This window comes from Lonchura striata, chromosome 30 (genome assembly GCF_046129695.1).
Source record: "Lonchura striata isolate bLonStr1 chromosome 30, bLonStr1.mat, whole genome shotgun sequence".
NCBI classification, from domain to species: domain Eukaryota; kingdom Metazoa; phylum Chordata; class Aves; order Passeriformes; family Estrildidae; genus Lonchura; species Lonchura striata.
The window spans coordinates 5656815-5935498 of record NC_134632.1 but is presented as its reverse complement, the minus strand read 5'-3'; the positions used below and the strand labels follow the sequence as shown (position 1 = coordinate 5935498).

The 278684-nt window shown below is 50.5% G+C and overlaps 10 protein-coding genes across 18 annotated transcripts; 4 read left to right on the top strand and 6 right to left on the bottom strand.

The window, feature by feature from the left end:
* The first annotated feature begins 4024 nt into the window (after positions 1-4024).
* Positions 4025-19127, top strand: SLC16A1 (solute carrier family 16 member 1). 2 transcript variants are annotated; one of them, XM_021539513.2, is made up of 5 exons: positions 4025-4084; positions 12458-12715; positions 15772-15915; positions 16360-17223; positions 17624-19127. In XM_021539513.2, exons 2-5 carry the CDS (start codon positions 12499-12501, stop codon positions 17878-17880), a joined length of 1482 nt encoding a protein of 493 aa, XP_021395188.1. In that variant the 5' UTR covers positions 4025-4084; positions 12458-12498; the 3' UTR covers positions 17881-19127. The 2 variants fall into 2 exon arrangements, with proteins under 2 accessions (XP_021395188.1, XP_021395189.1); XM_021539514.3 differs by lacking the exon at positions 4025-4084 and adding an exon at positions 4657-4902.
* Positions 19128-62319: 43192 nt separating this feature from the next.
* TAFA3 (TAFA chemokine like family member 3) lies at positions 62320-75919 on the bottom strand. 4 transcript variants are annotated; one of them, XM_077789096.1, is made up of 7 exons: positions 75816-75919; positions 71345-71429; positions 71149-71222; positions 70959-71077; positions 65542-65691; positions 64478-64602; positions 62320-63147 (listed from the first exon to the last, which is right to left on the bottom strand). In XM_077789096.1, exons 4-7 carry the CDS (start codon positions 71074-71076, stop codon positions 63136-63138), a joined length of 405 nt encoding a protein of 134 aa, XP_077645222.1. In that variant the 5' UTR covers position 71077; positions 71149-71222; positions 71345-71429; positions 75816-75919; the 3' UTR covers positions 62320-63135. The 4 variants fall into 4 exon arrangements, with proteins under 4 accessions (XP_077645222.1, XP_021395186.1, XP_021395183.1 ...); XM_021539511.2 differs by having other exon boundaries at positions 71149-71206; XM_021539508.2 differs by lacking the exon at positions 71149-71222.
* Positions 75920-81170: 5251 nt separating this feature from the next.
* On the bottom strand, positions 81171-81834 carry LOC144247677 (uncharacterized). Its single transcript, XM_077789037.1, has 2 exons — positions 81550-81834; positions 81171-81335 (listed from the first exon to the last, which is right to left on the bottom strand). Exons 1-2 carry the CDS (start codon positions 81744-81746, stop codon positions 81221-81223), a joined length of 312 nt encoding a protein of 103 aa, XP_077645163.1. The 5' UTR covers positions 81747-81834; the 3' UTR covers positions 81171-81220.
* A 223-nt stretch (positions 81835-82057) lies between these two features.
* PPM1J (protein phosphatase, Mg2+/Mn2+ dependent 1J) lies at positions 82058-90841 on the top strand. The gene is made up of 10 exons (XM_021539478.2): positions 82058-82311; positions 83553-83679; positions 84113-84436; positions 84911-85023; positions 86577-86661; positions 88187-88305; positions 88481-88544; positions 88712-88819; positions 88960-89111; positions 89376-90841. The coding sequence occupies exons 1-10, from the start codon at positions 82058-82060 to the stop codon at positions 89521-89523; spliced, it is 1494 nt and encodes a 497-aa protein (XP_021395153.1). The 3' UTR covers positions 89524-90841.
* A 3003-nt stretch (positions 90842-93844) lies between these two features.
* Positions 93845-101376, top strand: RHOC (ras homolog family member C). The gene is made up of 5 exons (XM_077789095.1): positions 93845-93994; positions 99551-99708; positions 99933-100053; positions 100334-100464; positions 100604-101376. Exons 2-5 carry the CDS (start codon positions 99553-99555, stop codon positions 100775-100777), a joined length of 582 nt encoding a protein of 193 aa, XP_077645221.1. The 5' UTR covers positions 93845-93994; positions 99551-99552; the 3' UTR covers positions 100778-101376.
* A 1089-nt stretch (positions 101377-102465) lies between these two features.
* On the bottom strand, positions 102466-108298 carry MOV10 (Mov10 RNA helicase). Its single transcript, XM_021539477.2, has 21 exons — positions 108118-108298; positions 107345-107438; positions 107116-107249; positions 106795-107033; positions 106472-106712; positions 106164-106286; positions 105922-106075; positions 105679-105833; positions 105382-105558; positions 105153-105300; positions 104901-105062; positions 104704-104807; positions 104373-104470; positions 104162-104281; positions 103970-104072; positions 103684-103807; positions 103413-103604; positions 103199-103273; positions 102971-103096; positions 102699-102787; positions 102466-102559 (listed from the first exon to the last, which is right to left on the bottom strand). Exons 1-21 carry the CDS (start codon positions 108288-108290, stop codon positions 102466-102468), a joined length of 2925 nt encoding a protein of 974 aa, XP_021395152.2. The 5' UTR covers positions 108291-108298.
* A 914-nt stretch (positions 108299-109212) lies between these two features.
* Positions 109213-121063, bottom strand: CAPZA1 (capping actin protein of muscle Z-line subunit alpha 1). The gene is made up of 10 exons (XM_021539505.2): positions 120968-121063; positions 116735-116798; positions 116441-116492; positions 115587-115650; positions 114066-114272; positions 113598-113677; positions 113099-113177; positions 112529-112600; positions 111297-111359; positions 109213-110704 (listed from the first exon to the last, which is right to left on the bottom strand). The coding sequence occupies exons 1-10, from the start codon at positions 121004-121006 to the stop codon at positions 110564-110566; spliced, it is 861 nt and encodes a 286-aa protein (XP_021395180.1). The 5' UTR covers positions 121007-121063; the 3' UTR covers positions 109213-110563.
* A 506-nt stretch (positions 121064-121569) lies between these two features.
* Positions 121570-143689, top strand: ST7L (suppression of tumorigenicity 7 like). 3 transcript variants are annotated; one of them, XM_021539504.2, is made up of 16 exons: positions 121570-121774; positions 123068-123150; positions 123993-124152; positions 124659-124713; positions 125239-125354; positions 127222-127300; positions 128105-128259; positions 128347-128444; positions 128859-128973; positions 130694-130766; positions 131466-131568; positions 134682-134832; positions 134972-135064; positions 137657-137796; positions 142875-142943; positions 143158-143689. In XM_021539504.2, the coding sequence occupies exons 1-15, from the start codon at positions 121570-121572 to the stop codon at positions 142926-142928; spliced, it is 1680 nt and encodes a 559-aa protein (XP_021395179.1). In that variant the 3' UTR covers positions 142929-142943; positions 143158-143689. The 3 variants fall into 3 exon arrangements, with proteins under 3 accessions (XP_021395179.1, XP_077645219.1, XP_077645220.1); XM_077789093.1 differs by lacking the exons at positions 142875-142943; positions 143158-143689 and having other exon boundaries at positions 137657-140034; XM_077789094.1 differs by lacking the exons at positions 134972-135064; positions 142875-142943; positions 143158-143689 and having other exon boundaries at positions 137657-140034.
* Positions 143690-148496: 4807 nt separating this feature from the next.
* Positions 148497-164143, bottom strand: WNT2B (Wnt family member 2B). Its single transcript, XM_021539490.2, has 5 exons — positions 163980-164143; positions 152895-153115; positions 151136-151413; positions 150513-150777; positions 148497-149517 (listed from the first exon to the last, which is right to left on the bottom strand). Exons 1-5 carry the CDS (start codon positions 164141-164143, stop codon positions 149288-149290), a joined length of 1158 nt encoding a protein of 385 aa, XP_021395165.1. The 3' UTR covers positions 148497-149287.
* Positions 164144-193498: 29355 nt separating this feature from the next.
* On the bottom strand, positions 193499-212300 carry CTTNBP2NL (CTTNBP2 N-terminal like). Of its 3 annotated transcripts, none has more exons than XM_021539500.2 (5): positions 212245-212300; positions 206628-206735; positions 197560-197790; positions 196140-196247; positions 193499-195409 (listed from the first exon to the last, which is right to left on the bottom strand). In XM_021539500.2, the coding sequence occupies exons 2-5, from the start codon at positions 206724-206726 to the stop codon at positions 193940-193942; spliced, it is 1908 nt and encodes a 635-aa protein (XP_021395175.2). In that variant the 5' UTR covers positions 206727-206735; positions 212245-212300; the 3' UTR covers positions 193499-193939. The 3 variants fall into 3 exon arrangements, with proteins under 3 accessions (XP_021395175.2, XP_021395174.2, XP_021395177.2); XM_021539499.2 differs by having other exon boundaries at positions 212142-212248; XM_021539502.2 differs by lacking the exon at positions 212245-212300 and adding an exon at positions 212156-212231.
* Between the last annotated feature and the right edge of the window lie 66384 nt (positions 212301-278684).

Below are 278684 nucleotides of genomic sequence, written 5' to 3'. Positions count from 1 at the left end.
CAGTGCAAGGGACAAGGGAGGACTACAGCAATGGTGACATTTCAGCTTTTGCCATGTGCTCTCCATGTGGTCAAGATTCACGAATTTCTAGGCAAGCTTTCCAAGGAAAGGATGCTTCTCCTGGCAGCAAAGAGCAGGAGGGGCAGCTGCCAGGATGCAGCTGGAGCCAGCACAGCCTTCTCTTTCTTAGGCAGGATGAAGCAAAGCCAGGTGAAAGCAAATGCAGCAGGCAAAGCTCTCTACAAGGCACAGTTACCCTCTTCAAGTCTGGAACAGCAGGACCAGCTGACTTGCTGCCACTTGCCTCTGACTCCCACCACCCCACACCATCCTCCTCACTCCCCTTCTCCTGGAGCTCACAAGGAGGTGGCAGTCCATTTTGGTCAGGGCTTCTGAGAAAGCCTACAAGAGATCATTCTCTTTCTGCGGGTCTCACATCATCTTATGAGCCAAATCACTGTCTGTCTCACCACTCACCAGTCACATGGTGCCCCAATGCTAATTTTGATAAGGAATTACCTCCACTGCCACTAGGTAACAAGTATGGAGTTCTTCATGCTGGCAAATGCAGGTCTCTCTGACATGGCCACAAGTGTCAGGATCTAAGGGGGATCTCTGGGGAGACACAACCTTGTTAAGTGCTGCATCGCTGGGGGACATGTGTGTGGACCTGACACAGGTGGCAACAGAGCAGCAATGGGAGTCCCAACAGGTAGAAAGTGTTGATCTACATGAGCATAAAAATGAACACAACCACAGAGCTCTTCCATGCTGATAATTTTGAACATCTTAGCAGGTCCTTTCTTTCTAAGGCAGATTATTTTCTAAACAATGACAGAAGCTGTTACACCAATACACCCCTGAACAATGTCATACCTCTATCATCCATGGAGGAGAACTTGCACATTCTGTAAGGACAGTGATCTGATGCCTTCTCTTCCACCTCTGTTGTCATGGGGTAAACTCAGAGCCTGGAAACTCAGTTGAAGTGAAACGTCAATCCAAAAGCTCAGAAAACCCTTTTCCAAAGCCTAGTCAGGAAACTAGGATGGATATCTCAATAGAACAGACTTTCCGAAGAGATTTCCAAGAATTCCTGGATTTGGACTCTTGTTACTTCTCTTATCAAGCAGGACATGTGTATTCATGACAGATGACAACTAGACTTCTACATCTGCTACAGACATTAATTCGAAGAGAAATCAGAACTAATGATTATGTTCTGAGATTACTAGAGGTCATTAGTGTTTACAGTGGAACACAGAAAACCTGAATTTTTACTGCTCTGCTGAGGCCACTCTCACATTCTGGAAATGAAATGGTTTGGCTGTCCCGGATGTTGAACTTGATTAGTGTCCACCACAAATGCAATCAGAAACAGGACTGTGAGGCTGCTTAGTGTTGCTTTTCAAGGACAGCTTTGTTGCCCAATATCCTGAAACAATATCCTGTTTTTCTCACAAGAAAAAAAATTCCTAATAGGATTATTATTAAATCCGTCTTTTAAAGGAGACAAAAATGCAGCAACACAGCAGGAAGGACTCCTTCCCATTTTCAATAAGATGGAGAAGCAGCAGGAGCAGCAGGAACAGGAACAACAGAGATGTCCTGCAGCTTCTCACCTGCCCTTCTAGTCCATCACTGCTCTGGCAGTTTCCTGCTCACTTGAGCTCTGCCATCCCCGTTTTGCACATTGCTCTAAAACCCACACACGGGGCCATTGCACATCAGTGCTAGATGAAGGACATGCTCTCTGGCTTCATTCATCCCAGCAGCACTGCGTCTTCTCAAAGGAAACTGGAAGACCATGTCCCACCTGGGATTCACCACAGCACTTCTTGCTGCTTGTCCCCAGCGGAGCAGAGCACTTGAGCCTAGGTTGGATCTTAACAGAAGAGCCAAGTGGCACTTTGAGTTTGATCCAAAATTGCCCCTTTGAATTGTTATTTATCTTGTTGTTAAAGCAAAACAGAGCACAGGCCTCTCCCTGCTCAGTCACACAGGAACAGATGGATCAGGAGATTCTCCCACCCACTCACTCTGGGTTATGGTGTCTCACCTCAGAAGTGGGTGAAAGAGTTGGTTGTAGTCCCTGGCCTTTTATTGAGTGCACCTGGTCCATTCGGTGCCTCGACACGCTCAGAGTATGCCCATGACCATGCTTGCTGTGATGGAGGAGCAGTGATTGCTTTGATATGGAAGAGCTGGTACCTCCCCACAGCTGCTCTGTCTCCATCTGTGGAGCATCACTGTTTATTCCCTTCTTTCCCTTCCTTGACTCACAGTTGAACTACACCACTCTTCTTTTGCCTGTGAAACAAATTAGAGCATTACACGTGCAACCCAGAAGTCAAGTAGCATCATTAGGCTTTGGGAGACAGCAGCCAGAGAAAAACCATGCACAGGTAACAGTCCCTTTGTGCAAGACTTGGACATGCAGGGAGTGAAGAACATCGGATGCACAGCTGCCACAGGCTGGTTTGCATCCAGAGATGAGGAGCTCTGCTTGGGATGGAAACATGCTGCCAGCAAGGGCCTCTCCCATGCACCTCCACCACGCACCGTTTGGCACATAGAGCCTGGGACCATTTTATCCTGCAGAGCCAAGCTGTGTGTGAAATGGTGAGGGCATCCAGCTTCTCCACATCTCTGGTACAGAGGCCCAACTGAAATAACTGTGATCCACCACAAATGATCCCCCCCAGCAGTGTGTCCTTACCTTCATGGGAGCACAGCTGCCAGCAAGGGCTGGCAATGCTAAGAAATGTGGTGAACACAAAAGCACAATCATCAGGCAATGTATTTTAATTTTAATGTATTTCAAGGTGCTGATGTGTTTAAATACAGGCACTGTGCAGCATTCTGCACCAGAAAGGGTCCAGGACCACCGGGGGCAGGGCCAGGTGTGCTAGGAATGGGGCCAGGACTCCTGGGAGTGGGGTCAGGGCCCCCCAGGAGCCGGGCCAGGATCCCCAAGAGCAGGGCCAGGAACCCCACGAGTGGGGTCAGGACCCCCGGGAGGGATGAGGGCCCGGCAGTGAGGGGCGAGAGGACCAGCTCCTGCCCAGAGAGTGGAACTCCTGCGCCGAGCCACTCAGTGGGACAAGTTCGGGGAAGTCCCGCGCTGCCGCTGCGCCGGGCAGTGTCATCCGGGCCGGCCTCCCGGCGCACTCGGCCCCCAAAACCCATCCCAGCGCCAGCGGGGGCCCGCGGGGCCGGGGCGGGCCGCGCCGGGGCGGTCCGGTCCGTACCGAGCGGTCCGGTTTATGCTGGGCGGTTCGTGCCGGGCGGTCCCTGCCGGGCCGGGCCGTGCCGGGGCGGTAGGTACGTGCCGGGCCGGGCCGTGCCGGGCCGGGGCAGTGGGTACGTGCCGGGCCGGGCCGTGCCGGGGCGGTCCGTGCCGGGGCGGTCCGTTCCGGGCCGTGCCGTGCCGGGCCATGCCGGGCCGGGCCGGGCCATGCCGGGCCGTGCCGGGGCAGTGGGTACGTGCCGGGCCGGGCCGTGCCGGGCCGTGCCGTACCGGGCCGGGCCGTGCCGGGCCGGGCCGTGCCGGGGCAGTGGGTACGTGCCGGGCCGGGCCGGGCCGGGCCGGGCCGGGCCGGGCCGGGCCGGGCCGGGCCAGTGGGTACGTGCCGGGCCGGGCCGTGCCGGGGCGGTCCGTGCCGGGGCGGTCCGTTCCGGGCCGGGCCATGCCGTGCCGGGCCGTGCCGGGGCAGTGGGTACGTGCCGGGGCGGTCCGTGCCGTGCCGTTCCGGGCCGGGGCGGGCCGTGCCGGGCCGGGCCGTGCCGGGGCAGTGGGTACGTGCCGGGGCGGTCCGTGCCGTGCCGTACCGGGCCGGGCCGTGCCGGGCCGTGCCGGGCCGGGCCGTGCCGGGGCAGTGGGTACGTGCCGGGGCGCACGGCCCGGGCCGCCGCCGCGGGCGCGCAGGGTCGGGGGGGCCCGTGAGGCGCACGTGGCGCGCGCGGGGCGGGCCGCGGGCGGACACGCCCCGCTCCCGCCCCCGCGCCCCTCCGCCCTTATAGTGGCGGGGGCGGGGGTGGCCGCACTCGGCGGCGGCGGCGGCGGCACCGGCTCCATCCGCAGGTAGGGCGCGGGCAGCCCACGTGAAGCGGCGGGACGGGCGAGCGCGGGGAGGCCCCGGCTCTGGGAGCCCCACGCACGCCGGCGGCTCCGCGCTCCCCGGGGCCGCAGCTCCCGGCCCGGCTGTGAGGTCCTGGAGCCGGTGATGGTCCTGGACCGTTCTTGGGGTGGGCCCGTGGCCGGTCGCTCAGCCCACTGGCTAGTTGGTTCCACAGCGGCGTTTCTGGCTGTGTTGGAGCCGCCGCTCCGGTCTCCCCCGAGCTGAGGGGGGAGCCATGTTTTGTTCCCGCTCTGGTATGGCCGCGTGGTGTGGATCCCTCAGTGCCCTGCCCCGACCGCCCTCGTCCTTCTCGCACCGGCAGTCGCGCCCTGGGGTGGGGGTTTCCCCGGCCTTCTTCTCCCGGCGAACGGTGAGGATGGATGGTGGTGGTCCCGAAGTGGAGGTTCCCTGTCCTGGGGAGCTCCTCGTTTCCCCTGCCCGGCCCCTCAGGCCGCTCCCCCGGCGTGTTTGTGGGGCCGCGCGGGGGAATCTCCGCACCGTCTGAGGGCGCTCGATAAGCTCTGGGGCGCAGGGAGGAGATGATCACTGTTTGTGTTTGGCTCTTGATAAAGGCTGGGGAGGCCTGGAAGCTGCGTGGGAGCCGTGTCCTGGGAGTGGGTCTGCGGTATTGGGGTGCAGGGGGGTACTTCCCCCGTCCCCATGGGGAGCACTCGTGCCGCCCTCAGCATCTGGATGAGCACCGTATCGCTCACACCGGCCTTCAGGTGACTCCTCTTGGCAGGTGCTCAGAGCTGGACCTCGTGCATTTGAGGCTGCTCAGGTGGCTGAGTCACCCAAGTCCTTCAGCACCGTGACCCTCTGCTGGCTGTACAGGACAGACTGCGGAACCGTGCTCCGGCTCCTGGAAAGGTTCCTTTACCGCTCGTTTCTGCCTTGCTCAGGAAGAAGGTGATATTAAGGTCTCGATGGCCCCATGCGTGTTTGGGGCATGCATCCGCCTCTGGTGTGTGAATCGGTCAGCCGGCGAGGAGTTGCAATGACCAGCAGCAGGAAGCTGGGGCTGCTGGAACTCAGGGGTGGCTGGTGGTAGCTTACACTCGCTGGGAAGCAAGGAGCTGTCAGAACACTCAGAACCAGCACCTACCAGCTCTGGCCCTGGGGTCTGCTCTGGTTGAAGTCTGGTGGCCTCTGGCAGGTGTTTTCTGGCCCCAGGGTGAGGTGTTGGGTGGGCTTAGCAGGGCTGGACTCCAGACATGCTGCTGCAATGTTTCTCTAAGGGTGGGTGTTGCAGGTCGGGCAGGAGTCCTGCAGCTGAAGGGTGTACAAATGCATCATCAAAGTGAACAGTGCCAGAGGGTTTGAAAGTTGACTCAGGCAAAGGGGATGAGTGTGAACAGGAGGATCATAAAGAAATTGTGAATTGTATCTGTGGCTGGAGAGATGGGATTTGTGTCCTGAAACAGTAAATGGCTGGAGTGTTCACACCCTGCTCCTTAAATGTGGAGATTTTGTACAATGGTCACTTATGTTCTCCAACTTCAAGTTTTTTTCTGAGGAAAATGTTTTTTTTAGTTGCATCACAAGGAAGCAGGTATAATGATTCTGGTTTTGTGCCTTTCTTTGAGCCTTAAGTCTTTTTGTGGTGCATAGTCATCCCATTTTCATGCTAAGTGAGGTAATTTAGTGCTGTGGGATTCTCCTGGGTCTTTGCACTGAGGTTTCCTTGGCTGTGTCAGCAGTGCTGAGAAATGGGCCAGGGCAAGGAGCAGCTGGGCTGTGCTAGGTGTGAAGAAACTCTCCCAAGTTCCTGATAGAGCCTTTGTTAGGAAGGAGCTTCCTTGGTCTTAGATGAACCTCTGGGGTGAAGGATCTTCTAATTACAAACTAGTTCTGCTAGTGTATGGCAGATCTCTCTGTGGGGGTGCCTATGGCTGTCCTACCTCCTTGGGAAGGTGTGAAACATTGTTCCCTTTCAGGAGGTGTTACCTGGAAAAAGTGTGATTTCTCTTGGATCCTATTTGGCACAGTTGGCCTGATTTATCTGGCAGTTAAAGTGGAAAGGACCCTGGTGACTTTCATGCTGTCATTTTATATCTCCTTTATGAGGAGTTGAAAAGCTGCACATAGGCTTGGGAGGTGCATCTCATTAAGCCCTGTAGTGCAAATCTGCTGTTGCACTTTAATGGCTTTTCCCATTTCCTCCTCTGGAATTGGCCTATAACAGACTCTTAAGAAAAAGGGAGCTTCTCACTAGTGTTATCCGTATGACTCACTATGTCCTTAGAGCCGCTGCAGAGTAGTTCTGTAGCTAAGGAAAATCCATGTGGGGCTGTAGTTAATTACCGAAACCACAATCACTGGAGTGCTACTGGGCCCTTGGTGTGACCTCCTCTCCTGCTGCTATGCCAATGCTGCCTTGGTCCTGGCTTGAGGGCTGGGTTCTCAGTGTGAGTGTCCCACTTCCTTCCGTGTACTCCTGGGTCCTTGGCGTGACCTCCTCTCCCCTTGTGCTTTTGAGTCCTTAGGGGGCATGTCCCACCTCTGTCCTGGTGCTTACTCCTCTGTGGTTTGAGGGCTTGAAGGTAGCAATAATGGGGCAATGGCTGGGATCAAAATTCAGACTTCTGCTCTTAGGGAAGGAACAGCCAGTTCAGTTTGATGGTAGCCACTGTGACTTTGTGATTTTGCAGCCCCCTGCTTTGCTAAGACACCTGGAGCTGTCCCTGGCTGGCACTGCAGGTCTCTAATGCAAGAATGCCAATGCTATTCCTTACTACATTTTTCTCATTCTGAGGATTTCTGGGCGGGCACAGGGTGTCCTGGGAGCGTTCCTGAGCACTGCTGGTGTGGGGAGGATCGACTCTGTCTTGGCAGAGCACAACTTGTACTCAGGGTGTGACTGGGAAACCCTGTTCAGGGGCTTGCTGGTCCATGAGAATTCCTTTCCTTAAGGATGAGGGGACCCTAGGTGCTGTGCTGGGGACTGAAGCTGATTTGAGCCCAGACTACATGCAAGAATTGCTTGTTTCACATCGTATTCTTGTAACTGGTTTGCAAACCCCTCTGGCTGCAGGGTTTTAGGTTAGAGGGCTATAGAAGACCCATGACCACAGCCAGGTTCTGGTGTAGAAATAAGCCAGGCTTTCTCTCTTGGGCTTGTTGGTAGCTTGCTTAAGCTTGATTTCATGCTTTCTCACATCAGTACATGGTTGGTCCTTACTGAGAATTGCTGATACTAACAACCAGGCACAGCAGCCCCAGATGGGAGCTTCTGTGGTGGACACAAATAGCTGCTCTGCTCTCTGGTTGGTTGGCTTCCCTCAAAGCTGCCAACTAACTATCCCAACATCTCACTTTGCAGGGCAGCTTGCAGCCTTTCTTGCCCTGTGCTGGGGCTGTTTTGGGGACTGAGCGGCCGTGTCCATCATAGAGACCAATTGTGAGTGCCCAGGGAGAGGCCGTGGCTGTGCCCGGTGGGGTGAGCAGCATGATCTGTGCCTCTGCGGGTTGAGGCCTGTGCTGCCAGTGGGGGAGCTGGAGGAGGGCAGCTGCCAGTGCTGTGCCCCAATGGCGTCTGTCTGTCTGCGTGCCACTGTTGGCTCACCGGGCCGGCAGACCGGGGCATGTCTGGGAGTGTGTTGGCCATTTCTGGGGGGAAGAGGCACTGAGTGGGCTGGGCTGCTTCTGGCCAAAACCTTGAGCTTGCCTGTGCGGGCTGCTGGCCTTGAGTGAGCCCTGCCTGTGCTGCTGACCTTGGCTCACCCTGGCAGCAAAGGCTGGGGCTGAGCAGGGCCTCAATTGACTATTGTCCTGATGCAGAGCCCTTGGAAATGCTGGGGAGTCACGTAGGCTGTATGCTGCCAGGTTAAGCCCTGGCTGTGGGTGCCCGCTGGAATTGGAGCTCTGTGCATAATGCTCTAAACCTGCTTGAAACTGGTGAAAGTGGTGTCTCAACTCCTGACAATCCCTATTTTATCTCACTTCAGGCCAGAAAAAGGCCAAATTTGAAGCTATAAGAGTGTTATTGGCTGTGGCCAGCTAGTGATTACCAGCCCCTTCATTTCCCCAGCAAGAGATCTCAGTTTAGGTTCAGGGATCAGAAGGAGAGATGCTGGGGGCCTGCCAGCTCCCCATGTTGAGCAAATGTCCCATGGATGTTTATGGCCCTGTGCTGAGCACTGGAAGAGCTTCTTGTGGTGAACTGGGCTTGGGAGGGGGGTGTATGTGGCTAATTCTTTGGGCTGGGCTGATGGGAACGAGCTCCTGGGGAACAGCATCCCTCTTTCTGCTGGGGGCTTGAGGGAAGGGCTGTCTCAGGGAGTGCAATCTCTGCTGCTAGCAAGGGGCAGCTTTGTGCCCATCCTGCCTGGCCTAGGTGTTTCACTGGTGGCATTCCCAGACCAAAGGCTGGGTCCAGCTTACAAGGGCATAAGGCACCCAAATGGCTGTTGGATAACTGGGACATCCCTGAACATCTTTTTGCTGTGGAGATCCTTCTCTGGACAATGGTATGTCCATCTTAGAAGCTGGGGGAGCACAGGAGGAACAAAAAGCAGGAAGCAAAGACAGCAGGGCTGGGATGAGCCACTTTGGATTTCATACCTGCTAAGATGCCAGATTAACCTCTGCTGGCAGCAGCACAAACTTGTGCAGCAGCACTAGGGTGATGGTGGCTTGTGGGGGAAAGATATGAGTCTCTCAGCTTGTCCTGCTCTATGGAGCAAGAGTTGAGGCTCCCTGCCTGCCCTGCTCCAGTTCCCAGGCACTTTGAGAGCCCTGCTCCAGGGGAAAGGCTTTGTGAGTTCAAAGGGCAGCAGATGCCACTAAGTGTGGGGAAGCCTTGAGCTGGAGGGATGTGTGAGTAGAGGCAGAGGTGTGTTGTGCCTGGGCAGGGCCTCTGCTTGGATGGGGGAATGTCCCTCTTCCTCTGACCCCAAAAAGGAGCAATGTGAACCACTTCAATAAAAGCTTTGCCACAGAAATACTTTGGGGCATTTGCAGTGTTGTATAAATGTGAGCCTCTGTCTTTCTGTGCTGGAGTTCTGCCAGTCTGAGCTTTCAAAAGTGCAGCAATTTACTGCATTATGTAACTAAAAGTCTTGAAATCCTACTGTTCCAGGCCCCTTTGGAGAAAGGATAACTGCTTGTGTTTGGGATCTAGGAGATGGCAGGGCTTTAGTCTCCTGAGGGATCTGTTTTGAGGTGATGCCATCCTCATTGTCTCAATTCCTGCTTTCACTATTGCTGTGCAGGGGAGGGTGGCTGTAGGCTACCCATTCCTGCAGATTAGTCAGGACTTTTATAGGGAGCAGTTGTGATACTCACAGTCATTACGTGGTTTCATCAGTCTTAATTACTGCAAATATGGTTATTTTATTTCCTAATAGGGAAAACTGTAGCTGGCTGCCTGGCAGCTGTGAATTTGATTTCTAATGATGTCTTACATGTTGCAGCTCTGCTGAAAATGTCATAACTATGTGTTCTGGTTGTTCTTGGATTTTTTTATTTCCCTTTTTGCAAAAGGGAGGGAATCTTTCAGGTTGGGCTGGCTGCCTTACATGTGCTTTATTTTTTTTCCTCACTTGTTTGAAGCTACTTCTGTGTGGGGTCAAGGAGTAAATCATCAAGAAGCCTAATGCAGTTGAAATATGATCTTTCTAAAACTGGTCTTAATACGGATTTTCAGTGAGTCAGGGAAGAGTGTTGTGGCATGCAAAACTCCTTGTGTAAACTCTCTGGCGTCAGACCTTGGGAATCTTTGGTCTCAAAACCTTGTTCAGCTCAAGATTTTTCATTGTGCCTCAGCAATGCAAGAGAGGTCATGTCTAATCTGCCAGAAGCCTTTTATTTTACAGAGAGATGCCACCTCAGCACCCACAGGAGGAGAAATGCTGCTTGTAGGGAAGAAAAAATAAATTAACCAAGCCACAGTCGTTTTAGAGCAGTTGAGCTCCTTGGGAGCAGTGAAAGAATTAAACCAGTGTATATGTCTCAGGTACAAAAGGAAAAAATCCCCAGCACCTCATCAAAACCTCCTCAGCCTTTGCCTTGGATAGCTTTTATTGCCTGTAGTTTTAATTAGTGCTCACAAGTTGATTATATTCCTTGCTGGGAACTTTTATAGCCAACACCTGGTAGTTTCAGCTTTCAAAAATATTTTGGATGAATCAGTGTGGTTGGATGATGCTTTAGGGTTCACTGAAGGCTGTGAAAGCTCAGTGTGACTCAAAGCCAGAGGTGGCAGAAGCTCCAGTGTGCAGCTTGTGTGCAGAGGGCATGTTCAGCAATTCCCAGTGTTCATGGTGGGTGGGTGGACTGCTCTGTGTTCCAAGAGACCAGACTGCATTGGGAGTCTCCATGGAGTCTGGCCGTTCCCTCAGTGGCTGGTCCCATGTGGGTGCCCACAGGTGAGTGTTGGCCCAGGGATCTGCCTGCAGCCAGACACCAGAGATATGGGCTCATCCTCTTGAGTCCCAGAGAGGAAATCGGAAGAAATGGGCTCTGGCTCCTGGGCATAGTTCAGCTGTGGACGTGCCAAGGGCAACGTCTTGTCAATGATTCCTTTGTTGGAGTGGTGGGTGGCTTGGAGCTGCTCATGGTGGTCATGTGTTGCACTGGCCAGGATGCAGGAAAATACCCTGCCAGTGGAAAAATCATTGTCTGGGCCACACTAGACTAGTCTTAGAATCCGACCTCCTGTGCTTTTCTTCCTCTCACCCTGTGTGGGTCTGGGTCAGCACTGCCGCCAGGTGTCAGGTGGCTCTGGCAAACCTGGTGCTGTATCAGATAACTGCTGCCAGTACCTCCCGTGCCAGGTAGGAAGGAGCAGGATCTCCCCATGACTCTGGATCACCAGCTGTGCTTCGACCAGGACAGCGGGATCTTAGCATTGGATGTGCACCAAGTGACACAGAGTGAGCGAAAAGGCAGGAGCCTGTAGTCCTGTAGTGTGTACTATAGGGATGTGCCAGGTAGATACTGACATGTCAGCAGCCGTGGATGAGATGGTAATCACTGTGAGCTGGGGTGGATACAGGCTATAAATAGGAGCCAGCATCACACTGCTTTGAAGTTGTCACTCTGCCTGGTATTACCTCAGGAGCTCTGGAAAAGACTCTCCTGGCTCAAAGGTGGCTTTTTCCTCGAGTGCAAACCTGAGCAGCAGAGATCTGCGGAGTGAGGGGTGAGCTCTGGTGAAGGAGCCTAACCTTTGGTTGGTGGTGCTTAATATGGGTGAGTGATGTGGGGATATTTCTGGCTTTAAGGCTGGAGAGGGCTACAGTCCATCAGAAAGTGCCTTCTGAAATCCCTGGGGGTACACAGGAGTTTTGGGGCTGGTAATGATATCTGTTGCTTTGCATGTTATAACCCTTGTTTGTGAGCAGCTGCCCTTGCTACAGTTCCTTGCTGTGGTGCTTTGTGCTGCTCTCAGCTGCCTGGACCAGCCTTCATTTGGAATAGCAGTGGCTCTGGAGTGTGATCTAGTTCTGCTGCTGTGTGGGCCCATGCGTGAACAGCCTGATCTTGATGGCCTCTGCATTGCTCTCAATGAGCCTTTCCAAGGGAATTCCACACTTCAGCAAACCTGAATGACATTTTCCTGTTTATTCGGTTTTCTAGTCACTTCTAGTTTTGAACTTTTTAGGTGAATTGTTTTTATACTTGGGTGCTTTGTGAAACCTGCCGTAGCCCTTTTGACCCAGGAGGAGGGTTTGGATGCAGTTGGGTCTGGAGGTCAAACTGCAGGGGAACCAGGCTCTGCTGGGACTGCTCTGGGTGGATCCACCTCCCCCTTCTCTGGTGGCATATGGAAGCCTTCCTTGGTCACCACTCAGGCTAAGTTTAGCCATAGCCCCTGACCTTTGGGGATTGTGGGTGTGCTGTGACACCCAACTGCCCTTTTTCAGCAGAAATAGGAGTGTCCTGTTCAGGTCATGCATGAGGACTTATGTCCCCTCAGTGTGTCTGCATTTAATAACCTTGGTGTGCAGCTCCTGCTCTAGGCGGTGTGGGGCTTGCTGGGGTTGCACTCCTGCAGATGCTGTGGGAGCTCTGCCTGTGCAGATGAGTCCTGGCTGCTGTCACAGACACTGCCTGCCCTTTCCAGCTTAGGTCAGGGTGTCACGTCTTAAATTCATCACTTATAAATGTGTGCTGACTGGGCTCTTAAAGGCCAGCTGCAATCTGAGCATGTGCTTTGGAGTGGCCCACTGTGCTGTTGATCCTGGGGTGCTCTTACCTCACGGATAAACTTTCCTCATGGCGGTGGGGGCACTGGTGCAGTGCCAGCTTTGCAAACAGAGCTTGAGCCGTGCAGTTGTTTGCCAGAAGCAGAGATTCTGCTTTCAGCTGAGGCACTGCTTTGTCCTTTACAGATCTTTGATCCCCAGCGGAATCATCACTGACTTGATTCAAGATGCCACCGGCCATCGGAGGCCCCGTAGGATACACTCCGCCTGAAGGAGGATGGGGATGGGCAGTGGTCGTCGGAGCCTTCATTTCCATTGGTTTTTCCTATGCCTTCCCCAAATCTATCACAGTGTTCTTCAAAGAGATTGAGGTCATCTTCAATGCCTCCAGTAGCAAAGTCTCCTGGATCTCCTCCATCATGCTGGCTGTTATGTATGCAGGAGGTAAGTGGGGTGGAGGCAGTGGTACTTGTGCTCCCGCATCACAGCACAAGATACTGCTCTTTTGCTGGGGCTGGTGATTCCCACCTGGCTGTGGTGAAAACAACCAAAATTCTACTAACACTTTGAATTCTCTCCTGTCTGAGAGCAAAACCTCCCTTAATGAATTTTCTTAAAGGAGGTTGCTCAGAAAGTTCCATTTAATGCCCAGAATGTAAAAACCAGGTTAATCTGTCCTCTTCTGCAAAGCTGTAAAATCTTTCCGGGGAATTATGACTTGTGTAATTCTGCCCTTGTCCTTATTACAGTGGGTTGCAGATGCTGTGTGTACTCCCAGCATCCTCCTGAAGGCCAGGGAGCTGCTGTGCTACATGTGGCAGCCCTCCTCTTAGGGGCACTTTCAGATAAGACATTGGGTTTTTCTTCTCAATTCAGGGAATAGTGGGTATATGTAGGGATCTGTCCCCAGTTTCTCGTCAGCTCAGTTGTGCTTGGAGTGTGCTGAAGCCTTGTGCCATGTGTTACTGCTTGCTGCTGCCAAGCAGTGCTGTAGGCAGCTTGTGCTGTTTGAGGATGGTAGTGTGCACTGGAAGTAGGGAGACAAGAGCAGAATAAGGCAAACCCACCTAAACTAAACCCCTCCCTCCCCTGTCCTTCAGAAGCTGCCTTTTGAAAGCTTTTAACTTTCAAGCTGAGTACTTTATGTTTTTAATGGGTGAGGAGCATGCAGAGTGTTCCTGATCTCAGACCCTGGAGTCTTGTATGTGCCTGCAAACACAGTGTTGTGCTGGGCTGAAAGAAACACTGTGAGCTTGCTGTTGTGACCACTTCAGAGGCAAATGGGAGCTTGTCCCTGCTGCCAGTCCCCAGCTGGCGAGTTGCCTGCAGCCTTGTCGGATTTGTGCATCCAAAGGAGCTGATGTCAGCTCCCGGCTGAGCACGAGGCTTTTCCTTTGCAGGGAACAGGCTCTGCTTTGTCCTCGCTCAGCTAGTGAAGCGACCAGCACATTTCCCTGCTCCAATGTTGTAACAAGCTTGTAAACTGTGTAGCTGCCTTAATGAGACCCAATCTAGGACATTCCTCCTCTTGCAATAGCTCTGAGCTGATTCTTCTGGAGGCCCTGTCTGGAGCTGCCTGGCAGCAGGGGTAAGAACTCCCTCCTCCACTACTGGAGTAGTGGTTGTCCCCATGTCCCCCTCCCTCCCTGGTGATACTGTCTCTCCTGCTTTCATTAAACTGTTGCCATTAAATTCCAGCAGCACAGGAATCTCTACTGGCCCATTCATTCCTGCCTGAAACCAGACCCTTTACAGAGTCTGAATTGCACTGGAGCAGTCGTAGTGTGTATCCCATTTTCCCTGTCTTCTAGGACACCTGCTTGCTTGGAGGCTGAAAAGTAGTTCATCCTCTGGAGTAGCAGAATCTCACAGAGCAGGGGCAGCTTCTGTCCTGGATGGGGCTAGGTGTGAGGAAGTAGCACATTTCCCTTCAGCTAACCTGTGCAGTTACCATCGGGATGCATGGATGTCATGGTGTCAAATGTTCCTTTGTCAGTCCCATGTTATGGCTGGATTGCATTACTTACATGTTTTTGGCAACTTGAGCAATCAAGTTAGATCAGGTAATGCTTAGTCAAAAATGCTTCCAGTGAATCTAGAAAATAGGTATGGGTGTGAATTATTTTCCTTTAAAAAAAGGAGGGGGGGAATGGACAAAATTGCCCCTAGCACTGTCCAGCTGTGTGGCTTCCTGCCGATTGCCCTTTGGAGCCTGCTATTTCCAGGTGGACTTCCTGGAAGAAAAGCTTTGGCTGCCTTTAGACTCTTCAGGGGCATCACATTTGCTGAGTTTAAGGTCCAGGTTTTGCAAAGTGCTGAGTACTCTGTGGGACTTGAGATGTGGCAGCTTCCAGGTGCTGCTGCCTCTCACAGGACCAGAGCCATGGCCCATCCCTGGTGGCATTGTGTTGGAGCTCTGGTAGCAGAGAGCAGAATGCTGTGGGGCTGGGAGCAGCCTCTGCAGCACCAAGGCTTCTGTAACCTGCTCCAGGCTTTGTTTAAACTGGGCAAAAAGGTCAAGTACCATCTGAGGACCCATGAATAACATGTTGACAGCCTCTCTGTCTGTTAATGGCAAAGCAAGGTCTGTTAATATTCAATGGATGTTCATTCAGTGTATTTAAATACATTTTAGTGTCTGTAGAGCATGCTTGGCAGTCTCTAATCACTGTTTGCTTTGGATTAAAGCTCCTGATACTGAAGCACTTAAAAGGGCAATTGGGCCCTGTCTTCATTAGAGGTAGCAGTGAAAACAGGAGCACCCCTTCTCCTGGGGCAGTGCTGCTTCTCCCCAAGCCCTGGGGAGTTTCATCTGCACCAAGAGAAGGTGTTTCCTCACAGCTTCATCAGCCTGATCAGAAACCTCTGGCAGGAGATGTGCAGTTGCTTTGTGGCTGAGACCCCAGCCCAAGGCAGGTGGGTGGCCACAAGTAGGGCAGAGCCCACAGCACAACATGAGGCAGGTAGCTTCAGCCTGCCCCAGAACCCTGTCTCTGGGGGCAGCTGGTGGCTGGGCAGCTCCTATTTCAGCCCACAGAAGGCAACCTGCTCAGAGAAGTCAAAGCTTTCTGTGCTTCAACAATCTCTTATGGTTGGTTTAGATTAGATATTTAGGAAGAAATTCTTCTGTGAGGGTGAATAGGCCCTGGCACAGAGAAGCTTAGAAAAGCTGTGTCTGCCCCATCCCTGGAAATGTTCAAGACTGCTTTGGATGGGGCTTGCAGCAACCTGATCAAGTAGAACGTGTCCCTGCCCATGGCAAGGAGCTGGAACAAGATGATCTTCCAACCCAAGATCCCTTACAACCCAAATCATTTTGTGATTCTCTTATCTCTGTGTGCCTCTGAACCTCCTGTCCTTTCCCCTTACTCCAGTTCCCTCACTGGGAGAAGCAGCACTGTGTGAAAGCTGGAATCCTCTGGCAGTAAAGTTGCAGTGTGTGTGTTTGGTCTCTCATGCAAAGATACCTCCTCTCTGGTTGCATCTCTCTGTTTGCTCAGGTCCCATCAGCAGCATCCTGGTGAACAAGTATGGCAGCCGGCCCATCATGATCGCAGGCGGCTGCCTCTCCGGCTGTGGGCTGATTGCAGCCTCCTTCTGCAACACTGTGGAGGAGCTCTACTTCTGTGTTGGGGTCATAGGGGGTAAGTGATAGCTCTGCCCTGGTGGGGCACTGAAAGGAGCAACTTCAGCCTGGTGATTAGTAGTTGATGTCTGAATTTGCATAAATTCTGGTTCTTGTTGTTGCCTAGGTGTCTCTTTAGCTGGCAGCAGGGGCTGACTCCTGCTCATGCCAGTGGGAAAGTGGGTGGGTCAGCTGTTGAAATGGACTGTCTGGGGCACTAGTGGAATCACCATGCCTGGAAGTGTTCCAAAAAGCGTGTGGATGTCACACTTGGGGACATGGCAGTGCTGGGGCGATGGTTGGACTCCATGGTCTTAGCTTTTCCAACCTAAATGATTCCATTATTCTAAGTTGGAAATTGAGCTGTGAACTCCCCAGAACTGGAACCCCACTTGTCCTGCCAGCTGTTCTGCCAGTGCTGCTGGAGGCATCCAAGCCTTGAGCCCTTATCTCTCTCCTACAGGCCTTGGACTTGCCTTCAACTTGAACCCTGCATTAACCATGATTGGCAAGTACTTCTTTAAGAAGCGTCCACTGGCCAATGGGCTGGCAATGGCAGGCAGTCCTGTCTTCCTCTCTACCCTGGCACCCGTCAACCAGCTCTTCTTTGGCATATTTGGCTGGCGTGGCAGCTTCCTCATCCTGGGTGGTCTCCTGCTGAACTGCTGTGTGGCTGGATCCCTGATGCGGCCCATAGGTCCCAAGCCGGATCAGCAGAAGAAAGAGGCCAATAAGGAAGTGCAGCAGGAGGCTGGGAAAGCAGGGAAAAAGGATGATGGTGACACCAGCACGGATCTCATTGATGGAAAGGCTAAGAAGGAGAAGAGCTCATTCTTCCAGACAATCAACAAATTCTTGGACCTGTCTCTATTCACACACAGGGGCTTCCTGCTCTATCTGTCAGGCAATGTAATCATGTTCTTTGGGTTGTTCGCTCCCTTGGTCTTCCTCAGCAATTATGCAAAGAGCAAGAAGATTGCTAGTGACTCTGCAGCCTTCCTGCTCTCCATACTGGCCATTGTGGACATGGTGGCCAGACCTTCCATGGGACTGGTGGCAAACACAAAGTGGGTCAGACCCCGCATCCAGTATTTCTTTGCCATCTCTATTATTTACAATGGGGTTTGCCACCTCTTGGTCCCCATGTCCACCAGCTATGCTGGCTTTTGCATTTATGCTGGCTTCTTTGGCTTTGCTTTTGGCTGGCTGAGCTCGATCCTGTTTGAGACCCTGATGGACCTGGTGGGAGCTCAGCGGTTCTCCAGTGCTGTTGGCCTGGTGACCATCGTGGAGTGCTGCCCTGTTCTTCTGGGACCCCCTATGCTAGGTAGGGTGTGCTGTGCCTGGAGAGCTCACTTGAGGATATGGTTTTAATGGGGGGGTGCTGGGTTGGTGATCGAACTTCATGATCTTAATGGTCTTTCCCAAGTCTTAATGATTCTATGATTCTTTGACTCTGGCTGTCCTGTCTGGACTTGCTGTGAGTGGTGGTGGGTTCCCTTGAGCCATAGGGCAGTGGTCAGGAGACCACCCCAGCATGTGAGGAATGGCCAAGGAAGTGGGATCTAAACCCCTGGCACAGGGTGGGGGAGTAGGGAATAAAGGAATGTGGGACAGGTCCGTGTCTGAATGTTGGGGTGATGGGCTTGGGTTGCTCTTGGGAACATCTCCGTGACTTTAAGCTGCTCTGGGAGCTTCTTGCTAAACTGTACCCTCTCGTCTTTTAGGGAAACTCCATGACATTTATGGTGACTACAAGTACACCTACTGGGCCTGTGGGGTTGTCCTGATCATCTCTGGGATCTACCTCTTCATTGGGATGGGCATCAACTATCGCCTGGTGGCCAAGGAGGAGAAGGCAAGGAAGGATGAAGAGACCAACATTGATGAGGCTGAGAAGCAGAAAGGGGCAAAAAATGATGTGGCCCCCTCATCTCAGAAGAATGTGGAGGATGGTGTCAAAGAGGAGGAGAGCCGCATGTGAGGGACCGGTCTTAATCCCGGAGTGTGGGGGAAGCGCTGCTGCCCTGGTGTGATGGCCAGGGCAGAGCTCTGCTGGCGCTGGGGGCTGTAAGAAGTGTTTAAACCGGGTGTTCATTTTTAAACAGGCTCTGAATTGTCTTTCCATCTGTGTTAAACGAAGGTCACAGGACTACACATGCAGTATCCTCATGTCTCCAGGGGCAGGGGGGCTTTTATAGTCTGGCTTTTTAACAGTAACATGAATGTACTAATATGTGCCTTACAGTCTCTGTATCTAGCTGAATCTGAATGAGCCTTAACTCTAAACTGTGCTTTAGCTCTGTATTCTGCTTGGGGGGTGGGGGGTGTGTGTGCTTTGGGGAGTTTTGTTGTTAAAAAGCCATAAAAAGCAGGATACTGGATTTGTTGAAGCACAATGGGCTTCAGGGCCGGCCCTGGATGAATACTGCTTCACACGCTTCTTACTGCTGGTCCTCTGCAGGGGAGATGCAGGCATGGGGCAAGGTGCTCCTTAACCCTCATGCCCAGTGCCTCCTGGCTCTTTAGTTGGTCTTTAGGTATGTTTTAAAAACACTTTAGCTACTCTAGTTCTTTAAAATCCCTGTTTTTGTAGCTGTTCCCTCATGGGATATTAAAGTCAAAGAAAGATGCCTGCGGTTCTTGTTGGGCAACATCACCCACTCCAGGGCTGTGGCAGCCCTGCTTGCCCAAGCCTTCCTGGGGGAGTGTTGGGGTCCCCCCTGCCTCCCCACTCTGCCTCAATAGTGCCTCTTATCAGCCCAGTGCTGGGTGATGTGAAATGGGCTCAGGTTGTGGTGCTGGCATTCATGCTGCTTTAGCTGTGCTGCCCCATCCTGCCTGTGTGGTGGGCTTCCACCAGAGCATCCCATCCAGCCAGGTGTTTTGGGTGCCTGACCTTGGGCAGAGTGCTGAGGTGGGTGGGGATGGTACATCCCTGAGACTTTTTCTGCTTTTGCTCTTTTACCTTTTAGAGAAACCTCTTTTACTTGCTTCTGTTCAACTGAGATCTTAAGGCAGTGGATGCTGAACCTCTCACATCTAGGACACATTAAGGGGGAGGAAAGAATTTGTATGTATTTATTTTTTATTTTTTAGTGTTGGAAAATATCTCAACGTACATGGAGCAAGTTAACGGCTCTCAAGTTCTAGTAAATGTTGATCAGAATTCATGTTAAGAGGCTTGAGTTTTTTCAAATAAACTTGTTTTTTTACAATTTACCCATCAAATATTGAACCTTTTTCTTAGAAGTGAGATTTCTATGTGCCAGATCACATAGATTTAGGGTCAATTTTGAGGATAGAGTGAGAGGGGCTGTGGCGGGGCCTGGCTCTCCACTTGCTGCACCAGCACCCTGTGGAAGCTGGACACATACTGAGAGGGTGAGATGCCCCTTTTCAGCTGGAAGAGGAGGCTTTGGTTGGCAGTTAGGATGGCAACAGTGTAGTGTCCTCATGTGCTCTGACTTTAGAAACCTGTAAGAAGCCTTGAGAGCTTCCTTGATTGTGTGTGGGAAGGACACGCACTTAAAAGTGTGAGTGATATGCAGATGCTCTTGCTGTCTGCTTCCTTCTGAGCTGAGTGGGGCCACATCTATATGGGGCTGAAACTAAATGAGGGTTTAAATGAAGGTGGTCTTGAGGGAATTGTTCTGGGGTCTCTGAACCTGTGGCAGGTTCAAGACCTGCATTGCAGCTGCTTTTCTTGCTCTCCCTTGTCTGCAAGGCCCCTTTTCCCTTTTTTGGGTCTAAATACCTCTGTAAAGCAGCCTGGATTGTTGGGGTTTTTGTTTTTTTAAGACTAGATTCTAAAGCCAGGGGAATATTTTGCAAAAGTGGATGTTGTGCAGTTACTGAGCTGAGATACTGTAAAGCCAGTAATTGTACTTTTATAGCTGGGGTGTCTGCTGAACCACAGGGATGGACTCACATCACAATGACCAACCCCTGGGAAACTTTCCCTGTTATCCAAGTTTTGGAGCTACAGACAAGGTCCCCTCTGTGTGTGGGATGGTCTCTGGTGGGACTCAGGGCTGCAGGAGGGCCTGGGCTCTTCTGCTGTGCCAAGCATTGGTGATGCCTGTTGAGCATCTGTCCTGTGTAATGCAATATGTGTTCAGCCCTTCTCTGCTGCTCCCTACCTCTTGTGGTCGTTGGGGGTCCTGTCTGGACTGTGTCCACAGCTGACATGGGTGTTCCTGTAGCCACAGCCACTGGGAGAGGCTCACACAGCTAAGGCAGGAAGCCAACTTGCTTCTAAGGAAAAAAGTGTTTGAATAATTTCCTGCTACTTAGATATGGCTGACTGGGAACTCTTCAGTAGTAAATCCTGGTGGTTCTCTACTGGTGACCTCTATGCCCCATCTGGAGCTGGGTGTCAGCCCTGTCCTTGTTCCAGGAACTCCTGTGGGATTAGTTCCTCTGATACAATGCTGTGGAAATGCAGGTGAGAGAGGAAGGTGTCTGTTGGACTGGGAGGAGAACTTACTCCTGCCCTTCGTTAGGCTGAAAGCTAGTAAGTGCCCTGGGGTGGAGCACACTCCTTGCTATGGCAGGTGTGGCACCCTTTCAGGGCACAGGCTCTGTCCTGGGCCAGCCTCTCCCACCAGGCAGGGGCTGTCCCAGCCTGAGCTATATTTAGTCACGTTATTTCTGCAAGCAAAGTTATCTGCACTGCTGGGAAGTACATGACCTGGGCTCCCAGAGCCTCTCAGTGTTACATACCTGTATGTAAAACAGGAGCTAAAATTAGGCACAGGGCTCACAAAAGCAGATGAGAGCCCTGGCTTTACCCATGGTGATGTGTGAGTGGGCAGTGGATGCTCAAACCAGCCAGGGATGCCCTGCAGGCTGAACCCATTACACTGCCTAATTGGAGGAGATGGAGATCTGCTGGATGTGGTCCCTTTGCAAAGGACCACAGTAGGTTAATGGGGACATGTGCTTCCTTTCTCCCCAGGCCAGGAGCTGTGAGTAGTGGCAGTATTGCTGTCAGATTCCTGCCGTTCTTCCGCTGGTTTCCTCTATGCACCTGGCCACGTTGCCTTCCTTCCTCCAGGGATAGCAAAATAAAATTCTCTTCATAGCGAGCAGAATTGAGGAAATACTTGGGAGGTAATTCCTCTGGAATTTGTTTTCCCAAACATCTGAAGTTGCCAGCCAGGAATGCTCAGCAGCAGCTGGGGGGTTTGGGAGCTCCTAGAGGAGCAAGGTGTGCTCCAGCTGCTGGCTGGGAACTGCTGACTGCTGGTGGCAGCCAGGCCTGTTGATGGTGGGAGCTGGGATGAGGCAGATAGACCCCAGCTGTCCTCCCTCCTCTCCTTTCTTCCCTTAGGGAATGTGGGGACAGCTCACCAGTGAGCCTTCTGAATACAGCAGTTATGGGCTTGGGAAGCTGCTGCTGCCTCGGCTGTGGTGTTGGGCCATCCTCCACTGCCTCCCTGGGGGATGCCCAAATGGCTGCCTTGAGCCCATTTTCCCTGGTCTGTGGTGCCTGGGGTACTGTAAGAGGCCAGGCAGCCCTACAGCCCTTCACCCACAAACATTCCCAGCCTACCAAAACAGCCTAATCCTCCCGGCAACACAATCCCCCTCCTGGGGCGAGGGGAGCCTGGCTGCAGAGCTCATTCATGTGACAAGCATGAGGAGGGGATCTGGGTCCCTGCCTGCTCCTACTCTGCCCAGGGACTTTATTCAGTTCTTTTGGGAGATTTGGGTTATGCTGAGTGTGCATCTCTGTCCAAGCACTCTGGGCTGCTGCTCTGCAAACAAATGCTGCTGTTCCCAGCCGCTGCCAAGGTGGGGCCCAGCAGGGTGGGCAGCTGCTGGCAAAGGTCTGTCGGTCCTATGGCCAGTACTGCCTCTGGCTGTGGCTGTCTGCCCTGACTGTGCCAGGGGCAGAGAGAATTACAGAATCATAGAATGGTTTGGGTGGGTAGATACCTTAAAGCTCATCTCATTCCACTGCATGACATGGGCAGAGACTTTTTCCACTAGACCAGGTTGCTACAAGCCCCATCAGCCTGGCCTTGAACACTTCCAAGAAATGGCAGGGTGATCAGTGCCACTCATATTGCTGCTGCTAGCTGCCACCTTCCTGCTGCAGGTGAGTATATGGGGATGACCATGCAGTGACCATCCTGACTCCCACAAAGGCTTTGAGATGAGCCATGGCTGTGCAGACTCTTCATCGCTCAAAACAGCCTGCTTGCAGCTGAGGAGCAGGAGGAACCTGTAGGAGGAGCTCCTGGCCCGTGGGGAAGTCTTCCTCTTTCTCTTCCTCCACCTTGGGTTGCCTGTGGGACAGAGGTCTGTCCAGGTTTGTGCCCTGGCACAGATGAACACCCTTGTGCAATGAGCAGCCTGATTTAGCCCAGATGTTGGAGAGTCCTGTCCGTGGCCTGGCACGACATGGCACGGGGATAGATGTACAGGAATGGGCAGATGGAGAGGGCCACGGCTCAGCCTTTGCTGCCTGGGCTGGGCTCTGAGGAAAAACAACAGCCCCTTAACAGGAGAAAAGCTGAATTACAGGAGACAGAGAATCAATGGCTGCAGGATGATCATAAATTATTTCAGTGCACATTATATTCTGTTAATGAGAGCCCTTTGCTGTGTTAGGGTGGGGGGTTGAGCAATGCCCCACTATCATAGAGCCAGTCTGGGAGGGGGTGGTGAAGGATACCCCCCTGTCATGGAGCTATTCCAGAGGGGGTGAGGGATGCCCCAGTGCCACGTGGAGATGGGGCACAGCACATGCTCAGGGTCACTCTGTGGGGCACAGGCTATGTTCACTGCAAACACTGCCAAGGACAAACTCTGCTGCACTTTGCTCAGGCTTTTTCCCTGGGCGGACCCAGGACCTTTGCTCTGCTTCAGGCAGAGATTTTGGCATCCCTGTGTTCCTCAGGTGCAGCCTGAGCATGTCTATAAAATAATTTAGGAGCTCTCTTTCAAGTTTCTTCCTGCATAAAGGGAAAAAACAGTAAGATGGGGTGATTTAATAGCCACCAAATAAAAGGCGAAGCAAGACATTAGCTGGAAATGTCTGGTTCTCACTCAGCCAAACACCAAGAAATCATTATGTTCAGTTATGGCATATTGCCCTGGAATACCATCTTACTAACTATTTATAATTATTTCTGAATGCACATTATAATCTGCTGGACAGGGCAGTGGCAGTCACCACAGCTGGCGGCCGGGCACTGTTTTTCCTGGGAGTTAAAACTGCCTTGGTTTATAATCCAGCAGGATCAGATGTTCCTACTCTGCCAGAGCACCACCCTGGCAGTAATTGCTTTGGCTCCTTGTGATAACACTGGGGTGTTGGCTGCATACCCACAGCTTCCCAGAGGGTATGGTCAGGTGTCCCCCATTCCCAAGGACAGGGTAAGTGGAACAGGACAGTCCTGTCCGCTCTGGATACATGTACCAGGGGCTGTGGAGCTGTTGGTTTTTGGGAAGCATGTGTGTTCATGGAAGAGCTGCAGCAGTTCTGGGCAAGCCTCTCATGCACCCCAACCACCATCCTGTTGGTGTTCCTGCCACTGCCATGGGCATATGGGGATGGCATGGAGCCCGTTGTGGCCATTGTTCCTCCTCCCCACTCCACATGCTGCCCACACTGCTGTGTCCATTGTAGGCTCTTAAACTCCTAGTCACCAGAGCATCTCCTGCTTATCACCCCAGACCTCAGGACCCTGATGCATGCTAATCACAGAGGGGTCTCTGACCTGCTTGCCCCAGCAGGGAGGACTCTGGGCTGGGGGGCGGAGAAGCAACTTCATGATGCTGGAGGTCAGAAGGGAACGGACACGCAATTCCCCAAAACAGCTTTTTGCTGCCGTGGCCACACTGATGCCAGAGACCGTCCATGCATCAGTGGGGGGGATCCCCAGTGGGTGGGCAGGAAGGTCCCCCAGTGGGTGGGCAGGAAGGGCCCCAGTGGGTGGGCAGGAAGGTCCCCCAGTGGGTGGGCAGGAAGGGCCCCAGTGGGTGGGCAGGAAGGTGCCCCAGTGGGTGGGCAGGAAGAGCCCCAGTGGGTGGGCAGGAAGGTGCCCCAGTGGGTGGGCAGGAAGGGCCCCCAGTGGGTGGGCAGAAAGGTCCCCAGTGGGTGAGCAGGAAGGTCCTCCAGTGGGTGGGCAGGAAGGTCCCCCAGTGGGTGGGCAGGAAGGTCCCCAGTGGGTGGGCAGAAAAGTCCCCCAGTGGGTGGGCAGAAAAGTCCCCCAATGGGTGGGCAGGAAGGTCCCCCAGTGGGTGGGCAGGAAGGTCCCCAGTGGGTGGGCAGGAAGGTCCCCAGTGGGTGGGCAGGAAGGGCCCCAGTGGGTGGGCAGGAAGGTGCCCAGTGGGTGGGCAGGAAGGTCCCCCGTGGGTGGGCAGGAAGGGCCCCATTGCCGTGGGGGTGCTCGGGGGGGACCAGGCGGGCCGAGGTCAAAGGTCAAAGCGCTCCGCTCGCCCTGCGGCCGTTCGCGGCGCGGCCGCCAGAGGGCGCCCTGCGGCCTTGGATAATTCCGGATGAGAATTCGCGGGATCGATCCCGGCCTGGGCCAGTCCCCCCAGCCAGCCCAGCATCCCATCCAACCGCCCTCCGACAGTGCCGTGCTACTTCCTCTTGTCCTGCCACTCCATGCTGTTCTCCAAAGTCCCTCTCCAGCTCTCTTTGTGCCCCTTCAGGCACTGGAAGGGGCTCTCAGGTCTTCCTGGAGCCTTCTCTTCTCAGGCTAGAAAAAGAGGGCATGTTCTGCAGCTGAAGTAAATCACTCGCTGCTGATACACCGTACTGTGCTGGTCCTCTGGCTATTTGGTTCGTAGAGGTAATGGACTTTGTCTAGACAAGAGGAGGCTCCGGGGGCACCTTATCACTGTCCACAGGAGGTTGTAGTGACATGGGAGCTGGTCTCTTCTACTCTTCTACTATAAGAGTAGAGTAAGAGGTCCAGAGGAAATGGCCTTAAACTAAGACAGGGGAGATTCAGATTAGACATTAATTTTTTTTGCATGGGTAAAGTGGTTGGGCACTGAAATAGATTGCCCCAAGAGGGCATTGAGTCATCATCTCTGGAAGTGTTCAATAGATGTCTGGATCTGGCACTGGGTAATGTGGCTTTGGGGCTAGAGTGGCAGTGCTGGGTTAATGGTTGGACTGGATGATCATAAAGTTCTCCTCCAACATTGATGATTCTACAATTCTATTCTATGACAGCTTTCTTTGGCCTTGAATGTTAAAAAAACAAACTAACCAAAACAAGAAAAAGTGGGAAAAATAAGTACCAGCACTCTCAGAATGTTTCTGTGCAAGTAGAACAAGTAGGATGAATGCACAGCAGGATTAAGAAGTGCTGCTCTCCATGGCTTCAGAGAAACAAGAAAGAAGGAATGAAAGCAAAGCGTGGGAGGGGAATTAAACTTCATGAAGATGGAATTCTGAGCATATCACTGAAATGACCTTCAGCTGTGAAGCCTAGAGGAAACCCACAGGATTCAGCATTTCTGCCTCTCAGCCTTTCCTGGGAAGCTGAAGGCAAGTGCCTGGCCCTGATACTGGTGAGAATTAAAACTTCCTCAAGCCAGAAAATCCATCTGCTGCCACACAAGGACCTGAGCACACAGCCACCATAATTTGACACAGAGTTACTTAATTTACAGAATTTATGGCCTCCAGTGCTTCCTATGTTTTCTCTACCCTCTCCTATTAATCCATAATCCACTATTATAACCCTTAGGAAATGATTTATAGATTTTTTTTTTTTTCTTCAGTTTCCATCTTGGAAATGGTACCTGTCAGCATCATAAATGGCTCCAGAGCCTCTGGGCTGGGAGGTTGGATAGAGATGGTGGGGAAGGGCCAGAGGAGATAACAGGGCTACCTGCCTGGCAATGAAGCTGTCCTGTGCCCCCGTGTCCCTGCGCAGCACCAAGCCACAGGTGCCCTGGTCCTGCCTACACCAGAGTGGTGTGGCATGGTCTGGATTGGAGAACACTGAGCACCAGCTGGAGTCAAAGCACCAGTAGCCCAAATTCCAATGGCCTCTGGGCTACTGGTCTGTATAAAGTCATTTTCCTGTCACTGCAGCCACTGTTGGCAGTCTGAGCACAGCTGTGCTATCGACTGCTCAGTGTGCTGTCTCCAGAATTAAATCTCAATCGGCCAGGGGCAGAGATTATTATAGGGAAACTATGAAACTAAATAGGTTGTTAACAAGTTGATTTAAAATTCATAAATTGGGCGGGGGGGGGGGGGGGGAAGATAACAGGGTAGAGAACAGCAGGCTCAAATTAATTGAAACTGTTTGATGAGGAATCAGTGAGGTGGGGAATGAGATAAGGGAGGAGGATTAAAGGGAGTTCCTAATTTAAATCAGTTTGAAAATGTGCCAGAACCTACTCCACTGGGACTTGGTCATTGTGGGTCTTCATTGCTCCTTTCATTAGTTCCCAAGCCCTTGGCTGTACTTAGTGGATCCAGACAGGGGGAAAGAGTGGGCAGGAGCTGGCTTCCTACCAGAGGCTGCAGAATGGCTTTTCTGCCCCTAATAGATTGGATTAGGAGCACAATAGCCTGGATGCTATGCCAGGGGATGTGGAAAGGCACAGTCACATCTGAGGAGGACCCAATGGTGGGTGTGAGGACGAGAGCAGTGTGGGGAGGGACAGAAGAGGAGGATGAAAAAGAAAGAGAAGTGACAGAAACAGCTCCAGGTTATGGGTTGGTGCTGGAGACGCACAGCTGCAGCAGGAAACCAAGGAGGAAAGGAAAGTTGGCTGCAGTGCTTCTGCCCACAACTTCCCCACTGTCATCACATGTCTTCTCATGATGGATTTGCATAGATGAGGCTTGGAAGACCAAGCTGAACACATCCAGTATCTGCTGTTGTAGCTCAAGACATAAGCAAAGCCAGGTAGAGAAAGGTTCCAGCTCTTGTCCTATTATGTCTAATCCTTACTGAGAATGAATATATGCATTTCAAAGAATAATTTGCCCAATCATCATAGAATCCCAGAATAGTTTGGGTGGGAAAGGAAATGAAACTCATCTTGTCCTACACCCTACCATGGGCAGGAGCACCTTCCACTAGAACATATTGCTCCAAGCCTCACCCAACCTGGCATTAGATACTTCCAGAGATGGGGCAGCCACAGCTTCTCTGGGCAAACTGGTGCCAGGGCCTCACCACCATCACAGGAAAGAATTTCTTCCATATATTTAATGTAAATCTGTCTTTATCTAGTTTTAAATTGTTCCCTCTTGTCTTATCTGCCTGTGTAAAAAGTCACTCTCTCTCTTATTTATAAGCGCCCCCCCTTAAGGCATGGGAAAGGGCTCCAAATTCTCTCTGGAGCACTTTCTTCTCCAGGCTGAGCAGCCCCCACTCTCTCAGCCTGTTACACTACTTTCATGTTAAGCTTTGTCACATCTCCTGGGATAGACAGCTCCATGGCAGTGCAGGATGTGCTGCAGGGAGGATGCCTGTGCCACAGCCTGGCATGCTGACTTCCTGTCTCAAATAAAGACCTGCCCCCAAACAATTTGCAAACAGGAGACATACATAAAACTCAATTACAAATATTCCAGCTTTGTTTTCACTCTTGGTGACTTGTCAGTTTGGCAAACACTGGTGTTCAAAACCATTAATCATCTGGGCTTCATTTGTGCCATCTGGCTTCTCACCTCCTGTGCCAGCAGGTCTGAAATACTTTCACTGTGTGTTTAACTTCCCAAATGATTTATCAAACACAACACGCAATTAAACTGCCCTTCTGTATCCATTAGATACTGTATTGATCTTCTTCTTGCTGTCTTCACTGCAAGCTGTGGGTCTCAGATTTGGTTAAACCATAAATATTATTGCACATCTCCCTAAAATCCTACTGAGGGGCCTACACTGAGCATCACCTGGGTTTGCTCCACTCTGCCTGTCTGCAGCTTTACAGGACATTCTATCAGCCCCTGGAGTCAAACATCAGCTGCTGGTGACAAAAGACAAGAGTAGGTGCAGAAATACCAGATGTCTCAGCGAATCCAAAGCTTTTCACTGCAGGGAACCAGTGGAGAGGGACGTAGAGGCTCCTGGTTGCTCCAGCTCTGGAGACAAGGGCCACACTGGGATGTGCCCATGAATGGGTTTGGGGAACGTGGCTCTCCAGTGCCAACATGATGAGGTGGGATCTCAAAACATTCCCGAGCTTCAGAAATGCTGTAGAGCACGTGGCTGGTTTATCTCAGTGCAAGGTTAAATGCCACACAAGAGGTAATTAAGTGACTTGCCCCAGGCTACACAACACATCGAGGGAAAGCTGAAGATTAGAAACCAGGTGTCCTCAGTTCCTCTGCTCTGCCCTTCCCACCAGATAGGTTCCTGCCTTCTCATTTAAAAAGTCACAGCTCGTGTTTGCTCTTTAATGCTTTGCACTTTGAATTAACTCCTTTTTCCGGGGACCATGGCATGAACTGCCAGGTGCTGGCACAGGGATGTGTCAGTAGTGGAGCTGGGAAGGGATGCCCAGTCTGTCAGGCACAAAACCCTGTGCTGTGGCTGCTGGGGCTTTGCAGGAAGGAGGAACCCAATGAGGGTTTGCAGGGGGTGTGGAGAAGGTGAAATGTGGAATGAATTTGAGGACCCAGAGTCAATCTGTTTTATTCAGCTAAAACTGTGAAGGCTAAAAACTAGGATTATTTTTGCACATATTACTTTGAAATGAAAATTCTAATGCCAGTTTAGATACCTGTTCAGTCTCACAGGGTTGAAGGACAAAGGCCAGTTAAGAACTTAAAAAAAAATCCATTTCCACATAACACTTTGTGCTATCAGGCAGCATTTAGCCCTTGTTTTTTCTACCTGTCTCATTTCCATATATCCAAAAGTAAGAACTCCTTTGTACTTTGCAAATAGCATGGAGTTCCAATCGGTGTCTGGTTCTCACTTTATCCTGCTGGGATTCACAGTGAATGCCAGATGCTGTGGTATCAGGGAATTACCAGGCTTTGCCTGTCCATCACAGGGATTTCCCTTTTTCCTTTCTTCTCTCCATGATTAAGTAAAGCTGCTGGGTTTTCTTTCATTGTTAATGTTACTTAAACCCAGATGGATTTACAGACTCCCCTTCCTGGTCCTGGGCACAGGCTCCTTTCCAGCACACACTCCAGAGGGGTGTTAATTAGATAAGGGGGGTGTTAATTAGACAAGGGTGCAGTGGCAATAACGCATGGTGAATGTTCAGTCCTCCCACTCTCTGTGTGTGTGAAGCAGATCAATAAGCAATTCAGCCATTAGAAATAAAGCTACTCCTATTATCTGCCGATCAATAATTCATTAGTCTTGGATGTACCTGCCTTGGAGCACCTCTGGAAGGAGAGAAGCTTGCAGCAGGCAGACCAAGGGCAGGCAGGGGATGCAGCAATGTTTTTCCCCTCCAAAATCCCTGTGAACCTTTTGTGACTGAGGACCGTGGGATTTTCTATACCCCAGGTCTGTATCTATGATTAAAATGCAATTGTAAACAGCTTTTTTATTATTGCACATGCCCAACCTCCCCATCCCCCCTGCCCTCCCATTGCTGCTCCCCACTGCCCCGACTGGAAATGTTGACAGTAATAAATGACTGGCAAAGGAATTATACACATTAAGCTGAGAAGTGTGAAGCTGAGGTCAAAACTATTTTCTTTCTCTAATTACATGGAGGGTAAATTCATTTTGCCAATAAAAGCGACACAGAAGGTCATGGTGAGCAGGTGGTCACGCTATCCCATGAGGAGCTGCCTCTGCAGCCACCTTCCCCTGTGCCCCAAAATCGAGGTGTTTGGCTGGTGCATTTAACTAGAACATTGAGCTGTGAGAAAGCCCAAACCCAGGCAAGAGCTTTTTGCTTCATTTATGGTTCTCTTTTTATTTTCAGACTAATTCCCAGCTTCTTGAGTCAGCGCTCAGCTGGCCGTCCTGCTCTTTGAACATGAGCCAGCCCTGAAACAAGGGTGTTCAGTCTGAAATCATGTTTATGAAACTGGAACAGGGTTTGTTACTCTGTTAATGCACCATATTAAAAAAGCTATGAAAATCAAGTGCCAGGTATAACAACCTGCTCACTTCCAGCAGCATTGTCTTGGCTGCTTTATAACTGAGTTTATCCTCTGCAGAGGAGGGAAAAGAGCCTCATTCTGCACAGCTGGGATGTTGTGCCCATCCTGCCTCATGCCCTGCTCCTACCTCCAGGCTCCACCTGCAGCTGGGGTGGCCCTGGATAATCCCCAGGGATGGGCTGGGGAGCGGAGGTGACTGGAGCAGCCACCACGGTGCTCCTTGAATGTGTGACCTCTTGTGGACAGTGCTGCTGACGGTGGCATCAGAGGTGACCTTGAGCTTCCAGAACCTGAGCAGATTCAATTTTTCCTGGGTATTAACAGTTTCTCCTGGGGAAAAGCATGTCATTGTCTTTCCACTGGATCCCATCTGTGGGAGTCAGCATTTCCCACAGCCTCACTGCCTTGGGGAAGGCCTCTGAGCAGAGGCAGGACGTGGCAGTAACTTTTGCTGGTCTCTGGTACTCACCATCCATCAGCCATCAGCGGTGGGATTATTTCACTTCCAGGAACAGCTCACTCTGGCAGGGCACAGGGCCAGGCAGGAGCATCCAGCAGCACCACCGAGCCGTGTCTCCTGCTGGCACTGGGTGGGGGTGAGTTGGGCACAAACACCAGGACTCTTCCCTCCACTGGGTAATGTTTCTCCTAAGACCTCCTGCTGGCTGGCTCTGGAGTATCTGATTGTGGCTGAATAAACACCTGTCCTGTGCCTTAAAATTAGCTTTGAGGAGTTTATGCTTCCTTCGAATCAAAGACCTGAGACAATTATCACTGCAACAGCTGTTCCTGCAATCATGCAGTGCACTGGAGAAGGAGGAGGAAGGGACAAAGAGAAGGAAGAAAGCATTCCCAACGTTTCCAGGCACCATGCTTGTGCCAAGCCCTCACACAGGGCATGGCAGCAGTCAGAAGACTGGTCCCTGACCTGTGACAGTTCCTGAGGCCATCACTCCCACAGGGTTATGATGCTGATGCCAAGGTGTGCAAACTCCTCACGCCTATCCTGGGAAATGACAGCATAAGGAGCCATTTTCATTTGCTGTCTCCTAATCTGGCTGGAAACATCACAGCACATGGCAGCAAAATGCTGTGTTTAAATCCATAATGACTCCTGGCACTATTCCTAATATAAATCAAGGGGGGTGCAGTTATGGAGAGAAGGTTTTTATGACCCTATCTTCATATCATCTGTCAAAAAGACAATCTGGCCTCTGCAGTATTCATCTATTTTTATCTAGACATGTGCAGTTGTTACTTCTATGCTATCACCTTCCAAATGGTGAGATTTATTTTTTCCCTGTTAGTCTCAGGAATTGCTTCCACTCCCCTGGATGCTGTGGGTGGGTAACTAATGGATACACATTTATGGCCTGATGTAAAGTGTTTGAAAAGCCCTTTGAAACCCACTGAGTGGGTTGAAGATGGCACAGAGTGCCACGGAAGCAGCAAAGTGTTGGTTGCACTTCCATTGCTGTGACTATTTCCCATTCCTCCTGGAAAGCTGTGACAACACCCTTAAGGGGATGCAATCTCTACATGGGCCTCTAAAAAAGCTGTTCCAGCAGACCAACAGCTGGAAGTTGCTCTGTTCGTTCCGTGCCATTCTGTGAAAATGCCCTTTGGGCATCACATTATCTAAGTGGAAATTTGCCCATTTTTCCTGGAATATAATCTAGTAACAGTCCTGGCATAGCTTCCCTGTGCCTGTGTGTTTGCAAAGGGACACCAGGATAGACTCATATCCTTTAACTTCTGCAGCCTCTGCTGGTGGATAGCAACATAGATATGGAAAGCAGGAGGGAATCAAAGAAATAATGGGTTTTTTCAAAAATATATAATTTGGAAACAGCTTTTCTATTTCCACTTTATTGGGTATTTTTAGTTGAGCAGCTGTTATCTTGATGTTGATCTTAACCCTGTTTCTTTCATTCTTAAATAAAGATTTTTTTTATTTTTGTGGCTATAGAATTCAGCTTCAGAGGTTACTTACTGTTTCCATGTTCAATGCACTCTGGAAGGAATCTATATTCTTCTCTTATGGTTCCTGGGCATGAAAGCAATCTCTAAATACTCAGAGGATGAAATGAGGTCAAACCTGCAATTCCACACAGCTACTGCTGAGGGAAGCCAGCACTCCAATGTACTGCTTTGTTTCTGTCAAAGCAGTTTAGAAAACAGCAACGGGAAATAATTTTGCAATAAATAGAAACTCACAAGCACAGATGGGCTGCAGCCTCGGGTTTTCCTTCAAGTTATTCTCCTAAAAAGAGATTGGGAATTGCAATTGGCTGCATTAAATTGGAGGTGAAGGACAAGCTGTTTTTACATACAAATCGTTACAACTGCGTCATTTACAAATCCCTCTCATGCGCTAAAGCCTTCACGCGTCCACCAGCATAGGGCTCAAGCCTCAAGAATTCCTTTTGCATGTGGGTTAAAATGGTGCTCAGAGGTGGAGAAACAGCATCCAGCACCTCACAGCTCCCATGGAATGGACACTTCTCTCTCAGTCCCTCTGAGCACTGAGGCAGGAGCTGAAGAAGCGCTGCCAGAGTTAGTTCAGAAGTGGAGCGGAGACGCTGCCTGGTGAGCGGGGAGGAAATGCTCTCCAGGGCATCCTCCGGGCCTGGCTCGGGTCAGCAAGGCCAGACCTGCTCTCCACTCCGCAGGGGGAATCACAGAATCCCTATCAGTAAGGCTGGAAGGGATCTCCAAGATCACCAAACCCAGCCTTTGGCCAAATACGCCCATCCCGGCCCGGCTGGGACGTGCCCCAGGTGTGGATGGGGCTGTCCCGAGGCGCAGACAGCCCTTCCTTCACCCGGGTGCTCCGGGGCTGCGCCTTGCCCGGAGCTGCTGCAGCAAAGCCTTTCCCTCCTTCTCCGAGCCCTTTCTCTGGAAGCTTCCATTGGATCTGAGGCTCGGTGAGGGTGCTAATTACACCGTGCTCATTTCCAAAATGGGTATTACAATGCTTTCCCTGCTGCAGCTGGGGGATTTTACAGAATTGTTAATACCCAGTTCTGGAGAAAATTGAGCATTCTGAATGTTCCCCAAAATGTGTGTAAAAATTTCACACAATTCAGCATTTGCAGAGGTTGCAATTAGCTAAGCCAGTGCAGAACCTCCCAAAATAACCAGCTCCTTCCTTTTCTAGTGCTTGTTATAACAAACAGGTTTTTAAACGTTTTCTCACCATCCGATTGCAGTCATATTCAATTCATATAATAGAGGATATAAAACCAGTTTCTTTTTAAGCCTGTTCTTATAAAAAAACTTTCCTTCCTCCAGCCACCTGCATTTGAAGTAGCCTGAAATACTGACAGAATTTTGCTGTATGAAATTCAGGAAAATGTCAACATTCATGGAACATACACCTGCTTAAGTTGTTCCTTTGTGTGCTCAGAAGTTCAAATCCTTTATAAAGATAAACTGATGCACAAACTAGAATTTATGTATGTATAGCTATACATACACAATCTACCTTATCTCCTGCATTTTCTATTTTATCTGTCAGCAACTCTGTATAGAAAAATATTATGTGTATAAAGAATCTTTGCTCTGGCTGTAAAACTGGAGGTGTCTCTGGGTGAGAAACATTATCTGTTTAACTGTGCAGAGCTGCAGTACAAATTCATACAATATGAGGCAACATTATTACATTGCTATTTCCCGTGGAGTTTGTGCAGCATCCTGTCAGCCAGATGTACTAATTTTCTGTGTGAAATGGCAGAATTTGGGCAGGGATTGGATTAATTTCTTCCATAGTATTCCTGGAAGTGTTCAAGGCCAAGCTGAAGGGGGCTTGGAGCAACCTGATCTAGTGGCAGGGGGTTGGAATGAGATGAGTTTTAAGGACCCTTCCCACCCAAAGCATTCCAGGATTCTATATATCCCTTATCTTGCTGAAAGGGTTATAAAACCTTTAATTGCCTAAGCAACTAGGTTTTTTCCTTACCTGGAGGAAGATGTGTCTTTCTGTGCCCTCAGACTGATATAGCCCAGCAGTGCTGTCTGCTGAAATCAGTTTGCTTTTGGGAGCTGCCAACCTTTTTTGTTTTTAATCTGTCAGCTCAGAGTTTTGACCAACAGTGAAAAATAAGCTCTTTAAAAATAAGTTTAAGCAACTCTGTATGTGTAGCTCATTGAAGTAAAAAAATTGCCCACTGCAGCTTCAAGATCCTTGTAATTAATACACATAAATGATTGATTGACCTCAAAACTTTGTGACAGAAAATCTATTCACTTGTCAATCATCTCAAGAAGGGCTGCCATTTAAAAAGGACTAAGACAGATGGCACCAATGAATTGTGCCACAGTGAAATGAAACTATATCAATTTTTCTCTTTCATCTACACTGGAGTGTCACCATGTTCATTTACAGAACCTGTGTGCAGGACCACGCACCGTATGTAAAACAACTGACTGAGGCTGAGGGAAAGGTAAGAATTTGGTAAGAAATTACAGCAGGAGACGGAAACAGAATGAGAAATGCTGTACCCAAGATATGGTTTGCCAAAGGCCAGGTCTAGAGCACCTGATGGAAAGGAGGAAGCTCAGCACTGCTTCCTGAAGCTGGTGGCTCTGGACTGCTACATGCTCTTCTGAGGAGCTGGATGAAACTCTGCAGACCTTTGTAAAACTATGGGAAAATGTGATGTGACGCAAGTTAAGTTCCCCAGTACTGCATGTACAGGGATGTCTCATTGTGACGTGCAGCAGCAGAGACTGGTGAGGTGTGACCAAAAGTAATTTCAGCTTGACAACAATCAGTGAGGCTGCGAATGCTGCTGCCACCCACCAGTCTCCCACCTTTGCTGGAACACTTTGCACTGTAACCTGTGCTTCTGGAGCAAGGGAAGGAGAGCAGCACCATCCTCTGACCCCCCAGCGTTCTGGCTGTACAGAGAAGGCTCAGTTCAAGCTACGTCCCAAGGACTGCCCATATTGCCTTGAAGCCCAGCTTTTATAGCCACATTTATGTAAATTGATAAAGATGACAGCTTTATCAGCATCCTATTCCAGCTCCTGCCAGGCTGGTTTTATCACCCCGTGAACACTGCTCCCATTCATTCCTACCTGGATGCTGTAGCTGTAGCTGGTGTTTTGTGATTCATACTTCTGGTTTCCCTAAATTGGATTATTTCAATCTGAGGTCCTTTGGGCTGGTGCAGACTGCTCTGGCATAGTGCTGGGCTGCAGCTCAGTGTAACACAGAATTTTTGGCTGTGATCCCTGTTATGGGTAATCTTCGTCCACTTCCTTGCAGAGTAGATTGAGCTAAAGCTCTAGGGGGTGCTCTGCCCTCTTCACCCCACAGGAATCTCCCTCCTTCCTCTTATAATTCATGTGGTTTTGAGCCAGCCATGGGGCTGCAGAGCTGGGGCATGTCCAAGTCATATTCTTAACCCAACTCCAAACTTACTTGCACAGAAAATGTCACCAGGTTAAAACTAATTTTCCCTTTCTGAGTGGAGTTGTTCTTGGTTCTGCTGTGTCAGCTCACCTCCCATTTTCCACACTGGCGATAACCCCATCCTGGGGCTGATCCAGATGGGACTGTGTCAACATCCCAGCTTTCATCTTGCCACTGTGTCACTCAGTTGATAGTATCCAAAAGGTAATTTTGTTGGCATATACTGTATTTAGTGTACACAGACTTAAATATTTGATTGAGGAATCAAAACGTTTTTACTTTGCTTGCTCCTTTACAGGAGTTTGCATTGATTTTTAGTTTGTCATTGAAAATTAAGAGTGGAAATTACCTCTTCTAATTCCTCATTTTATTGTCCTGTGGTGCAGACAAGTTTCTGTGGCATCAGGGAATTTGCCGTCTGTGCCATGCACTCATATGGGTGAGAGACAGTGTGGAGCTCACTGTGTAAAGAGCCATTAAAAGTGACTCCAGGAGTCAATAAGCTCCCAGCTTCAGTTGTGTTATCAGTATTGATTCAGTTAAAAATTATTTATCTTAATCCCAGGCCTGCAGCTGCTGTTGGTTTAACCCTTTGGAGAAAGCATGGTATGAAGGCATCTGCCTGGCTTCCAGGCTGTGGGAGGGTTTCTCCATGATGAAACTTTACAGGGATTTTCTGCTGTGCTGACCCAGGTGCTCTCCCCTGATAACTGCCTGGAAGGTGAAATGAGTGTCAGAGTGACTTGTACCTTGCTGGTACCTGGGATGTGAGCATTGATCCCACTCAATGGAGATGGAAGGGACTGGAGCATCCCCCTGCCAAACCCGATATTCCCTCATCCCCATCCAGGGGGTGTCCATTACTGCACTGGTTTCTCTTAAGAAACATTTCTTGGCTTGACTGTGCACCTTCACTCCCCTTAACCTCCCATACACCTTCCTCCTTCTTTGACTCTCCAGTATTAAACACTACTTTCCCATTTATTCTCAAGAAAAAACATTCTTTAACTCCTAATAGCTTTCCTAAAGCCATAACCTGCTTTGTCTGCTGTTTAATAGGGAATCAATATTGTTGTAATACGATGAAATTCACATTGATTTGTCTGATTTTAACTGGCAGCTAAACCAATAAGGTATTAGTCCATGTGCTCCTACCAGGAGGCCCAGTCGGCTTCTTCAAGCCTGCCGTGTTTCTCTTTGCCAATAATTAATTACAGAAATCTGGCATAATGTTTGCAAAGGGGGTTAGGCACAATTACTACTTGCAGCCCTTTTCAAAATTAATGCAAAAGTGGAACCTGTCAGACTGAGATGTCTTTTAAATGTGCTCACATTGGCAGGTGCAGGCTGGACAAGGGCATCCACCTTGCCAAATCATCACAGAATCCCAGAATAGTTTGGGTTGGAAACAACCTTAAGGCTCATCTCCTTCCAGTTCTCCTATATTGGGCAGGGACACCTTCCACTATCCCAGGCTGCTCCAAGCCCTGTCCAACCTGGCCTTGGAAACTTCTGGGGATCCAGGGGCAGCCACAGCTGCTCTGGGCACCTGTGCCAGGGCCTCACACTCAGGTGGGTCAACAGAGTTGGAGAGTGTGGAGCCTGCGCCTTGGAGCCATCAGTGGGTGCCCAACATCCTGATGATCTTACACTTATACTGACTTTCACTGCAACCATCCGATTGCCATCATTTCAGCTCCCTGATGCACACCCTGTTCTTCCACTAAAAATGTGATTTTAGGATGAACTGTCTGCTCTGGAGATAGGGGAAGTCAGTGTGAGCAGTTGGTGCTCCTCTGCCAGTCTCAGCCCTGCTCTGTCCTTACCACAGCACAGGCAGCAAAGTGTGGGCTGGAGATCTGAGCTGAGTTGTCCACGCCATGCTCTGAATACTTAATTAGACAAACAGCTTCTGTAATTACAGCAGCACAACCTGCTGCAAGAGTATTCCCTAACTGGCAGCTTCAGGGAGTCCACTGCACATCCCTGTGGATCAGCAAGGACCTGAGATCACCCATGCAATGACAAATGCAGGGGGAAAGGGCAGGGTTCTTGTTGCTTTTGTTTCAAGAGCTGGTGTGGATCAACCAACAAGAAATCAAAAGGTAAAATGGATTTCAGGCCAAGGGAAAATGATGTTTGTCTCTGACTCAGGGGACTGGGAGAGCCATTTCTCATTCTAACAAAGCAGTGATTAACTCAGAGGCAGGAGGGACTACTCCTCTGAGACAGGAATGCTCCCAGCTGCAGTTTACATGGGATCTATGGTAATTCTGTTGTATTAATATAATTACCAGACTATCCATTTCAGTATCATAATCACAACCCATATTTCATTCCTCAATTAGAATTCTGATGAGAACAATTTCTAAGTCATAACCTCCTCACAAACCCACTACTACAAAGAGAACAATCCAATAATTTGTCTCACTATGTTAAGCCAATTAGCCAGTGGCTACGGAGCAGAAGGGGTTTTTCTTACTGGCTACTCATCAGCCATGGAAAGAGAAGTTTCAGGAGAAGAGCATCTGCCTCTTCAGAGGCCTATTTTTAAGATTGAGCCATTTCTCCAGTGTCTTAGTTCTGCCTCGGCTATGCTTTTCAATTTAGCTGTGGGGTTTTCCACTGTTTTTCCTGCTTCGCCTTCCTTCACTTCAGCAGTGCTTTTGTGCTGATGATGACACCGGGCTTGGCCAGCTCCTGTTTCTGCACCCACTGGAGGGAAGGGCAAGGGTGAGAGACAGCTGAGCTCAGAGAGGACTGAGACACCTAAACTCAACATTTTTGGACTCTCCCTGTTTCAGAGCTTGATCTGTTCCCAGTTGGTGATGCAGCAGGTCACATCACCCTCCTGGAGGTCCAACAGCCTCCAGAGGCTGCGCTACCTCCTGCTCCAGAACTGCTTCAGGCATCAGCTCTATATGTCCTAAATTTAAACAAATTACATTTCCACCTGTCCAGCAGATCACAACAACATGCACGGGATGAATCCTGCTTACCTCAGCACTGGAATTAGGGAGCAGAAATGTGATTGTCTGCCACAGGAAAGCAGTTCAGAAAGCTGCATATTACACATTGTCATGTTATACATGATGGCTTTGCATTGCAGTCCTTGGAATTGTAAGGAATAAAATCTTGACAACATTTCTCCTGCATTAATCATTTTAAGCTGATCCTACAGGATACAAGGGCAAATTAAATTCCATTTGCAATTTCATGCATGATGCCCAGCATGGCCGATGCCTGAGCCAGCAGTTTTTCAGTAAGACAAGCGTGTAAGCTGCAATTATGCAGTTACTTTCTCCCATGTTCCAACTCTCTTATTACTGACAAATTTATAAATGAAAATGTATGAATGGTATTAAACTCACCTTCAAGGATGGAGCAAATGAAAAGGAATAGTTTATAAGACTGTATTTGAAGAAAACCTCTACTTTTAATGGTTAAAATGATAAAGGGAACATGTGTGCCTTCACAGGCTGCAGGGACCAGGAGGTTCTGATTCCAACACCCAGCCTCACACCTGGATTAAGCACAGGCACACCTGGCTCCAGTGGGATGGTTGTACCCTGTCCAGAAGTGCTGGGTGAGACACCCGTCCCCAAGCAGGCAGGGCTGTACAGGCAGCTCTCAGGCAGCACAGGGTCTTCAGCCAGAGATCTTCCAGACCCTTCTGGCTCCTTGTAGTGATTCCAGTATGCTTCTTTCTTCCTTTTTAAACCATAAATCACAGGAGGAGCCTGGCTATGGAGCACTTTGATGGGACAAGGGGGAATGACTAAACTGAGAGAGAGCAGATTTAGATTGGATATTAGGAAGAAATTCTTCCTGTGAGAGAGATGAGGCCTGGCACAGGTGCCCAGAGCAGCTGTGGCTGCCCCTGGATCCCTGGCAGTGTCCAAGGCTGGGCTGGATTGGGCTTGGAGCAGCCTGGGAGAGTGGAAGTTGTCCCTGCCCATGGCAGGGGTGGAACAAGATGATCTTTAAGGTCCCTTCCACCCAACCCATTCCATGATTCAATGATTCTCATGCCCTGGCAGTATTAGTCAGCTCTGGAGGGGGCAGCAAAGGAGCCAGATAACGAACCTTCATCTGGGAGAAATGCCTTAAACTTCTCCTCAGAGGAATTAAATTCCTGTCTAAGTACTCCCCAGCCAACCAGCCTGTGATCTTCTGTTCCCCTCCATGGTACAGCATATGCTGATAATGCTCTGTACAAAAGTTCAAAACTCTTTCCTGCTTCATTTGTAAGGAACCCTGTCTTAATCGGGTTAGAACATAATATGCTTTTAGCCCTTTGGAGGGGAAACTTACACTTTTCTTCAAACGAGTTTTCTCTGATAACTTAAAATCTTCTCCCCTCTGCCGTTCTCCTCCTTGGGTGCTATTTCTCCACTGGGAGGAAGTCAGTTTTGTGAAGTTATCATGTCGAATATCATCTACTAGACTCCTGTGCTTTCGTCTTTCTCAGAGGAATTGCACCAGAGCCCAAAGAACACCTGGAGCCCAAAGCACTGGAGCACATCCCACTGGGATAGTGCAGCTCCTGCCCTGCTTCTGTGAGAGCCCCCTTTCTGCCCCTCTGCCCATTCCCATGGTGCTTTTTTCACTCACCATTATCTTAGATTAAGGAACTCATCACCTGAGACTGCAAAAGGTTTGGCAAGACCCTGGAAAAGAGCAGGCATCAGTACAGAGGACAAGAAAGTCTGGAAACTAAAAGAGGGCAGGTTTAGATTGGATATTAGGAAGAAATTCTTTACTCAGAGAGAGGAGAGACCCTGGAAAAGGGTGGAGCAGCTGTGGTTGCCCCATGCCGGGAAGTGTTCAAGGCCAGGTTGGACAAGGCTTGGAGCGACCTGGGATAGTGGAAGGTTGAACAAGCTGAGCTTTAAGGCAGAGGGTTTGAACAAGATGGTCTTGAAGGTCCCATCCAACCCAAACCACAGTGTGAACAATTTTAATGTCAAATAAAGTCTCCTGGTCCTGCTACCCTTGAGCATCCCAGCAAAAAAACTGAGTTTTATTTTTCAAGGATGATGAAGGTCCCGTTCTCAGGGTTCTGGGGTGCAGCTCTGTGTAGATCATGCAAGGTGGTCGTTACTGGTTGTCACCCTGTGGCAGCTGCTCCTGGGAGCTGGAGATTTTCTCATGTGCTTTAGGGAAGAGCAGCCAAACCTTGGGATGGAGGGAGGAGAGCCAAGGGCTTCACCAAGGGAGGTGTTTGGGAAAGAGTGTTCCCTCCAGCAAAGTAGGGTGGGATGTGGGGATTTCAAAGCTGCACTTGGTACAACTCCAGACTTGCAGGCAGTAATGGGGTTCTTTTCCCCTCACTGCCCTCACCAGTGCCCCAGCTGTGTGTGCATAACATCAGCTGGTCCAAACTGGGCTCCAGGATTTGGCCACGGGTGCCAGTGAGAGTGCCTTGGCCCCACTCCTGCCCAGCACACTGCTACTGGAAAATGTAAAAGCAGTGTCCTGGGGAGCATCAAAGGACTGAGGAGGTTATTGTTAACCTACATTAAAGATAGAGACCTGAGCAAGAAGCTTGACAGGGGCAGCAAGCACCATGGCAGCCAGATCAAAGGGAATAAAACACCAAGGTGTGCAGTATTTCTCTGCCAGTCAGAGGGATAACTGATTCATGACTAAGCTCCTAACCCTTCTTGAAGAGCCGGTTGCTCCCTACCTTCCTGTCTCTGCTCCACACAAAAGCAATAATCATGGAATCACAGAATCACAGAATGGCTTGTGTTGGAAGGATGACCTGAAGCTCATCTCATCCCACCCCTGCCATGGGCAGGGACACCTTCCACTATCCCAGACTGCTTTAAGCCCCACCCAAACTGGCCTTGGATGCTTCCAGGGATGGGGCTGCTACGGCTTCTCTGGGCACCCTGTGCCAGGGCCTCACCACTCTCAAATAGAAGAATTTCTTCCTAAATAACCTAGAAATGGTCAAATGCTTGATGGGAAATGCTATCTGAGGTGTTGCCTTCACTGCATATTCATTTCCCTTGCATGGTCCAGGGGTCTCAGGCCCAGAGATGAGGCAATGGTCCAGGACCCTGTGGCAGGGCATTCCCAGTTGCCCAGCCCTGGCATGTTCTGCCCTCCTCTTCCCTGCTGTCTGTGGCTTTAAGCTGATTCTCTTTGAGAAGTCTGTTACTCCTTGCACAAACCATCCCCTCAAGTGTCATATTAAAAGAACTATTGAAAGACTTCTGGAAGTGTAAGTGTAAGCCCAAACAATTTCCTTTTAATTCCAAGAGCTTCATTCTCCTCTGTTCTTGTGTGGCAGTCACACATCCACCAGAACCCTTTGGAGGCATTTAGGATATTTTTCTGATTTTTGGATATTCTTCCTATCAAGAAAGCTGCAGCAGTAAGTACAGAGCTGCTGTTGAGCTGAGGAGGCAGGTCTTCCATCTAAATAGAAAATTCAAAAAATAAGCAGAGGAAGAGCTTGGCTGAAAAACTCTGAGCAAACTGCAAATTATTCTGTTTAAAATAAATGAGCCTGTTGGAAATTTCCGATTGGACAGTTTGGTTTTGAGTGCTGGTGGATCAAAAGCTGCTTGTCCTATGTGGCTGGAGGCAGTGGAGTGTTAGAAGTAATTCCCAGACTCCGTGGGGTCCCTGGGCTGGGCTGGTTATTTGCCCGGTGGCTTTAACAAGAGTTCACTCAGGCTTATCTGTGATTATTGGGTCTTTAGGCTAGTCATGGTGAAAATGAAATAACAGCACAGCAGAGGCAGACCTAGAGCTCTCTCCCTGCTGAGCCAAACAGGAAGAAATTTATTCATGGCATTTCTGCGGCTTTTGTTTGGGATCTGCAGGGGGCAGTTCAGTGTAAATGTGCCTGGCTAGGCTTTTCCTAACCCTTGGTTCTCCTTGAGTGAGGGAAAGGGAAAAGTAGAGCTTCAGACAGACTTTGCGGCTTCTGGCATCCTGTAAAACCAGAAGTAAATTCCTGGAAAAAATTTCCCTAGAAATGTGACACAAAGCAGACAGTGGAACAAACAGTCTCCTCCTTGGCTCATGGGCTTGCTGCTCTAACTCAGCACCATTAGTGCAACAGGGTTCACACCTCCCCTGACCTGGATTTCCCATTCTGGCAGGGCTTTGGGACCTGATCCTGCAGGTTGGTGTGTGCTCCATTCAGCAAGAGTTCCCTTAGAGTCTTCTGCCCTGTGAGCTGTTGTTCTCACTACAACACTGAGGATTATTTTCCTGATTTTTTTCCTTTTTGTTCCTTTTTTCCTGAATTCTCCAACGTGTTTGGAGCATGTTTGCATATTCAGCGTTTATGCCCCATCCCTGGAAGTGTTCAAGGCCAGGCTGGATAGAATTTGGAGCAACCTGTCTAGTCTAGTGGAAGGCGTCACTGCCCATGGCATGGGCTGGAACAAGATGAGCTTTAAGGTCCCTTCCAACCCAATCCACTTTGTGAATCTGTGACTGCTCTTCCCTTGCTGTTCAGGCTGCCTGACGCTTGCCTGAGGCTCCTCAGAAAATCTCAGGAAGGGGCTTTTGTACCAATTTATTTCATTGCTGATTTAGGCTTAGGAATGTGCATTGTCACCTCAGTTGTTACACATCCTTTATGGCTTGGCAATGCAGCTGCCTCCCCTGGCAACACATAACAGCAAAGGTGAAGAATTAAAGGCTTAAAGGTGACATTCTTCAGAAAAGGTCTAGAATAAGCATTTCCTCCAGGGAAAGGGGACAGCATCCCTGCTCCATGCAGCACAAGAGGGAAATAGGAATGGTCATAATGCACTGGTGGTTAAAAGTATCCTGATGGACCAAATTTTTTATCCTTATGGGTAAACATGTTACTTCCAGAACAAGGTTAGAGTGTTCAGCCCTGTGAAGTGGCAGCCAGCTGGTGTTTGAAGTTCTGTACATTTGCATTATAAAGGATCAGATTCAGATGCAAATGATATATCTTGTTTCAACAGAAGTTTTAAGGAACTGAAAACTGTCCTTTGAAGAGCTGATTCCTGTGATAACAGACCTGTACCACACTTGTGAGGAGCTCACGCCCTTGGCAGAGCAGGGATGGCAGAGGGGTGCCCCCAGGAGCTGGTGGGGTATAAATAAAACCAAAATCTCTTGGCAAGAGCCACAGCCAGGTAGGAACTGGCACCTTGGTGCATGGAGCTCACCCGGCACTGCTGTGCACACCTGGCACACAGACTGTGTGAAAGCCTCCAGTTTTGGGAAGCCTTGGCATTAAAGCCTGTACAAGTCTAGTGATGCCCTCATCTGCTTGAGGGACAGAGAAAACTCACTGTCATCATCCCAGGGACTCACACAGTAATTTCCCAGCTACATAATTTTACTGAGCCTGTCCATACCCATTACCTGTTAGGGTCGCTCACATGTGTGGTCAGGAGGAGGCAGAGGGCAGGGGGACCCCAGCTCTGCAGTCACCCCTCATCTCTCCACCTGGGCAGCCTGCAATGGAGCAGACCTCTATCCAGGTGTAAAAGAGAGAAAAAAGGTAACGTGCATGCTGTGGAGCTGGGGCTGCAAATAAACGCCTTTGCTGCCAAGGAGTTCTCTGATCCGGGGATGCACAGAGCCGTAAGCCCGGCTCGGCTCTGCCGTGTTCTCCAGCGCCTCTCACATGGCTCCCCCGGCTCCCTGCGCCCTTGCATTGAGTCTGAGCTCACCCCAGGGCCCCTGGGCAGCCCTGCTGGCATGTCTGGGGCAGCTCCTGGCACACGACAAGCCCACGCACTCCCTCAGCCTCTGCCCGCACGGAGGTGTAGCTGTGTCTGTGGAGGCCCAGAGCTGTCCTGGATCACAGCTGGAATAAGACCTTTTTCTGTGTCTATGGGGAGATGAAGAGTGGTTTCCACCCTGGGAGCCACAATCTGTCATGCACATATTTTTGTTTTCTCCTCCAAACATATTTAGAGGATTAGAGAAAACCCACATCATACAAGGGATTTAAAGGTTATTAAGGGAGAAATGCATTTTTCAGCACCTGCTGCCTGAAAAGTGTGCAGCCAAGTGTTTTAAATATGCTGGTGCTATTATTCATAGAAAATTCTTTTCTTTCCCCCTTTTTTTTTTCCAGTGTAGCTGTAGTCATCACTCAACCTTATAACTATAATGGATGGTTGCTAGAAGCTTTCCAAACAAGGCAGCACAATGAGATACAGACAGTTAACCCACATCAATTCACTAAGGAAATTTCATGTTGGACCCTTTAATTCGCTCCTTTTGAAATTATTCGGATCAGTCAGTGCATAGGGCACTGCTGTAGGGAAAAGATTGAACATGGAACAAAGTGGAATGAGATTTGAAATAATAAAAATAAAGAAAAAACACAGAGGAGAGATTCAGGTACACTTCCAAAATTCTAATGAACTCATTTGCAGAGCTAAAAATTTCTCAGGGACTGCAGATGATTCAAGGAGAAATGTATTTAATTTAAAACAACTCACTTCAGGGAACTCTGCACTGGGATGAAATGTATTAAATAATTGATCAACCAGAGAATAAGAAAGAGAGGGAAAAAAGAAAGAAAAAAAAGGGAAGAAAGGTACCTGGGTGGTATGTGACCTGGAAATGAAAGACAGCTCTGCCTGGGGGGTGGGTGGCACACCGAAGAGGTGACAGGTCTCCCAGAGCCACCACTCTGTCCCCAAGGCTTGGTGGCACCAGCCAAAGCAGGGACGCATCCCTGCACCACGCCAGCTCTTCACCTCATCCCACTGGAGTAACATGAGTTTTATTGCATTTCCTTCCAGTGCCAGAGTCACACAGAGACCCTGCGTCCTGTGTGGCCTCTGCTGCGGGATTGATTTCTTTTCTGCTTCACTGGGTGTTTTACAAAGAGTTCAAAATGAAACAAATATACTTCATCCCTTCTCCTCAGCAGCTCTAAGAGCAAATTATGATGGAGCTGATATGAAAATACACACACTGAGAATTTTTGTGCAGTGGCTTGGATTTGGATGTAAAATGGAAACACACATTTAGTGCTTGGCTGTGGCACTGCTGTGCATGCAAACAGCAATTAAAACCTGCAGCCAAATGCCATAAATCTGCCAGTGACAGAATAAATGCTGTTAAAGATGCACAATGAAAAGGAACTGAAGCTCATTTGCATTTTAGGCTACAGTTGTTGTGAATGAAATGTAACTTCTAAGTACAGTTTCATTGCGTTGAGGCTAGTCTGTGAGCAAGAGGCTTCAAAACACAGATGGGCTGCTCTGGAACAGGGCTGCACAGAGCAGCAGCATCAGTCCTGCCTGGTCTGTGACCACCAAACAAATGCCCCCTCCCTCTCTGCAGGGAGGGTCTGAGCAACCCCATCCTCCTTGACAGCACTGCCTCTCTGCATACTCTTTTAGTGGCTTTTATTTCATTAGCTTCCCCTTATTAACCAAACCAGGAGATGGCACAGCCTTTCAGGCAGTATTCTTGCTTCCAGCAGCAGGGAGTTGGTACATGAATACATCATGGAGTTAAGATCCATCCGTTTTTGCTGCAGACTTTGCCCACTCCTTGTCTGGGAGCCCCCAGACACATGGGCTGGAGAAAGCCTGTGTGAGTGTTTGCAGGTGTCAGGGAGCAAGAAAAGGAGCAAAGCGGGTGGATGCCTCTATAACCTCAAATAATTAAATTAGAGGCATAAATGTAATTGTTATCCATTTAATTTATTCTTGTCTGGGATATTCCTGCTCCATAAAACTGATTGAGGGAAACTGTGATGCACGTCAGATCATGGATCTCCCCAGCAAAGACCTCTGTATAAATCACAAACAAAGGCTGCTTGCTTGGATAAAATTAACTCAAATTCTAGAGCTTATAAGGAAAGTGAGGCAGAGATGGAAGTGGAGGAATCCTTTTATTCATCTGAATAGCAGATGATGAAGCCAGTTTTTAATTAATAAGTAAAGGAACCAAGAGGACAAGAGGGATAGGTTCACATTGACAGGGAGTAGGTTTAGATTAGCTACTAGGAAGAAATTCTTGCAAGTGAAGGTGGTGAGGCCTTGGCACAGGCTGCCCAGAGCAGCTGTGGCTGCCCTATCCTTGCAAGTGCCCAAGGCCAGGCTGGACAGGGCTTGGAGCATCCTGGGCTTGTGGAAGGTGTCCCTGCCATGGCAGGGGGTGGGATGAGATGAGCTTTAAGGTTCATTCCAACCCAAACTATTCTGGAATTCTGTGGTAGTGGCTCTCCCTTGTGTCAATAGGCCAAGAAAAATCCATCTATTTACCCCCTCCTGCCTCCTCTCTTTCCATTTACTACACCACTTTAGATTATTTTCTTTCATACCACATTAGGACATATAAAATATACAAAACTGTAAAGAGCACAAACAGAATTCTGAACATTTGTTCCTCTGCCCTTGTTCTGAGAGTGTTGATGCCTGAGATTCCCAGCAATGTTTGCTTCTCTGCAAAACATCACTGTCAAAACCGACCTAGTTTGAGATATAAGTTGTGCTCCTCATGAATGCAAAAGTTCTTTATGCTAAAAATCACAAGAGCTTTGATTCATTTTCTTCTTTCTTTCTAGAGCCTAAATAAAAAGAATCATTCTGTTTTCTCATAATTAAGTGCTTCAGGAGTATTTCAGCTCTCCAAGAGGTTTCAACTATCCAGCAAGCATTGGTAGTCCTCACCAAAGGGTAAAGCAGAAGTTAAAGGGTCAGAAACACAATTGTCAAAAACAGAGACTTGAGACAATTCCTGAAACACCAATTATTTTTGTCCAACAAGTATGTGCAAGTATGTGCATATGTGACATCATTCAACAAGTGAGCTAAACCCTTGGGGTGTAAAGCACACATTAAAATACATGTCTGAAGTCAAAGTGAGAAATTAAAGGAGATTATTTCAGTAAGTGTGAATTTTCGGTCCTTTTTTTGCAGGAGCATTTTTATCCTCTCCACACACCCAATTTCCCTGGCAAGCTAATTGTTGTAATTGCAACCAATTTTTGTATGCAAATTTAATGAAAACTGTTTTCAGTGTTTAACCAGCTCATTAGAAGGTTTTATCTTTGTGGAAAGGAAAAAAATAAAACATGCAGTGACTGGAAACCCCAATGGGATGAGCTTCTATGGATCAGCCTGAACCCAAGGGTCCATCTCACCTTCCAGGAGTGAGGGGTCCCAGGGCTGGCTGAGCAGAAGGGACCCCGTGGGACGGGGATGCCAGTGAGGCCATGGCGCTGCTGCTGCAGGAGGGAGCTGCAGTGGTGGGCAGGAGGGACTGGGGCACCCCAGGGAGGGTCTGTCTGGGCTTCAGCCTTGGAAATGTCCTCACTGTGCAGCTGAACTTCTCTGCCAGGTGTCCCCACCGAGAGGGGCTGGTGAAGAATGCTGTAAACAGGGCATAATGAGGTATGAACTGAGGAATAAATTTAGGCTGGAAATAACAAAATGGTTTCTGAGCTTGTAGCAGGATGGGTCTAGGCTGTAAACCCCTTCCAAGAACAGTGGGAAGAAATCCACTCTACTTCTCCAGCACCTAAGGTTTGAAGAGTTTCCACAAAGGCTTGCAGGGAGCGGTGCTGATGGTAGGACAGGACTGAGCGTCCCGGGCGTCCTCCAGCTCTGAGCTCTGGGCACAAAGCAGCACCAGTGCCTGGAGCAGATGTGCCACCTAAAGCTGGCATGTCACCTAAGGCCTTGCTGGAGTGGGACAGGAATGTCTAAGCCCTGCAGGCTGCAAGGAGATGATGACCTGGGCAGCGCCAGGGTCTGCTTTGTAGCAGGGTCAGAACGGAGAGAACTTCCAGGGAATGCTGAGGAAGCTGATGCACATCCTCTGCTGAATGGGACTGCACTGCTCGGCATGGGGAGAAGCCAGAAAATTGTAAAAATAATCCTAAAAATTCACCAAAAACCAACAAAATCAAAATCAAAACCAAAACTACAACCACCACCACCACCACCACCACCAAAAAACCAAACCAAAGAACCAAAAAAAGACAGACAGTGACAAACAAAAATCTTCTTTCACTCTCTATAAAACACCAGCAGAAGGAACCCTGTGCATAGTGTGGCCTTTGCAGTGTGCTTCCTCCTGGAGCCAAATGCATCCCTTGGAAAAATTACTGATTACATGGAAGTGGATTAACAAGAGGCAGGCAGCACCGATGAAAGCAGTTAACTGCTTATTGCACTTTCCTTTGCCTGGTCCCTGGTGATTTTCTCACCAATGAATAATTCAACAGCCACTGGCACATGAGTAACAGCTCCTGATTTGCATTGAGCATCATTCATTAGGAAGAGGATGAAAACCTCATCTGTCTGCTGGCTAATGCCTCAGCTCTGGAAGTGTCCAAGGCCAGGTTGGACAGGGCTTGGAGAAACCTGGGATAGTGGGAAGTGTCTCTGCCCATGGCAGGGGGTAGAGCTGGGTGAGCTTTAGGAGCCCATCTATTGCAGGCCATTCCAGGATTTGATGATAATGCTGGTTCCGTTTCTTGTCCAGGACCTGGCAGCATAACACGTCCTCCTGTGGGCAGGAGGGGAGCACCATGCCCTGATCCCATGGAGTCCCCACTCCATGAAGAGAATTTTGGAGTCATCACCCCATTCAGTGCTGGCCACATGTGGCCTTCAGCCTCCACCACCAGAGCAGAATGGGAGCCTGCCTCTCCAAATCTGCCTTATTTCCAGCATCAGCCTTTTGGTGCATTAAATCACTGAGTGCCATGCAGAACTGATAATCAGATTTACTGACGGAGCTTCTGTGTCTCAGAGGCTCAACTAATCCCTTTAAATCCTTTTCTTAAACTCTTTCTTACAAGTGCTTACAACAGACTTTATCTTTCAGCTTTGCATCTAATTTTTCATTTCCAAATGTGGGTTTTTTTTCAAGCAAGCATGTAGCTCTACTCATTATTTCTAAATGGCTGAAGTGGAACATATTATACATGCTTTCCAATTATTCCACTGCTCTCCCAGCTCATGCACCATCCTGAAAAATGCATCCAAACATGCCAAAGCTGCTGGGAGGGTCCTGGACATGGAGTCTGGCAGCAGTTTTGCCTTCCTAAAGGGTACATGCCAGCATCTGCCCAACATGGGGCTGAGGTATGTCCAAGCTCCAAGCTGACAGAAAGGAGGTTTTTAGCTCAGGGGTCATTTTTGGGCGAGACTGGTGGTTTGTGGTATGTGATACACTGTCAGGATTGAGGCTTGGCAATTCTATGGCTTCTTTTGTTCCTTTCCATAGCTGGCAATAATCTCTCAAATGGAAAGAAAATCCATTTTTAACCTGTGACCAATACTGGTGAGACCAAGCCGAGCAGGGGCAAGGGAAGGAACAGCCTCTTGCCTTCCCACCAGCAGCAGGTGCTCCTTATGTCTGAGCAGTGACCTTTACGAGTGAGGTTTAGATTGGATAACAGGGAAAATTTTTTTGCTGGAAGGATGGTAAAGCATTGGAACAGGCTGACCATGGAAGTGGTGGAATCACCATTCCTGAAAGTGTTCAAAAAACATGTAGATGCGATGTTGAGGGATGTGATTTAGTGGTGTACTAGGCAGTGCTGGGTTAATGCTGGACTCAATGACCCTAGGGGACTTTTCCAACATTAATAATTCCATGATTCTAAGTTAAAGGTGATTTAGAAACTAGTGGACAAAAATACACCACCCATTTCCTTCTTTTTTTTTTTTTTTTTTTTTTGAGTGGGCGCTAATAATTTCAACAAGTGCTGAGATTGTTCTCCTGTGAACACCTCCTCACTGCATTCCAACTCCAGTGCCCAGGCACCTTTTGGAATGGCTGCAAATGATACAAAAGCCCAGCCTGACTCACACCAATTAATCTCTGCATCCGCAGCCCCACTCACTCCTCTTGCCTCTCCTACATGTGGGCTTCCAATCAGCCCGAGCAGCCTGTTCCCTTAGAAACTGAGTAGCACATCACTACAGAGTCAGGCTGCAAGGGCTTTTTAAGTTCTCATCAGAGCTTTATTCCACCCCTCAGAAAGCCAAGCTGTTTCTTGTGGCTGGGGACAGGCACTCTGCCTTGGCTGCAGAAAATGGGACTCAGCAGCCAATGATCTCATGCCAGCACCCGGGAAACTCAGGAGCTGAAGTTTACTGTCAATACTTGCATCTCATTAATCAATTCCAGCTACAGATGAGGCAAGAAAGAGAGGATACAAGAGAGGGTAAAGCCAGGGATGTTTTTTTGCCTATTGGCACCAATATTGGTTCCTTTACCAGTAGGTTAAAAACTGTTTTCATAATCTGCTATGAAGATCTTTAATGTCCTTTCCAAGCCAAACCATTCTATGATCCTATGATTCTAAAACTAGCAAAATTACACATCCTCTTCCACCTCTTCCTGTTCCATGACTGTGTCCAATCGCTGTGCAGGCATGGGCTACAATCCAGCTCTTGGATCAGCAGCAAGAGCGGAGCAGTTGAGTCTGCATCCCACCAGTTCCAGGTGGGTTAATCCCCCAGGGGCTTGAACCAGGCTTGGGCAGTGGCAGCAGCAGCAGCAGCAGCAGCAGCAGCAGCAGCAGCAGCAGCAGCAGCAGCAGCAGCAGCAGCAGCAGCAGTTTCCTAGTGTTTCTCAGCTGGGGATTCCAAAGGGCTTTGGAAAAAGGAGGCAATGACCACTCACTGAGCCTTTCACACAGGAAGTTTAAGGCCTCCAGTTAGGGTAACAAGTTCTTGTGAGCAAAGGTCTTTGAAGGATACTTCTGGAAAAGTGCTGCCCCTGGATTCCAGGGTATCCCTCCACATAAAGCCAGGCAGAGTCACCCAAAAAAATCCCAATCCACGGGGAGAGCAGCAAGAAACCAGCAAGTCTCAGAGTTGCATCTGGTAGGAAACCTTAGATCTTCTGCCTGGAGTTTTGGTTTTCTATCTAAAGCTGCTAATATAAATATTTACTGGCAATTTTCCCCATTCTATTAATGATAGCACTTTGTGCAGGCTGAGTTTCTTAAGGAAATACTTTTAAAATCTATTTTACATATTCAATTAATCTCCAATTTTTTTTTCCCAGGAGTTGAACTCCTGCACATATAGCTTTGCTTATACAATTAGTTTGATTAGATTTTATGTTTCCATCTGTAATTTATGGTAAATTACCTACAGATTCATTTAAAAAAAATCCCTTAAATATGTCCTGAATAATCTCTTCCATATATTTTATATATAGAACAAAAATGGGGTTATTCTGTATTCTAAAGGGACATCTACTGATAAGAACACATTGCATTTGTAGCAGTTTAAATGCAGGATATAGAAAATGTCTATCTTGTTGTGATTTTAAATCCCCACTAAAATGCATCTCAAGGAATCACTCAGTACCAAGTCAATGTACAAGAACTGCTTTAATAAATGTAGACGTGTCAGACTCTAAGTGAATTCCACATTAAATAAGATCTGATTCTTCATTGAATGTATTGATTATTATCATTAAGAGCAGATCTGCTACTCTTGGTGAGCAGGAGGCTGACAGGGTGACAGCAGCACCGCTGAGCTCCAGAGAAAGGATGTTTTGTGGGCAGCCTGGGAAGCATCACAGAATCCCAGAACAGTTTAGGTTGGAAGAGACCTTAAAACTCATCTGGTTCCATCCCCTGCCCTGGGCAGGGACACCTTCTGCTGCAAGCCTCACCCAACCTGACTGATCTGAAGGTCAGCTCCATGCCCACCTTCCCAGCTCAGGCTGAGAGCACGGGGTAAAGCAGGAGCTCAGCCCTGGGATGGGGATGGTGGAGACTGTGGGGATAGAGGGGATGGCTCACACCTCTGCTCCTGACACAGCACCACGCCCTTCACTGACCCCAACCACCGAGCCACGACTGCAGCACGATCTTAGTTCATTGCTTGCACACAGAATGATTGCAAAAGAAACTCTTCAACCACTCCCTTGCAATTTCTTTAACTCCTTTAACCAGTTCAGGACAGATATTCCATAAATATATATTCTCCCCAAAAGGCCATTTTCCAAGTATGGGTTTGATGTAAAACAAACTATTACAATGTCTGATTTATAAGGCATCTGAAGTTTCTAACTGAAAAAAAAAGATGATTAATTTCTCAGGTGTCTTGCTGATTTATTTGCCATGTGGCAATTGATTAGTCATGTCAGCAACTTCATAAGTAATGCAATTAATTCTGAAGTTATCCTCAAGTTATCCAAGTCCTGTGTCACTGATGAATGTGTGATGAGTCTGAGTTATAGGCTGTCTCTGAACTTGACTGACTCGAAATAAGCCACCAAGATGAGTTGTAAATCACAAGAGATGGCTCTGAGTACATCGCTGAGTCACAGGCAGGTTGTTAGATCACATGCATCCCGATTTACGGGCTGGTGAGGTGGCCCCTGCTCTGTCCCGTGGCTTGGGAGTAAATGTCAAAGTGTAAATCTGGGATGCCAATGCCAAGCAGCTCCTTCCTTGGGGACATGCAGCACCCACGGGCAGAGCCGTGATGCTCCTGTCACACACAGGAGCACTCTGGAGTCAGCACCAGCATCTTCTTGCAGAGGAAGAGCTCCAGGTGTGCCTCATGTTTCCATTCTCACTCTCCTCCTGAGGTATCCTCAGTAAGCCTGACTGGTGCCAGCAGATATTGCAGGCTATTAATTAAGATGTCATTTACAGGCCCACTGGGTGACCTTAATTAAACTATAAAATGGCAAACACTAATAAGGAAGATCATATTCCTGTGGAGCTGGGGGCTGGTGAGGTGGTGAATCAAGCACATTAACCTCCTGGCAAGGAATTCTTTCTTCAGCTGACAGCCATAAGAGACCTCACAGCTTAATGCCAGGAGTCCTCAGGATCACTGCCAGGACACGTTCCTCCTGTACAGCTGTGACTCCTCCTGTGGAGCACAACTTGTGCACAGCTCCTGCAGACTTCACACTAGCACAGGGACATCCTTGGACCCTTCCTCAGAGCATCAGACACTGCTTCCTAGGAGCACCAAGATGGGGTTCCTTTCTCCTTGCCCTTCACTTTTTGGGGGTCTTCTCCCTTTTCTGTTGAGTACCACAGACTGAGGTGGAGATCACCAGAAACTCTGAGGATGTACATGAAACTCTTCTGTTTGTTTTCATTCCTGTGCATCGCTCCAATGCTTTTACACTAAACACTCATTTCATATTCCCAGGAGGTGAGGGAGATGCCATGAGAGACACATTTACATCTGTAAACTGCAATCAAAACTAATTAAATCCAACACAAATACTGATTAATAGAAGAGGAAACCTCATGTCAAGTCCCATGGCCCCATCCCAAATAACAGTGGCTTCTTTTTCAAGACACAGATTTGCTTGTTCTCTTTAATTCCCAACATCTGGTGGCACATCTCTAGCTCCTGGCTCCAAGACATCTGTACTGCATTTGGAAGTGATACAGAGAAAACCATCTGACAGCCAGAGCTCTGCCTGAAATGCATATTCCCTTTAGAAACTCACCACTGGGACACTACAATATGACATAAGCTCCATCCGTGTGCTCATTTTGCACCAGGCCACTGGTTTAATTTTATTTAATTAAAGCTAAATTTATTCCAGCAAAGCAGTTAAAATATTAATTAATAGCCTTGCTGCATTTAAGAGTCCTAGATTCTTTGCTCCAGGAACCAGCTTTCCAGATGAGGTCTCAGATGGAAATAGGTGCTAACAGGAGAGATGAAGGTGCAGAAACAGCTCACACTGGAGTGAGTGGCCACAGCAGCACCACATCTGCAGCCCTGTGCTGAGCACAAACAGCAGGAAAAGCCCCCTGCACATGGACTCTGCAGGAAAAGCACAGAGCATGACACTTGTTAAGCATGTAACGTACGTGGAGCACTGAGGGGAACTTCGGGGAATGGTACTCAAGGCAGAAAAAGCCAGTTTGTTTAAAAAGGAAATTATTGATTATTGTGGAGAGAGAAGAATCACTGTGTGGGGTATGAGTGATGGACATTTCTAGGAATATTGGTTTGGAAGTGGCAACTGTGGCATCCATCATCAGCTGTGTCCGGGCAGACACAGACCCACCTGCCTAAGCACCAGTGATGGGACCCCCAGCACCCACCCCTGCCCATTCCCCCAGTGCTGGGAGTCAGGGAGCAGCAGCCCAGGGCAGGAGGGGCTGGGCTGGATGACAGAGGCAGGGATGGGGGCACCAGGCAGTCCTCAGCGCTCCCCTCCCAGTCCCAGGGAGGCAGATTAGTTCTCTTTCATTCCCAGCATCTGGTGGCACATTTCCAAGTCCCTGCTGCAAGGCAGGGATGTAATTAATGTCTGTGAGGAACCGTAATGACCCTGGCTCATCTGGCTTTTCCCTTCACTATGAGTCTTTATGGGGATGGTGCCTGACAGTCACTATTGTCACGTCACAATTTTTCCATGGCACGCTTTCCCCCAGCAGCCAGTGGGGATTTTATCGCTTAAATAGTGTGAAATCCTTCTTTATGAGGCCACTTGCCTTCTGGTCTACAAGAACGGCCTTCTGCAGCATCCAACACTCCCTTGTTATCCCCAGCACTATTTGTTAGAGAGACAGCCTGTCCCCCCCTGCCCCACCATCCTGCTCCACAGGTGCTGCTCTTGAGGATTTAAAGATAAAGTGAAGGATGCTGCAGATGAGGATTTCCAGTCACTGTAGCCACAGGTCATTAATCTTCCCATTTCTTGCACAGGATTTAAAAAAACATTTTATTGTGGAAATGAGAGGTTTGCTCTGCTTGCACTTCTTGGGCTCTGCTGTGCAGGGTTTCTGATTCAAAGTGAAGGTGGAAAAGCCAAACCAAATATTAATCAAATATTGACCAAAGCCCAGAGCACATTCCTGCCTTTTCCCAGGAGTGGTATCAGTTCTGAGAAAGGCGGAGATGAGGCTGAAGTGGGAAGAGTTTCTGCCCAGGGCTGTCCCTGTGCCAGGGCTCTGCAGGGCAGACAAATGGGTGGGCAAAGCTCGGAGGTCTCCTTGCCATCAGCCAGTGTCAATCTCCTGACTCTGACAGTGGGGGTTCAGTGTTCAGACACCCTGCATGGCAAGGGCACCAGCCCACAGTGATCAGTCTCAGTCTGATCAGATAATGCTGATATTCTGCCTTCAGCTCAATTTATTAACCCACTGTTCTTTCTAACAAAATATCACATTGCTTGATTATGTCCCGGCTGACCATTTGCAAATGCCACTGGATATGGAGAACATGACACCATTGCCTTTTGCCAGGCACTGGAATCAGACAGTGTGTCACCCTCTGACAGGGGCACTGTAAAACCCCATTAATCAAATTGTGTATCAGTCACAAAAATTGAGGAGTAACTTGCCTAAGTCGAGGCTGGGCTCAATAACCATTTGGAGATGACTAAGTAATTAATCAATAATGTGTTCTCACCTTTTCATTTCCCTAGGTTCCTGTGACTTGCAGAATGACTGGAAGATAACAGACAGTTGTCTGGTGGCTTCAGAAATGTTGGTTGGTGTTTACAGGGGAGTGGATTCAGTCCTACTTTCCCTCCTGGGCACGTCTCCAGCCCAGTCCCAGTGGGAGCTGCAGCTCACAGCGATGGGTCACGATGCACAGAAGAGCCTTCCAGGCCACATGCCCCAAACAGAGGCCAAGGCATGAGCAGAAGCACCTTGAGAGGGATGGAAAGCCGTGTCTAGTGCCTGTGTTCCCAGCCAGACTCCTGGATGGAATCCTGCCCAAGCCCTCTGGTGGGATGGTTCACCTCAGAGCCAGACAAAACTGCAACTCCTCAATCAAAACCAGGATTTCAACCTCAATGCTCACCCCATAATTTAAATAACTGTTTACCAGAGATCCTGTTAGTCTAAATTCTTCCTAATGATCCTGAAAGAACACCCTCTAATGCAACCCCAGAATAACCCATCATTGCAATGAAAATTTTTACCCGTGAGACTGAGTTGCTGCTTCAATGCCATAAAAGTGATAACTTGATTAATAAAATGGTCAGATTTGCAGTACCACAAGGCTTTCCAACTCAGAATCAATTGCTTTACATTATTGCTCAATGTTGGGTTCACTGAACACATTGTTGAACTCACTGAAAACTGTGTTAGTAATATTAAGTAGTCAGTGAGATTAATGCTGTTGCAGAGCTATAACCTGGGCAGAACCCAGATTATTTAGAGTTAATTATCTTCCACCTGCTTAAATAATTTATATTCTTATTTCCCTGCTATGTAAGAAAACCCTGAAAGAAAACTGCTGTCCTCAGCATGGTCATGCATGTACCAGCGGAGGATGTTTCAGAAAGACACCCCTCACCAGGCAGTCACTGGCTCGTCCTCATTCTCTTTGTCCTCCTCCAAGTCAGGCCAGTTAATTTTGTGCATCCAGAGCCAGCACTCAGTCCTGTGGTGCCTCTCATGCTGGATGGATCGGGCAGCCCTGAGTCCACCGCAAAGCCAAAATTCTCTTCAAAGCCAAAATGTTCTCAACTGAATTCATGGATTCAACACACTGTTTAGCCTGGAGGGTGTATTCAGTAACTTATGCATGATCCTGGCTCTCTAATCAAAACTTTATTATTATGACTGATTGTAAAAGTTTTTGTATTTTACATTTTGTCTTTGCGGGAAATTTTAAACACTAATTTTTTCCTGTGGTGCTGGTGTATGCAATAATCCCATTGATCCATATTCATGTCCTCCCAGCCTTGCAGTTCCTGCACAGTTTTCACAACTCACAGAAAAAAGTCCTTCCAGAACTGAGTATCCACAATATTTATTATTGCTGTTAATTAACGTGGTCTCAGCCCCTGTAATAATCACAGGATTCCCTGTGTATTTAAGTATTATTATATTTAAATAATTGATTGACTTAGAGCTCACTAATATGAATACATCCAGGAGTGCTCAGTTGGATCATTACTTAATCCTGGCTCTGTGCACTGTATCATGTTACCAATAAATCAATTTTGCATCTCTCTGCCTGCAGGATCTCACTCCTGATGGCTCAGGGGCCCAGGCTGGGCTGGGAGCATTGCAGAGAAGGCACACAAGGGAGGTAGCCAGTCCTACCGCACAGGACTCCAGGGGCACTGGCTCCTGACTCACATGGGGAAGCTGAGAGCAGAGAAAAGCACACCATTAGAAGGAAATGGAGCATGTGCTGATTTGTCTGTATTTTCAGTTAGCAGGCATTTATTAGGGATGTCTGAGTCGCTGGTATCCAGGTCAGCCTGGTAATATATTAACCTCTGGTGCCACAGACGTGCACAGGAAAAAATCAAATTACAATTAACAGGGATTTTACACACTGCCCAAGGTACTTCTGACCATGCCCAGCACTGGCAGCTGGAGGCACTGCTGGTTGCCACCATCCATCACTCTGACTAGGGAGAGATGCTGAGGCTCCTGGCTCTGGGGCTCTGGGCCAAACCGCAGAGGATTGGGACCCTTGTGAGACTGGGAACAGGGCACTGAGATGCCCATGAGACAGATGAGAGGGGATTGAAACTATCCTGTCATGGGGAGCAGGGGATTGGGACCCCTCTGAGACAGGAAGCAGAGGATCAGGGCCCCCATGAGAGAGGAAGCAGGGGATGCTGAATGGGTCAGGAGAGTCAGTGCTGGATCACAGACTGAATGCTCCTGCAAATATCAGCTAAACCATACACATATTTTCATTTCTACCTATTTGACCCATGAACAAACTGCAAAATTTCTCTCTAATCCCTAGTAGATGAGCATCAGAACAGACCTGTGGTCCAGGCTAATCCCTTTATTATAAAGCAATGCTACAGAAATCAAATACCAGCAGTAAATCAGGGGATTAACAAGCTGGGAAATGCACAAATTAAATTGCATCCTCCCTCTCTGCTCTGCCCCAGCCAATGGCTCTTTTTCTGCTGTGGTCACTGCAGCTCCTCCAGCAGAAAAATAAGGTTAGAAATCCCTTTATAAAAATGAGCCTCTATTTAATCCCTGATCCAGGTAGTAAGCAGAGTCTGCCCAGGATGAACCCCTGTCTGTGCATCCCCTCATATTTCTCTGTGATTCTGTGATTCTATGATTCTAGGATGTGGCTTTGCCAAGCATGCAGGGACCCAGATGTGGAGGTGGTGCTTGGGACTCTGGATTTTTCCTGCCAGCTTGGGATGGGACTTAGGCATTTTTGGGACTCAGGGGTTTTGATTGCAGCCAGATGGAACATGGACACTGCTCTCTGGTGCAGTGCCACCTCTGCAGCTCTCCCTAGGCTGTCCTATGCCATGTGCCTCAGTGTGGCACAGCTGGACTGACCCTGGGCAGAAGAAAATATGCAGCAGAATTGTAGAACCGTGGAATGGTTTGGATTGAAGGAACCTTAAAGATCACCTTGTTCCACCCCTGTCATGGGCAAGGACACCTTCTACCAGACCAGATTGCTTCAAGGCCCATCCAACATGGCCTAGAACAATTCCAGGGTTGTGGGAGACAGCTTCTCTGGGCAACCTGTGCCAGTGTCTCAGCATCCTGTTCAGCAGTGACAGCTCTAGGGCTGAATGTATCCATGGGCTCTGCATGGAGGAGTGCACCAGAGCCTCTGCAGAGGGCTGGGGTCTCCCAGGCAGCAAGGGCCAGCATCTCTCATCCACACCAGAAAAATGGTGGGGTTCCTGGGGATATCCTGTGCAGGGCCAGGAACTGGAGCAATGATCCTTGTGGGCCCCTTCCAGCTCAGGATATTCTGTGATCCCCAGGGATCAGGAGTCAGGCTGCCTGCAGCGAGGCCAGCTCTGCCCTGAGCAAGCAGCATGGTTTCTGCCCCGACTGCCTTCATTGCACAGTAGCATCTAAATGAATCTTTTATTCATTCCCTTAAGAACATCTTCACAAATGCACATTTGAATATAACATCAGGATGCATTTTTGGAAGAGCTGTCTAATGCTTCCAACAGCCCTACCACAGTGCATTAACCAGAAAAAAGACTGTGCTGTTGCCCTTTTATCTTAGTGATTCTAATGGAGCCCATGGCATGCAAGGCAATGGGGAGGGTGCCCATGGCCCCCTGTCCCTATGGCCACTTGTCCCCACATCCTGGTGGTGGGGGCTGTGGCTGCTGTTTCTTCTGTCCTGAGGGTGGCAGGGATGGGGCAGCATGTCTGGATGCTGAAGCCATTTGGTTCACATCCCCAAAACAGGGATATATCTACTTACAAATAAGCCAGAGGGGAAAAAAAAGAGTAGTTTCTTAGTGAAAGGTATTGGCAAATTAGGAAAAAACCTGACCCACATGCTCACGTCCAAATATATGAGTGCCAGAACAGCCACATGCACCTCTCACCTCTGTGAATCCTGTAAGCTGGATGAGAGATTCTGCTTCTCATCTGATAAGCCAGTTCCAGGTGTCTCCATTCCTGAGCACAGCACGAGAGATGCACAGGAATGGTTTTGCATAGCTGAGATGATTCTAACAAAAGTCTTTCTACTTCTGGAAAAAACAATTCTTTTCTTGTTTGAATTCATTAAAAAGTAGCAATAAAGCAAATGGGCAGAGAGGAGCAAGCAGAACAACAGCAGGAGAGTGAAGGGGGCAGAGGTTATAGGGAACAGGAGCCAATTAAGCCTGAGAGGAGGAAATTTAGCACAGAAAATGCTCCTCCAGCCCTAAATTGGACTTCAACTCACCAGTGCAAGAGGCCACTGATGGTAGGTTGTCTGTGAGATGTCATAGGAGCAGCATTTGCAAAAGTCACAAGGCGAGAGCAAAGAGCAGCAGAGCACCAGGGAAAGGGAGACAGCTTTTGGGGAAGAGGATAGACCAGATGTGACCTGAAAGCACCATGGCTGGGTGAAGGAAAAGGGCACCAAGGATGTGACCCTTGGAGGCATCACCTGCTCCCACAGTGACACAGAGCTCACCACCCAGGAGAGCACAGCAGCCCCAACGTGGACAAGGTGAGGTCCCTGTGAACAGCCTCCCTTGGAAAGCTCCTATTGTGGAATAGCTTGGCATCACTGCTGACAGGTAGCACTGATTTATAAAGCAGAAATAAATGAGCTTGTTCTGCAATTCCACCTAATTTTGTCTCCCATTTCAATTTGCCATCTTTCAGCATAATGCTGGGTGGTTAATTATGTTTCCATCTTATTTCTTTGATAATACTGCACCTTGTACTGCTCAAAGGGTTTCATTTTACTTTTCATTTCACCTCCTAGCAGAGCTTTACATTTAGTCAGCTTGTAATTTGAGGGTATTTTATGCATTATGCTTGTAGTGTTTGTAGGTAAAATGAAATCCTTGTCTTTTAATTCACTCTCTAATAATTCTCCACCAAATCTTAATACAAAAGACTTTTTTTCCAGAAGACTAATTGAATGGGGTGTAATTATAATATCCAGGGAGATGTACGTTCACTGTGACAGTTTCCTCTGACTAATCACCCCTTGGGCAACTTCAAATCTTGTCTCTGCAAGCTGCACAGATGTGCCGAGATGGAACCTGGCACAAGATTTCCCCTTCAAGATGGGGACTTGGCAGGGTGGATCCGGGACCCTGACATGAGAGCTTGGGGTGTCCGAGCTGCTGATGCAGCTGCAGGGGTGGATTTGTCCTTCAGCGACCACAGCGTGTCACGTGCAGAGAGAAGGGGTCAGGGTGTCCGAGGCCACCGGGGACCATGCAGGTGGCACTGTCCCACTGAGGCAGTGAAGAGACAGGGCATCAAAGTCCTTGTCTCAGCCCGGAGATGTTCCCATCACCCTCTTCCTCAATTTATTGCTCCTGCTAGGAATGTTTGTCTGCTCGGCCAAGGAAAGCATTGAAAATACAGTGAGTGGAAGAAGGGCAGAGGACCAGAAGTTGTGGCAGTGGCATCCTCCCTGGCTGCCCAGGAGCCAGAGGTAGCACCAGCAGTCCTGCAGGCTGCAGCGTTTTCCTTGGAAACCTGCCAGGAGAGGAGCAGCGATTTGCAGTATTTGTGTACTCTGATGGTGTGACAGCAGCGAGGTCAGCACTCAGCAGAGACACCAAGGGGCTATTTCCTCACTAAACTGTGGGCTGCTGTAAGGGAAAAATAAGCTTCAAGGGTGCCTATTATGCAGACAATAAAATGTTTTTATATCAATGTAGGTGTCAAGCTCACCACTTCTGCAGAGTGGATCCTTCACATTATGAGCCAGCTATGAAAATGCTCAGCCATGCAGGGATGTTCCCATCTACAGCCCGGTGTTTCCTACTGCAAATTACAGATTCCCACTCTGTATTCGACAGTCTAGTTTCTCAGAGGGCACAGGATCCAAGTGGGAACCTTAAAATCACAGTCTGGCCTTTGGTAGGGGTAGCATCTTTGGGGACGTGGCACTGCAGCAGTGGGAGCTGCCACATAAAGGTGAAGCAACAGGATAAGAGAAGCTCCCAGCAAAGCATCTTGTAGAAATAAATGCACTTTTCTTTAGGACCACTATGAGCCACTCAGCCTTTGCAGGCAACAACAGGCTCTCCTCCAAAGCCATCATTGCACAAGCTGGTTGGGACTGGAATGGCCCGGGCAGAGTCCCCAGCCCCTTCACCTCGGATTCAGCAGCATGAGAAGCACTCCCAGAGCCTCCCTTTGCTGCTGAGTGAAAAGATCTTCTGCAGAGATTAAAATGAATTTATTGTTTCACAGTCTGGTATTTACATCACATCTGGAGAAGGTATTACATACCCCATTACAAAAAACATCTCAGTAATGAGTCCTGTGCTGGGAGCCAGGGCAAGAGGCAGGTGTCAGCAAACACCAGTGACCCCCTCACTGCCATGGTCCTGACACCATCTCCAGCCCCTCCTGCACCAGCACATCCCCTGCAGTGCTCCAGAGCAGTCCCAGAGCAGGGCTGGAGGTGTTGGTCCCACAGCCCCAGGGTCCCAAGCACTCTGACATCGGGGGCACAGAGCTCATTCTCCCCCATCCTGAGTGGCTGCACCACAGGAAATGGTGTGTCCTGGAGAAGGTCATGAGCTCAGGGCCAGGAGGTGGTACATTTTTCTTTATTTTGGATTACTACAACAAAATCTAGCTTGGTCTGAGGCTCTGTCTGATGCCCCAGACACCCCAAAGCTGCAGACAGAGAGATCGCCTCACACAAGTCTGAAATTCAATTGCAAAAACAAGCAGAAACTCAGTGCCTGGGATCTGCACAGTGGAAAACATTAAAATTGCAACCTGATTAATGCAATTACTGAGAAAGAAGAAACCAGCAGCATGCACCATGGAGACGTCTCACCATCCCTGGGAGTCAACAGGGTGTCAGGCAACCCTCTGACTACGCTGTCACATCTGCTGCATGTGGTCATAGCAGGAAGGTGGTGGGGCAGGGAAAGCCCAGACTCCAAGGGCAGAGTTCCTGACTGCAACTTGGATTCAGCATCTTGGGAGATAGGGAAAGGCGACTCACAGCAAGGATTTCAGCTATTCAGATTAAAGCCCATTTTGGAGGCCTGCTGCCTGTCAGTCTCTGCATTGTCAACCCTTATACAGTGGGAGTATTTTATTTAGGAGGATTAGAAAACAAGCCCATTTCTTGGTTGGTGAATGTGTCCACAGAAAAGGAGGAAACTGTGGAGTGATGGGATTCTGGCAGCTGCACTGGGATCCCTGCCTGCAGCCTCCAGGGAAGCTGGGGTGCAGCAGATGCTCTGATCCAGCAGCTGTCACAGTCCTACTGACGGGTGCAGCGTGGTGGCCCTGGAGCATCCCACCTCTGCAGGCACTGCGCCACATCCTGCTGCTCACGGGAGCACCAGGACCCACAGCAAGGCTGCTCAGCCAGTGCCACGCTGCACGGAGGCTATCGAGTGACCTGTGGAGGAGAGGAGAAATTATCCGATGCTGATCCCAGCTGATTCCCCATCCATGAATTATCAGCAAACAGCCTCAAGAGGTGCAAATAAGATTGGCTCTTTACTTTCATTTAATGGAGTGGCCATTCCAAATGTCACCTTAAGGATGGTTTGTGATTTTTGTGCTCCGGCTGCAGCTCCCACTGAGGGCATAGGGCACTGAGATGCAAATCCAGCCCTTTGGCGCCATTCCAAAGTCACTAAAGTCATCCAAAGTTACTAGAAGTCCTTTTGAAAATACAGATCTGTGTTCCCAAACTGCCAGCTCCCTAAGGAGGACATGGCACCCAAAAGGAGGTTGGCCATGGAGGGGTCTGCTGGATGAGGCAGGAGCGCAGAAGCTCCTGAGTCCTACTCCCATTCCAGATGGGAACAATCTCAGTGAGAATTCAAGACAGCAAAGCCAGAGTAGAGGCTTTGTGCTAAGTTAGTTGCTGGGGGAAACCAATCAAACAACACTAAAAGGGGAAAAAGACAACTAGCTCAATGTAATGCTGTAGCTTCTGGTCAGTGATGGGTGCTCAGGGATGAAGGAACCTTTTTGGATATCCATAAAAACACTTCAGCATGAAAGTGCTTTCTGTGCACAAAAGTAATAGCAGCAATGAAAAAAATCCTGACATTGCTTAATACAAAAATTTTATGATGGGGGATGTGGGGCGAGGAAAATGAAAGCATAAGGAATAATTACACTCAACACTACGAACAATGATTACAAAATTATGCAACTGATTAACTATGGCATATATGTAATTGCTAATGAGTTTGATAAAATTTTAATTACACCTTGTTCTTTGGGGCATTCAGCAAGCCATGAAAATAATAATTGTGTAGTGCTCTGTCACAAATGACTGCCTCAGATGGGGAACAGGGACAGATTCAGGGCTGTGCCACTGGGTTGGGAAGGGCAATGTGTGGCCCCGGAGCAGCGGGTGGTGCTGGGGCAACCTGGACACTCTGGGAGCCCTGGGATGTTACACAGACACACCTAGGATGTCTGCTCACGGTTGAGCCATCCAACACCAAACCTTCTAGCAAGAATGATCAATGGGAAAAGCTCTGGGATCCACTCAGGGCTGTGGTATGCCTGCCAGCCCCTCCAGCACCAGTGACAAGTGCACAGCCCAGACCCTCTGCTCTGCTTCGGTGAGTCATTATCAGTGTGTGCCCTGAAGGATCTGCAGCTCTCTCCTTCCCCACAGAACTGTGGGTGCTCTCCTGACTTTTGCTTGCTTGTCCAGGCTGTGGAAGGCACACCTGGGCTCCTCCCATCACCTGACAGGGAGGTACCTTGGTCGTCTTCACTTTGTTGCCACTGCTGCAGCTCCATCCCGAGAGGTCAGGCAGCACTTTGCATTCCTCCCCGTCGAGACACGGCTCCATCTGGCACCACCACTTCTGCAGCACGATGGAGGCTGGGGGAGAGGAGGGGATCAGCGGCCAGGCTGCAGCACAGGCTATGAGGACCAGCTCTGCCCACCTTTGGGTGACACCGGGAGATGCAGCCCCTCTCTCCAGCACAGCTCACAGCTCAGCCCTGGACAAGGAGCTGCTTGTCACCTTCCTGGCCTCACCTGACCCAACTGCTCCACCTGCCTCCAGAACACCCTGTTTTCTCTCACTATCCAAGGAAAAAAAGACCAGTGTCCTTGCTCCTAGGGAGAGCAGTGCTGTTCAAGAACCTGTTTCAGGCTCCACTTACAGAGCAAAGTGATTGTCTCCTACCACTCTGCCCTAATAGGGTCGTGTGATTCATGGCTCCAGTTTGGGCAACCAGAGTGGGCTCTCTTTGGGAACAATATGACCTGAGCAGCTGGGAACAACAAGAGCCTTCCCTGGTAATTTATTCTGGCATTACTTGGTGTTGCACAGAACTTCAGTCACAGGGCACTGGCTGTCAAACAAATCCATGCTGGCAGGGGCTGGCAGTGCTCCTGATGGCTCTTTGGTCATGGCAGATGATGGCATTCAATAAAACATACCGTTTGTATGATTGGTGCTCCTCACAGGCAAAAATGCTGCATGGCTGGAATCATATTCCTGCTTCCAGCTGTGGCAGCAGGGTGAGGAGATGTGCCAGGGATCGGTGCTGCAGACCTGACCCCAGCACAGTGACCCCAGTAACTCCCCCACAGCACACAGCCCAGGGCTGCACAGAGTGGAGTATGACAGCCACCAACTGAGTCTCCAATGAGAGTGTCCCCTGAATGTGCCCGCTTTCCCACTGCTCTGCTGCAGGATGCCAGGGCAGGTCTCCTCTGTTAATGCCAGGGACATGGAAACCCCACACCTGTTTAAAGGTGAAGATGAGGTCGGGGATTGAAAAGGAAGGGGCTGCACCATGGGGTACTCACCGTCCACGCAGGAGGGAGCCGCTCGTGTTGTCCCTGCCACCTGTCCTGGGAAACAGGAGCATTTCACCGTCTGGGAGCGCTCCTCGATCTTGTTCTTATTGCAGCACCGGTGAGCTGCGATGACTTCGCATGTGCCTGGCTCTACGTGCACTGGAAGAGAAACAGCCACCAGGACATCTCAGAGAGCTCAGCCCATCTCCTGCCCACCGCCCTGGGCAGCCCTGCTGGGGTGAGCTGTGACCAAGGCACCAGGAGAGCCCAGTATGTGCAGCGCTGTCCTGGCCTCTGGAATCGCGCCCGGGGCTGCTGGTGGCATACAGGTGTCTGGGCCCAGCATCTTCCCAGCTCACCTGCAAGGAAAAGTGTGGTGCCTGCTGCACACCTCTTATATCTGAGCTCTTACTCCTAATTGCCCTCACATCCCTGTGCCCACACCACCGCACACGGGCAGGACGGGTTATGCAATCACCATCTCTTTAATTTACTTCATTTACTGCTATTTCATGGTCATTTTCTTTTAATGAACACTTACTTTCATTTCTGTCCATAATAATCACACAATTATTATATGGAATATTTCGTAATAATATCTCTGGCCACAGATTTTATCTTCTCTTTGAAATGCCATAGTAATTCAGCTTTAATAATGAATTCCATTCTTTATGTATACAGAAATGGTAGACTTCGGTGAAAGCTAAAAAGAAAGCAACTCTTTTCAGAACAAACATGACTGTTTTCCCCTTTCTTTATGCTTCATGGGATTTTTCAAATAATCTGAGAAAGAAGTAGAGATCCTTGGCTTTGCTGCCTATGAGCCCACATTCCTATCACACTGTGGTCCAGGACCACAAGGAGTCACTCTTCCAACCCGTGCACCTCACCAGGGAATTTTCCACCCTCAAGTCTCAGTGTTCACAGGTAGTTACAGGTTTGATTCATTTTCAGAAAAGCTTCATTAGCAGAGCTCTTCCCGGGAGGGCTGCCCAGGCAACCCCTCCGCTCCCTTGCAGTCCTGCTCTTCGGCTGCTCATTTTCAGCTAATTTTAAAAGGTTCAGCCGAGGGAGAGTCAGGCAGAACTGAGAAATCGGTCATTACAACCATGCAATAGCAGTTTGCTAACGTGTCAAAGCCCTTTTAATTTGCTCGGAAAGGTGCAGCTCAGAGATAAAGAGAAGTTTGACTCCCTCTGCCTTACTGCAGCTACCTGAGTGTGGGGCACTGCAGCCTCAGAGTCCCTGCCCAGGAAGAGCTGCCTGTGTGGGGCAGGTACCCCACAGCCCTGGCACAGCCCCACAGCCCCTGGCACAGCCCCACAGCTCCTGGCACAGCCCCACAGCCCCTGGCACAGCCCCTGGCACAGCCCCACAGCCCTGGCACAGCCCCACAGCCCTTGGCCCAACCCAGCAGCCCCCTTGGGGCACACACAGCCTCACAGCAAGGGCCCTACTGATGACAGAGCTGAAGAAGCAGCACGCAGCCCCAGGAACCATCTTCCTCTCAGGCCACAAAATACTTCCATTTCCCTGAAGGTCTTGGAACTGTAGAATCAGAAACTGGTTAGGGTTGGAAAGGAGCTTAAGAAACATCTTATTCCACACCCTGCCATGGGCAGGGACATCTTCCACTCAACTAGGTTACTCCAAACCCCATCCAGCCTGGCCTTGAGCACTTCCAGGAATGCGTTCAAGGGCAGTCTATGCCACCACCCTCACAGAGAAGAATTTCTTCTGAACATCTAATCAAATCTTGTCTCCTTCCAGTTCAAAACCATTTCCCATTGCACTGGCCTCTGACCATCCGGCACCCTGCCCTAGGACACGATGCCACTGGAAATTTGCCCCCTCCAGGTACCAGCCCCAGCCCTGGCAGCAGGACACAGTGCATCCCCTTCTCGGGCCATGGCATCTGAGCGGAGGTGACGTGCCCATGGACAGCCAGGTAAGGGCCATCCCAGCTGGCAAAATGCACCTCAGCTCCTACACACCAGATTCATTTGTTTTCCCACCCCTGGCCCACAGGGAACATGAACTACGCCAGCCCCCAGCATTCACGTGAGCACAGGAGCTTGGGGAGATGTAACTGAGAGCAAAGAAACCCCTCTGCCTCAGATACAGTGATTTCCAGGATGTCAGCAGGAGACACTGCTGCTTCCTCACTGCAGAGGAGATGAGCATCCCCACACCAAGGGACACCAGCAGGACAGCAGCGTGAGAGGCTCCCTGCCACACGAGAGGCTCCGTGCCACATGAGAGGCTCCGTGCCACACGAGAGGCTCCCTGCCACACGAGAGGCTCCGTGCCATGCAAGAGGCTCCGTGCCACACGAGAGGCTCCCTGCCACACGAGAGACTCCCTGCCACGCGGGGTTTTCACGTCCCATGCCTGGGAAGTGCGAGCAGAGAGGCTGAGCCCACGTGCAGTGCGAGCAACGGGCTCCAGAGCTCCCTGCAGCTGCTTGTCCTTTTGCTGAGCAGCAGGGAACTTGGAACAAAATGCATATCAGATGGATGGTGTGTTTAACACCGACAGCAGGAAACCTCCCAAGAGCCTGGGATAAGTTCCAGAGCTTCTGGCATGCTTCTCCCTCCCATTTAACTGGTATTTCCCCGCTGGAACCCTTTTTTAAAAGACACAGCTTATCTCGTGGAACCATGAAGGATTGTAAGAGCAAAAGGCTTTTGAATCCTGCCTGCAAAAATAAAATAAAAATGCTGTCCTACTCTGACTGACCTTTAAATGAGCAGCAGAACATGGGATTTTTATGGCATAACCTGAAATGACACATTTGAGTGTCTCAGGGAGCGTGGGCACCACTCCACATGTTCAGTGTAAAATACTGCTTGCTGGTGGAGAGCTACAAAATGAAGAGAAGCTGGATGCATCTAAGTGCCAGGCAATGCCCAGAGAACTTCATTTCCCAAAAGAAAAAAATCCCAGCTGACTTAAATGCCTTTTTACTTCTGCTTCAGGTTGAGTGATGAGCATAAAGGCAAAGACGGCCCTTTGATTATCAGCTTTAGAAGGTGCTGGGGCCGCCTTTGTGGGAGCTGGACCCAGACATTCCAGCCTTGTTCATCACGAAGACCTCACTCTGTTACAAAGGGGATTAAACTGCTGGTGAATCATTCTTCACCAAGGAGTCTCCTATTCTGTTTCCAAGTGACTGGGCTTGATTCATGAGGCTCTTTAAATCCAACCACATTCTGCAGGAAGCAGTGCTTTGCTTGGACAAAGCAGCATCTCCATGTGCTGGGTGGGCACAAGGAATCTCAGGCACATGTTCTGATTTGTGTGCAGGGCCAGGAGCTGGACTTAACGATCCTTGGGGACATCTTCCAACTCGAGATATTCTGTAATTCTATTATCAGTCCTGGTTGCCACAGTCAGATGTGTCCCTGGACAGCAGAGGGTTAGCATATGGACTCTCTTTTCAAGAAATGTTTAAGTTTGAGGTCACAATTAAAGACCTTCCTCTGCTATGGATAATTTTTAGGTGGTTCTACCTGTGAATAAACACAATTCTTTAATGGGATGAAAGCTCTGGATGTATCTGTCCCTCAGCATCTCTGACTCTGAGGGTCTCAAGCACCAGTGACACAGTTATCCCTGTTCAACTCCACATAGAAACAGAACTGCAGCTTCCTTAGAAACAAATGTCACTGCCACTGAGAATGCAGCATTATGTTTCAAACATAACCTCACTGAAAACTGTCCCAAATGCAACAACAACACGGCAGACAACAGGAGGATAAAGCCCATGAACTCAACAGGTACACAAAGAATTCTTGTTTTGAGACCATGGAAACCCAGCCCAAGAGATGAGGCAGTCACAGGAAGTTCTTACAATATAAGGAAAGCAGGATGGGCAAAGAGAAACTGTTCACAAAGACATAGAGCAGGGTCAAACTTTTACGTGTTTGCTCGTGGTCTGCCCTCTTTTCTGTGGCTCAAATTTTCCTGAATAAAAACCACAGCATTTGGTCTGCTGTGGATAAGTCTGTGAGAGCAAAAAATCCCTGACTCTGGGCCTGCTAGCACACAAATCGACGAGCCTGGCTGCTCACGGACAAGTGTGATTTATACATAATTCACAGCTACCAGTACACCTGGGCATCTGCACTTCAAAGCTCAGTGTGTTGCTGCTTTATTAGTCCCAGGGGTGACTCTTCCCCAAAGAAGCAGCTCCCTACAGATGGATACCAGGGAGGAGCAGGGCTCTCTGGCACTGGGATTGGGCAGGTTGGGTGAGCACTTAAGCTGCCAGCAGTGCCCATATCCCAGGTAAACCTGATTCAGTGCTGAAAAGTCATCCCATAAAAAAAAAGTGAAGAGTTTTCTCCCAGTTAGAATCACAGAATGGTTTAGGTTGAAAAGAAGCTTAAAGCTCATCTTGCTCCACTCCGTGCCATTACCAGGGCCACCTTCCACTAGACCAGGTTGCTCAGAGCCCTGTCCAACCTGATGGGGTATCCAGGGTGAGGAGAAGGGAAGGGCAGGTAGCTGCTGACTGATTGGGTGAGGGAGTCACTCCAGAAGATGTGTTTTGGTTTTAAACAATGTGGGTGGGGATTACAGGATTAGAACTGCTTTAACTGTCAGGGAAAAATGACAGAAATAGGACAGGGTCAGGTGTGGGGTCAGTCGAGAGTGAGAATGGCTTCAAATTACCCCCTGTGTGCCCCTTCCAAGCAGAGGCATATGAAGCAGACAGGAGATGCCCTGGGATCCAAGTGTTCACCTGTGCTGCCAGGTACACAGCTCTGCCAGTAACTTCAATACCACCAGAACACCAGTACCACCAGTACCACCAGCATCCACCTCCCCATATGTCCTCCCACCATGCTCCAAGAAGCCCCCAGCCCTGGACCACCAGGTCCCCCCACTGGCCCATCAGGCTCCTGTGTGAGGGAGGATGGGCACAAAGGGCTGAGCACAGCTTCTCAGGTGCTTCTCTTCTCCAGACACAAACTTCAACCATGGGTTCACATAACCCCTCCAAAAATCACATCCATGCCACAAAGCAGCATTCCAACACTCGGAGAGGAAATTTCAAATTCACAGCTGGGAATAACAAATGAACATCTCAGAGCCACAATGATATTTTCCACCAAGACTTTCAGTTCTACATTACTTTACACTTGTTCTATCTACCTAGATGATTTTTGCAACCAGGGCAAAACAAATTTTTATTTCTAATAAGTGGAGTGGAGATGCCCACCTGCTGCTGGTGTGCACCACAGCCTGAAACTCCTCCTCCCCCACCAAGAAATGTGAGACAGAACTTCACCAAGTAGCTCATCCCCATGTAACCCCCACCTCAGGCATCCCATGAAGAGCCCAAAGCACTACCATTATCATGGGGACCCAGATGATTGCACAAGCGTGTGACACATACAGCAAGGATCTTGCTCCCCTACCTGAATGGCTTCTGTGATGATGCGTGGAGGCCAGCGTCAGTCGTCCCCACAGCGTGGTAAGGCAGAGACTGAGCACGAAAACCCATTTGCTCAGGCTCTGTATATCTCTCTCACTCATTCTACCGAAAACAAGAAGAGATATGTGCAGGAACAGGGACTGAGGAGGGCTGGGAGGTGCAGATCTACTCACCAATGTTCCTGCACGCAGTGGTATGACTCCTGAACGTTGTGAGGACTGGGGTGTCTGGCTGTGGGGACATGGCCCTGGGAGATGAAGGGATTCACCCACCACCCTCAGATGACCTCAGACTTCAGCAGCAGCATAGGCCATCTCAGCAGGACAGAAAGAGATCCCACCAGCAGGAGTAGAGGTGAGTGATGGTTACCTTTTACTGGTGATTCACGGTCACATCTGTGCATCTGCCAACCTCAGGTGGGTCAGGTCTTTGCAAGGAGCAGACATTAGCACATCTGAAAGGAGAAAGAAGAACATGGACAGTCATATCTGCCATCAGTGTGAGCCACTGTGTCTCTGGGAGTGGTTGGGGACACCTGGGAGTTTCACCAGCCCCACTTCAGGACACAAACTCAGGTCCATGAGCCTGTGTCCATTGCATCACTGAAACTTCTCCAGGAGCTCAGGGCATAACCCTGCTCACCCCTTTGAACAGCAGGACCTGCAGAGCTGCTCCTGATTTTTACTGAGAGCTGAGAGCACAAAGACAGGTCCTTTATAGTAGGTTATTAAAGCAGATGATAAACACTAAATGCATAGCCAGTGTGTGTGGGAAGAGCCAGAGTAGATAAGCAGCAAGTCATTTCAGGTTTTGCCTTTTCCGTGTGTGGTTATGTGCTGTTATTGTCCTTGCGTCACCGAGGTCCCTTGCAGTGATGCCCAAGGACTGGCATTTGTGACCCACCTGCTGACAAACAGGAGGATGGGCTGATCCTGCTGGATGTCCCGAGGCCAGGGCCCCACAGGAAGCTGAGGAACAGGGCAGCTGATTGCCCGTGGGATGCACAGAGCCCCTGGCAGAGCCAGGACCTGCAGTCTGCTCTCCCAGCGCATCACCTTCTTCTGGGGCCGCTCCTCCTTCCAGCACTGATGCCAAATTCATGCAACCACACACTAAAAACTGTATCAGCTACCCCTGGACACACCGAGAATCTCTCTTGGCACCACACTCGTACCACTCCCACTCCATGCAGCACATGCTGGGAAGAAGCCAAGTTTTACATCATCTAAAGCCCCTAGGGAAAAATGTAAGTCCCAAAGGGTTTTGTGTTTTACTGCTGAGTTCTTTAAATATGCTCTCTTCACTATTTACAGCCACAGCCCTTCAGACGGGAACAGCTCCGGCGCTCCGCAGGCAGCGGCAGCAACAGCGCTGTCACTGCTTGGCGTCAGCCAAGTGACGCAGTGACCTCCCAGCCTCCATTATCACCTGCTGGAGTCCAACCAGGTCCAGCAAACAACTGTGTCCCCCATAAAATGTTAGTGCTGGATCATAACTGACTAACAAGACACCACAAAGACAAGTGGTGGTGACACTGAGCTTGGGCAGTGCTGCCAGGGCCAGCAGCAGCTGCCGGGGTACCCTGCCCTGTGACAAACTTGCACCCACAGTCCTCTCCATGGGCAGCGCAGAATTCCAGCAGTGCACAGGACAAACCCACACCTCTCAGAGAAGAAATCTTCAATTTTCAACCACGTTTGAAATTTCTATCTGCTCTGGACCATGAGACAGTGAAACCACAGACTCCTCTAATGAAGAGCAAGAACACAATATACTGGCATTTTTAATCAAAATGAAGTTATTTGAAGAGGTAAAAAGGACATTTCTTATTTGGAAGCATTTAAAAATGAATTTTCCTGTTTTAAACTGGCATTTCAAAATGAAAAATGCTTCGTTCCAAATTGGTGATTTAAAGTGATATTTTGCACTTTGATTCTCCCATCTGGAAAACAAAAATCAGAAAATGTCATCAAAAGTGTTGACATTTGTGCAGGAAGAAACCAAAGGTATATTGACAAAACCAGCTATTTTATGCTAAAAAGAATTTAGAGGTAAGGAAATACTTCTAATTAATGCTGTGGGATGGCCAGCTTGACCAGGAGCAGACTGAAGAGAGGCTGGCAGCATCCCACTTGCTGTCCTGACTCCATCCCTGCCCACTGGGTAATGAGGGGCTGCTCCTGCCCCAGCCCCTCCATTGCCAGAAAGAATCCAGTATGGCTCAATGTGCAAGAAAACCATTGCTCCTCGAGGTGATGTGACTGGGCTGTAAGAATCTCTCCTGTAAACCCGTATTTAGGTGATCTCTGATGTTCTGGCAGAATATGCTCTGCATGAGTCTTCTCAGAGGGGGATCATACAACAGCTGGTACTGCTGGAGTCCCTTTGGAGACGTGACAGCCCACTGTGTAAATACTGATGTCAGCTCAAAGCATGCACTATTTGCTTAGTGACAAAGCAAACAGCTCTCTCAGAGCCTTCACCTGAATCCAGAGGCAGTGAGTGCCACAGCACTGCATCCAGCAGGGAGTGCCCACACCTGGGGCCACCCTGCCCAGCCACGCTGCGCCACGCAGGAGCCGTGTCCCAGCTGGACAAGCCAGCAGCTGTCTTGCCCCATGATGGGGCACATCTAGCAGCCCAGATGTGAGTACAGCAGACACAATGCTGGTGCAATTTTTGCAACAGTGAGTCCCCAGTGCCAACAAACCTCTCATGTGCCTTCCAGCAGAGCAGCCAGGTCCTCACCAGGAGACCCTGGTTTCTTGGCTGCTGCTCCAGCTCCAGCTCCTGCTTCATGCAGGGAGCACAGCCCAGCTCCCAGGCACCAGGCCTGAGCCCCACAGCACACACCAGAGTCCTTCTGGAGGTGCCCATCCCCAGTTCATGCCCATGGGACCCTCCAGGCCATTTGAGTTTCCAGGAGACATTCCTAAACCTCTCAGCTGGACCAAAAACCAAGCACTCCACTGGCTGCTCCATCCCACAGAGGACAGCAACATGCTCCCAGTGCAAAGTCTATTTAGCTCAGAAAGGCTGAGCTGTTTGCTATAGCCAAGGAAGCATAAATAAATTACTGTGTTATCAATAATGCAATCCACACTGTCCATGTTACACTGGGAAGGGAAGCCACTGAGCTGAGCAGGAATCGTGCTGGTGGCCAGGAGAGCACATGTGGCTCAGGGGAGCAGGAGGACAAGGTGCTCCGTGCTGGCAGAGCTCCCACTCATGCCCAGACTCCCATTAGAAAACACAGCTCCACAGAAATTGCTATTTTGACAGTTATCATCCTCCAGTGTCGTGAGATTACAACTACAAATGTTTGGTCTCACTTGAGATTTTTCAGCCTGGAATGTCAGTGAAATGAATAGTGGTGTTCTGGCACGTCAAAACACTTAATTTTCATTGAAAATCTTGGTATTCTCCATTCTGTTGTGTGCTGTTTGGAATTTTGTGGATTTTTTCACTAACATTTTTTAGCTGCTTTTGCCTTTTGGGTCTGAGCTGCGACCTGAAAGAACTGTCAAATTCCCCAATATCTCAGACTATCAGTCTCAGTTGCAACCAGTGTGTCAAGAGACGATGGTTCCTCTGTGAGGGTCCACATCCCTCAGTGTAGGCACTTGTGGGCATGGACCATCATCCACATGGAGCTTCATCGAGGTTCTCCAGCACAGACACACTACAGGAACAGCTCCCGGACAACGACCACTCTGCCTGTCACAGGACCACTCTGCCAGTCAATTTTCACGGACGTTTTTCTCCTCCTCCATTAAAGCCACATGTGGAATTGTGCCCCTCCAGCCAGGGTCAGCAGTTTGCTGGAGCACAGCCCAGTGTCCCACAGTGCTAACGGGGCTAATGGACAGGCCGCCAAGCCTCTCCCTGCTCAAAAGGGATGGCTGATGAGCAGGAGGAGGAGACTCCTGCTTCCCTGCCTTGGCACCCACAGCATGGACAAACTCATGACTCCAAAGGGACTGGCACAACTCACGCTCTCCTCTGAACCACTGAGCCCATACTCGTGGTGATGGGGCCATCTGACCATGCCCATCCTGTGCCCCTTGAGCCTCCCCGTGAGGGAGCTGGCTCTCAGTGCCACTGCCCTGCTCCAGCCTGGTGCTGCCCAGAGGCAAACCCATCCTGGCTGGAGGAGCTTCAGCAGAGAGAGAGGAACCAAAGAAAGATTAAAGTCCCCCGTCCCATCCTGTCCTGCTCACGGCTTTGGCCACAGGGACAGCTTGTGCTGAAGGCAGCTGCAGTTGGGATCTATGGCCCCTTCCAGAGTAAAGGAGCATCCTTGGCTGCAGAATCTGGGATCTCTCCAGCAGTGCTTTGCCTCCCAGAAAGGCGAATAGCTTCGCAGTGCTGGCAAAACAGCATCCGTGATGAGTCTACTCCCGGAGCTGGTGGCCGGCCAGGGCCCCACCGGCTCCGAGTATCCCCAGAGCCCGCAGGGACCGCGGCCGCCGCTGCTGTCGGAGTCACCGGTAACGGGGAGCAGGGCAGAGCCGGCCCCGTTACAGTCACTGCAGGGGCCCTCCCGAGCCCCTCACCGGCACCGGGGAGCCCCGGCGGGCGGCAGGGGACCGGGACACGCGGGGACCGGGAAGCGACACACGGCGGTCGGGCAGAGCCGGGAGCGCCGGACCCGCGGCGGAGCCCTGGACCGGCATCCCGGGGCCGCCTGCGCCCGCTGGCACGCCGATCCCGGCGGCTCCCCGGCCCTCGTCGGGACTCAGCGTCCCCTCGGAGCGGCGCCGGGCCGGCGCTCGGCACCGCGGCGGGAGCCGCCCCGGGGCTGCCGCCTCCATCCCCCCGCCAAACTTTCCGCACGTACCTGCCGGTGGCCTCGGTGCGGGCGGGGCCCGACGCTGCCCATGGCCGGGGGCCGCTCCGCTCCGCCGGGTCAGCGCCGCCTCCGCGGGCCGCAGCCGCCGGGGGCCGCGGGCATCGCCGGGCGGCGGCGGCGGCGGCGCGGGGCCGGGCGGGGGCGGCGGGCGCGGAGCCGAGCGGAGCCCGGCGGACCCGCTGCCGGCGCGAAGGGGCGCAGCGCCGCCTGCTGCCGCCGTCCCGGGACCGGCCCCGCGATGTCGGGCTGGCACCGGCGCCGGCCGCTGCCGCCGCCGCCCGGGGACCGGCCCCGCGATGCCGGGCTGGCACCGGCGCCGGCTGCTGCCGCCGTCCCGGGACCGGCCCCGCGATGCCGGGCTGGCACCGGCGCCCGCTGCCGCCGCCGCCGGGGACCGGCCCCGCGATGTCGGGCTGGCACCGGCGCCGGCCGCTGCCGCCGTCCCGGGACCGGCCCGGCGCTGTCGGGCTGGCACCGGCGCCGGCCGCTGCCGCCGTCCCGGGACCGGCCCGGCGCTGTCGGGCTGGCACCGGCGCCGGCCGCTGCCGCCGTCCCGGGACCGGCCCGGCGCTGTCGGGCTGGCACCGGCGCCGGCTGCGCACCGAGCCGCCGCCGCCGCCCCGCCCGCGAGGGCGCTGCCCCGCCCCGGTCAGCCCCGGTGCCCGTCAAGGCTGTCGGGGAGGAGGAACAGCCAGAGAGGATTCACCGGGAAAATTATCCACGCACACAACCCCTTTCCCTCCCGCCCGACCCTCCAGAAAACAAAGAGGGGGTGATGGCCCCGCGAGCTCCGAGGGATACGGAATGGTGCGGGATGGACGGACAGCCAGACTGATTGCTGGCCCTGGCATTCTCCTCCTCAAAGTGAGCCTGGTCAGAACTAATTTACCCAAAAACTAATTTTTCCTGCCAAAAAAGGTGTGATGGATCGGCGAGCACAGAGGGGTGCTGGATGGTGTGGGGATGGACAGACAGACAGATGGATCCATTCCTGCAGCCCTCTTCTCCTCAAAACGTGAGCCTGTCTTTGGTGTTAAACCACCAAAACAGCTTTCCTGGAACTGAAATAGCGTCACCAGCCTGGATGGGGCTCTGTAGGAGCCTCTCCCTGACACAGGCGATTCCAACACCTGGGACCACAACACCAACCTGGGCCAGTTCCTAAGCCCCAGGCGGCTCCAGCCTTGTCCAGAAAACCCCCGCTGGTGCCCCCAGGGCAGAGCTTTCATGGCTCTTCTCACAACAGGCAGCAACAGACTTTAAAACACCAACAAATAGCAAGAACAAAGGTTGAATTTTCACAATTGTTTCCAGGAATTAGACCTGCAACCTCAGCACAGGTGAGATGAGAGGCTGAAGTTCCATGCACTCATTTTTCTTTGCTCAAACCTATTTGCACATCGATGAAAGCCTTTGGTTTCTGAACACAGCTCACTGCTTACTCCTGGACCTTCCAACCCACAGCTCAGTTGGAAGCATGGAAATATTTGCAAGACCAAGCTGAGTTACAGGTGAACAGCAGCCCTTCAGACAACTCACATGTGGGCAGTTTGCAAATCTCCCAGCCGTTTGCTTTCCATGGGATCCCAAAGCCTTTATGCATGCTCTCTCCCTTCCCCAGAATCCAGCCCTTGGAAAGGGCACTGCTGGGAGTCCCTGCCAAGTGCCACATTGGGACCACTGGTAGCTTCCTCAGGGCCCAGACAGATGGCAAGGCAGATGCCCTGCAGTGACCCACCAGCTCCTGGGGGACTCACATCCCCAAAAATGCACACAGGTATCCAGGGAGAGTACCCCAGCCCTGACAAGATTAGGTTACTTTGCTATTTTGTCCTAGGAAATTGAGTTCCTTTCCCCCCTTTATAGAGTCAAAATTGCCATATGTTAAATTGCAATTAGTTAGACTTTGTTACTCAAAAGACAAAGGAAAAGCTCTACAAGATTAACCCAAATACAAGCATCCTATTCTTCAGATCAGAGGGCTTTAATAATAATGACAAAAATCAATCTGAAACTAAATTAAATCTGCTGTTTATATTCATCAGGTAATTTGATCGAGAGCCTGCCAATGCAGGTCTCTAGTGCTGTGATAAATAAATACAAACATACTACTTTCAGATCACAAAGTTTTAGTGGAACGATCAAGAGAAAATTAAATCAGAGCTATTTTCCACACCAGACAAATTCCAATTAAATTAGGCCAGATTATTTAATAAGGAAGACTACAAAACTCCTGCTCTTTATTGATGTAATGATGCAGAAATATAAACTTGTTGCTTTCCAGATCACAGCATTTAAGTGCAAGGGAGGAATTAAGACTTCAGTAAAACTGGAAGTAAACACAGAAATTCCTTATCATCATCATCATCCTGACTTCTTATTAAGTGTCCAGCAGCAGCCTTCAGCCTTGCTCTCTTCCCTGGCTGTGATTCCTCAAGGAGCCCAGTACTTTACTGCATGGAGGGACCCAAGTTTCCAGTTTCCACAACAAGCCAAGTTTGGAAAGCAAAGGAACTGCCCAAGAAAACCCTAGAAACATTTCCTGATGTATCCTTAGTGATAAATCTGGCTCCCGTGTAAGAAATCCATCACATGCCTGGAATCCTTCTGTACCTTCCAGGTCAGCAACCAGCTTTTTTTTCTTTTTCAGAGAGAAAACTCATGGATTGGGGCTGGAGGTACAAAAAAGGTTAGGGGCAAATGGTTATGAAAAGGCAGATGGACATGTCAGCAGGCTTCAAACGCTCAGTGCAATCAACTTATCTGTAGCTGCTAATAGGCAGAAAGGTACAAATTATTTTATTAAAGCTGCAAAAAGCAGAACTCCTGACATTTTATTCCTGGGGAAGATATATCACACCCTATTTTCAGTGGATCACTGAATTAAGATTCAAGTTTATTTATTTCCTTCATCTGATGAGGCCCCAGTGCCTCCAGGCTGCCTCAGCACCAAGTACCTGCCTCCAAGGATTTTGTTCCCTTTTCAAAAAGTTTTGCTGACAACAGGGAATTTCAGTAGATTCCCAGCCTGTCAAAACAGCAGTCCAGGGAGAGGATCTCTGGGAAGCCTGGGCACTGCTGCAAAAGCAGGGGGAAGTCCTGCTCCCTGCATCCTCTGGAATGTGGGTCTGAGCTTCCAAATTGAAAAGTCCCCCAAAGGCTCCATAAATTCCAGTGAGTGTTACTGTTATACATTTATTCTTCTTCTGTATTTCTACTGTCAGGTAATATTCAATGAGACCAGGAGGCTCATGAAGATTTTGAGAGCAGAATTGTGAATGAAGACCCCTTGGGAGATATGAAAATTGTATGGAAGACTTTGAAGCCGCGGAGGGGAAAAGCTAAGTGACCCAAGGAGGTTAATGTGCCCCTTTCCCCCCTCCCCTTTGCAGGAGGAAAAGGGTAAAACCCTCTGAGAATCTGTACCAAATCCAGGTCATCTGCTCTGCAAAACACTGATGTACTCACCTGCAGAGAGGTCACAGACATACCCAGAGGAGCAGCGCTCCAAAGCCTTCTCTGCACTCCAACAGAAACAGACAGGGAATAAAGATGTGTGGTTGCAATCAAATTATCCCTTCAAAGAAATAACAATAAATGCTGAACTTCCCAATTACAAGGGACATACAAACCTTGGAAACCATTAAGAACCACTCCTTCTGTTGATGAATTATCCAGAGTGCACAGAGCTATTTGCTGAGCTTCACTGTACCATGCTAATTATAAATTAATATATTACTCATTACATAGTCAGGGTCTACAATCAGCTAATGCAGTACTGCAAAGAGCCTGTTTTAAAACATCCTCTGGTATTTTTATGATTTAGATGTTTTATTTACTTCTGTTCTGGCTTAAATGCAACCAACATGTCATTCTTTCACAAAGAAATGTCCCTGGCTCCATCCTACCTCCTCTGGGGCTCAGCAACATAGATGAAAGATGGATCTTAGAAAGGCTTTTTCAATGCTAAGCACTTGCATGATAAATTAACTAAAATAGCATAATTTAAGACTAATTCCTGTGTTACTGATTTTTAAATCACTGTTTATCATGGCAACATGCTGGATTCACCTGAAGCTGTGCCCAGGGAAGGTAAGTACCTGACACCCCCATGCTCAGGGGTGACTTTGGGCAGGATGGGGAGACAGGGAAAGCATGAGCATGCCAGGCCAGACTCCCAGAGGGATGGGAAGAGTGAAGGGCAGAGCTGCTGGCATCCAAAGTGGCTGTTTATTGGCGTTAGTCTGACTCAGTCTACAACATCTGCATTCCCAGGCCCTGTGCCAGGCAACCTTGTGAAGGGAGGAACTTCAGCCTTGAAGATAAGGAGAAAACTTTACATGGATCTGTCTGGCAGGATGAAAAGGGGAAATGGAGCCCTCTTTCTTGGAAAACAGTCTTTAACACTGCATTGTTTCAGGGAGCATTCCTGCAGAAACATGTTTATTTGTCAGACCATTCTTTCCATGCTGTGCTCAACATAACGGAAACAACAAATATCAAGAGGGTCACAGAAGTCAGTCTGGAAACTGCCAATTCCTTCTTTCCAAGGAAAGCCTGCTGGTGACTCAGCAGTACAGGGCAGATTGGCAGTCTTACAGCGGGGAGACACATTCGTTGGAGAATCCAGTGGTTTTCAGCTTTAATAACATGATGATATTGCACTCAGAATATCTAAGAGCACCCCATGCGTGACCAGCATCTGTACAAGGACACTGTGAGGGGAAGGAATCGGGAGCTGAGGAGAGGACCCAGGAATGTCCATGAATGACCCATGGAGAAGAACTAGAGGGATGTTGGCCTCAGGCTGGAAGGGTTGGTTTGGAAGGGGCCTTAAAGATCAGTATTTCCAACGCCCCCAGAAGGAACCTTAAAGATAACCTAGTTCCAACCCCCCACCATGGGCAGGGATGCTGCCCACTAGACCAGGTCCTGAAGGGTACTGAAAGAGCTTTGAAGTGTACTGGAGACCTTAGATCTTGGGATTAGAAGGTGGGAATACAGGTACCACTGAGTCACTTCTGTACTGTGATCCTAATAATCTGCTACAGTTTGAAGATCTCTGAAGTTGGCTAAAGCCTGGAGGGCTCTCAGTTCTGCTTCTGCTTGGCAGTTACAACGCTACAATGCAAAAGCCCCGTGTTCACAGGAATTGGTGGTTCCTCTGTGAAACTGAGGCACTGGGGCACACGAGTTCACGAATTTTAAGAAACAGACTCAAATCCAATTTTGCTTTACAGTAGCCAAGTATTATGTTTTTTGGTTTTTGGGGTTTTTTTGTTGGTTTTTTGGGGTTTTTTTGTGGGTTTTTGTTTGTTTGTTTGTTTTTTGTTTTTGTTTTGTTTTTTGGGTTTTTTTTCTGTCACAGGAGCCGAGGCAGGGACGTGCTAAGGTCACGCTGTGCAAGCGATGGTTTTTACGCTGGCGACTCTTCCCCTCCCAGCCAGGGAGGATGTGTTGTTCTGCATCAGCTCAATCCGCATCCTGCTCACGCTGGAGCGCAGCATCCTGGGTGAAAAGGAGGGAGAGGTTCGGCTTTCAGCCCTCTCACGGTACGTCCCTGCTCCTCCGCAGGCTGCGGGTTATTAATAGATTATTAGCCCGGAATGGCCGCGCGTGGGCTGATGAGCGCGACAGGGGCGACAAAGCGCCCGGCGCTGGGCGGGGATTTTGTCCCGGAGCAGGTGGCGGAATCTTGGGACGATCCAGTTAGTAAACTTACCTGTCGGTAAAACGCGTGGACAGGGCCAGCCTTTTCCCCCGCAGCCCCACCTCCAGCCGGGAAAAGACTTTTCCAGAGCATTTTCTGCGCTGGGATGGTTCGTGTCCCGGGGCTCCCGGCTGGCAGAGCACGTCCCTCGCCGGGAGATCTCGACCTCCACCTGCACCCGCCTGCGGGATACCGGCGGGGGGGTTCATCACCCGGCAGGGCTCGTTCTCCGCCGGCTGCGGAATGACGACGGGACTTTCATTACCCGGCAGGGCTCGTTCTCCGCCGGCTGCGGGAGATGCGCGTACGCGCTGCGGCGCTGAGCTGCTGCGCCTGCTTCCCCCCCGTACCGCGGCGGGGGGGAGCGGGGCGGGGCGGCGGGCTCGGCTCGGCTCGGCTCGGCTCGGCTCGGCTCGGCTCGGCCCGCTCGGCTCGGCTCGGCTCGGCCCGCTCGGCTCGGCTCGGCTCGGCTCGGCTCGGCCCGGCCCGCTCGGCTCGGCTCGGCTCGGCTCGGCTCGGGATGCTGCTGCGGGTGCGCGCTGCCGTGGCGCAGCTGGCGGCGGGGCTGGGCGCGCAGCCCCCCGCAGAAGCCCGGGGCGGCGGGGCAGGAGCCGGGGCCGGGCGGGGATCGCCGCCGCCAGCCGCGTTCTGCCGGCCGGCCTTCCTGCAGCTGACTCCCGAGGAGCTGCGCCGCGCCGACGACCACACGGGGCGGGCGGTGCAGAGCCCCCGCGACGGGCGCCGCCGCCTGCCCTGGAGCACGGGATACGCAGAGTGAGCGGGGCCGGGAGCCGGGTTGCAGCCGGGGAGGGCAGGACGGCACCGCTCGGCGCTGCAGCCGTGGGCACGAAAGTGGGTCGCGGCGGGCGGTGAGCTGCGCCTGTCCCTTTTCCAGCAGCAGCAGCGAGGAGCGGGCGCTGTGGGTGCCCCTGATGGGGGAGCACCAGCGAGGGGCTGGGGTCTCCCCGACCCCGCGGGTTTAGGCTCTTGTGTCCGCTTTGTTCTGCGCTTTCTGCACAACACCCGCTGTCACCGAGGGGTACCGAGGGCGAGGGAGCTGCGGCGCCTCTAGCAGGACGCTTGGGGAGCAGGGACCGGGGGATTTCTTGGGAGTGAGACTACTTGAGACTTCCCCTTCAAGGACCTGATTGTCGTCTTCTTTCACTAGCTGCGAGTTTCAGCCCTAACTGAAAGCGGGCGGGAAGGTCAGTCTTTGAAGGCTTTTGCTGCTATTTACTGTCAGCCCACTCCCGCATCCCTTCCTCAGGCTGATCTTCCCGATATCCTAGAGAGTTTTATGAGATGTTGATTTCCCCTTGGAGGTAGTGGGGTAGGAGTACCCAGAATGAAAAAAAAAAAAAAAAATCCCCTTTTTGGTATCCCAAGAGTTCTTCTGCAAACCAGTTTGGAAGTCTGCCCAAATTAAAATCACCCTGCTGTGTTTACAGCTTCATCCTGTGAGCAGGTCCTGCAATCTAGACCTGAAATCTGCTGTTGTTAGCAGAGGCTGGGAAAAGTCAGTGTGAATCTTTTTGCAAAAGTTCTGCCGGTTTCATCATCATCACCTTCTCCCCTCCTTCCCTGAGCCCTCTGCGCCCCCGAAGAGGTGATGGGACATCGGTGAGATGTGGTTCTCTCTGTGTGTCCCAGGGGGGTATATCTGAGGCTGATACAGGTTTTGAGGCAATTATTCTGCCTGGGGCAGTGCTAGGGACCTTCAGCAAACCCAGTTTATTTCTGGTCACCTCCCCTGGTAGGTGTGTGGACAGCTGCTCCCCCCTGGACCCAGCTGTGGGTGGGACTCAATGCTGCTCCTGGCCCCAGATCAACCCATACAACTGGTCTGAGACACCTGGGACAGGATAGGAGCGTTGTGCAGACCATCCCTGGCATCTCTGGGGACATGGGGGCATGAGTGGAGGGGAGGGGGTATGGGGGGAGAGATGCTGTGGGATGGCATTTGCTGAAGCATGATGTGAAAGAAAGGGCCTTTACACCTTTTTTCCTCCTGGCAGGGTGATAAATGCAGGGAAGAGCCAGCACAATGAGGACCAGGCATGCTGTGAGGTGGTGTTTGTGGAGCAGAGGCCCAGCCCAAGGGGCTGGCTGTCATCCAGGGAAGACAGCGAGGAGTTGGATGGGGTGAGAGCCGTGGTGGGTCACAAGTAGGGACACAACAGGGAGGATGGCCAGCAGCAGGGCATGAGATGGGACACATGGCAGTGTGTGCACACTGGGGATTCCCTCCGTTCATGGTGCTTCTCTCTCCTGCTCCTGCCATCCTACGTCTCCATGTGACTACACCAGGGCTGGCCCAGGGACACCAGTGGCCCACGTGCCCTGCTGGGCTGCAGAGGAGGCTGCTGGAGGCACGAGGTGTCTGACACAGGGCTGGGCTCCAGCCAGGGATCAGCTATGTCCAGACACCCTTGGTCAGCTGCCCACATTGCTGCTGCCTGCACTGAGACCTGTGAGACTCGTGTCACTGTCCTCAGCTGGTAGCCCAGCTGCTCTGAATTCCCCATGCCATCTGCTTCCTTGCAGGCTCATTTAACCTTCCCTCTTCTCCCTGCAGGGCAGGAAAGGTTTTTATTTCCACTACTGGGCCTTGTTTGATGGCCATGCAGGCAGCGGGGCTGCTGTCATGGCATCCGAGAGGCTCCACCTGCACATCTGTGAGCAGCTCCGGGACCTCGTGGAGATCCTGCAGGACCCCTCCCCACCTCCCATCTGCCTCCCATGCGAGGCACAGACTGGTTCTGCAGATCCAAACCAGATGTCCTATGCAGAGGACCGTGGGGAGGTCCTGAACGATGCTGTGCCACGGTTTCACCTGGAGAAAGCTGTGTCCCACGAGAGCCTGGTGATTGGTGCCATTGAGAATGCCTTTAAGCACATGGTGAGGATTCTCTGCCTGTGAAATCATCTAGGGCATCCCCTGAGAGCACCTCTTTGCTGTCTGTGTCTGTATCAGTTTGACCCCACTGATAAAAGGCAGCTCTGAGCAGGGAGGGGACCACAGGGAGGGGTCCAAGCATGATCTCAGAGAGGGCTCTGTGATGTTCTGCATTTTGAGCTTTCAGAACGCAGAGCTTTGGGCTCCAGGCTGTGTGCTGCAGGGGGCTCGGCTGCACGTTGTTCCAGGAGGCCCACCTGCTCCCCTCCTGCCTTGCTCTTTCCTGCCCCAGTGAAGCCACATCCCTGGATGCCCCACAGGACCCCTGGCCCCTCAAGCCCTACAGCTACTCTGTGGCTGTGTGGGGAAAGGTACCCTGGCTGGTCTCTGCTTCCCACCTGGAGCTGAGGTGCTGCTGGAGCAGCCAGGTGCTACTTGGGGTGGCCCACTTACCCTGCAGCCTCTCTGTCTCCCCAGGACGACCAGATCGAGCGGGAGCGGGTGTCCCAGCACCTGGCTGGGGGGTGCTGCGCCCTGGCTGCCATCTACCTCATGGGCAAGTTCTACGTGGCCAACGCTGGTGACAGCAGGTACAGCCCCACAGGGCAGCCCTCGGCTTTTGCTCAGTGACTGGGGACACCCCAGTCGAGTGGTGTTGCCAGAGGTATGGCTGGTGAGGAACGCCCAGCTCCAGCCCTGTCGAGGGGAGGGTGAAGGTGGCAGAGCTGGGCAGAGTCATCCCCTGCCTGCTCCATGCCTCGGGAACAATGTACTCTGCTGTGATCTCTGTGTTTGCCAGGTACACAGACAGGGCTGTAGAACTGCCTCCCAAAGTCTGGGATGTGCTCCCTTCTTTCCTAACATCCTCTCTGCTTCTCAGATGGCTCTGGATACCCTGGCCCCTGCTGCTGGCACAGGCCTGGGCTGCAGGTTGGAGAGTGAAAGTTGCACTCAGCAAAGCTTTCAAAAATGTGCAAAAAGTAATTTTAGAGTACACTTCATACCAGAGACCTGTTTCAGGAGAAGGACACGAATCTATGTGCAGTGGGAGCTTGGAGCCCAAGAACTGTAATTGCTGTAGATATTTCCAGGGGTGGGCTAATGTAACTACACCTGTGTTACATTTCTGTACCTGTGCCCACACTGCAAAGCAACGGCAGAAGGGCAGGTCCACCTTCCATTTAAGGTGACCCTGCAGGTGAAGCTGGTTTGAACTGCCCTGTATTTATCATGGGATCAAAGAATGGTTTGGGTAGGAAAGGACGTTAAAGCTCATCTTTGACCCCCTGTCATTTGCAGACACCTTCCACTAGCCCAGGTTGTCCCACGCCCTGTTTGACCCGGCTTTGAACATTTCCAAGAATGGGGCAGCTCCAGTTGCTCTGGGTATTTACTGCAGGTTACCTTGTCCTCAGCAATGTCAGACCAGCAAATACAGGCTCTGGTCTGTTGTCTGAGGCTGGATGTGCTTCCGGCTCTGGGACAAAGAAGGAGATCCCTTGTTTTGGGTGCAGGTGCCCCTCCATGTCAGCAGCAGCCAGGCACGGGCCAGGCAGGATGTCAGCATGCACAGAGTGCAGAGTCCTGAGGTTGTAACTGTGCCTCTGCGCAACAGCCACTGCCAAGCTGAACTCAGCTGGCCTTACATTGTTGGAGCAGACTCACAGCTGACTCACAGTGTTGGAGATCCTTGGGCCTACCGTGACATCCAGAAACATCTCATAATCAGACCTTTATGTTTTCTTGAGACATTAAACTGTAACAGCAGACCCAGCAGCAAGTCACAGTGCTGTTGTGGGATGGGCACATGTAATTCTGCTGCAGGCAATTTCTGCCCCTGCTGTGTGCAGGTTCCCCCTAAAGGGAGCCTTTTTGCTACTCTTTTTCTAACCATATTCTGTCCTTTGATTTGGTCTGCTTCATTCCCCTCTGCCCCATGCTTTCCCATTTCCCCTTCCTTCCTGCCCCACTGCCCAGGGGGAGCAGTGAATCCAGGAAGCAGCCCCTACCTCAGGCTGGGAAAAGGGTGGGCAGCAGAGGGAAGGGGATGCACCACTCCTGGGAATCAGCCCTGGAGAGCCAGGCGCAGCTCCTCTGCCAAGTCTCCTTCTCTCTAATCTCATCCTTCCATGTTTCATTGCAGGGCCATTATCATCCGTAATGGGGAAATCATTCCAATGTCCAGGGAGTTTACTCCAGAGACAGAGAGGCAGAGACTGCAGTTTTTAGTAAGAAAGACCTTTCTTCTAACCTCATTCCTGCTGAAACACCTCCTGGCCTCTTCCCAGTCCCCTGTGCTGCCTGCTGGACTGCTGCCATGGTGGGGTTCTGGACCCAAGGGCAGCCCCGCGGCTGGGACCTGCTGTTGGCACTTGTCCATCCCAGACTGCTTCCTGGGATGGGGAGAGGCACTGGGATGCAGGGAGCTGGCACAGGGGCGTCTTGTGGCTGGCAGAGGCCTGGTTTGCTGTGGCTCAGTGTGAGGGTCTGTGACGGTGAGCCTGGCAGAGCTGTGACATGGAGAGCCCAGGCTTTTGGCATGGGGCTGGGTTGGTATGTTTGCATGGAGCCAGTTAGGTCCATCTTGTCCTGTTGCTGTCCAGGGAACAGGGAGCATCCCCTGCCTGGGCTGCTGTGACCTGGGGGAGTGCAGCTTGGCTCCCTCCATCCACTGTGCTCCCTTTCAGTGTCAGAGGAGCTGCAGTGCTCCTGCCGAGCCCTACTTTCTTCCCTGGCTGCTCCCCGGAGAGTGGCAGCTGATGTGTGCCAACGTTTCTGTCTTTTGTTCTGGCAGCTCCATGTCCCGCTCCGGGATGGACCTCCTGGTGCCACCCAGAGAGACTCTTAAAGGTTATAAAGACCTCTCTGAGGGCAGCACAGGGAAGGAGGAGTTTGTGTTGGAGAAGGTCTTGCTGGATGAAATTTCCTGGCTTGCAATGTACTTGGAAAAACACGGAGGTGTTTTTTCTTGAATCTATTTTTGAATGACCCAGAGGAGGAAACTGCTGTGATCAGAATCCTCCTCAGCTGGCTGCAAGGGGCTGGGCACAGGCACATGCTGCTCTGCCACATGGTGCTGAGGCTGGGGTCAGGGCTTCCCCAGAGTGGGCTGGGGGTCTCCATGCCTCTGCCCCAACCCCCTGCAATCCCATCTTCCCAAGGGATCTCCTCTTCTCTTCCTGCTTTTCTTTCCCTGACAGCATTTTCCAGCACTCCCTGTTCCCGGTCCCCTCCACACTGTCTTCCATGAGGGCTTGGGGCTGCCCTGGGTAGGGCTCTGTGCTGCTGCTTGTCCCTTGTCATGGTCACAGCTGGGACACAGCTTCAGAAAAGACCCATCACTCTTTTCTTTGGGTGAGTGCCATGCCCTGCACTGAGCCTGGGATCCTGGGAGGTTTGCAGCTACGACTCCTTCTGAGTAAATTCCAGCTTCTCTTGGATATTTTTGGGGTTTGATTGATCCCTTTTGGAGACCTTTATTTCCCAAAACTCTCTATGCAAAAGCTTCACCTTCTTGCTGAGTGCTGGCATGGCTGTCCTCAGCTCCAGTTTCCCCTCTGGCTTAGCACATGTGGCTGGTTTGAAGCTGCTTTACCAGCACCTATTCAAGTGGCTCCAGAGCAGCTGAGGTTATCCCACCACGGAATGCTGTAGCCGAAATCCCGGTGGACGGTGGATCCTGATCTGGGCAGGGCTGGCTCCACAGATCCTGCTCTCCCAGCCCCGTGGCTGAGGCAGCACTCCTTCCTGCAGGCATTGCTGAGGCCCGAGCTGCTGGGGAAGGAGTTCACCCACCTGGAGTTCCCCCGCAGGATCCAGCCCAAGGAGCTGGGCAAGAAGATGCTCTACAGGGACCAGAACATGAATGGCTGGTAACCCAAAACCTGCTGGCAGCACTGGGGTCCGTCTGGGGTGGCTGCTCATCTCTGGCATCCCATCCCATGGGGCAGGGGGCTCTGGCACACTGGGGACCCCGGCCCTAAGTGGTCAGCAGAGGTGCTGGAAGCTTCACCTGCTGACACCTTGTCTCTGGCGTATTTTAACCAGGGCTTACAAAAAGATAGAAGAGGATGACCTGAAGTTTCCACTTATCTTTGGGGAAGGCAAAAAGGTAAAGTGCTGTGGCAGAAGCTTGGCAGGCATTGTTTCCTGCCTGCTGTCACTGTTTTGGGGGATTTCAGCCCATTTTTGGTAGTGCTGTCGTCACCAATTCTCAGCTGGGAATAGAACTGGAGATAAAGCTGCTTAAAGTCCTCTTTTGATTCCACCATTCTCCAGGCTCGGATGATGGCCACAATTGGGGTCACAAGAGGCCTGGGAGACCACGACCTCAAGGTGTTCAGCTCCAACATCCACATCAAGCCTTTCCTGTCCTGCTTCCCAGAGGTAAGCCTGGCTGCCAGCCGCTGCGCACCCAGGGGTCCCTGCAGTGGTCAGAGCCACTCGGCAGGACCAGATCCACGATATGGCCAGGGCAGCAGGAGCCTCCTTGCCTCTCACCCTTGCCTCTTGCTGTTGCCTCCCAGGTCAGGGTTTATGACCTCACGCAGTATGAGCACTGCCCTGACGATGTTCTGGTGCTGGGCACCGACGGGCTCTGGGATGTCACCAATGACAAGGAGGTGGCTGCTGTGGTGATGGAGGTGCTGACGAGCTATGAGCCCAACGACCCGTGCAGGTGAGCTGCAAGTGGGCAGGGGGACAGGCGTGTCGGGTGCTCCACCACCTCCCCTTGGCCTGGCTCCTCAGAGCAGTGTTGTGGCCATGCAGCCCTCTGGGCTCCACAGAGTGCATTGCTCCCCTGGATGTGCACATCTGAATCTGGATCTCTCCAAGGGACACTTTCCTGCAGCTCTAGCTGCTCTAGCTTCTTCCCTCTTGCCCGGATGCTGCCTCCGGGGGTGTGGAGTCACTGCTGAGCCGTGCTCTGCTGTGCCTCCAGGTACACCATGGTGGCCCAGGAGCTGGTGGTGCGGTCACGGGGGGTGCTGAAGGAGCGTGGCTGGCGGCTTGCCAATGACAAGCTGGGCTCTGGCGATGACATCTCTGTTTTTGTGATCCCCCTGGGCGGCCCCGGCAACTACACGTGATGCTGAATGAGCCTGGGGCAGCGGGGCTCTCCTTGCCTGGATGGAGACACTGGAGTGGGACACTGAGGCTGCCTCCTCTAAGCACTTGTGTTTTGAGCCGACTGCAAGGAGAGTAAGAAACCTGGAGCCTCAGTCTGTGCTCCTGTCCAGGGCATCCCCCTCCGCCTGCTTGCATCCCAGTCCCAGGTGGAGATGGAGAGGCCTTGGATAGAGTGTGAGCACTGGGGCTGAGGGATGTTTTTATGCTGCAACTTTCTCAATGCTGTGAAAAGCCTGAAGGCTCCTTGGCTCCTCATGTCCTTTGCTTCTTGCCATGCCTATGCTGACTGCAGCCCTGTGTGACAGCCACGGGGCTGCTGTGTGCTCATACCTGCTGCAGTCACCACCCATCTCCTGCCCCGTGATGCTCTGGCCAGTGACACCGAAGCTGCTGCTGGAGGTGGGAGCTGGGGTTCAGATGGGATGTGACTGGGAGTAAAGTCACAGGCAGCTGGGCAATGGAGCTGGCACAAGTCCAGTTGTGGCTCCACAATGGCCATCCCAGCCTTGTGCTCCAAATTTTCAGCCCCTCACACCTTCATTCTGTCATGGACTTTGGCTCAGTCTCCAGTCTTGGAGATTGGAGCAGTGACCAAGCTCTGCCATGCACCAGACCCCTGAGGAGGGATAAGCAATTGCACCAGCACTGGTTGTGCCACAGGTTGTACCCCCATCTTCCTCATGTCTTGGATCGCTGCAGTGCTTCTGGAGCCAGTTCTTTGTTAACTGGAGAGCTGAGCTGGAAAATGTCTAAATCCTTTCATGGTGTGGAGAGTCTATGAATGTATGTCTATATTTTGGAGTGGTTCTGAGTTAGCAGCCTCACACAGAACAGCCCTATTCAGGTGAGCTTAACAGCTTAACTGCACTGGATCTGCTTAGCCCAGGGCTGGGAACCCACAGTAAAAGCAGCTTGGTGTGACCAAGGCAGGGAAAGACAGCTCCTGTGTTTTCCTCAATGATCTCAGAACTGGTGCAGAGGGGAGCTGAGCAGTTGATCTTTGCACTGTATTTTTGTATCACACACATCACTAACCTGGAGCATCCATTTCCCAGACCTCTGCAGAGTCCTAAACTGTGAGGGATTGTCCCATCCTGGCAGTGTGGGGATGGGGAGAGCTGGGCCATGGTTCCTTGTCTGGGAAGGGCTCTTGTGGCACCAGTAGTTCGTATCCTGTCACTGGCTGCAGCCAGCTTTTGTCAAGTGTCACCTCTAGTGAATGTTGTTTTTGTCCTGTAACCAGTGAGATGTAAATAAACTGGGTGCACACAATGGAAAGTGAAAGTTATGGAGGGTATTTGAACCTGTTGGCATCCATGCTGAAGGGAGTGGTGCTGGGGCCGGGAGCCTGTCCTTGTGTAGCACTCTGTGTTTAAATAAAGATTTTGCCACTCACAGTCCTACTTCAAAGTCTTTCTTTGCAGAGCTCCTGCAAAGAAGACTTACCAAAAAGCCAATTAGCTCTGATTAATTGAAGTAGGCAGGCAAACAGGCCTGCACAGAGCCATGTGTGCTGCGGTCCATCTGCCCTTGGCGCTGGTCAGAGCCTTGCAGCACCCATCCAGCACCCGTGGGCAGTGGGAGCCGCTGGTGTGCTGCCGGGGATTTGGACCCCTGGGTGTGGCTGGGAGGCAGCAGCAATGGCCAGTCTGGTGGGAACAGGGAGGGAGGAAAGACTCATGGTTTTCCTGTCTTCGGGGGAGGGAGTGGGGCAGGCTGTGGCTCTGAGGAATGTGACTATCCCTCTCGGGGAGTTCAGCCACTCAAGCAGCAGCTACTTCTGCCTCGAGGGTGGGCTGCCTGCTGGAAACATCCCCACATCCCTCTGACGGCCACCTGGTACCCCTGATACTCCTGATGCTCTCTTCACACTTGTTTGCACAGCCCCGTTCCCCTGGCACATTCCTTTTTACGCTGTGGCTGAGAACTGGCTCTGCTTTTCCAGGTCACTGCCTGGCTGTTGGATAAGACAACGAGGCAGTGGCTGCTGCATTTAAAGCTTCCTCTGTGGTTCCCTTTTTTACTAAGGAAACATTTCCTTTGGAACCAACTCCTGGCCTGGGGCTCGATAAATAAAGAAAAATAGTCTGCAAGTCCTTAAAATAGCAGCGGTTTATGAGCCTGGGTCTGGGCCAGGCTCCTGGGGCTGCCTTTCCCTGGCTGAAGGACGGGAACTCTGCCCCGCAGCTGGATGTCCTGGGGGGAGAGCCAGCGGTGGGCACGGGGAACCGGCGGCCCACCAGGGCACTGGGGTCACCTCAATGCAGGGAGGCACGGCAGGGCACAGCCCCGCTGTGCCAGCGGCCCTGGGGGGACCTGGGGACAAGGCACGGCCCTCAGCCACCTCTGTCACAGCGGCAAGTGGCCTGGCTGCTGCTCTCACCTGCCGCGGGGCCGCAGCTCAGCCCCTCCCCACTTGGCCTCGGGAAATGACCCGGTGAAACTCCCACGGGCTCCGCGGGGAAACGCCGGCGGCTCGGCGTGTCCCGGAGCCGGGCGGGCGCAGCGCTGGAAACGGCTCGGCTCGGCTCGGCTCTGCACAGCCCCGCTCGGCTCGGCTCGGCCCCGCTCGGCTCGGCTCTGCACAGCTCCGCTCGGCTCGGCTCAGCCCCGCACGGCTCGGCTCGGCTCAGCCCCGCACGGCTCGGCACAGCCCCGCTCGGCTCGGCTCGGCTCTGCACAGCCCCGCTCGGCTCGTCTCAGCCCCGCACGGCTCGGCTCAGCCCCGCTCGGCTCGGCTCGGCACAGCCCCGCACGGCTCGGCTCGGCTCAGCCCCGCTCAGCTCCGCGCAGCCCCGCACGGCTCGGCTCGGTTCGGTTCAGCCCCACACAGCTCGGCTCAGCCCCGCTCGGCTCGGCTCAGCCCCGCTCCGCCGCTCCGCCCGCCGAGGGCGGCCCCGGCCGGGGCGGTGCCCGGGGCCGCGCGGCGCGGCCGGGACGGAGCGGGACGGAGCGGGACGGAGCGGGACGGAGCGGCGGAGAGGTGCGGGTGCGGGAGCCGAGCGCGGCGGGGGCACTGCCGGGGCTCGGGGCAGCTGCGGAGTGGGGACACTGCTGGGGAGGGGGCGCTGCTGGGAGTGGGGCCAGAGCTGCGGTCTGGGGAACTGAGGTCTGGATTGATGGGGTTTAAGTTACTGGTGGAGTCTGGAGAAACAGGGCTTTGTGGATACTGGTAGGGTTTGGGGGAACTGGGATTGGGGTTTACTCCTAGGGTTTGGAGGGATTGAGATCTGGGTCTAGCAGTGGGATGTGGGGTCACTGACTCTGGTAAGGTGTGGGCTCAAAGGTGGGGTTACTGGGCTGTGGGGTCAGTGCAGGCGTGGGGCAATGGGGCACAGGGTGGGTGGCCAGCAGGGCTGCTGGGTGGGGTGCAGCAGGACAGGGTGGGCTGGGGGTCCATGGCTGTGGTGAGGGATGGGTCAGCTGTGCCTCAGTTACTGCAGGTTGTCATTCCTTGAGGGTGGCCTTGGGCTGTGGGTCCCAACTTGCAGTTGTCTCCCAGGCAGTGTCTGACCTCGGATGGGAGCCTGGGGGCTGCTGCCCCATCCCACATCCCTCCCCACAACCCCCCCTCCAGCAGTATCCCCATGTACAGCCTTGCTCATGGAGTGGCCACTCCGTGTTTTCTTCAGAAAGAGGGAAAAAAGTTCCCTTTCCTTGCTGCTGAGCTCATTCTTAAACATTTATGTTAGGGGGGTTTGTGGGGAGGGGAAATAATTGTGTAATGTCCTAGGAGCAGGGGAGCATTCCAAAAGCATGACTGCGTGGCCTTTTCCAGTGCTAGCAGTCTGGCAGCCAAGTCTCTCCATGGCCGCCAACCTCCCTAAACCCAGCCCCAGCCTCTCAGCACCCCGGGGGAACGGGAGTGTGATCCCTGGCTTCCATCTGTGTGGGGTGGGCTGGGAGCAAGGGCCTGGCTGAGCCCCCCAGGCCAGCACCCCTGGGAAAGTGTTCCAGGGGAACCTGGAGACTGGAGGTGGTGGATTGCCTGGCTTGTGTGTCATGGGAACCAATTGCATTTTGTTTCTATTTTGCCAAGTGCTTTTGGTGTCCAAACGGTTTCAGTTTATGTCCAGCTGCTCAACTCAGGTAGCTACTGCGTGAGATTTTGTGGACTTTCACTTGCATCCAGGTTCCTGACAGCTGCAGCTTCTCTGGGGAAATGTCTAAGTGGAAAATAAGCCAAGTCACTGTCTTCCAACAGGTTATCGGGAGCGTTTAACCAGGCTCACCTCCCAACTTGCCGTTTGCACTGGAGAGGCATATTGACATGAAAAGTAAGGAAGTGTATTAGCAAACATTGATCGGCGCTGAGGCAGGCAGGTGTTGCACAAGTACAGGCATCTGCTGAGATTGTGGCGTGTTATTTGGAGCTTCCAGCAAGACACTTGCGCTACCGTGAGGCTGGGAAGGCTGTCACTACTGCAGGAGGTAAAATAAGAACATGGCATGATGTCCTTTGGAAAAGGAGGTAAGGGCAGGCAGCTTTTGCCTCAATGCTCAAACACTTGTGGTTTGAGCTTTATTTAGGCTTTCAAATTCTTCTGTTCCAAGTTCCTTTCTCTGTTTTGCTTGTGGATGTTTTTTATGGGATTTAGCAATGAAAACGAGCCAGCCTGGACACTCTGCTCCAGGTCTGGGTCTGGACAGTTGCCCTTTGCCACTGGAGTGTGCGTTAAGCCCAGCCTGCCTGGTTGTGCCCAAAGAATGTCTCCAAAAAAATGGGTAAGGTCTAAACTTGAGCACTGGGTTGAGCTCCTATTTTGACAATCCCTTGTTCGGATATAGCCGGTCTAGAGGTCTGAGGAAGGTTTCAGTCAGCTCTCTCAGTGGTAAATACGGACATTTTCCTTGGAGCTGGGTGGTTTTGGCAGGTGAGCCGGGAGGCTGGGAGCAGTGGGGGATGTGGGTGGGCAGGGGTCAGCCCGGGGTGTCGGTGATGGCTGTTGGCCTGGGCGAGGGCTGAGGGTGAGGGCTGAGGACTGAGGGCTGAGGGCTGAGGGCTGAGGGATGGTCTGCACTGCACAAACTGTGCAGCTCGTCCAGCCCAGGGGGTGGATGAGTGTGAAATTATAGATGCTGCTTTGCCAAAGCCAGCGCCACTTGGATGGTTTTGAGCTGCGATCCTCCCAGGAGCCCACGCTCTGCCCGGCACATTGCATTTCCCCTTACCATTGCTGTTTGCTTCCAGCCCTTTTTGGAAACTTTTTCTGCCTTTCAGCCTTAATAAGTCTATGTTTCTGTAGTAAGAGTCCCTCTGGTGTTTGCAGCAGTGGCCGAGACACTTGTCCTGTACTACCTTGGCCATGGCTTAGGTGTCTCAGCAAATGAAATTATCCACAGTGGGCATTCCTGTGGGGCTTTAATTTGGAAGTTTATCTACTTTATCATTGTACCAGTGAGTCCAAACTGCTAAAACCATTTCTGCAGTGGAACTGCCCCATGGCTCTGGGGATATCCCTGTTGGGGGTGTCCCTGCCAAGGGGCTGCTCCCAGCACAGCTCTTTCCCCCCAGCCCTGCCCAGGTTGAGAGCTGTGCCTCTGGCCAGGGCTGTGATCCCTGGCGTGACCGGTCTGACCAGGGTGGGGCCCTCAGCAGTGCTTGGGAATTTCTGCTTTAGAACAAAACCCCTCTGTTACCTCTAGGAAGTCGAGTCTGGCCTAGGAGGTTCATTGAAAGATTTCTGTCCCTGGTTGGAGTCCTTCAAAGCATTAACATCTTTCTCTGCTATTCCCGAGTCCCCATAGCAGATGGGGTGATGGACACATCCTGCTGCCAGAGGAATTCCCTATATCCTGCTCAGCAGGAGCTTCACAGTTTGAGGCACAAAGCTGGGAGAGACCAGCAACACGAGGGCTGCGCTGGAGCCTGGCTGATTTTATGGTGATGGCTTTAGAACAGTTGCTTGGAAAGTAGAACAGAGCAATTTGGGGTCATGTGGCAGCTTTTTGGTGAGCTGGAGGAGATGCCTGCTCGGGATTTGGCCGGTGCTGGCAGTGGTGGCACAGATTAAACCCACAGCCATCCCCGTGTGGGCCCAGCCTGCCTGCAGCAGCAGGTGCAGGGATGGCACGGGAGCCCTGTGGGGTTGGGCAGTGGGAAATGCTGGCACGCAGCTGCTGCTCCCTTTTGTTTTCTCCATGGATGAGCAGGAGGCATTTCCAGCGCGGCCCTTTGAGTGCTGCTCACACCCAAGAGTTGCCAGTTTGGATTGCCAGCGTGGTCTGGGCAGCACTGGCTGTGTTTTGGGGTGGTTGGCACTTCACAGACTTTAAAGTCTCAGCTTCCATGTCTGTTGTGGATGACTGTGTGCTTTTAATCATTTGGCCTGATGGCAGTTGTAGTGAAGCTGTCTTCAGATTATCATAGAATCCCAAAATGGTTTGGGTTGGAAAGGACCTTAAAGCCATGGCAGGGACACCTTCCACTGTCCCAGGCTGCTCCAAGCCGTATCCAACCTGGCCTTGGGCACTTCCAAAGATAGGGCAGCCACAGCTTCTCTGGGCAGCCTGTGCCAGGGCCTCAGCATCCTCTCAGGGAATAATTTCTTCTGGAAGGGAGTCTGAGGTCTCCCAAGAGCCTTCTCTTCTCCAGGCTGAGCACCCCCAGCTCTCCAGGCTGGCACCAGAGCAGAGGGGCTCCAACGCCGTGGACTCGCGCCAGCAGCTCTCTGTGTCAGGGACCCCAGGGCTGGAGGCAGCTCTGCAGGTGGGGTCTCACCTGAGTGGGGCAGAGGGGCAGAATTCCCCCCTCCCTTGCTGCCCACGCTGGGGGATCAGCCCTGGGGTGTTCAACACGGGGGTGTTCCTGGGCTGCCAGTGAATGCTGTCATGTTGAGCTTCTCATCCACCAGCACCCCCAAGTCTTTCCTCTCAGGGCTACTCCCACTTAATTCTTCTGCATTTGTACTTGGGATTGTCCTGTTTGTCTTCATCAAATTGTCTTCATGTTTTCCACTCTTTTTATCTGCTCATAATCTGGCAACATTGCAAAGACCTTTGCATCAGAATCCTCATCCTGGGGTCTGGCCCCATCCTGCTGAGCAAAAAGAGCATTCCCTGGCAAAGAAGCTCATTTCTCCTGGAACAGAGAGCTGCTGGCATCTGGTATTGGTGCCATGCCAGCTGCTGGGTCTAGGGCATGGACTGGGGCACCCAGCCGACTCCTCTGGCTCACAGCTCTTCCAGCCTCATTGCCCTGCTCGCCTTTGCACACCAGCGCTGGATTAGTAATGGGCTATTTCTGGATGGCTCTCCTGAGTAATGGAATGAATTGTGCTGAGATTTTGGGTGGGGACAGTGCCTCTGCCCTCTGAGTCACACTCGGCATCACGCCGGGCTCGGGAGCTGCTGGGGCCGGAGCCATCCTGGGTCAGGGAGGGCACTGGAGGCCGTGGGAAGGAGCTCTGGGCGTGGGGACTGTGCTCACGCTGGGGCAGCTGCTGTCCCCCTGCAGGGCAGCATTCGGGCAGAGTGCCACTCTGGTTGGTTTTGGTTTCAGTCCAGTGTCTGCAGCCTGGGCACGGACAGATCCTGGTGTCCCTCTGTGAGTGGCTGTTTGTGTCCTTGGGCATCTCCTGCTCCTCAGGCTGCAGGTGTTGTCATCCGCCTGTGGTGTGGGTTAGATACTGGCACAGCCCAAACTGCCTTTCCTCTTGGAGATAGGGAGTCACAAAGCAGCATATCATGTTTTGCTGTGGGCAGAGAAGTTTTGTGTCTGAGTAAACAGGCTTTTTTCTCCCTGAGCGCTCCATTTTCTGTGCTGTGGACATGCTGCTGGAGAGAGGACGAGCCTTTTGTCAGACGAGAAGGATGGCTTGCAACAGGGCTTGGACTTGTACATCTTGGAGGTCTTTTCCAGCCTTAATGATTCTGTGGGACTGTGGGTTGGCCTGGTCCAGCTGGGCAGGCAGGAGCAGCAGGGCATGAGGAATAGGGACAGGAGCTGTTTCCCCCCATGCTCAGCACTTGCCTACCTAAAAAGTGCCTCTGGTTCCTAACAGGGACCCTTTGGAGCACCTTTTTCTTTTTTTCTCTGACTCCAGTGTTGCACAAATGTGCTCACCTTCCTGTAGACATTCTGCTCCACTGGGATGTGTGCCTGACAGCAAGGATCCCAGCTGAGGAACATTCCATCTCCCAGATGCAGCCCTTGATTCTCACTCTTCTCACCTTACAAGTGCCAGCTTTCTATTTTTATTAACAGCTCCAGAGCACTCAGCAGCCATGAACCCTTCCTGCCTCAGCTTGTGAGCCAAAATGCTTGGAGCCTACAAAGACCCATGGCTACAGCAGGGTCTGTTCTGGAGATGGGTGAAAACTCTCCCTCTTTTGCCCAAACCATTGGGCAGTGTGATTTGTAAAGCTGGGGTGGTTCCCGGGGTTTGTGTGACCTGCCAGGCACATGGATGAGACAAGCAGGTCTGCAGCCTGCCTTTGGAATTTGAGTCAGCCATTCAGGCTCATTCCTTAATCCTTCACTTGCAGCTAATTGTGATGCAGCCAGACTCCTGCTTTACCCTTTTCCTCCCTTTTCTGTTGGCACAGGGTAAGGGTAGGATCACTGGGCAGGGACAGATTCCTGGCCTTTGTTAAGGCTCAGTATGAGTGCCCTGGTTAAAGGCCAGGCTTGTGCTATTCTGGCCTTCCCAAGGTGATCCCAGTGATCCTGGAGTGATCCCAGCATGATCCATTCCCAGGGCTTGCAGCCCAGTGCATCAACACTGGTGTGTGTGTCCTTCCCAGAGGTTATTTCCTGTGACCCTTCCCCAGGCTCCCAGCATGAATGGCTCCTTCCCACCCTGCTGCCTGGGCAGAGGGTTTGGAGAGGGATAGGGCTGAGGGAGAGAGCATGGAACATCCCTGCCTTCAGGAGAGGTTTCTTGGTCACCTGTAATTTTCCCCAGAGCAGTGTGAATTTTCAGGGATTAAACCCTGACATGTCAACGTGTGTCATTCCCAGGATCTCTGCAGGGACAGGGGGCTGGTGATGTGCTGAAGGCACGTACAGAGTAGGACAGGCTCTTTGGACTGGGGATCTGGGGATGGAAAAGAGATTTTGGTCACAAGGTCGGGGAGGGATGTGATCCCACTGTGGCTGATTTTCTCATGCCTCATTCAGATGCTGTGCCAGGCATTTTGTGGCATTGTCCTGGCCGGTTCCCAGGCTCAGCTGTAAACCCCTTTTGAAAGTGAGGGATGCAAAGGCATAGTTTTCCTTGCAGAACTGCATCCTTTTCCCGTGGGGCAAAAAGCCGCCTGCTTTGTCCTGGGGTTTCAGCCCTGTTTGCTGAGTGATGACTGGCAGCTGCTCCCACTGCCAGTGCCAGCGACGGCTCTCTTGGTTCCTTTTTGGCAATGGCAAAAGCTCCTTTTTCAGACAGGCTGGGATGGGGCCAGCCCGGTGGTGGGTGCCAGGCACACAGGTCCTGCTTGCCCAGACCTCCAAGAGCTTGGCTTGGTGTGTTCCAGCTGCTGATCAAATTATTTGGGGTCTGGTGAGCATGCTGGGGTGAAATCCAAAGCACAGTTTCTGCCCTGAAGAATTTATCATTTAAAATAAACCCAGCATGTGCATGGAACTCTGAGATTGTCTAAAGTCCTGGGGACCTGGGTGGTAGCACAGCAAAACCAGGGAGGTTTGGATGTCTGGGGAAGTCAGAGTGGTTTTTCAGCTCCCACAAGGTCCCTGGGTGCAGCCACGAGCACTGAGCACAGCTGGGATGGTTCTCCCAGCCACAGCAGCACTGCTAGGTGTAAATGGCTCTGGCCAGGCTGGTTCTTGTGGTGGCCATGAGCTGAGGTGTGTGGGAGCTGGAGGGCTCTGGCAGAGGGTTGGGCAAACTTCTGTCAGTGGCTTCTCACGGTGGGATGTGCCAGGTGCTTGTGTCTGGGATCGCCCAGGCTGCTGTGCACAGGAATTTGGGGGGCCAGGAACATGAACTGCCCGTGCTGCTCTGTCTTGCTCACGTGCTGGTGTCCCTGCAGCAATGGCAGCCATCAGGAAGAAGCTGGTGATTGTGGGAGATGGTGCCTGCGGAAAGACGTGTCTGCTGATCGTGTTCAGCAAAGACCAGTTCCCCGAGGTCTACGTGCCAACTGTGTTCGAGAACTACATTGCTGACATAGAGGTGGATGGGAAGCAGGTGAGGGCTATTCCCGTCCCCTCGCTCCGTGTCCCACGCTGGCAGTGCCAGTGCAGTTGCTGGGATTGCTCTGTGTGCTCGGATGCACCTGCAGCGCATGGAGGAGCCCGTGGCTCCAGCATTTCTGGGTCACCCTGAGCTTGAGTTTGAGGAAGAGCAGAGCTATACCTGAGGAAGATAAGTCTATCACTCCTGGCTTAAACCGTGCCCTTCTCCCCTGTCAGGTTGAGCTGGCCCTGTGGGACACGGCAGGACAGGAGGACTATGACAGGCTGCGGCCCCTCTCCTACCCGGACACAGATGTAATCCTCATGTGCTTTTCCATCGACAGCCCGGACAGCCTCGGTAGGGACGGGGGGTCCCCCAGGGCTCGGTGCTGCTACTGAACCCCCTGGCGTCTGGGAAGCCCTCGTGCTGCCCCTCGAGGATGCCAGAGCCTTCCCTTCGTCCCCTGACCTTGTGTGCACTTCAGAGCAGTGCTGGCAACTTGCTGGCTGGGCGGAGGTGGTGGGAGTGGGGGCGAGCTCTCCCTGCTCCAACAGGGAAAGCTTGGGGCTGGATTCTGTGAGGAAGCTGTGGGGTAGCAGCCCCTCAGCTCATAGGATTCCATGTGTGCTTGTTGTAGAGAACATCCCTGAGAAGTGGACGCCAGAGGTGAAGCACTTCTGCCCCAACGTGCCCATCATCCTGGTGGGGAACAAGAAGGACCTGCGGAACGATGAGCACACGCGGCGGGAGCTGGCCAAGATGAAGCAGGTGGGGACAGCCCTGGGTCCCCCTGGCAGCAAGCCACTTCTGCCCGTACCAGATCCTGGCTGGAAGGGCTGGATGCCCCAAGGGCAGCTGCTGTTGCGTTCTGGCAATGTTTCCAAACCCTGTTTTTACTGCTTCCTAGGAGCCAGTGAAGCCAGAGGAGGGGAGGGACATGGCCAACAGGATCGGTGCCTTTGGCTACCTTGAGTGCTCGGCCAAGACGAAGGAGGGGGTGCGGGAGGTGTTCGAGATGGCCACCCGTGCTGGCCTGCAGGTCCGCAAGAACAAGAAGCGCAGAGGCTGCCCGCTGCTGTGAGCAGCCCCGCTGCACCTGCCCAGGGAGGGGCTGCTGGCAGGCAGCCCGAGCAGCCCCTTCTGGTGCCACTACCTGCCCCGAACCCTTTGCACCAGAGCTGCCACCCACGCTCACAGGGTGTCCCTGCCACATTCCAGGGCCACGAGGGGCCAAGTGCCTTCGGTACCTGCTGCTCTCCATGGGCGCGGTGTTGCTGTCGCCCCCCGCGTCGCCCCGTTTTGTACTGAGCTCCCTGGTTTGGCCTTTCCCATGGGCATTGCTGCAGTGCTCATTCTTTCCCCAGCTCTGGGCAGGTGCCACAGAAGCAGAGGTGCCAGTCACAGCTCACCTGTGGGGTGTGCCAGGCCCTCGGTGTATTTTGCCTGCTCTCCTTGGCCGTGGAGGCAGCACACAGCAGCGTTACAGACTTGCCCGGGCAGTTGTAGCCCTGTCTGAGCAGAGCTGGGCTCAGCTGCTGCCAGCACCTCCCCTCCCGGGACGCGTGCCCGGCTCTGCTGGTATCGCCGCCTTCCAGTCTGCCTCGGCCACAGACTTGGCAGCAGTGAACCCAACTGCATAATTGGGAGAATAAATGCAAGCTGGTATTTTAGTAAGTGTAACTTTGCTTGTGTGGTGTTCTTCTGGCTCTCCTTTATGCCTCTCACTGCTCCAGGCCCCTGCCTGGGCTCAGGGCCTTGTGCTGCAGGGTGAGGACCTGCCTGACCCCCAGCCCCTGCTGCTTTAGCTGCTGGTGGAGGATCAGGGCTCACTACCCTGTACTTGCAAAATAGCCAGGGAGCAGTTTACGTGGGAAGGGCCAGGCAGGAGCTTCCCAGCTGTACCCAGTCCCTGGCTGATAGGCACTGGCATCGCTGCTGGAGCCATCCTGCCTCTGGAGCAAGTCAGGGCAGGGCTGCAGGGAGCCTGATGCTGCTCTAAAGCCCTGTTTGTGTAAGCAAGGCCCACCTAGGACTCAACAGTACAGTGCTTTCCTTTAAACATTTATTCAAGGGAAATAGAGTGCCTGCACAGCCATGCCAGCTCTCAGGCCAGGCAGCTGCCTGGTGGAGAGCTGAGCCAGGCTGTCCCAGACCAGGTACCTGCATTGCCCAGTTTCCCATCACAGCAGCAGTGAGCTCTCCTGTGCACCCAGTGAAACTCTTTGGACGCCAGAGTCTTCAGGCTTAAGCCTTTCACTGAATGGTGAGATCAATCACAAAAAATTGTTTTGCCACAACCATGTAAAAAAAAAATGAAAATGGAGATTGTGCCAGTCTGATGCTGGTGAGGGATTAGTGGCTGGCAGCAAAAGTTGGCAACACCGCCTGGTCCAGTGGGTTCAGCAGCATCTCCACAGGGATCCATGGAGCACCCCAGGACTGAGACAGAAAAAGCAGGAGCTGCTGCAGGCTTGGGACAGGCTGAGGGGGATGCAGCTTCGTGGGGCTTCTCCTCCCTTCCCAGGTGCATTTCCTGCAGAGAAACCTCATGGCAGAGCTGGCTCCTGACTTTGAGATGGAAACATGCAAGCCCTAAGCAAAAACCTGTTGCATTTGGGGCAGGAGCAGCCTTCCAGTGCCCAGCTGTAACCTTGGCCGTGCTGCTGCCCCAGGGTGCTGGCATGTAACCCTGGCACCCTGCTGCTGTCGGGGCCCCTCTGGCAGTGCCCAGCTCTGCTCACCTGCGTAATAAACACTGAGCTGCAGCGTCTAGAGCTCGTTGGCCAGTCTGTCCTCAGCCGTGCCCTCGTCCTCGTAGGGGTACCCGGTGTAGCCGCCCTGTTCCTTGCAGTACCTGAGGAACCTGCAGGTGCAGCGGGAGGGGAGCGTGGGCACGAGGTGGCACCGGCCTCGCTGCTCTGTGGGCATGGCCAGGGACCAGGGGCTGGCAGCAGGAAAGGGCAGGAGCTGGGGAGCACTGCCTGTGGCCAGCAGCAGCTCACCTGCACCAGTGCTGGTCCTTGCTGAGCACGGTCGGGTTACCCACCACGATCAACAGAGCCTTGGCCCTGGTGATGGCCACGTTAAGCCTCTGAAGAGGACAAGCAAGAGGGCTTTACCTGGCTGCAACACCTCTCATCATCTCGCAGCCCCATGTGGGTGCAGGCAGCTCTGGTGTGGCATTGAGCACCCAGGGCAGCTCCACCTGCCTGTGAGAACCAGAGGGAAGAAGGGGATGCCAGGGAGGAAGGGTCTGCTCAGGGCTAGGCGATACCTTGGGGTTCTTGAGGAAGCCCAGCCTGAAGGTCTGGTCGAACTGGAGGTATGTGCTCCAGCTGCGCACGGTGGAGATGAGGATCACAAGCCGCTCCTGGCCCTGGAACTCTTCCACAGAGCCCACCTGGGGCAGGGACAACAGGTCAGGGGCCAGAAACACCCCTGGGCTGGGGCTGTCAGGGCTCCTTCCTCCTGTGCTCCTCTCTCCTCCGTGCCCAGGACATACTTTCAACTGGCTGATGTCCGGCAGCTTCTGCAGATTGGGATCCAGGGAGGTGATGGCTTTCCAGATCTTCTCTACCTGAGTGGAGGCATGTGGCAAAATTCAGCCACCACAGGGCCATCCTTGTGCCAGCCCTGGGGCTGCCCATCCATCACAGTGCTCCCTGTCCCTTGGCAGGTCCGTGCCTGTGCTCTTCCTGCAGAGCTGTGTCCCTCACCTGCTTCCTGTAGGGAGAGATGATGCCGATCTCCTTGGGGGACACAGTGGGGCAGCCTCCCTTGCCCCGGCTCTGCAGCAGCTTCTTGAGGTAGTGGACCAGGACCTCAATTTCGGCCGTGTTGAAGAATGAGGGACTCTTGGCTTCTCTCTGATCTTCCCCACAAACCCCATGGAAGATGATGGGGAAGCCCTGGGGATGGAGAACATTTGGCAATGCTCTGCCTGTGCCTCAGGGAACCCCTTGGGTCAGTCCCTCCTGCGCCCCTCACTTTTTTGGGAAGCTCCTCCCAGGTACAATACGCATTCCGGATGTCAAGCCCATCGCTCTTGCACACCTTCAGCTCATTGTCATAGAAGAGCTCGTTGGGGATCCTGAGAATGGCCTCGTGGGACCTGGGAGAGGCAGGACCGTGCCCAGGGTGGGTGCCATGTGGGTGCACTCCCATCTCCCACACCAGCTGGAGCACCACGAGGTTCTGGGGGACAGATGCTGGAGCGCCATGCTCTCCAATCCCTGCCTGGCTCAGCCCCTTCCTGCACTATCCCTGAACCCACCTGTAGTTCCAGAGCAGTTTGGTGATGAACTGTGGGTTGTATCCTCCACTCGACTTCTCGTACAAGGGGTTGTGCAGCATCAGCCTCTCCAGCAGCGAGGTGCCTGTGCCCAGTGATATCCTGTGGCTCCCCACAAGGCCACTGAGCCCCTGTGGGGCTGCCTGCAGCACTCCCACTCCTCTCCCTACTCACCCAGCCCATACTGGATGGCCAGTGGTGAGGTCAGGACAGGGCCAAGCTGCTTGGGGTCTCCTGCCAGCACCAGCTGCCCCCCGTTGGGGTTGGTCTCCTCATCCATGGGCGCCAGGAGCCCTGGGAACAGGGAGAGCTCAGTGGGGAATGGGAGGGACCCCAGGCCGTGCAGAGATGCTGGTCCTTGAGGCAGCAGCCGGGCACCACTCACCCGCGATGGCGACCACGCTCTCCGGCTCTACCGCATGGCCACACTCGTCGATGAAGACGTGGGAGAAAAACCCAGGGGGGAAGTTGGCTGACACCAGCCTGGAGGAGAGATGGAATGAGGCTGTTCTCAGCATCCTGCCCCACCTGGCCACCCTTCCTCTCCTACCCTTCATCCTCATCCTCCCACAGAGGAGGTATTTCCCCCCTCTGCTGCCTGCCCTCCTCCAACCCCTCCCTGCTGAATCCCAGAGGGACTGCCTTCACAGCTTGGCTGCAAGGCAGCCCTGGGTCCACCTGCCACAGATGCTGGGGACAATCACAGCTCCTCTGACCTTCCTGCTGTGACCAGTGTGGTGATGATAATCCGGTAGGGCCTCAGGCTCTCCTTGCTTGGGTACATGTAGCTGCTCTGCTCATCGTCCCAGTTGCAGCAGGGCTGGAGCACAGGCATTGGGTGAGGTCCCATCATCCTGGGGACACCAGCCCAGATGTGCTGTCAGGATTTCAGGGTGGAGGGGCAGGGACCTACCATGATATCAGTGGGCACTTCCCTGTAGCTCCTGGAGCTCGCAATGAGCCTGTAGACATTCCGAGGGGCAATGTCCTTGATGAGGCACTGGCACAGCAGGTCTGCAGCGCTGTTGGAAGGGGCACAGGCCAAGATACGGGCATCCTTGAAGCATGTCCACACCTGGGTGGGAGGAGGAGATGACGGCATTGAACCTCACGGATGAGAACGGGCAGCAATGCTCAGGGCTGGATTTGGGCACCGGCCACTCACCTGCTTGATGGCCTCCACCATAGTGACCGTCTTGCCAGTGCCAGGGGGTCCAAAGATGAGGTACGGGGCTGGCCGGGACACCCCCGTCACGATGTGGGTCACAGCTCTGCACTGCTCCTCGTTGGTCTCCAGCTTGCGGTTAAACCACCTGTGGGAGCAGAGGCTGCACTGCCGGGGCCCCACCGCCTCCACCTCCAGGCCCTCCCTCCCTGCAGAACTGGGCACTCACCGGGGCTGGAAGGGGCCCGAGAAGAGGGACTTGTGGCAGGAGGTGGAGGGGAAGAGGAGGCTGAACAAGCCACGGCGCACGGCCAGGACTGCAGCCCGGTGCTGCACCTGCAGTGGCAGCCGGTTGAAGGTGAAGGTCACATCGAACTTCAGGTTTTTCACAAACTTCTTCTGCAGCCTGGGAAGGAATGGTGTGAGCATGGCACGGGGCACTCTCTCATGCCCTCCTAGCCCTTTCCAACCCACTCCTGGCCTTTGGCATCTGTGAGAAAGGCTGCTGGGACCAGACATCACTCACTTGGAGGAGAAACCCAGCCTGACCTTCTCCAGTTCCACGCTGTGCACGTAGCCCTTATACCGGACGAGTGGGGAGTGGTCCCGCTTGCTGCTCAGGTGGGCAAAGAGGTGGTCCCCTCTCAGCAGGGACGGGCGGTTCTCGGCCACGCCAGGCACCTGTGCCAAAGGACCAGTGTGATGCCAGGCACTCTGGGAGTGCCAGTGTTGTGCCAGCACCCCTCCTATCCCTCAGCCCCCTACGCACATCGAGAACCAGCAGAGCTCTCTCCTGCACCATGGTCACATCCCGCATGTCGTAGCGTCGGATGTCCACCTCCATCTGAATCTCCTCCAGGTACAGCAGCAGCTGGAATTTCTGCTGGTAGTTCTCAGCCTGCAGAGGTGCTTCCAGCAGCGAGCTGAGGGCAGCAGCAATGTCATTGTGTCTCAGGGGCAGCTTGGCACTCAAGGAACACCTCAGCATTGCTCTCTGCCCTTGGCACTCACCACAAGGCAGCCCAGCTGGAGCTGGCACTGGTGTTGGGTCCGAGCAGGATCATGTCCTTGAGGCTCTTTGGGTACCTGTAGGTACCCAGAGGGATTTCCGTCTCCAGTTCATTTTTCAGGGAGCTGTGTGGAGGGTACAGTTGTGCTTCAGGGACTACATAGTGCCCCCAGCCCCAGTGTCACTGTCACTGCACAGGGTTGAAGCACGATCCTGTGGTGCCAGACAGTCAAGGAGCGAACCTTGTCCTGGCTGAAGAACAGCCTGGGCCCCTCTGCTCGGGATGGCAGCATGTGACTTCATCACATACCTGTCAGGGGGGATGCCATCCTCAGTGATGACTGTGACAAAGCTTTGGAGGCTGGCCTCGTAAGGCTGGAAAGGTGCCGAGGGCCCCAGGTCCTTGGCCAGCTGGCTCTCAGCAATGGCAGCAACATAGCGTGAGATGCTGAAGGACTCGCCTGGTTCCTTGGTGAACTCGAAGACCACCAGAGCACTGAAGTGCCCGTTGCAGGTGGTGAGGCACCGCACCTGGATGGGGTACATCCCACCTGCGGGGTGAAGTGGTGAGATTGGGTCCTGCATCCTCTCTGCAGGGCAGGGCACGGGGAAGGGGATGGGAAGGGGCCCTACCTGGGTGTAACAGCAGGGACTGGCCCTGCACTGCCCCCTGCTCATCGGTGAAGGACAGCTCCCGTGACTGCTTGTGTAGCTGGAACCGCTGCAGGGTCACCACCTCGCTTCCACAGTTCTGCACCAGGATGGTGACTGTCCGGGGCTCACCCGGCACCACTGGGAAGCGGATATTCCCGTTGCCCTGGTCACAGTCTGAGGTGATCTCCACCCCGTGCTTCTCACGAATGCGCTTGGCCCTGTGGGGAGGGAGGGTCAGGCTTTCCCAGCTGGGCTGGGGGATCCAAGGGACATGCCACGGTGGGGTGGTGCTGGTCATACCACTGCTTGCCATGGCTCTCGGGCATTTGTGGAGTGGAGCTGAGCTGCTGTCCTGAGGCAGACGTGGACACGGATGTCTGTGCATTCCTTCTGGTTCGTCGGTACTGGTCTGCCACCACCAGGCGCCTTTTCACCTGCAAGGAGCAGCCAGACCCAGCGTGGCCCCAGGATTCTGCAGGGGGCTCCTGAGGAGCCAGTCCTGGTGGGCACTGCCCCAGCATGAACTCACCTTGAATTTCACCACCTCTCCATGCACCTGAATCTGCTGGGTTGTCTTCAGTGCGTACAAGATGCAGGAAAATCTGGGTGTCTTTGCATCAGTCCTGTGGAGACAAGGGACAGGGTTTCTGTGGGAGTGTGGCTTGGCTGCCATGGGCACAGAAACCCAAGGTGAGGCAAGTGAGAAGATGAAGTAGGACACCGAGGCTGCAGTGAGGGAGTTCTCAGCAAGTCCCCTCTGCTCCAGGAGAGGAAGAAGGACTTGGGCTTCCCACTGGCCTGTGCAAACCTCACATCCCTGCTGGCTGCTCCAGCAAGTCCGAGCTGTGCCATTGTTGTCTCAGCTATGCCACAGCCATCCCAGCTGTCCCACTGCCTGGCCTGACAGCCATGCAGTCTCTGTCCATGCAGTTGAGCTGGCACAGGTGGTGGCTCTGCTAAGGCACAGCCACTGTTCTCCCAGCACTGACTCCCCAGGTTCCTCCTCCCAGTCCTACCAGTGCACTGAGCCCTGGCTTTGCCAATGATCGTGCAATGTCACAGTGGTGACAGTGCATAAGGGCCAGTGTGATTGGTGCCAGCAAGGTGAGGTCGGGGTGGGCAGGGGGTGTCCAAGGCCATCCCTAGGCAGTTGCTGGGGGCCCACGGAGCTGGGGATCATCCCAGCAGGGTTTGGTGAGACAGACGAGCTTGGAGACCCCGGTGATGCTGGCCAGGCACTGGGGATGCTGGCCTGGGATCTGTCCCAGGTGATGTCGCCCGGATCTGGCCGAGGGCTCTCACCTGGCCCGGAACTCCTGGTTGTAGATGGTCCGCAGCGTTTCCCGCAGGCTCCTCTGCTCCCGGCCCGTGTCCTGCAGGAACTGCACGAACTGATTCCCCCAAAGGCTGCCCTCCGCCACGCTGCACCGCGGCATGGTTGAGCCGCGCCGCGCCGCGCCGCGCCGGTACCGCATCCAGCAGTGCCCGGTTGACCCGGACTGGACCGGTCTGGGCTGGGCTGGGCTGGGTCGCACAGGGAGAACGAAAGCAAAAGAAGCCGGGACCCGCCCACCTGGCCCGGGCGCACCGGGGGCCGGCAGCGGGGCTCAGAGGGCTGGAGGGGGAGAGGGGAACCAGTCGGTCTGAAGGATGATTACCTGAAGATTTGGAGAAGGACAAAGAGATAGAAACGCTCCTAAGGCTGGAACGCTGGCGGTGGAGTGCTTCCAGTGTAACCAAGGAGCAGACAGACTAGCCTTGAGGCAGATAAAAGCTGTGCTGTGTGCAGAGTCTTATCTTGGGCCCTGCTTCGGCTTCACATTCTTGGAATTACTACAGCGATTTCCTGGATGCGTCCAGGGCCGCAGCCCACAGCACCTGAGGCTCACACAACCTTTCATCTCTCCTGGGTGCTGCCTCTTGAACTGTCCATGGGTCTGCCCTGTGCAAACCCTCCAAAAAGCCCTGCTTTGTCCCATGTAGGATACAACCTGGAGTGTATGAAGTAGGTGTTAAAGAAAGACACCGAGGGTAAGTGGAATAACCTCCTTGCTGCCTTTTTTCCAGGGTGAGGAGCTGCATTAAAGCTCTGTGATAGTTTCTATTTTAGTTTGGAAGCTCAGCCCTCCAGGTCCTGTGTCTGTATACTAGGACGGGAGCACCACCCATGGGTTTGGAGTGATACCATCCCTGCCTTAATAACGGAACTGTTAAGGTTGGAAAAAAACTTTGAAATCATTGAAAACCAACCATCAACCCAGCACCACCGTGTTCACCACTAAACCAGGTCCTCAAGTGCCACATTCACATTTTTGAACACTTCCAGGGATGGCGATGCCAACACTTCCCAGACTTCAGGAATTAACAAGAGTGAGACCATGAAAGAACAGACACAAATGGCTTTAAACAAAGACTGGTGTATTTGCACTAGACTTATTGATACAGAGCATGCCTGAGGGGTGAATTGTCAGTCTGAGCAGCAAATACAAATATATTTTAATTAGATAAAACTCACAAAGGATAAAAACTTATTTTGTGGTGTTACTGTGCAAAACCTAAAGTGTAACTCACAGACAACTCCGTCCCAATCTTCCCAACCGTTTTTCCTTTGTGTATTTAAAAACAAGAAAACATGAGCCACTTTAAAAAACAGAATCTGTAAGGCGCCCAGTGATAACCAAGTGCAAACAAAGCAAAGGGAGTTCACTTTGTAGTGAATCTATGTTCCAAGATCTGAGAAAGGCGTATGCCTATCTCTTCGTCCTCCCCTCCAGAGAAACTGTTATGACTGCTAATTTTGATGTTAGAGGGGGAAAACAGTAATGCAGAGCAAGCACACAGAACAGATTCATTCCGAAATCCCCTCTAAGCATGACAAGAAACTGTCCACAACTGAGACAAATGGAAAAGATTTTTAATTTCACTTTGGTGCAAGTTTATTTATTTTGTACACTATCCATCCATACACCTGTGATACAAATCTATGAACCTGCCACAAAGCATTAAAGCACAACATACCTATTATTTTGTAGACATTTGCATTTTTAGTCACCATCCAGCCCTTGTGAATCAGCAGTGACTTATCTTGCAGTTCTGTAAAAATGCAGATGTCTGGTAACCGTACATACACGAGGGAGGGGAGAAGAAAGATGTTCACTTTTAGAGAACATGGCTCAAATCTTCAGATTAAAAAAAAGTTACGTCCCTGGAAGAGCTGGGTCAGTAGGGAATTCTGTAAAGGATCCTGTAAACTCATTTTCTACAGCAAAATCTAAGCCTGCAGGCATCTGCTTTGTGGAGGCTGGGAATAAGAACACACGAGAACTCACTGTCTTGCACTTACTTTGTCTTGCAGCGCCATGAGCTCTTGGCAGGTTTAACAGACTTACTGGATACCTGGAGTGCTGGATACCGGTGAAGGAAACGCTCTGCACCCTCTCGTGGGGTAATAATAGGGCTTTTCCAGCTAGGAAGTTTTCCAGCCAGTGACTGAAAACAGCTATATTTCTGAGCCATGAATGGCTGAATTTAAATGACCTATTAAATGCAGCTACAACAGGAAGTTTATGTGGCAGGAAACACAAAACACAAAGACAACTATTTGTTCCACGGTTCCCTTTCAGGCTAGAAAACCTGTTAACTTTGAAAGCCCTAAAAAATCTTCTCTGGTTTAAAAACCATCTACTTGGCATAGGACCATATTTGTTTTTTTGCACATGAATTTTTCATACACCTCCTTCTTTCTGCATTAAGCATTCTGCATTTCTTTGCCAATCTTGTAGCTGAGGATTTTGTTCCAGTCAATCTTGGTGCGGGTGACGGGCAGCTGCCGGCGTAAGGCTTTGAAGGTGGTGTCTGACATAGTCTGGTAATTTTCACTGATTGCTGTCTGCAAGGGCAAGCAGATTTGGTTAGGGCACACATGAAACACTATGAGAAAGCTCAACTTGGTGTGTTAAAGCCACAAACTCCCTTCTGTAAGGTGTAATGCACACGATTAACTAAATTAATAATGCAGTCATTAGTGTGTATACAAGTCAAAGGCTTTCTATTCACCTCTCCTGTATTGTAGCAGCACCTCCTTAGGTCTTTCACTGACTTACCTCTTTCCAGTCTCCTTGCACAGAGGCTGGGACAATGTAAAAGCTGTTGCACAAGTTTCCTCCTCAGAATTTTTAACTGTCACAGAGGAAACTAGATTGACACACCCACTCCCCTCCCATGCATGTTCCAGGTATCATTTGTAACCCTTTAAAAAAACCATACAGCAAACCTGATAGCAAATTACAACACAGCTTTATAACTTTACAGCTTTATAACTCTATTTTTTTAAACAAATACTGCTGTCCTTTTCTAAGTAATTCTTACAGGCAATACCAGATTCAGCCAGGAACAGAATTAGAGGTCAGTTTTCCATTTTTCCATTAACTGCAAATGGAGACTGATACGATTCTGTTCTATTTAACTACCACTGATCTTACCTGATACTCGTTCTCTGCATTTTCTATGATCTTAATAAAATCCTTAGCAGTTTGGACATCACTCTGCAAAGGAAAAAAAAAAGTTGCATGTTTAAGAGCAATTTACATAAGCTACACAACAGATTTCTTCTCAAATGATAGGGTAAGTATAGATAAAGTAGGTAATATCAGCAGCTTGTGCCTTGAGGCTGTCTGGGTTCCCTTCACTTACTACATACTGGCCAGAGCTTGTATTCCAAACTGGAACAGAGCTGCACCCTAGTGAGCAAAAAGGAACTGGACCTTCATGTAAAATGAGTCACTTTGCAGCTGCTGCGTCCCCTACCATACTGGCAGATCTCTCTTACTTGTGAGGATGCTGGACTCCAGGACGGTTTGGGTGGACGGAGACGAGAGATCTCTGAAGGCTGCTCTTAGAATATCTGGTTTATTAGAAAGGGTGAGAGGCCCTGCTTGGAGTCACCAGATGTGACCTGTGGCAGACCCTAGGGAGTGGGGGAAGGGAGAGGCAAGGGGTAGGGGGAGATAAGAGAGGATCCCAAGAGGGAGAGGATGTTCCAGGAGAGGGGCAATTCCAAGAGAACAGAAGTTCCAAGAGAGTGTCTGGCTCCTCAGGGACTCCTTGTCAGGGGGTTCAAGGTGGGCTGGAACAAGACTTCGGCCAATGGGGTCACAGACTCCTGATGCTTCAGGGGAGGGTTACAGGTGTGGGATGAGCCACACATTGGGGTGAGATCCAACAGTTCATCTGACCCTTGGACCTACCTCTAGGTAAGGGCATTGTTCAAGCAGAAGGGGGGATTGCCTTCATCCTGGCTGTACTATTGTTTTCTAGTTGTTTGGTAACTAAGGTTTGGTATCTCAAAACTTGTTACCATCTCAATCTCTGTATTTTCTAAATCTTTTGCCAGGCAGTCATATTTATAAGGCTTTCCTATTTCATTTTCCCCAACACTTACTGTTTCTTTCCCTTGTGCAAAATAGAAAAGCATATTCTGTCCTTTTTAACCCTAGCTTCCAAGAGAAGCTTTCCAATAGAGACTTTCTAATATGACTGAATTTTAAGCAATTGTGAATCTGGAATTCCTACCTGACTCTATAAACACAATATTGACTGTTCACTCTAAAATTACTTTAAAATCAAGAGAATGCAGTCATAGCAGTGCATGCTTCATGAGCTGTTAAAGGAATGCAAACAGTTGCTTATCATGTAGATTTTTTAGCATACTTACTGACACCTGTACAGAGTCCTGAATGTCTTTGTGACTAACCAGCTGGACGTTGCCATCTTCATAGTAATGGACCTGGACAAAAAGACAGATTGCAGGTTTTATTATGACCACTCACTCCAGAATTCCTGAACCCCCAAATGCTACTAAAATGGTGCAACAGATCATTGTGCCAGTGTTCTCTGCTTACACAGAGACTAATAGCAGGATGGATTTTCTAAAAGGTTTCATTCTTTGTCAAGACTGTTCAAGATTATGTTAATTAGTAAATACCTAGAGCTGAGGTAAGAGCAATTATAAAAGACTCAAGGTAGAGGTTTTAGTCCTATAAAGTGAAGCAAAGTGGAGGCCTATAGGGTAATGCTATATAATAAACTACAGGCCAGATCTGAGACTATTCCTGAAATACTAGATTTAAGAATTACTTTCTTGAATTGTTTAGTTTAATAACATCCTGACTTGAGAAGTTCATCTCTAGTGCATTTCAGCATCTCATTCTGAGCCAAATGCATTTGTGTAAGAGAAGCACAATGCAGCTTCTCCTGTTACTGCCAGGAAAAATAAATAACTCACCTGGATTTTGAGCACTGCAGCCACTTGAGCTGTTGGTGGTGTGATGGTAAACTTCCATTCTGATCTCCAACGCCCATTCCTAAAAGCAATCAAAGCATGAAAAAGCTATTTCCAAGAAGCTCTAACAGCAAAAAGAACAAAATTAACAACCAAGTTTTTTCTGATGTTGTCTTATCAGCAATACTACATGGGATTTAGTGCTTTAGATGGCATGGAGCTAAATTTCTGCAGCCTAGCTGACTATATTTGGTACAAAAAAGCTCCAGAGATGTAAAAGAGTATCTAGCTATATTAGCTCTGCTAATGCCTTTCCTCTGGAGAGGTCACAGGAAGAGTTTTGCTAAGTGCCAAGGGGGCTGCAAGGAAAACAGACTACAGAAGGAAAAGAACTTGGGAAGCCCAAAACTCCCTGTCCTTCAGACCGTGTCAGAGCTAGAGGATGGGTTGGTTTGAGGAACCAGGCAAAGGAAGAAAACACACTGTGTTGAAATAGTCTTACCAGAAGTTTTTGGGCTGAAACTGGTGGCTTTCAATACAGGCAATAATTGTCTGCTGTCCATCTATAGATTTACCATAAACCTGTATTTAGAAAAAGAGTTAAAAAGGCCCAAGAGCTAAGGAATGCCATTCTTAATCTTTATTCTTGGCAGCAGGGTACAGGCTGCTGTGGTGGTACCTCACTGGGAACATGCACCACAAGTTACATTGTCCAACACCTCCCCTGGCAGGCATTTTATTATGGATGGGTGTGAAGGTGCTTGGCAGTCATGCCTATGGAAAAGGTCTAATTCATCTTTACCTCTGCGTGCATACCAAGACAGTTGCACCCTCTTTGGAACTCGTCATTCCAAAGTTAGCCAAAATGCTAGTGAGGATGGAGAACTCCAACAGCTCTGCCCTGCAGGCTGCTCTGGGACTGACTGACTCAGAGCTATACACTTTCAGGGCAACAAGCCGGATACTCAACAGTGCAGAAGCCATTGGGGTAATGATCTTTGACGTAGGCTCTCAGTGCACTGTCACAGGCATCTCTCCACTGTTTTAATGCCGATTCTGTGTCCTCGGGCTGGGGATCACTTGCTTCTTTCCTTAAGTGATCAAACTTAAAAGAAAGCTTGTTCCTTGGGTCTAAAAATCTGCCGTTGCCCAGATCACCATGTTCTGTGATTAAGACCTGGAATAGAAGTTAAAATTATGATACATTTAGGCTGATATAGATATGTTATTTTGCATTTTTCCTGACTTGCATATCAGTGTTACAATAGGTTCTTTCATTGAGCTATAAGGTCACAAAGAAAAGCAAGACTTTTCGGTAATAATTTAAATTAGTAGTTGTTGTGAGGCTGAAGGTAGCTCTCTGCTCTCCACAGCAATACTGCACTTAGACTTCTATCCCAGAAAAGGCTGAAGTATAATAATGTATATATTTGGCTTAAAATTGGGTATCCTTACAATAGAAGCAGGTTGCTTTGCCTTTAAAGTTATTTTAGCTGTTTTCCTTCTCTGTTCTAAAGGAAAGAGAGACTTTTACTCCAAAATCTACCACTTATTGCCATGTTCCATGTTTTGTAATAGCTTTACATCTGGGCAAGAAGGGTACATAGATGTAACTACTTCTAAAATACGCCAGCTAAAGCAGACACCAAAGCAGCATTGCATATTCCCTTCTTTTTTAATTTTTCACTTTAATTCTCTGGATTCCCAAATATTGACTTTATTGGGGTGGGGTTTTTAGGTTTTTTTTGCAGGTTGTACTGTAACTTTCTCATCAAAGCTATTTCTATGAATAGCCCTCTTAATATATGCCTCCCATTTCCCATAAACATATCTGGGACACTAGAAAAGCTGGGTCAGAGCTTGGCTCAAAGAACAGAGCAGATGGTCAGGCAGCTTTCTGGCTTCTCTACAACTTGCTGTTTGTTCTAAAAAAAAAATTTAAAAACCCCTGAAATAACTTGTTTTGCTGGCATAGACTGGATAATATTAGGTATAATCACTACACCAAATCAATTATTTAGTATAAACAAAGATAAAGTTTTTTAGGGTAGCTGGGAATGGATTAAAATTGCAGAAAATAAACCAAACCAACTATTAAGAATCTATTATCAATTGTCAGTAGGAACTGTAGGCAAGTAGCAACATAAGGATTTGTAAGTGAGCTTTAAATAGACAGTAATCTTTAATCACTCATACTCTTAAGTAAAATTCCAGTGACTTCAGCATGGAACTTTAAGGAACAATGAATTGGATTTACTAAGTAGTACAACACAGAACTTAAAAGAAAATACCTTGGTTATGTCTTGTTCTTACAGAAGAAAGTTTGTCATAGTGATATGTGGGGGAAGGAGGAGGGTGGTACCTTGTGAGGAGAATGAGTGAGTCAGCTGATGGTGATGTTGACTTGTGAGCCAGCATTCTGCTGAAACATTTTTATTGCTTTTTCACAGTGCAGTAACACAAACCTCAAGTGTACAAGGTTTCCCCTCACCTGATCGTCGTACCCTTCTATCTTCACCGGAGTGAACTGGTCCATGTTGTACTGTGCAAAGGCACTGTTGAGGATCAAAGGAACATGAACTTTAGCTGTACATGCACATTTATTCTGGCTCAAGGGTAAGTACGCTGTGTGATTATATTACAGCAAACATCAGCTTCATGGGCAAACATACACACAAGCACTGTTAAAGATTTTCCAATACCTTTTACCATAGATAGCTATAAACCCCAGGTCTAAAAGCAGGTTAGCTTAGTGATGGCCAGGGAAATAGAGTTCAAAAGTAGAACAGCAGATAGCCTGGGGAAATGTGAGCAAGCCAAGGCAAAACAGGAACACCCAGCTACGATTTAGACAGCAGCAAAGTAAACGAACTTGCTGACTGACATGTCACCTAGCTTGAAATATATCTTATCATCCAAAAGCCTGTATGTGTAATTTTTAAGCACCTTCTGACGAAGATGTGAAAGTAAACAACAAATTTTGAAAACTTTTTATTGAGGACAGTTCTTTTTCTAAACTTAGGCTATGGATTAATCAGTATTTCAGGCTTCACTTACTTTATAAATCAGATGATTCAACATGATCAGACATTTCTGCTGCTGCAGCGTTAAACTTTTTGGCCGAATGCCTTCCTGTCAGTTTTACACAGCACAAATTCAAATTTAGGGCTTTAAAAAGAAATCATCCACACCTTTCATTATGTATTGTGTTAGCTGGGCTAAGGCATTACATAAGATGACTCTGAATACATCAAATGGTTTTCTTTGTCACAGAATGATGGGTTATAAGAAAACAAAAGGGTATCTGATGGAAATCTGACTTGTGTTTGACATCTTAGTACTTACTGTGCTGCTCCTTCCCTGAGAAGATTGTCGTTGTTAAGTAATAACCGGACATCTGGAGGAGAAAGGGTTCAGGTGTGTTACTGGATTTTTTCATCAAATGTTTCTCTTTATGCACTGTATTTTCAACTGTACAAATGCAAACATTAAAGATGAAATAATTTCATTAGGCAGAAGTAGTCCAGAAGGACTGCATGCTTTCCCTTAAAAGAAGTATGGTGTGACACAGCCTTAGATTTTTATAATAGATAAAATGTGAAGAAAACACCACAGATCATTTTTCCCTTAATTGCTTACCATTGAATACTTCATTGAACTCTCCAGGGGGTGCATGAGTGATGAATTTTGCAGCTATACGCACCTACAATGAAGCAGAAAAGTAATTAAAGACAAAAGATAACTTACTGAGTTCATACATATTGAAGTCATTCATCAACAAAACCAACTCTAAAGTGACAAAAGGTGGCAGATTTTAGGGAGAAATCTAGGCAAGCATTGTCAAGGTAGAAATAGTCTTGTAAGACTGTTCAAAGCAAGGCTGGACAGCGCTTGGAGCAACCTGGTCTAGTGGAAAGCATCCTTGCCCATGGCAAGGGGTGGAACTGGTTGATCTTCAAGGTCCCTTTCAACCCAAACCATTCTGGGTTTCTATGAAGGCACATGGAACTGTCATGATGAAGGCATCAATAACTGAAAAAGCCAACTCTCAATGTCCAGAAACTCTGAATCCGGAAAAGAACAGCCCCGTCTCTTCTAAAAGTGTAATAAAACTGCAATGTGCTCCGAAATCCAATATACATGTCTTGCACTGTTAGAATTTAGGTGGTCCAGATATTGGTTCTGTTGGAATTGGTAAGAGTTCATGGTTTTCATTATAAAATTTTTTATGGCTTTTACAAGACCAAATGGAATAGAGAGATCTTGGAAGAAATGAAAAAGGAAATGTCACAAAATTAAACTTCTCCCTTAGAATAACAAAAACATCCCATTTCCTCTGACAGCTGACATTTCCAGCTAACAAAGCTGACCAATGAGCCTCTCTGGTCTAACAAGAAATTTATTGAAATTGACTGTAGAATTGCTCATTACAACTCTGATTACTTTCTACTTTTCATTTTGAGCAGCAAAACAAAGAACTGTGTATACATATGTAACGGCTTCACCTGAGTTATCACCAGAGCTGGAAATAACTCAGTTCTCTCAAGAGTCTTCCCTGTTTTAATTAATTAATTTAATTGTATTGTTTGTCACATAATTATTTAAAGCAAGCCACAAAAAGAAATAAACACTTTTCTAAACAAAAGGTAATTGCCTTATTCCAACAGGATCAAGTAACAACTCTGCCTTAACTGGATTGAGCTTCAGATAAAAACAGACTGTCTTCCAAATTAGCAATGATTTTGAAAAATAGATATACATTATTTGTGCCTGAAGAAATTAAGCAATACAAAGAAAACATTAAAAAGACAGTATCTTGTGTAATTGATATGACGCAGGACATAAAACCATTTTCTCTTAATCTTCTGGTTTGAGGTTGGTAAGTATATAGCAATTCTAAAAATGGAGCTCTTAAACTGTTTGAAAACTTTCCCTATTTAAAGAGCTGTAATTAGGACAGATTGCTGCCACAATATTGTTGAATTTCACTGTCAGAAATTTGGATGGTGATGAAGGGAGCTGGCAGTAGTTCAGAGAGACCCTGCAGCTCTATGTCCTCAGTGGACTTTGCTCAGAGTCTGCCCCAGAAGGCTGGAAGGTTTCTGAAGGGACATGATGTGCTTTTCTGAGCAAATACAACTGTGAGCACAGCACAGAACATCACTGTGCTAAAGCTCTCTCAAGTATCTACCACTAATGCTGGGATGTCCTGCAAATTAACTCCCCGGATGAACAGATTCTCTTTTATAAGGTGCTTCAACATATGGCAGAAAAGCCTCTAAAATTCTATAAAATTTAATACCGTATAAATTTATGCAATGATGATGTGGCTGTGGAACATGAAACCCTTGCAAAAGGGGACACTGTTCTAGTAGGCTGAAGTTTAGATCAATGGATTCTCATAAGGAAATCCTTATGGGAAAAACAACCAAACAGAAAAAAAAAATAAGTGTTTAGTGAGAGATTTTTACAATCTTCCACAAGTTCTCTCACTTGGAAGGATGAACAAAATTAAGTCCACACAGAAAGGCCTCTGCACTTCAATCAAATGTTATTACAAAGCCAGTTCTGAACAAAACTGCAAGTGGAAACTGTTCATTTGGATAATTATCCCTTGCCCTGCCTCTCACAGAGCAATAAAATACAAAACATTTCAGTCAAACTATTGAAATCAGGGGTGCAGGAAACAGGCTGGGGAGCAATTAATTTGCAATGTCAAGCACTTGGATGGTTGCTGGTTTTCAGAGCTGGTTGCTTGGAGGGCGGTGTCAGGATGCTCCTCTGCAGAAACACCAAAATAGGACTTTCTGCAACCTGCCCCATTTCCTGGCCCCCGGGGCCATTTCAGGTGTCACTTCAGCTCTGCAGCATCGACTTCCTGCTTCTAAAATGGGGAAAGCGTCTGAGGGGAAGGGAGGCTGCTCGGCCGTTAGCTTAAACCAGCAAAACAGCAGCAGAATAAACTTGAGCAAAACGGGAGATTTCAGAGAAAATCACAGAATCCCAGACTGGTTGGGTTGGAAGGGACCTCAAAGCTCACCCAGCGCCCCCCTACCATGGCAGGGACACTTTCCACTGTCCCAGGTGCTCCCAGCCCTGTCCAACCTGGCCTTGGGCACTTCCAGGGATCCAGGGGCAGCCACAGCTGCTCTGTGCCAGGGCTGCCCACCCTGCCAGGGAACGATTCCTGCCCAAAATCCCATCCAGCCCTGCCCTCTGGCAGTGGCAAGCCATGCCCCCCGTCCTGTCACTGCAGGCCTTGTCCCAAGTCCCTCCCAGCTCTCCTGAGTCCCTTTAGGGGCTGGAAGGGGATCTAAAGTCTCCCTGGAGCTTTCTCTTCTCTGGACTGGACACCCCCAGCTCTCCCAACCTGTCTGAGAAATTAATCTCTTACCTAAAACACGCCCAAAGAGAATAAAACAGTGAAGCTTGGAGGACAGAAGGATTTAATTTTGTTGCTCAATTGACATATTTGGGTTTTTTGCTTTACTGTAAAGTACTGGTAAACTCAAACTTAAAAAATTAACATATATAAAGTTCTAGACTCATCTGAATAGTCACATACTAGAGTAAGTCTTTGCTGCATGTTTCTCTTTCAGATCCTCCTTTAAGGTTATCCTTCTCTGCCTGTGTAGGGCGTGGAGTTACTTGAAATTGAATGTTCTAAAGGCCATATCAATTCTGCTCTGGAATACTTACTTCAGACATCATCACCTAAAATACTGACTAATAGGTGAATTGCACCTCTAAAACCCTGCTTGTTTCACAAATAATTTCACTGAAATGGAGATGAAAACACAGTTTGAGGGAAAAATGAAAGCAAACGCTGGACTTGTAGGATCCTTGAAGATCCACGAGCCTGAACAACTCCTCCAGAATATTAAGAGGCAAAGCACACACTAAGTGTAACACTTCTATGTGTAAGGAAGAGTAACAGTGCATTTTTAAACTACTATGTGTAAGCAACAGTATACTACCTAGAAGAGAACCTGCAGTATGCAACTTTTCCACATTCCAACACAAAACGAACAAACTGCCCATTTCCCCCTTTCCTAAACTAATTACGGCTCTATTTGCTCCACCTTAGTCCTTTCCGTCCAGTATAATTCTCAGGATCTGCATCAAAGTTCCTGGCAGCAGCTGGGGTGGGCAGAAAACGCGACAACACGCTCAGAGGGTGCTTAGGAAGTGAAGAGGTTGCAAAGCACCTTACAGACACACTGGTTCCTTTGCTGATTTGGGAAAAGCAGCGCAGAAAATACATTTTCACAAAATCATTTTAGTTGGGAAAGACCTTCAAGATCACCAAGCGATCCAGCTGTGACTGACTCCCACCTTGTCAACACAACCAGGGCACTAGGCGTCACATCCAGTCCTTCCTTGACCCTGACCAGGGATGGGGACTCCAGCACCTCCCTGGGCAGCCCCTTCCAATGGCTAATCGCCCTTTCTGTTAAGAAGCTCCTCCTGATGTCCAGCCTAAACCTCCTCTGCTTTAGGTTGAGACTGAGTCCATTTTCATGCACAATGAGTGGCCAAGCCGCATCGGCTGCACCGAGGCAAGAAGGACATCGGGAGGCAAGGAGGGCATCGGGAGGCAAGGAGGGCATCGGGAGGCAAGGAGGGCATCGGGAGGCAAGGAGGGCATCGGGAGGCAAGGAGGGCATCGGGAGGCACAGTGCTGCGCTGGTAAGGAACGGCCGGTCCTTCAGCCGGGTGGCGGCGGCCCGGTGGTCTCGGGAGCCCGCCCGCCCCGAGGCACTCGCAGGCCGGCACATCGGCACCAGGCCAGCTTGCCCGCACTCCGTACCCACTGCCTCCCCGGGGACAGCGGCGCAGGCCCGCAGCGGAGGCGGCCAGCCCTTCCTTTACCTTCTCCTCGTCCGACACCCGCTCCTCCAGGTCCGCCATCTTGGCAGCTGTGTGCCCGACCCCGCGCGGCGCATGCCGAGAACGCCGGCCGGCAGGCAGGCGGTACGCGCTGCTGGCGCCATCTTAACTGCGGGCAGACGCCGCGTGGCCGCCATCGTAGAAACGGGTGGGTTCTCGCCGTACCGGCTGGCAGGGCCGCCGTCTTCCAGAGCCGCTTGGGCTCCCGCTCATCGTGTGGGAGCAGCGGTGATGGACTCGACGAACAGGCTGCCCACAGGAGCCCCGCCCTGCTCGTCCCGGTGTGCCCGGTGGGCTGAGACGGCCGGGTGCCGTAACCGGAAGCGCGGCCGCCGACATGTTATCTGAGGGCAGACGCCGTGCTGCCACCATCACAGGAACGGGCAGGCTTTTCGCTGCCGGGAACACGGCGCTGGCGGAGCCCCGGGGCCTCCGGGGCTCCCGGTGCGGTGTGGAGGACGAGCGCTACCTCCGCGCTTGTCCCTGGAGCGGCAGCGATGGGGCCGGTGAGCGGGCTGCCCGCGCCGGCGGAGCCCCGCCCCGGTGCGTGTCCCGCCCCGTCCCGGCGTGCCCGGCCGGCGGTGATGGCGGAGGGCAGCGGCGGCAGCGGCGGCAGCGGCCGGGGTCCGCCGTGCCCCGGGGCGGCCTCGGCGTTCCGGCGCTGGGAGCAGCTGCGGCGGCGGGCTGCGACGCCCTGGGCCCGCGGGCTGCTGGCCGCGGCCGCCGGGCTCGGGCTCCTGTACGCGGTGCTGCGGGTGCCGCTGCGCCTCCGGGACGGGCTGGCGGCCGGTGAGGGCGGCGCGGCGGGGGAGGTGGACCCTGCCCGTGGGGCCGGGGCAGGCTCGGCCCGGCTATCCCGAGCTGTGTCCGGGCTGTCCCGGGAATCCGGCGGCACCGGGGCAGGACACGGCTGTGTCCCGTCTGCGACCCTTTCCGGAGGAACGCCGCGGGGCTGGAGTCTGTCCAGAGAAAGAGACGGGTTTGGGGCAGCAGGAACGGCTGAGGGAGCTGGGAAGGGGCTGGAGAACTCCTGAGGGAGCTGGGAAGGGGCTCAGCCTGGAGCAAAGGCGGCTCAGGGCGACCTTGTGGCTCTGCACAACTGAAGGGAGGGGACAGCCGGGGGGGTCGGGCTCTGCTCCAGGGAACAGGACAGGGCAAACCTCCGGCTGTGCCAGGGGACGTTCTTGTTGGATATCGGGGAATTTCTTCATGAAAGGGGTGGTCGGGCTTTGGAATAGGCTGCCCAGGGAGGCGGTAGAGTCCCCACCCATCGTGGTACCCAGGGAGCAGCTGGACCTGGCACTCGGTGCTCTGGTCTTCTTGGTATCATGGGCATTGGTCACAGGTTGGACTCGGTATGGTCTTTTCCAGAGTAATCCATATTCTGATTCTGTGAGTCTGTCCCAGCCGTGCCTGTGGGCAGGTTGTGCATCCCCCCTTCGCTCGGTGGCACACTGAGCTTGTCACCTAACCCCGCGGGTAGGGACACGGCCGGGGACCGGGCAGTGCTGGGGCAGCTGGAAGTAGCCAAGACGCTGTCCCAGTGCTGCTGCGTGCTCCTGCCTGGGCTCTGTCAGCTGCACCTGCAGCCCTGCCCTGGCCGCTGCTGTCCCTGCACTGGTGCCAGGTGATGTGCAGTTCGAGTCCAAGCCATGGGCAGAGCACCACTAGATAATTGCATTCTCTGCACTGTGCGCTCCATAGCAGGAGGGAGAGCTCTGTGGAGTACGTATGTTAGCACTGAATACAAATTTACATCAGAATAGATGATTCTGTCTTAAAGTGAAATAATATATTAAATTGGCTTGTGGTTCACCAACCATTGTATGGATGAAACCATAATATGCTTTGTCTAGAAATGTGCAGTGATTGTTTTTTTAGTGGGATATAAAAATTGGCTGTCGCAGGTAGATACAAACAAGATAATACGTGGTGAGGATTCCCCTAACAGTGTAGCATTATAAAGCTACTAGGGCTATAGTGTACTATGTATTTGCATGATAATTGGTATTCTTTAATAGACAAGCTATTTATCTTTTTCAATTCTACTTACTAAGTATTTCATTTTGTTTCTCTTAACAGTGACCGTGTTCTTAAGCACTTTGACTCCAAAATTCTACTTTGCCCTTACAGTAACTTCATCTTTTATATCTGGACTGATATTTGTAAGTAGTCAACTTCTTTCTTTTTCTTAAACCATTTTAGCACCTCTCAGATGACTTTATGAGGGGTAAAGGGAATGGATATCAGACTCTAGAGGGTGCCTTTGTGCTGGGAAGGAACTTCTCTGATGTATTGTTGCAACTCTTTTGCTGTGTGTGTTGTTTGTTGGGACTGTATGAGTCTGAGAAGGAATGCTGGAATGGTTTAGCTCCCCTGGCTGGCTCCCCTGGGGTCTGTCACTGGTCACCAGAGAGGGGAGAGCACAGGATCCAGCTTGGTCCAGGGCTGACAGTGTGGTGTAGTCCTTGAGAGCTTGTGATAAGCCGGTATTTTAAATAACTTCAAAAAGAGATGGTAATATTTTTGGCCCAGAATTTCTGCTAAGTGACTTTCATTGCTGTTAACTTAGCTTTGTGTCTTTGTTAGCCTCTCTCTTTGTGGTTAGCAGGACATCTCAGTTTAATGGACCATTTTATCCTTTATTCTTTTAGAGTATTTTTGTGAAATGAAAAAACTACATAATGTTTTTTTTACTCTGTTCACAGTTTCCCTATACAGGTACTTCTGACAGGGTTCTTGAGTTACCTTAGTGACTTTGAGAGGGAGGAACATAACATTTGACAAAAATTTTGCTGTTTTTTTCCCAGTCACTTTCACGTTCTGTGAGTGATCCTGCATGACAAGCCAAGCCAAACTAGATTATTAGTGTTACTCTGTGTGGAGATAAGTTCCATCCCTGATCATTTGCAAGGGGATGCACTCGCTGTGAACACTCTTCCTCCCTTGTGTTTGCTGGGAGGGTGTCACCTGAGGAACTTTCTGGTGCTTTTTTCTCCTGTGACAGGTGTTTGAGTGGTGGCATTTCCGCAAATACGGCACATCATTCATTGAGCAGGTTTCTGTGAGCCACTTGAGGCCCCTCATTGGGGGTGCAGAGAGCAGCCCCCCAGCCCCAGCAGCTTTCTCGGCGGGGGAGAATGACACCAGCAGGCAGAACATGCCAGGTGATTCCTGATGTGTCCCAGCAGCTTTCCTTAAGCTTTGAGGTGCCTTTTAATGGCTTTGGCTCTGCATTAGTGCTTGTAAAAAATGGACAAAGCCTACATCTTACAAAATGTTTTGTTAGTAGTGGTAAAAATAAACTAAATAAAAAGGTTTTTTTGTTCTAAACCATTCATTGTTAATGATATGATTTAGAAAATGTTACATGTTTAGCTAAAACCATTTCAGTAACTTTAGTTATTTACTGTTCTAAATATGTGCAAGATAAATATTGCATGAGTGTATATGCATTGCTTAATCTTCCTGCCCTGTGCTTTTGTACCTCAGCAATGTTGGGGAGCAAAAATATTTATGGAATAGTAGAAGTTTATGAAGATGATGATTGCATAATAATAAAATTAAAGCAGCTTTTGAAAACACAACTGCTTTTGCATTACTGCATTTTAGTGTAAGGTAATATTTCCCATGCTTTTAATTTAAAAAATACTTTTATTTTGTTATTCCTCAGAGTGCAAAGTGTGGCGAAATCCTCTCAATCTTTTCAGAGGGGCAGAGTATAGCAGGTATTAATTATCTTGCTTTTCACTGCATATTTTTAAATTTAATCGGGGGCATGCATCTGACTTCTTCACAGAGCTTGCACTGGTAATGTCAGGAGACAGCTGGAGACCTGCAAGATTATAGGGGTGATTGATACCAATCCTGTGTTTAAAAGGCACCAAGCCAAGCTTTGGCAGTTTCAATGTTAAGAACAAAAATATTACTGTAACATCAGGGCTTTTTGAGAGTAAAGTAGGGGAAAAAAAGCTTTATTCAGAGGTTGAGACAGTGATTCTCAATCTAAATTCTCTTTTATTAAACTATATTGTAAGTCTCCTAGTGTTAATTCATGAGAAAACTGCTTTCTAGGAAGCCAGTTCCCAAATTGTTTAGAACTTCACAGATTATTGAACAGTAGTACTTGAAACTTCGTATTAGCAGCTTTAGTCTTTTATTGCAGATTTTTTGCACTGGGCACATCAGATACCGCCTTGATATCAGCACTACTAATTACTAGGAATGCCTCTTACTGAAATCTGTTGTTTTAGGTACATGTGGGTGACTGGGAAGGAGCCTCTGACTTACTATGACATGAATTTGTCTGCTCAGGATCATCAGACCTTTTTCACATGTGACACAGATGCCCTTCGGCCTTCAGACACAGGTACTGGTGTCTGTGTAAGGTGTGGAAGTGTTGGACAGGGCCAAGCATGTGCTTTGAGTGAACTTGAAAGTAGTGCAAGTTACCATGTCAAATATTTTATGTCACCTTTCTCAACTACTAAAGAGGTTTAATAGATGTAGAGGATCAGAGAGTGGTTTGGGTTGGGAGGGACCTTAAAGCCCATCCAGTTCCACCCCCTGCCATGGGCAAGGGCACCTTCCAGTAGACCAGGCTGCTCCCAGCCCCCTGAAATTTAGTGTTTAGTGAAATTTAGTGGAAAGATGTTGTTTTATGTTGTGCATTCTTTACAACTTCAGTGTTGTCAGAGTCCTGATATTTTTTAAGTTCTCACACATTTTAAATAATTAACACAATATTGCAAACCTGGATTATATTCTCAACAGCCAAAACGTGGTCTCATTTAAACCTTAGTGATGAGTAGTGCAGTCTCCAGATATTTTTTCCTTGTGTTCCACATGTTTAGTGCAGAAAATGTTCTTTACCTGGTTATTGTCAGTGTGGGTGTGAATTATTCTCAAATTGTCACATTCCAGAGGTGTTCCTTGTCAGCTGGCTGTGACATGTTTGATATGAAAGATGTGTTTTTATTTCAAAAAAGGGAGTGAATTGTCTCGCTTGCTGAGCCAAGACTAATATTTTGTTTCCGAAAGAAAACTCAAATATTTTTCCACGTTATTCTTACTGGACAGCAGGAGGTTTTGTTCCAAAAGAAACATGTATAGATTCTTCAGTTTTCTTATCGTCCTTGAGATAGGCCAGATATAGAACTCCACGAATGTAAGGTTTTGGAGTTCCTTCAGAACTGGTTTTTAGTGTGAAAGTTAATAATCCTGCATAGAAAATGGCAGCTCTGAATGTGTTGTTTTCCTAGAAGTTGGTTTTCAGTTTGTGTTTTCCAGTTTTCCCAAATGGAAGCATGGTGGGGAATGGTTTAGAGTCACTGCATGGAAATAATTTTGAATTCAAGTTGTAGTTCAAAGGGTATTTTTGAATAGATTTCACCCTTTTTACTTGTTCCCTAGAACACTTTCTAATAAGCTGATAAACGTATATCTTGAATTGGTTTTGCCTTGTGATGCCACTCAAATGTGCTTTGTAAATTTTAAAAGAAATTGTTAACCCCTTATGATCTGACAGTTGTCTAAAAATAATCATGGAACAGAATCCCAGAATGTTTTGGGTTGGAAGGGACCTTAAAGCTCATCCACCTCCACCCCGTGGATAGGGACACCTTCCGCTATCCCAGGGTACTCCGAGCCCTAGTGTCCAGCCTGGCCTTGGACACATCCAGGGGCAGCCACAGCTGCTCTGGCCAACTTAATATTTAAGTAAAAAACTCTACCTGTGCACGACACCACTTACTCCATCACTATTTTCTTTGAAGTTCTGTTTGAAAGCTTAAATGAAAGTTCTTTGCAGGTCTATGGAAGAATCTGTGTTTAACAATTGCTCCTGCCAAGCTTTCAACAACTCTTGGGAAATGTTTCCAAAAATCTGTAGCATTTTAGAAATTGTACACCTGCCTGGTTATGTAAGCTGTTTCTGTGCTCTGTGTAGGAGTTCTGAAATGGGCAGTGAGGAATCTTCCTGGTGGTGTTGCTTTCTTAAACTATATTTGGGGTGTAATAAAGCTGTTGCAAGGTTTTGATGCTTGTGGTAGCAACAGGCTGAAATGAAAACACTTGTTTGTTCTTCCTTATAACAATCGTACAGCAAACAGGAATTTTCAGACTGGAAGGGAATGTTGATTAGAGCTGGCTCCAAGCAGCCAGTGTTGCCTCCTCTGGTTCCCAGGCTTTCACAGGTGTCCATGGCCCTCACCAGCCTTCCCCTGGTTTTTCTACAGTTATGCAGAAAGCATGGCGAGAGAGGAACCCGCAAGCCCGGATTAAAGCAGCATATCAAGCTCTAGAGTTGAACAATGAGTAAGTTTGTAAGTTCAGTTGCTGTATTTCTAGTGTGAAGGATTAAGTGGAAGGATACTGAGCACACTATCAGTTTCTTCATCTAGTAATTCACTTACAGCAAAGTTCTGAGTGCTTAAGGGGGATTCTACGGACTAGGAATTGCACATGGGGCTGTAGATTGCCCTGAAATATTGAACTGTTCTACTAAAAACATCTTTTGTGCAGCTTTTTTTCTTAAATTGCCGTGTTAGTGGCAATAACAAATGAGAAATTATGTTCAGGCATGGAATGGTCTTAATAGACTATAAGATCATGTATTTCAGAGATGGTATCACGGTAGAACTGTATTTGGAATTCACAGATGTCACTCTTGTAATGGAGTTAAAAATACTCTGTAGCATAAACCAAAGAATTTCACCTATAGCTGTGATCTGCTCTGCTATGTTGTCTTGTTATTTTTGTGTAAAGTGTTTCAAAACCCCTTGGTTTTTAAAAAGCAAACCAAACAAAGAAAAACCTTTCCAGACAATTACAGACCATTTTTACAGTTTCAAGGAGAAAATTTAACTTGCTTTAACATATTTTCCTTTGCTTTTGCTCCAAATGGGAAATGTATGTGTGATTTTTTTCTGCAAAATGGAAAAGATTTATTTTTTCCTGTCACTCCCCCTTTGAACTCGTCAGTATTTTGGAATTTTAATACTGTCAATGCTTACATCTTAAACATAAGTGAATCTTGCCCATTTCTAACAGTTCTGTCACTTAATAAAAATACTAAACTTCATCTCTCAGGATAACTAGTAGGTTTTCTCTTTATTTCAGTTGTGCTACTGCATATGTCCTCTTGGCTGAAGAAGAAGCAACAACTATTGTGGATGCTGAGAAATATTTCAAACAGGCTCTGAAAGCAGGAGAAATGATCTACAGAAAATCTCAGAACTGCCATTCCCAGAGCCCCCAGCATGAAGCACAGCTGAGTAAGGACTTTGAATCACATAAGATTATAATTAGGAGAGGTAAGGATTGAGACTGATAGACTAATATTTTTTTGTCTTTGTAATCAGGAAGAGACACCAATGTGTTGGTGTATGTGAAAAGGAGACTAGCTATGTGTGCCAGGAAACTTGGAAGAATACGAGAAGCAGTAAAAATGATGAGAGATGTAAGTAAAAGTAAAAAAAAAAATGAGGTAACAACTGTTTGCAATCACATTTTCCTAAGTGATGGTTTTAAGTTCAGTTTTAGGCATCATAATTAATCTAATTGAATTCTTTTCCCATGAATTTGCACATGATTGAATGGGGCTTTGTGTAACCTGGTCTAGTAGGAGATGTCCCTGCCCTTCTGCTGTGGCAGGGGGTTGGAATGAGGTGAGCTGTGATTGCTTCCAACCCAAACCATTCTGTGATTTTATGAAATGATGCATTTCTTTTCATGCTGCTTCCCTGCCAGTTTCTAACACTCTGAGACAACAGAACATTAAAAAGCCCTAGATTATTTTACTGATTTCTATTAAGTATATCAGTGATTCAACTGCATTTCTATATGTAATTTATTTCTCTTTACTGATTTGCAGTTGATGAAAGAGTTTCCACTTCTCAGTATGCTGAATATCCATGAAAACCTCCTAGAGGCCCTTCTGGAGTTACAGGCTTATGCAGATGTCCAGGCAGTTTTAGCCAAGTATGATGGTAAGTGATGCCTGGTGGAAAATGTGCGTGTTTTTGAATAAGAGTGTAAGTGAGGTGGGTGAGGGATGTATGTCCACAGGCAGGAGTCTACCCATGACCTCAGCAAGGTGAGCAGATTCCCTTCATCACTAACAAATAGGTGCTTGTGGAGTGCAGGTCAAGTTCTTTTGACTGCTGAGGTCAAATTTGGGCAAACTAAATTGCATATGAATCACTTTCTGTGTTCTAAGTTACTGCTAATCTGTAAAGAGATCCTTGCTTCAATTCAAGGATTATTTTAATTAATCTCTTCTACATCCCTGGATATGCCTAAATTCATCAGCCTTTTTCAGCCAGCACATAGCCCTGTAAGTAACTGATGTGAATAAGCTGGAAAAGGTAGTTTTCCTTTTTGTCATCTTCCAGGCTTGGTCTTGTGCTTCTGTAATACTGAGGTGGTTTGTCAGAGATTAGTGGCGTGCAAGCATGCTGCTGCCAGAGATCAGTGGTGTGTATCAAATGGTGTCGCTTGCTTTCACTGCCTGTCTCAATTACTAGGTTTTGGATATTGTGTAACTCTAAATAAAGGTTAATAAAGTATATACTTATTACTCTCAGTTTTGCCACCTGGATAGTGCTCAATTCATGACTATACAAAAAGTTGCTGTCAAAGTAGGGCCTTAAATCATCTTTGGAATGGAGGGACATAGCAGTATTTTATGACAGTTTTGTCAGAAGTTGTGGAGTTCTCTCTTATGTCAATTCTTTATTGCCTCAGGGAATCAAAGGTATGAATGATATTTTTGCCCAGATCCACTGCCACTTTTACATGGCCAGCCTAGCACCCTGCTCCCATTCCTTGATCCTCTTCTGGGTGGATTCTTTTTAATTTATGAAAACCATTTACATTTTGCCAAGTGCTTCTTTCTGTTAACACCAGGAATTGTGACACTTTCTTAGGAAAGCATTGCTGATTTTTTTCTGAGCATCTGGAAAAATGAGTACAAACTTCAAACTCCCTGCAGCACCCCTGTGTTTGGCTTGACACAACAGCCAGACTTGTAGCAAGTGATGGACAGGCCCAGGACGGGATTTACAAAAAAAAGCAAGAACCATCTGACTATACACAACGTGGTAGTTGGGAATTAGACCCCAGACTTCGTCTGCTTTTAACGTAAACTTGCACTGTGGAGTGCTAACCTTCCAATCTGTAATTGTCAGCTCAAACTTGGCTTCAGTTATGCTACAAAGCTTCAACTAATACAATTTTTCCCCACGGAACTGCAGAAGAACGGAAATTGCATTTTTGTTAAAATTCATCTACCTGTCTGTAATGTAATTTTTGTGGTCAGCTTCTGATCAGTCTCTCGGTATTGTACAAAACTGTGTTAATATTGAGTTGCAAAATTAAGTGAAGATCAGTAGCTTACTTTAAATCTTTGTGCTTAATACAGGAAATACATTCTGTTCTTAAGTGTATTTATATGCACATTTCTCTTTGGATTCAGTTTTGGTGTGTTGGTACATTTAGAAACAAAAGGTGACTATCACCTAAATAAAACTTTGAGTTTTCAATCTGAGACTGACTGGTGACTGTCAGAAAAAAGAAATTCAAAGTTTCTAATCACAGCTGAAATGTTCCAGATGTTAAATTAATTGTCTCCCATACTCAAAGGATGTGGGCTTAAAATGTTTGTATTGCCTTAGAATCTTACAGCTTAATTATTTTATTTTATCACAGATATCAGTCTTCCCAAATCAGCAGCAATATGTTACACAGCAGCTCTGCTAAAAGCCAGAGCTGTTTCAGAAAGGTAAGCAAGGACATGTGTGAAAACAATGCAATATCTTGGGTTCTCATGTAAAATATGAAGGAAAAAGGTCTAGATCCTTTATGTTTTAAAATTACTTCTAATCTGTAGAGAAATCTTTGCTTCAATTAAAGGATAATTTAATTTTTTTAGTCTTTTTTACAGTCCTGGTTATTCCTAATTATGTAGCAATTGCATTTCTAAGAGCAAGTTGAATGTATTAAAAAAAAAAAATATATATATATTTGTGTGTATAATACGATTTAAAACTACTTTTAAGCATCCATAACGTTAGTACAGGGGAGGATATTTTTCACAAGCCAGTGTATTGACCAAGTGCTTTTGTGTAAATTCTGTTTTCAGTGTTTTGCCTGGGATTTGTTTTTTTGGGGTGGGTGCAGGACATTTTTGTAGTTGATGCTGGCATTTCACCGTGGTCTGAGCCCAGCTCCACCTCCCAGCAGGTGATGCTGTAACAGGGAGCTGAAAGTCAGGATCAGCATGAATTTTCATGTGTCATATGGGTGTGGGTAACAGTGAAGATACCTGACTTAATATGAACATTTTTCTCCCAGACAGGTTTGTTTATCTTTCTTGATAAATCAGCCAATTTTTAATGAACTCTAAACTTGCAGTGCAAATAAACATCTGGTTGGCATTTATTATTTATTACTTTTGTTCAAGGTGGGTTTTTCCTTTCAGGTTCTCCCCAGAAACTGCCTCAAAGAGAGGACTTAGTACAGCAGAAATTAATGCTGTGGAAGCAATTCACAGAGCTGTGGAATTTAACCCTCATGTTCCTAAGGTAACAGTATTTTATTTCCTATTGCACCACTTGTAATGTGTTCTGAAAAATCATTTTGTTATTGGAACCTTTCTAGCCCCACATCTTCTTGAATTTGGTTATAACTCCCGCTATGGAGTTGTTAAAAGCATTAGTATTTATATCATAAATGTTTTGTGGTAGAGTTTTTTAAAATAATAACTGATGTTCAAATAGGACTTTTTGCACAGAAATTTAAACTTCAAATTTCCTAACTCATTGGAAAATCCAGTAATGTATTGCTGAAGGCCCTTTACTCTCAATAAGGGTGGACATTAATAAATATACATGTAGATATTTAAAGTCATAAAATAATCACAGAATGGTTTGTGTTGGAAGGGACCTTAAAGATATCTCATTCCAGGACCCTGCTTCCAAGTCCCTAAAGCCAAATTAAGTTCTCCAAATAGTAATCACACTAGTGTTCCAAACCCCCTTATTCTGCTGGGCTTTCAACCATGGCTCCATGGTTATTGAAAGATCTGCAGTCACTTATTTTCTTCATCCACGTGTAAACAGATGAAGAGTCTGTATCACCACAGGCTGCAATTTAATGTCTGGCATCAAAACACAGATTCCACAGAGCATTGGGTGAAAAGGAAGTCTTGCCTTGCTTTGTACTGTGCTAGTGATGCTCTCAGTGTGAACCTTGAACGGGAGCCTGGCTCAGGGCAGGGTCTAATCCTCTGGAAATGATGCTGGAGCCCCAGTGGCTGCTGCTGGGGAGGCTGGAATGATCCGGCCGCTCCGTTCTGTCTGCCTGTCCAATCCAATAGAATGTGCACTGAGGAAGCTAATTGCTGGGAGAAATTGCTGCTTGTTTGCATGACTGATCAAGAGCGTAGCAAGTTCATTTCAGACAGTCTCAGACAGATTTTTCTTTAGCCTCTGCCTTTAGGGGCAGAAGATTATAATGCATTATCATTATCTAAAAGTTCTTTTGCTTTGGGTATTCTCCAGTTGCTTCTGGAGCCTCATATACCCTTTTAAAGAAATAAGAGATCATTTCAAACAGGCTGTTGTTCAAATATGGTCTGTAGTTCTGCAGACAAATGCAGAAACTGATTCCAGTTTTCAATAACTTAATTTTCTCTTCTAATTGTGCATCTATCCATTCTTCATGGGTTTTTTCATTACAAGATTGCCTTGAGGCACCAATTGGTTAGATGACAGAGCAGAATTTTAGTGGTGCAGGCTGTTCGGAACTCTGAGATGTTTATGGTCAAAGCAAACAAGTGAATGAGGGCAGAGAAGTGAAGCAACTTGCCCAGTGGATCACAGAGAGGGAAGAAAATCTGATCTTTGAGTTTCTACTCTGTTCTATCCCTTAGACTAAAAATGAGTGTGTAAAGCAGGAAATCCCTGTTTTTACATTGGATGAAAATTATTGTCTTTGTTTGTAACATTTTGCAGAAGGAAAATAAATTATTTATCTTTGTTCTGCTTTTACAAGGCTGGGGGTTGTTTGCAAAGTCAGAACCAGCTAGAAAAGTGGTCCTCTTAAGCCATTTCAAATTAGGAATCTGTAACTGCATTGTGGTACTTTATGAAACAATCTTTTGCAGTCAACTTCTGAATATCATAGAGATTTTTATTGTGTATGAAGTCTTCAAAACCTTCAGTTCAATACTGAGAGACCTTCAGTACTGACACCTTCCCTGCTTTATGCATCAACATGGACGTGAAAACCTGCCAGACTGGAATTTTCCTGTTTATGTGGTAACATGGGCTCAGAGAGACCCAAAGCCTGGAGTGAGCATTGGTGTGTTGTGGCAATACTTGCATTGGAGCTTCATCACCACTGCTGGGTTTATATTCCCAGTTAGCATAATGGAAATGAGGGCACTGTGGAGAGCATGAGGAGTGGGGTCAGGGGTCAGATATTTGAAACCATTTTCCCACAGCAGTGCTGTGTGAGTGATCCTTTACTGTGTTAAAAAAAAAAAAAAAATTGAAGAGGATTAGAGAGGATTAGCAAGAATATTACCCTCCAGAGTGCAGGCCCAAGGCACTGAGAGAAGAACCTAGCCAGGCAGCAAATGTGCTTTATTTGGCTGGAGCACAACCCCTCCTACATTCCTTGAAGAGTCTGAATGGGAAAAGTTAAGTCCTCAAACTGGATTAGTAAATAATCTTATAGTTTGTGGCATCTGCTGAAATAAATCAGTGAGTTAGCTGCATTCTTACACTTTGGGGGACACTCCAAGGAATTACCAGCTACGTTGATCAAAGATGTGGATTAACTTTGGCTGTTACTGAATGAGACACTATATGGTAGGAGAGGACAGCTCACAGGTAAATACTAGAGCTGAAACTGTCATTTCATTCTTTCATTCTTGTAAAAAGTAGTCATCTGTTTTTAAAAGCTAAGTTCAAATGAATACCTGACTTTTTTAATGTACCATGAGAAAACATGGTATGTTAAAAAAATTGCATGTTCTGTGTTGCAAAGAAATAGGAAATGATTCATCCTTGTGTTCTTTGACCTCTCTGAGTGTCAGATTTTCTGCTGATGGAGGGAGAGGGCTGAAATTGAAAAAAATGTGAAATCAAAGATACTTTGTGGTAGCCCAGTAAGACCACATGAAAAGATTTTCCTGGGTTTGGTTTATTATTCTTCTTTTGGTTAGCACCCTGACACTTTCAGGTTTGCTGCTCATACTTCAGAGCTAACAAGTCCTCAGCCACCTACACTGAAACTTTCAGCGATGGAAGTAATGAGCAAAAATACTGTTGCTTTGGGATTTTTTATTAGCCTAAATTCGTCCCTAATTGGTGTTGCACCTGCAGCATTATACTTGATGTCTGTTCCACAAGAATGTATTTTTATTTGTCTTACTGAAGCTGTATGTTTTTCCTTGATTTTTTTTTTTTTTTTGGTGCGTGTTTGAAAGCCTAATTTAAAGAGTCATATACACAGGAGTGTTTTTTGCTGCTTTTCATTTCTCACTTAGTGCAGCCTGGCTGCTGTGTGGTAGGAGCTGGCCCTGGCCCCTTCTATGTTCAGTTACGCCTAAAATGATCAATTATGTTTCACAATCAAAGGTTTTGGAACATTCTGTATAACCAGGTGTACTTTCCATTTTTCCTTTCAGTATTTGCTAGAAATGAAAAGCCTAGTGCTGCCTCCAGAGCACATTCTGAAGCGAGGGGACAGTGAGGCAGTAGCATATGCTTTTTTTCACCTCCAGCACTGGAAGAGGATAGAAGGGGCTCTAAATCTGCTGCACTGCACATGGGAAGGCAGTAAGTATCTCCTTTTATTTTTTTCTGTACAGTAGACTAGTATCTCTGGCTTTACCCCCCTCAAACATGATTGGTTCTCTTTGTGAGAAGCTGCTTGCCTGATTAGTTACAGATCTAATGTCACTCACCCTTTTTGCAGCATTTAGGATGATCCCATACCCATTAGAGAAAGGACATCTTTTCTATCCCTACCCAAGCTGCACAGAAACAGCAGATAGAGAACTGTTGCCAAGTAAGTGGTTTCTAAGCAGTAATGATAATAAAACACAGGCTAAGGACATATTCAGTTTGTGGTATTCTGTATTTACCTTACTGTGATTTTTTTAGTTTGAGCTTCCTGTGGAGGGGATTCAGCTATTTGTTGATGTCCCTCCCAGCAGATCCTGAAGCACTTGACTTGTGTGTGTGGTAAATGTCAGCTTGATGCAGTAATAACCCAAGTCCTTCAGAGATGAAATATGTGTACGGTACATTCAGATTGAGTCTGGCCAACCTTGAGAACAACAAAGTTGACCATTTATTAAAAATTGCTTTTAAAAGAATTCATGGATTTGACTGCTGTTGTAGCAAGGAATCAATCCATGGTTCCAGTCCTGCATTGGGTATCCAGTAAAACCTGTGATCTTACAGAGAATCTTTGGTTAATCTGTAGCTTCAAAGAACATGTATTGCTTTCTGTCATTAATTCAGTGGTCTGTATTTATCTGCTGGCTGCCTCCTGGAACTTTTTCTACATGTATTTCTATGGATTTATACTAACATTTGATACTGAAAAGTAAGTCTTATCCAGCTGCTCTTTGCTTCAAGGTTACTTTATGCAGTGATGAGCCTACATGTTTTTTTCTACAAATAGACTGTATCATTACTGCCTGTACTCATGATATTTAGGAAAATAGCAGTAATTTAGATTAGAATTGAGCTGTTAATTATACATCTTAATTGAATTCCTATGGGGTTGAGCTGCTATATCTTGAAGAAACTCAATTCCCCTGGGACTGGAAAGGGCTACTGCAAAAGCACGAGCAGCCCTACAGAGACCACAGCTGTGGAAAGGAAAACTGCACAGACATGTTTCTATTTAAAAGCCTGAAGTTATATTTAAAATGTGTAATTTAAATTTGCCCCCAGACTGCTTTAAATTACTCATTTCTCACTTATGCAGGATATTGCACAAGGAATTCCTTGGTTAGCAACTAACCCTAAATTGTAGACTTCCCAGCATAATTAAACACCAACACATGCAGATATTTCAACAGGATCACTCACGCATTCCTGTTTTGTTTTAAATATAGAACTACCTATAAATAAAATCATCTTAACTCTTTTATTGCAGTACTGCTTCAAGAAATCTTGACACTTAATTTTTTTTTAAAAATTATCTATTTAAAATAATATTGACCAAATGAATGATTCAAAGAACCTGGATTGGTCTGATGAGTAATGCTTCTCAAATGTCTGTGAACATATAGAATTAGTTTTAGTTGTCTTTACCTATTTTGAATTTGTTTTTAATTTCCCAGTGTAGGAAAAGCTACTACAAAAAGAATTAATTCCTATTTTTAAACACTTTCCTAAATTATATTGCTCCATGTTTTAGAAATGAGGTGAGTTTCTGTATAGGATGAATCTCTGGGTACCATTAACATCTCTGATGGATGTTAGACATGGATCTCCAAATATTCTATGTAATTGCGCTCCAAAATCATATCATTAAAACCAAAACAAACCTGAGCACTTTGCCATTAATGAGTTGCAAGAGCACAAGACACTTTTGCTGGGTTTACTCTTCTAATGGTGCTTTAATGTGCTAGCATTCAGAAGCAGTATCTGGGAGGGTAAAGTGTCCTTTTCCTCTACAGACTTCAGTTTAAGAAAGAATACAATTGTATTTTCTCATTTTACAAAAAAGGGCTCATTTATAATTTTAGGTTTTTGTTAGATTTTAAAAACAGCTTGTCAAGAAGGGCAGTCCTATTATAATTACTTATGTCTATAGAAATGTTTTTTTCCTTCATATAAAAATCCTCTCAAATCATTAGATAGAAATCAGAGCTGGAGGTATCCAGAGCCAATAAGTAATTGCAAATTCACCCAGCAGGTCCTCGGTGAGTGACCAGCAGTAGTGTTGTGAGTGCTGAAAGCTCCACATGCCACCCCTAGCCTGGCTAATCACCTGCTTTGGATTTTGTTACCAGAGATTGGAAATTGCAAGGAGCTGCTATGTACAGAATTTATAACCCCGTCCTGGCACTGTTTGCTTTGAGGTCTGCTCTGTCAGCTGCTCTGAACAGATTTACTGTAGTCTACAACCAGAAGTCTTCAAGAAGTACTAGGAAATAGATGTGTATGCAGCATGCTGGTTGTTTTGTACTTGCTCAGCTTCTTATGGGGTGTGGAGATGTGTTGTTCCTTTCAGGTAACAGGATTGGAGCTCTAGAGAGTTGAAAGCACCTGAACTGTTTTAGTTGGTTCGGGTGATTTTGGCAGCTTAGGAACTTTACAGGTGTTCCCTCTGTCCTGTTAGAAAAGTAGGTACCAAAAACTGAGCCTGATTAAATACTTCAAAAATAAAGCCCATGAAAGTGAAAAAGAAGACTGGGAAGAGAATTCTAATAATGAAAACAAATATGCGAAGATTCTTAATAATTAAAACAAGCATGTGATGTAGGGGAAAATTTTTTAAGAAGTTAAAGTACTGGAACCTAAGATGTGCTGCAGGAGTCTTTCTTTCTGAAAGCCCAGAAATTAGTTACAAGGCCATAAATAATTCAGAAAGCAGTCCTTGATTATCATATATCAACATTCTTCATTTTTTTCCTTTCAGCATTTCATGAAGTCTCCGTTTACCCCCAGAAGGAGCTTCCCTTTTTCATCCATTTCACAGCAGGCCTGTGTTCCTTTTCAGCCATGCTGGCCCTCCTTACTCACCAGTTCCCTGAGCTGATGGTCATTTTTGCAAAAGCTGTAAGTACTGTCTCTGTCATGGGGCTTGCTAAGGTATCTTGTGGGTTTTGGGGAATTTTGTGGTCCAGGATGAAGTAGCCTCTAGTTAATCTTGTGCTTGTGGAGCATAAATTATTTTTTCTGCTTTTATAAGAATCTCGATACTGACAAACACATGTTGAAGTTTGGGCAAAATGTCTACTTTGACAAGGGATTAACTCTCACTATTGCATACCTTGGCTTTCATTTGCTCTGTCACGGTTAGAGAGCAGCATTTCAGCACCAGAGAAATTTTTCCACAAAGCACTGTGGTGAGTATGGATTTTTATCCCTGTGGAAGTACACGACTGCAGTGGGAATGAATTTGTTGAGTGGAGACTTTAAGCAAAGTGAGTAAAAGGCAAACAGGTCTCTGCAAGCACTGAAAACCCACAGCATGATGTAAATGGAATGGATGAGAACAGGTAAAATAACTGGTGACTTCAAGCCAGATTCAGAACTGAGTTTAGCTGTCACCTAACCTTTCAGGAGCTCAGCCAGTGGTTGTATATCTCATCTGGTTTCATTTACTAGATGGAGTTCTGTCATTTGAGTACATTTGCAAGGATAGAAGTTGGATTCATTGGTAATAATGTGTGATGCTTTAAATGTGTCTTAAATATGTTGTTCCTGTGGGTGCCTTCTGTGCCTGTTTGCTCCCTCTCTGCCCTGCTCTTTTTAGGGTTTCTTTCCCTTTCTTATTTGTTAGCATCTGCTCTCTGTAACCTTGTCATCTTTTTCTGGATTCTGGAAGCTGAGAAACAAAGTGCATAGACAGTTTCCTGCTCCAGCTTCTCAAACTACTCCAAGCAGTAAGTTTGGCTTTTAGTAAACTGTGGGTCTTGTGCAGTAGAGCAGAGTAGCAAATAGAGAGCTCTGAACTCTTAAGGGAATCATATATTCTGGCTTTGCTAGTCAAAATGGAGGGTAAAAGACATTTGTATCCTGGCTGGTTTAATGTAACAGGTAATGGAGACCCAGGAGGAAAGCCTTTCTTTTTTAAGAAGATTTTGTTCCTAGAAGTGTTGGCTTTACTAGTGAGCCCAGTCTAGTGTCCAAGTCATGCAGGTTGGAGAGTGGGGCCTCATTTCCACACAGTGGTGTTGAACTTTATGCTGGAGAATGTAGCTGGACATGCCAGTGACAGATTTCAGTGCTGCTCATAATTGGCTGGGTTCATGGTAACGAGGGGCTAACTATTTGTTTGATTAATTCTGTAAGGGCTGCATTAGCAAAGTTGTATGATTTCCAAAGAGATACAAGGTCAAATGTTATGCTAACAAAGAATTGCTTGGTGAAGTTCTCTCTGCTGGGTTTCTTGAACCAAGAAAAAGAAAAGACTTTGTATGATTGAGTTGGCTTTGCAGTTGGGGATGTCCAGTGACACGTCCCAGTGTGGGGAAAAAACCTCCCAGGGTTTAGTCATTTGGCAGTGTGTTTATTTTGTTTATTTTCCTTAGGAAAAGGTGGATAGTGTCAGTTTAGCAGAAAAGATAGATGATCAAGAAGAGTGTGCATTGCCACAGCATTCCCCCAACCAAATCAGTGGTAGCAGGCACAGACAAAGGGGCTCTTGACACTCTCTGTGGCAGTTTATTTTCTGCAAAAGTTGAAATGTGTACTGAGATCATCCGGCAAGAAGGGAATTCTGTATTACTCTCTTGAGATTGACAGCTGAGAAGGAAATACTGACTTCCAGTATTCTGCTATTTTAGCTAGTATTAATGTTGATTCTCAATCATACTCTAATGATAAAAATTCTTCCACGTTTTACTTATTAGATGATGGTGCTCATGATTCAATTCCTGTAGTTTCAGAGGGATTCAGAAAACTTGTAAGAAACAATGATACTCAACATCAAAGTAACATTTCTGTTTTTATTGCTCACAAACAGGGGTGTTGCAACTAGATGACTTTAAAGGTTCCTTCCAACCCAAACCATTCTGTGAATCTGTGTTTTAGTTAATAGCTTGCTTCAATAGTTTTACTACAGATAATGCTTGGATGGCTGCTAACACTTTGTACATACTCTCTTGTCTTCTGGAGGTCAGTAGTAGTAGTATCTACTTGAATTTTCATAACCGAAATGGAAGATTATCTTCTATTTAATGATAGCAGCCTTTCCGCTCAAGCATACTCTTAATAAAGCAATTATTATTTGTTATATTGAGTATTACATCTGCAAGTAATTCCAGTACTTCAGACTTTTAAAATTATTTTTCCTATTACTTCAAGTATTTTTCATCTTACTGTTCTTTAACTTATTAAATGTAGTAATTTCAGATCATAAAGTTCTAGCTGGTGTATCTAGAATGCTTTGGTTGTAGATAAAAGCAATGCAAAATGTATTTCCAACTCTTGAATTTCCAAGAAACCTAGAACACAATTTTAGGAATGGCAATTGGAAAGTATTATGTATATGGAATTTTTCACTGTAAATCTCCAAGCAGTGACTCCGTAGATTACATTTAGGTTACTTCTTAATCAAACTCTTTTTCCAGCAGTTGAATCCACTGCAAACTAAATGCCTCAGAAGGGGTTTAAGAAGTTGAATACCTTTCTATGGACTTGAAAAGTCTGAGTTTACATATTTTCATTTGTTAGTGCTTGAGTTTGTTTCCTCCACAATAAATCACAGGGTAAAGCTTGGCAAATTGCTAAAAATATTCCAAGTGGCCAAAAATCACAAGGAAGCGTTTACTAGTTCCAATGTATACAGTGTGATCCAGCATCAGCAGCGGCCGGAGCGCTGGCACCGGCCGCGGGAGCCGCTGCTGCCCCCGCGCTCCCCGCCCGGGAGCCGGCGCCACGGGGATTTCGGGTGTCTTGCACGGCTCGGGGGCTCTGCAGGTGCTGGGGACCAGAGCTGGCAGAACCCTGGGCGTTCACTGATAGATTTAGAGCCCTAGAGTTAGAGCTGATAGAGTCAGAGCCCGTGAAGGTGCCCAAGGAAGCTGTGGCTGCCGAATCCCTGGAGTGTCCAAGGCCGGGTTGGATGGGGCTTGGAGCAACCTGAGACAGTGGAAGGTGCCCCTGCCCTTGACAAGGCGTTGAAATTAGGTGATCTTTAAGGTCCCTTTCAACCTAGACTATTCTAGGATTCCGTGATAACTGTGTGAGTTGGTGCAGTGGAGCAGGCAGTGGCAGAGGATCCACAGGAGCTGCAGGACCAGCACAGGTGCTCCCGGGGCCTCACTGTTTGTTCCATGCAGATTTCTGATCTCTTGGAGAACCACACTGTTGTTGATCATCAGACAGCTCTGTTTCTGAAGTAGCTGCTGTTTCAGTTCTTCGTAGTAAGTGACAGAAGGGAGAAAGGTACACAAATGACGATAATCTGAACTGTCTGAACAAGCTGAAAAGTGCTGCTAGATAAAACAACTTCTGTTGAAATTGCAGACAAAAGGGTCTGATTGGTTTTTCATTCAGTATGAATTTTTATTTTTTAATAATTACATAGATGGAGGACTCTGTGGATGTGTATCATCTTGCAAAAGTGAAGTTGCACAGTTCCTTCTGCAATACAAAGACACCAGGAAGTCTGCAAAGAACACCAGTGATACAGAGTGATAGCAGGCACTGTAAACAGGTCTCAAAAGTTCCTGAAAACAGTGGATGTCCCTTCATAGAGTCATGGAATGGTTTGTGTGGGAAGGGACCTTAAAGCCCCTCCAGTTCCTCCTCCTGCCTGTGGGCAGGGACACCATCCACTATCCCAGGATGCTCCAAGCCCTGTCCAGCCTGGCCTTGGGCACTTTCCAGCATGGGGCACCCACAACTGCTCTGGACAATCCCAAGCAGATCAATTCTATCTTTTACATCAGAACCTTATGTTACTGGAATAGACAGTACTGAAAAAATAGTGCAGCAGTGATCGTGCTGTATCCTACTGAAAACAACTTTATTTTTCAGGGAATTGGACAAAATCCTAAGACAGTCCCTGTTCCAAAGTGGTTTAAATGGATTGCTTGATACTTTCACAACAAAGAAAGAAGTCATGGGATTTAAATTAAAAATTGGCTAATTTTTATGATTGCGAGATTAGGAGAAAACATTTTTCATTCTGGCTGTTCCCTAGGTCCCCGTTGGAGGATTCCTTGCCATTTTGTCTGTGGCAGCTGTCTAGGGACAGAAAATAGGGCAAGGCAGAGCCATGTCTGGCAAGTCCTGCTTTGTGTGACACTCTGCTTTACTTTAAGAACAAATCCCCATACCACTTTCCCCAAAGCTCATTAAGTGAGACTGGAGAATTAACTTTTTAGCCAGCTGCTGAACTTTTCATATTTATAAACACTTGAGTCTTTTGCTTATCTAAGAGAAAATGTGTATAGTTTGGAGATGTGCACTTCCCTGCCAATGTGTAATGAGTGGTTCTACACTTGGTAGGGAAAAAAAAGCCTGAAGTTTCCTGTCAGAGCTGAGTGTCGATGCCAAGGGCAAAGGTTTCTTGCCTTGCTAATCTACATCTTAACTCATGCACTTAATGTGAAGGTGCCACACGCTAACAGGCAGGGAAGAAGCCCACTGCAAGGAAAAGCATCTACACTGCTGTGAATGTTATGTTTTAAAAGCCTTTTTAATGTAATATTTGAGGTTATGATAGAAGCCAGGAGGGCCAAAGTAAAACTTTCAAAGTAAATGAGTCCTGTTGTTGCTAACTCATGAAGTGAGGGTTTGCACAAGGATAACCTGAGTGCCAGTGGAATATCTGGGGGATGGGTTGAGAAGGTGCAGGGGAGTTTTCACGATTTGTTTTAGCCTAATCTTACTTCTGGAACTGTTTAGATGGCATCTAGAATATGGATCCCGTCTGGAAGCACAGACTGGTCTTGGTGGATGGGCTGTTCCATTTGAGTTGGTGACCTGTAAATAATCTATGCCTGAATGTTGAAAAAATCAGGTGATCTTTAAGGTCCCTTCCAACCTAAACAGTTCTGTGATGTCTGAAAATCCACTGTCCTCTGCTCCCTAGTCTGTTCAGCCCTGCAGGCACAGTGCTGAGCAGCTGGAAGACTTGCAGTATGGAGGAATGGCATCTTAACCCTCGTGCTTCTGCCCAGGTGCTGCGGGTGCTGTGGCCAGTGAGTGCTCCCAGTGTTCTGGCCTCCAGCTGAATGGACTGCGCCAGGGTGAGTGCACGAGGCGGGAGCTGCTCCTTCTGGCTGTCTTCATGAACATCTCTTGTTTACAACAAGCCTATTTCATGGCATCAGCAGTGAAGGGGTTGGAATTCTGTTGCCCTGAGGGCAAAACACAGGGCAGTTTTTGCTCATACCTTGAGTCTGCAGAAGGAAGTTGGTTTGGAAACTGAGCTGATATATTGTTGTGTTCTGTTTCTTCCAGTGCTTTGGGACTCTTCTTTCAGCCTTCATCTTCACTGTTGAACGCATGGAGGACCTGCTGCTGTCCAGCCCCTGGCATCAGCTGACTAGTGTGACTGGCTAGTGTATTTTCCATGATAGTTTGATTTTATTCTTACGAGCCTCACTTGGTTGTTGGCTAACCCTCAGTGGTGGGAACCAAGGAAGAAATCTGGGCTCTTTAAACTGATATCCTTGACCAGCTTCCATGCTGATGGTGCTTAACATGTGAATTTCTTCTTTGGCCTTAATCTGTAATCATCTAAGAAAATAGGTCTTGTTGAGCAATAGTTTATTGCTCTCTAAATCACTTGGACAACTGGAAGCTCATACTTCCTCTGTAAAAAAGGAGAATACACAAACTGAGCAGGTGTTTGGAGTACTGATGCTTCCTTCTCAGCTGCAGATGCATGAGATACTTGGCTTAGATTTAATTTCATAAGCCTTTTTCAAAATATTTGTTAACAGCAAAGTATGGTTCTGCTTTCTTTATTAAAAGGTTGCTACTTAACACATTGAATTTGTTGACTTCTTAAGTGTCTGTTAAACATAGATTACAATGTGCAAACGAAGGTTTGTTTCTTATGAGTTTGCATTACTCAAGGAGATGGTAAACTCCTCTATTTCACATTACTTCTTTTGATATAATTGTGCATCTTTTATTCTTCAAAACAAGGCGTTTTGAAAGACAGGATGGCTTCTGAAACTGCCCAAAGTGTTGTGATATCTGCAGGGGACTCTGTTGGGATACCTGAACCTTCAAGGGTTAGTCTAAAGTAGTTTCACTGTTGTTATGAAGACTTGAAGGGAATTGAGATGTGGAAAACTCTTCAAAGGATTTGCTTTGCATACAGACCAGCCCTGGGGGTTTGTTTACTGCAGAGGTGAAAAGATGGCTGTGGCAGCCACGTGGTTGGGATAATTGGTGTGACTTCCATTTCCACTCTCCATTAGAGCAAAAGTCTTTTTCCCGTGCAGGTCTGCTGCTTGGCACCGGGGAAGCAGAGTTATGTCAGCCCAGGCTTCTTAGAAGGGGACGTGATAAAAATAGCACAGGCTTGTGGATAAATGCTAATTCTGGGCACGTGAAAACCCATCATCTTGCTTTTTGCAGATAAGCACATATATTTACCAATAAGAACTGGGGAGATTTTACAAGCTTGATCTCCACTATCTTTGTGAATGTTTGTGACATTGATGGCTTCTTCCAATGGTGGTGTAAATTTATCCAGTTTCTGAATCCTGGATGGAAGAAGCTTGCTGTAGCCTACTGTATTCTCTGAAACAGTGTCTATATCAGTCAAAGATCAAGAATTAATTTTTTTTTTTTTGCTTATTTTCAAATCCTTCTTTACCTTGTAAACCAAGTTCTGTGAAGCAGAAAGTCACCTCTGCATCTCATGTAAGTGTAGTTTATTTGTAACTCTGAAGGGAAACATACTTGCTTGGGTAGAAATGCCATTGTTTGCCTCCGCTGTATATTTCTGTTGACTGGACTTAAATCCAGGTTTGATTGAATTTGAATTCATCAAGGAATCAAAAGGGAAGCCCTCCAGAAAGATATTACCAGTGTTTTTAGTTACCTAACTACTAGAATGTAATTTTCTCAACTTTCTTCCCAGTTGGTCATTGGGGCTGTTTCTCACTCTGGAATCACTGGGGTGATTAATAGACCTGTTGTGTTCATGTGATTTCACTTCATGGTCTGCAGGGGCCCATAAGGTAACCAGCCTAATGCTTTTTAAAGTTGAACCTTTTCCAGCAGTTGTGTGGGGTTATAAATGAAGCTCTGCCTCCCATGTATCATCCCAAGAGCTGCTTTCTCTCACTGTCCTCCCTTGACATAACAGTAACAGAAAGGGGGTGGGCTTGTTCTGAAAGGAGAGCTGGCAGCAGGCTGTGTAATGAAAATCTTCCTGTCTCTAGAAGTGCCAGCAATTCTTGAGGAAAGAGTGCTCTCTATGATTTTCCAGCAGGATTGTCCATGTTTTTGGGAAGCGTTCTTTGCCACTTAGGAGCAGAGACTTACACCTGACCCATGCCTTAGTAATACATATATATACATTTTTATGTATATATACATTAAAAATTACAATTATGCCTCAGGACAAGATGAATATTGATGTAGCTTCTTTGAAACAAGAAGTGTGGTGACTTTACAGCCATTGGGATGGCAATAGCTTTTCCACAAGGCTTTATGTGGCATTAACAGACTCCTCAACTTTTCAGTTCATTCAGAGTAGCCAGTGAAAGTAAAATCTTGAAGATCACCATGTATTTCTATACCTGGATCTGTGTATTTGTAAACCAGGGTAATTATAGGCTCTTTGATCATTTAGGCAGAGTTTGAGTTTGGGGTGAGTTTGGTTTGTTGGGGAGTTTTGGGTGCTCAGTGTCTCACTGTGTCATGACAGGTTAGTTCTTGATCAGGATGTCCAGGAAGAGAATGTAGCTGCATTTCTTCCTGTCAACCTCTGACTTCTCCAGGAGTATTTTCCAAAAAGGACAGAAAGGGTGGGAAAGGGGGAAGTGTTATCATGTTAAAGTTACTGTCTGTGAAGCAATTAAGCAGCTGAGTTCTTGTGTGAATTTTCCTGTCTTACCACTGACTTTAATGAGAAGTGTCTGAAGATCTTTGTGAATCAGGAGTTTATTGCATGTGCATCTGGAGAGAGGACACAAAAGTGATTTAACACATTACTGAAACCCTTCCTAATGTTGTCTGACTTGAAGTGTTTGGAAGTTGATGCTTACATGCTATTGGCTATTTGATTTCATGTAGCTACTGAAGTAGGAGCATTTCAGAATAAATGTACCATGATGGTACGGTGGGTGCTAGAGCAAACCTTTCCACTGGCTATTGGCACTGTTAGAATAATAAAACTCTTACAGCAGAGGTGAGGCAGTTCAGACTAATAAATATTTTAGGGTAAAAGGTCTGTTCATTGCAGGCCTAGTTGATGTGGGCTATAAATCACATCACAGTTCTGGGAAGTAATCTCTGACAGATACTTGCCATACATAGTTTTTGAAATTTGGAATAGATGCCTGTTAGTAGCTTTTATGCACATATGTATGTGGCAAAAGGACTTTTCATGCTGTCACACACCTTGGTCTGAGGTTATGGGGACAAATTCATATGGAGGTAGCCCTGGGGTGGTTCTACATCCAGATTTGTCACAGGCCAGTTCCCTTCCTGCATCTCTCCAGCACTGGCTAGGCAAGTTTATTCCCTGCTCCTCATCCTGGAATTGTTGTGAGGGTGCCAAGCCTCATAGATCCATGACTCTGAGCAAGGCAGGGTGTAAAGGTCATAGTTGAGACCATTAATAACAAGGTGCAAACGGCTGGTTTATATGTAATGTGAAGCTTTTTACTTATTTCATTTTTGCACTTTGGGGGCTCTGTTTGCTTATGGAGCACTTGGTGTCTGGTACCTATTTAGCCTGAGAGCAGGCAATTGGGTTCCTTCAGGCCTTCAGAGGAATGCAGAAAATTGTTCTCTGGTGTTGTAATTCTGCTGGGATAACTGGAGCTTATTTGTCTCACTGCTTATTAAATGCATACTTGTCTGGAGGTCCTCTTTTTTTTTATTTTTCTCTCTTTTTTTCCTGAGAAACGTTGGGTGAATCCCAAGGACCACAAGTGAGAAGAAGATTCCAGGAGGAGGGGGAGAGGGAAGTGCCTGCACCTCTCCACAAACTGCATCATCCACCTCCAGTGCCAGCAGAATGAAGAGGTTAAATATGAGAGCAGACTCCCTTAGGGAAAGGAAATGTATGGATGGGGCTCGGCCAGACATAAATTAATATTGCCCTTCCCCCTGCTCAGAGGGGAGACAGTGAGGGGAGCAGCACCTCCCAAGCCCTGACGTTCGGGGTGTGTGTGTGGGAGCCAGCGAGGCTGTGCCGAGGTGTCCGAACGGGCCCGGCTGTGCAGGTCAGGGGCAGCACAGGTGGGACCTGTGCTGTGCTCCTGGAGAGGGCAGCTGGGCTTCATGGCATCACAGAATGTCGGGAGCTGAAGGCACCTGCAAAGATCAAGTCCAGCTCCTGGCCATGCAGAGGACACCCCTGCAATCCCCCCTATGCCTGAGGAGTGTTGTCCAGGGGCTCCTGGAGCTCCAGCAGCCAAGAGCCCACGGCCATTCCCTGGTGAGCCTGTTCAGTGCCCAATCACCCTCTGGGGAAAGAATCTTTTCCTCACAGCCCATCTAAACCTCTCCTCCAGCATTCATACTCTACCAGCTTCTGAGCAGTGTCAAGCTTGCCCTGATTTGCTGTTAAATCTGCATTTAATTAAGATGGCTGCAGAGGTGATGTATGAACTGTTGTCACCTGCTTTGGGGAAAAATATCAACAGATCAGTCAGGATGACAATAGCAATCACAGTGAGCTTCTGTGTTCAGTGCCCTGTGCTCTGAATTCACCCATCTTACAGTAAAGGTGAATAAAGAGTAAAGGCAGCTTCAGTTTCCAGCTCTGTCTCCTGGCTGCCTCCTCCCTGTCTGGAGCCTCCTTGACAGGGTGTGCTCTGCAAGCCCCAGCCCTTATTGGAGGGACAAGACCATGATCAGGGATGCTGCTCATGTGCTTGGAATTCTCATTTCCAGCCTCGACTGCTGTTTTGTGCTCTTTGGTGGGATCTTTAGTGAGTCTGGTCATCAGGGAGAGTGAGATAACACACCCTTGCTTATGGCATCACTAAGGGTGCTTCCACCACGATGAGCCTGTTCCTCCATTGGGATCTTTCCCTTTTGGTTGTTTCTGGCCAGCAACATTTTCCTTTTACTCTGCATGCATTGAGTTGTGCAATCACAGCACAGCCTCATCAGCTGGGCCCTTCTCTTAACAACCTCTTGACTTCTTTGCTAATTTGGCTGTGGGTTTTCATCAGTTATAAAACAGTGACACAGTATGTGACTATTGCATTCTCCTGCCTTGACTCACTGGCTGTGATTCCAGAGCAGTGACCCCCCTGCTGCTAGCTGGAGCAGTCTTCCATGACTCGGCTTCAGGAATAAGGGGTGGGAAAGCTTGCACACAGACCGTGACAGGCTGTGCGAATGTTAGTCCAAATGCCACAGTAAATCTGCCCTGTCCAGCCTGGCCTTGAACACTTTTGGGGATGGGGTATCCACATGTCCTGAAGTGTGATCCTGCTGAGAAAGGATTCCCCTGGGGCTTTGGATGCTCAACTCCGTAGGAAGCTTTGAGACAGCAGGAGCTGCAGACAGCAGGGAAAAGAAATGCTGTGGGCTGGTTCCTGCTCTGGGGACGTGCCCAACTGAGTGTGTAGGAATTCAAAAAACAAAGGACATAATTTTCTGGTACAGGTTTATAATGAATTTTGACTTAAAATAATAAGCAGTATACACAACATACACATGAGTTGTACAGAGATGCTGTTGTATCGTTGACTTCAGAACCTACCAGTAAGTTCACAGGTTTCATTTGCTCTCTCAAGCTCTGTATGTCCACCAGCATCTAGAGGTGGCCTTTGTCTCTGTGCAGTCCTTCAGGGTTCATTTCCAAGTTACAGCTCCACTTATTCCCGGTGCTGGGGACGCAGGGACAAGCCTCGTGCAGAGATGACTCTTGCTCAGTGGTGTTAGTGATGTGTCAGGTCTGCTCAAGGTAAATACAGGTATCATGGAACTGTCTTACAGATTCACAACACCCTTCCTCTGGCCTTGCAAAAAAGAAAAAGCAAGAATGCTTTTGCAGGAGTGGATTATTCTGAACTAGTGTTTTCGCTGGTGAAGCTTTACCGTAACGTAGATTCTCTGGGGAGGTACAGGATTCCTCAGCCATCACATCCCGACAGTCAGTCCTCTGAGTCTCTACTGGTCACACCATTTGTAGGTTCACAGTTTAAGCAAGGATCGCAGCCTCCTGCTAGGTCAGGGATTAGTTTTGCTGAGCACATTGAAGGGCCCACAGTACCTCCTGGGAACTGTAGTCCTTTCCTTAGTGCTTTGTAGAATTAATTAAATAAAAGCCATGCAGTTGAACTACAGCTCCCAGAACATCGTGGCCCTCAGGGCACAGGGGTTTAAAAAAAAATTGCAAGGAGGGGTGGCAGTGGCTTCTTCCCTCAGTGCTCCTGCCTGGTCAGGTCTGGTCCAACCACTCAGCCCGTTTGGGTGCTTTGCACGTGTGCACATCCACAGTGTCCTCGCACTCCTTGCAGCGCACAGCGCAGCACCAGTGGAACTTGCACTCGCACTTGGAGACGCGGGTGACGCGCGTGGTGTCGTACCCCCGCCCGCAGCACATCACCTCGCAGCCGTCCGTCCCACGCGACGCCTTGTTGCACACCCGGCCAGCCGTGCCCAGCGAGCCTGGGGAAGGAAGCCAGAGCGCGTCAGGGTGTTCTCCTCCCTCGTGTCCCACCCACCCGCAGGGTAACTGGTGAGACTGGGCATCTCCATCTGCAGGGGGGACCTCGGTGCGACTGCTTTAGCAGGGAAATACCCTTGTTCTGTCACAGCACTGCTGCAACCGGGCTCTCCAAAGGCACCCCTTCAAAGCCTGCGCTTGCTGTGCTTTGTGGACATGGGATGCCACAAACCCAGCCAGGGATGCAGCTTTGGTGTCTCTTACGTCCCTTATGAGGGAGGGTTGGAATGAGATAATCTTTCACATCTCTTCCAGCCCAAAACCTTCTGAGTTTCTATGACGATCTGCATGGTCCCCTTCCCATACCCACTGCTAGAGCTTGTGTGTGCTGCTACCAGAGCATAAGAGCAGTAGGGGACAGGGATGGGCTCTCTGCAGCCCCTCCCTCTGTGCCTTGGGGACTCCCTAGAACAGTGTGTGCCCACCGAGCCAGGTTCTGCAGCTGGCAAAGCTCAGAATTCCCTCTCTGCTTAGGCTGAGGATGGCAGGACCGTGTGGTCCCCGCTGAACTCCTATGGCTGCTGCAAACTAAACTGGGAGTGCTCCTGGCTGAGAAACCACTGATCACTGCAGGAGTCCAGCAGCCCTGATGGCTCTTCCCTCCTCTCATCCCAGGAGCAGCCTCTGCATGGAACAGGCTCTTTGTTGCCTGCTCAAGGGAGTTTTCCTCTGCAAAAGATGGGCTCTGAGGATACACTCCACTTCTGTGATGGCCTGAGGGGTCTGGGGCCTTGGTGTAAAGCCTGGGGACAAACGCAGTCCTGCCTGTGCAGGTGTGGGGTGCTGTGGGGACTCTTGGGTCTGGGTAACCCCTTCTCCAAAGACTGGGGTTGATAGGGGAGCTGAGCTCACAGGCTGGGCTAGCTGGGAGCTGCTGGCCTGTCCCTGGAAGGGACAATAGATGCTTTTGGGTAATGACTGGAGCTCCAGGTTTTACCTGCTGACTTGTCCATCACGCAGTAATCAGGTGAGTTCTCAAAATACACCAGATCTGTTTTTGTGGGCTTCCTGAAGTTCTTGTTGGCCACTGTGAAGCCAGTGCCATCCTGATTCATCGTCACCTGGATGGCCCCATTGTATTTCCTTCTTAGGTAATCCCCTGTTTTTCGAAAATCTGACATAGCCAGCCAACAAGTCCTTAGTGTGCAGGAGCCGCTGACCCCGTGGCATTTGCACTCCAGCTTCAGGAAGCGCTTCACAGCCTGTGGGAAGAGAGATGGGTAAGGACCAGTGGTCACCCTGGGCATCAGATACTGCAGCAGTGCCTGCTCATTCCTGGTGCAGCTTATCAGCCCCAGGCTGTGTGGGATGGGGCTCCTGATGGGAGACAGGGGCTGTGTACAGAGGTCACCGATGCCAATATCAGCAAGGAGACGGGAGGCAAAGGTGACTGGGAAGGCGGGGCAGCATCCAGCCTTATCCACAGCAGGAACTGCCCTCCAAGGATGCCCAAGGTCCCGTTCCTCTGGGTGTTCCAAGCTGTTCTGGCTGCCCAGTCCCTTCTGGAAGGTCCCAGTGGGATGGGCAAGCTCGGGGCTCTGCTGCAGGGGCTGCACTCACCATCCTCCCGCAGCGGTTGTTGTGCAGGTTCATCAGCGCCCGGGCATCCTTCACTTTCTTCTCCTTGGCATCCACAAAGGCTTTGGCAAAGCGGATCCCGTAGTTGATGTTGTCGCTGCAGCCGCCCCAGTCGAACTCCCCGCGCTCGTCCTTGGAGCGGCCCCTCTTGAGTGGGTCACAGCTGCAGACCTTGAGGTCCCCTTGGCTGCAGGCCCGCGTGATGGCATAGACCACCCCGGCCGAGGAGATGGCGTAGACGAAAGCAGCCTCCCTGCTGCCTGCCACGGGGAGAGAAAAAGGAACGGGGAGTGAGCGTGCCAGGCTCTGCCAAGTGCCTGCAGCCCATGAAGAGCCAGGGCCTGGGGAGCCAGACCATCCCTTATGTGGATAAGCCAAGCCTAGAACCTCTGGTGACCACAGCGTCCAGCTTGGCTGCCCTGCAGCCCTTCAGAGTAATTGCAGTGCTCAGGGTACGTGCCCGCAGGTGGCAAGACCAGCCAGCACCCTTCTGCCAGAGCCACTCCCGTCCCTCCGGCCGGGCTCGGCTCTTCCCGCACAGCACAGCTTGCCGCCTGCTATTTTGTGTCTCTGCTTCAAGTTCGCAGCTGTTTTTATAATGTTGTAAAAGAAGCTGCAAATCAAAACCATGTTAGTCTTCATTTCAAGAGCCTTTGAAAGCAACTTCAAAGGCAGCAGAGCTCTCTTTGGGCCTCGCAGGATAGGGCTGTGGCGAGGAGCTTTCATCATTCCCCATCCTTTGCCAGGCGAGGATGCAAGCAGGAAAAAAGGTGCTGTGCTGGGAACAGAGCGGCTGAGCAGGCGGGCTGCAGCGTGGCGAGGTGAATGCTGCATTCAGCGTTCCAGTCCCCTTCCCTCCACTTGGGTCGGGCATCCAGCTTGTGGCTCTGCTGCTTGCCCACCCCATGGGCAGGTGCCCAATCCCCCTGCCAGCTCAAACAAGCCCCCCACTCACCGGCTCCTTCTGTGGCACTCACGTGTCCTCCATACGAGCTGCGAGTGGAAAGACTTTTCCAGCCGCTTTTGATTTGGAGGCCACATGGCTGGATGCTCCCGGCACGTCATGAGATGCAGCAGCATCTGTCCTGCAGTGCTGCTGCCTCTGATGGGGCTTGTGCCAGCTCCCAGGCTCTGTTTGCTCCCAGAGCCCTCCCAGGGCAGCTGGAGCCCGTGGTGCTGCTCCTGCTCTGGAACCGCCCCAGCCCTGTCCCCATTGTGCCTTTCCTCTTTGTTCCCTGGGTACATTTCTTGGTGCATCCCTGCTTGTGCTGTATCTGTCCCTCACCTGGAGTGGGAAGGTCGCTCCCAGGCAGGGCCATGCCCAGTCCTTTGTGCAGGGCTGGCACCTGCCCCGTGGCCATGGTCCTCCACCTCAGAGCCTGAAGCAAGGATGGGAGCCGCATCTGTGCCTTGCCTCCCTTGCCATGCAGCCAGTTCCCACGTGAATTGCTGAGTCCTGGCCAACCCCGCTCTCCAAATATTTATATATCCCATTACTGTTTACATAAGAGCCTGTTCTCCGGAGGTGTCTCCTCCTTCCCCCTTCTCCCCCAGTGCTCCCCCTGCTCCATTTCATCTGGTGCAGTGCTCTGCTCCCATTACTACTTGATTAATTTACAAGGAAAGGCAAAGCTCTCCTCAGGGAGTAATCCAAGCCACCGGGCATGGCAGCCCAGTGGGAGGAGAGACGCCCAGGAAGACAAGTTCCATGGTGGTGGGAAGGGGACAGGGCAGGACCTACTTCGCAGCATGACCCGGCCGAAGACAGTGTGGTCACGGTCCAGGGTGCTGCAGTTCCAGCGGTGGTGCCGGAATTGGTGCTGGCACTCCCGGATCCACTCCTTGGCTCCCTCCCCAACCGACTGCATGATGTCAGGGTACCTCTGGCAGAGCTGTCGCTGCTTGTTCACCAGCCCGGGGATGTTATCACAGATCACCCTGGCGCCCAGTGCCCCGATGTACCTGCGAGAGAGAACGGTACCATGTTACTGTCCTGCCTGCACAGGGAGTCACAGAATCACTGACCATCCTGAGCAGGATGGGACCCACAAGGATCAACTCCTGGCCCTGCACAAGACACCTCCAAAATCCCACCCTGTGACTGAGAGTGTTGGCTAAACACTTCTTGAACTCTGGCAGCCTTGGGGCCACGGCCACGGCACTGGGGATCCTGTTCAGTGCCTGACGACCTGCTGGGAGAACCTTTTCCTGATATCCTAAACCTCCCTGACACAGCTCTAGGCACTGCTTTGGTTCCTGTCCCTGGTCCCCGAGAGCAGAGATCAGAGCTGCTCTCCACTACCCCTCAGGAGGAAGCTGCAGACCCCAATTAGGTCTGACCTCAGTCTCCTCTTCTCCAGCTGACCAAACCAAGTGACTCCAGATCCTCACTCTGCTTGGTGGGTCTTATATTGAAGTCTAGTTTCCCTCTTTCCTTTCTAGCTGTGTCAGAGCTGCTCCAGGCTCTGTCCCAAGTGTCTCTACACAGAAATGTGCCCCCTTGCAGCATCCTCTTGGCACAGGTGAGCTGTGAGGCACATGTCAAGACCTGCCTGGGGCTGTGGTTCAGACAGGCAGGGCACAGGGACAGGGCACAGCTGAGCCATCACAGTCTTTTTGTTTAATGAAATAATCACGAGATGCATGAGCCAGGAGCAAGCAGAGGTCTTCTCAGTGTGTGCATCACTGCAGGAAGGAGCAGGGGGACTGTGGAGCCCATCTCCCCCAGAAGACAGTCAGCTCTGGGTGCTGTGGGTCATGGGATGTCTCCATAAGCCTGGCCTGTGTCAGCTCCTGGGGCAGCAGCAGAGAAACTTGCTGATGTGCAAAACCTCCCTCGCACCCTCTTCCCAACATCCCAGCCCCGCGCTGTCGCCCAGCCCTGCTGAGCACAGCAGGATGGAGCCCAGCTGAGCCCAGCGTGCCTCGTGCAGGCTCTGCCCTTTCTCCTGCCTGCATTCATCAGGAATGTCCGTGGCACAAACACCTGTGGCATGCTCAGGTGAGGGAGGAAGAGGAGCAAGCTTCACCGGTTGGTGCTGCACTCAGCCACACTGCTATCCCCTAGCTGTCCATTTCTCTCTCTGCATCTCCTGAACATTTACTCTTGTGCCCTGAAGCTCCATAACTGGCAGAACTATGCTGTGGCTCCTATCTTGCCTGTGTCTCACCTGTATCCTGCTCCTCTCCCTGCAGAGTGGGGAAAGAGCAGGAACTCGGAGCAGAAAGACAAGGCACAAGCAGCAGGGCCTGGCTGACCCATGGGCAGCTTTCCATAGCCACGGGGGAGGGACCTGAGCTCTGCCCCGCGCTCTCTCCCCATCCCGGACAATGGCAGCAACATGGAATTTTCCATCCCAGTCAGCTCCCGCCTGCACCACCCGCTCACCCCTCTGGCTGCTTGTGCTTGAGGATGATTTTTGCCACAGAGCACGGAGCTGGGATTCTGGCTGGAAGGGATGAGGTTTGGGTGATATTCAGACTTTTTATAACCCCCAGACTGGAAGCAAAAACCTTCCTTCAATAATAATAAAAAACAATAAGCTTGGACAATATTTCATTGTCTGTCTCTGGACATGTTCTCTCAGTTCTATCCACCCCAGAGAGAGCTCCCAGGCTCAGGAAAGCCCTGCAAGCACAGAAAGCAATGGGATCTGCTCCCTCTTTTAAAATATTTTGTTTAAATGCTGGCAGAAGCACAAGGTCATCTCGGGCTGGAGCTGAGGATAATAAACCCAGCTCCCCATGGCTTTGCAAGCCCAGACCCCAAGGGGCAGTGAGCGTTATTGTCTCAGGCATGCTCACCAGCCTTTCATCCTGAAGCAGAGGAGCAGGGAAGCAGCAGAAGCTGTTTAGGAAAGAAAAGCCAACAGGAGCTCCCCAGGCACTGCTGACTGCTGGTGTTTTGCTGCCTTGCTCGTGCCAGACTCTGAGAGCAGCCCGTTCCTTCCCATGGGGGCAGGTCAGAGCAGCATCCCACCAGTTGGACGATGGCAGGGTGACATCGACTCGCACTGCAGAATTCCTTCGGGAAGCACAGTCAAGTCCCCAACCCTGAATCCATTCTGCCCAGCAAGGGTGGGGATGGCTGGCTTATCCTGCCTGTGCTGGCAAGAGCAGTGATGAGATGCTGGAGGCAGCGGGTTGCAGGATGGAGGTTCAGAAGTAGCCAAAGCTCCTTTTTGCTGGAGAAAAGTGATGCTGGGGAAGCTGGGAAAGGTAAAATGTTCTGTGATGGGCCACCTCACCAGGGAGCTTCTGGGGCTGGGGCGCTGGTCTCCAGTCACAGCAGCGGGCTGGGACACAGCAGCCGGCAGCGGAGCTGCCTCCCGACTGGAGAGTGATGGATAAAGCACTGACACCATCCCCTGGGAGACCGAGATCAAGGGAAACCCTCCAGACAAGATAAACACTAGGCACTCCCTTTTTCACACTGGAAGCTAATTACTTCTCCTTAATTCTCCTGCCAAATACCCAGATCAGAGCAAACATTATCAGCAGGAGAAAGTGGAGGGAGAGCAGTGCGAAGGGCACCAACTGCTGCAGCAGCAGCTCGCCATGTGCATCCCAGAAGGGCCGGGGTCAGTGGCTGCATCTCACTTTGCCTGTGGCCGCACATTTACAGCAGCACCTACAGAATTCCATCAGAGTTTATGTACTGAAATCTAAGACACAGCTAAAGGGAAAATTCCTCCCATGTCCTGGAAAGGCTGTGGTTGTCTCGGCAAAGACGAGAGCTTCCACTTGGTGAGAAATGCTCCAGTAGAGTTCAGTTACTCTGAAATGGAGCAAGACAAGGAACATCAGAAAATTCTGCCAAGCAGAGTTTTGGGAGGGAAAAAACCCAAACATTTGTTTTGGATAGATGAAAGCACCCCTTCCAATTTTATTTCTCAAAATATGTGACATTTTAAAAACACTGCAATGGGAAAGACAATGGATGTTCTGAGAAGTCCCCAGCTGCCTTATCAGAACTTTGTTTTCAAACAAATGAAGCTGTGCTGGAAGTGGCACACTTCTGCAGTGCTGTACTCTGGGGTAATCTGCATTTTTCTAGCTGAAAAAAACCCACAAAGCCCATGCCCTGAGTTCAGAAAAATCTGTGAGAGATAACTTGTCCTGATGCTGGAGGCTACTCAGGCTTAGACTTCAGGGCTGGGAGGAGAGAGGCAGAAGCAGGAGTCGGATAGCCTGCAGTGAGGAGGAGCTGGGAGGAGGGCAGAAGGGAGTGGATAATTAAATGCATGTGGGGATAACAATTCTGTCCGACAGAATTCCGTATGCTGCCGCCTCCTGAGGGTGTGTGAAGCCCTGGCATCGCCCTTTGCCAGGCGCAGAGCTGTTTGCCCAGCTTGGGCGAGGGGCTGGCACCATCCCTCTGGCCAGCCTGGGCTGCGTGATGCGGCAGTGTCACCTCCTGCAGGTGCAGTGTCACTCCTGCAGGTGCAGTGTCACCTCTGCCGGTGTGCAGTGTCACTCCTGCAGGTGCAGTGTCACTCCTGCAGGTGCAGTGTCACTCCTGCAGGTGTGCAGTGTCACTCCTGCAGGTGCAGTGTCTCTCCTGCAGGTGCAGTGTCTCTCCTGCAGGTGCAGTGTCACCTCTGCCGGTGTGCAGTGTCACTCCTGCAGGTGCAGTGTCACTCCTGCAGGTGCAGTGTCACTCCTGCAGGTGTGCAGTGTCACTCCTGCAGGTGCAGTGTCACTCCTGCAGGTGCAGTGTCACTCCTGCCGATCAGGTGCAGCCCGAGCCGGGTGCGCTCCCGTTTTCCCCAGCCCGGGTGTGAGGGGCCGTGCTGCAGGACACCCGCTCCTCCCTGCGTCTCGCAGCCGGGGATGAAGGCTTCGTCCTCCGCGGGCAGGTGCTCCTGGAGGCCGCGGGGCCGAGCCGCCTGTCCCCGCGGGCTGCGGGGCTGCATCCCGAGGCTGGGCAGAGCGAGCGAGCCCCAACAGCCCGGCAGGAGACAACCGTCAGGCGCTGCCTTCCAGGCTGTTCTTCTCGTGGAGAGCCTGCTGACTTCGGCTCTTGTAAACAAGGAGAAACCTAAATTGCTTCTAAGATAAACACGCAAATCAGAGGCAGACGCATCTATTTATTTGGCAGCGTGCAGGCTGTGCTAGCTGTCCTGCTCCTGGCTCCCCGCTCCTCGCAGCTCCTGTGCCCGTGTCGTGTCTCTGCTCAGTCTGAACAGCTCCTCCCTGCATGTGCTCGCTGGGAGATATCAGCTGGGAACTGTCTCTTGGAAAATGACGTTTTGAAGAAAGAAATTAATTTAATGGGAATTCATAAAGTTACATGGAATCAGAAACTGCCCCGTTGCTCTTCCATAACACCAAGGTGTTCCTGCAAAGTGAGTGCCCTAATTCAGTTTCCAATGAAATCTATGCTAGACACTGCTTTAGCTATTATTTGATTTTTCACCATTTCATAAGTCATTGGAAAACCTATTTGAACATGACTTAATTTTAAAAGAGAAATCTTTGGAATTGCCATTCTCCGACAAATCAACATTTTAGTGCTCTGAATTAAAACAGCTGCTTAAAACATCATAAATTCCCATTGTGGGTTGCACCAATACCATTGAAGGCACAGTTTTAAATTAGATTAATAGAAGCTAAGCTTAACTAAAACCACTGCCACAGCTTTACCCCCAGCTGCTCCCGGGGTTCTGGACAATTTCTGTTTCTGAGGTCTGCTGAGCTCTGAGGCAGAGAAGAGAAAATGGTCTGGCTTCTTGGTGGCATCAGAGGCTGTTGGAGTCCATCCCCTGGGAAGAGTGATTCAGTTCCCCATTGATCCGTAACAGTTTTGGCAGTCCTGAAGGATCAGCTTGGGAGCCAAACTACCCTGGCTTCTGGTCTCTTCCCATCCCACTGAATCCCCATGAAATCTGTATTTTGGAGGGAGGCTGGAAAACCGTAGGCAGCTATTTGAGACAGCTTGTGCAGATAGGATCAAATCCAACATCCCTGCCTCTTTGCCTGCTAAAGAGCAAATTCCATCATGCCTGGCAGCATTTCACCTCCTTGAGTTCTTTGCATACTTCCCAAGGATGCTGCACCTTCCTTCCTCTGCTCTCCCTGCTGTGGCAGACAATTTAAAGCCAACTGCCAAGCACTTTGGTTTGCAAGGTGCTATAAACATCTGAGATATTATTTTAGTATTACAAACCCTGAGTATTTTATTAAGCCTCACTGGGAACAGGGCCATCCTGGCCTGCTGGAATTGTTAACGCCTTTGAGTGATTAATAGTCCTAATTTCCTCACTTACAGCCACTACTCTGCAGGTTGAGAGCCTTAGTCTCACTTCAATGATTTTTAATATCATAATGCTGAGCCACTACCAGTGCCACTCATGTTTTTCTTTTTCTGCACCATCTTTCTCTTTCTTGTGCATCCCTCTTTTAAAGTTGTCCACCTCCAGATCCTGGCCAGAGACCCCTGCCTGTGGTTTTCCTGCAGCCCGTGCAGACATTGGCATGTAGTTTCTGTGAGGGGGACTGAAACACTCTGGTCCTAGGGAGATGGAGCAGAGGTGGGAGGCTTTGCTGTTGGCATCTTGCATAACAGTCACCTGAAAATTGAGGTCTGAAAACTTTGGTCAGCACTGGGTGAAAGCTGCTCCTCAGGGACGTTGTTGCTGGTGCATGAATACAAAACAATTGCTCATCAAAAATATGCTCTACCCCTAAGAACCGATTTTTTTTCTCCCCAAATCTCAAAGTCCTTTGCTAAAAGGTGGGAAGGTAAGACAGACTTTGGTAACAAAGCTGGATGTACAATTCTCTTTTCCATGGCATATCCTGTGTGTTGGGTGTGAGCCGCTCCAAGAAGAAGCTGTGTTTCCATGGGCTCTGGCACAGCACAGATCTCCTCATGGCACTGCTGAAATAATTTTTGGTAATAGTAAAAGCTAATGACTTTGGAAGAGCAGAAGGATTTTCTTTTCCTTTTGCATTTCTTTCTGAGAAAGATTTCCCATAGGTGAAAGTGACCCTAATGAAAAATGGACTGAGCAGCACAGTTAGGATTATTATAACGGCACAAAGGGACTGAGAGAACCCATCTGTTCCATCCACCCTAACCAAGAACACCAGGGCTGCTGCAAAGGCCACGGGGTTCAGTCTCCATCACTCTGACATTACTTTAAAACTTATTTTTCACAGCATGGCTGCCTGGACAGCCAGAGCTGTGGAGCGCCTCAGGATAAAGACTTCCTGGTCACTGACCTCCTGCTTTTATTGCCATGCAAAGTGCTCTGCAACAACAAACTGACAGCCGGGGCGAGCACCCGGAGATCTCCGTGCCCCAAGTGCTGCACGTCCTCTCCCCTTGGAGGTGGCAGGTTCCACTCCTGGAACTTTGTCCCTGTCCCTGGCCATGGCAAAGGGGCTGGAACCAGATGCCTTAGGGGCCCTTCCAACCCATTCTGTCATTCTCTGGATCTGTCCCGTGCCTGCAGCAGTGCCACGAGCGCAAGGGCGATGAGCTGCTCGGCAGCACTGGTGGCGGAGGCAGCGGCTGATCCACGGCCCAGGCCGGGATCACAGCCACGGACACGCAGCCCTCGGAGCCCCCCACAGCCTGCGAGCCCCCTACAAGCAAAGCCCTCGGGGGGCTGCTCTGGGCCTGCCCGGTGAGGCTGGCACGGAGGGGAGGAGCGGTGCCCCGCGCCCCAGAGGGTTACACGGCGGGCTGGGGAGCTCCTCCACGCAGCTGTCTTTCCCTTGGCTTAATTTCAAACATTCCTATTTACGCTATTTCCCCTCCCACACACCTTAGCATGATGCCTGCTCAAATGAGCCTCCCTCTACTCTATCCTATATCCGCACGTGTGTGTGGCTCCACTTCTCCATCGCTCCTTGTGCCCATCCACTGCTGGATGGGCACAAGGATGGATCATGGACAGCACTGGTGTCTCAGTGGAAATACACAGAAAATCCTGGAGAAGAACACGAGGGGGAGCACAGCCAACAGCCCATTCTGGTGGGAATGTCTCCTTCCCCATCTGCAGTGGGGGTGTCCTTGCCAAACCCTTGGCCAGAGCCATGCCCAGGGGTTGCTCTGGCACAGAGGGAGCCTTGGGCACTCCTGCTTCCTCATTTGCCCGTGGTATGTTTTCCATGCCCATAAACACACTCTTCCTTCCCTGGCCGAGGAAGGCAGCTGGACCAAGATGGTAGCGTGATTCTGGACTGGTCATCCCTCAAAATCCCCACATGTGCATCACACCCCGGGATGCAGCAGCTCTCTCGGAGCCCCGGTATCCTGACAGCACCATGGGTAGCCCCATGTGGTTGCCAGGTTCCCACACGCTCTCCAACCCACACCCAAACTTGAAATCCTCTTCCTTCCACAGATTTGTTTTATCTCTTTGGGAGCCTGATGCCTCCCATCTGTTCCAATGCCAAATGAAATTAAATATTTGTAGTTTCCAAGGGCTGTGGTTAGCAATAAACAAGTTAGCTAACAAGGATTTGGTGTGCTGGGGAGCTGGGGGGGAGTCTGTGTGGGTTGCAGGAGAGTGGGTGTGTGTGAGGGTGGGATGCAGAGGGAGATGCAGGGCTTTGTGTACATTTTACTTTAACTAAACCTTTAATTTTAGAATGGCTTTCCACACCAGAACAGCTCGCCAGGCTCTCAATAGCGAGTAAACTCTACTTAGTTATTTACAACAAGTTTGTTTATTGCACAGTTTATGTTTATAAGCAACATTTGTCTAATCTCCCAAATCTTTCCAAAGGAATTTCGGAGGCCGCTTTTGGGGCCTGACAGCCTCTGGCCGTGCGGGGCACAGCCCTGCCAGCCGCCATCCCCCAGACGATGCTGCTCGCCCTACCCGAGCGCACGCAAGTGTAAACGGGATTTAGGGATTTTCCCGTTGCATTCCTTCTTAATTTCTGTCTGTGTCTCAGCTGGTATTTTGTTGCTAAGTAACACTTTGGAGGTTGGAAGCATTTATGCAAGGGTGCTGCTCCCCACAGCTGCAGCCACCTCGCCGTCACTGTGAGTCACAGCGGTCTCCAGCCCGGCCACCCCGCTCGGGCCAAAACCACACTGTCCCCAACCTGTCCCTTCTGCCTGTGCCCTGGGCACGTGCACACGCACACACACCCACCCACGGCCACGGCTTTGGATGCCAAAGTTCACCAATTCCTGGCGTTTCTCGGAGGCGGTTGGGCCATGCCTGACGTCACTGAAAATTAATAATTTGCAGTTGTTTAGAAGAAACATTTGGTTGATATTTCCTTTCCATGTACTGTGAACAGAGGACACCCAATTTTTCCTATTAAACTACTTAAAAAGTTGACTCTGAAAATGAGAAGCATTTCCTCCAGTTCCACAAGTTTATTGTGTGTGAATCCCTAGAAGAATTTGGCAGTAATAATTAAAATAAGGAAGGATGATGCACCACCAAATGTATTTACTGTAATATCAGTGGTGTGAAAGATGTGCTTGGAAACCTATGCAAATCACTGAATAACTTTTTTTCCAAACCACAGCTGGTTGAAAGCATTTTCAGTAAAACAGAATTTCATCTAAACACGCTATTTTATCAGGACTGACACGTCCAGCACAACAGCGCTCAGTTCAACTTAAGCTTTTCTTAGGAATGTTCCGCTTTCCAGAAGAGAAAGTTCAATTGGAAGTGTGAATCTTAAGAGTTTAATATATTCAATTTCTCATTGTTTCTGTTTTAAATGTCATGTATTTAAGGTCCTTGGGACCAATAGTGCTTGGTAAAATGTCCAAGGCATGGTGCCTGGCTGCAGCGTGGCCGTGGGGCTGCGTGGGCTGCCCAGCCCAGCCCAGCCCAGCTCCCCGGGGCTGCCCTGCTCTCCTCTCCCCTCGAGCTGCCAGCCGGGGCTCGGCCTGCAAGCTGAGAACACAAACTGCTGTGGGAGCTAAATCCAGCTTCCCCCAAACAAGCCACAGCTACTGAGGCTTTAAACGTGGCTGGTTTTCCTCCCGCTTGCTGGAAGGGACACGCACTTGGAATGAGGGCAGACCGCGGGGGAGAGGTGGGGTACCACAGCGAGGGAAATAGGTGGTTTAACACTCCTCCTAAAGAAGGAATTTTCACCCTTCAGGCAGCATCCACGTGTGTTACCAGAACTGCCAACCTCTGGGCAGATGATGCTGTGACTGCCCCATTCCTCCTTTTTCCCCAGCCATGTTATCCCATGCACCCAATCCTCAGCTCTAACGAACCTCTGTTTCTCCAGCCTCTGTGATAATGGAAATAATACAACTTCTTCACTGTCCCTTCCTTCCTTCCTCAGCTTTTCGCATTTTAGCAATCCTGCCTTCACCTGCCCTGCTGGGCTGGGGCAGAGCTGGCTCGGGAAGCCAGGTCAGTGCTTGTATCAACCTGAGGTTCCCCAGCAGTGACTCATTTTCTCTCCCAGTGATTCCCGTTCCCTTCAGCTGACCAGGCTTCGGGAAAGTTCCTCTGGGCATGGCTGTGAACAGCCTTGCTCTTTCTACTTTCCATTCGTCCCCCAGAGCATTTTCTGGTCTCTTGAAGAAGCTGCTTTTGTGCTTGGTTGCCACCAGTTGCCTGAACAGCCTGTCCCCTGAGCTCCCACTCCTTCCTAGCCCCACAGCTTTCCTACCAGCCCTCCTCACCCTGGAATCGCTCTTCTAGGGATGCCAGCCCGGCCAGGCTGCCACACGCCAAGACGTGCTCTCAAACACCAGGAATACCTGTGCTATCTGTGTGACTATTAAGTGCTCCCGGCCCCTTACAGAGTGCTCCACGGTAGCTGAGAATTTCCAGAAACTATCGTTTTCTTTCAGTGGCAGATGGGTTGAATTTGATTAAGTTTTGCCTCATCCACCGTGATCTGTTAATGATGATGAGATTGGCATGGAAAACACTGTTTTCCACAAGATTAGAGAGGACTTTTATTGGGTGGGGGACACTGAGAACTTTACTGCAGCCAAGAATTTTTTTTCTCCAGCATTGCTGAACTACTGAAACAGCACAGGGTCACTTGGAAAACTTCTCGATCCTTGTTTTCCTAATTACTGTCATTCTGCATAGATGAATTTTCATTGTTACATGAACCGGGGCAGGAGGAGACTAATTTCCAGAAGGTTTTTGTTATGGCGTCATTTCTGTCTCTTACAAAGCCTCATATTATCTAAAGGAAGGGGGACATCAACTTTCTTCGCTTCCCAGGAGCAAAGTAAATAAGTGTGCAGGCAACACCGCAGCCCGCGGGGATGGGAGCTCCGGCAGGGTCAGGGTGGATCAGGGGGTCCAAGCTGCTGCCGCTCCCCCTGCCCAAAGCGTGCCGCGGGGAGGGAAGGCTGTCCAGGTGTCACAGCGCGTGGCGTTCGGCTGCCCCCGCGGCAAGGCGCATCCCCAGGGAAGGAGCGGCGGCGTTTTCGGGGAGCGGGGTGCCCGCGACCACTGCGGTGACGGCGCCGCGGAGCAAGACTCGGTACCGGTACCGGCCCCGGGCGGTTCCGCGTCCGCCGCTCCGCACCGGCGGCCGCTCTGCTCTGGGAGCCCAGGAGCGGCCGGAGCCGCGCAGGTGGAGCCGCGGGGAGCCCGCACGGCCCCGGCCGGTCCCGCCGGCTCCCACGGCCGCACGTCGGGCGCTGGGCGCCGGCTCCGTGCCCTAGACGGGCTTCCCCGTCCCCGACCCCATCCCCGTCCCCACCCTGTCCGCGTTCCCGCGCCACCATTCCCGTTCTCATCCCTGTCTCCATCCCCGTCTCCATCTCCATCCCGGTCCCGCGGCCGCGCCCCGCGCAGCTCCCGCCCGCCGCGGCCCGGGGATCGTCGGGGCGGCGGCGCCGTCGCGGGGACTCACTCACCACCACGAGGAGTCGGCGCGGGGCGTCAGGGCAAGCAGGAGGAGGACGAGGGGAAGGCAAAGCCGGGGGGCCGCGCCCGCCGTCCGAGGGAAGGCTCCGCACTCCGCACGCCCCGGGGCCACGGCAATCCCAGGAGACGCTTCCAGGCGGTTTGGGCTGAGCATATCTCTCCGGGGCGGGGTCCAGACGGAGAAATGACCGGGGAAGGGGGTCCTGCCCGCGCTCCCCTCGGGGCGCTGCCCGTCACGGCCCCGCGGCGCGTCCGCCGGCTCCGCGCTGCTGAGCGAGCCCCGGCTGGGCCCCCGCGCCCGGGCTCATGCTGCCGCGGGGGCGGCGGGGGGGCTCCCCGCGGGGCTGCGGCGCTCAGCGGGGCCCGCACCCCCCGAGCGGCGCGGGGCGGGCGGCGGGGCCGGGCCGGGCCATGGAGGTCCGTGCGCGGAGGGCGAGGGCGCTCTGGGGATGGGAGCGCGGGGGCCGCGGCCAAATATTGCCGGAGCCCGCCGTGCTGCGGGCTCTCATTGGGCAGAGTCAGAGACGCGGAGCCGCCGCTCCGGCCGCACCGACCCCCGCCTCCCCGGGGGCACGTCGGACAGCCCCCTCCGGGCTCCTGCCCCCGCCGCCGCCCCGCACCGGGGCCGCTCCCACCGCCGCGCCCGCACCCGCGGGGATGCGGCGCGGAGCCGCCGGTCGCGGCCGCCCCGTCCGGGGAAGGGGCTCAGCGGGATGCGGGGGCCGGGGCCGGTCCGCCCGCGCTCGCCCCGCCAGGTGTCACTGCTGGGTGGGAAACCGCGGGTGAGCCGCGCTCCGCGGGCCCCGCGGGGCTCCGCGCCCCGCCGGCGGCTGCGCCCGCCCGTCGCGGCTCCCGCGGCCCCGGGGCGGGCCGGAACGGGCCGCGCTCGGAGGTCGCCCCGCCGGGAGCGGCCGGGAGGGTCCCAGGCGTGGGGCGGAGGCGGTGCAGACCCCACAGGTGCCCAGGGACCTGCAGGGAGCGGTCTGGGGGACAGGGACGCAGTGGGCATACACTCCCTGGGATGGTGCTGGCCACAGCTAAAGTGGCCATCGGGTATAAGTGTCCAAGCTCAGACACAGCCCTTTGCACTAATTTGCGAGGGCTCTCCCTCCTCTACGTGCCTCTATCACCTGTGGCTGTGGGACAGGGAGAGCTGGTGGATGAGCTGCCCTGGGCTCTCAGCTTTCCTTCCTTCATCACCCTAAAACTGGTGACTGACAGCTGGTGAAGGCCAGCCTTGCCTGGCAGTTTCCCTCTTCCCCATGCAGTCCCTGGCTGGTCCTTCCACACCACGGAGGTGAGCAGGCATTTTGGCAACCTCTCACTGTCACATTCGTGATATACCTGATTAATTACTGGGATTGTAAACCCCATTATCCACCAAAGTCCTTTCCACATTGCCAGAGCCCTCAGCTGCCCCCTCCCCTCAAGCCAGCTCCGCTCCCTCTGCTCTTTCCTTCCTATTCCTCTTGTTCAGATCAGAGAGAAACTTCCCCAGCCTAGGAGAAGCAGGGACTAGGAGCTCACACATGATTATAATCCAATTATACTTCAGAAAACTGCAGTGACAGAAAGCTGGTGCTGGTGGGGTGCTGTCCTTTTGTCCGAGTACCCACACAGAATATTGCATTACAGTTTATCCCCAAGTGGTGGCACTGAAAAGGCTGATATTTATAGACTGTGGAAGGCTGTGAATTTGTTTAGAAGACCCATGACAGTGGGCAGAATGCTGGACGCTCTGCTGTGACTGTTTCGTGGGCTTTTCTCTGTTACTGGGTTGTTTCCACACAAAGACAGGAGGCTGAGTACCCTGTACCCTGCTCTCATGGGGAGGGAAAGGGAGGAGGTGACAAGCACGACGTCCATGTGAATGTGCAGGTCTTGGCTGTGATGTGGTGCTGGGCAAGAGACCTCCAGTTCAGGCTGAAACTCGGGGTGAGAGCAAGAGGCAGCAGCGCAGGCAGCAGTGCCAGCCCTGGCAGGGGAGGGTGACGCTGTCTGCAGGAGGGATCACAGCTGAATTTTGGTGTGGAAGTGAAATGCTCAGGCTGGGTGCTAGAGCTTTGCACCCAGGATATTGAATTTCTCTGTCAGCCTGGTGACTCATTTGAGGCTTCTCCCCATAAAACCCACCTGACAGCCCATGGACTGCCCTGGATTTGTACGAGACTCTCCCTGCATTGGGCATTGAAGATGCCAGGGCAGATCTCACTCCTCCAACTGGGCAGAGCCTCACGTTTGATCTTCCATTCAAATTAGCAGTGCTCAGGGTGACTGGGTGCTTCATCCACATGAGCTGTGGTGAGTAAATAAACAAGTCTCTGCTTTCAAAGGCTTTCACAATTCATTAACTTCAAAGGAATGGGCTCTCTATTTTCTTAGCAGGTCGGTCATTCCACAGATTTACTCTGGGTGCCGAAGGTGGTGACTGGTCATGCCAGGATGCTGGGACAGCTGCTGCAGGGCCCGGTGTCACACACAAAGCTGTGGCAGGGGCAGAGGCGCAGTCCATGGTCCGTGTTATGCCTAAGGAGAACAGGGTAAGTAAATGTATTGGCAAGACTGGTCTGTAGCATCCCCTGCTCCAAAGAGCTGCTCCATCGGTGGCACCCAGTCTGCAGTGTGCTCCAGGCACCTTCAGACAGGGTTTGGAAGCCATAGATGAGTACCAGAGCCACCCCCTCTCTGCAGAAGTCACCCCATCTTTGCTGGAGATGAAGGCAGTGGGATGTCTGCCCCTGCCCTCTCCAGCTGTGTCTCCTGCTGGCACTGGGTCCTGCTGTCATCGTGCAGCCGTGCCTCCGAATCCCATGCTGGGCACTGCCAAGGAGCTCACCTCTCACGTGGCAGTGCCAGGAATAACTCGGAGCCTTGCATAATCACAGGGGAAAAATCACTGTCCTGGGATAACCCTCAGTGCCAGGCTGGCTCACCTCATGGGAAACCCTTTTTCTCAGGGAACAAAGACCTATTATAGAAATTTATTGCAAACTTATTTTGGGGTTGATAATGCAGCTCGACCAAGCTCCTGAACTTTTAGAGAAGGGACTGGTGAGGCGCTGTGTGCTACTGGGACCACAGCCTCCATCAAGCTCGTTTTCTCTCCAGCCACAGCACAGCAGAGGACACAGTGCTGACATTGTCACTGCCCAGTACAGTGGCACCAGTGGAGCCCCAGGAGAGATGTGGGCTTGAGACAGGCAGTCCTGCTCCATGCTGGGGTACCTGCTGCTGGCAGAGCTGGCCCTGGACCCCCACATTGCCCAGACTGTGCCGAGGAGGATGCTCAGGAGCAGTTCCAGCTGTCTGGAGACAGGGTAGGGGTCCCTTCCAGGGTGGGTAAGGGGTTCCTTGCTGAGGGACTACCCTAAAACATGAGGGCCATGGGAGCCCAGGGCCCTCTGCAAGCTGTGCCTGGTCCAGCAAAAGTGAGCAAGTGGTTAGTGTTGGGTCCTGGTGACTCCAGCACTTGGCTGTGGTAGGAAGGTCTTTTATCCCCCACAAGAGCACAGCTCCCAAAGGCTGAGCAGCCCCCAGTTATCGCCTGGCTATCTCCTTGGGCTCTGAGATGGTAAGGACGGTTTTGGATGGATACAAATAACCAGAGCAATGAGTTGACCCTTCGATATGGCCCCCACCTCCATAGAAACAGAAGCCAAACAAACAGGCACAGGGCAGCCCTGTTAGCAGAGTGACAGCATGTGCTTAGTTAGTCTATCCCCTGCTTCCAGTGTTAATTGCTTTGTTCCTTCTCAGATTAATTGATGAATTGCTGTGTGGACATGCAGTGCCTCGCCTTGCAGCCATGTGGTGTGCGTGTAACCCTTTGGTCTCCGTTGCCATCTGGGCACAGACATTGTGGGGACTTCTTCCCACCCACACATGCTCACTGGTGCCTGGCTGGAGCTGAGCAGCTCCTGCCTTTTAGATGTGGGAAGGGGATCAGGCTGTAGGTTCAACTGCAAGCAGGAGTAAAGGTCAAGCAGTGAAATTAAAACCCTGATGTCAGACCTGCAGTTCCAACCAGCAGCTTTGTGCCTTACCGACGCCTTGGCCAGGTGTGGTGTACTGGAAAGGACTGGTTTCCCATCACAGGATCCATCCCACGCTGTGGCATCAGCTTGGACCTGGCACCATCCCTCCCTTGCTTGCCCACCAGACCAACAGCGTGCCCGAGCGCCCAGGTTCAGATGGATCACCGCAAACCCAGCTGTGTTAGTCACAGAAGTCACCGAAGGCCAGGAATGGTGCAATAACACCTAAAAATACCCACAGTGCGCCTGCAGCCCCGGTTTCCATCATCCTGCAGAGGCATCTGTGTATTGTGCGTGCGGGAGAGCCGGGAGAAAGCGGCCATAAATCTGCCGGGCCGCTGCCGCGGGCGAGCCCGGCTGTCATCGGCACATCAGACGGGGCTGACACTTGACAGGCCTGTGGAAAAACACGCCGTGACATCACGCAGAGACACCAGCCCACTGATTAATCTCCGAGGTCAGTGGCTGCTTTATTTTTAACCGGGGAAGGGTTTGAGGTGGGTTTTTACAGGAGTGGAGCAGCACGGGCTGCCTGCTCCTCCTCCCTGGAGCAGCTGCCTGCCCGTGCACCTCTGCCTCCTCTGGACCCTGCCGGAGCAGCTGGGACGGGGCTCCGGGGCACCACAGTCAAACCTAAAGCAGCACTGGAGCCTGGCTGCAGGGACTGATCCCACTGTGCCACCGCTGCACCTTGTCCGAACTCCAGCTGTTTCTTTGCTCCTGGAGTTTCTCCTTACCCTCCCCAGCAGACAGCTCAATTCCCCCCAAAACACAGCACATCAAACTTGAAATGTTTTGCGAAACTCTGTCAAGCTTTGGAGGAAAATGAAGGTGGTCCCCAGGGCAAAAACATTCTATTCCTTCAATTTCAAAACAACATTTCCCATTTTCAAAGGGTATGTACTCTGTGGGTTTTAACATTTTCACTCTGCTTTATAATACAAACCAAAATTACAGTTAAAATAATATATTTTGAGTTTATCAGTTTGAAGCATTTCAAGCCATAAATTTCTCTAGGTTTTATTTTACAGATAACCTGGAAAGCTTTGGGGTGGGTGATTCTGAATTGGAACAGAAACAGGTTTCAAAATGTTTTGCAAAGGCAGAACTTCATCCCTGTTGCCAAGTGGGAAGTGGCCAAGGAAGAAAAAAAGCCCTATCAGGTATATCTCTAGCATTGTTTCTAAGTGGAGAATTTTCCCTGTGATTAATGAAAATGGGGAAATAGGTCCAAATCCTTCATGTGCTTTGACCGCAAAGCTTGTACAAACACGCAGGTTGGGCTTTGGCTGGAATGACCAGGTTTAATTAGCTGTCTCCTATCGAGGGATGCGGGTTGTTGCTGTCAGTGCAGGGAGGGATTTATGTTTCCTTTTCCTCAGGAATATGATCAGTGTCTGGGTATTAAGAATAATCAGTTCACTAATGTAAGGTGAATTTCTTATCTTGCAGTGCTGACAGTGAGGGGGACGCTGTGAGCCGCGGATATGGGTCAGATGGGTGCCCGACCGTGAGGATTTCAGAGGATTTCCTGCTGCTGTCGTGAGCCCACGCTCAGCTCCTGGGCACAGGGGTCACCTTCTCCTGGGTGGAGGTGGCCACCTGGGCAAAGGTGACCCAGGCTGCGCTTATGCAGCCTCACCTCAAGTTCTGGGTGCACCTTTGAGCACCACAGTACAAGAAAGATATAAAGCTGTTAGAGACTGTCCAAATGAGGGACGCGAGGATGGTGAAAAGTCTGAAGGAGCCGTACACGGAGTGGTTGAGATTATTTGCTTTGCTCAGCAGCTCCTGGGCTGGTGGCATCACTGCAGCAGCGTTCCTGATCAAAGTTCCCACGGGTGTTTTCTGCCCTTTGAAGCAGATAATGCTGTGCCTCCCCAAACCTGATCCATCCTTGCTGCCTGCTCCCTATTGAAGCCCCGTGTGGTCATTGAGTCCTGATGAATCCTCACTGAACTGCTAGAGGTTTTGCAACTTAGCATGGTGGGGAATTTGGAAGGAAAAAGAAAGTGGAATAAGCGAGGAAGTGTGGAGAGCCCCAGCATAACTCCAAACTAGGGCAGGAAATGCACCACACATAGCTCTAACCTTATCATCCAGGATGGATTTTAAGTGCTTCTTCAGTGACTCATAATCCCTGAATGGGTTTGAAGCAGTGTCTGCCAGAGAGGAAAGGCCAGAGCTCAGATCAGATAACAGGTTACTACAAAGCTTCACGCTGCCGTGGGGCATCTGCCAGGGCAGCAGCCAGGGCTGGTCGCTGTGGGGAGGCATAAAATGGTCTCAAGTGTGGTTCAGGTGGTCAGGGGATAGAGAACAGGGCCTCTTCTCCTCTTACTGAGGATAGAATCACGGAATGGTTGGGGTTGGAAAGGACCTCAAAGATCATCGTGGTCTGATGCCCTGCCATGGGCAGGGATACTTTCCACTAGAACAGGGTGCTCCATGGCATGTCCATCCTGGCTTAGAAGGATTCCAGGAATGGAGCAAGGTTCATACTCAGTCCTGGCCAGACTCATTCCATGGGCATTCTTGGTGCCTCTTGCTACCTTCAGAAATTTCTTGTAGCCTGCCTCCCAGAGTCAGCTGAGGATGGGGGAGAATACAGTGTGAAACACACATTACTGAGTGAAACCCCCTGTAAAAAGCCCTCTCTGTATTGTGCCTTACATGAAAGACACTGCTGTGGTTCAGAGGTTAACTTTTATCTTAAGCTCAGCTAGAAGCTGAAGAGTTTTAGCATTTTTTAAAATACCAGAAAAACATAAAAAAAGGGATAAATTCTGTTCTCTGCTATGTTGGTATTAATGGGGAGAAATTTAATGAAAGTCTGTAGAAGCTTCTGATTTACTCTTGTGTGAGATTGGATAGAAATAGCCCAAAGAATCTCATTGCTGCTGCCCAGATTCAGCTGCACAGGGGAGAGCTATTAATGCTCTGTTTTCTTGCCTTTGGTCAATACATCTTGCAAGGCAGGAGGAAGCTGGATTATATCTGTGAGTGTCTTAATGTCATGCTATGTTGGATAATGAACTGTGGATAAATTGGATCAGCTTTTCAGCTGCCAGCCTCTCAGAAATCCAACAAGGAGTCAGGGCAGCAAGCTGTGCTTTCAGCCTTTGCTCTGATAACCTGTGTGCTTCTGTCAAGAGCTATTGTGGTGATTCCAGGCTGGAGCAGGTGAAAATCATTGTTAACCTGGAAAATGTACATATCTCTTTAGTTTGGTGCTTCCCTGTAGCTTAAAAATGTCTGGTCTGGTGCAAATCCACTTTTCAAGGAAACAGAGATGTAATGAGAGCGGCCTCTTGCTGAGCTGAATTCAGGCACTGCTTTTGACCTGGTTATTCAGTTAATCCTGGTGGCAAGGACTGTGACTTGAGAAGCATCCAGCCTCTCTGGAGGAATGCAAAGACCCTGAGGTTGGACACCTAAAGGTTTGTGTTTCCATGGAAATGGAAGGTTTGATCCTTCCAAAGGAAGAATATTGAAAGACCCCCACTTGGTAGCAGGGCCCTCAACCCTGGCAGTGGCAAAGACTCGCCAGCTCCTCTCCTGCCCATCTGCTGGGGCACCTGTCATGATGGGCACCCCTTCCCTGCCCAGAGCCCTGCAGAGTGTGTGCTCAGAGCATCTCAGTGGGCTCTGTGCTCCCAGTGGGCTCCAGCTCACTCCTGGTGATGCTGGCATGGGATCCCAGCTTCACCAGCACTGCCACAGGCTGTCCCTGCTGCAAGGGGGACTCCTGGGCTGTGGCTCACGGAGGTTTCAGCAAGTCTGGCTGTTGTGGTGAGGGTGAGGGCAGCGTGTGCTTCTGGGTGACACAGGATGCTGAATTAGCTCCAGCCATTCCAGTGGCTGCAGCCTCCTGCTCCTGTCTGCTCTGGGGGCAGCTCCAAAGCTTGAACACCGAGGAGCCTTAGAAATCTTGAACCTTAGAAATCTTCAAATGATTTGTGTTGGAAGGGAACTTAAAGCTCAGCTCCTTCCAAGCCCTGCTGTGGGCAGGGATATCTTCCACTAGACCAGTTTGCTCTGAGCCCCGTCCAGCCGGGCCTTGGGCACTTCCAGGGATGGGGCACCCACAGTTTCTCTGTGCCAGGTTATTTTTGAACAAATAATTTCTTCCTAACATCTCATCTAAATCTTGCTCTTTCAGTTTAAAACGCTCCCTCCTGCCCCTGTCTGCCTGTGTAAATCCCCTGTATCTGTCAGAAAGCTGAGCCCGTTCCCCGTGGATCCATGAGGAGCTCAGCCCCTCGCTTCACCCTGACTTCAAAAACCCCGGGGGCCGCTGGAGGGGGGGCTGCAGGGTGTCTGTATTTTCATTGGAGCTCCCGGGAGCGTAATCCTGTTAAGGGCTGAGCGTCTGATTCAGCTGTCCTGCTAGAAGGCTAATCCTGCCAGCGGGAGCGCGCATTGTGCATCGCGGCCGTGCCGCCCTCCGGCCCGGGGGTCACCGCTGCCGGCCCCGCTGCTCCCCTGGCCAGCGAGCCCCAGCAAACCTGGGAATTGTGTCCCATGCCAGGGAGCTGCGTGACGCTGGGGGGGCTCCTTTGAGCTCTGCAAAGCAGCTCGGGCCCCCGGGCACGGCGGGCACACAGCCAGAGCGTGGGCAAATTCCGGCTTTGATCCCATTGTGCGCTTTTGGGGCTCTGCTGTTCAATAGATCACAGCCAGGGAGTTAATTTACTCGTTAGCTATACATTTGCCAGGATTTAAATGCCATTTTTGCTCACGTCCTCCCTTCATTTGTGTGATTTCCCCTTATTTCGAGGATATTGCCCTCCTGCCGTGGCTGGGTCTTGCAGGCAGGACATAGTCTGGTGGGGCTGGTGTCACTGCTGACTGCCTTGGCTTCTTGGAGGCTTGAAAATGCTCTTTAAAAATAAGATTGCTACAGAAAAGGACATTTTAGTTGCAAATATTTTTTGATAACATGTGGGTTTGCTTTTATTTTATCCACTGAAAAAATAAAAAAAATCCAGTGCTGATGAATAAGAAATATGTAGCTAGAGCTGGTAATAAAATGGGTGGGTTCTTCTGGCAACTGTGAGGGTGTGGAGATCCACGGGAGGTCCGCAGTGCCAGGGATACTGAGGTTCATTCTGGCCATTTGATTAAATTGGCCACAATCCTTCTGTTGAGCAGACGCTCCAGGAGCGCCCATTTCACCACTTTCCACTATAACCTGAGACAGTGAATCTGGGGTTAAAAGCCTGAAGGAAAGCTGATAAATGTGTATAATATAAACTATTGAAGACTAAAAAATTTTGAAAACACCGGAGAAAGTAAATACAATAAATTTGGGGAGACATTTCTCTTCCTATCTCAGGTTTTCCGGCAGCAGCTTTCCAGCCCTGGAACAGCCCAGAACTCCACATCACCTCCAGACAGGGTGGGCAGGAGGAGATTGATGGGTGCTGTTGGCCACTGCTTTGGTCTGTAGGGGTACGTGGAGTTGTGGCTATGCAAAACACGGTGAGGGCTCTTTGCCTTCCTACCTGGCTTTTCTGATGACCAATTCCCCCTTGACTGTCAGAATCCTGCCTGTCAGCACCTGTCCATGCCCAGGGCTGGGGGCAAGCAGTGGGATGGCAGCGGGCCCTGGGTCTCTTCTGGTGCCACTCGCAGTCACAGGGGTCTTGTGAAGATGCTGAGATGCCTCCAGGGCTCTGCCAGGTCGCTGTGTGCATTCAGCATGGCCCTGTTTATCCAGCAGCGCCAGGGCACTTAAGCCCTTTTTGAGGGTGAGTTACACCACGTTTACTGGCTGCTGTGTAACTCTGGCAGCCTGTGGGGCCCAGGCTGAGCTCCCCAAGGCACGGGATGAGCATCCAAGTGACCCACAGGCATGCAGCCTCCCTCGGGGTCCAGCTCTTGGCTCCCCACCAACCTTCCTCCTAATAATTTTGCCTAAATGCTTTGCAAATCAGCCAGCAACCAATTTATCCCTGAAGTATTTTGGAGATGTCAGTGGGAGAATGTTAATGGCGCGTGATTCCCGCTCTGGAGCGGTGCGGGCGGGTGCTGGGACAGCGAGCAGGGGACAGGGCTTCACTCCTGGTGGGACATCCTGGCCCTCAGAGCCTGCTTCCCAACGGTGCTGCTTGGCAAACTGGCGGAGAGATGGAGCCATTGAGCTGGCGAGGATATCGTGCTTAAAGTTGTTATTTTTGGATGGAGCTCCCAGGCCCTCTCCCCTTGTGGCATTAGGCACGGTTGTTTATTGCAGCTGACAGAAACACAAGCAGTTGTCGGCCGCTGCTGTGGGAGTCGTGTCCCCCAGCAGTGGAAGGAACATGAACGTGAGGGAGCTGATGACTAACACGGCGCTGAGCTTTGTGTGCTCCCAGCTGAAGGCTCCCATCTGTTCCCTCTGCAGCCCGAGGGAGAGCGGCTCGTTTGGCCCCAGAGCAGGCAGCCTTGCTGGCTCCAAGGCCTGGCTCCCAGGAAGTGGCTACGGGGCTGGGGCAGGGCCAGGACACACCTGAGCACGTGTCCCTCCTGCTGTGGCAGCCAGAGCCGTGCTGTGGCCTGTTGGTGCAGCCCAGAGCTTGGGAGGAATATTGGGAACGTGTGTTTTGGCAGCTCCAGGGCTAGTGCCACTGGGGAGCTTTGTGGGCAGCACTCAGCCAGACTGGAAAGATTTATGCAGAGATCAAAAAGTCTCCAATCTACCCTGGCTAACCTGAATCTGTTACTCTGCAAGAGACTGTTGTGATCGAATTGATACCCTTCACTCGGAGCCATCTCTTGGGGCATGTTGGGAGGACCCAGGAGCAGGAGAAAAGGAAAAAAGCAAGCTGCTGTGTCATTAAAACAGCCCGTTGGCTCTCACAAATCATGCTTAGTAAATCCGTGTGCAGCTTTATGGCAAGAGGGATTATGAGATCCTGGGGTGCACTTAAAACCTTGTGAAGCACATGTAGACCACATCCTCCCTGATCACCCGTGCTCCTGGTTGCACTTTGCCACATCTGCCCATGGGTGCTGCCCACCCAGGTGCCTGGCTTTGGAGCAGCGAAGGAGCTCTCTGGAGGAGCACAGGCACTGTAAGGTGATCACACAATTCTGAATGAAGGAGCAACTAGTAGGAAGACCATTGTCTCTCATAAACAGCCTTCTGTGGCCAGGGAAGGGCTCTGCTCTGTAGTCTTGCTCCCAGCACATCGGCTCCTGCCCTGCCCTGTCCCAGACTTGGCAGCCCGTCACTCCTCGGGGCAGCACCTGGCAAGTCAGGTACACAGGCACAGCTATGGGCTGATGCAAGAGGCTGTTTCAACAGGCACGTGGCATGTTCCTGAGTGGCTGACTCTGGAAATAATTCCCCAGTCTGAGAGAAGTTTGACATCCCAGCTGCTGGGAAATAAAGCGGTCGTGGTGGTGGCTGTGTCTGTCCTGCACTGACATGCCAGAGCCCGGCGGCTGTGCCCGGGCTGCTCACCTGCTCCCTGGGGAATTCTGACCTTGTGTACTTTTAAACTCCAAGTGCAACCTGAGTCTCGAGCTGGCAAAACCAGCAGGTGGTGAGGGTGAGCCCGGCAGCAGGAGCATGAGACCTTTTCTGCAACGATGCCCTTGATACCCATCATTTCTTGGATGCCACGAGCCTCGGAAGGACAGGCTGGCATGTGCCAGGGGATGAGCTGCTGCCCTGGCTGCTCTCCACTGGCTCTTGGAGGAGAGTTCCCCTCTGGGTGCTGCTTTTCACCAGCACTGATCCCTGTTTGACCTCATCCCTGCTTCCTGCAGAGCTGGTCCCGGTAGTGGTGCTTCCAGGGCTGGGCTGCCAGCCTGGCCCTGCACTGGAATTCCCGTTACAGTGTCTCCAGCGAGTTCCCATCTGTTACTTCATTCATGTGATTAATCTGCCAAAGAAATTCCTGATGTAAACACAGCATTATCAGAATTTACTCCGGACTTGGCCCCTGGGTTCCCTGCCAGCTTTTGCTGGAATCGCACTTCTGCTACAGCAACTCTTCAGTGCAAACAAACCCGCTGAAGACAGGGCGGGAGGCCACGGGGTGGGCTGGGGAGCCAGGGATGCTGCAGGTCAGCGCCGGGAAAGACTGCGGGTGCGATCCTACAGGGATCAGCTGTTTGCAGCGCAGCCAGGAGGCAGCGGAATGCCGCGGCCGCTGGAATTTTCAGCATTCTGGAGCACGCCAGGAAAAAGACCTGCTGCAGACGCGGCCGTGCTCCCGTTCCCCGGGCGCGCAGATGTGGCAGCGGCGGCGCTCCTCGCCGGGAATCCGACGGACCGGCCCCGCTCCGGGGAGCCTGGCAGCTCCCGGCAGGGCAGGGGTGGGACCGAGGACTGTCCCTCAGGCACAGGGAAGGTGGTCACGGATTGACCCTTGCAGGAATTTCCCTCTTTAACTTGATAGTAAAGTGATGCTTGTGGATGTGCAGTTCTGTGTAGAGCAGTTTGTACCTACCAAAACCTCTGCTAATGCAAATAACCAAAAGGCTCACAGTTGTTTATTTCCTGACCCTTCATAGGCAGTGGCAAAACACTGCGACTTGTCCCCCTGCAGCCTCTGGGATCAGGATGCTCCAAGGTCAGAGGAAGCCTCTCATGAAAGGTGTTTTTCAAAAGAGACAATATATTTTCCCCTGGAGCAGCTGTGGAATATTTCATTGTATAAAGTAATTTTTCCAGCTATTTTGTCAAAGTGAAGTTTTTAATATAGATTATCTTCTAACTTTATAGAGTTTTTCTCTCTTTTTTCATCCTGTGGAAGAAAAAGTCGCTTCCCACTTGCTGCCCTGAGCAGCATTCCAGCTGGGATGGCTCTCCCACACCCGGCTCCGTCCCGCTGTCATTGCACTGTCCTCTGCATGATCTGCTCAGAGCCCCGGTGGCTGTTTGTGCAGCAGGGCACCGTGACCCTTCCTCGCTGGCGGTGTCTGGGGGAGATAAAAAACTGCCCACGCTCAGCAAGGGAAAATCTTGCCCTGCATCCAGCTGGGTCTCCATGCCTGTCTTCTCCGGGACTTCATCCCGGTTTTCTCCCCGTCTCCTGCTCCGCTGGGAGGTGGGGATGGGCTCACAGAGGAGCACCAGACGTGGGGCAGTGGCCAGGGCACGAGTGCTCCTCCATCCCACTCCTGCTCTGCCCTGGCCTCGTGCCCGCTGTGCCGGGCGGTCACTGGCAAGGGGGGCTGGCAGGAGGGGCTCGGGGGCTGCTGCTCCTGCACGCCAGGGCTGGGAGGTTGTGGGCACAGGGCAGATCCCAGCGCCGCTCCCACAACAGTCCGCAGCCATCACTCGCGCGCGTGAGCTCTGTGTTTGTTTTTGTAATCCCCCTTTTTTTTAATTGTGATTTTAGCAGTGGTGAAAGGTGCTGGATTGACAGGCCGTGGAGACGGAAGGGCCTCTGAACTCCACAGAAGTTTACATTTACAAAGGACACAGAGAATAAATAGAAGACAGTGTTTAGAGTCCTCTGTAGACACTTCAGACTTGCTTATAATTCTGCAGCAATTCCATCACCTCCAAAGTGATTGATGCTCTCTATAAAGTCTTGCCTTAAAACATTTTCCTATGTGTCAGGGGAAGAAGTTTATTACACTTTACTGAAAGGGCAGGATTTGTCTTGAGCTGAAGGCTGAGTCCTTCCCAGCCCTATCCCCAGGAGAAAAAATAATCAGAGTGCTGGACAAAAGGAGCCTGGCCCAAGGCAGGCGTGTGGTTTGTGGTTAGCCAGGTCGAGTGTTGGGTGTGGGGATGGAGCTCTCCCTGAGTGCTCCAAACGGGGCAGGAGTAACAGATTTTCATCAAACTGTTGTTTTCTAAAAGCTTACATTTTCTTTCAGTGGAAACAGGAGATGCATTTGTTTTTGACAAAAAGAAAATATTTTTTTCTAAATTAAATCACCAAATACATTGAGAAGAGACTGTTTTGGGATAGAGCTGCTTGTGTTCTGATAAAAGTAGCAGAGATCACAGGTCTAAATTTCATTCTATATTTCCACTGAAGCAGTTGTTTTGGTTTGTTTTTAGCATGGAAAATTCAGGGCAAGGTAATGTTTTTCTCCCTGTGCCAGGGCATTCCCAGGGCTGTGGCACCACAGGGCTCTGTGGGGAGCTCAGCTGCCCTGATGCACTTGCAGGAAGGCAGTGCAGGTGATTTGGGAACTTGGATGGGTTTTTGGGTGCTGGAAGCAAAGTTTCCCTTCCCACACAGTGCTGGCAAGGGTCTTGGTGCTGCATGGTGCCCAGCTGGGCTGGAAGTGGAAATCTCCCTGCTTTAAAAGAAAAGGAAAATTATGTGAGGGGTCATTGAGTAATGAAATCATCCAGAACAGACACAGATTTCACCTTGGCAAACACTGGGATACCTAGGGGATACTAATTTTATAAACCATCTGAAAATAGCTCACATCTTACCCCCCCAACACTGGCTCTGGGCTGACCCCAAGGTTTGGCCAGTGTGGCAAAAGACACGTCAAGAACGATGAATAAAACCAGCAATGGATAAAACCTGCAATATCCCAGTGTGTGCAGAGCCTGTCACGAGAGATCAATCTCCTCAGCCAGTCCTGGGCTGGGGCTGGCTGTGGGAGGAAGGCTCTGACAAACACCAGCGATCCCACAGGATTGCTTCCAGTCCCGGCTGATTCCCCAGGCAGAGGATGTGGCCCTGGGAGCAGCCGGGCTGCGTGGAGCATCCTCAGCCTTGGCCAGGGTGGCTGTCCCTGTGTGGGCAGCACAGAGAGGCTCCCAGCCTCTCTCCCGGCCTCTCCCGACTTTTGGAAATGGACCTTGAGAGAATCCAAGTCTGCTTATTTCTACAGGCACATAATGGTTGGACTTGATGGTCTTAGAGGTCTTTTCTAACCTTGATGATCCTATGATTCTATAAAACTCTTCAGAAGGATAAATGGATTTTTGTGGTCTATCAGTAAGAACTAGATCCCCTTTTTTGCCCCTCTGCTAAGCAGTTTCTCCACGTGGGTGAGCCAGGCTCATGTGAGCATCTGAAAGAGGGAAGGCCCACGTGCCAGGGCTCCTCACGTCCCACGGTGCTGACTTTCACTCACCTGAGGCTTCCTGCAGTTCGTTTGCCTCTGATCCAGCAGCTGATGAAGCACCCAGTATCTTTAAACGCTTGCTGAACAGTCAGCCCACGTTTCCAGCACACGCAGAGCTCTTTGGCACTGGCTGTGGAAACCCGGAGCAGATGCTGTGAGAAGACATTGCTTTCTCCACTGCATTTGAGTTGCCTGGAACAATGAGTGCGTGGTGGCCTTTGGTGGTGGCACTGGTGCCACCCTGGTGGTTGCTGGGCCGGATCTTTGCACCAGCTTCACTCCTGGCTCTTAGACACCAAACTGGGGGTGCTGATGTGAGGCTGAGGTGCTGGTGGGAGCCGGGGTGCCTCTGTAACATCCCTGGGATCAGGGCTGGATGCTGCCGTGCAGCCACGGCCACCGGTGCTGATTTATCACTGGACCCACTGGCAAGAATTAGCTGTGTCTGCCTGCATTTAATCCCCAGTTTGATGTTTTAGGGAGAACCCGATGTCAGTTCAGTTAATTGTCTACTAAAGACTCTGCTCCTTCCCTGCCTTCGTGCTAGATTCACCTTTTCTTTTTTCCTTTCTGCAATGCCCTCAGGTAAAAGACAAATGGCAACATATAAAAAATGACCTGAGTCACTTAATTTGAACCAGAGGAGACAATAACAGTCTGGAGACAGAGCTGGATTTATCTTTTCTCTCCGATGGAGGCCCCTCCTCCAGTGATGGCTGTCGGACGGTGCGAGCAGCATCTGAAGCAAATTGAGGGTAACCTTTCATTCCACAGGGATCTTCCAGCAGGGTTTGCCGGTCCCAGGGACATCTGCAGCCCTCATGTTGGATTTTGGCAGCCTCTGAGCCCATTGTCAGCCAGTTCCATTGCATTAACTGGTAATGGATAGAGAGAGGACTGCCAAGTCGGCCGTGCCTGTGGAGCCACGAGGGGCTGGGAGCTCTGGCCATGGGCACGGCGACAGAGCTCGGGCAGCTCTTGGCTGTGGACTCCCATTTCGGCCCTTTCCACAGTGTATTCATCCCCCCTGAACCGCAGCACTTTTCCTTCTCTGTCCTGTTTTCCTCTTGGGCTGGGCGGGCGTGTGCGGGTGCCTGGGCAGCCGTCCGGGCCCGGCTCAGGGAGGAGCTGGGAAAGCAATTCCAGTCTCGCCCTGCCGGCTAATTCAGAGGGATTTCTTTTCCTTCTTGTGTCCAACAACACGGAAAAACGAGATTGATGCTTATCAAAAAGAGGAACAGGGAATCTTGACCTCTGGCTTGTGAGCTGTTGGACCAGCAGCTCGGCAAGGAGAAGCTAAGTGTCAGACTCATGATGCTTGTACTGCATTCAGCATTTATGGGTTTTGCAATTAGTTCTTCCAAGTTTTGAGGTGCTTGACTGCGCATCAGTCATGGCTTGGTTGCTGTTACAAACTCACTTTTATGTCCACACTGATTCTATACCAATCCACTGCCCTCCTAGCCATTCCCTTCCCTTCAGTTCTCCAGCTCATTTTCTGATTTATGATCAAAATCATACAGTGAGTGACCAAGGACTGTGATCAGGACTTTATAAAACCTTTAATTGCATTTCATAGCCTCTTTCCCTAAACCACCTTCAGTGTGTTTAGAAATTTCCTATCCCTGGTTTCCCGTTTGGGGCTGTGCTGTGCACAGCCAGGAGCTGGACTTGATGACCCTTCCAACTCAGCATATTCTGTGATTCCATAATTCTGTTTGTCATGCCTCAGCTGATGGAAGGACAGGTCAGTGAAGTGTCAGCCCCATCCCTGGCCACGGGAAACAGCCACATCTGCAGACACCCAGAGGCTTCTGGAGGGTGCCCAACGCTGGGTTCAGTGTCTTCACAGAATCCCTGCTGTGTCCTGCGCTGAAGCCCTGATAAATCCCTGATGCAATTTTTTGAAAGGATTCCTGCAGCTCTCGCTGCCTTTCAGGGATTGTTTGTTTGGTTTTAACACAGTATAAGCAAACTGCGGATTGGAGGAAATTGCAGTGCCCCCAGCAAAGTGCCTGACTCCTATGGAGGCGTGTTTGCACACAAATAGTAATTGACAAAGTAATGGTTTCATGCCCCGGGATGTGAAACGCGCACTGATAAATTTTATCCAGTAGATCAACAGCTTTTAATTTTCATCCCTCAAATCCAAGCCTCTTTCCCAGGAAGGTCAGCAGTGGGTGGCTGCAGAGGCTTTGGACGAGGAGCTGATTGAGTCTGCTGTGAGCTCCCTGCTCCACGCCCTGCGGTTCCACTGCTCCCTGCTCCTGCCATCCTTGAGTGTGGCACGATCCCCAAGGAAGGAAGGAAGGGAGAAAGGAAGGAAGGAGGTAAAAGCCTCTGTCCTGGGGTTTTGGCTGCCAGCCTGGTGCCAGCAGGGATTCAGATTGTCTGGTTCAGGCTGAGCACAGCACTGTGCCGTGGGTTCTGTGGATGCTGTGACAGTGTCAGAACATCAGCAGCAGGACATGGCCCTCCCTGTGTCACTTAGGGCAAGCAGAAAAACAAACAAACCCAGGATAATGGCCAAAGCATCTTCTGGGGGACTTGCAACTTCCTAACTCTTTTTTAAAAATAAGGAAAAAAGTAAATTTCCTCTGTCAGAGCGCAGCTATCATCATGCAATGGCTCTTAGGAATATTATAAACAATGGGGTCGGTTTATAGGGCTGGAGACGTTTTCCGGTGGCTCGCTCAGCTTCCCTCTCCCCAGCGAGCTGGAAGCAGGGCAGGACGGCCAGGATGGGCCTGGGAAAGGAGGGATAATGAGAAGGTTTGTGCAGAGCTGGGGCTCCCGTCCGTGCCCCATTCCCCGCACAGCGCGCTGCTCGCTGCCCCGGCCGGAGCGCAGCCCAGGGGCTCCCGACCCCCACCCCCTCCCCGCCTGCTCCTCGTTTTCTCCCACCTCAGCACTTTCTCTGCCTGCAGCTCCGTCAGCTGGCAGGCTGTAAATCAGAGCCCAGGCCTGTGTGGCCGGGCTTTGAGCGAGGAGAACGCTGTTTTACAGGGGAGGAATTATCTCGGCAGCGAGGGAAGCCACCCTGGCGTGTATTCTCTGCTGGCCCTTGCTGCCCGCCCTGTTACACTTTCCTGCGCAGGCAGAGCTGCCGTGTGAAGGATTTCCCCCGCAGCGGAGCATCCCCGCTCATGCGGTGCCCGGGGATGGATGCGCGCCCCGCCGGAGGTGCCGGGAGGGCACCCACCGCTCCCTGCTGCTGCTGCGCTCAGAAATGAACGGGGCTGCAGGGCTAAAACCCACCCAACCCTCCTCTATTCTGCATGTTCAGGGCTGCAAAACACGTGCTGGAGCTGGATTGCTGGCGCTGCGGTTCCTTACCTGGCAGATGGAGCCTGTAAGGCACACCCCGCAACGCTCTCACATGGAGAGGCAGAGGATTTATAAGATCAGTACGTGACTGACAGATAAGGGACTCCCACAGAGCAAAGACAAGAGCAGGGGAACCACAAGGATCTGAGCTTGGACCTGAATCAAGGAATTCACAGCCCCTCTTGTCCAGGCAGGTTATAGCAGAAAATTTGCCAGATCAACCAAATGCCATAAAAACTTTCTTGAGGAAGGGTTGCAACAGAGATGGGTTTATAAAAAACACCCACCAATAGCCCCGTGTCCCACCCTGGTATTTATGAGATGCACGTGGAGGGTGTTGATAGCAGAGGCATTTTTGTAAGTCAGTAAAACAGAAAAAGAGATTCCTCTTGGTGAGGAGGGGTGGTGACTCTGAATGCATTGAGGGCAATGAAGGAGATCATTCCATTGTTCTAAGATTTCCATAACTCACTGTACTTAAGCACATAAAAATGTAGACATTCTGGCAATAAAAGTTTGGGTAATATTTGAATATGAATCAAAAATCTCTCCCTCGTGCTCCTCTCCCCCTTGTTCTGCCTTTTGTTGTTGCTGCAGGCGCTGCCCCCCGCCCCCCCGCTCGCCCGCTCCACCCCATGGCCTCACAAATGGAAAAATGTCTTCAGCAGAAACCTCCCAGTTTTCATTCTCTAATCTGCAGCATCTGTGCCCAGCCCCGAGCTCCTGCGGGCGGCCGTGGCCCGGTCCTCCCCCAGCTCACGCTCACGAGCACGTGCAGGTTGGGTTCTCCTTGCCAGGCAGCTCAGCAGGTGGAGGTGGCACCGCAGCAGCCCGGCCACGCCGCGAGGATGGAGGGTGTCCCCTGTCACCCCGTGCACCGGGCTCGCTGCCTGGCCCAGGCCATGCTCCCAGGCAGGAGCGCTGCAGGGCACCCAGCAGCAGAGCAGCACGGGCAGGTGCCTGCCTGCTCTTGGCTGTCCTTTACAGGCCAGGGCGGCCAGCTTTGGCTCACTTATTTCTTTTTCTCTTGCCCTTTGTGTTTAGCCGGCCCCAGGGATGAAAAATTCCCAGCCTTCATCCGTGCCAGAGCTGGGCACGTGGCAGCAGTGGTACAGAGTGGGAATCTCACGATGCCTCATGTCTGAGTCCTCACACGCCAGCCTGAGGGCTCCCAGCAGACTCGCACTGCACCTCTGGGGCTTTTCCTTTTTGTCTTTCCCATTTTCTTCTCTCTCTCTTTTTTTTTATTTTTTTTTTCAGCGAACAACTTTATTTCCCACTTTGACATTTTCCAGACCCACCTGGGAGCCTGCTTGCCAGAAGGAGAAATGGCACAAGAGGAAATACATCTTCACAGCCTCGAGAGAGGAGAAGGTTGGAATCTGAGTCCATAAACAGCGTTGCTGTGCAGTGAGCAAAGACAGAGCAGGTTGGGCTCTGGAGAGTGTAACCCCACCTCTGCTGCTCCACTGCCAATTAAAAATAAAGAAGTGGAACTTGTTTGTTTTGCCCTCTCGGGCTGGGGATGCCATGCAAGGAAAATCCCCTTCACAAACTGGGGAGTTTTTGTCTTGGGGACCTCCTGGAACACACAATGGCTCTGACCTGGCCTGGCTTGCTGGGACCTGCCAAGAACCACTATGGAAAATTCCCATTTCTGCCCCAAATCGTCAGCCCAACTCCTTCCACTGCCATAAATGTGGCCACCAGTGCACGACCCCCATGTCCTTGTCCCCAGCTGTGAGCTGTGTTCTCCTCCTGCCACGTGCCCTGCCACTGCCCTGCCTCTCCTGCTGCCTGCTGGCAGGGAGCTTCAGCTTAAATCAGGCAGCACTGCAGAGGGTTTAACTCTGATTTAAACAGGTTTTCTCTGGCTTTGCAGAAGGCAGGTCAGAGTGGTGGTTGCTGAGGGATGGCAGTGGAGTGCTGCAAAGCTGCTTCCTTCAGTGCATTTCTTCTGAGCATTGTCACACTGCATGCCAGCAGCCACGCTGACAGCTCAGACAACGTGGAAAAGTCAGTCTGACACACACTGGGGCTTTATTTTATAATGCTCCGTGCCTGATGTTGATTAAAGCTCCTTTCCAGTGTTGCTAATGCTGACACCTGGTAAGCCAGGGCTGTCCCCAGCGGTGAATTACACGAGTACAGAGCATCATTTACTCTCCCACCTTCACTCACCAGAGCACAGAGCACTTTTCTGCTCCTGAAACTGCCAGGATAACCTGTGCATTTGTCATGGCCAGCGCTGGAATGATGGATATGAGCCGGGCAGGGAGGAAGCGCTGCCGGGGTTCCCGCAGCCCATCCCCACAGCCCTCACCCTCGTGCCCCACCACAACTTTTATCCCTTCACCTTTTTTTTCTGACTCACTGAGCAACAACTGTCATGTTTATACTCTTCCCCCCCAGTCCTGCTCTGCTTCAAGGATTAAGCTTTCATCCTTCATTATGAGCTTCTCCCCCAGGCAACATTTTCCACGAAGAAAAAGGAATTTCTGGGATTTTGCTTTTAAGAGATTATGTTACTAAGCATGTGTGTGTTTGTGCTAAGGTGAGGAGCTTTCCCACACACACGGGTGATCTCACATCCTGGGGCAACGTGCGAGTGGGGTGGTGTGGCGGGCAGGTCCCTGCTGCTGCCTGTCCCTGGCAGCTCATGCCCTTCCTCCCCTTGCATTCCTGCATCCTCCTCTCCCATCAGAGCGGTGGGACACCCACGAGGGGGTCCTTGGTGCTCCCCTGGGGACCAGGGTGGATCCCACTACCACACTGGTGCGTGGTCACCCCTCTGGGATGAGGGATACAGAATGGACATCCCTGGGGATCTGGGAAAGGAGGGACTTCATCCTTGCTCCCTAAACTGGGGGCCACTGCCACGGCCCTGCCATTTGAGCCAGAATGGCCAAGAATTGGGTGTCCTCTGCCTGAGGCTGAGCTGGGGCTTTCCCTGGCTCCAGCACCATTGGGGTGCTCCTGGGGGGCTCACGGCTTGGCAGAGCTGGGACCCCCCTCCTTTGCCTGTGGGGCGAGCGCTGACCCCGCTGTGCTCCTGCCTGTGCTTACACGAAACCTCAGCTACTTTTCTTACAGGGAGCTGCTGGCACGCCTGGGGGCTCGGCGTTCCGAGGGCTTGGCTGCACAGCGGCTGTTGAACAAGGTTGTGCTTTCATTGGCAGCAGCTCTTGTTATTAAATCCTTTTCAGGAGCTCATCTAAGCCCAACAAATTAACATAAGGGAAGCACAACAGATAATGTCAACCGACCAAAATAATCCAAGTCTGTAGTTACAACAGGGAAGGCATAAACACAGCCCAGGAGGAATAACTGCAGCGTGTTTAGCGAGAGCATCTGGGCTGCTGCTGCTTAGCAAGCACTCCAGCTCTGCTGGGAAATAACCAAGGGAAGGTCAGGTGCAGTCTCTGAAAAATCCCAGCCCCACCAAATCCTCAGGCTCCCAGGGATGCTGGTGTGAGGCTGCTCGGGGGACACTCGGGGACATGGCCCTGACACAGCAGAGGCAGAGCCCCCCGAGAGCTGGGACATCCCCACCCCTCTCCACATCAGCCGGTGGAGAGCCACGGCTTCACCCGCTGAGTCACGGCTGAGTCAGACCTTGCTCATCCTCTGCGCACTAAATGCTGCTAATCCGAGTGTTCTCGGGGACACACAAAGACGTGCTCCTGGAGAGACAAGAAGCTTTTCCCCTGCTTCAACTGTAGCCAGTATATGCAAGAATTAATAATTAAATACAATTACTGTATTGCTGCTTCGCTGCCGGAGCAGCTACCATGATCCTGCTGTTGGGAAACTAAATGATTCCCAGCTTTCCATTGCTTTTTTGACAAGTTGTTTTCAACTTAGAAGTCAGTAAATAAAACTAGAAGCTTCTGTTGAGCTTAAACTCAGCTGGAAAAGAACACTGAAAAATGGCTCACAATGGCATTGCGGCCTTCAGAGCCCCCACCAAAATACCCTGAGCAGCAGGTCTGTATCACACATGCGGACACACACTATTGTGGGTATTAAAGAGCCTAAATCTGATTAAAGCCTTTCTATCCCCATCAGTGGTCAATTCCAGAAACCAGCTCACCCAGGAGGCTGAATTCATTTCACCCCCGAAGTCTAATTAAAGCCATTAGTGTATTCCTTGTCTTTCTGATAAGATCAAAGCATTCCAAGAGCCCGGCATTACCTTATTTTCAAGACAATTATACAACATATAGCATCGATTTATTCTGCCTCCAGCTGTACACATTTATCTCTGTCTATCATCGGCTAATCGGTCCCATCAGACACAGCCCAGCCCGGGCTCTCAGCTGAGAAGTGCCTGCACTTGCCAGGCCGGCTTTCTCCATCACCCTCACCTCAAATTATCGCCCGAGGCAGAGCCCGGAGCGCAGAGCCCGCGCCCGCAGCCGGGTGGGACGCGGGGCCCGTCCCGGCCGCCGTGGCCGTGTCCGGGTGGCCGCGGTGGCACCGGGGCTCCCTCCTGCCGCCGTGCCCGCCCAGCCCGGCCCTGGGGGCTGCGGGGCCCTGGCCGGGTCGCTGCCGTCCTTGCCCGGACCCGCTGCGGTGCCGGGGGCCCTGGCCAGCCCAGCGCTGCCCTCGGGCACCGCCGAGCAGCGCCGGGGCCGGGCGCTGGGGCAGCGGGCACGGGGTGCTCTCCCCTCCCATCAACATCTCTCCGGCAGCTCACGGCCCCTGCGAGAGCCGAGCTGTGAATTTTCATCTCTCAGCTAATCAACTCGCCTGCTAGTCCAAACTTGTCAGGAGCTTTATCCCTGCCCTGCCAGCCTCTTCCCGGCCCACGAGTGACAGAAGACGTTCCCATCCCTTCCCGAGACACATCCAGCTGCTACAAAAACAAACATCCTCCCGCTGGTGATTCCTCCTCGTCAAACAGTCCTGACCCTGGTTCCCTCGGGAACATCTGCGCTGCGCCCGTGCCCGGCCGCCGGCACATCCCGAGTCGCCGGCAGGGAAGGGCAATGTTTACGGCGGGGACGGCAGAGCCGTGTTCCTGCCTAAACCAGGGGTTTATTAATTGCCGGTTCTCCCGATTTCTCTGTGACAATAGATTAATCACCCGGCCGAGGCCGCTCTGCCCGTGAGGCTCCTGCAGACGAGAGGCAGCTGTGGCAGAGCCGGGCTCCCCGTGGAGCCTCTGTCCCTTGGCTGTGCCCGGGAAGGACGGGCCACCCCAGCCTGGTGCCTTCAGAAGGCTCAGCGTGGTCAGGACAGGTTACACACCAAGGGATTCCCGGGAAGCCCCGGGAAGTGGCTGTGGGCTATAGGGCAGAGGGTGGGACTGGTCCTGCCCCCTGGCTCCCTCATGGCCAGGCCACGTCTCTGTCTTGTCACCATGCGACCTTGTGTTAAACACCCTGAGTGCTGTGCCTGGCCCAAAACTCGGCTGTGGGCAGCTGTTCCTGCAGGTCACCCCGGAGACCCAGCTCTTCACCCTCCAGTCACCAGGGTTCACTCTGGGTTTGCAGCTGTACCAGCCCACGGCCATCAGGCGCCAGCTGGCCATTTCTGGCACCTGGCTGTAGGTGCTGGCAGCAGCAGATCCATCCTGGCACGGGAGGCAAGCAAAGAGCACTGGGCAGCACAGGGGCTCTGCAGGGGTCTCTGCCCATGGCACGTGGGCACCAGGAGAGTTTGTGCCCAGGCCCAGTGAACATGCTGCTCCTCCAGCTTTTCATGAGCAGCGCGTGGAGCTGTGGCATCAGTGTGTGAAAAGCTCTTGGACTGCACACACACACACACACACACACACACACACACACACACACACACACACACAAATTCCCCCATTGCTTCCAAATCAGGATGAAAGCAATCAGAATCAGCTCTTCATCTGGATTTCCTTGTCTGTTAGACACTCAAGATCTGCTCACTCTATGGAAGGGCAGTTCAGGGGACCAATGCCTGTGCTGGAGAGCTCTGCAGATCCCTGCCTGACCTGGGACCCACAACGAGCCAGAACATGAGCAGCCCCCCTGTCTCTTGCACTGGCTTCAGCTTCCAAAGCACCCCAGTGCAGGGTGGCTCTCCACGGGGATCAGCCCCTGCCCAGCCCACCTTGGGCTCAGCTCACCCTCAGCACCCCTCAGAGCCACCCCTCACCCAGAGCTGACTCCAGGCATGCAGCACGTGGGATCAGTGGCCATGGGGGAATGCTTTCAGATGGACAGCCGCTGATTCCCAGTCAGCCAACACACAATTGGTTTGTGTTGCAGGTACATCTGTAAAATCGCTGCAGCCATGCACGTGGATTTTATGAGCAGGCACAGACACTCAGGGACGAGCAGGGGATCCGGCATGGAGCAGGACCAGAAGGATGTACAAACTGGAAGCAGAGAACTGCAGCCGAAGCATATTATTTCAACCTCCAAATCTAGCCCTCCGTGTGCTACTTCCCCTATCTTTATCGCGAAAGAGATGATTGCCCTGAGAGGGATTTTCCCAGGTCCCTTCAGCGGCTGCTCCGGGCCGGCGGGGCGGGTGACGGGGCCGCGGCGCCGGGCCGGCGCCCGGGGGTTATCAGCGGCGGTGGCCGAGGCGGAATTAGCGGGGCAGGGAAGTGGGTGAGCAGAGCTCGGCTTCTTGGCATGTTTGCTGTGCTAAACCTGCGGCATGAAAACTTTTCACAGCAACACTCAGCGCCTGAAGGCTTCCTTGGCCGGCGCACCCCGGCGGAGGGGAGAGCCGGGGCTGCGCTGTGCAAACAAACCCGGCGCGCAGGCACCGCGGGCCGCATGGCCCGGAGCTTGCGCTCAGGCTGAATGCACGCCAAGGGAAAAGAGTTTTTCCTGACAGAAATGTGGGTTGCAGCTTTTGGGGGCAACCACGATTCCCGGGGGATTCCCTGCGATGGGATTCCCTGCGATGGGATGCCCTGCGATGGGATGCCCTGCGATGGGGTGTGTGACGGATCTGCCCTTCGCTGGCGTGTGTGACGGATCTGCCCTTCGCTGGCGGCTGCCGGCGATGCCCAGCGGCGGGGCCCCGTTTCCGTCCCGGCTGCGGCGCTGCCGCTGCCCAGCGCGGTCCCGCCCGGAGCGGCCCGGGGCGAGCCCGGGCGGGGCGGCGGGCGGGGAGCGGCCCCGGCCCATTCCCCTTCCCGTTCCCGTTCCCCGGCCCATTCCCCTTCCCGTTCCCCTTCCCGTTCCCCTTCCCGTTCCCCTTCCCGTTCCCGTTCCCGTTCCCCGGCCCGTTCCCTTTCCCCGGGCCGTTCCTGGGTGCCGGTCGCCCTCCAGCGGCCCCGCCGCGCCGAGCACGGGTCGAGCCCTTCCCGGGCTGCAATGGCATTCCTGCCCTGTTCTGAGCATCCCTGCCCGGCCTTGGGCTCCCCTGCCCGGTCCTGAGCTCCCCTGCCCGCCCCTGAGCATCCCTGCCCTGTCCTGAGCATCCCTGCCCTGTCCTGAGCACCCCTGCCCGGCCCTGAGCATCCCTGCCCGCCCCTGAGCATCCCTGCCCTGTCCTGAGCATCCCTGCCCGGTCCTGAGCGTCCCTGCCCGGTCCTGGGCTCCCCTGCCCGCCCCTGAGCTCCCCGTCCTTCTCCCAGGCTGCCTGGAGCTCTCCTGGCCGGCCCGGGTGCGCCGGTGGCCGGTGGGGATGGGGGCAGAGGTGGCTCGGACGGCGCTTCCCAGCCACAGCCCCACACCCAGCAGTGCCCGCAGCCCATGTGCAGAGGCTGCCAAAGCCTCAGGCCCCCTGCTTTCCCCACACAGATCCCTGAGCTCCCTCCTTGCCCTGCACAGACCTTTGGACCCCTCTCTGTAGCTCCCCCACAACCCCCGGGTCCCTCCTCGCCCTGCACAAACCCCGGGCCGGGATAACGCCCGGGGGACACGGAGCTGTTCAGCCAAGCCTTGCCAGCATCCCCCGCTGGGGCAAGGACCTGCCACGCTGCTGCTCTAAAAAGCCACCGGGGCTGCGGCTGGGCCACACCAGCTCCGTTGCGGCCCGGGCAGGGCTCCTCACCTCCGGCTGGCCCGGGCAGGAGGCAGCACCAGTTTGGTGCCTTTCGGCTGGTGCCGGCACTGGCACGACCTCGGGGATGTCATCAAGCCTGGAGAGATGAACAAAGAGCTTCTGCCCAGGCTGTTGCAAAACTTGTTCAACTGAACAGGTGAACAGGCAAAGATAAGAAAATCAGGTCACTGCTGGGGCTCAGGAGCTGTGGGCTCTGCCCTGCAGAAGGGCAGGGAGGCAATGGAGCAGCCCCAGCTCTCCGGGCAGAGGGTGCTGGTTCTGTGCATGGACACGCTGCATCCCAGACAAAGCAGCTTTTCCTGCAGCCAGGCTCTGCTCCCAGCTGCATTCTGCGACAGAACTGAGCTGCGATTCTCGGCGGCAGAGGGAGCTTCCAGAAGGCTGCATCCTGTCTGGAGCATCAGCAAGGGACGGGGAGGGCTTCTCCTTCCCCAAGCCCCACAGTGTTCATTAATACAGCGTCATCAATTCAGAATCGTGACACTGTGGCTAAGAGGTACTCTAGGAAAACTGTTTTTATTTAAAAATACCTAAAAGCCAGAGCATCCATCTGGAGCATCCAGAGTTTGCTGTGACACCTGAAGCACAGCTGCCCCAGGGCACCTCCCAACTTCCAGCACTGGCAGCTGCAGGTGGGTGGAGATGGAGGACCAATATGTTGTGGCTGCAGCAGCCAAAACTACTCAGGATCCACTGTACACCCAAAAATTATGTTCTGACATTTCAGAGCTTCCATTCAAGCTCCAGGTTCCAGGCTAGCACAGATGCCCAGTTACCACCAGCAGGACTTTCCTGCTGGGCAGCCCCAACTGCAAACATTTCCTTAAGCAATTTGCACATCTTAAAAATAAAATCCTTTATTGATAATATGAATGTTTAACATGTTTAATGCCATCAGCTATAAAAATGATTAAAGACTTCAGCTTGGTACATTTGGCTTTACAAATTTACAAGTGTTAATGAATTAATACTAGTGTTATATGTTTTGCACTTCATTATACTCCATTAGCCAGTGACAAACTCTGCACCAATGTCTGCTTAGGACATATGAGTTAAAGAAATATTTAGTTGCTTTCACACAGAATCTACATCAACAGTTAAATACTAACTCTAAATGTCTTACTGAATTAGTTGAATCCATTTAATCCCTTGTGCTTAGTTTCTTTCAGAAGTTAGTCTACTAGCAAAAATACATTCTTTTGCATACCCCTTCCCATATTATATTTTAGAATAAACAGTACTCAGTGCATTTCCTATTAGACTTCATCATAGTATCTCTCTCTCTAGAGCTATCAATAAAGGGGATAATACCAGTCAGATTAATGTAAAAGTAAAGAAACTCATTAAAGCAGTGTATACAAAAGCCTCACTTTTCAATCAGAAGGGATACATGGGCCAAAATCTATTTGCCCATCCATTTTTTGCATTTACTCTCAGCAACAGCAAAAAAAAAATCTGCTGTGGACACTTAGTTAAAAAAGTAATAAATGTGCTTCCAAAAGAGTCACTGCCCATTTAGCTCTGGCTGCCTCCATGTCCCTGACTGTTCCACTGGATTAGAACAACAGCCCACAGTGCCACTGTCTAAAAGGCTACTAAAAGGTCTGTGCAAACCTCTAAAGCCCTGCCACGGCTGTGTGGGGTCACTCCAGCAGCACCCACCTCAAAGCAGCACAGAGCTCCACGTCCTGCGGGGCAAGGCTCAGAGCCCAAAGGGGCAGCTCTGCCCCGGGCAGCTCTGCAGCCTCCCCGGGCAGCTCTGCAGCCTCCCCGGGCAGCTCTGCAGCCTCCCCGGGCAGCTCTGCAGCCTCCCCGGGCAGCTCTGCAGCCTCCCTGGGCAGCTCTGCAGCCTCCCCGGGCAGCTCTGCAGCCTCCCCGGGCAGCTCTGCAGCCTCCCCAGCCTCCCCGGGCAGCTCTGCAGCCTCCCCGGGCAGCTCTGCAGCCTCCCCGGGCAGCTCTGCAGCCTCCCCTGGCACAGGGATCTCCCCACAGCAGAGGGGTTTTGCCTAATGAAGCAGTGAAAACTGAAGAAGGAGAACGAGTCTCTGGCAGTGGGAGCTGTGCTCTGTGCAAACACGACTCTGCTGCTGGGGGAAGTGCTCCACGCTGGGCGACACCAAGCAGCAAGTCCAGTTTCTAAATTTAGGATCAGCTCACATCCAGCACCCGAGATCATTAACTCGGGGTCGTGCTCTCAGCCTCTGCCACTATCTGTGGTGTTTGTCCTGCATTTTTCAGCACAGTGACTCAGAAAACCACTGTGCTGTGCCCGTTGGTTTTCTTGCAGCAAACATTGCTGCACAGGAATCAGCTGCTTCTCCTGGGTCCAAATACTTCTTCACACATATGACCTGCCTCAAACGTAGGCAATTCCTCAATGAGGAATTTTTTTAAATCTCAGTGAGTTGCCATGGTTCTTCACGAGAGGCAGAAGATGAAGAAGAGATAAACACTTCCCTAATACACTGTATGTGTGTGACATACTTACACATGTACACATACTCAATTCCACAGCAGCAATGATTTGGTTCCCTATTTGCAGCCAAGGAAAGCTAGCCACAGGTAGCAGGTAAAACCCAGGTGAGTCAGACTTAACTGACACAGATGAGGAACAAAATTATTGCTTTTGTTTAAAGTTGAAGATCCCATGTCACAGGTGTTGCAAAAAACCTGTATTGGATGGATGAGTTACTTTTTCAAGTAATAGTGAGATCTTTATCAAGTAACAGAAAGATAATTTTCTCAGAAGTTCTACACACAACAGTAGAATGCTTGAAGAGCTTGAAAATTCAAGGTGATACACCAGAAACCAGAGTTCAGCCATTTAAAGCACACAGGCATCTCGGCAGGAAAGCAGAAAGAACTATATGGACAAGGAATACTGACAGAGAAATAATCTGGATGATATCACAACTACATTTTTTCCCAAGAAACTCCTGCGTGCTTCCTCAAGTAGCTGGAAGCTATGTCCTGAAGGACACAGCCTGACTGGCTGCACCAGTCTGGTGGTCACCTAGCACAATTTGTAACACATTTGCTAACTTATCTTAGCAAATGGAAAGAAGTAAAAAGAAAACCAGTGCTGGTTTCAACATTCAGGACTCAGAAGAATTTGTTTCTGCAGCTAGATGTTCCCCTCCTCACCTTTTCCCAAGAATCACATTCATATTGCAGGCTTAGTTCAGGCACTTTTATAAAATGTTCATCTGGAATAAAAAGTCTGCAAAAATTACTTCTGCATAATTTAAAAGTAGCATTTCAGTCCCATTAGAGGTTGATAGGTCCCACCACATGATTATGGTTGTTATCTCTAATGATTTGACTGCTGCCATGAGACATTTGGAGGCTACTGTATAGCTGTAGTTAAGGGTTTCTTCATAAACAAAAATATTTTCCTACCTATTAAAAAGAAAAAAAATATACTAAATGCTTTATACAGACAGAATCTGCTACTATAGAAATAAATAACATGGAGTGGAAAAACGGTGTCTTAGCTTGGGGTAAGCTAAGCTGTGGAATGTCACATTCCCATTTTCTGGAGACTAGCTGCTGCTTGGCAGGAGGATCTCCAGGTCTTTGCCATTTGACACGACAGGGTTGTTAGAGCAGCTGCTGGCCACGTCCATGGGGGCACCCAGGGAGGAGGCCTGGGAAGAGGTTTTGGTTAGAGGAGCAGGAGCAGCAGGTGACTGAGCGAGGCCGGGCTTCTTCGGAGGAATGGGTGGAGGGTTCCCTCTTTCTGCTCTGGGAATGGTTGGTGACTTAATTCCAGGAGACAACGGGCTTAGCGGGCTGGAAACCTTGACAGGGCTCGGACAGTGCCCAGAGTCGGTTTTGGGGCTGCCGGCATTCGCCAGGGTTCGGTAGTCCGTGCCAAAAGGGGAGCTGTTAGGGGAGACGGGCTTGATGGGGCCCTGCTGGCTGGTGAATCGCGACAGCACCTGGGTGACTGTGTTGCGGGCCAGCTGCTTGGCAGCAGAGTTGTCTGCCAGGGTGGGAGACAGGTCCCGGGAGGGAGGGCTCTGCAGGCCCCCTGGCTGGTGCTCCTGCTCCGCCTGGGACTGGAACTTGTGCCGAGCTGCGTGGAAGCGCTGGTTGATGCCCACCTGGTAGGAGGACTGGTAGCCGGGGCTGCTGGCCGAGGCTCCCACTAAGCGTTTGCTCAGCACCGGCGAGGAGCAGGGAGAAGGGGTCAGAGAGGAGGCAGCTGTGCTGCTGGGAGACAGGGACGCCCCAGCAGAAGGCAGCTGGGACGTCAGATGCACCGGTGACTCCGTTCTTACAGGAGAACTTCCATTCTCCACTGCACCTTCTGCGGCCGCAGCAGATTTCTCCCTGTGAACTTGGCTCTCTGCAGCATTTGTCTCCCCACCCATCTGCACGTCTGTGTCGCAATGCCCGTTGGATTTTGCATAGGAATGAGCAGGTGTAGGGGGGCTGGCAAACACGGTGTGAACAGCTTTGCTGGTGCTGGCAGGGTTTGCTCGTTCTGCCTGCAGACTCTCGGTCTGGCAGGACACAGATTTCATTGGGGGACTGTCAGTTGTGACCCCCCTGGATGTCACCGAGGGGCTGGGATGCACAGGCTTGGAGGGACTGTGCTCCTGGCAAGAAGCCTCCAGCTCTTTCAGGGCTTTCTTCAGACATTCCACCTCTTCTTTGAGTGCTTTTGTACGGTTTTCTTCTCTGTTCAGCTTAGCTTTCAGCTGTTCTCTTTCAATGTCAAACTCTGAGAGCTGCTTTTCTACTTGTGCTTCCATCTGCAAACCCCGCTTCCTCTTGGCTGCCAGCTCCTCTTCCAGTTTACTCACCTTACTCTTCTCCTTTTCCAGTTTCAAGCTCAGTTCTGCTGTCTTCTGGCCCTCTTCAGCTGCTTTGGCAGTGGCTTTCTTGCACTCCACGACAAGCATGGAAGACAGTTGCTTGTGGCGTGCCCTTTCCTCCTCCAACTGGCTCGACAGCTTCTTCTGCTCTTTCTCAAACTTTTTCACTTGGGACTTTTCAAACTCCACCTAAAAGTTCAGAACAAAAGAGATTTTAAGGGCACCATAAAACCTTCTGAAAGTAAATGAAGGTCAACACCCCAAAAGGGAACAGGTTTACTGTGTATCTTGGAGAAATTACAGTAAAAAATGACAATGGCTAAGAAAGAGGTTATTGCACAAGAAATCAGCAATACAAGTCAGCTTGCACACAGTAACAATTATTACTTACTAGTAGTTTTATCCTGTATGAAATTCGATTGGCCTTTAATGACATACACACCCAGTCTGCCATGCACTGACCAAACAAGCAAAGCTTCCTTCCACCTCATTTACCACTTTGTCAGTTTGCCTTTTAACGGCATTTAGGCTTTAAAATGCTGATGTGTTATGTATGCTTAACAAAGGCTACAGCGCTTGAGTAACAGAAAACAGTGGCTTAAATATTTATTAGCATTTCTGAAAAACTCCCCCAGGAGATCTGCCACGACTTATTCTGAATTTTGAGTACTACAGGGAGCTATCAATTGTAAATGCTATCCTGTTCTTCAGATCTCCTCGGATTTCTGGCTGAAGCAAGATTTCAAAGCATTTGATTTCCTATTAATACCTTTTAGCACTGCTCAGCTACCAAAACACGCAGAGCAATGTGAGGTTGCTTTTCATACCAAGATGATAGAAGTGGCTAGGAGTGCCTTACAGAGGGAGGCTCCTGCTGCTCTCCCAGCACAGCCCTGCCCAGCTGCCCCCGGGCTGGTACCTGCTGGGTGAGCCGCTCCCGCTCCTTCTCCAGCATGTAGGTGACATCGTCGCCCTCGGCCGTGTCCTGGGCGTGCCGCTGCCTCTCCTCCTCCAGGTCCAGGATCACCTGCCCAACAAAGAGCAGCCACTCAACAGCAGGCAGAGACCAGTGCCTCTGCAAGGCCCGAGTGGCACAGAGAGCCACCACGGCAGCTGCAGGAGCCCAGCTCACCTCACATCACACAAAAGCAGCTCTGGGACAAGCTCTGTTATTACCTGGCCAAAGTGAGCCAGTTTGTGAAAGACCTTAGGGAAACCTCACGCTGGGTCTGCGATCACTTTGTTATTAAATATCCCAATTGCACACTTTTCCCCCAGACTGTGCAGGATCCTTGGGAGGTTCATGTTATGAATGGTGCCCTCATTGCAGATCGGCTGGGGCTGGAAGGGATCTCTGGAGGTCACCCAGCCCGACCCCCTTGCCAAGGCCTTGCCCTGGAGCAAGTTGCACACATCAGTCCAGGAGGGTTCTGAATATTGGCGACGAAGGAGAATCCACAACCCCTCCACAGCCTGTTCCAGTGTTCTGTCACCCTCAAAGTAACTCAGTTTTTCCTCCTAGTCAGCTGGAAATTCCTGTATTTCAGTTTGTGCCTCTTGTCCCTCGCAACTCAGAATTTCCTGGCAGGACCATCAGTGCAAGGCCGAGCAGGAGCAGAGGTGCTGCCTGCAGGACACACGGGGCTGGAACAACAGGACGCTCCCTGCTGTGGCTCCAGCAGCAATTCCCACTCATCCTTCTCCCAGTGCCTTACAGGGACTCGAGGACTCCAGTGTAAAGTTTATTTAAAGAACATTAATTTGTTCTTCCACTTAACAAGATGAGCTCTTGAAGTGAAACTGCTTCCCATAAGGGCCCAGTGAAGGAGCTCCTTCAGCTTTAACACTGAATTACATGAATAATTGAGATGCTATTAACAAAAAAGACAGAATACAAACTTCCCGAGATGCTCTGCTTATCTCATCACCAAAACTAAGCTCTCCCAACACATGCTCACCATGAACTTAGCAGCTCCTCAGTCTTCCTGAAACTTAAGCTTCCAAATAATGCTTAAATATCATCAAATATACAGGAAGCTTTCACAGAAGTAGACAGAAACCGTGAAAAACTATCTGATTTTAGTGTATGACTTAGTTGGATACTTGGCTGAAAAGTGAAGCACAGACTTGTTCTTACTTCTAGTGACATCAATTTTTTTGTGGTAGTATGGTCCGACACATGACCAAGCACTTTATTGGTGTCAATATACATTAAAGGTATGTCTGAAGAATAATAGGTGCTTCAGTAAAGAGGCCAAATGGCAAGAAAAATACTTTTGGTCACTCCATACATCCTTGCAACTATAACTTCTGCACATCTTAATTGAGGCCAAACCTACCTTTCTGTGCCTGCTTTCCGCAGCAGCTAGTTGGGATAACATTCTTTCCTGCATATTCTTGCAATGTTTCATCACCACTTTCAAAATAGATAAAGGATTGGAGCATACTGGCTGCTTTTCACCATGATTCCCCTCTTTCAGTGTCTCAAAATCTCTCTGCAAAGCCATCAGTGGATCACTGATGTTGTATTTCCCATAGCGTTCCTCAATGAATGTGTCCCTGTGCTGGGCCTGCAACACAAAAACAAATTTGCATTTTAATACACTTAAACTAGCTAAAAAAACAGGCCTTTGTAGTTAATACTCCTTTTCCCCAGTTTTCCATTTAAAAAGAATTTAACAAAGTCTGATTCATATCCTGTTATCTGCTAGAAATAAAGGAAACAAAGACAAATCTTGCTTGAAAACACAGCATCTCCACAATATATTCAGTCTACAAACATCCTGATACCACAGCTACCTGCCAGGGCCTTGACTTAAATTCCACAGCTGTGTGAAAGGAAAGAAGGTAAGTACCAACTCTTGCTCAATAACAGATTTAATCATTTATTGTGCATCAGTGAAAGAAGCAGTTGTGTGGTTTCCTTGACTATGTCACCATCAAAGAATTTCATGTTGAGCAATTAAAGAGTTTCATTCTCACAAGACCCATAAATCTGTGAATTGTTAATAAAATCTTTAATGTTCTCATCCAGACTAAACAGAGTTTAGTTTCTCAAGCAGCAAGACAGGAATGATGAAGTTTCCTTTGGTGCTTGTAAGAATTAAGACAACTCACACGTACTAGGCTCTACATTTACAGTGCTTAATGTCTGGACTCAATGAGCTCAGAGGTCTCTTCCAACCCCAGTTATTCCATTAATCAGCCATCCCATCTGTAAATCTGTTTGTTAGGATACCCATAGGCTTATCCTAGTCAATGATGACTCTGAAGGTCTAAAAACAAAACAAAATCTCATAGACAGATATGAAAGTATTATCTGTGTGTTCAGCACCATGATAAGAAAGCAAATATTTATGCAACAGAAGACACAGAAAACCAGATGTAGATGCAAAAGAGCCCTCAGAGGCATCTTGGCTCAAAGAAATACAACCACTGATTTCCAGTGAAATGGTTCTGGGCTGAATTGTGATCATTTGTGAAAACCTGTGACAGTGTTCCATTCCCCTGTGTGTTGCTGACAGCACCACCCCATGCCCAGCAGAGCTGATGCACCTGCCAAGAAATAGCACCTGAATATGAGACTTCAGCTTGGTCCCTCTGGATTTGTGTTGTCCTGTAAGGACAGCTTATCATGACAGTTCATACCTTCTTTTTTCTGCAGTATAAATGACTTTTCTGCTCTGCACTGGCATGGCCTCGGTGAGGCCAAGAGAAGGAAGAGGTTTGTCCTCTGCTCGAGACACCTGCAGCACTGAAATGCAGGAGTGAACCCCAGGACCTTTATCAAAGTGTGTTTAATTCAGAACAGACTTCAGTATGTGTGACCTCAGAAGGGCTCTGACCCCAAATGCCCTTCTCCTGCCACAGCACACACGTTTTCCCTTGAGCAACTGCTCTGAACAAATGCTGTGTGCCCTTCCCAGGTGTGCTTCACCCTTCTGCTCCCAGCTGGCACATTACCCTTTGCAGGCCAAGCACAGCAGCTCTCTGGAGCTGGTGGAGGGCCCTGAACACAAACCCCACAGCAGCCCAACCCTGCTGAGGCTGGGAATGGCATTCAGTGAACAAAGCTCCCTGCTCTGAATGCAGAGCCAGCCCGTGCCAGCCTCGCTGTGCACTGCCCAGAACGCCTGCCAGGGAGCAGGAATGGCAAACTGTCACCCAGTTCTTATGGGATTGCACAAGGACATCATTGACACAGGAAAGACTGGGCCTGACTCAATGAAAAGACAGCTCAGAAGCCAGTACTTCTTGGAATGGCTCTTTTGTGATGTCCCAGTATCAAAACCACAAATGCTTCCCTTGAGCACAAAAGAGCAGGAGTCACAGAATTGTGGAACATCCCCAGACAGCAGCTGGTAGAGCTACACTGGAACAGTGAGAGTTAAATAATAAAACTTGGCTTTATTCAAAGAGCTGGCGAGATTTGCTGGTCCCACCTGCATTCTGAAATGCAACCATGTGATTAACATGAAATAAACAAAAAAAAAAGCTTTTTGCTCTTTAAAGGAAAAGTGTTTGCATTACCTTGACAAGAGGCATAAAAAACCCAACCCAAAATATCTTCTCCATGACCAAATTAGAGACATCCAGCCTGTGATTCCAGTTTGGAGCTGGATTTTAACCCTGCAGTAAACAAACACAGAGGAACAGCGCACACTCAGAGATACCCCTCCCTCTCTATCAGCAATATCCATCAGGAACTGTGGATACCTTTGATCAGAGCTTGAGATATTGTTCTAACTTTACACAATAAAAAAATGGAGAGGAAGGAAAAGATCAGCCCTGGAAATGGGAGAGCAGCCCTGGATAATGGGACAGCCCTGGTTTAATGAATCACAGGAAAAGCTACAGGTTTGGCTTTTTTTTTTGGAACAGGAATCTTCTGTTTTTCTAAAGTGTTTATATAAATGACTAAATGAAAGCTCCATGTAAGTGTGGAGGGAATTTCTAAGTGACTCAAGCATTAATAAGTCTGTAAATATGAACTGGGATCTCCATCCAGCTGGCCTTACTGCTTTGACAGATGAGCTTAATCCCAACTCATCCCAGTGCTGGCCATTCTACCCAGAAACATGGGAGAGACCCTTCAGAAGGGCACCAGTGCTTCAACTGCATAAATAAACCCCACCTCTGCTGCTGGGCAGCTTCTAGCAAGTAAGGGCTCCAAAACCTGAGCTTAAGGTGATTTTTGCAGTACTGAAGGTGTAAGAAAAGCCATGTTTTGCTCCGCTCCTCACAGCACTGGGCTCTGAACTCAGAATAAACCACCCACTCTGAATTCAGTGGGGTGGCTGATTTCCTGTTTGGGAAAGAACAAGAAGTTCTTCCTTGCTACTTTGAGCAATTAAGTATTTTCCTGAACTAGCATGACAAACAGATGAGACTATCATAACATTAAGAGCTTTCTCAAGTCCAGCTATTCTTCTTCAGTAGCCAGCAGAGCATAAACATTTAATTAAAGCTGTCTAGACTGGAGAAAGTCTTAACCAGGTCATCCTACACCGACCACACCATGTTTGCAAAAACAAACCCAGTGGTTTGGCCACTGTGCACTTGGAAATGCAAACAGGGATTGTCCAGCCCGTGACACCTCTGTGCCACAGGTCCTACAGAGCAGCCACCTGAACTACTGAGGCAGCCCTTGGAAAATGAAGTCAGTGCCATAATCTCCAGAGGCTGGTTTATACAGGTGTGGAAATGTCAGAGAATGACCTCTGCTCTGGCTGCTGCTCCTCCCTGAGACAGATCTGCAGCTCAGCTTCTCTGGCACTGGAGGTCACGTCCAAACATCTGCAACACTTCTGATTTTGTCCTGGCTGAACTGGATTCTACCTTAAATACCGCTGCTGTTCAGCTTTCAGCACAGAAGGAACTTGATGGTAGAGGAACAGTCTGTTAGTGTGCCCAAAGAGAAAAAAAATCAACCTAGATCAGATCCCAGCACAGAAAACACAAATCCACAGAAAGTCAAGGTTAAATGGAAAGGAAATAAGGTTACAAAATGCAGTGTTAATTAAGGAGTGGAAAATTTCATCTGAACACCAGAGATGACATACAGACCTCCAACATCAGCAACGGTGCTTTGAAAGAAGATGCAATTCTGTGCAATTACATCTCCTAATTTAGTACCTCCACCTCTGTCATCTCAAACATGCAGAACTGTGAATTTCCCAACAAAATACTTGAATTCCAGAAGCAACTAAATGGATTATTCAGCAATTTTCAAGACTCTTAAACTGACCTCTCCCAACAGGAAGAGAAGATAATGTATAAGCTTGGGTGCTTTTAAAAAAAAGATGGAACTATACATGTGAACTATCCTTAAAAGTAAACTTCCAGAAGACTGGAAAAATTAGGCATAAGTAGAGGGGGTTCCATGTGAAACTGGCTGGCTTTGAGCTCAAGTTTGAGTAGTGGACCACTGCTAGTCTGTCTGGGAAGAGATAATTCTGATTTTCTAGGGCTGAAGCAACATCTGACCCAACTGAAAAGATGTTTCCTGTGCAGGCAGGCAAAGCAAATGCTTTGTTTTGTTAGGAAAAAGCTACTGTTTCCCCTTGGGATTTCTAGGCTGTTTTGGGATGAATGTTTCCCATAAGCAATTTCTGTATTTTTTTTTTTTTAATAAAATATTTCTTGCTACTGAAACCTTGTTTATTACTGAAACCTTCAGCAATCTTTACAACTTGTTTTACTGGAACATCAAACAGGGAATTTCCAGGACCTATTTCAAGTGTTTTTTGGACATCAAGTAGAGCATTTCTCCTCCCTGTAATTTCAGAGTTCAGGTTTTAACCCTTGGTACAAAACAAACACACTCTTAATTAACTCTAGCTACTGAGTTTGCAGTTCTCCAGTAATAATTTGCACAGAAGTTCCTCCTTCATGCAGCAGAGAGTGGAATAAGCTTTAAATAGCTCCTTACTGCCTTGAACTTCCTTATTAGCTTCTCTCCCCAGAGACAGAAGTTGGGAATAAAGACAGGCTGAGGTCACAGCAAGCCCTGAGAGAGAAGGGAAATGGGGGTGGGGACCACTTGCTTTGCCCAAAAATAAATGTCAAAGTGCTGGAATGGGATTTCCAGTGTTGCAGTAGCTCCAGCTCTGCAGCAGTGCCACAGAGCCACCAAGGAAACTGTTCAAATGCAGCATCTGTCTTAATTGCCATCATTGCATCAAGCGAGCAGACCTGACAAACCAGAGCTACCCACATCTGCCCAAGTGAGACCTGCTATCAGCTCTGAAAAGTAGAAGCAGCTTTCTCAGGAAATGTCAAGCAGCACAAAAGTGCAATTTCCTCTCCTGGGAGGCTCCGGGGCAAGGCTGGCTGGGCTGGTGCCCAGGGGCTGCACCCTGCTCAGGACTCACCCCAAATCAGGAGCCCAGCTGCACCCCAGCCGGAGCCCCGAGCAGGAGCCTTCCAGCACGGGAGGCACCCCCACACCCCTCTGCTCCCCTCAGCACACGCCTGGCACGCTGAAGGTGAGGAGAGCCACTTCTTCAGAGGTACTGCCAAACCCTGCTGCTTCATGCAAGAAATAAACAAAAAAAATTCCCCAAGCCTGCAAGAAAAGCTGTAAGGAATGCCTGCATTCCAGCAAGACAGCACCCACGGGAACACTGCTCCATGGAAGCTGCTTTCTAAGTGATGCATAAGCCCAATTTGCCCCATCTGTGAAAGATTTAACAGCAGGAAGGTTTTGTATTACTGAACTTTTCTTTTTATTTAAACAAGAGGTAGACTTAAGTTTTTGAAACTGCGCTGTAAACCTAATTTCTAAATCCACTAACAAATAACACCTAGTTTTTCATTAATATTGCTTTATGGTGAATTGCTGGACTCGAAGCAAAGAGATGAATACCAACTCCCAGTCATTAACACAAAACAGTTTCTATTCCAGTGTAAATTGCCTGAGGCTTTATTAACATAAAAGAATAAGCCAGAAAGCTGTTTCCTGTTTTCTAAAAGTAAACAGAACCCAGTTCTAATGTATGGAAAACAGGGGGGAGGGAACAAAGTGCTCTAACACAGCGATAGAGATCCATTTAAATATTGAATTGTTTCCAGTCGTGGTGTGCTATTTCAGAAGGCAAACCTGTGGCTCTGCAACCCTTCCTGCACAGCAGCCAGGACTGAGAGTCCAACTCTCAGGATTATGCAACTCTCTGACAGCATCTTGGATTTTGGATGATATAAACACAATTATAACTACAGGAAAAGGAGCACAATAAGAAGTCAGGCTTAAAATCTGTTCCAAGGAGAACATTGAAATTTATGTAGTGGACAGGAAGCTACTTTCAAGCAAAAAAAAAAAAAAAAGTTAGGTTTTTTTTTTTTTCCAAAGAGGTTTTAAAACAGAGGAAGCAAACTGAAGCACTGGGAAAGAATATTTTGAATACAGTCAGTTTGTCAGACAGCAAGGAAGAAAGGACCAAGATCTGGGAAAAGGGGATGAAAAGAGGGGGAAAAAAGGAGTGAGTTCAACAAGCAGTGTCTGGAACGCCTGGCTCAGCAGCTCGATTCTGTCACAGAGAGAAACAGGGCCAGTGCCAGCCAACAAGTGCCTGATACCACGAGGGAGAGGAAAACTATTTTAAGCTTTGTCATCTGCACGCATGGATTCTCTCTGCTAAATGCCAGATGCAAAATGTTTGTCTTTAAGCGTGCAGGAATATCAATTATTGCAGACTGTACTACAACCAGATGACATGTTTACAAATTAAGGTACTCTTCCTCTGCAAGTGCTTGTCCTTTTCTATAATGCACCAAAGGATTTGACTCAAACAACCAGAGCTCAGAATCATTTAAATCTGAAGCAGAAGTAAAATTAGCCCAGGAAGTGAAATGTGTTTTTGTTACTATGAGCGAAGCAAACAGGCAGATAAAATTCTGATTTCCAACCACTGGCATCTACGTGTTTAACATAGCTGCTGGAGAAAATCACTGCTGTGGTTTAGGATTATGCAATCCTCTAAGAAAGTTCAGAGCACTGAACTCCACCTGCTCCAACATATACTCACATTTAACATAAAACTATTTCTCTTCCAAAGAAATGCAGCTGCCGAGGCAGGACACCCTGTCCATAACACTTAGGGAACTGAGAGAGCTGTGAGGCCATGGCAGACAGCTCCTCTGTGTGTGCAACAACCAGCTTCCCCCAGCCCTGGCATCCCAGCTCCTCTCCAAAAATTGCAACTCCATTTGTCCAATTTATACACGTCAAATGAAATATTCTCAAGAGTGCAAATCTTTAAGTCAGTCTTAGAAGTTGTTTTTTCTTCAGGGCAGCACTTTTATGTATCAAAACGTGAGTAAACAGATTAGCAAGGTTTCCTTTAATTAGTCACACACAAAGTCTTTCGGCCAGCGAGGCACAGTAAAGCTGTTACCACAGTTACTATCAGCAAACAATGACAAAAACAGTGTAAGGCCAGTATTTCTCTGGCTGTATATTCCAAATAAACAGACAAAGCAAAGCTGGAAGGTCTGTGCTGCTGAACCTTTGGCCAGCCCCAGATGAGGCAGTTCCACGACTTTTCCTTCCCGCAGGAAAGGGCAGCAGAGGCAGCACTGAGGACAAGCTCTGCAGGAGGACAGCACAGCTGGACACTGCTGCATCCCCCCGTGCTGCAGGCACAGGCCATGCCAGGGTGGCATTCTCCCCTGAGATCACTCTCTGAGGCCTCAGCAAGAGCCAGCTTGGAGCTGAAGCTCTCATTGCCCTTTCCCACCAGCTCCAGCTGTCCTCACAATCCCCAGATGGAACACTACAGCATATCCCTGACAGAGGAAGGGGAAAATAGCCCTAACCTTTGATTAGATCAGTATTTTATACTCCATAATTATCAAGCATAGGTTACAATTTCGTTTAATTTCTTCTCAGTTATGAGTACTTGACAAATTATGTCAAAGGGTATCCTTACTTTGTTAATCTCCTCACATAAGAGAGAACTGCATGTTAAATTTCAACAGGAAAGATAATTGCTTTACACTACTGGAAGGTAGGCAATAAAAAGCCTCTGGAATGGAGCTGCTACATTTCTTCCCATCAGTCTCTCTGTGCTCCACTGTGCACATTTCACACTGAAATACTGAAGGGAGGCTTGTTTTGGTAATACATTCTGACCACACACAGTGAAAAAATGGATCTCAGGACTGAGCAGAAACTTGCAAGTATGGATCAAAACAGAAAACATACCTTCCACCTGATCAATAGTTTTGAGAACTAACAATATTCCTCCAAAATAAAAGGATTATCTAATGCAAAAGCAACTAACAACAAACATAAGCATCCCAACTCTTCTGGAGAAGGATATGCCTCCACTCCCCTAAAAGATGTTTGGAATCAAGCTGGAGAAGCTTTTGCTGGAAAAGCAAGTCCCTGCAGCTCTCAGGTCTGCAAGCTGCCATTCCTCTTTTGAAATAGCTGCAAGTTTCATACATTATGAGCAGTGACAGGTCAGCTTGAAAAAGCCTTCAGGATTCAACCCTGACACAACTAATTCCTTCCAAAATTGACCCCTGCCATCATTTATACCACCGTTTTTTTCACTTTGCTGAGGCTGAGTGCCAACCAGGCATCCTTCAAAGAGCAGCAGAATTACACATGGACAATGTATTTTGTAAAATAATTTCCAGGCTCAATACCAACACAGCAAACTGTGCAGAGACCTGCACTCCCTGATCCAGGCGAGCAGCAGCACAGAGCTCACAGCACAGCAGCCACTCTCCCTCAGCTGCAGGAAGAGGCTCCAGCAGCACTCCTGCCCTGTCCCATGGCATGCTCCCACAGCACCACGACCTCAGCTGCACTGACAGGGACTGAAAACGGCTTTTTGGAGCACTTTTAGCTGGCATCTGCCTCACTGCAAGGTTACACTAATGCTCGTGCCAGCAAAGGGAAGCAATAAGTAGCTGAGCACTCAGGGCTGTTGCTCTCAGCAGTGCCAGCTTATGGTGGCTTAGTCAACACAAAGCCACGGATGCTTTTTACTTAGTGTGACGTTATTGTCACTAAAATACTAATCTGTGATCCCTCTTGGAGAGAAGAGCTTCTGCTTTAAGCAGCTCTCCTTGCTAAAAGGGGAAAAAAACCTAAAAAGGGATTCTGATAGACCTTTTACACAGCAGAAACTCATGGTACTTTATCAGAAAGGATGAAGACACACACACAACAATGTATTTCAATACCAAACCGCTTCTTGCAGCCAGCTTCCAACAATGAATTCCAAGTTAAAAATCATCTACAGCATTTGCTATGTAATCCTGCTGATAATAAAATGGGATTCTGAATCAGTAATGAATCTTTACCTCTGAATTTCACCTTGGATACACGCTCTCTGCAGAACTTACAGTAGCACTGTTGTCATGTTTGTTTCTTATCCTGATACTTAAAACCTACCTTTAAAGCCTCTATGACAAGATCTCTTGCTTCTAATTCTCCCTCAAGAATGCTAAACAGCGTCAGTAGTTCTGGTTTGCTGAGTTTTTCCAGATTCATCCTGAAAACCTGAAAAATAATGAAAACTAGTTTAGTAGGCATTTCTTTGGACATTAGGATCAGTATTCGAAGCTATGACATATAATCTCCATTTAAGTTCAGCTTCCAGCTTTTTGGATTGCAAATTGCCCTGAGGGGGGATAATCTTCTCTCCAGCTTCCAATACCAGCTGCAGAAGATGCATTTGTCACCTCCTCCTGAGGGACAGGAACATATGCACACCCAGATGGTGATGGCAGAACGTGTGGGCTAACAGGACAGGACAATATTCACCAAGAAGCAGTCAAAGTTAACAGGAGAGGGGAAGAACACAGATATTTAAAAGTCATACTGATTCCACATCTGCCTCAGACAGCTGCAGATATCGCTGAGGAGCTGTGATGAAGGAAGGCCAGCGTGGGCCACCCACAGGAGCTCAGCAGTGACGGGAATGCCGCAGCGCTGGGCTTCGCTTCCTGGGAATGCCATTATCCATGCTGATGGAGCAGGCCCAAACCACTTCACAAAAATCAATGCCACAGAAAACACACACTTAATTACTATTCTTTCAAATAGTTTTCAATATCGGCCTCATTTATTAAACATAATTCTACTGCCTACATAAGAGATCCATCATCTGAACTGCACATAAAGAGGCCTCATATTCCCTAGCATCTTTGCTGATACACCTAACACTGTCCTGTAATAAGCCTTTTTGTTACATTATTTTGTTAAAAATGGAAATAATTTCAGACTAAATCTTTTTCTCTGATGAAAATATACCCATTGATACAGTCTTGTGCTTTGCTCAACCATCAAATATACTTTTCTGAGTCCAAGTCATGTCCATCTTTCACCACACTTCGTGTCAAGCAGAATATGCTACAGCATGAAGAAGATACTCAGAGACATCAAACTCCAGTGGCAAGTGATTGATAAAGGGTTAAATTAGCCCCTACTGGAGAAGTCTATCCAGCTAAAACATTCAGCTGAAGTCTAGTTTGTCTGAAGTCACTGCTCTTTTACAAGTGATTTGCATAACTGTGCCTTGGAGAGCTACACACAAAAGCAAGTTCAGTCTTGTTTGTGCCAGAGCAGTTTTCCAGTCGCTGGGAACAGAAAGTTCTGTAGTGTTCATATAGCATGAGAAATCAGAAATAAACTCCATGCCCCTCTGCTAAGCAGGGAAGTGTCCCATCAAACCCACATTCCTGCCTCACACCGTGTTTTACGTGAAATCCCACGAAGCAGCAGCGTTTCTTACAGGCTCTCCTGGCCCACCCTCCCGTTGGCATGGGCTGCTCAAGGAAACGCCAGTGGAGTGACCACGACTGGCTGTTCCAAAACCAAACTGAACTGGACACCGCAGATCTGCCAGCGTTGCGTTTCTGTTCCCTGCTGCAGATCCATTCACAGATTCAAGAGGAAAACCCAAGAGTGGAACGTTTGGGAAATCTGCTCATACTTGTCACTGTGTCCAAAAACCCTGATCAAAACCTGACACAAAGGCACAATTCAGGGTACTCGCTGTATTGAGTAAAATCACATTTCTGTAGGCCAGGGCAGTGCTGGTCACTCTTCAGCACCGGTCACTTCTGGTCAGTCAATGGACCTTGCCTGAGAGATGTCCAGGGTGGGAGCCTGACCCTCTCCCTCAGCTCTGGACATGGCTGGAGGGCTCTGCTGCCATGGGGAGCCTGACTGGCTGAGACCATGTGGAAGGAGTGTGATTTACAACTTGGTCATCTTAGAAAAATGGAAGACGGATAACAGAAGCAGCAAAGAAATACTAAAACATAAAGAAGTAGCCACACAGAGTGAGAAAAGACATAGCCTGGTTCTAGACTTTGAAATTCACCTTATTTGCATTGGTGCTTATGCCAAAGCTGCAGCATTTCCCTGGGCAGCCTTTAGATGTGGAATATCCAAACATCTGCTTAGGAGATGCACAGCTTGATTTCAGAACTATCTCAGCCGTTGCACAGACTAAATTCACAGGCTCTAAGACTGAATCAACACCAATGGGAAATGCCTTTTATTGCCATACACTCACCAAGTTACAGTAGCATTGGGGCATTATAAACCTGACTGAAAAAGGAGAATTCCTTGGAGATCTTAGAATAAAACGTATCAGGGCAGCAAGCGTTGGACATGGACTTCCAACATGACTGCATCCACTCTTTAAAAAGAGATGATGTGGAAATGCAGCTGCATCTCCCAAGAGCGACCAAACAGCTCAGTCTTACAGCAAGGACAGCTACCAGCTGCAGTTTGGCATTTTAAAGCCATTAGTCAGGGCAGCAATAATTTCTGCTCTGTATTCTAACTACTCCCATTGTGACTTGTTCTTCCCAGTGTGACATGAATAAGCCATGCTATTCTAACCATGCCTCTGTAGTCCTTAATGTGCTTAATAACATAAACAAGCCCTGTCCTAAAATATACAGGTAAAAATACTTCAGGGAAATAAAGAGCAGGAGCCAGTTTGCACAGTAATCATTTATGCAACAACAAGAGGTAACATTAAAGGTATGTAAGTGGTACAGCCTCAGCTTCCTCTCATGTGCAACCTGCTGCAAGAGAAGATCTCTACCTGCTTTGTTTGCATCGGTTACTTCACACTGCTGAGGGAACAGACTGGGAGCAGATATAAAAATGAAGTCACTGCTCTAAAAACACCCACCAAAATGTACCTGAATCCTCCAGTGATCTGCAGGGAGCTTTTACAGCACCCCAGGCAGATGTCTGTTATGCTGAATGGGTCACAATCCCAACATTCCCTTTAAGGGCCACTCTGGGGAGCTGAAAATTCAGGGGACAAAAAAGCCCTATTCATTTGATGCTACTAATTTACAGAAACAAGAAGCATCTCTGGATCAGAGAGCTAATAAGCATGTATTTGAGCTCCTTTTCCCCTATCCAAATCTAAACCCAAATCCATTCCCATCCTTCCAGGATCCTGAGCTGACTTTTCCAAAGCTGCTTTCAAGCTACACATCCTTGTGCCTTCCCTCATCCAACTTCTAATCAAAAAATCACACCAACTCTATTAAATTACCCAATTCCCCCCTTGGAAACATTCTCATTCTACCAGAGTGATCTGGGCACCTCAGCTGGGGAACCTGACTCTATTTCCAAACCTTTAACCAAGACACAGAGAGCTTCCCAGCATCAGAAACAAGATCCAGCAACTCCCAGGGAAGGTTACCCCTTTACATCCAGGGAAATATTCTGAGTGCACTCACACAGATCACAAACCACAAAGACCTTGTTGTTTAGTCTGATTATATAAATATTTGCCCCGAATCTAAGATACACGGCCATTTTTGGACAATAAGCCAGAGTTTAGAGCATAAACTAAAATAATCACTTTCTGCTTGCCTGAAGGTGAGCTTCCTTTCAGCTGTGAACCACTGGAGCCTCCTTGACAGACCCATACCCACCCACAAGGAGATAAAACCTTTCTAAGAAAGTTATTTCCCAGTATTTCACTGAAAATAACCATCGAGAGCAGTTTAAGTGTCCGTACAAGCACGCGAGCCAAGAGACGGGGGAGTTATCTCTGGCATGTGCCACTTGAGGAACACACAGATAAGCTGGCAGCCCTGGCAGCTCCTCTGCACCCTCAATCACGGCGGGAGGATCATGAAACCATGCCAAGCTACATTTCACTGCTCTCACACACACAGGGGCACGAACCCACCGGGAAAAGGTTGCCAGCACAGGAGAACCTCACCCACCGACCTCAGCAAGGGCTGGAGTCACTGGCAGGAACACAAGGGGAGCTGAACGCACAGCCTGAGGCATGGGGAGGGCAGCTTCAGGATCCTCTGCGAGCCCCCAGCTCAAAACTCTTCTACTTTTAAAAAAAAACATCATGAAGAACAAAGCTTGTTGCTCCTACTTCCTTTGAAAGAGGGCATTTCCTAAACTTACACCAACGCAACAATGCCACAATGCCCATAATTCTGAATCAGCTTAATTTTCCTTCCTGTGTTCCTGAAGAGGAACTGATATTTTCCAGAAGACAGCACGGGCAGTCGTGTAATGACATTAATGGGAGAACCTAAATGACCAGTCTGAGAAGTCCTGATAGACAAGTTCCCAAAATTGCTTCTGCGTGTATCGGGTGGCGTTTGAGTAGTTTCAATAATTACATATGTCTATGCAATGAAAAAATGCGAACAGACTTAATAATTGTGCATCCACAATGCTACCTGGCATTGCATCACTACTGTGGTGGTCTCGGTTAAAATGAGAAGCGTTTATATTTCCTCCACCTTTGTATCTCAGCCCTAAAGGAAAAACGGCATTACCCTCAAAGAAACACCCTCACCACATTAGTTTTTGAAGTAATACTCAGAGGGAAGAAAATTAGCACAATTTTGACATGGATTTTGTGTGGCTCCTTGAAGCCCCTGTGCAGCAACCGGAGCTCCTTGAGAGAGAACAGAAACCATCGCTGGCTGCTGACCTTCAGCCCCGGGAGCCTCGCCCCTCCTGCCGGCCCCGACCCCGGCCCGGGACGGGCGAGCACCGCGGGTCAGCCCGGGACAGCGGCACGGCCCGGGAGCGGCACGGCCCGGGAGCGGCACCGGCCCGGGAGCGGACCGGCCCGGGATAGCGGCACCGGCCCGGGACAGCGGCACGGCCCGGGACAGCGGCACGGCCCGGGAGAGGCACCGGCCCGGGATAGCGGCACCGGCCCGGGACAGCGGCACCGGCCCGGGACAGTGGTACGGCCCGGGCCGTGCGGCACGGCCCGGGACAGCGGCACGGCCCGGGAGCGGCACCGGCCCGGGACAGAGGCACCGGCCCGGGACAGCGGCACCGGCCCGGGACAGTGGTACGGCCCGGGAGCGGACCGGCCCGGGCCGTGCGGCACGGCCCGGGACAGCGGCACCGGCCCGGGAGCGGCACCGGCCCGGGACAGCGGCACGGCCCGGGACAGCGGCACCGGCCCGGGACAGTGGCACGGTCCGGGACAGCGGCACCGGCCCGGGACAGTGGCACGGTCCGGGACAGTGGCACGGCCCGGGACAGCGGCACGGCCCGGGACAGCGGCACGGCCCGGGACAGTGGCACCGGCCCGGGAGCGAACGGGCGGCAGGGGCCGGGCTCGGCGGCTCCCGCGCTGCACCGGCCCGGTACCACCGCGGCGAACAAAGAGACACGCCGCACCGGAGCCCGCGGCCGCGGGGAAGGAAGGCGGGCGCGGGGAACACCGGCTCCATCGCCTTTCGGTCCGCCGGGCCCGGCTGGACCGGGCGGGGACGCCCACATCCCGGTAACGCCCCCCGGCCCCCGCGCCCCCGGCACCGCCCCCCGATCTCCCGTTCCCCCGATACCTCCCCTTCCCCGCCGCCCGCGGCCGCCCTAGCCCCGACCGCAGCCGCCCCCGCCCCTCTCAGCCCCGCGGGCCGCGCCGCCCCGCACCTGCCCCTGCCCACCGGGGGCAGCGCTGCGCCGGGCCGGGGCGAGCCGGGAGCGGACACGGCTCGGCTCGGCTCGGCTCGGCTCGGCTCGGCTCGGCACCGACCTGCCCGGCCCCGCGCCGCCGCCGCCGCCGCCGCCGCTCCGCTCCCCATCGGCCGCCCCGCCCCGCCCGCTGACCGACGGCCCGCCCGCCAATCAGCGCCGCCGCCGCTGCGGCCGCGGGCCAATCCGCCGCGGGGAAGGCGGGGCGTGGGAGGGCACAGCCAATGAGGCGGCGCGGAGGGCGGGGCCGCGGCTGAAAATCCCTTTTGTTCGCGGCGGAGCGAGCGGGCGGCCGTGATTGGTGCGTCACTTCCGGCGGGGCGGGGCCGAGGCACCGCCCGGGCCGCCGCCCCCGGCCCGCGGTTGTATCCCGGGCGGCTCCCGGTCCGGTCCGGGTCCCAGCGGCGGGAAGGGCCGTGCCAACCCGGGACAGGGGAACACGGGCAGTGCCCTCAGACCCCTCTCGCTGCCCGTGGCAGGGCAGTGCCCTCACAGCGACTCTGAGCCCCGGCCCCGCGTCACTGCGGGACAGTCCGTCTCCCCCGACACTCCGGGTCCTGCTGCCTTCATGGCGCCTGAACTTGGCATCACTCTGGACACTGATGGTTGGCCCAAGGACGTCCATAATATCTCTGTTTCCTTTGTGCAGCAGCCTTCTAACAGTGCTGCTTTGTAGCAGGGCTCACCTGGGCAGTGCCTCAGCTGGGCAGTGCCTCACCTGGGCAGTGCCTCACCTGGGCAGTGCCTTACCTGGGCAGTGCCTCAGCTGGGCAGTGCCTCAGCTGGGCAGTGCCTTACCTGGGCAGTGCCTCACCTGGGCAGTGCCTCACCTGGGCAGTGCCTCAGCTGGGCAGTGCCTCACCTGGGCAGTGCCTCACCTGGGCAGTGCCTCACCTGGGCAGTGCCTCAGCTGGGCAGTTCCTCAGCTGGGCAGTGCCTCACCTGGGCTGTGACTCACCGGACAATGACCCACCTGGGCAGTGACTCACCTGGGCAGTGCCTTACCTGGGCAGTGACTCACCGGGCAGGTCCTCGGCGTGGGCACCGCCCTCACTGCCGGGCACAACTTCCCTCTGGGGAGCTTTCGCAAGGGCCGAGCAATGCTCCTGGGCGGAGGTGCTGTGCAGAAGTCAGCGTTTCGATTTCTTTACCTGCCGAGGCCGATGGAAGGGCCCCGGGTGCGCTGGGATGGGCGCTGGGGGAATGCTGCCCGCGGGGGCCGCAGCCGGGGCTCGCCGGGCCGCACTGCCGAGGGCAGCGGGATTTTTGCTGCCCCAGCCGCTGACCCAGCGCTCCGCTAAGCCGCAGACAGCGGGAACGGGAGCGAGCCTTTTCTTTCTGCGGAGAGCACGGCCAGCCGTTCCGCCCCTGAGCGTGCCACGAGGTGTGCTCGGCATCGCTGGTTCTGCAGGGCCGAGAACGGTTCAGTGGCCTTCCCCGCCACCGGGAGCGCCCCGAGCTGCACCGGAGGAGGTTCAGTTGGAACGTTAGGAAGGAATCCTTCACTGAAAGGGGGATTGATTACCCACTGGAATGGGCTGCCCAGGGAGGCGGTGCGGCCCGGGCGTGCCCAGCGGTGCGGCTCAGGTGTGCCCATCTGTGCGGCCCGGGTGTGCCCATCTGTGCAGCCCGGGCGTGCCCAGCGGTGCGGCCCGGGCGTGCTCATCTGTGCAGCCCGGGCGTGCCCAGCGGTGCGGCTCAGGTGTGCCAATCTGTGCAGCCCGGGCGTGCCCATCTGTGCAGCCCGGGTGTGCCCAGCGGTGCGGCTCAGGTGTGCCCAGCGGTGCGGCCCGGGTGTGCCCATCTGTGCAGCCCGGGCGTGCCCATCTGTGCAGCCCGGGTGTGCCCAGCGGTGCGGCTCAGGTGTGCCCATCTGTGCAGCCCGGGTGTGCCCAGCGGTGCGGCTCAGGTGTGCCCAGCGGTGCGGCCCGGGCGCATCCCCGCGCTCCGGTGCCCGCAAACCTCCGGTGCCCGCAAACCTCCGGTGCCCACAAACCTCCGGTGCCCGCAAACCTCCGGTGCCCGCAAACCTCCGGTGCCGTTGGCGGGGCTGCCGCGCCCCCGCGCGTCCACAGCTCCTGCTCAGACACAGCTCCGCTGCTCGGGAGCGGCTGCGCTGGAGCTGCTTTTCCAAATTCCACAGAGCACACCTAAAACATTCACATCTCAAAACAGCAAGGGAGCGCCTGTGTTTCCTTGTATTTCCAGGCTGGCACGGACCGTCGGCGGGATCATCTGCTTGCTGGCCATTCCTGCTGCAAACATTCCTGGTGCTGCCCAGTCCCACTCCTGGGAACGCAGGAGAAAGGAGACCTTTGTGCAGAAAGAGCTTTGCGTGAGGCTGATTGACTAGAGATGAATTGAGCCTGGAAAGGTCACGGATGCATGAATTACATCAGGGAACATCTGGCACCAAAAGCTTCTCTGTTCTGGGGCTTGGTGAGGACACTTGCAAACATCTGAAGGGATTCAGAGTCCTAAAGCTCCTAGGTGGTCTCAGGGGTGGCAAATAAACAACTGCAGCCTTTAAAATTAGTGCAATTGAGAGGAAAAAAAGGTTTAATGGCTGAGTCTATACAGAAAAAAAATTAAAGATAAAGAATATATTCAGTTGCCCACTGGTCTGCATTGAGGGGGCAATAAATCATCTGCACAGGACAGGAGGAGGCTTTTGAGGTCTGGAAGACATTTCTCTCCAGGCTGTTTGGTCACTTTACACTTTGCACTTTTTAACATGCAGTAGAGGTACAGGCACAGACTGCCCAGAGAAATTGTGGCTGCCCCATCACTGGAAGTGTTCAAGGTCAGGTTGGACGGGGCCTGGAGCAACTTAGGATAGTGGAAAGCGTCCCTGCCCGTGGCAGGAGGTGGAAAGAGATGAGCTTTGAGGTCCTTTGCAAGCCAGGCCATTCTGTGATTCTGTGATTGCCAGGTGTGTCAGATAGAGGCAGAAAAATCAGGTACCCTGAGAGTCTGTGCTGGGTGGGTTTCTGGTGGAAGGAAGCAGCAGAGACGGGCCAAGGAGAGGACAGGGCCGGGTGGCTGCAGCAGCTGCTCACAGATGAGGACGGGCACAGGCCTGTGCAGGAGGTTCTGGCTCCCTGGCTCTGTTGTGGGACCTGTGCCACGAGTCCCAGGAAGAGGCAGGGGCTCCCGGGGCGAGCCTCTCTGGGGGCTGTGGGTGCTGTGGGATGGGAGCAGGAGCTCTCGGCTCTTTGGGAAGCTGGGGGGGAACCGGGAGGGGCCCCTCCGCAGCACTGGGCAGGCTCCTGTCCTGCCGGCGAGGATCAACCACCAAAAACCCCCAGCAGGGAAAGAAGTGGTAGGAGAGATTTCTCCTAAGTATCACAGGCAAGAGAGATAAACCACAAACACAAACAATTAGGAAGAAGCACATCTGTCATGTTCTTGATGTTGTCGGAATGAGAATCCATCTGGGAAAAGAGCCAGCCCTGCCTCCCTGGGAATTATGTATTTTTTCTTTTTAAATATTGTATGACATCCATCTCTAGAGCTGTGTGTTGTTTGTGCTGGCATGTGGGTGTGTATTTCTGAAGGCTCCCCATATTAACACAAGATCTATAGTCTCATTTTAGAAAATTTGCGGCTATAAAAATATATTCTGGGTTTTGACTGAGTGTTTTTCCCTTCCCTCCTGAAACTCTGGAGCCATGTAAAATAGCTTCATAAAACTTGTAGGGCTTTTTAAAGTAGAAGTTACTGCCTTGCCTTGCTTTTCAAAATGCACCCTTGATTTTAAGTGTTTGGATATTGTTTGCTTTTAAACTAGTGAATGGTGGAAAGGTACTCTAAATTCCTGTTTTATTTTGTTGTTACTGAGAAAAATCCCATTATACCAAAGGGAAATGTGAATAAAGCATTTCACAAAAATGTATGGTATATAAGCAAAAAAACCCTCAGTCTTCTAAAATTAGTGTTAAAAAAAAAAAAAAAAAGGTAGAATCCTTTCAGCATTATCCCTTGAGTAAATGGCCTCCCTTGGGAACACAGTGGTGCCCAACTGAGTGTGAGCCCCTCCTCAGCAGCAAGAAGTCCTTGCACTGGTGATGGCTGCTCAGGGCCATGGGAGTCCCGGCTCCTGGTCCCTGCTGCTTTCTGGCTCTTGCCAGCAGGACGGACGGAGGGGCAGCACAAGGTCCCCGCAGCCTCAGCACGGCTCCGCAGCTGCTCCAGCCCTGCTCCCCCCGGGAAAAGGCAGCGGGCTGCCCCGGGACCCTCAGCCCTCCGAGCCACGCTGTGGCTCCTTCCTTCCCGTTCTCTGTGAAGGGCTGCAGTGAGAGCGTGCCAGCAGCCAGGAAGCAGCTCCAGTTCAAGGGATTTGGGAAAACCCTTTTTCCAATCAGGCAATTTGTAATTTCAATTGCTAAGTGTTTCCCTTCCATTCCTTGGCACTCTAGCACCATCTGAATTGGCTTTCTCAGCACTTCAGGAAGGCTTGTCTTACATTATGTAAGATTTAACAGCCATCATTTCTCCAAAAGTAATACAGAAAAGTGTTTTTTATGACACAAGAGGGAGATTTCTCATTTGGAAAGCTGATTCTTCGTTATTTTCAAATGACTGCTTTGCTGCAACTTTAATCTAATAAATAATATTTTTAATGAAAAAACTAGAAGAAATTTTGATGATATTTTGATAAATGGAAATGCCTGCTGAGAGGAAATTAAATTTGTCTTTTTATCTTTATAGGTGCATATCATATACATTTATGTGTCGTATTTAGATATAGGGACCCCTCAGGACGCTGCCTGCATTCCAGAAGCACAGGCTGGGTAAGGCTGGAAATGACCATGGTGGGTTCACCTGGTCCAGCCCCGTTTGTGCCTTTCTGGAGCTGAGCAAACTGGTCCTGCCACAGACCCAGCCCAGGAACCATCCCGGGCTTTACAATCTCTTCAGGTGATTTCCTTTCCTCTCTGGGACCATTTATTCACCCATTAACTCTTGCACTGGCCTTTCACATGGACATAACGTCCCTCTGCTGGGAGCAACGGGGCCCCTGCGTGGATCCCACAGCCCTGACTTCTCAGCGCGTGGGCAGGGAACCGTCCCCAAAATATTAATTACAGGCAGCGAGAAGAAGAGTTGCTTTGCTCTCCTGAAGCTGTTTAGCAATTTCCAAGGGAAAAACACCCTGGGAGCTGCTGGCTTGGTGATGACTTTCCCGACAGTGATCGAGTGCTCTGATAAGAAGCAGGAGTTTGTTGCTACCTCATTTACCATGCCGGGCTCTTTCTCTGCAGCACTTAATACTGTTCTGGGCCGGCCAAGGTGTAAAAGAAGTGGAAAACAGAAATATACTTGGAAATTACTATCACTTAAGAGCACTGCCCATGGTCGTGCTTTCTTTGAATTACCCTGCATTCCATGTGTTGGGGAATTGCTTTCTGTGATGAAAACTGCTTGCCAAAGCCCTGGGACCCTGAGTGATTTCGGTGCCTCTGCAGTCATGAGGGCAGAGAGGAGAGAAGTGTGAAAACCACGACAGTAAAGGGGAAGGGCAAGTTCTCCCTGAACTGATGGAGCACTGAGCTGACTGACTAATGTTTCCTGATTATCTCTCCAAGTGGACAAGGGGGAATGCCAGGAGCTGTGTGGGGCTCACAGCTTCATGGCTGCACAGTGTAAATTAGCCCTCATTTTTGTGCAATATATTTCTGCGTGGCACATGTTCTTGCCATCACTCCCAGCTTGGCTTTCTTCACAAGCTGGTTTGTTCCATTTTATTTCTCCCTCATGGAAACTCATTCATTATTTTGCATTAGTGTGTGAAGCCTTGTAGCATCTCTTCCTGCGTTTAAAGCAGGAGGAGAACCCTCCCTCTGTGATTCCCGTGCAGGGCTGGCTCTCCCAGCCTCGCTGAGCAGCTCTGAGGCTCAGGATGGGGTGTTTGGTTAAATCCATTGTAATGGGCAAAGAGTTTAAACACCAGCTGGGCCTTTCGTGAGCACTGAATGGGGAATCACGGAGCAGAAGAGTTTCCAGAAGAGGAACCTGCTGCAATCCTGCCAGTGGTGGAACTGGGACCACAAAGAGCTGACTCTGGGGAGTGCAGGGGATGTGCTTCACTCACCAAACACCCTGTGACATCCTGTCACAACACGGACAGAGCAGCTGCTTACCAAGGGTGCAAAAATTAGAAGTTACACTGTATATGCACAGGGTGTAGAGGAAGTCAGCAGAAAACAGCTTTGCCTTCTATGGGGACTGCTTAAAAAGGAGAAATACTGACTGCTCCTAGAATTCAGTGTCTTAAGGGAGAGCTCTGCACCTTTGGAGTGGAGGGAGCCCCTCCAGAGGAGGAGCAGACCCTGCAGCAATGGCCCTGGCCTCCTTCCCCTGTGCCTCACTCGCTGCAGGAGCACAGGGAAACTCTGCACTCACATTAGCCAGGTTATCCAACTTGCACCTTTATGACACGTCCTGCCCACAGAGATTTGGCCCTTGCTGCATCCCCAGCCTCTCTGCTGCTGAGCTCTCCGCACTGAGTCTGCCAGCAATGACAAAATCCTCCAGCAGCTCCTCCTGACTCCACTTTCCCTGGCTCGTGCTGGTTATTTGTGCGCCAGCTCTGCTGCTCCGTTAATGTGCCGAGGAGGGTTTCTCTCAGCAGGCACAGTGGCACCGAGGGCTTTCCTAATGGGGATCAACGGGCCAGAAAGGAAACAGCCACAGGCTGCAGCATCCACTCCCTCAGGGCCTGCTGGAGCCACGCTCCCTCCCCCAAACTGGGAAAATCCTAATATGGCCAGAAATTCTGGGTTAATTCACCAGTGCCTACTTAAACCAAGGATGAGTGTGCCACGACGTGGTTTTCTCCCAACTCTGAAGTGCTGTCAAGATGAGAATTCCTCAGAACTGGGCACAGGAGACAGAGATGCTGCAGACCCACTGCAGATTAAAGAAAACACAACCATGGGGAATTTCTGGGCCATTTAATGGACCAAGCTCCTCCTCTCCCTTCCCCTGGAAAATCTGTTACCCCAGAAGTCTCAGAGCGAGTCCTGTTTTTCCAGGGAACATGATAGATATCAGCCAGTGCTGAGAGAGGAGCAGGAGTCACCCAGAGCATGGGTCCTGCTTGGATTGTTTCTGAGCTGGCAGAGGGGGAATGGAAGATAAGAAGGAAGAAGATGTGAAACAACATTTTAAAGGCCATGGGCAATGAGGCAAGTCAGGAGGAATAATAAGAGCCCTGTCTGCATTAGGACTTCACTTACAAATAACTTCTGGAAGGTGGCTCTGAGATCACTGTGATTTCATACCCGATTAAACCGTGCTGCAGAGTCCTGGAGGCAGCTTATAAACACGTTTTCTGTTCTGTACTGCTCACAGTCATGATGCTCCAACCACATTTACTAATTATGTCTCCTCTGGTGAAGAGCTGTCTCAGCGTATCCAGGCCTGGTGTGGCCGGTGGGCAGCGGGGTGGGGGCACACGGGTGGCCCAGACCCTGTGTGCCCCCAGCCCAGCTGGCACAGGAGGGAGCTGTGCACCAGCCCCAGCAGCCCCTGCTGCAGCACGAGTGACGGTATTTCCCAAGCTTGACTTTGGGTCTCCAAAATTCAATGTACTCAGCAAGAGAAAAGGCTGTTGGGGATGTGGGTTGTTCAATAAACCTCAAAAGCTCCTGCAAGGACCCATGTGCCCATGTGGGGAGAGACACTTCAGCCCCACGGCACAGAGGGGAGCTGGCCTGATGCTATCAGGCATGTCAGGCTTGCTCACATTTAGCAGATTACTTTAGAATTTGCATTCAGGCAATGGGAGCTGAAACAGCAACCCTAAACATGATCAGTCTCATGTATAAGGTGATTTACATAATTTCTTATTTTCATGGGGCTCCTGTTTAACTTTCCCACCCCTTGTATGATCAAATATACCTACTTCCAGATGAAACGTATTTCAAGTTTAGAGGATTAACCTGCCTGCAAGAAGTAACAATGTTAACAGCTTGTTATCTCCAAAATACAATTCCAGGATCCCTGCAAGCTGCAGAAACTCAGCTGTCTCCGTCCCTCAGGGAAAGGCATCGCTTCCAGGGCTTTGAGAAAGAAGCTGCATATCCAGGACTCCCTTTCGTGCCCTTCTTCTAGTGCCTGGGCCATTCAGTAGGGCTGGCCGCAGAAGGCTCCTGCGTGTGCAGGCGGAGCAGCGGCTCTGGTGCCCAGGCTCCGCAGGGCAGCGCTGCCCTCCTGCCCGGGGCGCGGAGCGGCCAGCGCTGGGCTCGCAGCTGCTGGGAAAGGAGCGGCTTTGCAGCCAGCCGGAATAAGCCTGGTCTCTAGGAGGAATGCACACTGAGTTACTGGGGTGCGAACTGGGATATCTTGGGCTCTGTGGCTCTTTGGAGGGCGCGGAAGAGATGCGTCATTCCTGCCTGCCTCAGTTTCCCCACACCAAGTACCAGGATGGCAGTGTTGGCAGTGCAAGAGCAAGGGCACTGCCAGTGTTAATTACCATCAGTTTGCAAAACGAGCTCTCAGACAGCAGATTCATATCCAACATCCTGCTCGGGAATTCACCCCTCTGCCCACAGATGGATCCATGGACCTATCATCAGCATGACTCAAGGAATCTTCTGGCTTGTGGCTTGCTCAAGGAGAGGGAATTCTCCCAGGCTGGCAGTGCCTTCCTGCTGCCAGGCCAGTGAGGGACCCATCCTTGTCACTGCCACCCTCCCGAGCCCACGGGCATCCTCCATCCACAGTGTCTGAGTGATGGAGACAAATGACTTTTGTCTGACAGGAATTAATATTTAACACAGGCTTCCTCACACCTGGCATGCTGGCTGGACAGCCCAGCCTGCCTTTCCTTGGTGGGCAGAAAAGCCTGCATTGATCCGCTGCTAAAAATAGGAGGCCCCAGGTTTGGAGGCAGCAGCACCAGCTCCACCAGCGAGGCTGTGAGAGGTTCCTCGCATCTGTTGCCTGGCAGAGGCCCAAAGTATTTTTCTGGTACAAGGGGCTTTTTTTCATGCATCATCAAAGAACAGAGCTGCTATTTTTAGCTCTAATAAGCATATTTAATTTCCTACTGCCTCATTTCTACTGTTTTGTGCAAGTAGCATTTCTGAGCATGACCCTGGGGAGCAGGTGAGGATCTTGTCTGCATCCCTTGAGCATCCAAACGATGCTGTTCCCCTCAGCACCATCAAACACTGGGATTCAATGAAGAGCAATGTACTGGGGCTGCTCCAGTACGTGTAACCCCGAGGTTCTCACCTCCACTGGGCACTGTGGGGTCCTCTGGGCAGGGACCCCTCGCACCCCCCAGTGCCCCTGTTCCTGTCTGGGGCAGCAGGGGCTCCCATTACACAAATAATTAATCAACACAACATCAAAGGTCGCTCATTGGCATTCCAAAGTGGCCACGCTGTGCCACAGTGCCCGAACTGCCGCTGCCATCACCCACGGGCACCCTGGGCTGCGCCTCCTTCGATGGGGGGAGAGTTAAGGCAGGTCCAAGTTCACTTTCAGCTGTTGCTGATTTTGCTCACAAGGGGGGGGGTGCCAATGCTGAGCTGTGTTGTGTGAGAAGTAACATAAACCACTTGGCATGCCCATACCTCACTGTCAAGTCTGGGCTGCAAACACACCCCTAACAACGAGACAAATAAAGGATCTGGGCTGTTCATAGCCCAGTCCTTATCCCCACTGATCAATACGGCTCATCAGGTTTGTGAGACAATCATGTCTTCTGCCACCAGCCCAGAACTGAGTAATGGCTTGCCAATGCCAAGTAATTATAATGATGTCTTGCAAGTGAAGCAGAAACAACCAAGTAAACGGATTTAAAGCAGTTTAATCGGGCTGAGTTTTCCTGGAGTTCAGTGCCATCCCAGTGTTCTATCAGCCCAAACCTGTGAGATTTACTTGCTGGTTTTCAGCAGCTGCCCATCCAACAGCTGCCCTCTGCTCAGTGGCCCCACCCTCACCCTGGAGAACTTCTGTCCATGAGGGTGGCAGGGCCTGGAGCAGCTGCCCAGGGAGAGCCTGGAGTGTCCCTCTCTGGGACATCCCAAAGCCACCTGGATGTGTTCCTGCGTCCCCTGCTCCAGGTGACCCTGCCTGGGCAGGGCGCTGGGCTGGATGATGTCCAGAGGTCCCTCCAGCCCTCTTCTGTGCTGCTGCTGCCCATCTGACACTGTCGTGTTCCCCGGCAGTTCTCCTGTCCCCCACCCTCTTGGCCACAGCTGGGCACTGTCCCCGTCCCCCCAGGCATCTGTGCCACCACTTCAGAGACCAGCCCAGCTCCTGCGGGCTGAGAACTCCAAGTGTTCTGTGGATTACCACCTGGCAGGGCTTAAATGTTTGCTGCAGACATAAGCCTTGCCATGGCTGATTTTATTTATTGTTGTGTAAGTGTATTTCCAAATAAAACAGAAAGTGAACAAATAAACTGGGTGACAGAGCCATAAACCCTGCGCCTGCTCATTCACTTGAAGAAAAGCCTCCTTCAACTAATTAACCTGTGCAAGCCTTGTGCTGTTCATAAACAAGCCAGGAATTAATAGTGGTTGTTTTTTTCAAACAGCCAGCATATGCCAGTAAATCCTTATTGGGCAGCAAAACAGAAATAGCTCCCCTTTCTAGGGTAGGTACTGCAACAACAGTGAGAGGCTGAGTTCTTAAATGAGAGTAAAATATTAGAACAAGTTTATTTCCTGCTTTTGCTGCCTGTACTGAGCACGCCTGGGGTGTGCTGGAGCAAAGGTTGACTGAGTGGAAGCTGCAGCCTCCCCAGCACTGGGGGATTACAGAAACAAGCACCAAAACACAGTTTTCTGCAGCAAATCTCCTCACAGATCCAGCGGGAGGATGGATTATACAGTACAGCAGTTTGAGAGGCTGAGGAGCAGAGAGGAATGAGTAAATAAAGCTGTGGATCTGTGGGGATGGGGGCAGGATGGTCATGAGACGTGCAAGTAGCCTCTAGGAAAATAAGCAGTGGGAAATGCTGGCAGGGGATGTGCTGGGGACAGGGATGTGCTGGCCCTGCACAGGGGTGGCAGGAGGTGTCTGAGCTTTGCTTTCAGACCAGGCTCTTCACTGGTCACACACACACAGAGGGAGACTTGAGAAAATAGAGAGGGGGCAGAAATACAAATCAAGGAGTAACACTTTTGAAGGAGAAATTATAAATTGCAATTTAATCACATAATCACTTTGACACTCTCAAGCAAGCTAATTTCTTCCCTTGCCTCATTTCACCCACTTGGCAAGATGAATCTTGATGAATAATGTCCTATGAATATTTAATTTTTTGATCAATTTGAATTTTTTTGTCTCCTATCCCTACCTGCTGGAAAAATCGGTTCTCTCCTCTTTTCCTCTCACAAACATACAGGGAACAACAGCTTCTTCTTTAGCTTCCATCCTCCCCTGTTTTCATCCCTTCTTCCTCCCCTTTGGAAGGGTTTTTGGCCCAGCAATGATCATTGTCATCACCCCTCACCCCTCCTCTGCCAGCTAGGAAACTGGGGCCAACCAGGGAATTTCCCCAAACCAGGACAGCTTTGCAGACAGGCAAGAAAATTGATAATCTCAAATGGTTCTAAAGCAATTGAAATATATTGATATTGTTTGTGCAGGAATTCGGCAGCTGAGGAGAGGGAAACAATGATTTCCCTGTTAATGAGCGTTGGCAGCAGCACCCTCACACGTGTTCCTTTACAGCCACAGGTGATGGTGTGGAGACCTCTGCCAGTGCAGGCTCCAGGAGTCAGCTGGATGTGCCTGCAAGGGCCCACTTGAGAACACCAACCACCTCTTGGAGCAGGAGGGAAGGATAAATGGTCCACCTGAATCCCTGCCTATTTTATTTGCTGTTTTTCTTTGTTTTTCCCAACTGTCCAATCAATTTCTGCCTGAAATTGCCAAATTAGGAATGTGTTTTCAAAGTTAACACTGATTTCAAGCTAGAAATCAATGCCCTTGACTTCACACCCCAATCCATCCCCATCCCCATCACTGCTGCTCCCAACAAGCTGCAGGGATAACCAGACTGTGCTGAGGCCATGAGAAATACAGAACTAACTTTCTCCTGAAATCCACTGGATTTGGGGAAAGGGGAGAGCATCTGAGAGCACCAGCCAGGGCTTGGGTTCCCCCTCCACGCTGCTCCAGCCGAGCTGTTCCAGCAGCCTGGTACGTGAGCCCAAGTGCTTCCCTTAAATCCGTCGCCCAACATTCAAATCTGCCAACTGTTTGAGCAAGTGAGAGGCTGCAAGAGCGGTTGGCACGTGCTGTTTGTTTAAGCTGTTTATTAGAACTGACAGTCAAAGCACTAGAAATCCAGCCGAAACGCCTCCACGGCTTTAAGGAAGGAGAAGGAAGCCTGAGTGCCGTGGACAGAGGGTTTATAAGCACTGAGGGCTGCAGGGCAGGAGGGAGGGCAGCGGTGCCTGGGGAAGCTGCACAGGCTCTGGAGTGGTGCTCCTGCCCTGCCCCATATCCCCATTTCCCTCTGTGAGGCTGTTAGCTCAGACTCCCTCTTTCCCTCCTTGCACTGGCATTTCTTGGGGCCTGTCCCTGCCCTGAAGCTCCTACAGGGTGAGGTGACCCTGTGAACCCAGCAAATGCTCAAGACCAAACTTCCCACTGTGCCAAGCACCAGTGCAGCACCCAGATGTTTCCTCACCTCCCATCTTCCCTCTCTTGTTGTTGCTTTTGCTTTAGAAATAGGCATTCATTCACTAGGTCCTAATCTGTGCCTTCATCCAAAGAAGCTTCCCATGTCCATCATCCCACCTCCAAACATTCCACTGGAATTTCTCAAGCATCACAGGCAAGGGAGTGACACAGAGTTCAGTCCCATCAGGCCAATGTGAGGGAGAGACAGCAATATTCCCTCTCTCAGGTATGTACTGCAGCCCAGAGTTTGTCTCTGAGGAAGACCCTGGACTGGCCACCAGTGGGAAATGGATTGTTTGGGAAGAACAGGGTGAGCAGGGAGATGGGAGCAGTCATTGCAGGGATGGCTGTGGAGGCTCTGGGCTGGCGCAGCAGCCAGGGCAGCACCGCCTGGAAGGAACAGTTCAGCCACATCACCTCCTGCCTCCCAACTGCTGCTGTCAGTGCCAGGGCCTGATCTTGTCAGCACATGGAAATGAACACCAGGAGAACGTGTTTTAAAGCAGTTGTGACACAACACTGTCTGAGGCTGTGGTCATGTTTGATTAGTGTGGGTTTGGTGTGAAGCGGGGTGACACGGCCCTGGTGGCTCAGCCCATCCAGCATCACTGAGGGAACAAAGAACTCTACAGGATGGGCTGATTTTCAGCCTTTCCACATTTCCCACAAGTATAGAGGCAGCCAGAGTGAGTTTGAACTTACTACAGACCTTGTTTGCAATAAAACTACTCTGAAAGGCTCCAGCCCCTAGCCCTGAATGAAGACAACCATCGACTGGGTGATGATGGCTTCACTGCACTAGAAACAGTCAAAACCACACCCAAGCCTTTAGGAACTATCTGTGATATGCTGGAGAGTAGAACAGCTCAAACAATTCTGATGTACAGTGGAGACAGGAGCACCTGCCCAGGGATGGGCTTGGGAGGAAATGAGGACAAAGGAACGTGGGAACAGTAATGAAGGAATGAAAACAAAGAGAGATGGAGATGTCTGTGGGAGGAAGGGCAAGGTTTAGTTCACAATACAGTCAGACAAGCCATTCCAGCTGGAAATCAATGCAGCAGCAGCCAGCTCTGCACAAGAGGTTTGCTCTCTCCCCTGCCCTCATCATGCTGCCATTTGCTCTCCTGAAAGGGGAGCAGAGCTGTGCTTTGAGACGAGCGAGGCTTGCGAGATGTTCCCCTCCCTCTGGCATTTCCTACACGAGGCACAGACAGGGAGCTGAAGTTCACAGCCAAGCTGCAGAATTAATACTGCCCTGCACTTAGGAGTTTGTTCACCTGATGGATTTACAGAGTCAGGGATGGAATTGAAAACAAACCCTCTCGAAAAGCCCCCATGTCACCCACTGTCAGAACCCTCGGGGGTGAGCTGCTGACACCAAGGATGTCCATGCCCAGCACAGTGGAAAACTCCCCTGGAGCAGGTTCAGCCTGGGCTCCTGGGGGACACAGCCTCTGTGCAAACCAGAGCCCCTCTGCTGGCTCCCACCACTGCACTGGTCCAGAGCATTTTCAAAATATGCCTCCATGGGCCAAGAAAACATCTGACAAAACTGCCAGACAGAGACCAAAGCTGCTGTTTGTGTGTCCAGCTGTTGGGAAGCAATTCCAGGTAAGCCAATGGATTCTGAATTAGGAATAATTAAGTGATTTGGCACATGAAATAGGGGAGCCTCATCTCCATATATCCCTCGAATCTCAGGGCCCTCCTGTTTGTGGGCAGGAAGCTTCCTGGCTGCTTCCTCCCCTCTATCCATCCCTCTCCCACTCAGCAGCATCGATGAAAACCCCTCCTCTGCCCTCAGCATCCCATCAAAGGCAGCTGCCAGCTTCCCCTTCTTCTCCAATTATCCCACAGTTCCTATCTCTGAGCCCTATCCCATGACCTCTGCCTCTCAACACCTTTCTCCAAAGCTTATACTAACATGAAGTTAGTTCTGCACAGGCTTACAGGGCAAAAAATACTTCCCATCCATGAAAATCCCAGCACAATTCTCTCCCTGTGTTATTTTAAAGCCTCATCAGCACAAATCCTATCCCTGAGCCACATCTCTCTGAAGTCACCTCAACTTTGGTGCCGTGGCTGTGCCTCTCCATGCCCCATTACGTCTGTCTAAAGGATTTTTCTTCATTTGAGGAGCAGAGGTGCTGCCTAACGAGGGAGGCCATGCCCTGCTAATGGCAGTCACTTCATTATGAGCTGGGCTCTGCTTCAGACTGTGGCTCCACACTACCACAGACCCAAATCCTACCACAAGGGTTTTAATTTGGGATTAACCGATCGGGAAATTAGATCACTCATCACATCAGTCACCCTCCCCTCCCCGCTGCCACGTGCTGCAGATGTCTGGCTGCACGAGGAGCAGCAGGAGGAGCTGCAGAGGAGCTGCAGAGGAGCTGCAGGAGGAGCTGCAGAGGAGCTGCAGGAGGAGCTGCAGGAGGAGCTGCAAGAGGAGCTGCAGAGGAGCTGCAGGAGGAGCTGCAGAGGAGCTGCAGAGGAGCTGCAGAGGAGCTGCAAGAGGAGCTGCAGGAGGAGCTGCAGGAGGAGCTGCAGAGGAGCTGCAGGAGGAGCTGCAGAGGAGCTGCAGAGGAGCTGCAGAGGAGCTGCAGAGGAGCAGGATCCCCGGGGAACGGGCACGGCCCAGGGCTGCCAGGGCTCCTGGAGCTTTGGACAACACTCCCAGGCACAGGCTGGGTGCTTGAGGTGTCCTGAGCAGGGTCGGGAGCTGGACTGGATGATCCTTGTGGGTCTCTTTCAGCTCAGGATATTCTATAATCTTTATGCTTAAGTCAAAATTAATTTATTATGCTGTTTAAACCAATATCCTGGTGTATCCATCACTATTTGTGTGCGTGGCCCTGCAGATGAATGCACACACGTACCCACACCTTATCTTGTGAATTCCTGCTTTTTGCTTGCATTTCTAGGACAACACTTAATGGAAGACGAAACATAATAGAAGCCCCAGCTGGGGAAGCCACGATACAGCCCAGGCTCCAGAAAGTCAATTACTCTGTAGGAGAGGGTGACGATAACTCAGGAGATTTGCATGGAAATAACTGATCTCCTGATACAAAGGATCACACAGCTGTGCTGGAGGGAAAGGTAAAGGCAGAGGATCAAAATCCACCAGGCATGGCTGTGGTAATCAGCATTTCTTTGTTCCTTTGTTGGAGACAGCCGGGCAGCAGACTGAACTGGTGGAGATCTGGCTGCATTCTTGTAAAAGCCATTCATTGAAAATTAATGACAGCTTAAGTTTTCAATTAAATTTTAATTTGAACTCTGTGACTGGTGCAAATCAGCATAGTGCCACTCGTGTCAGTGATTTATCTTAGCTGAGGATTTGGCCCCACATCTCAAGTGAAAGCTCTGCCAAAATAAGCTGCAGTAGAGATCCTCCGGCCAAATTCCAAAATGTGCTAAAGGTGGAGATGAGCATGAAATCAATGCAGCCTGGGACCTCTGAAAACTCCATTAGGGACCTGGCTGAATCTCCAGAAGTGTAAAGTACTGCCCCGAGTATAAATTTGCCATAAAGGAAAAAGTCCTGCAATCCCCAAAACTTCTTTTCTTTACCAAGTGGGATCTGTTCATGGCTCTGCTCAGGGTCCTGGTGAAGATCAGAGAACCCCAGAGTGGTTTGGTCTGAAGGGACCTCAAAGCCCATCCAGTTCCACCCATGCCATGGCAGGGACACCCTCCACTCCCCAGGGTGCTCCAAGCCCTGTCCATGCTGGCCCTGGACACTTCCTGGGGTGTCCTTTGCTGAAGCACAGCCTGGGACAAGGAGGTAAAACCTGAACCCCTTTCCCTTGCACGAAACAGCCTCTCCTGGGCTCACCTGTGTGCCCTCAGGTGAGCTGTGGGCACCTTCCCCTGGCTCCCCCAGCCCTGCCACCAGCACCTGGGGACACGGGGACAGCCACGGGCACGTTCCTGGAGCCTTCATTTGAGAGGAGGGCTTCAATCTGGACTCGCTGCCTCTTTGCAGCCATTTAATAGATCTGTAGCAGGAAGTCCAGTAAGTTAGGAAGTTTAACACACTCTTTTTTTATATGTAATGTAGTCATTTCTCTATCTGCCATTCTCAAGAAGTACTTTTTTTTTTTTTCTCCTTGCGGTTGAAATCTATCTGGATTGAATCATTGAATCATTATTCCTGATGTTCCACAAGTCTCATTCTGAATATTTTTAGAATTAAAAAATGAGATTTCTGCTTGGGACTTTTTTGTTTATAAATTTTGCATAAATCTACAATACAAAAGTAGCAAAAAGAATTCAACTGAATCTTTTCAAGAGCAGGATCAGCTTGTGATGTGCAGAGCAAAACCATTGGGTTTAACAGGCTGAGGGGTTGGAAGAGAATGAAGCAATTAAGGGGAAGGAGGCATGTGGAAATGAGGGTCACTTGCACTTTACAGAAAGTCAGACCAGCACTGAGTTATCTCTTAAGCTGTGAGGGCTTGGAAAATCCAAGGACAGCAAGGCAAAGGCTCTCTTGCCGTGGCTGCTTGCATTTTGACTGGCAGTAACACTGAGGGTGAGGAGAGAAACTCCTGCCACTGCAGCTTTAGCCCTGGAAGTTCACGGGTTTGTGCGTTGGGCTGGAATAGGCAGCTCCAACTCATCTGGTGATGACTGGGCTGCACTGAGCTCAGGGAGAGAAGCAGCTCAGGAGAGGTGAGCCAGCCTCCCCACCCCAGGGCAGCAGCGACTGGACAGGCCTGACCCACACCCAGAGTCAATAACGCTAACAGAGCACCTTGAAGTGCAAGGCTGTGATGAGTGCAACTGGCTGGGCTCACTGCACTCTTTGGAGAAAACACGTTGTGGGTTTGTTCTCAGAGATGTTTGGGAAACTTCAGAGCGAGTGGCAGTGATGGATGGGCCCGAAGGAGCAGAGCAGGCAGAGCCAGAGCCTTGCAGCCCAGGTGGGAGATGGGAGCTGACAGCAGGAAAGGCTTCCTGCAGTTCCACCTTCTCCTCCTGGGCTCTGCCTCTCTGTAGTTCCATCTTCTCCTCCCGGGCTCTGCAAAGGCTTCTCTGCTGTTCCACCTTCTCCTCCTGGGCTCTGCCTCTCTGTAGTTCCACCTTCTCCTCCTGAGCCCTGCAAAGGCTTCTCTGCTGTTCCACCTTCTCCTCCTGGGCTCTGCCTCTCTGCTGTTCCACCTTCTCCTCCTGGGCTCTGCAAAGGCTTCCTGTAGTTCCATCTTCTCCTCCTGGGCTCTGCAAAGGCTTCCTGCAGTTCCACCTTCTCCTCCCGGGCTCTGCAAAGGCTTCTCTGCTGTTCCACCTTCTCCTCCTGAGCCCTGCAAAGGCTTCTCTGCTGTTCCACCTTCTCCTCCTGAGCCCTGCAAAGGCTTCTCTGCAGTTCCACCTTCTCCTCCTGGGCTCTGCCTCTCTGTAATTCCATCTTCTCCTCCTGGGCTCTGCAAAGGCTTCTCTGCAGTTCCACCTTCTCCTCCTGGGCTCTGCAAAGGCTTCCTGCAGTTCCACCTCCTCCTCCCGGGCTCTGCCGGTGGGAGCAGGCGTGGGAAGCAGGGGGATGCTCCTCGGTGCACAGCACAGCTCTGTGCTCCCCTGGGGGCACAGACCTGTGACACTCAGGCACTGGAGTGTCGTTCCTTTTTGTATCCTCGGCCAGGAGGGACTCTGGCCAGGCCACTGGAGATGCCAGTGATGCCCTGGTCCCACTGGTGACATGCCCAGGCTTCACTAACGTGGGTTTCTAAGAAGGGGCTTAAAGCTTTGAACGCTCCCACATCTCTGAACACAGCAGATGAGACAGAAAAGTCGTTTTCCATCTGTCTGCAAAGGACTGTTGAGTTCTCATCCATACATAAAGCAGAGCCAGCAGGGATTGTTACAGGCGCAATGACAGCGCTCCACAAATGTTAATATGGTTTTTAATTGGGAGGAATAATAGCTTGCTGCTGCATGCTTGGCAGACCAGGCTCTGCAGCTACTTGATCCTACCCCTTTTTTAAAACAGAAGGGGAAAATTGCAATTCTGCATTTCAGTCAGGATTTATTTAAAGTAGCTGAGGTGCTGAGCTGACAGTGGCCGTGTCCCTTATCCCCCTGGCCATCCTGGGGACAGCAGAGGCAGAGCCACCACTTCACTGCTCTGGGCTGAGTCCCTGCCCCAGCAGGAGGGAGGGAGCACCCAGGTCCTGGGGAGGGGACAGGAGTTGGCATCACTGAATGGTTGTGTTGGTGGGCACCTTAAAACTCACCTCAAAACGCCATGGGCAGGGACACGTCCCCGAGCCCAGAGTGCTCCAAGGCCCCTCCAGCCTGGGCTGGGCTGATTTCAGAGTGGAGCTTGGTGCATTGCCAAATTCTGCTGAAGTTAGTGAGGGCCTGTATACTCAGTGAGATCAGGAGAATAATCGGAATTAACTTTAAAATGGATTAATCAAATTGCATTAAATACCTTTGTAAACACTTTTGTTTAAAATTAAGCTGGACTAACTTGATTTTGTTTGCTCCACTTTAATTCCACGTAGCACCACCTAAATGGAAGCTTAAAGAAATTTAACCAAATTCACACCTTGGTTAGTGCCTGGATCTCCCTAAGCGCTCAGAGCAGTGTGGGATGCTCCTGAGCTGCCTGTGTGGGGTCCCCATCTTGGGAAACCTCCCAGGAGGGAAAGGATTGCTCTGAGTCCCCTCTGAGTCCCCATGGGACTGATCTTTGCATTCCAGCCACTCTGTTCCCTTCTTTCCCTGGGTCTTTGGTCCTTATTGCAGCTCTGGCACACGGCAGGGCACAGCCTTGCTCCAGCTGGAGCTGGGAGGGCAGAGGGTCCTGGTGCTTCCCAGGGAGCCCCTGCCTGCCCCAGCCCCTTGCCACAGCCTGACCTTCAGGGCTTTCATTCCTTGCCTCATCTGTGGGGGGCAAATAGAGGCAAGGCGAGGAATGCCCGGTGGCATCGAGGGCAGGCAGGGTAATTCATGTTGGTGCTGGCAAACGCCAGCGAGGCTGTTGGCTGCCTGGCACTGCAGCTCGGCTGGAAAGTCTCCGTGTCCCCTCTGGAGGGGTCCGGGGGGCTGGAGAGGGGCTGGGGCTCTCCTGGGCAAAGGAGGAGCAGCAGCACGGTGAGCCTGAGCAGAGCCTGGCAGGCAGGCACAGCTGGGCAGAGCCCCCGTGCCCCCGGGCCAAGGGGGCTCGCAGAGCCGCGGAGCCGGCTGGAAAACGCTGGCAGCTGGCAGGGTGGGCAAGGGCAGAGGAGGCAACTCCTGCCCAGCTCCACTGCCGTGCAGAACAGGGCAGCCACGCAGCTCTCCCCCTTTTTGGAAGAATTACAATGCACTTGGAGTATTTTTAGTAAGGCCTTAATTAAATCATCAAAATGTTTCAGGCTGATGTTCATCAGCAAGTAAATTCAGGGAACAGGACAAGGAAAGCAGCTGTGCATTATTTTTCTGAGTAATGATATTTGGACCTCTGTGCAATAGAAAGTGGGAAAAAAAGTAAATTATACAGAAAATGCATTCAGGAAGGTTTTAATGTTATTACAAACCTTCATTGTAATGTATGATCAAGCATGTAAGTGAAAATCTTAGGACCCGGGGGTAACATATTGATTCTGGTGGACATTAAAATTTCCATTTGATGCTTAAGCAAAATCTAATCTGACTTCTGATTTTGCAAAATATTTTAGGGTAATTAGACATGTTTGAGCTTTATTGATTCTTAAAATGAACAGAAGTATGCGGGGAATTGCTAACACTCTGGATTAAAGAAAAAAAGACTCCTTGCTTTGCAAAAGTTCATGTAATTAAATCACTCTCTGCAAATGTGACCCTCATTATCCTGGATGGAAATGAATGCAGGAACAGGTAAGGGAGTTGAAAATCATAATGAGCATAAAAGCGAAGCTTTAGTGTTTAAATGAAAGTTTGTTTTCCTATGGTTTTCCCACTGGCTGTGGGATAAATCACTCATCTGGAGGACTCTGAGCACCCGGGGCAGCGGGAGGTGTCCCTGCCCAGGGAGAGGGGCAGGGGCACGGTGGGATGACCTTTAGGGTCCCCTCCAACCCAGACCCTTCTGGAATTGTGCAATATAACCCCAAACAGCCCCAGAGCACGGGCTGGGGGGAATTCCTGTTGGAAATGGGCTCTTGAGAACTTTTGAGAAGTCAAACTCAGAGCAAGCAGCGAGGGCAGGGCCAGCAGCACCTGCCCAAAGCAGTGAGCTGGGCCAGAGCTGCCCAGGGAGGGAGGCCAGCGGCACCAGGAGCGCCCCAGGCACCGAGCAGCCCTGCCAGCCCGGCGAGACACAGCCACGGCCACCCTCCCTTCTCCTGCGCTCCCTTCCCTGCGGCAGCACATTTCTCTCTCTCAGGATCTTTCATAGAGGTGCACAGAGGGAAGAAAGAGAAAACAATTTCTATTTCTGCTCCTTGTTTTCCCATGTGGAATGTGTTTGGAGAATTGTTTACCTGGGGTGAGTGCTTGGTTGGATTCTGGTGAGGATTGTTTGAGCCTGATGGCCAATCCAACCCACCCGGGGCTGGACTCTCGAGAACAGGGTCACCAGCTGGGAGTTAAGAGTTGATAGTTAGAACAAGTAGGTTTGTAGTTTTAGTATTTTCCTTTATATAACATATTAATGTATTATAGCATAGTTATAATAAAGAAATCATTCAGCCCTCGGAACTGAGTCAGACCTCCTCACCTCTTGCCATCGGGTTCACCTGCATTTACAACACTTCCCAGCTCACAGGTGCTTGGAAGCACCAGGCCATTCCTGCAGAGCTGTCTCTCGTGGTGGCTGAGCTGCAGAAACACCCAGACCCCTGAGCACCCTCGGCCGCAGCACCTCATCCCTCGCCCTGGCCCCGAGGTGCAGCACCAGGGGCTGCAGGTCCAGCCCCACCACGCCGAGGATGCCCCGGGGAGCTGGGAGCAGGGGCACAGCCCGCAGGGCTCGGACACCGCTGCGAGGGCGTGCAGACAGCTCCAGAGGCACGGAAGGACAGCACTTCAGCTGCTTTGAGCAGATGGCTGGGGAACATTTGCTGCCGAGCCACAGGTCCCCAGCAGGGCCTTCCTGTCACCACGCACTGCTCTCACTGTTTCCCCACGACGCTCACCCGTGTGAGCTCTGTGCTGGGACCAGGCTGGGCCCGGCCCTGCAGCTCACATGGAGTCATAAATAAGCAATAAGCAGAGAGAAGTGTCTGATTGATTGGGGAGCTCAAAGGCAAAGACAAGCAGTAGCAAGGTCACATCCACGGTTAAGCACATCCCTGACGCAGCTCGCTCTTCTCTCCTTCCCGCCAGGTCTGGGAGGCACCAAAACAGAATTTTTGTGTGCATTTCTCACCCCGGCTTCCTCTGCACACTGAACCAGCTCAGCTGCTCCCAGTGCAGGCATTTTCCCTGCTGCAGTGCTGGACACCATGGCCCAGCGGGATGATGGCCGGTGGCCTGCGGCTCCTGGCTCTCCGTAGCGTGGCAACAAGTGCTAAGCAACACGGAGGTTGCCACCAGCCCTCGGTCTGGCTTTTGTCTGGTGAGGGACCACTCATTGGAGAGCTGATCTCCAGCAGACACTGCCCCTCTGCAGGGCTGACAGCTGTATTACTCATCAGAACCTGCTTGAAGTGGGTGCTCATTTGAGATATAAATATCCCTGCTCTGACAGGCAATATGTCGATGAGGGGAGCCCACTGTAATCCACATTACTCTGAGCCAGGTGCTTTGTCAGGATTACAGCTTGTGATTTTCCACCCAATGGCTTCCCACCTTCCCCTCCCAGGGAGGGGGTGGCTTTGGCAGAACGGGTGTCGCGTGTGGTGGGGTTTGTCCCCCTGCAGGCCCTTGGTTCTCCCCAGGGCTGGGTCACATCTCCCCAGGCTCTGGTGGATGCCCAAGGAGAGACAGCAGTGTCCATGCAGCCCTGTGCCAAGGCATTGCCCCTGCTCCCGGCATCAGAGAAGCTTGGAATGGTTTTTGGTGGAAAGGTCCTTAAATCCCATCTCATTCCACCCCCCTGCCATGGCAGGGACACCTTCCACTGTCCCAGGCTGCTCCAAGCCCCAAAGTCCAGCCTGGACTTGGACACTGCCAGGGATCCAGGGACAGCCCCAGTTTCACTGGCACCCTGTGTGAGGCCCTCAGCGCTCTCACAGGGAAGAATTTCTTCCTAATATCTGACCCAAACCTGCTCTCCTTCAGTCTAAGCCGCTCTCCTTGTCCTGCCACTCCAAGGTCTCACAAAAAATCCCTCCCCAGCTCTCCTGGAGCCCCATCAGGTGCTGGAAATTGCTGTAGCAGGGCTGCTGCTGCCAGGGCTGTGCCAGGAGCACAGACACGTCCCCACAGAGTCCCGAGGTGCACTCAGTGTCAGCATTTCACTGCAGAGCAGAAACAAGACAAACTCCCAGGCAGGGAGGCGGCTGCCTTGCCCCTGGCAGGAGCTCAGGCTGGGCACCACAACCTGCCCTGGGAGAAGCCGGGAGAGATACCTGGGAGGACAGACTGTTATCTCCTGTCTGCTTGCTCTCTGTCATCACCCACAGCAGTAAATAAATCCAGGTGGCTAGAGACAGAGGGCTGAAAGTGATGCTTCCCCATGACACACTGGATTTTCTGTCGCTTGGTACTAAATAAGCCGTGGCAGATTTAAAAGCGCCACAATTGCTGAAAAAACAACCTTAATAAAGTGGGTATAAATAACTGTATAGCAGCATTTCCACATATTGGAATTGTTTATGCAGGTAAAATTTAATAGCAGAGGTGTGACCACATTTATAACAGAGTAATCAGTGTGCAATTCCAAAAACCCGGTGTGTTTGCTCACAGGAGACAACCCTAATGTCTTTTAAAAAGTCATTAGATTTAAGTAATAGCCAGCACCCAAGTACTCGATCAGGCAGATAGAAAACAAATCTACTTTTATTGCCCGGCAAAAACTAGAAAACCTAATTCCTTGGAAGCTAATAAAAATTTTATAATTTTTTTTTTGAGTCAAATAAGTGCAGGGTTTATTACTTTGTAGACGTCTTCATAAAATCTGGAGCAAACCTAAGCTAGATGAAAACAACAGCTGTGAGGCACAATATATTTGACCAAGATGGATGCCTCAGAGGTATGATATTCATTAGCTCACTAATTCCAAATGGTAAACAAGGTTTAATTAATTTTGATTTCAAGCTACAATGGTCGGCTGGCCACACAGAGGGGTACAGAACGTACAGCTGCTGTAGGAGCAAGTGTCTGCTGGAGAAGCTGGCAGGTTCCTTGACATTTCTGCTGGGAGGAGTGTGGGGAGCAAGGAGGACGAGTGTTGGATCTCTCCCCTGGCAGGGTGGGCAGCCTGGCACAGAGCAGCTGTGGCTGCCCCCAGGTCCCTGGCAGTGCCCAAGGCTGGACAGGGCTGGGAGCAGCCCGGGACACTGGAGGTGTCCCTGGGCTAGTGGAAGGTTTTGCCACGAGTGACAGCACCCTGCCAGGCTGCTGCACCCTAGCCAAGCACTGTAAATAATAAATCTTTCGGTGATGGGCTTGAGAGAGCTCCTGATGGGAAGCGTTTAGTCAAGGAGTATGTAAACAAAGCAGAAAGCCTGAAAACTCAGGTTTGTGTTGCTGGCCTTGGTGAGCCGAGGGAGCCAAGCGCTGCCACGGACGACAGCAGACACACAACGGAGCCACCCAGGGAGAAGAGGCACTGCCCTGGCCCGGCTGCAGGGAGGCTGCTCCTGCAGACTCATCCTCATCCTCATCCTCATCCTCATCCTCATCCTCATCCTCATCCTCATCCTCATCCTCGTCCTCGTCCTCATCCTCGTCCTCGTCCTCGTCCTCATCCTCATCCTCATCCTCGTCCTCGTCCTCGTCCTCGTCCTCGTCCTCGTCCTCGTCCTCGTCCTCGTCTGTGTCCTCGTCCTCGTCCTTGTCCTCATCCTCGTCCTCGTCTGTGTCCTCATCCTCATCCTCATCCTCATCCTCATCCTCATCCTCATCCTCATCCTCATCCTCATCCTCATCCTCATCCTCATCCTCATCCTCATCCTCCTGCCTGTGCCCGTGCAAACAGCCCTGGAGCAGCAGCACGAGCGCCCTTCAAGGAATTCCAGCATTGCCCAGGAATTGCCCAGGAATTGCCCAGGAATTGCCTGCCGGCCCCGCAGTGCCGCCTGCATCCCACCAGGACATCCCACTGTCTCACCCTTCCTTTCTAGCCTTGGGAAGAAAAAGCTGCTGAACTCGTGGAGGACAAGGGGCAGGGAGGAGCCCTGCCAGCTGCTGTCCATCAGGGTGCTGTGGGCTGCCTCTGAAATTACCAAAATACCACCTTTCAAACCACCTTGCCCTGCCCGCAGAGAACTGACTGTGCTTTCCCATTTCTGGCAAAAATCCCTTCCATGACAGTGCACGAAACAGATTTTTGGGAAAACTCAACACCCTGGAGGGGCCGTGGAAGTGTTTACTGTCACCTCTGAGTGACACCAGGACATGCACTTGTCTTGTATTTGTGAACTAGAAATGTATTTAATTCAGGCTTCAGGCAAAGTCATGGCTCACAGCCCTTTAGTGCACTGCTGAATTTGAAACCAGCTTGCAAAACTGTTCCCAAAATAACCTTGTGAGCCTCTTTTATGCAGAGAAATGTACAAAATATTTTTGTTCAAAGACAGAAGTGCAAAGAATTTAAATGTCGACACTCTCCCTGGAAGGAGAGGATGAGTTTGGGGGCCTATTTCCAATGAGTCAGTGCTGGATCCCTGCACAGCAGAGGCTTTGGGGTGGCAAATCCTTGTCTTGGTGAGGTGTGCCTGTCTCCACAGCAGGGTGAAGGTGCCACTGTGAGAAAAGCTATCAGGATGTATGAAAACCCTCACTCCAGCACCTTTTCCATGGGTTTCCTGTAGCCGTCAGGGCATAAATCCACTTACCTGCCCCCAAAGGCTGCGGGCGGCTCCTGCTCCCTGCTCCAGGTAGAGCAGCTCTCCCCAGAGCCCTCCCAGGGCTGGGGACCTGCGGCGCTGCCACATCCAGGGCAGCACTGGTTCAGCTCACCAGGAACCTGCAGCATGGAGATGCAGTAATTTACACTCAGGGAAGCTTTGTTGATAAATAACCAGAGCTGGAAATATGCTTTAATGAAGCACAACAACAATTAGCTTTATTCACATTTCCCCCTCAAAACACATACAAATAAATATATGCACTTAAAGAATGATGATGTTTTGAGTAATCACAGATAAATAAAAAGAACAGAAACTTTGTATACTTTATGCAAAAGACTTTGCTGGCTGCAGTATTTCAGGTTTCGTTTAAAAATAAGATACTGGAATGAAGCCTATACCCCAAACCCATAACTTTGCATTTTCAAGGGCTGTGGCCATAATGTAACAATGAATATATGAAAATATCTGTATTCTGCAGACCATCACCCTGTTGTTGCTGTGTCTAACACAGTCTGTCATAACACACCAAGAGAAGAACTGAAAGTCACTGAGAGGAAGCTGATGCTCCTGCAAGATCCTCTTTGTCTGGTTTCTTCATTTGCCTATTAATAGCCCACTGTGCAATTAATTACACATAATTGAGGCACAGTCCTTGTACTCCTGCAGAAGAGAGTTGATCAAGTCCTGCAGACATTTCCAGCCTGCAGGTAACATTTCTCCCGTGCACTGTGCTCTGGGTTTCTGCAGGGACCTGGGTTGCTTGGAGAACCCAACAGCCTAGAACACGCAGGACAAAAACTGTTTGCTTAAAATATTCAGGTCAGCCTTGATGAATAATGAATGCATCCACAGAAATGGGGCTCAACCACACACAAAACAGTGGCTAAATTAATCAGGTAATTTAATGGCAAGGACTAATTTGACATCTCGTGTCTCATGGGTGCTGCTTCCACAGCTTTCCTCCAAGCAGCCTGGCTTATTCTCATGGCTGCAGGCTGGACTTTCTTAGTGCAAGGATTTTAATTACGCAGGCTGGACTCCTTTAATGTGAGGCTTTTAATTATCCTTAGATCAATACCTCCCATCAGCTCTGAGGAAAACCTTCCCCTCCTGGTGTGAGCTGGGGAGTTACAGGAGCACACTCTGTGTCCAGCGTGCCCCTGCCCTGGAGGAAAGGGACAGTGGCTGCCTGACCTTTGGGGTGGCAGGCTGGCACCGTCCTGTCCTGTGGGCAGGGGGTGTCACAGCCCCTGTTTGGAGCACAGGGGTGTCACTGTCCCCTGGTTTGGAAGAGCCGTGGCCACCCCAGCACCTCGCTGCCCTCCCAGCACAGAGGTGGCTGCGTCCCCCACCCGGATCAGCCGGGAAAACATCAGCCACAAAGAGCAGCTCCTGCTGCCATCCTGCTCAAACACAAGGAGAATTAACAACGTCATTTTTCATGCTGAGAGCGACTCCAATTATTTAAAAAACTCCCATCAAGACTCTCAGCCTGGCATGTGTTTTTTCTCCCTCTTGTTCTCCTTTCCATCTCCACTCTGAACTCAGGTGCTCCTTCCCACAGGACTCTGCTGGGCCATTTCCCCGTGCCAGGACAGCCCTGGCTGCTGCCATCCCCTCCTGTCCCCTCCACACACCCCCAGCCCCAGCAGAGGAGCGATTGCAGCTCATGAGTTTGGCCTTGGGCAAACGCCTCCTTCGCTCGGTTATTTTCATTTTTTTGGAGCCTTTCAGCCCAAGGTGCTTGTTGCTTCTCCAGCATCAACAACATTAACAAGCTCTGACATCTCATAAATTTCCCTTGGTAAAACAAAAGAGAAGCAAATAGAAAAACAAGTTTCATCAGTGCACGGGATTTGGTGCTTTTAAATTTTTCCTTCCTTTTCCATGCAATGGATTTTGTTGTGAGCAGCCCCTTTTATCCTGCTGGTGTCTCTCTGCTGCAGCCAAACTGCCTGGGACAACACCAGCTAGAACACACTCATTTTGGCTTTGGGTAGAAGATGCTGAGGTAAAGTGAGATTGAGAAGAATATAAATAGAACTATAAAACTATAAAAATGTAACAAGTTCAGAAATAAGAAAAAGCAGATTAACCCCGTTAATATTTTCTTTCAGATTAAAGCCATTCCTTGTCCCATCATAATGATCAAATAGGTCATATAGATTATAGATCAATAGATTACAGAATGTTTTAAGTTGGAAAAGACCTTAAGGATCATTGAGTCCAACCATTAACCCCACACCTCCCAGTCCACCTTTAAGCCACGTCCCCAGGTGGATTTTGCAGCTGAACAAGCATCACTGCAGGGTCACTCCCACTCACGGGCCTCAGCTCCCCCTTTTAAAATCATGCATACTAATAACTTGTAATTGCAATAAAAATTTTTGTAACACTTCATTTAGAAATTGTGAAGATAAAAACTGGGATTGATCATCACTGTCACAAGGAGCTTGTTCAAACAGTCTCTGCCATGACAGCCGTGGGCCCTCTTTCCTCCTTGCTCTCTGTAATTCTTTGCCAGTGCCCAAAATACAAATTGGCTTTCTTAGGGAATGAGAAATCTCCTGCCTGGAAGCTCCAGAGCTTGTGCTCAGGATGCAGAATCTGCCTCCCCTTCCATCACGCTCCGCCGAGGTGCCATTAGGAGCTGAGAGGGATGGAGCAGCCCCCAGCCGTTCTCTCTTGTCCTTGCAATTGATTTTCTTAAAATGCATATCCCAGAGCTTCCCAGAGCAGGGCTCTCCTGTAACTCTGCTGCCGGGAGCTGGATGTGGCACTGCAGCTCCAGGCACAAGCTCTGTCCCCCCGGCCTTGCCTTGGCCTCAGAGATCCCAGGATCCCAGCTCAGGGCCTGGCTTTTCCAAGAAAATGTTCTTACCAACATCCCCGGGGCAAGGGGCTGCTAAAGCAGCAACACAGGGCTGCCAGCAGGGCACAAACCCCAGCGTTAACGGCAAGGCCAAAATGGACTTTGTCAAACCCTGTCACCCCTAACACAGATCCCCAGGTTGGTGGTTTTTTCCAGTTCCATTGTTAGAACAACACATAAATTATCATTAAAATGATGCTACTGGGAGGCAATGTGAGGTGGAAGAGAAAAACTAATTTTCCAAGGATAAAATTATTCAGCAACAACACTGGACACGTGAAATGGAATTTTGGACTCAACATCCACTGATTTATAATGAGGCAGAGTACTTTCCTTACAGATCCACTTCTTGAGGCCCTGGAGCTCCTGACTGTGTCCTCTGCTTTACTGCCACAACATAAATATCAGGAGTTATGGCTGCAGCAAGCACACTGCACACTGCTGAGCTGGTTTGAATTTAACACGAGTTTAATATCAGCATCCCAGAGTGCCACAGCAGCTGTCGGGAGGCAGCTGTGCTTATCCTCTTTTGCTTTCTGCATTCAGCCTTTGACCCCAGACACATCATCAGTGGCCCTGGGTGCAGGAGGGAGCACGAGTTTTCCAATTAAACCTCTTTGCAATACCAGGCAGCAGTCAGGAGGACGCCTGAGGGATGTGGACATTTTCACAGTTTTGGAGACTACTTGGAAGCTGCTTTGCTGTCATGCAGAAGTAAAGGCCCCAGAGGAGGAGATGGCCCAGAGCTGCTGCCCGTGGGCTGGGCTGTGCCCGGGGCTGTGGCTCCTTTGGCAGCAGCCCCAGGAGCAGCAGCAGTGCCCAGGGGTGAGGGACGGGCACACGGGCACACAGCCAGGTCCCGAGGGGGCACAAGGAAGGATGGCAGCTTTTCCCTGGCCCTCAGAGCCACGGGCTGGCTTCACCAAGAGGAGACAAATTGATACAAACCCAAATGATTTGAGGATGGACTCTGTGTCAGGCAGCACTGGCATTATTAAGTTTATCTTGGGAGCAGAGAGAAAACTAAGAGACAGAATGTCAATTAATTTGAGTGCAAGAATTCCCTGGCCGGCAGCTCAAGGAAGGCAGGAGAGCTGCCCAGATGGCAGTGTCAGAAGGAAATGGATTTCTCTGCACTGACCCAGGAGCTTGAAACCCTTCTCATTTCTATTTGTTTAAAGATTCTGCTCAGTGCAGAACAATTTGGGCTAGATGAGTGCTGACTTAGAGCAGTAATTGATGGCCTAACAGAGAAGAAAACTCCGTATGAACAAAGCCAGTACAGGGAGAGGAGTTCTGGGAAGCGATCAGACTCACCCAGCAGGACTGGGAGCTGCTCCCAGCAAAACCATCTCCTCCTGCTGCTGCCCGCTCTGGCACTGCCAGTATCGGTGCCAGGAGGGGACGCCTGGGCTGGCACTGCCCTCCCGTTGTGCTGCGAGGCCGGTGCTTGCCTTGACTTTGAATTGGATGTGTGGCAGGATCTCAGGCTCAGCCGTGGGGGAGCTCACAGATAACTGCCCGGCCCTGCAGGTAACTGCCCAGCTGGGAGTCACACACGTCGAGTTCGGCCTCGTGCACTGCGCTCCCCACCTGCTCCGTGTGCCCTGGCTCCCTCCCTGCTGTCCCAGCAAAGCCCTCCTCGCTCCTCGGAACCTCAGGGCAACATGGAACACCTTTGTCATTCTCACACTCCGTACAATACGCATTTATGCAGGATTTCTCTGGAGGATCATTCCGAGCAGCCACATTATATATTTACACTTAACATGCTCCTGAAGGAGCTGTGCATGCAGTGCGCCCCTGGAATAGTGGAGCTCGCACAAGACTTTTCCCCTAATCACTGCTCAGAATAAGGACGATCAGAAAGGGTCAGATTTGAGAGGGACAAAAGGGGAAATGGGTCTGGTCCCTTGTGCCTGGCCTGGCAAGGTCAGGGGCAGGGAAAGCCTTTCCTGGGCAGAGGGAAAGCAGCCCCATGGCAGAGGCAGGAGCAGAGCAGAGCTGCCCAGCACGCAGACCTGTGCCACGCCGTGAGAGCTGTGCCAGCACTCTGCCCATGTGGCAGCCCTGCAGGGCCCCCCAGCCCTTTCAGGGTACCTGGGGGCTCTGTGGGACCCAGCGGGTGGGGGGAATTCCTGCCAGCCCCATCTCCCTCCAAGCTGCAGCCACGGCACAGAACTGTTCAAAGATCTGTCATGGCCTGAGCCGTCTCTTGCAGTATTTGCACAAATGTAGGGCAAATGAAAATGAAGTGGGAGTGGGGCTGGTCTGCCGGCTCCTTCTGCATCCCTCCGTGATACCGTGGGGAAGAAAATTTGTAGCTGATGGCCACAAGGCTCAGGGAGAGGTTTCTGCAGATGTTTCAGGAAAATCCTGACAAAACGCCACATGGAACATGTGCCATCCCACACACTGCTCCTCAGGCACAGCCTGCTCTCCACCAGCATTTTCACCTCTTGATTTCAAAGCTGCTTTTCTCTTGCTACAGTGAAGTACTGAGAATTTTTACTCCTGTAAAACACTCCTGTTCCTTGTTTAGGCTCTCCATGGTTCATGGAAAAAATTTAATTAAAAGCTGTTCTGCTTTTATGTCCAACATGCTTCAACTGGCAATACATCTTTTTGATTCTGGAATTGCCTGCTTGGTATTTCTTACACCCTCCAAGCAGCTGGTGCAAGGCAGCACTTGAATTAGAGTAGGAAGCTGGATGGAAACCTCCTGGTGTGGCCACGAAATCCTCTGCATCTCTGGTTATGCTGCTAATTATAGCAGTGGCTGGATTCCAGCTGATGTCCTGGGAAAACACGACTGTAGACCTAGAGATTAGGGGGAAAGTGCTAAAACCTCCCCAGCCACCTCCTCACGGGCAGCTCGCTGTTTTCTGCCACCCGCAATTCATCCCATGACCCTGGAAAACGTCTCAGAAGAAGGACTGTTCCCCTGCAGAGCCAGAGGAGAGGCTTCATGGATGAGGAGGGGATCTCCTCCCAGATTCACACCCCCTTTGGCCTCAGCCTCGAGGGGTACAGAAGGTGGTTCACCCACACCAGCTGTGGGTGGGCACGGTGTGAGCCCCTGAGCTGATCTAAGATCACAGCAGCACAGGCTGGGCCACCCCTGTGCCCCTGGGCTCCAAAATCCCCGTCACCCACCACTGATGCTGCTTGTGGAGCTGCCTGCACCGTGGGGACAGCTGCCCGTTTGGGGGAGTGCTGGGGAATCAGAGAAGGGGAAATAAGAGGGAAAAGCAGCTGCTGCAGCTCCTGGGCTGCAGAAGCACCTGCGGGGCAGCTTTTCCAGATGCCAAACCCAGGCTCTGTCCCCCATTCCTTGTGGAGAGCCAGGTGGGGTCTGGGGGCTTCCTTTGGGATTTGCTTGTGGCTGCTTTAGCTTCTGAGCCAGGGCTATCCTCTGAGTAGGCAAGACCCAGCAAATCCTGACCACTGCCAAAGAAATTCCATTTTTTCCTCTCTTTTATCAAGTGAAATGTTAATAGTAAGCTGCAAAAGGGATTCTTTGTCCCTTTATCAAATCAACCTGCACAGCCTCAAAGCTCCTTCCCTTTTCTGGGTCTGTGGGATTTTCCAGGAGCCCCAGAATCCACTCACCCATCAAATGCCATTACAGGTAGAAACATTGTCAGGCCGTGTACAGGAATATAGACATTTAAGATTAGAAACTACTTAATAAATTCAGAGCAACACTTTGTGACATTTCCCACAAGACTTTAGTGCTGTTTACAAATTCCGAAGAACACCCCGAGTCATTTCTGGCACAGACTTATGATTTATTTCAAAGCAAAATGGGTCGGAGTGTGTGGGTCTGTGTTTAATGCAGAAAGGGATTTGAAAATGAAAAGTCAACTGGCATGAAAGATTGCTGGGCAAATGTAAAAGCACTAAAGTGTGTGGGTGGTCTCTGAGCATGTAATAGGATATTTGTAAGGAAAGAAAAAACATGCAGAAATCTAATCTTTAATAAAACAGTTCCTTTTTACCCAATCAATAACGTAATAGTAATTTTCCAAGGCAAATTGCCTCTGAACTCTCTTTTGTCAAGGAAAGAGTGGCACAAATGGGACAAGGGTGACAGATGGCTGCAGCAGGAGCCGTGCACACGTGTGGGGTGACCCTTCCCAGGCTGGGTGCTGCTCCCAGCAGGAGCACGGGGCAGGCAGCACCGGGCAGAGCAGGCTTGGCTCACGCCGGGGATGAATAACCCGGACAGGGGAGGGCTGGAGGATTTCCTGCCCCGTCCCAGCTCCCTCTGCCCACGCACCGCTGCAGCGCCTTTGCCAAAGATGCTCCGGAGCAGCCCCGGTGCTCCGAGGGGCTGCTCTGGAGAGGAGGGGGCTCACCAGGGAAAGGCTTTGCAGGAGACAGAGCGAGGACTGCGGTGGAATTGGGGATGCAGCAAGGAGGTGGAGGAGGCTGCAGGCATCGAGGAGGAGGAGATGGCACGAGGTGCCAGAGCCCAGGGTGGGAAGAACCTCCCCCAGGGACAGAGCAGGCAGTAGCAGGACAGGAAAATCACTGATTCCAAATGCAGATAAGAGCAGGGAGTTATTTCTATCTGAGAAGACTTCCCACTGATTGTGCTTCCTGAATCTGCCCAGTAACAAAATCATGGAATGAGCAAGGCTGGAGAGGATCTCTGGACTGAGTCCAGCCTTTACACCAGCACTCTGCATTCCCCATAACCCATGTCCCCAGCAGCCACATGCACACTCCTTTTGAGCACTTCCAGGGCTGGTGACTCCATCTCTTCCCTGGGCAGCCCGTTCCAATGCTGACCATCCTTTCAGGGAAGAAATTTTCCCTAATATCCAATGTAAACCTTATGGAAGCCCGAGTTACATTGTGAGTAGTATCACCAGAAGTTCCAGGGCATTGAAACAAATCTGACACACATTGAAAACAAATTAATCATTCCACTACTTCCTCGCATGAAGCTAAGACCCACCTTCTGTTTTAATTCTTAGGCAGCATCAGCATAATTTATTTTTCAAAATTCAGAAGCAACACTCAGAGATGAAAGCTCACAGGAGTGACTCTGGCTGCATCGCCATTCCTCAGCAGCTCTGCTGCTCAGTGCAGAGCAGACAATTTAATTGCTGCAGATTACAGCAAAGAGTGGCAGCAGTGAGCACAGCGTTGGCCCAGGCTCATTACTGGGCTCCGTCCCTCTTTTGCCTCACAAGGGTGATTTCCTCCACGCCTTTATTAAGATGCACATCAGCTCCCAGCAGGGAAGATTATACGTTCATTGGGGGGGTCTGTTCATTTTTAACTTTTAGGAAATAAAACTATTTCAATAGGAAGAAAATGTAATAGCTGTCAGATGTTCTGGACTTGAGTCAAGCAATAAAACCAGCCCAAAGATTGATGCTCCTGTTGGGATGGAATCACAGAATCATGGAATCACAGGCCAAACCTGTGTGACGGCTGCACAACCTGGCCTGCACCCATTGCTCTGGCAGTGACTCCCCTGGGAGAGCAGCTGGACGTGCCCTGCGTGCCATGGAGCAAACTCTTCTCAGAGGGATTCGGCCTTCTGGACAGTTCAGAGGCAGAAATTGCCTTCAGGACCTCTTTTCTGTAAAGGGAAAAGGAAGACAGTTTGAAAGGCCCTGCCATTATCCTCCAGGACAATAACACAATAATTAAAATCACTCTACACAGTCCATTTTCCTTCCAGATGTGGGAGACTATAATAATGAGAATAACAATTGTCAGGACCCTTTTCTTCTCCCCCCAGAAGAACCTCACAAGTGACAGAGACTTGAAAGCTCAGAGCTGGCTCTCAGAGAGAAGATAAAATGCTGCTCAGAATATAGATTTTGGTGCCAGCTGGGAATTACAGCCCTGATCCATCCTCCTCTGTCACTGGAGTCTGTGTTGCTCTGTGGGCTAAATGGAAGTGAATACAGTTACTTTCCCTGTCTTGGGGGAAAAAATGACATTCCATTTTGTCTCCAAAAAATACACATTATTTAACTTATAAAATATTTAATCTGTGTAATTAATCCTCTCATGACAGCGCTTTGCACATTTTTCTGGCAATCCATACTTTGAATGGCCTATAGTTATAGCTAACTTTGTTTCCTTTTTCTCATGAAATTAATCAAAGGCTTGTATTCTAAATTATTCAGGAACTGAATGAAGCCTGCTTTCTATGGCTTGCAGCAAGAAAACTCCTATTTCTTTCATGTGCCAGCAATACAGAAATCCCATTTTTCCGAGGGGGAGAGGACGGGGAAGCAGCAGCGATCCACAGGCTGTGGTGTGTCACAGGAATGCAGACATTTAAGATTAGAAACTAAAGATTAGAAACCAGCTGGTGGCACGGCAGGGCCGAGCAGGGCGCGGTGCCCCCACGCCCTCCCTGCCTGGCAGGAGCAGCAGCATCCCGGGGCTGCGGGCTTGGGGCTCACGGAACCCTCCCAGTGCGCTGGCCCAGCTCCCAGAGGAGCTCCTTTGACTCCTCAGCCCAGCAGGTGACCTTTCCCCAGGACAGGTGAAAGGGGTGGAATGGGGGAAACGGGTGGAATGGGTGAAGTGGGTGAAATGGGTGGAATGGGTGGAATGGGTGAAATGGGTGAAACAGGTGGAATGGGTGGAATGGGTGGAATGGGTGAAATGGGTGGAATGGGTGGAACGGGTGAAACGGGTGGAATGGGTCTGGGTGCTTTGTGCCCAAACCCTCCTCGCTGGGGTGCCAGGGCTGGGGGCCCAGGCTGCTCCCCAGGTGTTGCCTCACCTGCCCAGCACCACCTGCCCAGCACCACCTGCCCAGCACCACCTGCCCAGGCGCGCTGCTCTCCTGCCATCCTCCCCTGGCACACGCCTCGCCCGGGGCATTTCGGAGCGTTTCATCCCCACCAGAGCCAGAGCCCGGCTCCTGCCGGGAGGAGCCTGATCACAGGCTTGCCAGGCTTTTGAAGTGCTTTATCGACACTTGCTCCTCTCAGCTCCACGACGTGCATAAGGCTCTTGCTGGACTCAGAGTTCAGCCCCTTTGAAGTTTTCACCTTCAGGCTAATTTTTTTCAGCAGAAAATTTTCTCTATCACCGCTTGTGGAGGAGTCATATGGAGCATCTCACTGCAAGGGAGTTGCTGTCACTGGGCTGCATATGAATTTCCTGACATCCTCTTATTTTTCTTAGCAAAAATATTTCTTCTTTCTCTGAGCAGCCACGACTTGCAGGCCCCTGGGAGTGTTCTTCCCTCTCTGGCTCTTGCCCAGCAGCACTCAGGTTTCAGTGACTCCACGGAGCAGCTCTGGCTCAGCCGTGGGGCTCTGCAGGCAAGCTTTGGGAACAGGCAGAACTTCACCATCACCACCTTCTGTCGCACAGGCTCTGGGAACCCTCCGGAGCTCACAGTGGGTCCCCTCCAGACTGACAAATCCTGTTCTCAAGGAAAGAAATTACCAGCACTGAGCACTGAGAGGAGACCAAAGGGGGCCGACAGTTCTTTAACTGTACCCAGGAAAATGTCCTAATCTGCCCTTTACTCTTCAGGCTTTACTTTGGAACTCTGTCATCAAATAATATGAGAAACTCTATTTTCTGGCTGTCCCACTGCCCAGTGGGTTGTCAGCTCTGGCACTCAGAGAAATGCATCCAGAGCACGGCAGGGAAGGGGGGATGTCTGCTGGAAACCATTCCCGGGGAGCAGCGGGATGGAGCAGCCACAGTTCCAGTAAGGAAACCTGAAGGGGGAACACAAAGCATCAGCCTTGCCTTGGGAGCCAGAGACTGCTTTGGCAGAACACAGCAAGGTTTCCATCTCCCGTATTGCTAATCAGCTCTGAGATTCACAGAGAAAGAAAAAGTAATAAAAATAATTAAAAACCCAAAAGCAAAGCCTTGGTTAAATCATACCCTGCTGCAGCACAAATTTCAGTTTACAGAGCTTTGCAGGGCTCTGTCCTAATACATCAAAGCCTCCAGTGCAGCACCCTGGTCCAGATACAGGAAGTCTTCTAATGATCAACCCAGCACTAGGAGCATCAGTGTTAATCAGGTTTTATGGATTTATGAAACAAATATACACACTTGTTTAATATTATTTTCCACTCAGAACTTTAGTTTAGTACATATGCCCTGAAATTATACCATTCATAAATAATGCAAGTAATAAAACCTTTCTCTTATGCCCTGGTGCACACAAATGCAAGATTAAATGTAGATTTAACAAAAGAAAAAAAAGGTAGAACTTTAGGTTTAAAAAACAAAAAGCAAGTGCTAAGTGCCAGCTACTCGGAGAGGAGGAAGTCAGGGCAGCTTCCAGGCTCCAAGGCACAAATGAGAATTGATTTTTAAGGAGTGAATTCGTGGCCTTGATTTCGTGGTCAGATTTATATGACTGGGTGGATACATTTGGTTGGTGTGGGCAGGGGTGTGGATGTGAGATCCAAGTGACCCAAGAAACCACCCGGGACCCCTCACCCGAGAGCTCCTGGGGCTGGGGGCTGCAGGGGCTGTCAGCCCCCTGCCCACGGCTGCCAGGAAACACCCGCCTTCCCAGTGTGTGGGTGAGGGAGCAGTGCAGGAGCAGTGCAGGAGCAGTGCAGGATCTGCTGCAGGAGCTGTGCAGGAGCAGTGCAGGAGCAGTGCAGGAGCTGTGCAGGAGCAGTGCAGGAGCTGTGCAGGATCTGTGCAAGAGCTGCTACAAGATCTGCTGCAGGAACTGTGCAGGAGGCACTGCAGGAGATGCTGCAAGATCTGTGCAGGAGCAGTGCAGGAGGTGCTGCAGGAGATGCTGCAGGATTTGTGCAGGAGCAGTGCAGGAGCAGTGCAGGAGCTGTGCAGGATCTGCTGCAGGAGCTGCTGCAGGAGCAGTGCAGGATTTGTGCAGGAGCAGTGCAGGAGCTGTGCAGGAGCTGCTGCAGGAGCAGTGCAGGAGCTGTGCAGGAGCAGTGCAGGAGCTGTGCAGGAGCTGTGCAGGATCTGCTGCAGGATCTGCTGCAGGAGCTGCTGCAGGAGCAGTGCAGGATTTGTGCAGGAGCAGTGCAGGAGCTGTGCAGGAGCTGCTGCAGGAGCAGTGCAGGAGCTGTGCAGGAGCAGTGCAGGAGCTGTGCAGGAGCTGTGCAGGATCTGCTGCAGGATCTGCTGCAGGAGCAGTGCAGGAGCTGCTGCAGGAGCTGCTGCAGACAGGTGGAGCTGGACGCCCGGCTCGGGGAGCGGTGCTAAACCTGCCAGAGCTTCGGTTCATTTGCTATGCATCTTCTACATAATTCATAGCCCACAGACTGCTGAAACCAGGAACAATAAATAAATAAAGGAGAAAAATTAGTATTTTTGGGTTAGCTTTCACACAGCAAATCACATCTACAAGAAAACCGCAGTCTCCCTCTGCCGAATTTGGCCAGAACCTAACCATGGGCAGCTCGGTAGGAGACAACTGCCTTTTCCCTTTCAAATGGGAAGAATCGATGTGATCTTAGTGCTCAGAAGCCTGGGACTAACGGGGAGAAGGAATGACAAGAATCAGTGACCTGTGGGGCATTTGGCCTGCTCTGAGCCCCACCTGCGCCTGCAGAGCAGAAATGCCAGGGAGCTTCCCTGCAGCCTGATCTTCGGCCTCCGTGCTTCCCTGCTGCACGCTTCCCAGAGCTTTCCACTCATTTCTCCAGCCAATTTCCAGCTCCTAAGCCTCGAACCCCCCCGCCCCACTCTGGGCTCAGCATGCCGGGGGCTCAAGGCACAGGGGTCTGGTGGCAGTGCAGTTCTGACTGCAGCTCCTGCAGCTCCTGCAGCTCCTGTGGCTGTCACACTCTTCCCAAGGCATGCTGGCACACAGTTTTATGGGATGCACTCAGCCCTCTCTCCTCCAGGAGGGATCAGCCCCCTCACTGCCTGGTGAGCCGGGAGCAGCAGGGACAGGAGCCCCTGGACCTGGGGCAGATGTGCTGGGGTGAAGCCTCACCTCCCCTGGCACTGCCCAGACCCTGCCCACCGTTTGGGTGGTCCTGGGCAGTGCTGCCCCAGCGAAACAGGCAAGCCCTGGTGGCTCTGTGCCTTTGAACAATATGAAAGGAGAAAATGGGAATGCCTGGGTTCTGCCACCTCCTGCCCAGGGTCTGCAAGAGCTGAGACCTCACACCCAGAGCTTTCCATCTCCTCTCTCTCCCTCCCAGCTGTAATCCCTGAAAATCCAGCCCTGACTGAATGCAACTCCCTGCCAAAAATTGAGAAAAACTCACTTTTCTGGTTCCTATATAATTTTAAGAAACAAATCCCTACTATCCCCCTGCTCAGAAATACACTGCACAGATGCAGCTCTGAGAAGGAGCTGCCTGGCTCCCAGGTCAGAGGTGTCAGTGTGGCAGCTCCTGTGGAAAGGCATGTTTAGGTAAAGGATGCTGTTCCCAGTGCCAAAGAGGCAGCAGATGTGTGCTGGAACCCCTTCCTGCTGCCCACCCAGGAGCCTGGGGCATCATTACTCCTCCCTTGCCATGTGTTTTGGCTCCTGCAAGCACGGAATATTTGCAAAGCATTCAGCATTTGTTGAAATACTCTCCCTGGATCAAAGCTCAATATTTCTTGGCTTCTCTACACTTTCTGAGCTGCCTTCTGCTCACTGTTATATATTTGCCTTTCTCTCCTAGGTTGTTAATGGATCTGAACAGCTTTTGTTTATTGGTTGGGCTTCTCTTCCCAGAGAAGGGCAGCAGAGCTGGGAAGGGGCTGGAGCTGAGGGAGCTGGGAAGGGGCTCAGCCTGGAGCAAAGGAGCTCAGGGGGACCTTGTGGCTCTGCACAGCTCCTGCCAGGAGGGGACAGCCGGGGGGTCGGGCTCTGCTCCAGGAACAGGGACAGGAGGAGAGGGAACGGCCCAGGCTGGGCCAGGACAGGCTCAGGTTGAATAGCAGAGAACGTTTTTTGAGGAACAATGATGTGATCTTGCCAGAAGCTGCCAGTTCTTCTTATTGAATTTAGAATCAATAGTGCATCAAGTGGCTTGGGATGTTATTAATCAGAAAATTGGCACGAAGCAGCGGGAGGCAATAACACCAGAGCCTGCCCACTCCTTTCTTGTGGAGCGGCTGTTCGTGATCCAGTAGTGCTGACTCCTGCCTGGGACCTGCTTTCAGGCAAGCACTCTGCACCCAGCAGTGCTGAGGGCTCAGCCCTTCCTGCCACTGCTGCTGGAACCCACAGCAGAACCTTCCATCACCCTCCCTCCAGCCCAGGGGGAAGGGGGGCAAAGCTGGGGCAAAGGCACAATTCTTTTGGGTCAAAAGACATGAAAAAAATACGGGACACCCTGCCAGCGCAGGGAAACGATTCCTCATATTCAGAGCACTTAAAGGACCCTGCCCACCACCTCCTTGGCACCTCCACCCCGGCTCCCTGAAGTGCAGCAGTGTCTCACAAGCAAGTTCCATGTCTGCAGCACTGGGGTTTATTAACAGGGAAGATGCTCAGCCCTTAGAAGCTTGTCCATGATCTGTTTTCAAAGATTTGAAACCTCTTCTTCTTTTTTTTTTTTCCCTTGCCTTTTATAAAAATCTCTGTGTTTGCAAGACCTGTTCAGGGTCAACAGATATAGCAGTATCTCTATAAAAATAACAGGGAATTTCTGAGCCTCTGTGTTCATGGCCTACACAGTACACCAGGGAAAGGAAAATAACTTGAAAAGTATTAGAACATACTTTAATAAGCTCAGGTCTCCTGCCTGTGACCCTGAAAGTGTGTTTATCTTTGGGCTTGTCTTCAGCAATCGCTATTCACCTTAGGATAAGCATGAATGCATGAATTTACAGCTGCAAATCCCATTTGACTGCATGTAATCTAGTGGTTTTCCATGGAAAAAAGGTTTGAAATGCTGCACCTGCCCTGCTCTTGCAGAGAGGGGATTATGTTCTTATATAATTATTGTATGGCTCTGTCTATTTGGATTTCCAATGCCATTTATTTCATCATGTGGCTAACCTGGAAGTAACCTCCAACTGAATTAATTATTGAGTCATTAAATTAGTGATTAATAAACACCAAAAGGAATAGAGGCAATGAGAGAGACATGCTGGGCTGGGCTGGGCCAGAGGGAAGCAGGATGGAGTTCCTAAAGTCAGCTCTCAGCTTAAAACATTGGCTGGATGATCATGGAGGTCTTCTCCGCCCTAAAAGATTCTGTGATTCCAGCACACTGCCAGTGGCATTTTGGGGGGTAAAACGTGGATACTGCACCATCAGAGCTCAGGCAGCAGTTTTAGCTGCTCTGTAAAAGGCAGCTCTAGGTACCACAGTCGTCTGCAATTAAAACGGGGGATCTTCCCAAATGCAGGAGTTAGTTTTTTAGGCAACTTATATTTGTTGGCTGTTTCCATTTCAGGACTGCACTGGCAGATCAAACACACAGCGCGGTCCTGTGATCAGTGCTGGTGAAGCTTCAGGTGCTTTAGATCTCTCCTCTCCGCTCAGGTTTATTTATTTATATGATGATGTCTTGTCCTGGCAAGCTCTTGACCCTCCTGTTTCATGGCTTGCAGCAAAACTTCCCCAGCAATGAGTGCTTGCAGTTCAACTCCTCACCTCGAGTGGTGGCGAGATCAAGCTCGTGATTTCCCATCTCTCTATGGGCTCTGGCTTTGCCTCTGCTGCTGCAAAATGGGATTTTTCATATTTCCTCCCAGAAATGGGGCTGTGGTCAGACTCTCAGCTCCACTGTGTGTCTGCCAGAGGATTCTTGTCCCTGCTTCTGCTGCAGCTTCTGCCTCGGGTGTTTAACCAAAGTCATCCAGATCCCCTTGGGTTAACTCAGACCTTGGGGCTGCAAATGGAAACCTCCCCAACGGGAGCTGGATGCACAACACAAATGACAAAAGGAACCAGAGGAAGAGGTGCAGGAGATGGGGGGACACTGGGGGCTTGTCCCAGCACCCAAAGCTGGGCTCTGGGGAGCTGGAAGGGCTCTGGGCAGGAGCAGCAGGGTGCCTCAGCCAGCACTCCTGTGCTCTTCCTTCCAGCTGAAATCCTCTCCCTTCTCCCTCCTGTCTCCATCCCCAGCGCACGGACAGGAGGGAGACAGGGACAGCCCCTCACAGCTCCAGGAGCTGGGGATGCTCTCCTTTTCTTACACGAATCTCATTGCTACTTTGGAGCTTACAGAAAGTACAGAATTGGATTCTGTACAGAATTCTTACAGAAAGTACAGAAAAAAATTGGATTCTTACAGAAAGTACATAAAAAAATTGAGAGGGACTTGCTGGATACAAGATCCAGCACGCCCAGGCTGGCACTGCAAATCCTGCTGGTTTACAGCAGCTCTGCTGCTCCAGCCACCACTGCTTCCACCCGTACCTGATAGCACGTAGCAGTGAGCTAGGGATGCAATTAGCATTTCCCAGATATCATCTGTAGCAATTCATAGCCATAAAAGCCAAGAAGTGAGGGAGGCAGAGCTCAGCACTGCACCCACCCCGCAGATTTATTTCATATGCCAGGATTTCTGACAGCCACAAATAATTGGAGTTTCAGCGTAATTTCAAATGCAGCAGTGGCTCCTAGCACCCAGCAGGGCTCTGGTTCTCTGTCAGAAGGATAAACACCACTTCTTATTGCCCTTTCCCTGCAGGAAGGGCTGCCCTCACAAAGGCTGGGAGGTCGCAGGAGTCACGCTGTGGGGAGATTCCTGAGCTCCCTGCTTCACCCAGGGATTCTGAGCTCCCTGCTTCACCCAGAGATTCCTGAGCTCCCTGCTTCACCCAGATGTTTCCCTGAGCTCCCTGCTTCACCCATAGATTCTGAGCTCCCTGCTTCACCCAGATGTTTCCCTGAGCTCCCTGCTTCACCCAGATGTTTCCCTGAGCTCCCTGCTTCACCCAGAGCTGGCATTTGCCCTCTGATGGTGCCCAGGGACTCTGGCAGGTGGAGGTCGGGCCCTGGTGTGCAGCAGGGCTGTGGGAGGGAGCAGGAGGCTGATCTGGCTCAGCTCACGCCTGTCAGTGGGAGGAAAGGGAACAAATGACTCTGGAAAATGCATTCTGAAGAAATGTCCTCTGCTTTGGGGAAAGTCACACTGCAAGCTGTGCTGGAAGCAAGTCTTGGTCTATTGAAACTATTTTGCTTTGGGTTTCAAAAGGACAAGAATTTCTCGTGGGGGAAAAGCAGCAGCAAACTTCCAACCAGCTGTATAATATCCTGTGAATATTCCCCAGCCCCTGGGATCCCAAAATAATCCAAATTTGCAAAGAATTTTTGGAGTCTGCACCTCCCGTGTGCCTGTAAGGGTGGGTGGGAGCAGTGGGACATTAATCTCAGCCTTTTGCACCTTTTATCAGGGGAAGTGAAGGTGGAAACAACATTTTCATTGCTCTGCTTGTCCTTAGAGCCCGGCGTCTCGGCTGAGGGGGGCTCTGACTTCAGCAGCTCAAGCAGCCTGAAACCTGCCGCTATTTAAATTTATTATTGATTGCTCTCCTGTCTCCAGGGATTGCTTCAAAACAGCCAGACTAAACCCCTTCTTTATGATGCATGGCATTTCCAGCACAGGGTGCCGACGGAGGAGGATTTGGGGTATGGCAATTATTCAGCCACAAACACGGCACTGTTTAACTACTCATCAGTTTTAACATAAAGTCCTCTCATCCCTGAGGATTACAGAGCCATAGATCATCTCAGGGGCTGCTTGGCCTCATTACTGAATAAACAGCACCAAATGAAAGGAGGGCTGGGTGGGAAGTGCCCTCCTGGAGTGTCCTGGAGTCCCTCAGGGGATGGGGACAGGGGAGAGGAGCTGGGCACCCCAGGGGACAGGACAGAACGGGGCAGGACAGGCCAGGCCACTTTTTCTTCTGCTCTAGAATTGTTGTTATTCATGCCAGTATGGAAACACGTGATCTGAAATATAGTAAAGGTTTTTCTTTCTGTACCTGGAGTATGCCTGAAGTCAAATGGAGATAAAAAACTTGCTTTGCTGCTGCCACCACAGATCTTTTTCCGGTAAATTATTCAGCTTTATTAAGCACATAAAGACCTACAAAGTTTGTCTTTTAATGTACTTATATAGCCATAAACGAATATCACTGCTATGATTGCATTTTAATGATTTTTTTTATCTTTGCCTAATTTGTATACTTAATGATCACACCAAGAGAAAGAGACATGCTCACTGTGGAAGCTCTCTGCTTAGAGACTGGGTGCACACTGACTCCCCAGCCCCACACTGCCGACCAAAGCTCCCTGATTCCTGCTCCCTGCTGGCTCCTGTGGAATTAGCCCAGCTGCCTGGCCCTGGCCCTGCCCAGCAGGCATGAGAGGCTCGGGCTGCTCTGGAAATGCAGCTGCAGCCCCCCAGGGCAGGTTCCTCTTCCCTCCAGCCCTGCGCTGAGGGTTCTGCTGGGGCACAAGGAGCACACGTGCCTGGACCCAGGGTTTGGTGGAGAAAGAAAGAATTACATCCTGACCTTTTCAGAGAGCACACAGAGACCCAGAGCTGGTTTGGATGGTGACCCTTGCGCCTCACGCTGCCTCTGGGGGATTTTGGGGGGTGGTGGGAGCGCCCTACGGGCAGGAATGGCGCTGAAGCTTTGCAGTCTGCACGGACACCCAGGTCCTGTAGGGCTGGAGCCCCTCCAGGCCCAGCTCTGGGAAACTGCCCTGCTCCACTTGCCTCATGGGCTGTGGGAAAGTTCCCCATCCCTGGAAGCGCTGAGCATTGGGGCCTGGAGCAGCCTGGGACAGGGCAAGGTGTCCCTGCCCATGGCGGGGTGGAAGGAGATATTGGAAAGGCAGGTGAACCCGCTGGGCAGAAATGCTGATGTCTGACTCCAGCTCAGAGCTGAATGATTTCTTTATTATATCTATGCTATAATACATTAATTTACTATTTAAAGGAGATACTAAAACTACAAACCTACTTTTTCTAACTACCATATCTAACTCACTCACAACTCGTGGCCCTCTCTGAGAGCCCAGCTCCAGTTGGGTTGGATTGGCCACCAGGCTCAAACAACCCTCACTTAAATCTAATTAAGTAATTACTTCAGGTAAACAATTCTCCAAACACATTCCACATGGGAAAACAAGGAGCAGAAATAAAAAGTGTTTTCTCTTTCTTTCCTCTGTGCTCCTCTATGAAAAAATCCTGAGATAAAGAAATGTGCCTGCCACAATGAGCTTTGAGGTCCCTTCCCACCCAAACCAGCAACTGATGCGAGAGGACTCGAGGCCGTGAGCCTGTGCTCAGTGCAGGCAGGAATGGGGCTCGGGAGGGTTCCTGCTTTTCCAGGAGCAGAGCTCCATGGCCTGGGCAGCTCTGTGCAGCACGCTGCCGTGCTCACAGCCTGCCAGCTCCTGCCAGCAGCAGTGAATAATGCCCCTGGCAGCTAAACTGCAGCCACTGAAACAGTTAAACACCTTCCACTGAGAGCAGCAGAGCCCCAATCCCAATTCTGTCCTTTCCATCTCTCTCACCATTTCAAAGACTTCACATGATGGAATTTGGGTGGGGAATTTTTTCTCTCTTTAGCAAGCTGCAAAATGTTTCAGCACACTTTGAGCATATCCTCCAGTTAACTTCTTAAACACACATTTAATTTCTGTGGGGTTTCTCATTCAATCTCTGAGACTGATGCACAGGTCTCTGCAATCCTTTTCATCTTGGCTCGCTGCACACATGGAAATGGGGCTGCAACACAACATGTTATGGCAAAGTTTCCCCTTTCTGCTTCAGGAATGAATTACATTGCAGGGATCTATATTTGGAGCTCTCTGGCACCGCTCTCCATCCTGTGCCTTTTGATGTTTTATACATTTGTCTGAGCTGCCTGTCTGCCGGTTGAGCTGGCTTGAAGTTATCAAAATTTTATCATTTTTCGAGTAGAAAAACACTTTCTGCAGCCCCCTCTCCCCCAGTTCCAGCGTTTCTCTCCCAGGCTGCAGAGCCCGGCCCCGGCTCCTGCCCGTGCTGCGTGCTGTTGCCTCGGGCTCAGCTCCTGCCTCTCCCCAGCTGGGCAGGGCTGTGGAGAGTGGCTGTGGCAGTGCCCAGCTGGGGAGGGGTGGCAGTGAGGATGCTCTGAGCTCCTGGCACAGCCCCATCCTCAGAGCTCATCTCTTCCCAGCCCCCTCAGGACCAGGCTGTGCTGGAGGTGTTGGGGGAATGGGGAGGATGCTGAAAGTTGCTGAATTCCTTGTGTTCTCTTCCTCCTCCACTTGTACATTTGTCAGCTGCTTGATCCGAGTAATTTCAAGCTGGTTAGAGCAGTTTAGCCCTGGGGAATTCAAGTGGGAGTGCTTGCCTCAATGGACATGGGATGCCTGGAGCTGTGGCTTTGTTCATCCACGCTGAGTTGGGGTACAACAGCTAATCCCAGACATTTATCCCTCCACACGGATCTTGCAGCTATTTCCAGCTTTTCTGGTGTCTTGAGATGTAGCCCACGACCTGCTGTTCCTGGTCTTCCTCTTGGAATTGGCAACCCTCTGCTGGAGCCTGCAGCTGCCTGCTGCTCCTGCCAGCCTTTGGCTCAGAGCTGGGGAGAGGTGGGAAAGTGTCTTCTGCTGTAAGGCCTAGCAAACTGCAGGCAAAAATGAATTTTCATTGCTTCTTTATGATGATTAGCGATTTTGATACCACTGATCACATGCGTTCCCAGAACACTTGATTAATGAGATCATTTCTGAGCAGAAGTAATGAGCCTGTGGCAAAAATATGACAGGAACAGTGAGATCTGTCTGTACATCCCCCTCATAAAAGACCTCGATTGTAAAGAAATTCCTAAAGGTTGTAAACAAAATGGTCTTTTTCCTCCCATCTCCTTTGCCTCCTCCCAAGCCACTGCCATTAGAACTCCATGCATTACCTGAAGATCTCTTGCTTTGGGGTTGCGGGCAGAGAATACCAATGTCTTCCTCCTCATAACAAATGTGAACTTTAGAAATGAAGGGGAGTCAGACATCAGCTCCTGCAGATCAGTGGGAGCCTCTTCTACCACTGGAAAATCAACACCAGGTGTCTGTGGGATGGAGCCCAGGGCTAGGGACTGCAGGATCAGATGGGATATTGGGAATAAATCCTTCCCTGGCAGGGTGGGCAGGCCTGGCACAGGTGCCCAGAGCAGCTGTGGCTGCCCCATCCCTGGCAGTGCCCAAGGCCAGGCTGGATGGGGTTTGGAGCACCTGGGACAGTGGGAGCTGTCTCTGCCATGGCAGGGGGGCACTGGAGGGGCTCTGAGGTCCCTTCCCACCCAAACCGTTCTGGAATTCTGTGATTCCATGAAAACACTGGGCAGACCATGACTCCAGACCAGGCCCAGGGGGTTTCCACAACATTCCTGGGTCCAGGGAGCTCTCAGCCCCCAGCACTGCCTGAGCTGGGCCCTTGCTCTGCCCCAGCCCTTCAGCTCGAGGTTCTGGGGCTGAGAGTGGCAATAAAGGTGCAATTAAGTTGAGACACAAGAAGAAAGAAGATAAATTATGGCCTTGCATTTATATAGCACATTTCATCCCAAATCATTGAGTTAAGTGATTGATATACAAATTACATTTTGAGAGATCACTCACTCTCTCCTTGCCTGACATGCAGATATATATAATGTAATCATTATTTTTTTAAAGCAAACTTACTTATTAATGCAAACCCTACAATTGGGGTGAGCTCTTCTGGGCAAAGATGAATCAGAAGTGACAAAACTCCACCATCTCATGACGAGCATGCTTAAGAATGAATGGAATAATTTAGCTACTTGGATCCCTCCATCACAGCAAGTTCAAAGGCAAACAGAAAATGCCTCTCTTCTCTAAGGATTCAAAACAGAGTTTGCTAAAATGTAATTAAGCACAAAGTCCCTTGAAATCAATCACTTCCAGAAACCAATACCCACCTTGCTGATTAGACAGTGGGTAAGCCAGGGGCAATTAATGCATTAGTATGAAAATTGTTAACCGTGAGAGCAACCAGTTTGGATGGGATAATTGCTCTGAGAAAGACTACTCGATGGTGAATATCAGCAAAGTGGTGTCTGTGGGAGAGGGGAAGCTACTATGTTAACAGCAGCTAATTAAAAGTGACCTAATTCTCATTAATAATCTTTTTGATTGGATACAAACTGGAATCTGGGAGGCTAATGGGGACATCTGCACGTCACCCCAGCTGATGGCAGCTGGGAAGGTTTCTGCTTTGTCTCAGGGAAAAGGGGGCTCTTGTCCCCCTCTCCTGGCACTGGGAGGTGCTTTGGATCTGAAAGGTGAGGCTCTGGCTCCTCAGAAAGTCATTTTTCAGCTGTCCCCGGGTGGAAAGTGTTTTCAGCTGCCCATCCCTGCCCACCAGCTCCCTGCCTTGTCCTGTGCAAGAGTGGTTGTAGCTGTGGTGTGACCCTGCGAATGCGACAGCCAAACTCAATCCAGCAACCAGAAACCAGCCCAGGGAAATGCAATCCTCTGTGTTTAACCACTTTGAGCAACGTGTGATGTTTCTAAATTTTCAGGCATGTGTTTGCTCAGTGTGGCTGAGAGGAAGTGTCAGGCAAAAATGTTTGGTTTTCATACGCCTGCAGTTAATGACCAATTTTCCACAAATCATAATAGTTTTACACCATTAGCTTTATAATTAAGTCTTTATTACGTGATCCTGTTTACTCAGCACACGCTGGGGTTTGACAGCAGCCCGTGGCTGTCAGGCCAGAAATGATTTGTGTCCCAGAGCAGCTTCCAGAGGATGGCTGAGCTGCCCTGGCAGCAGCAGAGATCCCTCTCGGGGCCAGGAGGAGCACCAGGACACAGAATAACCTGCTGTGAACAGCCCTGGAGTGTGGCTGGAGCAGCACTGTCCATGTCAGCCCTCCTCTGCTGGCTTCCAGGGGATGGATTCCCTTTGCTCCAGGGCAAGAACCAGCTCTGATCTGTCACAGACACCTGCCCGAGGGTGGCCAGGGCAGCCCTCACCTGTCACAAGGCTTGGCCTGCTTCGATCACAGAATTCCAGGGAGGTTTGGGTGGGAAGGGACCTCAGAGCCCCTCCAGAGCTGGCTCAGGACAGGGCTGTGGCTGCTGGCTGCACCCAGTGCATGGCAAGGACACATTTCAGCTCTTCCCCCAGACCCTTCTCTGCAAACAGGTTTTCCTCCTCGTCAGTCACAGCCAAAAAGGAGCTTTGCTGCCTGTGAATAAAGATGTGGGCGATGCACTGGCCATCAATATTCCTTCCAGAAGGGAACAAGGGCTGCAGTCTCTTACGTCCCACGGGGGTGAAAGGTGGCAATCAGTGAATTAATCCCTAATCGAGCATTATACCAGTGCCTCAGTGGCTGAAGAATTAATGACAGAAAAACAGCCACAAATAATGTATTGACCAAAAATATCTAAGTTATTTGTGTAAATTATTGGCAAATAAATAAATCGACCAATCGCTATGAACTCCTTTGCTCATTTCACAGAATCACAGAATATCCTGAGCTGGAAGGGACCCACAGGACACCCCAAAATCCCCACCCTGTGCCTGAGAGTGTTGTCCAAGCGGTCAGTGCCCTCAGCCAGGGTCAGCCCTCCCCCAGCACAGGTACCCAGGGAACAGAGCACTGCTGGGTACCCTGGGGGTGTTTGGGAGGGTTAAATATAAACCACCCCAAAAGGCACGCACTGAGGGGCAGGGTTTGGTGCTCCATCCCTGCAGGATCTGCTCTTCCTCACTGCCTCCCCACCGCTCCAAAGCTGCCTCCAGTCACCCTGGGAATATTCCCCACAGCTGAAGAGGGACCAGGACCTGCTGGACCTGCCTCACTGGCTTCACACCGTTCTGAAGGGGATTTAAAGCAGCATAAAGTTCTTGTGGCAGGGGAGGAGCTGAGTGGGTCTTTGGATTTACATTGCCTTATTCTGCTCGAGATAAAGCCCAGCTCAAAATCCCTTAACTCTTTTTGACAACAAATTAGTTTCAGATCAAGGGCTCCTGATCTGTCTCAAAATATGACTTTCACTTCCAAATTATTCATCTTGCCAGAAGCTGTTGCTAACAGAAAAAAAAGGAAAAAAGGCAAATTTTTAATGGTTTGTATAACGTCTTGTTCACTTTCAGTTTTCTTCATAGAAAATTCTCTTTGTCACTTCATGCCAGAGAGTAAACTCTTCTATCACACTAATTCAGCAAGGCAGCCCAGGATTTTGGGTAGAAACTCTGTGGGTGTTTTGTGCAACCTCAAAACGCAGCGTGCCTTCCCCCAGGCTGGGCAGAGCAATCCCTGGCAATCCCCAGCCGCAGGAACAATGCCCAGTTCAGGACAGACGACCCCAAAATCAGACATTTCGCTCTGGATACTGGGACTGGTTTGGCAGAGAGCGTTTTCAATGCTCTAATTGCTTGGAGAGAGAAAAGGAACTGCAAAGCCCCAGGAGCTGCTCGTGTCCTGCAGCCTGGGGTGGGCAGGACCCCCATGGGGATGGAGCCTTCCTCCTCCTCCTCCTCCTCCTGCTGAGCCTTCGCCCTGGGAACAGCACATTCCGAGAGGCTGCAGAAGGATATTACCTACTTCAGGGAGAATAAGAATATTTTCCCCCATTTTAATTGTTTGCTGCTTGGCTAGTTATTGATTAACTTTTCTGCAGTGTTGCTATTTGTTTTTCTTTGCAATATATTGGCTTCTCGAGGCTTTTAATCAACTGCAGTTGATTGTGATTACCTCTAGCTGCTCTCCAGCCTGCCTGGCTTATCCCACATGCTCAGGGCAGGGCTTGCCTGGCTCCGTGTGTGGAGACTCCTGCAGCCCTGCCTGCCTCCTTCCTTCCCCAGCCCAGCCTGAGCCTCGCGACTTCAGCCAAACACATCAGCAGGAGTGCAGGCACTTCTCCTAAAACCTCCACCTGGTCCTGAAACCCGAAAACTCCACATTGTCCTAAAACCTCCACACTGTCCTAAAACCCAAAAACTCCACCTTGTCCTAAAACCGTAAAACCTCCACACTGTCCTAAAACCTGAAAACTCCACCTTGTCCTAAAACCCTAAGACCTCCACCTTGTCCTCCACTGCGTGCAGAGCTCACATCCTCCTCCCAGCTTCCCTCTCCTCTGCTGGGAGCAGTGCTCACATGGAAGCTCCTGCTGAACTTGGCCATCTCAGCAGCTGCTCTGGCTGCAGCTGGAGCAGGGCTGGGACAAGTCTTCTGTTGGCTTAATGATCAATTGTATCCAGTGGAAAATGATTCCACAGGCACAACAATCAGCACTCAGTGTTTCCAAATGTTGGTTTCTTCTATAAATGGGTGTTAGCGAGAAGCAGATGGCAAAGATAATTCACTGTCTGCTGCAAACGCTGGCCCATTGTCTTTGCCTGTTGCTGCTCTCTCCTCAGGCTCTGCCTGCAGCTCTCTCCTCAGCTCTGTGCTGCGACAGGCTGTGATTTATGGGGATTTTATCTGCTGGTTTATTTGCAAACCTCTCCTTCTGGGATTTGCTTTGAGATTGGAGAGGTCCCCGTGAGGCTGAGAGAGGGGGCTTAATTTGGGTGCTCTCCTCAGAGCAGCAAGTTCAGCTCTTTCTGCCCCAGCAGACACTGGAGGAGGACGTTTGGGCTTTATGGCTTCTTAATCACCTTCTTTGGCCACCTGAGCAAAGAAAGGGTCAACCAGCTGTTAACAGGGAGCACCTGAGTGCTAGGAATCACCTGTGGCTGCCTGAGGCTTCTGCCTCCTGTACCTTGCAGTGCCCGAGAGGAAGATTGGAGTGACACCAGTCCTTTTACTACATCAAAGGGTCCTCTTTGGATGCTTTGGGTCCCTCCTGAGTGAAGAAGCTTTGGTATCTGACTGCCCAGATACCCTGGAGTCACCACCACCTCCCAGCCATCTCTGAGCCTTTCCTCAGCATCCCACCTCCGAGTGCAGCCGCTGCCGTTTCTCCCTGGTGTCCCTTGAGTCAGGTGTCCCTTTGTTTACTGTTCTAGGAAGGGTTCCTTGATTAAATTATGACTTGCTTGCTTTTTCTGCTTGTTCTGCCCTGCTTGTTCTTCTCTCCCCCAGAGCATCTACCACACCAGTGTTTAACACTCTGCAGTATTTCTTCTAAATGCTGTTTTGTTCCTCAGAAACCTGCTGATTTCACCCCATCAGTGGGACACCTCTGGGTACCTGGTGCTTACCAGCTGCTGCTGGGATTTAATGGGCATTTAAAGGGCCTGAGGCTCGTGTGGGGATCTTCCCAGGGCAAGGGCTGACCTGTAGGTCCTGCACTGCCAGTGTGGCACCCACAGCTCCTCCTGCTTCCCTCAAGGCATCCCTCACTGGAGAGCAAGCCCAAGAAGTCACAGGGGGTCAAATCAGCAACACCGAGAAATGTGTTTTCTTCTTCCAGGAAAAAATCTTGCCATTGAAAAGAAAAGCAGAGCACACCCAGCACGTGTCAAGCAGATGTGATGACAGACACATGGTCACTTCATTTCTTACCTCACACTCCAGGAAACACAGGACTTGTGAAAACATTTGGAAATGTGAAAAAAATCTCTCAACAGAACAGAAACATTAAGGTTTCTGTTCAAACCTGTTTGTTTTGGTACTCCAGCTGCAACTTTTCATGGTACAAAAGCATATCCCTCCTGAAATTCAGATCTGGGTGCTCCTGAACATTCAACTCAAAGTCAAAACTCAAAGCTTTGAAGTTCATGTATATTACAAGGACAGAGAAACGTCTCTCATCCTCAGAGTCAATGAGTGTATAACTCTCTCTGAGACCAAATTGCTGTGTAGGACGTCCCTCATTACTGTAACACCAATAGAAGCCTATTTTTATTCAGCTTTATGTCTTGGAGACAATCCAGAGCACTCGTACAATCCTTGCTGACTCCAGGCTGACTCACACCCTTAACTCACACATGCCATTGTCTTTATTCAGATTTCCCACTTACACTGCAGGCATCTGACATTGCTTAATTACAGCTTTTTTTTTTCCAGCCTATATTCCTTTTGTTCCCCCCCTTTATATTTAGTATGTTTATAAAGGGGTAGAGCAGGCATTAATGAAGATGTTTGGATTTCAAAAGTCTTTGGTAGCACTGGAGAGGGATGGAAAAATTCCACCCACAGAGTGAGCAGAGATTTTACCAACCCCTGCCTGGTCCAGCCACGAGAGCCTGGCACAGTGCCACCAGCGCCAGCCTGGGGGACAGCCACTACCTGGAGGAAAAGGCCATTACAGCTCCTTAAAGATGAAATGGCATAAAATGAATTTTTGCATCCCAGTTTGCCTCCAGGCGGGATCTCCTTGAGGGGTTTGCCAAGGCTCCCCCTTGGCAGCTGCCCAGGGAGCCAAGGCAGGCTGAGCCCCGGCTGAGCCAGCCCCAGCCAGGGTGGGACTGACCCAGGAACGGCCTGGGCTGGCAGGGAATCACTCTCCTTCCCTGGCCCGGGGCTGGAGCACCAAACCATGGCATCCTTGGCTTGTCTTGGCTTGCCGTCCAGGAGTGGGGCTGGGATCTGTGTCCTCTCCTCTCAGCCAGCACAGCTCCCCGCCTGAAGCACCCTGTCCTCTGCCAGCCCCAGGCAGATGCAGATGGAAAGCCTCATCCTGCCAGATTTTATGCAAGATGTTTTATTTATACTCTTCCTCCCTGATTATACCCTGCTTGAAATAGAGCAACACTTTTTACTTCCACCAGTGCTCACCAGTCCTGTGCACTGGTTAATTTGCCTGCAGATGGTGAAAAAAAATTAAAGGGATAAAGATCTCCATGGCTGGCTCCCATTGCCCAGCCTGGAGAGCATTGCCCAGCCCAGGAGGGCATTGCCCAGCCTGGGGAGCGTTGCCCAGCCAGGAGAACATTTCCCAGCCCAGGAGAGCATTGCCCAGCCCAGGAGAACATTGCCCAGCCCAGGAGAGCATTGCCCAGCCCAGGAGAACATTTCCCAGCCCAGGAGAGCATTGCCCAGCCCAGGAGAACATTGCCCAGCCCAGGAGAACATTGCCCAGCCTGGGGAGCGTTGCCCAGCCTGGGGAGCGTTGCCCAGCCCGATCCTGGCACTGGGGACACGGGGAAAGCTGGGGTGTCCTGCACTCCCCAGCTCATTTTCCAGGTGTTAACCCCACTTTATCCTGCCCCCTTTCCTTGCTGCTGTCGCTCGGAGGGAGGTGGGAGTGCAGGAAGGGCTGAAGGGAGCGTTGCAGAAATGCAGGAAATGGATTTAATGGTCCGAGCCGCTGCCCCGAGCCCGGGGAACGAGGACACATCCGAGCGTGGCTGCGGAGGAGAACTGGCCCAAAGCCACTGCGTTTAACAGATTACAGCAGATTATCCCAAATAATGATTGCTTTCTTTGGAGCTGGATTTCACACGCCCGGTTTACAGCCCAGCCACACAAATTGGCAGAGAGCTGACTTGCCTGGGTGAACGAGCATGAGGGGATGCAGAGCGCTGTTAATGGGCTGTTCTTCCCAGAAACTCAGGTGTACAATAGTGCAAACTTACACTGGCGTTTTCCTAACTTCTTCCTACATGCTTGTTTCATAGGAGGCTGAGAAGTGAGGAGCAGAGCAGAGCTGCAGTTGCCAGAGTGTCTGCAAGCTGTGGAGATGAACAGAAAGCTTCAAAGAATGAAACTTTGATGAAAACCAGAAGCAAAATGGTATGAAAAGGAAATGTTCTTTCTGTTTCAAAGAAATCATGCATTTTCCAGAACACACCATTGGCATTTCTGAACCCAAATACCTACAGATTAAGACAAAACTCATTGAGAAGTTTCCAGAAACACAGGCAGATAATAAAGACAGCTTTTACCCTTCCTTCCCTTGTCTGTTTTATTTCACAGGGAGAGAGGAAAAGAAAACTGTAGGGAAGGCAATTGGAAAAGTCAACACCCAGCAAAGAATTCAAGTGGTGCAACCAATGGCTTTTAGAATAATAAATGCCTTATTTCACTTATCAGCTGCACTGCTTATTTATTTATTTATTTATTTATTTTTAAGACTGGCTTCAGCATCTTTATTCAGTTACTTGGATCTATTGATGTCCCTTGTGCCAAATCAATACTCCTTCCTAGAAAACATGGAGCAGAAATCCATTCCTCCTGCTCGGCAGTAAAACCAGGGAAGCTTGGAGTTGGCATGCCCGAGTGAGTGCTCCGTGGCTCGGGTGTTAAAGCTGCCAGGTGTGGGTGCTGGCTAATGACACGGAAACTTTCCCATTTCTGACACAGAAACTTTCCCATTTCTGACACAGAAACATTCCCATTTCTGACATGGAAACTTTCCTATTTCTGACACAGAAACATTCCCATTTCTGACATGGAAACCTTCCCATTTCTGACACAGAAACATTCCCATTTCTGACATGGAAACTTTCCCATTTCTGACACAGAAACATTCCCATTTCTGACATAGAAACCTTCCCATATCTGACACAGAAACATTCCCATTTCTGACACAGAAATGTTCCCGTCTCTGACACATGCAGGTGTGGGACAGCCCAGGTGAGGCCCGGGGCACTGGCAGGGGCTTTTCCTTTTCCTCCAAGGGTGAAATATTCCGGATTTTCCCTGGAGCACTGCTGGAGGGGCTGTGCCAGGGACTCCTGCCCTGTCCCCCCGCTGAGTGGGGGCACAGGGCTGAGCTGGGGCTCTCTTCTCTGCCTTTGCTTCTCTGCCAGGATCTCTCTCTGCCTGGGGCTTTTGTTTGGGTTTTTGGCCTCTTCTTTTTTTTTTTTTTTTTAAGGGGAAGAAAAGAGAATCTGAAGAGTTATACAATGTTTGTAGAACACGCAGAGATCCCTATGAGACAGAGAGAGTCCAAGAAATGAAACATTTTTCCTACATTATAACAGAATTATAGATGAACTTCTTTCCTATTTGAACTTTCTTCTTGAACCCAACTTTCTTTTTGTTTCTCTGGATTCCCTCAGGGGTGGCCTCTCCATTCCCATGCCTGCTTATGCCAGCCTAGAACAGGCAGCCAGCCTGGAATCTGCTTTGCTCCAGAGGACACAGCCAGGAGCCTTTGATTTGCTCTGGTCTGGATGCTCTTGCTCAGCTGATGAGCAGATCCTGGCTCCCTTTGAAGAGGCAGATCCCAGCCCAGAGTGCTGCTATCAATAAATAGAGTTCAACAAACAGAGTTTCAATAAATGGACTTCATCAAAGCACGAATGGGAAACTGGATAATTAAAACCTATTAGACCTGCCCCTGTGAAATGCTGGTCCTTGCTCAGGAGAGCAGGACCCTTCATGTACCAAATTTCCCTGTTTTATCAAGGACAAAAAACTAGAACTGCTTGTGAAAGAAAAAACATTTATAAGTATTTTTGGTTTTTTCACATCTCCAAGCCATTTTTAACATGGTCAAGTTGATACAAAGACATTTTTAAATAATTTCTTATCTAGCCACAGAATTAGAAAAGGAAATGTTGGTTGGAGCAAAGTGTTTCCTTCAGTGCAAGGGTTTTTCTCTCCCAGCTGCTCTGCTTTCAAACACACAGAGAGATTACAGTTATTTGTTTTATATTGCCAAAGGTACTGTACGAGTGTATAAATTTACGACCGGTTTTGGAGATCAGATTTATGGCAGAGTTTAAACCAATTTACATTAAAATGAAAGCTGACCTCATTCACCCTGTTTTATGATCATTACAACAGCAGCCTAATCTAGATCATTTCTTTGCTGGTGCTCAGTACAAGCTCTTTGAATGAGTTTGTTGCTGTGGATTTGAGAGGATTTGTGTCTTCCTCTCCTTGGCTTTGCTATGTCAGGCTTTTTTCTTTTTTTGCCTTTCTTTGTTTTTCTCCCCATTTCGTTTATCTGTGGGAATGCTGACCCCATCCTGCAAACCCAGAGGCGGCCCTGGCCGTGCCTGGCAGGATGCAAACCCCTGCACCCTTCCTCCTCCCCTGTCCCGCGAGCTCCGGGAGCAGCTTCGCCAGGAGCACGTCAATAATTGATCCTAAAAGGATTTCTGCCGGTCCCAGTCATGCTTTCCCTGCCACATTTACTCCAACATATGTCTGCAATCTACTGGGGCAGCAGGAGCGGATCAGCGGCCACATGACAGCAACGGGAGCTAAAAATACCCTGCTGAAGTGAATGCATCCAGCTCTTTATGCACAACGCCTCGTGTTAAGGCTCTGTTTGCACTGCTGATCAAATGTGTGTTGAAATATCCATGGCCTTGATGTCTCATATTCACAGAAAAGGGCTTTGGCAGCCAAAAATCCCACCCACCACAAAGGCTTAAATAGCAGGCACATTCATCTGTTTAATTTCTCCATTCTCGGCTGTTTTGAAGGTCAGGTGTTTGCCTGCTACACCTCAACAGCTTCCAACCAGCAAAACAAAAAATAGTTAAAATTAGACCATTAGAGAGAAGTGCCTCTGAGCAGTCATTCAAATCCTAGAGGAAATTTCAATTAGAGCGTGCTTGCTGCTCCTTGGCGTTTGCTTTCTGCTCATCTCCGACCTCGAGCCCCGGGAAGATGAAATAATCTGTGTGTGCCTCCACATGGGAGGTGTGCAGGGAGCCCAACCTCCACGTGCACCTGGAGCCCTCGCAGCAGCTCCAGAAACTACAGCCACTGCTCTGTCCTCACTGGTAGTAATTAATTACCAGCTACTCAACGAGGACAAATACCGAACTGAGAATCACAGAACAGCCTGAGCGTCTCCACACATCTTTTAAACCCCTGCAGTGACTCCACCACTGCCCTGGGCAGCTCTGCCAAGGCTGGGCAATCTCTGGTGGAGGAATTTGCCCTAATATCCAATCTAAGTCTTGTTCCCTGGGAGAAAGATCAGCCTCCACCTCTGCACAGCTCCTTTCAGGGACTTGTAGAGAGCAGTGTGGTCTGCAATGTGCCCAAATATGTATATATATACATTTATTTATTCACAGTTCATAACCTTTCCCATTAGTAGCCTCAAAACATTTCTGTAAAGCTATTTATGGGAGGGAAGAGAGACAGCAGAGATGGTTTGAGGACAGACTCATTTTCCTCCATTCTGAACTGTCTCTAGCTGGAAGTTGTGCATCTGCATAACACAGCTCCATGCCATGAAAATCAAAAAGCTGGAGCCCTCTGAGTAACAAAGATTAGTAAAAAGGCATTTTAAAAAATCCCTGATGCTTTCTGCTGCAGAACAAGAGTCACTTTGGGGGTTGTGAGCTTTGCAGGAAAGGTGCAAAGTGCTGCACAGAACTGCCTGTGTGGGCAAAGGGAGCACAGCTCGGAGCTTTCATCTCCCAAAACTCCCTCCTGAAGGGCCCTGGTGCCCCTGATCCCCCTGGAGCAGCAGAGGGTCCCTGCAGACCCAGCCCCGAGTTCCTGCCGGGGGCACCCCGGCTGTGCCAGCTCTGCCACAGGGACACAGCAGGGCATGGCCAGAGCAGGGCAGCAGGCTGGCCTGGGGCCTTCTGCCTTGGAAAATACCCATTTTTTGAAAAGAGCCTTTGTTTTGTGTAACTCGAGGAGCAGCCTTGGTTCCTCCACAATGAAATTTCTCCACGGGAGCTGGAGAGGGTCGGTGCCGCTGCTGGACACGAAGTAAGTGCACAAAGGCTTGGGAAGGTCAAAGACCAAAAAAGAGAGTGTTTTATTTAAACATCTGGCATTTATAGAATTCCAGAGGTGACCATGGACTGGAGGATGGAATTACCACCTCTCCAGCCACACTGGGCAAACCAACAGTCCATCAATTCTCTCCTCCCACAGAGAAGAATGCAGAACAATCATTATTTACATAGACAGTGCACAAGAACTCCAGTAGAAATATGTAACCATCAGAAGGCTGAACAAGTTTTATGGGAATTTTAAAAGAACTATAAAAGCAAACTTAACGCTGTTAAAAATCAGGGCAACGTGTGGGCACCCTCTGCACAGAGGTGGCTCTGGGGGAAGCTGCTCCCAGCAGGAGCAGTCCCGAGCAGTCCTGCAGGGGAAAGCAGGGAGGGGAGCAGGACAGAGCTTCTCTCTGCCTGTCAGCAGCTGTGACACGCAGGCACAGAGCAGCAAAGACTGCTTCTGACAGCTCACGTGAAAGAAATGTGAGGGAAAATGGATTGAAATAAAGTGAGGAATGAGGGGACTGGAGGTGTCCATACAGGGACTGAGCGCTCTGGGGTCCCTCCCAAACCATTCTGGGCCTCTGGGACATTTGTGGCTGCAGTTTGCACTGATGGGGGAAGCTGGGATGCTGCACTGGCTGGAGAATGGTGCTGGAAAGGCCAGCTCACTGTGCCCTGAGCTCCAAAGGCATCAAAACATGTGTTCCTTTTAATTATCCCCACAGTCTCACATAATCACTTCCCTGGTCAATTAATTTAATTACTTTTTGGATAATTATTTTCCTCAATGGTGCAGTGCCCCAGACTGTGATAGTTGTTGTGCTGCAGAACTGTGGGATGGGAGAGCCTTGGCTTTGAAAGGCACACAGAACATATCAGCAAAACACACGTTTGTAACACAGACGCCTGAATTAATGACATCCCTTCGGAGCTGAGACGGAACAATTCCTCCTCTGCATGGCAGAAGAAAAAAGCACTTTGTGGCAACAGTAAAATTGGTCAAAACATGTCAAAAAGATTCTTTTTTTTCACCTGTGTAGCCTGCTTTGAGTCGGAGTCTGCTCTAACACTCGGGAAAATGTTGAACTGGGCTGTGGTGGGATTTAGGGAGCACTGGGAGCTTTCTGAGTGCCAGGTCTCAGCAGCAGCATCCTCAGGCAGGGCAGAGCCAGCAGCTGTCTGCAGATCCTGGGTGGGAAATGCACTCTCAGCCCTGTCAGTCTCACTGGGCACGAAATGGGAAAGCTGGTGCTCAGCTCAGAGCCCACGGCAGCTGCCAGGACAAGGCTTGGATGCAGGAAAAGGGGATTCCCGAATTTCCTTGGGCTTAGTTTGGAGCAGACAGTGAGCTGGGAAGTGCTGCCAGGGGAGGCTGTGGAACAGGAGGATGGAAACAGAGCTGGGGGATTCATGGAGAGCAGGTCTGTAAAGAGCTCCTGAAGCAGCAGGCAGGGACTCACCCCTGCTGCAGGGCTCAGAGCATCAGGCTTTGTGCCTGCCCCTGGTCTGGGGTGGTGGGAAGAGCTGGGCACAGCCCTGGGGCCCTGTGCCAGGGGTCCCTGGTGCCAGGAGGTGCCCCAGAGCCCTGGGAGTGCCCGGAGGAACATCAGTGTCCCAGCTCTGGGCAGCACCACGAGGCTCCTGCGCCTCGGCCGCGAGGGCTCTGGGCTCTGCTGAAAGCAACTTTGCTTGGATGGACACGAGCCCCCCAGAGCAGAGATCATCTGAGCAGGAGGAAGATGGATGGACAGTCTTAATTAACTGTTTCTTGTGTCATATTCTTAATAATTTGGTTGCTATTCCTGCAGTCTGTTACAAACTTCATTAAATTTACTTGCCTCAAGGGCATTTCTACCTCTTACAATCAGCCTCTCTCCTGTCAAAGATAAATTGCCTGATGGGATAAGTTGATCCTACACGAATGCAGCTTGCTTTGAACCTGTGGTGATAAGTAGCACCAGACAGGAGGTTTTTCTGTTGTTTATCTTTGTACTGATGTGGCATGGAATAAAACTGGGTGTCACTCTGCTGGCTGAGCCGCATCCATCAGGCTGAGCAGAGATTAGCAAATACTGCTCAACTTAAAGAAACAAAGAGAAGTAATCTGGAACACTTAAGAATAGACTTCTAGTTCTTTGATGTGTGCATTTAATATTGATGTGCTGATGTGATCAGCTTCAAAATTTAATCTTTTCTAGTAGATCAAAACCAAGCTCCCCAGTTTTCTTCCCAGAATGGATTTGGGCTGGAAGGAACCTCCAAGCTCATCTCTGTAGCTGATACTTTTAAAACAGCTGACAAGAGCCCCTGTGTCCTGCTGGTCTGGAGCCTCCTGACACTCTGTGGGTGCCTCTCCCTGCAGGGAAATTCCTCCTCCCCTTCCTGGGGCAGCAGGAGCCCCAGCCCAGCTCTGCAGCCCCCTGCACATTCCGGGTGCTGCACGAGCCCCTGGGTGCTGTCCCGAGCCCCTGGGTGCTGCCCTGAATCCCTGGGTGCTGCCCCGAGCCCCTGGGTGCTGCACGAGCCCCTGGGTGCTGCCCTGAATCCCTGGGTGCTGCCCCGAGCTCCTGGGTGCTGTCCCGAGCTCCTGGGTGCTGTCCCGAGCCCCTGGGTGCTGCCCCGAGCCCCTGGGTGCTGCACGAGCCCCTGGGTGCTGCCCCGAGCCCCTGGGTGCTGCCCGAGCCCCTGGGTGCTGTCCCGAGCTCCTGGGTGCTGCCCCAACCACCTGGGTGCTGCCCCGAGCCCCTGGGTGCTGCCCCAGCCCCTGGGTGCTGCTGCTGGGGCTGAGCACCCAGCACCCAGAGCTGGGGCTCTGCCAGGCTGGGACAGAACCCGTGCCAGAGCTACAGCAGCTGACGTGGCTGATCTCTTAATTAACACATATTTTATACAGCACTTAATGCCTATGATAAAAAAGCATTGAAACTTAATGCACTACCTCAATAACAGCATAACCTACTTTCTTCCAAATAAGAAAGCAGGGAATTGCTAGACATCAATGCATCATTTGCTAATGAGTTGTAATTCTGTATTAATTTACCAACGAGCTGATTAGATATGAGAGATTTACAAAATATATTAGAGGCTGTGGTTCCAGAAAACCAGCTCAACATCAGGGAAAAAAGTCATTAAATTTTTCTCTGTGGTGCACCTGAAGTTATTAATTAGTTGGCATTTAAGTAAAACTCATTAAAAATAGTCTGAACTGACAGATTATAACATTGTAAATAACACAGGCAAGAACACAAACATTCCGCTCAGGAGAACAAGGATTTCACACATTAAAGCATTGTCAGGTTTGGGTATGAGAATATTTGTGTAAATTCTCTGTACTGGCCCCACATGTGTGCAAAGGTCAGCTGTTATTCAAAAGTCCTATTTAAAAACAGATGGACAAAACCTCAATGATTTTCCAATGGAATTTCAATCCTCTGTAGACACAATGCCCAAAGGTTTCTGTACACTCAGTGAAACCAGCACTTCCCAGCACACCTCTCAGGAAGGGCAGGCTTACACACATTTTCCTGCTTGTTGGTTGCTCCTTTAATGCTTTTCTGCTCCTCTCACCCGGGCCTGGAGCTGGACAGGAATTTCCAGGGGTGGGAAGTGCACCAGGAGAAAACTCCTCCTGCTGCCAGGCTCAGGTGCTCCTTCCAGTGCTTCCAGCATCTGCTGCTTTGTTTTCAGTCTCTATTTTAGTTTCCTTTAAGCACACTGGATTTCTGTCTCTGGGAAAGGGCTGTGATCACACTAAAATGCTGCACATCATCTCCAGCCTGTCACAACTCAGACACATACATCAAGGAGAAGTGTCACAGTGTTAATTTTCGGAATAAGATCGGTAATTTTTCTGTTACACATCCCCTGCTTGTTTTGCCCGTTGCAACACAAACTCAGATGTATTGACAATACAGAAATGCAGTCTATAGGTATAAAGACTCAAATTACTCTCCCACTTTTGAAGGAAACTGCTGCTAGAATTTTTCAGGCTCTGCATAATTATATTCTGTACAAAGTAAATGTGATTTTTTCAATTGTCTCTCTAGTTTCAAGTGTTTTTCTTTAAAATGGCTGAGGTATTCCACACCTTCCCTGCTTTAGAAACCACCTTGAAAATGACATGTTTTCTCTGAGCTGAGTTGTGACAAAATGTTAAATGTAAGTAAGAAAAATCCACCACAAATTAATTGAACTGAGTCCTACCACTTGTTTGAGCAAGAAGACAGAAATTCTCCCTTGCATTTTCCCATGTAATGTGTTAATCCCAACAGTTCCTGACAATGGTACCAGGAGGAAGAATTCAGGAAAATCCGGAGTGAGCAGGAACTCAGAGTGCTGAAAAGCCTCGGAGCAGAAAGAGCAGCAGAAAAGCAGAGATGACATTTCCCACAGTGAGAAGTGTCTCACTCTGCCAAAGCTTGAAACAACCAAGAAGAAAGCACTGATATAAAAAGCTCGTGCATCTCTAGAGCAGCTGCAGCATCAGGAGGGAAAACAGCTCAAGAGATGTGAGTTATTGTTGCCCTGGACTGTGAAGGATTTCTGTCCTCACACCCAGAGTGAGCCCCTACTTCCATACATTAAATCCTAAGTGAGGAATACCCACATCAAGTACCCAGAGATCTGCTCACACCATTTGTCACTGCAGCAGGGGGGAAAAAGTCCCACAAAACCTCAAAAGCCACCAGACCCCTAATTCTCTAATTTCTCTGCAGCCAAAGGGAGAAGCGAGCTCCCAGCCTGGGTGTCCCTGAGAGGACACGGCTCCGTGGCCAGAGCTCCTGTCCCAGAGTGCTCCTCATGGGGGAGAAGATGCTCCAGAGCCCATCAGTGAAGGCAGCAAATGGGTTTGAAGAGATGCCTTCTTGTGTGCTCTTTCCTGCTCTCTTCCCTCTTTGGAAAAGGGAACGTGCTCTTTCCTGCTCTTTCCCCTTTTTGGGAGAAGGGAACGTGCTCTTTCCTGCTCTCTTCCCTCTTTGGGAAGCAGCAGCTCTCTGCTGCTGAGGAAAAGCTCCAGCAGCCACAGGAGAGAAGGAACCCGGCGTGGTGCCCTGCAGGGCACGGAGCAGGGGCATTGTGGAGCACTGGATCAGGAGCTATTTCAAGCCACTGAGCTGTTCCAAGCTCAAGAATTATCTTTATTTCACCCCACATTTTAATTCTTGTTGCAGTCAGTTGGAATTCCAGGGCAGACCTGTGACAAGGGAGCAGCAGGAGCCCAGGACCGGGGTGGTGTGGGGAGGGCTGGGTGGGTCCTGGCTGCTGGGCAGGGCTGGGGCTCCCACACAGCCCAGACCAGTCGGGAACCTCTGCTGCCCTGCCTTGGAACCTCTGCTGTTCTGCCTTGGAACCTCTGCTGTTCTGCTTGGAACCTCTGCTGCCCTGCCTTGGAACCTCTGCTGTTCTGCCTTGGAACCTCTGCTGCTCTGTTTGGAACCTCTGCTGCTCTGCTTGGAACCTCTGCTGCCCTGCCTTGGAACCTCTGCTGTTCTGCCTTGGAACCTCTGCTGCTCTGTTTGGAACCTCTGCTGCTCTGTTTGGAACCTCTGCTGCCCTGCCTTGGAACCTCTGCTGTTCTGCCTTGGAACCTCTGCTGTTCTGTTTGGAACCTCTGCTGCTCTGCCTTGGAACCTCTGCTGCCCTGCCTGGGGAACCTCTGCTGCCCTGCCTTGGAACCTCTGCTGTTCTGCTTGGAACCTCTGCTGCTCTGCCTTGGAACCTCTGCTGCTCTGCTTGGAACCTCTGCTGCTCTGACTTGGAACCTCTGCTGCCCTGCCTGGGGAACCTCTGCTGTTCTGCCTGGGGAACCTCTTCTGCTCTGCTTGGAACCTCTGCTGCTCTGCCTGGGACACCTCTGCTGCCCTGCCTTGGAACCTCTGCTGCTCTGCCTGGGGAACCTCTGCTGCCCTGCCTTGGAACCTCTGCTGTTCTGCCTTGGAACCTCTGCTGCTCTGCTTGGAACCTCTGCTGCTCTGCTTGGAACCTCTGCTGTTCTGCTTGGAACCTCTGCTGCTCTCTGCCCTGCCTTGGAACCTCTGCTGTTCTGCCTGGAACCTCTGCTGCCCCAGCCCAGCCTGAGGAGCTGCACTGCACTGCCTTGGGGCCTCTCTTGTCCCTGCTGCAGGAGGATGCAACCCAAAGGCATGCACGATGCTTGGTATTTTCCCAGACTTTATGCATAACCATCAGACCAGACACGAAGGGCCACAAATAATTCTGGTGCTTCCAAAGAAAATCAATGTTCTTATCAACAGCAAATGGTAGCTGCAGTTATGAATATTTAACATAGAGTGTTGCCATGAGTTTAGAGATGCCTTGTGTGCCCCCAGCACAGCCCTGTAATAAATGCCACGGTCTTGTGGGATACTTTTTAATAAAAAGAAATCAGAAGCATTAAAGCTAAGCCATTAAGTGCTGGGTGTAGCCCTGAATGCCAAATGCAATCTGTGCAACCCATCCCTTTATCCCAGCCCTAAATCTGGGCCCTCCCTCATGGATTTCAAATTTATTCTTTTTGTATGATAAAGCATGAAGTGTTCTTTGTGTTGCTGAATAAACAGCAAGTGCAGGTGCCCTCAGCACAATAGCACAGTTCAGTGACTGAGGGATAACCCCAGGCCAGGGCCAGGCCCCTGCTTGCCCCTGTAAATGCTGCTGGCATTGCTGGGGCTGTATTGCTGCTATTCCAGCCTGGAAAACCTCTGCTCCCCCAGATTTGCCATTTTGGGCTGCTGGAGGTGGTGGAGTCCTCACTCAGGAGCACCAAACCCAACACATCTGGCCAAACATCTGGGCTGAAGCTGTCGGTATGGGAAGACCCAAGGCAAGGCGTCCCCCTGGGGTGGGAGCACAGCCCTGCCCGCCCAGCAGCTCCCACTCCCTTCTCCCCTGGCTGCCCCCTGCCCTGGCAGGTAACCCTGCAGGCTCCCCAACAAGGGCAGGGACCCAACCAGCCCAGTAAAACACAGCCAGGCTCTCCTTCCCCAGCTCCGGAAACGCTTTCCAGCTCATCCCAACGCATTTCAGAAAATGAGGTATTCTGGCTTTATTTCCCAAAAATCTTTTCAAATCCTTTCAAAGTTCATAAAGTTACTAACAGAATTAATATTTGAAAATGGCAGTATTTTGTAGCTACATCCATTACATTTAAATAACAAGCCAAAAATGGATTTTTTTTCTTAGAACATTAAGTCCTGAAGTCTTCCTGAGAAGCTGCAGTGCCAAAGTGTTGGCATTTGTGGGGGAGCCCGGGGTGTGCTCTGCTGCCACGTGTGCAGTGATGCAGCAGCCCCTGCTGCAGGAGGGGGACCCTTCCATGCTGGGGTGAAAGTATTTGAATTAATTATTTTTATATTTCTCACACAAGATCCCAGATGTTCTAAGCAGGTTATACAATTTTTGGATTAATATTGAAACTTTAAATGGAGATCACCCAAAGCCATTTGCTGGGTAAGAAATGATGGGAATTAGGGAAGTTGAATAAATACTTGATCTTAAAGTTTCACTTAAATGAATGACTTGTGTGCATAAATAACATGGGAGCTGTCAATAAAATCATCCTCAAATTCTGTCAAATAGAAGAGTAATTATGGCTTCTGCTTGTTGCTAACAAAGTGAAATATTAGCTGAGCTTACACAAAAACAAACACCTTCTGATTTCATTGAAGATTCATGCTAATGTGCCAAATTACCAGCCTAAACTTAATTGCTCTTTTTTATCTCCCTGAAATGATAAGAAGCAGCCACAGAAGTGGCTCTGGTGACCTTGGATTTACATAGGCCTTCAGTGACAGGAAATGCACAGCTTTTATTTCTGACTTGGTAACTTCACTGGGAATTGCAGGATCCCAGTCCCCTTCCAGGATTGCATCCTGCTCTGCAGAGCTCAGCCCGAGGCTCACGTTTCATGGGATTCATCTGAGCCCCCACAGTCCAAGGAACAATTTTTCCTTCTGTTTTCCCTCTGTGTGGCAACCCAAACCCAAATGTTGTACTTCTTTAAAGACAACGTGGCTCCTTTTCCTTTCCCCATTTGTGTTTTGAAACAATATACTTGCAGAACTGAAAAATATCACCCAGCTGCTTCCCATCTCCATGGCAACCCCCTGCTCTGGCTCCAATTGATAAATGCTTCGCCAAGCCTGCTACCCTAGGCTGGTTGTTGCAAAAATGATCCATTTCCACTCCCAAGCCAGTCTGTGGTGTTTGGCACTGGGTGCACTGCTGGTTCTAGCCCTTGCACACCTGAGCATCCTTCCTGTCTCCCGGCTCTCCAGCCAGGAGCTGCAGCACAGCTCCGTCCCCGGCGCGTCCCAGCTGCGACCCGGCAGGTTCGAGTTCAGGGTCCCAGCCACCACGAGCCCCAGCACGGGGGAGAGCAGGACCCCTCCTGCAGCCCCCAGGCAGACACAGCTGCTGCTGCACATCTGCCCAGCCCAAATCCTCCCCCAGGAGCCGACCCCTGCGGCAGCAGAGAGGGCAGGGACAGCCCTGCTCGTGCCCTGAAACCAGGGCAGCACACAGCCAACCCAGGGACAAGGCAGGTTCTCCACCTTTGTGTTCTCCTGCA

What these genes read in the sequence shown, in the direction of transcription:
- SLC16A1 (XM_021539513.2), top strand. Translation starts at nt 12,499, where the DNA reads ATGCCACCGGCCATCGGAGGCCCCGTAGGATACACTCCGCCTGAAGGA. An exon ending in GGCTGTTATGTATGCAGGAG is followed by an intron (nt 12,716 to 15,771) that starts GTAAGTGGGGTG and finishes CTGTTTGCTCAG; the next exon opens with GTCCCATCAGCAGCATCCTG. An exon ending in CTGTGTTGGGGTCATAGGGG is followed by an intron (nt 15,916 to 16,359) that starts GTAAGTGATAGC and finishes TCTCTCCTACAG; the next exon opens with GCCTTGGACTTGCCTTCAAC.
- TAFA3 (XM_077789096.1), bottom strand. Translation starts at nt 71,076, where the DNA reads ATGAGTGAGAGAGATATACAGAGCCTGAGCAAATGGGTTTTCGTGCTC. An exon ending in TCATCACAGAAGCCATTCAG is followed by an intron (nt 65,692 to 70,958) that starts GTAGGGGAGCAA and finishes TTTCTCTTCCAG; the next exon opens with TGCACGTAGAGCCAGGCACA. An exon ending in GGCTCCCTCCTGCGTGGACG is followed by an intron (nt 64,603 to 65,541) that starts GTGAGTACCCCA and finishes CCTCTCCCCCAG; the next exon opens with CCTCCATCGTGCTGCAGAAG.
- LOC144247677 (XM_077789037.1), bottom strand. Translation starts at nt 81,746, where the DNA reads ATGAACCCCCCCGCCGGTATCCCGCAGGCGGGTGCAGGTGGAGGTCGA. An exon ending in TCCACGCGTTTTACCGACAG is followed by an intron (nt 81,336 to 81,549) that starts GTAAGTTTACTA and finishes CTTTTCACCCAG; the next exon opens with GATGCTGCGCTCCAGCGTGA.
- PPM1J (XM_021539478.2), top strand. Translation starts at nt 82,058, where the DNA reads ATGCTGCTGCGGGTGCGCGCTGCCGTGGCGCAGCTGGCGGCGGGGCTG. An exon ending in TCCTGTCCTGCTTCCCAGAG is followed by an intron (nt 88,820 to 88,959) that starts GTAAGCCTGGCT and finishes GTTGCCTCCCAG; the next exon opens with GTCAGGGTTTATGACCTCAC. An exon ending in GAGCCCAACGACCCGTGCAG is followed by an intron (nt 89,112 to 89,375) that starts GTGAGCTGCAAG and finishes CTGTGCCTCCAG; the next exon opens with GTACACCATGGTGGCCCAGG.
- RHOC (XM_077789095.1), top strand. Translation starts at nt 99,553, where the DNA reads ATGGCAGCCATCAGGAAGAAGCTGGTGATTGTGGGAGATGGTGCCTGC. An exon ending in TAGAGGTGGATGGGAAGCAG is followed by an intron (nt 99,709 to 99,932) that starts GTGAGGGCTATT and finishes CTCCCCTGTCAG; the next exon opens with GTTGAGCTGGCCCTGTGGGA. An exon ending in CGACAGCCCGGACAGCCTCG is followed by an intron (nt 100,054 to 100,333) that starts GTAGGGACGGGG and finishes TGCTTGTTGTAG; the next exon opens with AGAACATCCCTGAGAAGTGG.
- MOV10 (XM_021539477.2), bottom strand. Translation starts at nt 108,290, where the DNA reads ATGCGGTACCGGCGCGGCGCGGCGCGGCGCGGCTCAACCATGCCGCGG. An exon ending in TCCAGCTGGGCTGCCTTGTG is followed by an intron (nt 106,076 to 106,163) that starts GTGAGTGCCAAG and finishes TGCTGCCCTCAG; the next exon opens with CTCGCTGCTGGAAGCACCTC. An exon ending in TCGGGCCCCTTCCAGCCCCG is followed by an intron (nt 105,301 to 105,381) that starts GTGAGTGCCCAG and finishes CTGCTCCCACAG; the next exon opens with GTGGTTTAACCGCAAGCTGG.
- CAPZA1 (XM_021539505.2), bottom strand. Translation starts at nt 121,006, where the DNA reads ATGGCGGACCTGGAGGAGCGGGTGTCGGACGAGGAGAAG. An exon ending in GTTCAATGAAGTATTCAATG is followed by an intron (nt 116,493 to 116,734) that starts GTAAGCAATTAA and finishes TTTCTCCTCCAG; the next exon opens with ATGTCCGGTTATTACTTAAC. An exon ending in ATGCAGAGAACGAGTATCAG is followed by an intron (nt 110,705 to 111,296) that starts GTAAGATCAGTG and finishes TTGCCCTTGCAG; the next exon opens with ACAGCAATCAGTGAAAATTA.
- ST7L (XM_077789093.1), top strand. Translation starts at nt 121,570, where the DNA reads ATGGCGGAGGGCAGCGGCGGCAGCGGCGGCAGCGGCCGGGGTCCGCCG. An exon ending in GCTCTAGAGTTGAACAATGA is followed by an intron (nt 127,301 to 128,104) that starts GTAAGTTTGTAA and finishes TCTTTATTTCAG; the next exon opens with TTGTGCTACTGCATATGTCC. An exon ending in TTAACCCTCATGTTCCTAAG is followed by an intron (nt 131,569 to 134,681) that starts GTAACAGTATTT and finishes TTTTCCTTTCAG; the next exon opens with TATTTGCTAGAAATGAAAAG.
- WNT2B (XM_021539490.2), bottom strand. Translation starts at nt 164,143, where the DNA reads ATGCTCAGCCCAAACCGCCTGGAAGCGTCTCCTGGGATTGCCGTGGCC. An exon ending in CGCGCCGACTCCTCGTGGTG is followed by an intron (nt 153,116 to 163,979) that starts GTGAGTGAGTCC and finishes TCTCTCTCGCAG; the next exon opens with GTACATCGGGGCACTGGGCG. An exon ending in ACAACCGCTGCGGGAGGATG is followed by an intron (nt 150,778 to 151,135) that starts GTGAGTGCAGCC and finishes CTCTTCCCACAG; the next exon opens with GCTGTGAAGCGCTTCCTGAA.
- CTTNBP2NL (XM_021539500.2), bottom strand. Translation starts at nt 206,726, where the DNA reads ATGAATCTGGAAAAACTCAGCAAACCAGAACTACTGACGCTGTTTAGC. An exon ending in TTGTCATAGAGGCTTTAAAG is followed by an intron (nt 197,791 to 206,627) that starts GTAGGTTTTAAG and finishes TTTGTGTTGCAG; the next exon opens with GCCCAGCACAGGGACACATT. An exon ending in GGGAGCGGCTCACCCAGCAG is followed by an intron (nt 195,410 to 196,139) that starts GTACCAGCCCGG and finishes CTGAACTTTTAG; the next exon opens with GTGGAGTTTGAAAAGTCCCA.